At 38.1% G+C, this 269,085-nt stretch overlaps 1 protein-coding gene across 1 annotated transcript; it reads right to left on the reverse strand.

Annotated features, from left to right (window-relative positions):
- Window positions 1-9,604: 9,604 nt before the first annotated feature.
- BEGAIN (brain enriched guanylate kinase associated) lies at window positions 9,605-151,925 on the reverse strand. The gene is given in 15 exon segments (XM_030452498.1): window positions 9,605-9,751; window positions 9,753-10,324; window positions 10,327-10,377; window positions 10,380-10,656; window positions 10,658-10,705; window positions 10,707-10,753; window positions 10,756-10,888; window positions 10,891-10,977; window positions 11,094-11,141; window positions 14,200-14,283; window positions 17,519-17,626; window positions 56,655-56,721; window positions 62,752-62,913; window positions 76,692-76,781; window positions 150,970-151,925. Coding segments are annotated over 15 exon segments (2,877 nt in total).
- Window positions 151,926-269,085: the final 117,160 nt, after the last annotated feature.

Raw genomic sequence — 269,085 nt, forward strand, 5'->3', positions numbered from 1 at the left:
CTAATAAGAAGGGAGTCTCCATCCTATTTGTAGCCACCTTTGAAGTACTGGAAGATGGTGATGTCCTCTAAGCCTTCTCCTCTCCTCATATGCCAGGGTCCCCAGTCCTTTGACCTTTGTGGCCTTTCTAGGGACCCTCTCCAGCCTGCCAATATAGTTTTGGGATTTTTTTTTATATATATAGAAGGGGTTAAAATTGAATACAACGTTCCAGGTGTGGCCTGATAAGCACTGAGTAGAATGGGATAATGACTTCTTTATCTCTGGTGATGATGTCCTGTTGATGCAACCCAGCTGTTGGTTTTCTTTATTGCTGAAGCACACTGGTCACTCGTATTGAGTTTGTCCACCAAGATCCTCAGGTCCTTTTTCACAGAGCTGCTCCCCAGCCAGGTTCAGCCTGTGCTCAACCCCTGGATTATGCTTTCCCAGCTGCAAGACATAACATTTGCTTTTATTGAACTTCATTAGGTTCTTCCCATTCTTCCAACCTATCCAGGTCTTCCTGCAGGGTATCTCTCCCTTCTAAAGTGTCAACTTCCCCACTTCAGTTTGGTATCACTGACAATCTTAATTTGGGTATACTTATCCTATCATTTAGATCACTTATGAAGATATTAAACAGTGTCAAGCCCTATATCAGTCCCTAGAGCCTCATGGAAGGTTGCTAGTTGAATGGAGCTATTTACGACCGCCCTCTGTGTTTGGCCTGTCAGCCAGTTCCCCTGCCACCCCACAGACCACTTGTCTAGACCATAACACATCAGTTTCTTTAGGAGGAAGCTGTGGGGAACTGTATGGAAAGCCTTGGAGAAATCCATGTAGACAATGTCCACTGCTCACCCCCCAACATCAACTGAACAAATTACTTTATCATAGAAGGTGGTCAAGTGTGTCAAACATGACTTGCCCTCAGTGAATCTGTGATGGCTTTTCCCAATCACATGCTTCATTTAACTTCTGATAGTCCTCAGGAGGATTAATTACATAATTTTCCTGGGGACTTAAGTAAGAATTGTTGGTCTATAAATTCTTGGATCCTCCTTTAAGATCTTTTTGTAGATGGGGCTGACATCAGCCTTCTTCCAGCCTTTTTGGATGTTCCTAAATCTTTGTGACTTCTCAAAGATTATGTAGGGTGACCTTAAAATGACATCATCTAGCTCTTAACTCCATCAGGCAGATACAGTTCGGACCCATTAATTTTTAGGAATTAAGCTCCTCTATTAGCTCACATACCAACCCTTCCTTCACCGACTATGGGTCTGTGTTTGCATCAAGCTGGGTTTATGATCCCAAGGCCTAGGTCCTGGTAAAGACAGAGATGAAGAAGGTGTGGAGACCCTCTGCCTTCTCAGTGCTGTTGATGACTACTCTCTCCTGTTTCTGCTTTTTATTTATGTACCTGAAGAACACTTTCTTGTAGTTTTTGACATCTCTGGCCAACTTCAATTCCAGCTCAGCTTTTGCTCTACTAACTGCAACTCTGCTCAGCTTGGAAATGCCCTTTTGGGTATTTGTTTGCTTTTCCATCTCTGGTTTGCTTCTCTTTTGGTTTTGAGCAGACTCAGAAGCTTGCAGTTGGGACAAGGGAGTCTCTTGCTCCAGCTGCTTCCCTAGCATTATTGTCCAGCTTTTGAGGAAAATTAAAGCTGGTCTAAACCAGCATGCTGTGAGTTCTCAGCTCTGTTACACATTTTCTCTGAGTAGCTCTGTTGTGTGTATTCTCTAGACAAAATATGAAAAAGATCTATTTTATTACACATGTGTTCTAACATCTGAGAAATTATTTTAATGGTTTTGATGCACAGATTCACTTTTTAATTTTCTTCCAGTTTCATTTTTGTCTTCCTCACTTTCAGGCTATTGTGGAAAAATACAATACAGTTCCTGTACTAAGGCTGGGCTTGAGAAATTGAGCTGTCATTAATTATCTCTTTCTCAAGATGTAACATAAAAACATGATCAAGATCCTTAAAATCTGCAAAAACTAAAATAGCTGACTCCTCACTATATCCTTGAGATCAGGCATCTCATTTTAGTGTAACTCTCCAGGCTTTGGATATATGAGCATTTCTCTGACTTTTGGAGGATAAAGACTGTGAGGTGCTGAAGGTCTATTGAAATAATTTGTCAAATTACAGCCAAGAGAATCATAACTCCTGACTTATCTCTCTGCCAAAAATAATCCTGCCAGTCGACGAACATAATTTCTCAAAAGTGCTGCTACTGTTGTCTCCACCTCCTCAGGTTGGTGGCACAGTGACTTCCTTGTGGTGAGAGGTTGCATGCTGTCTGGACATTGATCATAAGGCTTCCTCATACTGCATGTCACAGTTTTAGCTAATAATTGGGTGACAGATGCTCTCTATTATCGCTTCACTACCCTCCCAGGGGAAGATAAAATGGGGATAAGTGCATAAGACTTTTAGGCTGGAACCTGCCCCCAAAATTAGAATAGGTTTAATGAAATAATAAATAGTAATAACAACACTGATGAATGACATACAAGTATTATCAAATACGTAAATATGGAACCCACACTCCTCAGTTGGCTCCTATATCTCAACCAGAAAAGTTCCAAGCTGGACTCAGCAGCAGGTGGGGGTGCTGGAGACCAGGGTCCCAAGGACAGTCCACAGCAGCCTTAGAGCAGCCACACAGTTCCTACTCAGGGGAGGCAGAACAAGGTGACCTGACTTGATGAGCAGTGTTCTTCTCTAGCAAGAGAACAGGACAGAGGAAGATCAACAACACAGGGAGAAATGACAAAGACAAACTCCAACCCCACCAGCACAGCAGTGAGATCAGCAGAGAGCTCTCTGAGGAGCCATTTTATGCTGAGCACCATGGGCAGGATCACTGGGATTGGTCCTTTGGGGTCACTTGACCCATTATCTCCCTTCCACCAGCACCATGGCTCCCCCCACAGCATCCAGCAGCATCCAGAAGGTCTCAGGTCAGTGTGGCTGAAGGAAATTTTTATTGTGGTACTCTCAAACCAGGACACCATGCTATCCACCTGGTGTCCCAACAAAGAGGCTTTCTCCTGTAATAAAAAAGCTAAATGAGGTCTTGGTTGGGAGCCTAAAAAATTCAAATATGCTGAGAATAGCTTTTATTCTTTGTGATCTCTTTTATGATGTCACATGTGAAGAACTGGGAGGGGAAAGGATGCTAACTAGCATTGACATTACAACTTTAATTAATCTGGGACTTGCTGCTGTTTCTCTTCTAAATCATAGGGCTGTCATTGCTCAGCGAGGGATAGTAAATATTGCTGTGGCTCTGCACCTCGTGTGTGTGTCTGCTCTGATTCATAAATTACACAGAAAAAATCTAGATGGGTGAATAGATTTAAATATGAATTCATTAGAGCTGACTTCAAAACCAAGAGTTTTTCTGAATAATCATAATTGGAGTATTAATGTATATATGTCAGTGATGGGTGTGCTGCTGAGAAGGTGTTTAATTCCCATCAGGGATCTTTTCCAATCACTGCATCTTGTATCAATCAAAGTTTTGGCCCTAACAGATAATGACTCCCTACTCTGGGAGGAAATTGCAGGGATGACTCTTGCCTTAGTGAAGGAGGCGGGGCGGGGGGGGGGGGGGTAGGAAGCACCTTGTCACTACAACTACAGGTGTAGGCTGTAGAACATTGGCAGCTTGGAGGAGAGGGCAGAAAAGAGGGTGCACTTCTCTGCAGCATGGTTGCTGTAGAAGTATAAATAAGAGCTCAGGGAGTTCTGAACATCAGCTTCCAAAAGCTAAAAGCTGCAAGGAGGCTTTTTTTGTTTGGCAGAGCATTGCAGTGCACACTCCTGAGGTCAAGTTTCTCCTGAAGCATTCATTACTTTGTTTAGAAAGCACATATGGAGGAATTAAGATAGGCTGAGAAGTGATAATTGTGGGTTTTTTTGGTTTTTTTTTTGAGGGAGGCAGCTATTGGATCCAAGTATTATAAAAGATATTGTACTGAAAGTGAAAATGAAACACAACAGAAGCTTTCCCAAGCAAGGGGAGAAAAAAAAACAACATATTTTTCCACAAAATAAAAGTATAAAACCAGCCAGTGAAAAGGGCAATGTCAGTGAATGTGCATTCTGAATGTCAGTGGAAGTGCATTCACTGCACAAGCAGTAAAACTTTCCATTGCATGAGAATTCAAGTTATTCTTTCTAGCTTCAGCTAAACAAAAGCTCTCAGCAACTGAGAATAGTTTTGCTAATACAGTCTTAATACCAAAGAGTAAACAACAGGAGAGTGGGTCTGTAGTGAGAGACAGGCTACTGAAGAATGACTGAATCACTGAAGTTGTTGTATAACAATGCATTTTTTTTAAAGATATGGAGGAAAGATTGGAACAACAAAGAAAATCTTGACTATAAGACCATGCAGACAGAAACATGCCAAGGTTTAATTTTTCTGGCTGATGGTCATCAGAAGATGCTGTTTATGCCAATGATTGTTTTAAGACCCAAGGTACTTTTAAAAAGTTGCCTTAGCCCTTTTTTAAGAATTAACATAGATGTGTAAGGGTGGAAGTGCAACTTCTCTATGGGGCTTCCAGGCTTAGAAAACCTGGTATTCTGTTAGTTTTGGGAGACACATTAGAGCCTACAAGTCAACTCTACAGGGCTCAAGTCTGTCATGAGCAAACCTAAAGTTCTTTGAAAGTATCCAGATGCTACTGTTTAAGTGCTGAAGAAATTCCAGACAACACAAAAGAGAAATATATAAAAAATGCCTGCTTTTCAAATGCACTGATTTCTAGGAGACAAGCTCCCATTCTAGAAACATGGCTTGGCATTCTTAGCATCAAAATACAAATCTTTAAATTTGGCTATATTTAAAAATACATTTCATTTAAGTGAGGCTTTGCTTATGGATGTCTGTGACCAAGTACCCAGAGTTACTGGCATTTTCAGTGCTGGAAGCATTACTCATGCTTTTATCTGGGTAGTCTCCTCCTTTCCGTATACTGCATTTTTGTACAGTGGTTTTCAACAACCCAGTGTTCATAATAAAATATTTTGGTGTTCAGCAGGAGAATGAGGAGGAAAAGAAAGAGCCCTGAAAGGAGTGTCTTCCAAAGAAAAAATTGAAAACTCTGCATCTGCACAATTAAACAGTATTTAAGGAGAGAGATCATAATATTCTGAAAGATCTACAAGACTATAAACATGAATGGAGATAAGAATTTTATAGGAAAGTCCAAAAGATGTAAATTAGTATTTAAAAATTAAACAAGGGGAAATTAATCTCAGTAGCATTTACTCATACTCTAATAGATGTTGGCATTGAATTTTTTTTTAATTAAAAGTGCTGGAAGGGTAAATAATTAGTTTGATAAATTTTCTCATTTAGGAGAAGTTAGAAACTTTTGAACTGAAAACCAACTTTGTTGGTTATTGTATGGCTTGTCAGGACTGTAACTTAGATATTTTAACTGTTTCTAGGCTTCAAAAAAACTTAAACGGAATGATACATGTGAAGAAACAACATTGGATTTTTTTTCCTTAATTTGGAATGGGAAAAACTATTTTCACATCTCAGAAAATACATTTGCTTTACTTAATTTCATAATACCTGTTGTAGTTACTAAGTTGTACACTGTTTTTCTAGTATCATTTTTGAATGCTTATCTGTTTTAATATTAGATTTGATATGTTTCACTATGATTTCTTTCAGCCATCTTTGTCTTTCATTGTTCTGTGTCAGGTACAAGTTGCTTTCAGTTTTCATTCTTTAAAAGGACATTTCTCATCTTCCACTTCATTGCACTGTTGAGGACTGCCACTTCTTTTCTTCATTCTTTCTGTTCTCACTCATGGCAAAAGCATCAGAATCCTGCTTTAGTCACCTACAAACCCTGCATACAGAATTTTGGGACCAGAATAGGACTTTTTCTGATGTCACATGGAAAAGTGAAATTCTGTGACAACATGTAGACATCTTGACATTTTGTAATACTTAGTAAATTGAACATTTATGTCACTGGGAAAAGCTATTTGGAGTAGAGGGGTCTGGAACATTGTTCTTTGGTTGAAGACTTCTTCTTTTGCATCACTGGAGTTACTTGACTTTAAATGAACATAAAAGTAGTGCCCAGTTCATTGAGCCACACCTGTTTGAATGAAAAATGGAAGTAGGCTGTTCTGAGGACAATGTTCCAGATGCTGCTGTCCATTGGAAACACCCTATTAAAGACAAGTGCTCTGAGGAACACTGCAGCAGCCAGGCCTATCACCCTTTTCACTTGAGTCAAAACATGACGTTCTGAACAAGATAGTATTGATTTGCTCTCCTACCATTTACTATGTCTCTTTTTAACTGGGTTCAATTTCATAAAATCTCAGTGACCATCAAATCTGAACTTAGGCCAAACATGTTGGCTGGTGGCACAACAGTAAGACTGGAGAAACCAAGTGAAAAAAAGTGGGTAGTCGTAAATACCTCTGGTGACATAGTCCAAAAATCTTCTCCGTGACAGGATTTTTTGGGTTATTTCCTTCCCGTGTGAAAACTGAAGGTGAGCAAAAACATAAAACACCACCACAAAGAAAATGCAAATATATTGTCAAAACACGTAGTATTTTTCTAGTTTTTTGCCTCGGGACTCTTTCTGTGGTTGTCTCAAGAAATCAAGAGAGAATATGCTATAAAAAAAAAAAACAACAAACTATAATCTTTTAAATGTCTTCTTTAAAAACAAAACAAAACAAAAACCAACAAAAAACCAAAACTAAACCAAAGAATAGTTAAACCTATAAACCTGAGTACATTTCTGTGCATTATATCAGCTTTTTTTTCTCATGTTCATAGAAAATTTTCTAGGTTCCTGTCAATTTTTCTGATTAAGGAGAAATTAAAATCAAGACATTGAATATGAACAAATTTTCTAGACTGATTCACTTGAAATTTGTTACAGGTTACACACAGTGTTCTGAAACAGAATTTGTTACAGGAAAATGCTACAAGGTTATAGGCTATTTTACAAGGAAAATGGTGCTACCTGTCTTGATAAGGCTGGGTTTGATTTACATATTAGTACACATATACTGGCAAAGAGAGTCAAGTGAAGCATAGAAGCATACTTTGAAACTGCAGTAGTATGAAAGAACATAATATGTCAGGATATTAAACAGGCAGAGATATAATATCTAGCAGAAAATTTTGTGTAATTTCCAAGATATCTGTTTAGTGTCAAGTAATGAATGATATTATAAAAGAATTAGTCTGATACTGTGTTCCAGTTCATAAATGTCATGGTTTATTGTTTCATAGCTTACATATTTTCTTGGGTGAGATAACAGTTAATTTTTACCTCTTGCATACAAATCCTCGTATTCAATGACCAGAGAAATGAATTTCTTTCCTTGGAGATTGTCTAAAATTCATGTAACTGAATGAGTCACCAGTGAGATTTTTTTCACATCAATGTTCTATCATCTTACAGCTTTGAAGGGAAAATAACTTTTTTTTTGATCTCCAACTCTATTTACTGCGTACCCAGTGTGAACAAGTATGGGAGCATAAAAGCAGTAGGTGTGTTATAGCTTTTGAACTGAAATAAGCCTCACTTTAGAGCTATGTTGTGCCTTAGCTATGTGACATTATTAGCTACCATTGTTCTTCACAGAACTGCTACAGATCTCAGAGGAACTGTAAGCAATTGATGCCAGATCTTCCAAATAGCACAGCAAGTGCTTTCACACATCAGTAATGGTCAAATTTCTATATTATCCATGAAGATATGGAGAGTAGTGGGAACTGTTTATGTCAAATACATTGAACCTGAGCCTTACAATTTAAGATACTTATGTGGGAAATGACCAGTTCTGTGTAAGTGGTTAATAGTTAAAAGCCAGGTGACTGCTTTCAGATAATCAGCAGAAAATATTTATTTTTTCTTATGAATTGAGTGGTAGGTAATTAATTTATATTTTTAAGGAACTATTTTTGATTTCCACGGTGATCATAGAATCATAGAATTGACTGGGTTGGGAGTGACCTCAGAGTTCATCAGTCCAACCCTTGATCTCGGCTGATTTACTACCACCACTGCACTAGGTAAGGCTTTTGCCCATTGCATGCGCTTGTAGGAGCCAGTATTTCAAGTATAGGATGTGTGTTCAATAAAATGATTTATAATATTAAATATATATTGCTGTATCTGCCTGTTACAATCAGCAATACTGAAGCTTGGAAGAACATCCACAGGATTTTTCTTTGAGCCTATTTTGGTTTTCTCCTCCATTTGCCATTTTTCCTTCTGCTGCTGTCCAAGCTGTAACATTCCTTGGTGCTGAAATGGTGATAAACAGAAAACTCCTGTGGAAAGAAATGCAAAAATAAGAGGTAAAACTAAGCCTTCCCAGACTCCGGAGGGGAGAAATCCCCATGGGCTACAGAAAGCCAGACTTTCCTTGAGCTTTAGAAAAATCTCTTTTTTAGAAATACCAAGCTACATCTGAAAAAAAACAGCAATTGTGGAAGTAACAGTCCCAAAGACCTGAAAGATTGTGTCGAGTGTGTGTGTAGTGGAGGAGGAGCTTAAGTCACAGGTATTCAAGTAGTTTTCAATTTTGTTTTCAGCGTGCAGAGCCATGTCTGGTGAATGCCTGGTGAAACTGTTTGTTTTCCTGGTTTACTTTTCATGGGCTGATGAGAAGCTGTCCCTCCACACTCAGGGGCCACAGACTGAGAACCAGTGCTCTGGAGCCTGCAGAGAAAGAGACTCCCCAAGATAGCAGGATCTTTGCTCATGAACTTTTGCTGGACTGATGCCACCCAGAGCAATCCCATGTTCTGTTGCCCAGGGTTTGTTTTAATGGAGGAAAAAACCACCCCAAAATATCTCCACTGGTGTCTTTTATTAAGTAATGCAAAATACAGTATTAATTATGAACACTGCATGCATTTTAGACAATATAAATGCAAGCCTACAGAAAATGTGACAAAGAAACCCTCAATTACTTTTGAGGTAGTATACAAGGTAAAATAGGAAAGCAGAAACACAGTGGATCAGAAGAACAAAATATTAGTATCACCTTGTGCATACATTAGTCACTCATAATACATTTGTATGAAATATCTTAAGATACAATTCCATTCTTTTAAAAAATATAATTCTTCAAATTCATCATTCTTGTTTGTTCTGTTTTCACATGACATTTATGGTATTTAGTCAGGTGGATTTTATTGTTTGACACTGCTGTCGTGACTTTACCATTTTCCTCCAAGAGTTTAGGCACAGATGGCCTCATGCACAAAAATAAATAAGAAACCTGCTTGAAGGGAAAAGAATTCTGCTCAAATAGCTTAGGATAGTCTAATAAATACAATTTTGTTTATAAAAATATTTCAGGTTTATAAAAGAGGGGAGGGGACAGTCTCCCACATGGAAAGGATGTTAAGTGAAAAGTGCTGTATAACATTTTGAAGAGTTTTTTGTTTTTAAACATAGAGTACCATTATGAATATATATTTATAATAATTCTGTTTAAGGTTCAGGTTTCCTGAAACATATCATTCACTAGAAGTATCAAACGTTGTTTGTTTCCTTTTATTTGTTGTCTTATTGCCATTTGGAAGATGCCTAGTTGAGAAGGGTTCCGTATAACTGTGCTTTTGTAAGGCTGTCCTTCCGACTCAACCCAGTGCTTCCAGTCCGTTGAAACTGCTGCTGTTTGCTGTGAATTCCCGAATGGCTTCCTTGCTCCATGGAAGACTGGTGGATTTCTGAAAGCCTCCACTGAACTCTGATTGAGGGACTCTGCTGAGCTGTTGGGGCTCACGTCCACATACTCTCTTTTCAATACTGGGCTATTTTCGATGTTTTTGCTACTGCATAACTGGACCGTGATCCTCTCATTTTTTTGGTCTCTTGATTCTTTTGTTTTGTAAGTGGGCAATTTGTCCTGCTTACAGCTAGCACTGATGTCAATATTCAGGCCACCATCTGTTCTCAGGAAGCAAGAATCCACAAGTCTGCTTTGGCAGATATCATCTCCCTCTGAGCAGCTATCTGCTTTGTAGCTAGCATAGATGGGGCTCGTTCGGCTGTCTCCCTTCTTAATAGGGCTGCTGTAGTACTGCTCTGAAAAACTACAGGGTGACAGCCTGTCAGTGTTCCTGTAGGAGTATGCACCAATGTCCTCCACGCTCAGCTGCCTCCATCGCCCAGGCAAGTCTTCCTCTGAGAGGTGGGTGCTCCTGCACTCGCTCCTCATTTTCTGATTCGCTAAAGCCTGCTGTGGTGTTATGGCTGCGAAATGAAAAGGCTCACTTGCATAAGGAGGCAGAGTCCTGGTAAAGTGGGCGAGTTCTCGTTATCCTCTGCCAGCTCCATGTGCTGCGCAGGTTTGGATTGGCAAACCTAGGACTTCCCTGATGCTCATAACCTGCAGTGACTTTCTTCAAAGAGTCATCTCGGTTGCTCATGTAGATTGCTTGCTGAGAAGCTGTCAGAGTGTTGGCTTGGGCGTTCTCCTTCTCCTCAGATGTGACGCTGAAGCTGGAATAGGAACTGGATGTTGGCAGAGAGGTAATGTACTCTGGGAAGGCTTCGTGGGAGAAGCTGGAATGGAAACCATCTTCTTCTACAGTGCTGTCCGTGGAGTTCTGGGACCGCAGGAACCCCACGTCTTTCAACTTGTGTGTCCATACTCTGCCTCCTCTCCCTTCTCCTCTCCTCAGGGGCAGTAAAGGGCGGTGTCACTGCAATAAATATCTGACTTGTACTGAGCCTTTGTCCGAGTTTTCCATCAGGCTCCTGGAAATTGAGAATCCCTTGTAAGGGACTGGACAAGTGTGGAAGACAAGCTGTTTGGATCTGGTTTTCCAGTACTTTGGCAATGACGCAAGTGGGTATTGGTGTCAGAGTAAGATTGAGTGGCACAAGGGGACAGAAAGGCTGCACCCATGTTTTTCCAGATGGATGCTGACTCTTTCCTGAAAGTCAGATGGTAGCTGTAACATAAAGAGAAGGCAAAGGAACAGGAGAAAGGGTGCCTGTCAATACTAGTATAGCTTGGACTTATACAACATTGATAGATGGGTGCTGTCTATGATATCACATAGCCCACTATATATTGTTCTTTGACTAATGTGGTGGCCACATTCTTTGTGCATTTCTGAAAACAAAACATAAGGACATTGCTTTCATTTATTAACATTTGGAAATCTTCACCTACTTCCTCTCACAGAAAAAACTAGAAAACCGAAAGGTTTCCTTTCATGTGTATTCAGGTTAGATAGGAATGATGTAAAGAATGTAGTAAACAACAATATTAAAAAAACAGGTAGGGAATTGCAGCTTGCAGCAGCACTTCTCAGACTCTGTCTACAACTGTATTTGCAGTTGGAGTGTGGGGTGTGCAGGTCTCTGCTGGGGTGAGGACAGAGGAGAAGATCATATCTATTCTTTCCTTCTTGCCTTCTTTGAAGCTCATCTTGCTCCAACCTGATGCCAAATTGGCTTCTGCCCCCCCATCATTGCGTTTGATAAACAATGCTGTTTTGAAGAGGCAGGAGAGTTGGTGTCACTGATGCTTTAAAGCAATGGAGCTGGCTGCTGTGACAGGAGTGTCCCTGTGCTGGGAAGAAGCAAATCAAACCAGCTTCTGTGCCCCAGGAGTCAGACACTGCTTGTCAGATCAACCATCCACATCAGCCTCAGCATCTTCCAGCAGCTGCCAGCTGTTTCTCTAGTTTCTTAGTACACTGGCAGAAAGAAGAGCTAAGACCTGATTTTCCTTTATAATTCCTGAGACAGACCAGTCAGAATTGGTAAATGTCTGTTATGAATCAGAAGTCATATAGTGTTTTGAGAAAGTCCAGGATCATCTCTGTGGACCCATGGTTACACCTGCCATTCTATCATCTGGACATGAAGAAAGAGAAGAACACATTCCTTGGCACTGATCCAAAGTCTTGTAGGCAATGACTATGCAGGTATCACCAAGCACGCTTGTCAGTCTCATTTTGTCTGCCTTGCTCATTTCAGATCTCAAGCAATGATCAACAAGGATATGAGAGAGAGCTGTGTGATAGCTGTGTCTCAGTGTTTTGTGCTGGAAATAGAATAAATAATGCTGGGACTAAGTTTTGAGTTTGTGACTCTTTTGATATCTATGTTGATTTACCCCCACTTAAGAATTTAGCTCTTATATGCTTGGCTGAACTCAGAGTTACTCAGAACTTTCTTTTTGTAACTAGAATCAAGTTCCTCATTACCAAATAATCAGTGAATACCTTGAAGCCCTAGAAACCTCACTCCCTCCTTAACTTTGTTTCTCTAGAAGAGATAAACATTACAAATACTGAAGTGGTTCTGTACTCCGTCTATTTTAGTCAAGAGAAATTTAAAGTGCCTGTTCCTTTTAATGATACCACATCGTGTAAGATATGGAACTTCTCTCTTAGCTTCACTGGAAAGTTTTAAAAAATTGGTTTAATCCCAGACTCAATGTATTAAAATATGGCATGTTATGAAAGGGCATTCTTGCTAAGGTGGAATAGGATGAGTGTTTTTTCAACCAACTGGCTTCCCATGATATTTTGGGTTAATCATTATGATATTAATTAGATCACACGCCTTCCATTGGCAATAAAGAGAATGATATTGCCAGTCTGCTGCAGACATAAGTATTAGTTATAGTAGTAGAGATGGAACAAAGATTGAATAAAAAGGTCATAAAATAGGGCTGCTGTAATTGCCACTGAAATGAGGAAAAGAAATACAGTTCATTTAATGTGAAGCTGCTGTATGGGGCAGCTGGTATTGTAGTATCCTGTAACATCACTGTTTGATCTATTCTATGTACATTACTTAGATTAAGAAATCCATTAAGGAAAAGAACATTATTTTCTGGCCATTGCACTGGAAACTGGAACTGCTAAAATGTTATTGCTGTCATATTTCTGTATTGTACCATAGTTTAGTCTTCTGGGATAAAGTACAATATTTTGTCAGGTAATATTTGCACTTGTAAGGAATTTATTGGCTGTGACAGTACATTCATGTTTGTTAAAGTAATGCATACTTGGACTTATGAAACTTTGCCTATTTAATAATGTATATGGGGCACCATGGAACTGTGGGGAGACCATTACTTTTGCAGTTGCTTTCTGAAAGTGAAACCACTAAGTACTTTTTAAGGTCTTAATTCTTGCTACAGGTAGTGTACTTCAAGTGTGAGTATGATAATTCCTGGATATGAATTGCTAAGGCAAAATGACAGGACCAGAATAAAGGTCAGTTCGGAAGTTCTGTCAGTTCCAGAAAACCTTTCCCTGTTTGACACAGGTCTTACTCTGTCTGTATTTACCAGGGTTGTTTAGTGCTCTGAAGCAATTCACCTGCTTAGAGATGGTTGATACATTCACATTCAATTTTGCTTTGTACTGTTGCAGAATTGCACAGGAGTGACCATTTAGGGCATTAGCCTGATGGGACTGGGGAAGAGAGGCTTTCCTCCGTGACCTTCACTGATGCACATGAAGAAGGTGCAATTGCATTGTGTAGGGCCTGCAATCCCTAAAGACAGACTTGTTCACTAAGGTAATATTTGCCTACCCCTTTAAGAAGGCTGTTTCTCAAAGCCTAGTTTCCTTGGAAGCAAGGATTATTAATTAAAGTTTAAGACCTTGGAAATCAGTCATTCAGGTGCTCTGGGTGCTTTAGAAAAAAAGATATTTGTTCTGTCAGTCCGTTTTCAAAATTCAAGTTTAGAAATTAGCTGGACTGGAAAATGCTTCAGGAGGAAAATTGATTATATCAGAATCTTCTGATGCCTGCAGCTTGTCAATTCCCCTGCTCTCACCCCTTTGCTACCCACTCCCCCACCCCCAGCATTTTGCAGTCTAGGGATTCTCAGCACTTTTGATTTTAATAAAACCTTTATTTTTCATTTGATCAGTGCAGGCCCATTCTACGGGATAGATTTTGGGTTTTGGGGAGAGAATACCTCCAAGTTCCACCACTGGCTGTGATTTTGTCATCATCTCCCTCAGCTGCACTGGACACAAGTTCTGTGGACTTGCACAACACCTCCTCATGATTAAAGGAAGGGGGAGGGAGTGGAAAAATCAAACCCTTAAGAACAAAAAAGTTCTGGAATTTATATATGTAAAATAACATTTTATTTGATATTTATTTATTTGATCATTCACCGAGTTGAGTCACATTACCTCAGAAAGCTTATGTGCCCTGTCGTAATTCTTGCTGCACTGGAGCAACTGAGCAGCTAAATTGCAGTCCTTCCTATAGAGTTCCTAGAAAAACAAAAATAACCTGTTTTTCAAAGTTTACAAATAGCTTGTGGCTTTCAGCCTTTATTGCACACCTGAGCAATTCTTTAAAAAAATGACTTTGGGGAAATTTGGAGCATATTTTAACTTTGAAATACATGTTTCTTGCATAGTCCAAATATGTTTGCTCCTTTTCCCAGTGAGGGCTGATACAATTACTAAAAAGAAAATTTTAAGAACTGTTAGTACAGAACAGTAATCTGAATTTCAAAAGATGGATACTTACCATCAGGAACTGGACTTTGCTCTGTAACATGCATGGTACTTTACAGGCTAGAATAAATGTGAGCTTTTAAACAAAAAGAAAATTTAAGGACAGACAATATTTACTGAGCATTACCCATCTCAGCACTGAGATACTTCTGAAAAGGCTGAAACAATCTTATGAGACTGTGGAGAATTTCTCTGCAGAAATACACACTGTATTGTTTTTTTATAAACAAAGACTTGGTCTCCTTATGCAACTTTCTTGCTGATTCCTGACTCCTTACATATCTTTCAGTACACAGCTATACGAATGTATTAAATGTCACTGCAAATATTTGATTATACAGAAAAGGATTTTTTAATGGGTGAGAAATTACCATAAGAGTTCCACACAGGGAAAAAAGAGAATTTAAACAAGCAGTTTACTATTTTGGTATTGAATGGCTCCCACTGCCTCTTTAGTGGGAAAATCCGGTACAATATTTGTCCTTCATCTAAATTTAATTGAACACAAATGACTGAAACTATCTTTCAACCAGCAGCTTTGGGTCCCTGTAGGTCAGAGTTGGTATGTTGCTCTCCTGATCTAAAGTGCCATTAAAACCAATGTTGACATTTTGCCATTATAGTTGGGCATGGATGAATCAGGCAAAGCCTAAAGGTTACTATGGACACCAGACTGTGTTAACCTGTAAAAATTAAGAAAATGTTTATAGAAAAAAAGGGTGTTGAATGCTGAAATGATTTGCATTTATCATTTTATTGCATGCAAATTTTTTACCTTTCCAATTTGTTCTTCTAAAAGGTGATAAAGAAATATTCCATGAAAAGGAAAAATGGAAATAATAACAGTTACAAGATGTTTCTGAGGCAGAGGGATAGTAAATGCAGTTTTCCTATGATCACTAGTTTATTATATTTCCATATTCAAGGGCCTTTACAAAGACCCTTGTTTTGTGGGTTTTTTTTGTGTGTCTGTGTGAGCTTTTGTACATATTACTTCTGCTTTAAATGTACATTCATTTAAGTAAATCTTTAAAGATTTATATTAGTACACTGCTTCTGCAAACAGTAGGAAACCAATAATTTAGAAGCAGAATCTGTTTCATGAGCATGTGATTCTGTACGTTGCATACATGTCAAACATATGATGTAGTGCTGCAAGTGTATAGCACAGACAAGTACTCCAAGTGCTGTATGGCATTGCTAGGCAGACAAAAATGAAATCACTCCAAAATGTAATCCTTTCTTCAAAAGCTGTGAGGCTCTGTTTTTGTGGATTAGTTGTCATGGAGAGTACAAAAAACATTTTGGACACTTTATTTTTAGCAGCTTTAAAAATTACTACCAAAAAATTACATGTGAGTTGAATGTGCCACGTGTACTTATTTCTCAATGTCCTTTATCTCAATGGAAACTAGCCCCATCTGTGACAACTGGAACAATAATGTGCAATTAATGCCAAAAATGTTTTCCGTAGTCTAAACTATGTTTTTGCATTAAAAGCCATAATTTTACATATCTGTCAGAAGAATGAGGAGAAATATGATAAAAGGAAGAAATATTGGCAGGACAAAAAATTTCTCCACATGCAGGAAGTTACATAGTTACTAGGTACTTATAGCACATTCTTTTAAGTATAATATTAATTGTTACTTCACAGTTTTCTATTCTGAAATTTGGAATTTAACCTTTCCTTAGTGATGCTGCATAACTAAGTGCAGAATTTTGTCTATGAATCTCAAGTGTGAAGAAATGGTACTTTTTGAGGCTTTCTCGGTGTTCTCTAATGTTCAGAGCAGTTCAGAGTAAATCCTTGGAAGATAAGTACTCAGTTCTCCAGTCCAGTCTAAGCTGCCTTTTCATAGTTTTGAATATTGAAAATGCTTCTTCAAGTTTGGGCTCAAACCTGAATCGGTGAAGTAGTGTAATCCCTACTGGGAGAGTGTTACACATTTTTTTTTCCTTCTATTTTAGATCTGAAATAACTCCACTGATTGCAGCTGAATTCTTCTGGATGCACACCTGTGCTTCTAAAACCTAAATGTCACCTCTAGTGTTCACCCCATCCCATCCCATCAGCTACAGCTATCAGAGTTATGGAGTAACTGTTGTTTCAGTAGCAAAGTAAAGCGTCAGATTGTGAACTCTTGTATTCATTGGGAAGCCATTAATCACACAGGCACAATTCACATTAACAGGCATATTAATGGACTCCAATGCTCCTTGATATGATTAAGAGTTCATATGAAATGTGGGAAGCTTGAATGTAGGATTCTGAACAAGAAGTGCTAGTAAAAAATGTCTTCTGTAGATGAATTTTTTATTAAGTGCCTAAGGAATGGCACAATAATGAACTAATTGCCTGTAATCTTTCTTACTTTGCTGGCTTTGTATTTGTGGGTAGTTGCACATGAACCCCAGCTAGGGAAAACCTGACTCCTGCTCCCTGCAGTGACCAGAGGCCAGGTTGGGTCAATCATACTTTCTGACAGCAGAGTGCTGGGAAGCCCATCTTAGGGAGCAAAGACTGAAGGACCAGAGGGACTGAAGGAAATATTGGGCTCTACACTGTGCCTAAAATCTCTATGATGAATCCTCAGTACATATACTAAATCTGAGCATTTGCTTCTAACAGTTTGCTGTACTACACCGAAACCCATGACAAAATCAATGTGGGAATAATGCCATATCTTAGATTTCATAAGGAAAAAATAAAAATAATAGAATTAAAGAATAAACATATCAATAAAATTAAATATGAATTGAATAAAAAAAATAAAATCAATTAAATATCTGACCCCAATCCAACAGCTTAACCAGGGCTGAATGTAAAGGATGATGGGAGCATCAAACATAAATTTTAACTGTTGAGGTGACAAATTACATTTTATGTAAACAATAAGAAACTGTGCTATAATTCCATGGCAAATGCACGGCATAATTTATTTCTGAATATAATATCAAGTGGTATCCATAATTTAATACTTACATTGTCTTCTGACAACTTATCTATTGTCACCTTGGCCTCTATTAAGTGATTATTGAGTGCAATTATTTCATGGCTCAAAGCCCGCTTTTCCTCTTCATAATGCTGACCCTGCGTAGAAAATAAGTCATCAGTATTTTTTTTGTACTGTCAGAATATTTCAGGAAAAGGCCCAGTGGGTGATGTCATTCCAGGTAAAAGCACAACAGACCAGTGTTTATTTTTTATTTTACTGGCTCTTTTGACTCAGTAGATGAGGCAATGGCCTTTGAAAATATGAAGGTCGAATTAAGCTCACATTAGGAACCTTCACAAAAGGCTCTAGCTAGACTGTGCAAAAGCATTCCATCAAGCACCAACTTAATCCTTCTTCATCAGAAGGCAAAGTTTCTAACCTACAAGGGGCTTGGGCTTCTCTTGGTTTTTGCTCCGAGAATGTTTCACTTACACCATTAGCTCCTATTCTTGTTGGGGAGGAAGAACAGTGTTCAGAAAGAAATGTAGCTGTGTCTGAGCTGATTTCTTTTCAGCTGATAACTGCATTGACTGCTTTAAAAGCCCTGAACGAGGTTGTTAGTTTCTCAAAATGAATATTTGCCTGATTGCAGGGTTCAGACTCATTAGCAGTATGTGACCCACTGTGGGATAACAGGAAAATAGTCCGATTCAACCTTCTTGCTGCCCACTAGTTTAATCTTGTTTCCAGTAGGTTGTAACTCTATGATACATACAAAGAAATCAGTGGGAAAAGTAAAGTACCACTTGCCCTTTCCATCCAGTATCCTGTTTTCATATTGCAGTGTTTATTGTGCCACCTCATATATCAAAAAATATTTTGTGGCAATCATTTATAATCCTACCTCCAAACTTACATTAGTATTAAAAGTTTGATAACTTCTGCATGATCTACCTGGGATCAAGGCATCTTCCTTGTGCTCAGAGCTGTACAAGACCATGATAACAAGCAGCTTCATTAATTATCTGGAGGGATCTTTTAGAAAACGTTTCAATGTCTTTAGTATACATTTATTCTGTTTTGCAAACTCGAACTAGTGACAAAGTCACAATCTCACAGCCCTTTCTAAAATTGTTAGAATAATTTGTGAAGGACTTTCTCCAGCAGGCTGATTGTATTAGCCACTGAAATTTCCCAAATGCCATGTCACCAGGGTCACACAAAATATTCTGTCAACGCACAGGCGATGTTGTCAGCTAATTGACAGCAATGGGAGTTGTGTGTTGTGAAGTCCAAACGAACATCAAGGTTAATTACCCAGCTGCAAAACACCAGGCTATATTAAGGAAGAGTAATTAAATGGAAGTGACAAGTCTCATCCTAAGTTTCTATTTAAAGAAAAACACACTCTCAAATGGTCTATGCAAACCCATGTCTCACTTTAAACAGCACAGATATGATTGAAGTCTCTTTGGAAAGGTCTGGGCTGGCCTGTTCTAATGTGAGCTTTTGAACAGACTATCCCTGCTATTTCAAGACCTCTGTCCCAACAGCACAGCTGTGCCTGGGGGCTGGTTCAGGCTTAACACCTCTCCCGGTTTTGTTCCCATGCATCAGGTGTTCCTGCTATCTGCCTGGGGACTGTATCATGGAAAGCTAAAGCATGGCTTTGGGAGCTTGCAAGAGCTCCAGCCTCACTGATTTTAGCAAGACACATGATCTTAAGTGCTTTGTTTTCAGTTAGGCAGATCAACATGGTTTTATGTGAGGCCCTTAACTCTCATAAATTTTATTGTGATCTAAATAAGTAGGCTTTTTGCAAACCTCCTGGACATCTGTGCACTTCTAGAAATCTGTCTCCTTTGAGAGTATGACTGAAGATTACATTTTCAAAGGTATTTAGCTGTGTAATGAGGTAGACAAGTGCTATGTTGGCATTGCTATCTTCCTATGTACCTGGGGAAAATGTGTCCCCTCAATTTTCTGAATCATTTCATGCTTTTGAAGGTTCCAGGCCCACTGAGTACTGGTTTAATCTTCCAAATAACCACTTTTATTGAAGGTTTTATTAATCCTTGTATGACAAGTTGTCATCAGTGCCAGGGCAGCTGATCTGTAGGACCTCCATTTGATCTAAGTCTCTCTGATTGCAGTGGGTGTTACTCTTGGCTAACCAAATTGGACTTGACTCAATATATTTTACAGTTCAGGAAAGATCATCTGATCAAGGTTTAAGAGTCTTCACCGCAGAGAGGAACTCATAAAAAGTCAGCAGATTCAGTCTTTGTAAGCTGTACTTTCCATTGCATTGAGTAATGCTGAATCTGACAGAATTATGGTTTCAGTTTATTTCAGTTATAACTTTTGGTCTGATATTTTTCAGACTTTATATCTGACCAAGTGTGGCTTTAAAAAAATCATTTATATTTGTTGAACTGTAAAATTCACCTCAGTCCAAATTTTTACTATGCAGGTCAGCAGCTAGACACTAAAGTCATAGACATCTCAGAAGTGCTGTGGAGGGGGGAGAGTGAGAAAGAAAGGCCAGTCCTAGTCTTTTCCACTAGTATATGTTTCCATCTTTCTCTTTAAATCAGTATTGTTGACATGAGCAGTCTGTCCTCTGTGGCAAAGTGAGGTAGATTAAGGATGGAAATGACCCTGAAAGGCTTTGGCATATGGACCATATTCTGTGTGTCCAACTTTAAAAGTTCAGGGTTTCAGCTAGATGTTAGTGTGGTCCATTGGTGGCAAGAAGAGATTTAATCCTGACACCACCTTTGGGAATATGGTACAGCTGGAAGAGTGGCATCACAGTGCTGGATCTCTGCACTAGAAGGATTGCTGCAGTCAGACAATCATATTTTCAACATTATGTACAGATGTCAGGCATGAAAGGACAAGAATCATAATCATAATCAATACTATGATTGCTAGTAACAGATAGAAATGCCTATTTTACTTATAACTACTTTTGGCAGACCCCTCTATATCTGGAGGTTTTCAAATGCATGGTTCTCCTGCACTTTCATAAAGATGGTGGCCTCTCCCCTCTCCTTTGGGCAATGCTTTCTGCTCTGCAGGTGCTAAAACTCTCAAAACTTAATAACGAATTAAGCTAATGGTGTTACTAATATGCCAATATCTTACAGCTGGCTGAGGGCTCCTGAAGTCCACTTCAGAATGCCAGATCTGTAGGCTGCAATGGGCTGAGTGTCTGGTGGATTCAGAAGTCTGTGCTGGGTCATCTCAGTGCATCTTGTCTCTGCCTCCTCCCCCAGCACAGAACCAGCATGAAAGCATGGAGCTCCACAGTGTCTGACTAACTTAAGCGAACTGCAATTTTGTGCCCACGTCTGAGTCAGATCAAATTCATACTTCTGGCTGTCTCCAGCAGTGCACAGCAGGGACATCAGTTTTGGGGGAACCAAGCTCTCAGAGCCCTTCCTCCTAGCCTGAATTTAGCATAAGCCTCACTGCCTCTTCTCAGATCTGATAAGGAACTGAGTGACTGCTTTTCACAACAGTATCAAATGATGTAATACAAGATATCACCAGTGTCTGGAACCTTGATTTTCTTATATTTTGTATCTATCATAGTGACCATATCCTTTGTATCTTCAGAGATCCATAAAAATATAAGGTGTGACTTTCAAAAGTGTTTGTTATTTTCTAGACCCTTTATCTGTTACTTGTGGTATAAATGCAATGAAAAGAGTTTTGGTAGGTTGGCACAGCATGGAACAACTAATAGATAAAGTGTATTTTGGAAAACAACAAAAGCAGGATAGAAAGATCTGCTTTTCTTGTGTATTAGTGGATACACAAATGTTCCTACTCTAGTGTTTCAACAGAAATGAAGCAGCCTGAAAGTCGGCTGTCTCTCTGGTAATGTTTCTGTCTCCCTTCAATGCTTTCCAGCAGCTAGAGAGAGTCCTATTGGAAAGCAGTGTCAGCCTATTAGTCTAGGCTGGACTGCATACTGTCATTTCTGCTGTCCTGTGGGAGCTTTGAGATGTGTACAGACCTTTTGAAATCGTCTCAATTTTGCAAATGAGCTGTACAGGTCTGTGGAAATGTCAGCCTTTCCTCACATGGCAAAGGAAATACTTTCTTTATGTTGCTGTAAAGAACATTTCAATGGGCAGCATTTCGGTGCTGCTGTGAGAATAATATAATGGTAGTAGTGACCATGAAGGCTGGCCAGCAACATCCTTTTGGGAAAACCTCTTAATAAGTAACACGTGAATGACAGACAGAAAGAGAGACTTGTTCTGTTACAAATACCACCAAAGTGGCACTGCTATCCCATCCTGTCTGCTAGGACAGAGGTTTACTGCAGGTTTTTTTGACATACAGGAAGAGCTTTGTTCCCTTTTTCTCTTTATTACTGTGCTTGTCAGGAGAAAGACAGAACTTTCACTGGAGAAAACCCACGCTGGTCTGGTGACATTGCTAACTCAGTACCTTTGTCAGAGGACCAGTTATGATCTTTTCAGTGCAAATATTAATAGGTGCTGTAAGGTATATGCTAAACAAGTGCAATGATTTTATGGTTATGCTGTGGGTTGTAGTTGGTGAATAAGTGCTTGTGTGAGGCATACTTTCAAAACAAGGTCTGTATATTTTAAGGTTTTACTTCATAGTCCTATTGAAATTATCCTCTGAAGGATAAAACTGAGTGGTTGTGGATAACACAAAGCTGGGAGGAGTGGCTGATAAACCAGAGGCTCAGGTGTGATCTATCAATGTAAATACCCAAAAGGAGGATGCAAAGCCAGGCTATTTTCAGTGGTGCCCAGTGACACGATGAGAGGCAATGGGCACAAGCTGAATCACAAATGGTGCCATCTGAACATGAGGGAAAACTTTTACCATGAGTTTGACTGAACACTGGAAAATGTTGCTCAGAGATGTGGAGTTTCTATCCCTGGATATATTCAAAAGCTGTCTGAACATGTTCCTGAGCAACTTGTTCTTGGTGCTTGAGCACACGGTGTTAGACCAGATGACATCCAGAGGTCCTTTGAAAACTCAACCATTTTGTGAGCTCTATAACAAATGATGGTTGGCAGACCCCACTTGACTGCTGTGCTAGCTGGTATGCAGCCTTTAGGGTAATGATATACTATATTTTAAAATCTTGCTATTAGCAAATACTGACCTATGATATAGAAGTAAATGATTATATTGTTGTGAAAAAATGATTTAATATATAATTAATACATCTCTAGGTCCTAATAAAAAAGGAAATGTGTTGAACATGGTATGTATTCACTTACATTTCTCCCTCATAGAGACTTCAAACAAACCTCAGGTTAGAGTTTGTGCACGTGAACACGTGTTTTGGAGTCAGTGATGCAGCATCAAATTATTAATAATAATTAAACTGATACTGTGAGGTGAGAGTGTGCTATGTATCACACAGGAAAGGCACACATACTCCATGCATTCTGAGTGACTGTTCAATGACAGCAAGGATGAATTTGTTTCACAGCATCTGTCAGAGCATCTCTCATAGCCTGTTGATATATAAATAAAAATATCCATCCCTTGTGGAACTGCAGGTTCAGAAAGTATGCGACCAGATGTGAAACTTCACTGTTGCAGAGGACAATAGTGTAGCTTTGGTCAAACCAATGTTTACTCTTCCCATCCAGGTATGTCGTCATCTCTGCTGAGCACAGAGCAGTTTTGAAATACAGCATTTGAAGCTGGGGGCCTCTTAAATTGTTTGCAAAGTTGTAAATAGAAACTGGGTTGGTGAGAGGGATGGCTAGGCCAGGGGAATATCTGATAATGTAAAGAAAAAAGAATGAGAAAACTTGTGGTGGAAATAAAAACCTTTTTTCTAATGTAACTCTTAAAGTGAACAGCTGTTCTATTTACAGTGCTTCCCCACAGACCCAATGCATAATGCATATTTTATCAATTGGCTCATAAAAAAGAAAAATGTGGATAAGATTTGGAAATGTTCCTTGGTATTCTCTGCAGCAATTCATGATTTTAAGCATTCTTTCACGTTAGTTGGAGGCTCACAGTGCTCATCTTCGTGTTACAATGACAAGTTAAATGTCTGTGTGTGCACCTGTTTCTGGATGCTTTGGAGCTGTTTGAGCTTGGCTAGGGAAATCCCTTCTCACACTCACTTGCACCCGTGGGCAGAAGGTAAAGTAAAAAGCAGAACTGACAAGATGAGACCAAGCAAGAATAATGACAGGCATTTCAACAAATAATGAAAAACTGTATCATCTGCTGCCAGTTCACATGATCCTTGGGGTGCAGGATTTGGTGCTGATCATTGCTCGAGAGCACCATTTAATATGTATGGCATTTTTGGTTTTACTTCTTTGTATAACAAGCTTATTTTGGTTTAACAGTAAAATGAGCACGCAAAGCAGCTATTCCCTTACATTCACTGAACCTGCAAATCTGTATAAGAACGTGCATCTATACAATCAGCTAGAGAAAAAGAGCCAAATGTTTAGCTAATTTATTAGGTAATTCTTTGCCAAGTTACAAACAAAAGTGCAGGAATGTGTAGAGACACAGGCAGAGCGTGTAGCAGCATCCTGATTGCACTTCACAATGTACCACTATGTCATAATTTCTTCCCATTGCAATAGTCCCCAGGACACTCATTCTTGTCTCACCACCTCTTCATAATGCTAATGGAACCTGGCTTTCAGAAATGCCATTACATTATGTTAAGGAGTAATGACTAAATCATTATATTTATTGTATTGGATATTGGATATTTATTTAAACTGATTTTCTTTTTTCAAGCTACCAAGCGTGCAGGCATGGCTGTGTTCTTCAGGGGCAAATGTATGGCATTACAAATTATGGAAAGTATTTACTTGTCTTAGCTGGTCAGAGAAGATATGTTGATGTGTCCTATGCTAGAAAGTTTACCTACTACAAAAATCTGTTATCTCAGAGTTCTTCCACTGGAAGAAGATAGTGTCAAGAACATTATTTCAAAGCAACAGGCCTTTCTTATGATGAACACATGGGATAAGAAGAAGCAAAAATTGTATGAGGCTTGTGTAGGCTCAGAAGGAGAGTAGATTGCCATAGTTTAAGTTTTTTAATTAGGTAATTATATCTAGGAGCTCATAAAACAACTAGAAAAGAATTACATGGTCACCGGGAAATGAAAGAACAGACTTCACAAGTCATGTGAATCGTTGGCAAAGAAGGACCATTGCTCCAGGCCACACAAGGTAAGCTCATTGGGCTCACAGCTTGAAGCTGTAACTCTAATGACTGATTGTTTGATGCTCAAAGTTCTAGCCACACAGGTTCATCTGTGGAAATGAAGACATTATTGGAGACAGGATATTGCTTAAACTCTACTTAAATGGACTGGGAAGAGAAAATGCCATCAATTTTTTTGCATCAATCAGTAAATGACCTAGGAAGGAAAAACTGCAATTCTGAACTTTGGCATCTTCTATTAATTCATGTTAATTTCAGATCTCTTTAATATGCTAGTGAATTCTAATTAGAGTTGACTACTTAAGTGAACTGAATTTGCCAACCAAACAACAAAACCAAGGCTAGGCTATTTACAGTACTTTGCTCTTTATAATTTGTTTCCCCTCTAGGAATTTTGACATTCACATTTCCTATCACCTTTTGACATGTTTTCCTATTAATTAGATGTGTAGAAGAAAAATCAATCTCCCCTCCTCCCACCCTGTAATTGCTGTCTTAAAATAACTGTTTAGTTAAACACTCTCTCTTGGGTGTTAAGATATTTGTCTCTCAGAACAGTTTGCTATGATTTCTCATGTTCCCATGGTAAGGCAGACTTTTCCTCTCTGGGTTTATACTTGTACTTGAGTGCACAAAATCTGTTCTTATGCTGAGCCAGATTTGCATCCAAGCCCTGCCTGGTGCTGCCTGCCACGGCAGGGCTGCTCTCCCTGCAGCTCTTGCCATGACAGGAACCCTGGTGATAGTCTTATTGCTGCACTATAGCTATCCTGTAGGTTTCTGTTGCCTGACTAACCCAGTTCACATCTAGGGCTCTTCTTTTTGAAATGGGCCCTCAGAAACATGTCCACATTCAAAGCTTGTGTGCCTTTATACTCTGCTGTTCTCACCTCTGTAACCAATTTAATATAAATTGAAAAAGCAGATGTGTTGATTGGAAAGATTTGGTAAGCAGGCTGAAAAATTGCAAGTGTAGTACAAGGAATAAGCACAATGCCTCTGTGTCTTTTCTGTGTGGATTAGTCCTTCCTTTTTATTAGAAAATATGTTTGCTATTTGCTTTGTAAAATCTCATCTTTGGTAAAGCTTTTTAGAGGCTTGGTGGGTTTCTCCTCTCCCTGCCCTCTCCTCCCCCTCCCCCTGCGTTCAAATTCAGCTCTTTTCAAGACAAAACGGGAAGTTCATTAAAGCTACATGCTTTGTTCAGAATATCTGACCCCTCAGATTGCAGAACAATGTATTTATTCAAATAGTCATAACCAAGTATAACGACTGCATTAAATAACAAGTGTTAAAAAAGTGTAAAGAAGCTTTATTATGTAAATTTCTTAAACAGAAAGCATCTCTCCCAATCCTTTCTCTGCCTTCTAATGCAGATCTCTGCAAAGCTGTTTTGGTAGTTGTTGTTGTACTGTTTTTTTTATACAAGTTTAATTGTGGCCCTTTGGAATTGCATAGAAACCTGGGGTGGAGGGACAGTCAAGTGGGTCCTACAGAGCTGGAGCAAAGCCTGCTGCATGGCTGTGGTCAGCTGAGGCATTAGATACAGTCACACTTGATCCTCACATGAGGATCCCTGTTTCTGTTGACCAGTGTTTGAGGAATACTTTCTCTGGTATAAAGGCTGCAGAATGGATTTCTCAGAGTGCTGCTTAAGCTCTCCTGTAAAGGGAAGTGCAACATTTCATCCCCATCTGACTGCTGAGATCAAATCTAAAGAAATTAAAACATGCATATAATTTTACAAAAGGTTTTGTTCCTACACAGAGGTAGGAAACTCACTGCTGTGTGCTCCTTACATTTTTGCTGTTCAGTGTGGTCACTTGGACTGTTGTCAGCAGAGTTTGCTTAGATGAGGGAGGCTCTGCCATTTGGCCAGGAGAAACCTCAAAACCCTTCTTCCATGTCATAAGGTGACTGCTATATGGATCAGTTGTATTACCTGAATTAGCTCTGCTCTCCCTTGTGCCCTATCAGAGCTATGCTTGAACTTCATTTGCCTCCTAACTATTCTGCATTTTCCTATATATTTAACTACACAGTCCTTTTTTTTCACTAGTGAATCTGGTTTAAAAGGCCTCTGCTGCCACACAGTTCATGACCCCATCAGCTGTGCTGACACAAATTTGTTGCTATCCTGAAAGCCAGGCTGGTGAAAAATAGCCCTTTAAAATGTAAAAAACCCTTGTTTAGGAAAGAGGTCTTTAAGCTGTCTTTGCCATTGAGGAAATTGTACATGGATTCAATTTCTTCATGGCATTCAGAAATCTGGCTCACAGTCTGAATGTCATCCTGCAGTATCTCAAGTTTCAGTTCTCTTTCACCCCAGAGCTTTTAAAAAATTTGAACACTGATTTCTTGATACCTTTAATCATAGCTTTTCATGTATCAATTAATATTAAATCTTTAAGGTCTTATTTTTACAGCAACTTATAATTATTAATATCCTCCTCAGCAGAGCCTAAGACAGATCTTCCTTATTTATATGTCTGGCGTGTTGCTGTCCAAGTCTAAGCTAGTTTCCTTCCTGCCTTCATTCAGTTGGCATAGAGATTTCTTCAAGGCAAGGAATTCATCATTGTATAATGATTTTTTTTTTGAGAATTGCCGGAGGAACAGCTGCACAACACTGCCTCCCTCTCTCCACTGGCTGTTAGCAATGATGAGGATGAAAATCATAGAATTTTCAGGGTTGGAAGGGACCATTAACGTCATCTAGTTCCAACCCCCCTTCCATGGGCAGGGACACCTCCCATTAGATTTAAGCCTAGCCTTAAAAACTTCCACAGATGGGGCTTCCACCACCTCTCTGGGTGCTTCAGACATTTACATGCTAAATGTACATGTAGCTTTAGATACCTAAAGCTAGGTAAAATAAAGCTTACTTCAAATAACTAACTCAATGCCATACAAATCATATTTGGCAGAAGTGAGGACTGAATCCATATCTGCTAAGACATAAGTCTTGTAATTCATGGGAAGCTTGTTTTTCTGTGGCTGTCCCCAGGGAAGAGCAGCATGAAGGGATTTTACAACTAATGTAAATCTAGCTGAGACAGCCCTTCAGTAGGTTGATTGGAAATGATCTGTTGCCAGTTTTGATGGAAAAAACCCAAGAAATGGACAATATTCTACTCCCCTGGTGACAGGCCAGGTTTTATGGCTCTGTGTTTGCACTTTAACCCATTTTGAACAAGTCTGGTTCCTGAGTGAAGTAATTGTTCTTATTTTTTCATGTTAAAAAGCTGTCTGATATCCAGCATTTTCTTCTGTGAAGACATTTATACAAGTCAGTTGTCTTTCTTTGCTACACTAAACAAAGGAACACCTTGAATCTTTTGCTGAGGCAGCTTCTTCTCAGACTTATTTTTCAAGTGTCAGTCAGCTTGAATGATTTTCCACACTGTTTTTAAAAAAGGTAAGTACCAGAACTTCATTCAGTGTCTTCAAATTGGACTCTCACTTGTCTGTGAGCTGTGGCAGAACCATCATTCCACTGATTAATGCTGAGAACTGAAGCAGTTCCTGGGCTGTCCGGATCCAGCCCTCTGAAGAGACTTCTATAACAGAAATATGCCAATGTCTGCTACTTTTTGAGGTAGCTTTTTGTAATTTTCCCACCCATATGCTAACTGGTTTTGATACTGTATAACAGTAATTCTGTAATATATCTGAATTCTGTAATTCTATGAAGTTATACTCATCATGCCTTACTATCCAAATATGTCTACTCAGTTGCCTTTGCTAAAGAAGCTGTCGTTTATTTAAATTTTTTCATCAAAGCATGTTTACTTTTATTATTTATATTCCTGTGATTTAATTTTCCAGTAGCTGAAGACCATAAACAATCTCTTTGTGTTTTGTAGAACCTCTATTTTCTCCATTCTATATTTAACCTCTTGAATGTTGGTTCAGATGTTGGTACAGGTTTTTTTCAACCTTTGCCAAGATTCAGTGACTTACTTAAAATGAACCTCAGCTTAACACACTACTATATATTTTTAATTTGGGTTGGAGTAGGAAGCTGGGAATCTGCTCAGCTAGTTCTTTTAGGAGTCTTAGGTGGAAGCTTATTTATGCTTGTGGTGTTATTTAAAAAAAAATTTTTTTGCAAGTGTTCCCTAAGACATATTGCTCAGCATTGTCTGTAATTTCCATTAACTTTCAGAGCTGGATTGCAGTCAGCAGAAAAAATGTTCTGGTTTAAAGCAAAGTCTGACACAAGAGCTCTGTCTCCTGCCAACTGCAGGTGAGTGAAGAGGGAAAAATGCTCATCCACTTTCTGATCCTTGTGGCAAGGCCAGGACATGAAATGACCCAAAATGCTGCAGTTACATCAGAAGGAGACATTTTCCAGCACAGGCAGTCTGCAACAATGGCTTTGCAAAGCTGTTGTAATAAGAACAGGACAGTTACACTATGGCCTCGCATATGGACAACACAGGGCTACAGAGACAAGCTGGGGGGGACTTTGCCCAGCATTATTACCCCAGACTTTCAAGGCACCTCAACAGCAGAAACATTTAGAATATCTCTGGATGTTACACTTTGTGACTTTGAAAAACTCTTCTGCAAAGTGTCAGAAACTCTGTCTGTAATGAGCTTTTCAGTCTAACCTTAAGACACTTGATTTCTTTTTTTAGCTGTGGGACTTGTCAAGTGACATTGCTCTGAAAGTTAAATGCTTTTTATAACCAATTAAATCACTTTCAGACAAAGCCCTCTGGGAGAAAGAAAAAAAACGAGCAAACACAAATCCAAATCAAAACACAGAACTTCCTGGTAAACACAGAGTATTAAAATGAAAAGGTTTTAATTTGGTCTTTTGATAATTTCTGTCTTTCTCTTATCTAAGGGATGGTCCTTCAATCATAGATTCTGAAAGCATTTGACAGCTACTTCCTCCCTTCCAAGGCAATATGGAGAGAATAATCTCCCCATGCAGGGATATATTTGAAGATAGAGTGAAGACTGTAGGCTTCAGGCAACCTGAAAGCTAGAAGCCAATGTTGAAGATCCCTGCACTAGTCTCAATGTTCAGCAGAAGGAATAGGATTCACTCTTAAAAGTGAAAACGTCAAATACATTTTGGATCAAAATTTATTTAAATTCCCTTTTCTATCCTGTTGTGGTAGGGAAAAGTCTTGGTGTGCTCCAGAATCTAGCTCTAGTAAATGGCTTAAAGTCATCAGCAGAACTATGGCTTGGTTCCCTCTCAATTTAGTTGCTATATCTGTAGGAAAATGTAACCTATTATAGACATTTAAAATATGTTGAAGTATAATCTAATACAGGTAAATAGCAAGAAAAAGTTTAATTGCAGTCAGTGGGAGATCTGTACTATTTAAACCTCATCACAGCTTATGGTAACTGCTTGTGGTGATAAAACTAGGTACTATATGAAGTTACAGAAACACATCCTACCACTCTGGTATAATTTCAAAGTCTATACTTTCCAGCAGATTTGATACAGGTTTATTCTAAGCAACTTCCTAATTGCTATTTGATATCTAGTGAAAATGCACAAGCTGGCATGAGGTGCCAAGTCAGATTTTAGGTTCTCTGGATCTGCCCTATGTGAACATCCAGGCATTCATGAAGAATTTAGCCAATACAATTATTTTTTTTTCTGGTGAGTAGCTGCCTGAAGATCCTGCAGAAAGCTGGCTAACGTTTCATGAGATGCTTTTTGCCTAGTTGAAGGAGACTGAGTCCATAAATGTCCCCTGTTTGTCCTGGTGCAGTAAGAACCACCCTATCACACTACTCCATGAAGATGAAGGTCATTATCATAGCAGCCTGTCTGCTCCTTGTCTCTGGAACTTTGTGAAAGCTTTGAGCTGTGGTGAACTGCTCTGAATGGCCATATGAGTCTGTCCAGTCTTTCTTGGGAAAGCCTCATGAGCCATCACTCCACATCAGCCTTAGTGAGAAGAAAAGCTGCCACTGAATGGAGCCTGGAGTCAGGTCATGGACATGAGGGTGAATGGAAGAGTGAAGACTGCAGGAGAAATGGTAATGAAAAATGAAAATCAGAGAGCGAGATCTTTAAACTCTACAAAATGTTATCTGTCACTATTTATCACAGTCAAGTGACCACGGACCTGTGAGACGTTTAGAATTGAAACCCCTAATGTATTCTTCATAGGAACAAAAGCTCCTGAATTATTCAGCAGCCTAAAATGTTCCTACTACAGATGACTCAGCTTCTCTATGCTTTATTTAAAGGGTCCTACAGTATCAGTCTGCAGCTATGAAACTATATAATAATTTTTTACAAATCTCTAGTTCTATTTTCAGTTGTTGGAAATAACACTACTAATGGACTTCTGCAGTATGCGTTCATCTGCATCTAGCTTTGTGACTGTTTCCATCAGTATTTTATCTTAGCTGTATATTACTGTTTTGCCTGGAATATGTGGAGCAGCATCATAACAGCAGGCTAGGATGCTCGAGTCTTCTGTGAATAGGAAAGAAACTCTTTGCAAGACTTTAGACTATCTATCAAGACAAAAAGGTAAAACCTGGCTCAGGCTGATGTTTTCATGTTAATGTGATGCAAAAAAAAACCCACCCCAAAACCAACAACAACAACACAAAGAACCCCCAAACCAACCAAACAAAAAAACCCAACTTGAGTGATGGCTTCTCTTCGAGATTCAATCAGAAGATCTTTGACCAAAAACCAGATATTTTGCATCACCTTAACAACAGTCTGCTTTTGTTCTTGTTTTGATGCTGCTTAAAAAAAGTGGCCTCAACATTTAAAAATATTAAGACTAATTAAGACTAATTTCCCATTATTCATGTGTTGCTATTTTTTTTTTCAAATTATCACACTATAAAACCTCTCTTCAGTATTTCAAAATGCAACAGACAAAACAGACTTTTAAAAATAAAATTTGCTTTCCCAGCTGAAAACTGAAAAGCATTACTTGTGCTTATAACATGAATGAGATGCACAACATTTCTTTTAAAAGAGGATTAAAATCCAATAATCTCACTGGGAAATATTATGGTGCTGAAACAAAGTTGATAAGAGACCCATTTCATTAGCATACCTTTTGTAATGAGGAGGAACAGAAGTTTTCCAATTGAAGAGCCAAGTGTGTGTGTGAGTAGAATCCCTCCAACCTGAACCTTTTCATAGCACTGATGTTAATTTTTCTCTTCTTGCAAATCTAATTTTTAAAGGCACTTTTCAATTCTCCTTAAAGTCGAGATAAAAAGATGATTGGCTGTTTCCTATAGTGACTGGAGAGGCTGCCACCTCCTGACTGCTGGGAAGAACTGCTGAGTAAGAGTCAAACGAAAATGGAGTCAGAATAGAAAATGTGATCATTTTCCAGCTTCTCAACTACATGCAATAGTACTTATCGATGAGAGTTACTCACAGGACCCATTCTCAGTGTTACTCTATGTATTAACCTGGGGAAGACTGAAAGCCCTGCTGTTCTGATATTTCTAACTATGAAAAAACAAGGGTTAGCAAATACTGAATATACTCCTGTTCCCTCAGGTTGAGTACCAAGGAACTTTAATGATTAAATCTGGAAGATAAATGGCCTTAGAATGCTGAGGAGCTACTTAATGTTCCTGTTTTCTCAAATGCTTGCTGAGATCAGAACAAGTAAGAAGTATATTTTCCCTTTAGGAAAAAATAAAAGTCATGTAAATTCTGACAGTAATATTGGAAGAAAAAAGATGCAGGTGCCATATGGTGTTATGTCATATGCAAGCACTGCAAGGATGATCACTCACTGCATTGAATATAAATTTAACACTGGGATGTTAATGCATTACCTAGTATTGCAGTCATGCCTGGGAGCTGTATTCATGGACTGGGACCCCAGTCAAGAGCAAAATGCCATGCAGGGAAGAAAAAGAAAGAGATCCCACCAGCCCTGGGGATCATTCTAGGCCCCAGCTGCCCAAATGTAGTTAAGCCAGATCCCATGCTCTTGTTTAAAGGATCCTGATTTTTTTTAGGAGAACCCTTAAGGATCCATAATGTTGTATCTGCATCATCCCTTTAAATTAATTCTTAAAAGGCAACTTTTGTCAAAGACACAAAATTCTCAGACTTCTTCATATGGCAGAAAATTTGATAGGTTTCTATTATGTCATCTAGTATATACAGATTTTGTATGAACAGTGCTCAAAGAGTGATGGGTGGGCACTGATGCCTTGCGCTGGAGATGCTGTCATAGAAATGCTGATGCTTACATCAAAGTGTGGTTACGTGGTAGCATTCAGAAGAGGAGAAATTACTTTGATGTCTCTTTTAGGCACTGTTTCTATGTCTTTGTTCGGATATAGTAATTTCGTACCAAAACTGAATATGTTGGTAATTCACAGTATGTCCTCTTAGGCTTTCTTATTGCTTTGCTTTCTCTCCCTCCATTGCCTCCTCTTTTCCAACAACCAGTCCCTGTCACTTTTTCTTTAGCTTGACTCACCCTGCAGCCAGCTGGCTTTCAGCTGGCTCCCTGAATTCTGTGTAATAAAAAAGAAACAAGGACCTCTTTACTCTGGCATAGATTACTTCTGTTGTAAGCCCTCAGTAGGCCTTTATATTAATTTCTGGCACAGAACAAAGCCCCTAAAGAGTAAATGAGAAGAAAAAAAAGTTATCATCTGCTGAAGAGTCAACACACTGAAGTATGTGTATCCAAGGAAAGCAGTCCTATGACTGCAGACCACTCCTGAAAACTTGGCTGTTGTCTCTAAGAGGCACGAAGGTCTTTGGAAATCTGGCACTACACATATAAACGCATTGAATACAGAGCAATGCTGAGAAAATGCTCTTTTCACAAAGAGATGTGCTTGAAGCCAAAGGTGCATTGGACTAGAAAGGCCCCTGTGAGTTAATGAGTCCCACTCCTGGCTATTGCAGGCAGCTGTGCTGTAAATCCCAAGCAGAAACTGATCCTGCTCCAGCATCAATGTAACTTAGCAGTGGAGCTGCCCCAGTGTTCTAGTACTCTGGGGATTTGCAACCTTTATCTAAAATTCAGGCTAAATTTATTAATGGCTGGTGTCTATCCATTTGTTATTGCAACATCAGTGCCTTTCAGTTTAAATAGCTTTTAGCCTTTACAAAATTTATAAAATCTTAGACTGACAAGTTTATAGAAAGCAGTAAGGATCCCTGCAATTCTCTTAGGCTAAACAAGCCAGCATCTTTTAATCTCATTTCAGAAGATAAATTCTTCATTTCCTTGATTATTGTAGTCCGGTTACAGACTGAATTAATCTTCCTTGCATCTGTGTGCTGGGGACTGCATATTGTATTCCAGATGGCCTCATAATGGCCTTGTTCTCTAAAAATGCCTCACAAGGGACATCTGAAGCCAAATTACTTTTCCAGCTATGATTGTCTCATCAAGCCAGAATTTTATTCTTTTCTGGCACCTTCAGTAGCAGATCCCAAATTTATGACAGATTTTTTTCATTAGTTTGAGGGCATAGGTTTGTTCTGTCTGCGGATGGGCACATATCTGAGCAACATGTTGAAGCACAGGGCCCTTTCTGCTCATGTAGTCACTACAGTAACACAGCCAGTCACTGTAAAAGACTAATTCATGCTCTATCTGATGCTGGGAGTGCCTGTCTTTCCCAGTTGGCTACAGAAGGAACATGGGAATTTCATGTTGCCAAATTGGGTTACATGGTTAGGTGGGATGAGCCTGGCTAAAGATTTTCAGCACACACTTTTTAGTGTCTGCTCCAGAATGTCACCTTGTTCACATGACCCAGGGATCTCTTAGGCTTCCCAGTTCCCACCACTGCAGCCCAGTTGCTGGAACTGATGTTTGACAAGTGATCACTGTAGAAAGGCCTTATATTGGCATTCTCTCACCCTAAAGCTTCATCCTTTGTTCCCTAGAATGTTGATGGTTCAGCTGCTTTTCTCTTAACATGCTTATAGCCTTCTTTCACATGGTAATTTTTTATTTTCTGCTCACATTTGTATGAGATATTGATTTTGCTTTGTTCCACCTGAGTGTCTGTTTCACTTCCTTTTGGGCAATTGTGAACACCAATTTCTCCACTCCCATTTTAGACAATTACTTTTTTTCCTTGTCCTACTACTTACACAACAAAGTTCCATTTGTTTTATATTTTACTTTCCCTTGTGAGTTGTAGGACACCTTGATTTGCCAGTTTTAAATTTATTTCTATGCTTTATGACATAGAGATTCTCCCTCCAAGCCTTTAAGATTCTCTGTTTATTCAAAGAGTTACCTGGGTTGCAGTTTGTCATTCACATAATCTCATAACTACTCTATACAATTTTTCCTCTGATTTGCAGTGCATAATCCTGTATCTTTTATTTCAATAGCTTCCAGGCTTTTTCCACATTCTAGGTTCTTGAATTCTTTAGTACAGTTAAACAATCCTCTTAATTCCTCTGTATTCTGTCAATTCAGATTTTCATCTTAATTTCTCTGAACTGTGCTGTACAATCTGAAGTCAGTTGCATGTACAAATCTGACATTATTCTATCTCTGAGGCATCTCTCAAAAGAGTGTTTTCTAAACATCAATTTATGCGTTAATGAAAACTATTTGAGTGTTTTGGCAAGTTCTAGTTGAGTTTCTCAAAATACCTTTCTGTAGTGTGGATTATATCTGACCTACACCTGTGTGGGCCTTTTCCATGCACTGATCTCATGGTTCCACTGTAATGACTAAGCACTCTCCTTTAATTATTCTCCACGCTCTGTGTGAAAAGCATCTTCAATAGACAGAAAATCAGTGAATTTGTTTCAACCTAACCAGTACCCACAGTTCTATTTTCTGGATTTTACTTACTTTTTTTTTTATTATTACTTTTTATTTCATTGGCAGAATTACGGAAGAAAACACATATCATGGGAACTGTTCTGGGCTTTTCACATCACTATGAGATGAACAATTTCTCAGCTCTTCCTCTAAGTTTATAAATTCATCTCAGACAAAGTCATATGTCTTGGCTTTGTGGGGAGGGAATGAAATCAAAAGTAGGTATTTTTAACCCAGATCTCAGTCATCTGACTGGGTGACTTTGAACTACAGTAAATTAGCTGCATTGAAATTATGAGGTGCCCAAAAATAGCAATAGAACTTGGGAAATTCAGGTGTTCACTTGTTAGGTGTACGGTGCTACCCACAACAAATCACTATCCCAGCTCTATTTTTTCTTACCATTTCTTAGTCAATTAGACACCACATTCCTTAGGCATCCATGCTGTCCTAATAAGCAGAGAGTAAGCAGTGGATCTTTAAAACTCAAGACTTGAGTTAAAATCCTTCAGGCACGAAGCAGATATGTTTAGTGGTGACATACAGTAAATACTGATCACTGGGTTTCAAGTGCTCATTTAAAATAAACCATGGGTTACAGACTTAGGTTGACAGATATTTGGTTGACAGTGTAATTGCTCTGGTGTGCTCACTTGTGTGCTCTTTTTTGCTGTCCTTCTCTTTTCCTTCTTTCCTCTCCTCCTCTATATTTTCATCAAAGCTAGCACTTTGAGATCCATATTTGATCACCCAGCCAAACTTTAGTGGGACCTGTTTGTTTACTTTCACTGTTTATATCTTGGGCTGTTTGGTGGAAGGTAATTTTAGTTCTTTGAACCATGTCAAAGCAGGGCTGTGATTTCAACTATCCTTATATGAACAAATTATCATGTCATAAACTTGTTACAAGAAGCAAATATTTACCCTTGATTTTGAAAAGAAGGTAAATTTTGAGAGTTTTTTCATCCTCATAGGAAGAAAAAATACCTGCTACAGCACTGGTTCTATGTACCTTTTGATTAGGTTATTTAATCAAGGTGCTTGTTCTGTATTGCAGTCCAGAGGGACTGAGCAGTCTGAGATTTAGCTTCTCATGCATAACCAGCAGCACTTGGCTGCAAAGTAGGATGATCTCTTAAACTACCTGGAAAATTCTCTTAAGAGCTGCCTCAGAACATGGGGATTAATCTTGACTATACTTCAGCTCCATTTCAATTCTTTAACTGTTTGCTCACTAGAAAAGAAAATAAAACTTTACTGCCATTCTGAAGGGCTTTTATGCAGGCACCTGTGCATTTGAAGCACATAGGAACTTATGGAGAATACGAGCTGATGATTTAAATAGGGTTGTGGGAATAGCACTGGGAAAAGCTGAACAAATAAAAAGGAACTAGTTCATTCATCATTTTAATAGCATTTAGCTTGCCTCATAAAGAAAGTGGCAGCTTTTATTGCTCATACAAGGACTTATGCCACTATTAAAGACTGATGCTTCAGCTCCTTCTGCTTTAAACTCTAGACTGTGAAAAACCCCAGTGGACTGAATTCTATTTACCACTTAGCACTGAAATGCTATCTAATAGAACAAAGTGGAAGGACAATGTTTAGAAACAGCAAGTTCAATATTTAAAGGCAGAAAAATAATACCTTAAAAACATTTGGCTCAGCATGTTGAGCTGTTACATGTTTCTGGATTCAAATGCATTGAATTCATGCTAAAATAGAAAGGTGCAATAGGGTTAAAGCTTCATTTAAACATGACCTGCTTTAAAAAGCTTGAGTGATCTTTCAGTCACTGTGGAGAAATCTTGCCAGCTATGCTTCTAGCTCTTCTTGTGTTTGCCACTGATTCTCACCCAATCTCTGCATCCTAAGTTTTAAAAAAACTGTAGCTTAACTGACAAACCATTTAGGTTGCCACAGATTTGTGACCTGTGATGCAAAAATTAAGGATAAGAGAAATAGGTTAAATCCCTCTTTTTTCCCAAAATGTAATTTCAGAAATGTTCCCTCTAGAGAACTGCAGTGTAGGGAGCTCCAGCATACTACTGCTTTGTGAAATGGGAGCCCAGGGCTGCTGATGTATTCTGTAATCTATTTTTGTTCTGAATTACTGCTGTACCTCATGGGAAGTGTTGTTCATTCAGGACAGATGGTGCAGAGAAGTCAGCGAGACAAGGACCCAAATGACAAATCCCTGAGACACTTTGGTGCCATTTCTGACACAGAGTGTTTCACTGAGTTTGCAGTCACAAACTGAACACCTTTTGATTATTTTGTAAGTGAAAAGCTGAAGTTTGCCCTTAAAATTTGACACCATCTGAGGAAAAAAATTCCAGCATCATAATTTTGGAGATCAAATGTCAGAGTGGGGAATTTTCCACTGAAGAAGATTTAAAACAAAAATTATCTTTCAGTCTTTTCTTCCAGGTCTTTTCTTCTTTCAGAAGGCTTTTATTCACTGTTTCTACTGAGCTAAAATCATCCACTCCTGCGGAGAGATTTGTGAGTATTTATCTGACTCTCCTGGACATTTTAAAATAATATCCAAACTCTGATCAATCTTTACTGATACTTTTACTCATGTCTTTCCTCCTCACAAATAGCTGAGAAGTGGGGGATGGTAGCTCCTAACTGACTGCTGAGCCTCTTGGTATAAATGGGGTAGCAATTTGCTGATAGGCTGGGCAGAAAAGGGTGGAGAAGGAAAAGCTGCAAGAGGTGGATATAAAAATATCCTGGTAAGGTATCTGACCAGGCAGGGATGAAATACAAGGTGTTCCTCTCCCATATTTTTTTGGTTTTCATGATTTACCCTTCTGGCCTATAGGTCAGCTTACATTTTCCAAATTAAATATTTTAGTGAGAACAGTAAAAGTTCTAGACAACACAAGAACTGTACTGGTCAGGCCACAGGTGCATCCAGCCTACTGCCTGTTTGAGAGCTGAAATACCCAGAGTATTGTACAATAAGAGAGCAATCACAGAGTCATAATTCCCTGGAGTATCCTCCCAGCCTCAGGTAACTTGCAATTTAAGGTTGTCTTTTCTTACAGGTAATACTATACTAAAGTAGTATCTTCTTATCACTTTTTAAATCTAGGTGTGATTTTAGCATCCATTATGTCCTGTGGCAGGAAGATCTTCCTGTTGTTCTTTGCTGTATTTTTTTTTTTATTTCTCCCATACCTTTTTTTTTTTTTTTTTTTTTTTTTTTCCTGATGAGAAACCTATGCCACAAACCATAGTCAGCTTAGGTGCTCACTGTTGACTTTAACTATGGCATGATGATGTTTATATTCTGTTCTTTAATCCTCTAGAATATACATGATAATTTTAAGATTGGGCTAGAAACATCTATTATAACTTTAAGCTGTCAGTAGTAATGGCTGGTTCCAAATCTCTCTATGCATGTGTGAGGTTGTAGCTGGGTGTCTGAAATGCCATCACTCTGCTCAGAAATCACTCCTGGATTGTCAGTCTCCTGTTACCCACACAGCTGTGAGTAGCTCACTGCCATAAGGGAATGATCTCACCACACCTGACTCTTACAGGTAATCTTGAAACATGCACAGTCCTGAGGTCAGAGCTGCCCCTCATTTTTCTTTGTTGACAAAATGGGCCACTTTTACTTACTTTTAATTTCCCACTTTTTATTACCTCAACAACAGGAATATACTAATTTGTATTCAGCAGTATGTTATGCCATAATTTAAATTTAATCACCCATGTCTTCTGTGCCTTTTCTACAGAGAACATATGTTTAAGGTACAGCACATTTAAAACAATAACTTCTGTGCCTTTATACTGTCTGCCAGTAAGTACTACAAGGGACATACCTTGTATTTTATGTCATCTATTTCTTGTGCAAGATATTATAAATAATGACTTGGAGAATACGAATCTGGAGTTAGCCAGTTTGTTTAGATATTTAATTGCTGTTCCTCCTTCCCATTCTTTTTTATTTTGGACAAGTTTTATCTTTAGCTGTTGAAGACAACTTGGAAAGCAAGGCCTATGACATTGCTCCTGGATCATCCCATGGTCTGCTTGGTATTCTATTCTGATTAAGTATGTGCACTGACAAATTGAAGGCTTTAATTTTTGTGTTTTGCTTAGTGCTTGGTTAGAGAAGAAGTAGAAATAATTGGATGTAATAATGGACTGTTCATGCCTGTAAAGTAAAATGAACACATTCATGGGCTAACTTCCTTCTGCTGCTGGTGCAGACTGCTTCATTTAAACTGATTTGCAGTGGAAGCTTTATCTCTAGGTTCTGGCTGTGAGAAGAAAAGTAAATAAGCCTAAGCAATTAGAGTAATATTCATGCAGGTGCAAAGATCCTGCATAAAGCTCTATTTACTCTTTCCTTCAAGCCCCTTTAATCATCAATGCAGAGTTTAAGTTGTGCAGGAGGCTTGTGTGGTGTTTTTTTCACACAGTATTTGAGTGCTTCTGCTTCACTACAGAAACCCTCAGCCCCAGAGACAAATTTCGTACCAAAATAGCTCTCAGCATCTTCTCAGTCCTCGATGGAATGAACCTCTTCAGTAATGAGTCGTCAAGATGTAGAGTCTCCAAGGCCATTCACATGTTTATAGTACTGCTTAGTAGCATTGTAAAAAGTAATAATAATTTTGATCTGTGTAATTCTAAAAACAATAGATAAAGGGAGCAAATGTAAAATGTGGGAATTGAAGACTCCCAAGAAACACCAGCACTGCCTTGATAATTATCAGCACATCTAATGAAATGTAAACCCCCCTGGAAATCCACATTTCTTCTTTGGTAATGAAACCCCCTTTTGTTTACTTGCACTACCACTACTTTAAAATTTAGCAGTTAAAACTGTATTGCAAGGATTTTCCCTAAAATCTTTATTCGTATTACTGAAATTCATAATAAGAGCATCTTTCTTTCTCTTGTGGTGCAATCTAAAATGTCAAAGCACCAAGTGAGTGATTTATCTATTTGGGTTTACCTTAGTTGTGGCCTGAGGGGACAATTTCAGGCAGAAATTCTGTAACATTTTCTGTAGCAAAGAACTTGATTTAAGGGAAGAAACAACAAAAGACTATTGAACTGATTCCTCTGTTACCTGTTAAATTACAACAAAAGAGCAATTTTGGGACATTTATTAAGAAAGCTTTAAGTGCAAACAAATATTTGGGCAATGTACATTTTACTTTTGAATGAAGGATATGTAAAATAGACTGTTACATATTTTACATTATAAAGATTATGTTAAATCAACCAATATAATCTCTTCTATAAATCAATTAACTGAATTCCAGTCTTGCACTAAGAGCAATATTATATGTTTTCTGGTGAACATATATAATACACACAGATTTAGTTGTATGTCTTGTCAAAATAATTCCTTGGCCCCTTGTGTGTTTCTTTCTTCTTTAATTTTCTTTTCTATTGTTCCATGTCATGTAGCCATCATCTGTTGTTAAAAACCAAATTTGAAAGTTGTGGGCTTGGCAAATGCAAGTAACTGTCCTTATCCATCTTGGGTGTTTTTCATTCTTAGTTATGGAAAAGCAGGTGTCTGAGTTTCAGCACCAGATCTAGATCTCTGCAAGCACGGAGCCAGTCACTTATGAATAACCACTCTTACAGTTCAGAAAAGGGTGAAAGTTTGATAAATAACATATTTAAAAGAGGTTACTCTACAGCAATGTCTAGTTGTACTGAGTAGGTTGTAATTTTTCTCTGTGAGCATGCAGGACCTGGAGAGGTCTGCCCTGGGAAGGAAATCTGATGGACTGAGTGAAAGGTGGAAGATGCCTGGGAGAAATATCCATGGAAGTGATAAGAAAACCATGCACCAGAACTGATGAGTGAGTCTGTGTCTCTTCAGATCCAGTTAAACACTTTGCCCCTTAACTTCAGCACTTCGAAATGCCAAGAAGTGCTTTGAAAACTAGCACTTCCATAAGACAAATCCTTTCTCTGAAATGCATTCTGTAGCCTCTGTATTTATAGAGAAAGTACTGCTGAAGTCACACCTGGGATAGCAGAAGTCTCAGACTGGATTTGAGTGAAATAATGTTAAAGCATCCATGAAGTTAAATTAATTGGAAAGAGTTTAATTGGGATTGACAGTTTATTGGGATTTATCCCAGGGAACTGATGTAGTCTAATGACAATGGATGGCAGCTGATCAACAGCAAGAGTGTTAACATCTGTAGAACTTAATGAGTAGGTCTTCAGTGTGTTTCAGAGTGCACAAGGTTTTTCCCAGCTCAGAAAAATAAAGTCTGCTTTTGTGTTACTATTGTCAGAAGAGATTTTATTAAGGAATGAACCTCATCCAGACTATTTTGCAGGTTCCCCCAACTGTGATATAATAGGGGAGATATATATTTTTGAAAAGTCAAGCCATCTGTCTTCCTACAATAAATATAATTAGAGATGGCTATAAAGTGTTTTAGCAGAGAGGAAAAACAGTTCTGTTTCAATGGACACAGCAGAAAAGGCAGGATGCTTGTGATATGTTAGCAGCTATGTTCCTAGACTTTTTACTCTGTCTGTCTCAGCTGAGTGCTAAAAAATTATTCCTACTCTGATCACTCAGGGACTTGCTATTATAGTTAGCTAATATTCTTGGCTATACAGAATTATTAAAAGCCCAGCTAGGACACTTACAAAATTTTGCCTTTGAAGTTCATTTGAGGACCATGTCCAAGATGCATCATCCTGACTTTTCATATCTTTTCTCTTTGAAAAATCCCAAAATTCCTCTAAAATTCTAACACCCTAATTTAATTTCTTAGGCATTGTATGCTGTAATAAGACATGGCTTGATAGCTATTGATGTTGGTCTTCAGTTATCTGTAACTACTGGTATGGAGTCACTTAGGTTAAGAGATTTTATTTTTAGTTTGAATTATTTCCTGGCACAATAAGATTCTGCTGAGAAGGTTTTGTTTAAGACTTCCTTCTGTTTAACTTGGCTCTTGCTTAAATATTTGTACTGCTGAATTTTAATTCTTTGTACTGTACCCAGGGATTTGGAGCAGAAGAGTTTACTGTGCAACTGTAATACAAATGATTGATACAGCTTCTAACAAAGTTGCCAAACTTGCTAATCTTTGTATTTGTAATGTTAATGTTTTCTATAAAATTCACAGTTAAATTATCTTATATGGTATTAAATAACCCTGGCTGCCAGAGCCAAGCTGTGCAGAAGTCAGCTACATAGTTATTAAATTCATTAAGCAGAAGATATCAACAAAGAGTATTCTTCCTTTGTCCTGGCACCTTTCGTTTGATGCAGGTGTTTGAGTGTATTTTGGGAGTTGTAGAAAACCCATGAAAACAAGCTATTCTCCAGGGTCTCTACTATTCCCTGCATCAGGTTTATGCCAATATATGCAATATGTCAATATATGTTATATGCACTTCCCACTCTAGAAGGTGAGTTATGGGCTGGAGCTTTGTGTTTTGAATAGAAATCATGGATCTCATAAAAAGGAAGTTATTAATCTAATTATTGAGTCATTTTCAAAACAAAAATTTTGCAGCTAAGTATTGACTTTGGTGTCTTATCTTCCCAGAGATTTGCTTTTTAATTCTATGGTTGCAAGCTTATGCTTAAAAATGATGATTGCATTTATAGTATGGTACTGTGCTGGCACTAGTAAACCTGATCTTGTTTCTCCTCCTCTTCAGGTGAATACTTGCTGGAAACTCACTTGGTAATGTAATGGTACAAATAGAAAGTTCTAAGAGAGACACTCATTTAAAAGGCAGAGTCAGAATCCTGGTGTCTCCTAATTGTGTGAGCAAATTTTGACATCATGAGCAAGAACATCCCTGTATCCTGCTGTACTGGAAATCTCTGCAGAGGTAACTGGGGCATCTGTTGATGCAGAAGGAGGAATTAGAGTCTGAGTAGGGTGGGGAAAGATGTGTGGACACACTGTAAACACATCACACAGCCCAGGGCTACAGCAGCTCTCTTCAAAACCCCAATATGCTACTAAAAAGCTGAGCTGGCTTGAGTATGCTTAGCCAAAGAAGGACTGCTAGCAAAGATGAGAGCAGGTAGAGAGGCTCAGGGAATTTGCAAGAGGATCTTTGTAGAAATAACCTTCCTCTAAGGCTTTCTCCAGCAGTTGAAACCTTAGGAGAGGATGGTATAAGACCTAAGAGCTTATCAGATTTTGATTTAAAAACCCAAAGACATTAAGCTACAGGGACACCCTTCAGGTTGTGCAAAACCTTTTTTCATTTCAGTTTAAATGTTATCTCCCCTCTATAATGAATCAAAGCCATTATAAACCTCAGGCCTTGTAAAAGAACTGTTTTGTTTAAAAAACTGTTGGAACAACAGGAGTAGCTAAGCCAGGAAAGAGCAAACTATGAGGTTTTGTACCCTGCTAAATGCAGTATGATACTTCGGGCTGCTATTTTGTAGAGTCATCTATACAAGATCAACCCTCAACCCAACCATACTACCAGTTACTGACTTTGAACTTAGAGAATCATGCAGGGACATATGAGAATAATGTTTAGACAATGTATGTAAAAAGAAGATTATCTAAAACTCTCATCATAAATGTCTTAGAACTAGATAGCTATCTGGTAATTCTACAGTGCTCTTGGCTTAACAGGGCAAAGCAAATATGAAAACCACATTTAGAAAAGGAAGTATGCCTCAGGACCTTGAGAAAGCCTCTGCATGCTTAAATAATTATTTTTTACTTGCTTTTAATAATTATTCTTCTGTTCTTCCCAGCTGAATACATTATTTTTAAGAAAATCAAATATAATGACACAATTTCTTAATGAATTTGTTCCCTCTGTTTTCCACTCAAATTTTTGAAGTCTTCAGTCTTTTTTTTCTACTTAGGAAGGATCATTTTAGGTGTATTTCTCTTTTAGGACACAAAAGAAGAACATAAGTATCCAGGAAGAACATAGGAAAGGATTCATAGCATTGAATGACAGAATACTTTCACAGTTACAGGAGCTTGGCATTCATCTCCCATAACTTAACTCTTTTTGTCATCTCAAAGTAAGGCACTGGATAAAGCTGATTGTTTAGTCTCTGCTCTGTGGAAGAAATGCCTCCAAAGAGTGTGTATGCCTGTGTATTTAGATACCTGGTTTAAGATGATGCAGTCACACTGCAGAGGTGTTTCTATGTCTTACCTGACTAGAAGAGGAGCTTGGGAACCAGCTGAGCCCTTGATTAATAAACTAAGAGTAGGTTATATGAAATAAACATTTTTTCTTAAGTTCCTACTAGTGCTTCCTTGTATTAGCTTTGTTGAAAATCTAGTAGGAGGCCAAGAGTGAAGCTCCTAGGAAAAACTAATAAGACCTACAATTCACTGCTAATTGTATTTCCTTTTTTTTTTTAATGTAATGGCATATTAGTTTTCTTTCAGTCTTCTGGAAATCCTCCATGGTTCTCAGATTTTTTATTAATCCATATTAAAACCTCAAACACATGTTTGATACAGTAATTTCAAAACCCTGAACTGTGTTTATTAAGAGTTGCTAAGTTAAAATCATCCACTTTTAGTTATCTGTGTTTCATTTAGTTATCTGTGTATCATCCTTAGTTGCTGTCAGAACACAAAATACTTTGTCATCTCAAGATACAAAAATAGATTATTTTCCTGAGCACAAAAAGCTGATTGACTTCTCCTCCATTACAGTGTCAAAGCCAAGGCACCATGCCTAGTAGGAAAGATACCAAAATCATCATTTAGATTTCTTCTAGTAATATAAGCTTCAGCTGTGCTATTATACCTAATATCTTATAAATGATTTTCCTGTATCTTTTTTCGTCCTTTATATATATATATATACATATTTATATATACTCTATTATTTTCAGGTTTACAATTTATATTGCCTGCTATGGGTTGTTCTTTCCACATGCTACTTGTACAATTTCTCTTTAATGTAGAAATCCTTATTTCTTCTTTTGAAGTTTTGTAATCATAGTTTTCTTTTTTTTTTTTTTTCTTTTTTCTTCCTCCCTAAATGTGAGGTCTTTTTTTAGCAAAACAATGTGGTGAATGGTGATTGATAAGTGTTTGAAATCTTTCCTCCCAGATGGTTTGGTTCAAAATAAGTTTCAGTTTTGAAAGATTCACTCTATTTTTTTTGCATTAAATACATGTATCATTGCTTTGGATTTTATTCTGTGTACAGATATCAAATGCAATAAACTCATCATCTCTTACCCTTAAGCTAAAAATCATTTTAGTTTGAAGATGAGTCCTTGTACTTATCATAATGAAGGCAAGTAGAGAATTCCTTTGTGTTTAATGCAGCATTTTCATAATTACGAAATTGGCAACATAATTTTTTTAAACACTTCTGAAGACCTCTGTACTGGCTGTAAGTGACCATCAGCATAGTCATTAAAGTTAAAGATGGCAGCATTTTTTTTCCTATATGCCACAAATAGCTGTTTATAGAGATAGTGTAGTGTGATGGTTTGCAGCGGGCAGAGACCAGCATGTGATCTGCCTCTGCCTTCTATTAATAATTCAGGAATATTCAAGACTACTGTTTTAGAGTTGCCAGGCACAATACAACCATCCCATTCCCAAGGACTGCAGTTCACTTGATCTATGCCAAACAACCTAAATTAACCATTTCTGTCATGCAAGTCTTTTCCACGGCCTTCTGCTATAGACTGGCAACAACGCATATGCACTGAATCCAATTCTTCTGGTTTGTTACTAGATTCTTAGTGGTGGTACACAGGCAGCTAAAGCACCTCTTTCATATACCTTGGTGACTGGCTTGATATTTTTCCCTGGCACCTTGATTTTATGGCAAATGTAAGTACTTAATTTCTCCATGTCAAATCCTTTCATGTTATTTAGGTTGATGCTATGTAGAGAGACATTGTCAACCAGGTGCCTCGAATTGCCAGTGAGTGGGTGTGAGTCCACCTGTGCCTGATTAGGACAGGCCCCTATTGGGCATGAGCAAGGCCAGGGGGCCAATAAAGGTGGGACACACACCCACAGAGAAAAAAAAAAAGCTCAGCTCACTCTGGTGCGAGGCATGGAGAGGCCAGCAGCTCGTCGAGCCTCTGGAGCAAGAAAGGCTCTTCCCGCTACACTTCTACCCTGGAAGCGCTGTGTGGTGGCTGGAGTCCTGGAAGAGACCAGCAGCTCGTCGAGCTTCAGGAGCAAGAATGGCTCCTCCCGCTACAATGCTACTGTAGTCGGCCACTCCCACAGACAGTACTTTTCCTGTTTGCTTTAGCAGATTACAGCTAAACCAAACAGCTTCTTTCCATCATAACAAATGGATAAGGACTCTACAGAGCCCAAATACCTCATGTGATGCTACATGTCTGGTTAACAGTTCTCTTCCTGGGCATTCTGCTTTTTAGCTTTTTCTTTACTTGCAAGAGAGGACTGATCTCTGATGAGGAATAATAGAGGTGGCTTCTGTCTTTCAGCAGCCTACGGGGAACTTTTGCAGACAACAAAGCTATCAAACACAAGCTCCTGTGGGGAAATTGCCATTAAAATACTTCATTCTAATCTCTGAGCCTTTAAAATTGTCAAATCATCTTAAGGAAGAGTATATGTACTTAAAATGATGGAAGAAGCAGAATGACTCATGGTCCTTTAGCACTCTCTTCCAAAAGGGCTTTTGGCCTCTCTTTCTTCTTCCTCGTGGACTAAAGCCTCATTCTTTATTTTTCCTCTCTGGTTATTTACTCAGAAGATAAATTCCTGGAAGATGAGCAGTGGAAATCTAAGCAAGACCATGTAGTGAGGGTTTATCAAAACCTCTTTGCAGCAGATAAGCCAATTACATGTGTCACCACAGAGTAAAATAAGCCTTGTTCATATGAATTTTCTCCCTTTGATGTTATACTTACTGAACTCCTGCATCACTGTAACTGGGAAACCTGAGCTGCAGATACATTAATATAAAAGTATGAAAATTCACAAAGGAGCAGAGCAGGTACTGGGGAGGCATCTAACAAGGAGAAAAATCTCCAGTCATGCTGGGAAGGGAAGAGGATACAGCTGCTTTCTTTGGCTCAAAGCATTGCACAAGGCTTCTGGGATCTCTCCAGCCTACAGACTATTTCCCTCCTCAGGGCACTTCAGGAAGAAACATGTAGCTGAAAAAAGCAGGTAGTGATTACACAGAGACATCCAGCCCGGTAGAAAAAGATCTGCTTTTGTGACCTGCTGGCAGTAGCTAGTGCAGGGGTGTCCTGCTTGTGGTGTGGGCTTATCCCAGGACTCCAGCCAAGGACAGAGGTGTCACCACTCCTGGACCAGCTCCAGAGGAAGGTTTTACTCCCTCAGCTTCCTCCTCATGCCAACATCATAAAGCCAGGTGGTTTGAGCTTTAAATGTGGGAAATCTTAGCACAGAATGTTGACATAAATGTATTTTTCACTCCCTACAGCAAGTAGGGATTGAAAAATCATTTTCAGTACCCATTTTCTTATGAGGTTGTTTTGGGAGATCTAACAAAACTGAATACCTCATTGAGACACCTTTCATTTTCATCTTGAGTTGGTTACTGAATGCTGCACCCTATTAGAAAGAATTAAATCTATCTGTGTAAGACAGTTTTAATAATTAGTAACTCAAAAATCTATGCTAGCCTTCACTCTGCTTTCCTGGCATCTTATATATAAATTAAAGGTTTACTCTATTTGATACCCTTTGTCTTTGTATTTACTCCATTCTTGGTATCTCTCTGTATGCTCACTGGAAGTTGGAAAGAAAAATTGTTAAAATATGTAAACAGGGAGGTATAGAAGTTTTGCAAAAACCCTAAACTATTGTATAATTTGAGACAGAAATGTCCCATTGAATTGTACTTTGCTGTCTTCAATTAGTCCCACAAGACAGAAAACTACGCTTTGTGACAAAACAGAATCCAAACTACTTTAATATCACCCAACATTAGAACAAACCTAATTGACTTTGAACACACCTGATGTAGAAAGATCCATTCAGTAAATTATGCTTTAAAAATGCATTGAGAGACTTAGATTAATTTTATTAGAGGTTTAAATTCTGATTCTTTGTCTAGTAGCTGGGTAGAAGTAAAAGTACAATTTATTAATTTAAAGCTCATACAGCTGATTGATACATGCTAATGCATTTTAGATTTAATAATCACATCTTCCTTAATTGAATTGTATTTCCTCAGACAAAGCATACAATTAAATCAAGTCTTTTCTAATCCTTCTCGTGCCAGATTACTCTATGGTACATTGGGGAAGAACAGTGAAAAGTATGCATTTAGTTAATTTAAGCTCATTGAAAAAGTCTCTAGTTACATTCTGAATATTTGGGATATTAATAATTTTCCAAAATAAAGGGATGGATTTTCCCATACATATCTTCTACAATAATTAAGAAGTGTATAGAGGAAGCAAGACTGAAAATACAGCTAGGAAGGAAAGTGTTCTAAGAAAATGAAAAGCAAATTTATACAGCAGATGGTGAAATGTGCATATCAAATGACCAGGAAGCTATTCCAGACAACTGCTCTCAAAATGCCTTCATGAACAAGGAGAGGGTACTATTGCTCAGGAAGGCTCACTTGTTTTACCTATACCATATTATTTTATCTGATGATGGAGAATTAAAAAAGCTTATCTTAGCGAAAACACAGTAAACAGTGTCAAGACATAGCTAAGAAGTCATAGGGAGAAGAAGGAGGGAATACTTCACTGAGATGCTCTGATGTGCTTCTGTATGCCTGGTCAGCTGTTTCCAAGATGCAAATGCAGCACCAAGGGAATTCCATGGTATAAACAATTGAAAAACTTGTCTTTAATGAAGGCAAATGTTATTTAGAGTTAGGGGTTTGTTTCAGAGTTTCAAGAAGAGTGGCACAGAGTTTACAGTTATGTTTTTAATGCTTTACCGTGGTTGCTTGGGGCTTTTGATAGAAGTACAAGAATAGAATTCATAGTGAAATACACAACTTTGGTATTTTCTTCTTTTTATAATAGATCAGAGGAAATGGATGTAGAGATGTGCTACCGACATGTCTTCTGTGTCCATAACACTCAAAAGATTTATTTTGTAAATCAGCTATGGAAATAAACAGCATATTTTTCTCTGATAAATACTATGTTGCCTCAAGTCTAAATAATTATTGTCTTGATCTAATTTTCCATCAGAGCAAAGTAATAAAATTTATACTTTTTAATAAACAATATTGGTTGGTGATTAAAGAAATGACCTGCAGCAGAATGTGATTTATCTTCTTGATTTCCAAGAAGTATAACATTATAAAACATAAGATTGTTGGACCACAGTGTTTTGTCTGAGGATATTGATCTCATTATCCATGGCATTTCACTTGAAGAATGATTTGCTCTTAATATCATATTTTACCTTGTACTCGGAATGGTCTTATAAAGATTTGTTTCCTTGACTAACCGGTATCATGAGCTTTAAATGTAATTCCATAGAAGTAAAAGGAAAAACCTTACCCATATCACAGAAATATGGGTAGCAAAGTGCTGTCGAGGTGCTGCTTGTGAAGTAAAGTCATGCTTTTATTTGCAAGTGATTTGTAAAATATATGCAGGATGTTTATTTGTCTTCCCAACAAAGAAAAATTTTAGTGTTGATTTTTAATGCTTCTCCATGGGGGCAAAGATGCATTTGATGAGGTCAATGGGATTACTGCCTTTCTAGGAAGAGCAGGTCAATTCATATGACATATCACTGACAGCTGTAGGGGTTTGCTCATTGTCTGAAATAAAGCCAACTTACATGGCATACTCCATGAAAAAGGGCATTGTAATAAAAACTGCTTACATCTGCATCTCCTGCTAAAGGTCTTGTCAAAGCGTTGTTCAGAAATATTCCTGAGGTCTTTGGTACAATGAGCACCCCGTGTCTTACGTGAGCTCAGGGTAAAGGCACCTGTCATCTCTTATCCAGCTCTTTCTGAATAAAAATCTGAGCAGCAAATTTAATTCATAAACAAGGATACTATATCTAAATTCAATGGGTGCAAAAAAACCTGACCCTAGGCTATGGATGGGTCTTCTCATACCAGGCTTGGGTTCTGCTTAGATTTACCCTTTGATGTAAACTATAGATGAACAGGGTATCGCTGTGCGTGCTGATTGCTCCTGTAAGCATTAATTAACTGGCTGCCCACATTTTTTAAGTGCTCAACACTGTACTCCAGGCACTAGAGGGACAAAAAATTTCTTCCCACTTTACAGCTGTGTTTTCCCACTGACTCGGGGCCAGTTCTTTAGGAAACCAGCAGATCTGCTGTTTGTAATTGAACATAATCTCTTCAGTGCCTAACCCCACTGACAGTGGGACCCACTTGTTGGAAGCCAGAGGGGTGGTTTTACTTGCCATCACATTCCTTGGTCTCCAAGAACTGCAATTATGCTACAAAAAAGATCTTACCTATCAGCTTGTTAAAAGCCTTTCTAAGCTGGCTAGTCAGCTTCACAGCCTGTGCTATTTCTGCTGGCAATTTAGATGAAGCTGACAAAATGTACTTATTGTCTTTCTGTGTACCTATCGTCTCCCACATTTCCTATCAGTGGCAAGCCCTGCCAGCATAGACCCCTGCTGGATAATAAAATGCTAAATAAATTACAGCTGGAGGGAAAAGAGGTGGTGTTGATTGATGCTAATTCCACAAAGTTGATGTAATAGTACCTTCTGAGGCTGGGTAAATGACAGTATGATGAAAGAAGAAATGTTTGTTTCTGGGGGAAGAAATAATAATAATAAAAAAAGGTAAAAGATTACATATTACATATCCAGTGAGCAAATAGTACTCTGGTGGAGGTACATGCCTCTTGTGATAACAAAATTGACCGAAGATCTTAAAACTATGATTATGATTCTGAGAGAGCAAGGAAGGACTGAAGCTGTCTGAAAGCTCTTGAGCATTTCTATGTGTGATGTGGAGTCCTATTCCCAACTTATTCAAGAAGATTAATTTGACTGAAAAACTGATGGAATGTGGGGGGTTTTAAAAGGCTGGCTATATTGCCTGCTGGACAGTTGTATTTTTTACCTAGGAAATTAATATGAAAAGAGTTAGTGAGAGATGGTGATATTTAGTCTAAAATGCCTGCAAGCATAAAAAAAATAAAAACTAAAGATTTTATTTCCTCTTGAAAATGCATTTTTTCAACTGCTGTTTTTATAAATCACTTTCCCTGTAGCATTTATGGTCCTTGCCTTTCTTAGAGATATTGTTTTGCAGTTGTTTTAGCCCACAAAAAATGGACCTTCTCTGGATTCTGTCTAAACTTACCAACCAGTGTAAATTTCTCTTGAAATTCACAGCTGTCTTCACTGAATGTGAGCAAATGAGCCTGCCAGGTTGAGCTGACTCTAAACTTTTCTTGTCTTTGGGATGCAAATCCTTTGAAGTGTATTTAGGTCATCTCTATTTGGTTTTCATGGGACATACAGTAGGAGCAGGAAGAAAGTTGTTCTTCATAAAGGAAAGAAAATTCAAAAGATGTGCTTTAAACCACTCCATTAAAAGTCAGTGCTGGAGTCCTCATCCTCCAAAAGCAAGAACTTGGCATACTGGGCATCTGTTTCCTTAGGTTTTTTTTTCCATTGCCTTCATCTTTCACTTATGATTTAAGCCATACCGGATACTGACTTCATAGAAGACTCAGGTGCAGTCTGGACTGGTTTAAATTCCAAAATAAAAGTGCTGGTCTCACTGTGGTAATTATATGCTGTTATTACCTGACTTAAATTGTTCATCAAATTCTTCACTACTCTCCATATTTACCTTTTCAGTCTGGACACTGAACAAGCGGCTTCCTTTCAAATAATAGTCCTCTGACACAAAGTCTCAGAGCAGCACTTTCTCAGCTTGTATTTAATTCACCTTTGGTTTTCCCCAGCTGGAGATGCTTAGGTATATATTGTGGTGCAGAAAATAGAAAAGGCCAAGATATTCAAGACCTGGATAAATAATGCTTAATAAGAGAGCAAAAAGTATTTGCTGTACATCTTAGTACCCTTTAGCTTACAGGCAGAGAAAGAAACAGAATAAAATTAGTGCAAGGCTCAGACAGGACAGTGTTTCAGATCTGATCATCCTTAACACAAATCCCTCTTTATTTCTACTTTATGTAGTAATTTCTTCTAACTTTATGTCTGAGTCACACTCCCCAGCCTGCCTTAATGTAAGTGAAAAATCAGAAATTAATGTGAGGTAGTGGTTTTTCTGTTGACAGATGATAAAATGCACTGTGTGCAGAGGGATGATGCTGGCTTTGCAGAGAGGAGAATCAAAGCCCCAGTGGCTGGAGCTGTGTCAAGCAGCAGGGCAGGGGTGGGGGAGCTGGTGTCCAGCCTCTTAGGAACCACACAGCCCAGGAGTTCAGTCATGTCCCTCATGTCAAACAGCATTCAGTATTGCCTATGCTGCCAAAAGCAGCTGAACCAGCACTGAGAGTACTAGCAGCAAGCAAACCCAATAGAACTGAGGAACAGTATTATGAAGAACCAGAGATTTTGGTTTGGCAGCAGTCTTTATACATATGGGTCTGCAGGTTAAGAACTATATGCATTGATTTATCTGCTCATTTTCCTGGTCATCTGAGGGCTCTGCTCCTTATCCCAGGCTTTGTCCACCTCCAATGCTTCCTGTGTCTGTATTAGATGTAGATAGCATGTGTTTTAGACTGAGCAGGTGTTTATGTTCTGGCCTCCTGAAAGACTTTGCATGAGAAGTGAGCTCATACAATCTAGCAGTCTGTCAGTCAAACTACTTTCTAGATACAAAATATGTATTGTAGGGTGTTTTTGAAGAATATGGCCTCATGAGCTCTTTCCAGCTGGATTTATGAGATCAGTTTTTTCAAGACCATTCAAAATGCAGATGGAGAAGGAGAAATGGGTGTGATTTTCATAAGTGGTTAGGTTTGTTAAGCAGCTATGATTAGGTACCTAAGAGTTATTCCCAAATGTAGATACCACTAAAATCTGGTTTATGTCTTTAAAGGTAAAGTTACAGATTTAATTACAAATGAAAGCTCTAAAACTTTAGAAGATTTTTAAAAATATATTGCTTGATTCCAGTGAGGACTACATATGGGATTCAGTTAAAATGAGATAATAAAAATGATTTCTTAACATGGGGTTGTGATGACTTGCATAATCTACTTTTAACCGCTGCATGCAAGCAGCAAGACCATGGCAGAGTTTCCCTGGGAAACTCAAACCAGTGGCAGGGAAAGCCAGGACCACTGTTGATCCATGAAGCTTGACAATCTAAAAAGTTCTTTAACTGAAAAGTCCAGTGATGGCATAGTTGTGCAAAATTTAAGCACTCTGCTTAGTCTTTTTCCACATCTTAATGGAAGAAAAGAATTGTAAAGCTTAATTATTTAAGAAAATAGCCTGTATATTCCCCTGCTTAACCAGTGCTTAGAAGACCAAACAAATCTCCTCCACTTAAAAACTCTAACTGTGGTAAGGAGCTTTATGAGTAGTGACAGCAGAAATTTAATTCTTTGTTACATCTGCCTCTACTGTGTCATGTGTTTAGTCTTGCCTAGTTTAATACAGCAAACTCTCCAATGACTTCAGGATTGCACTTTTTAGCTCTTAACCAACACAGACACTCTGTTTTATATTTTATATTTTTATTTTGAGTTCTTATGTGACAGAGGTTTTAACTGGATACCATGTCCTGTGATCAGAAGGGAGCTTTCAAATATTTTTAAATATTTTATAGATAAGCACTAAAAAAGAAGCAGAGCCTAGAAGAGAAATAACTGCTACTTCAGCTTCTTTTCTGTGACTGCTGATGAATTAATGATTATTTTTTACATCCCTTATACCAACAGAAGGTATGAAACTTTTCAGCATTAAAGATACCCAAAAACACTAGCAAAGGGATGTCGAGGTGGAGTCTGAGATTAATGGTGATGAGCTGAAGCCATTCACTGTGAGAGGAGCAGTTGTGGGACAGCTGTGGGACAGACAGGGAGAAAATGGTCTCCAGGGAGCATTCTGGGTCACCTGCAGGAAGATGGAGTGAGGGACCACTGCCCCAGGGGGATTCTTTTGCCTACTTGTTGAAATTGGGCACGTTGAATGGTCAAACCTTGTGTAAGAAACTCAGTGTATATATGTGTGTCTGTAGGGGGACAGGGAAGGGGAGAAGGGGAGAGACTAAGCACATTCTTTATAGATTTGCATTTGTATAAAGGTACCAAAACCAAAGACTTCTGATTTTGCAATGACAAGCTGACTAAATTAGTAAAAAACAAACAAACAAACAAAATAAACACAGCTGCTCCTCCTAAGCAGGAAAGGGAGAGAAAGGTATCCAAGAGCCCAGTTCACCTTAAGATGTTGATTAACCATACCAGCTGCTATTTAATTGGACTTCCTCTGAAGGACTGTGGGTTTTTGGAGTGCCCTGAAAATCAAATGGTTTAACTTATCTATATCAAGTATGGTACTATTTTGCCCATCCTTTTTGGTTTTAATTGGGTTTCCATTCAACACTGGTTTTATTTTGTTTTGTATCTTCAGTTTCAGTGTTTCAGAAGGCAAGGAAGATTGGAGGTAAGTGGTGTAGAGCCTGGCTGATCTTCAAACCTTTAATGCTACCTTCAATGACTGTCATATTAGTGGGATAAAGAAAGGAATAGTGTTCTGGGAACCAGAACCTTCTTCTGTGCTGTGCCCTGAAATGATAGCTCAGGGCTTTAGGTAGATGCTTAAACATCAGTTTAGAAATTCTATTCTTTGATCTGAAATAATTGATAAAAAGCATGGATTTTCTGGATTTTCCTTCTTTCTATGTTTCTAATCTTTTTATTTTATTTATGAATCAGAATGCCTCCATTTTATTCATCTTTTGTAGTCTATATGAAATAAACAAGGTCACAGATGAAGCTAAAATCCAGAAGTGATTTGGATAAAAGGAAAAAAAATGTAACAAATGAGAAGTGGAGAAGAACAAAATAATGAGATCAAATGTGATTTATGCTTGTAGAATGTTTATATATATTTTTATGAACAAACATTATCTATAACCCAGTTGTGACTCTGCTTTCTTGTTAGCCAGTTACAAAAGCATCAGTATTTTATTCATCATCAGACACTTAAGCAGACTCCTGAGATAAGAACCACGACATTTTCAAAAATTTGTTTCCCATTTCTTAGTAAAGGCTGATGTCTTCCCAGTACGTTGCTATGGTCCCTATTTACTAACAAAGCACAATAATCTGTTCCTCTCATTCCAAGCTGCCCACCCATGCAAATGTTAGATATGAGACTTGTGTAACATGCAGGCTTGCTCTAGCATCCTTACAGCTCTATAGCAGGACTCTGGCCAGACCAGTAAAGTGTGTGTGCACTGCAGGGAGCTGGGTAGGATGAAAAGTGGGGAATTACTGACCCTACTGAGTTAGCAGACAAGGGAACAGCTCAGGCTGTGCTCATGACCTGCAGATCTTTGGAGGTTCATTTCTTCTCTTTCAGTATCACCCTCACATTTCTCTGTAAATTTTCTCCTAACACTGAATACGATGTCCTGCCAACATTAGCAATGAGCCAGGGCACTTAAGGCATTGCCATTTTTTTTTAGCATCAAAGTATTTTGAATGAATGAATGGTGCTATGCCTTGTAATATTAGTCCTAGATGTGGAGCCCTTAAAATGTGCAGGAATTTTTCTCACTCAGCTATTAGCTGGCCTGTGACACTGACACTGCAGCTACAGACACATGTAGATTGGCAGTTAATACACTGGGACTGATAGGACAGCATAAATGACCTAGTAAAAGCTGAGTGAAAGTATCGAAGAAGCATGAGAAAACCCTAGATTACTTTATTTAAATTTGCTACTTAATGAAAACATAAATACTTAACCCCCAGGAAGTTATTAACCAAATTAACCAGAAATATTTTAAAGGTGCAGTTTACACGGACAAATAATCGGCCAGTGCCATCTCCATTTAACTTGATGGAGCTAAGCTTGAGCTCTAGATCATGTTATTGATGTTACTGATGAAGTCATATCTTTTTAAAAAGTATTGTGTTTGGAACATAAAGGTTTGGGGTTTTTTGCTGTTACAACTACATATACGTTTGTCCCGTGATTTATGAACCGTAAACAACCCCACAGTTAATATTTAAAAACAAAATACACTTATGGTAACTTACCATTCTGTAAAGTTTATCCTCCAGATCCTGATTAATTCTTTGTAAGGCTAGGTAATTGTTTTGTATCCTAAAACAAAGATGATATCATGTAATGGAATGCATTTGTTTTAGTGTTCTTTTTTACCTGTAATTTTCACATCAGTACAAAACCTTGCTTGCCCTACTTGAAATCTCTTAACACTCCTGTTCCCAGTCTGTGGTTGCCTTTGAGATGTAATTACCACTTTCTTCCTAAGCAAAACACCTTTGTCATATTTGCTTATTATGTTCAGAGGCAAATTCCACCAGGAAGTGAAAATAATGTTTGCCATTCTGCATTTGTGTGCAGACAAGCATCTCAGCATGGCAACTTGTACAGAGAGACTGTAGCTTTGTATCAGGCTTGGGATAATATGTCAGAGAAGAAGCTTGAGGTGTAGGCAGCAGAAATTTAATGACTGTAGCAAAAACAGCACCTGGGCATCACAACTTGAATTAGAAGAGAATATTCCTTCTGTTGACAGAAGTTCAAGAAATTGCCTGTTCTCAAGAGCTAAACACCCCCTCTTTCTTCAGGAAATACCATTAGATAGCTTAGCCAAGAAAAGGTGGGTATTTATTTTTATCAACATTAAGGGATTTAATGGCCTCACACTTCCCTGATTATTCCAGAGCAATACACCAAAGAAAAGTTTCAATCTTTTCGGTGGCTTAGATGGTATCCTTGGTATTGTAATGAACAAGCTGTGCAACCGTTGGGAAAAAACTTTGCTATTTTGGCAGAAACTGTGCAAGTATTTTCAGGGGTGAGTTGATTTTAGGTAATGTGAGTTGCTGTAAGAGTGAACTCAGATGTAATACACATTCATTCAGCAAAAAGCCTCTTCCTCTGAGGAGCCTGACATAGTTTCCATGATGATCAGGAAGGAACTGAGGGTTAAGGAAGTCTCTTCGCCTTATTGTATGATAAGGAGCGTCTGCTGAAATCAGAACTAAGGCCTGCATAGGATCTCTGCAGGGGTCCAGGCCATCCCTCCCTGGCAGTGAGTGTCTCTCCTTGCTTCTGTTGCCATGGAGATTTTCTTTCCAGTTAAATGATCAAAATTCTCTGTTCAGGTGCAGAACAGCAGCTTACAATCCCCCTTGTAAGGCATGCAGACCTCCCTCTGGGGCTACCAGTAATACTGTGACATCTGTCACAGAGACCTCGGAAGAGAGGTCCGTCCCCAGGACTGCCACTCTGTGGATGTAAATAATGACATCCTCACCAGTGAAACTCCCTGAGGTAAAAAGGGTCAGCCCAGACTTAAGGAAACTGTAACAAATGTGCATTGCAAGCCTGGGGGAAGTTTCAGCTTCATGTGCATTTTATATAGTTGATGAACAGAGATTAGCACTCTGTAAGGAGAATCTATGGTAAAGGTTTTCCTAAGGTGGTGACCCAAATGGGCTGAAAATCTGTGACACTCCTGCTAATGTATGGCTTGGTCATTGCTCACCAGTTTTCACAGTGCCATTGTGTAAATGTCCAGGGGGATTACCGAACTGGGAAAAGTTTACGGATCTCTGCATTATCCATGTTCCCTTTTAGATGCAGTGTTTACTACTTAGCCTCTGTATAGGTATTTGTTTGTGCAGCTCTTGGTATACTTGGGATTTTCGTGGATATTTAGACAAAGTCAACACAACAGAGAAAAATCTTAGGGTATCCTGTACCCAGCTTCTCATGGCAAAGGTAAACATTCTAGTGGAAGCAAAGAGACTTAAACTGGCTTTGCCTGCTAACAGTGACTCAGCACTAACATAATCATGTTTTGCTGATAAAGCTGCATGCTATGGTGCAGGGAACAAGGACTTAGAAAAATAAGATAGGGTCTGTTGGCTGAAACTAGAGGTGTCTGAGTATCTTGTCTGTCATGGTCTAATTTTTCTCTAGTAAGGCAAAATAGAACAGGTTAAACATGCTTTGCACCTAGGCAGGTTGTGGATCAACTCAGAGATGTCATAAAACTGATGTAAAATTTTAGCACCTGCAACCCATTCAGGACTTTTCTAGCTAAGGCCTATCTGTATCCCGGTCTATTCTGCAGCACAGAGCTATATGGAGAGCTCAAGGGGGACATTAAATGTTCCTGTTTCATATATTTAGGACCATAAATTACCATCAGTAGTTGTTACTTGGGTATCTGGCTTATCATGGTGGCAATGCATCACTGGCTTTGATCCTTGGCTTCTGTTTTTCTCTTGATGTGGATGACTGCAAGATTGGTTACAATTAATATAATTGTTCTTGGCTGCCAAAACTTACATGCCAGAGACAGTAGAGGGGTTTGCATGAGATTATGGAAATCTGCTTCTCTCCTTGTCATTTCTCTTGCCATTCAAATTTTCCTCTGTTTTATGTTTAGGTGAAAGCAGCCCACAAACCGTAGTTCTCTAACAAACATTGACCTTTTCCCCATAAAATGAAATCCAATCTAAACAGGGAATCCACGGTTTCCTGACAGTTTCCACAGTCAGTAGGAAGATGAGCTTCAAAAATTGTTTCTACAGAGAACATTATGCAGTTAGTCAAAATAAGTACAACACATGCATGAGTATACACACATGTACATCTACACATAAAACCCAAATGGGAAATCCACTGTGCCAAAGAAGTGTCAGCAAATGCAGATGTCAAGGAGAGAAATGAACTCAGAATTATAAGGAAGAAATGGATTTAAAGGGATAAAAGAGGAAGGGGTAATCAAATCAATCTTTGGGCAACATTGTAAAGTAAAGAAGGATTAGGGAAAATTATTTCAATTTGAAAATGATCAGATGAGGAAATGGTAATTTAACCACGTTTGCAGAAAAAATATGCCAAGGTAGCCAGAGTCTTGTGAAATGTGAAACATTTTAATGTTGTAAATGTGGTCTCTTGACAAATAAAGTGAAGAATAGGTCAGCTTCTCTACCCTGAGAAACTTCTTTAAGCATAAACGCCTGTGAATCTATAGCTTCTTATAATTCTTTATAGCTCTTTCTATTGTTCTATATTACTAAGTGATACCCAGGTGCCTCCAGGTGCATAGATACGCATGCATTAAATACATGTTCATAGTCTCAGGTAAATTAGGGCTTGATGAAAAGGATTCTGACCAAATCAAACATTATGTATCTATGCTCTAACCCAGCAGACAGCACACTCCTTTCCAAGACAGCACATCACTATTGAAGAGGAAAAGCCTCTCTTCTCTGCTTCTACTCAGACTCAAGCCCTTTTAAGGCTATGAAATATATCTGAGTAAAATAAAGGCTTCAGCTGAATATCTACCAAGAAAAGAATTTTATACAGAGTGCAGTTTTATTTTGAAGCATGACTATTAAAATAGTAGCCTCTTGTTCCGAAAACCTTCTCCATCCCTGTTATCACATGCAAGTTTCATCTTCCTTATGAAAGCAAGAGAATTTTCCCCTCATCTATTTCAGCTATTCAGCTACAGGATTCCAATTCAGAAGATCTCTTCTGTCCATTAAATATCTTGAATTTTGTTGAAAAAGTTATTTCTGGGGACTAATCTCACTGCTAAATATATGCTTGTACAGGTTTATTTCTTGTTTTAAAATAATGTTACTCTGTTAAGAACTAGGATAGTAACTCACAAAGTTGTCACCCAGGGTAGGGTCTAAAGCAGAAAATCCAGTATGACCTATTAGAGATCAGTTTTCATTCTAAGATTGGTATTTGCTTTTTTTTTTTTTTTTTTTTTTTTCCAATTTTAACTTAAAAACTCCCATGGTGCTCATGTCAGGTTACTGTGAAGTATATGGAATCCCCAATCTCTCTTCAGTCACTTTTCAAAGCCAAACCTATGATTTACAGTTGGTATTTTCTAACCTACTCAGCACTGCTCTGATCTTGCTCCAACTGTGCTTAAAGAAAAAGATCACCTCTCATTTTTTTGTTAGAGAGGTTGAAAACTTCACAATCTAGCTACATAAATGACCTCCCTGTTTAGGTAAGAAATGGGAGGTGTAGCAGCAACATAGGTAATTCTGGATACATTAAGACAGTAAAGGCTTTCAGAAAGGAGTAGAAAAGAATGGTCATTTGGTCTCTTGGAATAATTTGGCACTAAGAGCAATCAAAGTTTAATAACAGAAATGTTCTCTAGTATGCAAGTGGGATCTTGTTACAGGGGGCTTATTTATTAGGGAAGCTGAAGTTCTCTCTCTCTTCAGCGAATAAAGCAAGTGACACACTATTGAAATGAATTCTAGTTCCTTGTTTTTCTCACACTGATTTTCCTCTGTGAAATTTTGCTGACACTCTTTTGGATGACAGTTTTGTCTCAGACATTACTCTTCTCCAGGCTGAGAAATCTAGTTGCTCAATTTGCAGTATCCCTTGCTATTTTCAATAGAAACCTTTTTAAAGCTCATCTTGTAAAATATTTTGGCCTTTCACTATGATGTGTCTGCAGGGGAGTAACCCCTGCATAATCTCTAACATAAGCTTTCTTCATGATATGGTACAATGTTCCATTAGTCACTTTTACTAATCTGATGTTTGGTACCAGTCTTACACCTGTCATGAGCCAAAATCACTCTTTCTGGCACAAGTTTTGAAGGATACTTAACTCATTAGGGCTCGATGAAGTTGATAAAAGGTTTCCTACTAAGAATCACAGAATGTTAGGGCTTGAAAGGGACCTTGAAAGATCACGAAGTCCATCCCCTCAGCCAGGGTAGGATCACATTTTTTTTAACAGAACTGGGGTGGTCACCCCCTCTGTAAATATGATGCTGGGTTTATGGCAGCTGTGCCTGAAATAACATTCCAGGAGAAAAGAGTTCCAGTGTTCCCTGTCCTTAAAGCTGAAATTTATTGGAACAAAACTGCATCAAGCAGAAAGTCATCTTCAATAGCTCTGCTCAAAGTGAAGTTAAAGGAAATACACTGTTGGAAAGAAAACAATTTGGAGAATCTTCAGACTCTTTTTGATAGATGTGTGTAGATTTCCAGCTATTTTGGCCTTTTATGAAGAAGCTTCCCCAGTGAGGGAAGCATTTAGTTTATAAGACCACAGTAGGATGTTTCCTAATTTGAGGTCGTACAGCTTCTTTCTGTTTAAAATGACTATAAAATAGTTTGGTTGGCTCATTTTATTGGTGGTCCCTGCCTTTGTTTGTTTGGGGTTTTTTGTTTTTTGTTTTTTTGTTTTTTACCTTCTGCAAAGATTAAAATCTATTTCTTTGGATATAGCCCTGGAATGATTCATTGTGAATATAATATTGACTTATCCAATGAATTAAATCAAACAGTTCAATTATCTACTTCACTTTATGTAGGTCCTTGCAATAAATGCAAATACATTACTACATAAAGGGATAATTGGGGGTTCAGAAGTTTCAAAAACAAATGAAAAAATGGATATTGAGAGTCACTTGTAAATTTACAAGTAGATTACAGGCCATTTTAATAAGTTCCAGGAATGTCAAGTGCACATACTTCTTATTGTAATTTGTCATTAACTTTCATTTGCAATATCACTGTACCACTTCGTCAACAATTTTGAACAATAGGTTTTCAGTATCATTCCATTCTCTCTGAGACTTAAAAGCAAATTATTTGCTATGGCGAAGTATGAAATGTCATAATAGTATTTTAATTGAACATAGGCACAATTTTGAATGATAGAGGGCCAGATTGTCTTCTCTTCAACCAGTGGAATAGAGAGTAATAGAAAATACATGGCCAAATACATGAAAAATATCTATCTGTGTATATACAGTGTAAGCATGTATATGCAGTATAATTATAACCTTAATATGTGTAACACATGGCATTAACCTACATGTATGTTTACACATATCTGATGTCATAGCTGTATCCACACATTTATATTTCTTTTCATGTTTACTTTCAATACTGACAGATCTTATATATCACATATCAATATCTTTGTTGTCTGCAATTTATATTCAGGTAAGTGAAAACACAATTTGTAACCAAAAAATAATAAATTATGTATGCTTGAGACTGAATGCTTGAATTTTTACTCCCATACTTCTTTAAGATGACCATTTGTAAATTCCTAATACCTCTGTTTATTTCAAAAAGTTAGTTACTAACCTTCTCAGCTTTTCAGTTACTTTTTCAAGTTCCTCCTGAGCACGTCTCAATTCTATTTCAAGATACTGACGTGTAGAATCAAATTCCGTTTCAAGCATTTCCAGCTTATGGGTAGTGTACGACAGACGCTTTCGTAATTCCCCCTTCTGTTCTTGTAAAGTACTAGAAAAACAAAAACCACAGGTGTAGAATTTAGCTGCTCCTGAAAAGCTTTTCATGATGCACTTTTTGACCAATCCCTACAGTATAGGTTGGCATAAAGCCAGAGAAGTGTGCTTAATAACTCATTTACTGCACTTTGAAAATCATCTGATTTAGACAGTTGACTGTCTTCCCATCTGTCTTTTCTAGCATATTCATTCCTAATATCTCATTAACCATAGTGGAATATTTTGTGAAAGGAACCTCATTATAATTGAAAGTACAGTTCAGAGTTTGGTTTCACACAAGACCTCTTCTTCGGTTATCTTAAAATACCGTGACTGAAGTAGCAGATATCACCAGAGCAGCAACACTAACTAAACTGCAAAAATATTTCTTTACCAATAATCCAAGTCATTATGCATTTTTCTGGACAAAGATAATTTTGGTTTATTTGATTAAATTTCCACCCCATAGCCTGGCTGTCGAGCTGCTAGAGATGTTCTCATTCAGGATTTCATCCAGAAATGGTAATCCAGAGAATGGTAATCAATTAATATTACAGTAATTTTCAAGTTATTGCTCTTTCCAATTTTCCCACTTATTTTGGAGCAAAGACTTCCCAGACTCAGGTGTGATCCCCAAATTTTTAAGGTGTTTTCACTAATAAAGAGCTGTGCTTGTAAGCTACCTTCTGTTATGCTCCTTGACAAAACAAAGCACTAAGCACAGAATTTGGAGAAAGGAGGTTTTTGACTTTGTTGTTTTTTCTTTATTTTAGAGATAAAATAAGATAGCATAAAGCCAGGAGATATAAGCAAAGCTTTTATCATGAAGATAAAAATGCCATCTGCACCCAAATAGTTCATTTGAATAAGCAGCAATGGACCTGCAGATCTTTCCCCTGCTTTATTGAAGCTTCACTGTGACTTCAAGTGAGCCAGTCTGCCCTTTCCTCAGTTCTTACTTGTACCATGAAGATCTTTTATCTTTGTCTGTTTAGTTTGTAAGTTTCTCCATCTTCTATCATGTTTACCAATTGCACAGCAGGCAGGGTTCCAATCACAGCTGGTATCTCTGGAGGTGACTGACTTGCTTCAGATACTGCAACCTCAGTATTCAGCTGATCTCTTGACTTCAGGTAGGAGCTCTGAGGCACAGCAGAACTGGAGTCTGCCATCACATAGAGACAAAATTTCTACCACGTGATGCACTGTGATTTTCCTTGATTATTGTTAATAATATGGTAAAAATAATTCTTCAGACAATAATGGCAAATCTTGATTCCCTTTGATGTCAAGTGTGTACTGCCATCAGCTTCAGTTAAGTAATGTTTTGGGTCTTTAATTAGACAAGAGAGTTGGTAACAACATGACATTCTTCAAGAAACACTTATCTGAGCTTGCTTCGTGTGCCTGCCTTCTCTACTAGAAGCTGCACCTGAAGCTCCAGTGAGTTAGTACAAAAGATTTACAATTATGGCTTACTTGATCCTGCAGCTTAGATCTAGAAAACAGTCTGATGTTTTGCCAACACAGTGCTCTATTTCAATTACACATATTGCATGGTTAGAGTTATACTTAAATGACCAATTGGAGTTATTATGTCTTAATATGAAATATTCTAATTCAGATGTTTAACACTGCTCCAGTTAATGCAGTTATTTAGTTTTCATATTTCATTTGGTGAATAAGATTATCTATGGAAATGAGAATCTGGACCTATGCTGCTCATTTCTGTATGTCCTCATTTATGATATTATCACATAATACTGGGCTTCACTTGCTCTGCTTCTGGCTGTTGCTACTCCTCTGCTCATCTTGAGAAAGAAAAGTGCTCAGCTTTCCTCCTTGTAGCCTGACAACCTGGAGTTTCTTCTGTGATGTGGGAGTAATAATGTCAAAACTGTTTAGAGTAAAAAGAGATTTGATCTCAAAGTCTTCTGCTGCTCTAAAAAACCTAACCACTACATTTGTACAAAAAGTAGACATCAGATCCTCCACTACAGTTTCAGATAAAAATGCTCAAAATGCTCTGTGCTGGGCACATGCAGTTAGTGCATGTTAAGCTAGATCAGGAAAGTTACAACAGCTGCTGCTGTGGGAAGTTTTGGGCACAGGCAGAGTTTGACATCTGGGGGAAGAGAGTCTGTAGGGGTACAGATAATAGGGTATATGATGAGAATGTCAGGGTTATGTAAGTCAACCATAAGTGTTAGACTGCTTAACAAAAGGGAAAAAGAGGAAATCTAATGGCTTCCAATAACTTTGTCTTCTACTTCCTTACGTAGGACCTTCTTGCCTGGGGTCTCAGTTGTATGAAGATTAGGCAGGAACAAAACGCCTTACTCCTCAAATGAAGTTGCTTCTGCATATAATTGCTTGTACCTGTCTGGGGGGAAATCTGGGGTCCAAAATTTGAGTCCTGGGTAAATCTCAGTCCTCAGGTGGAAGGCAGAGCTGGTGTGAGCTGTGAAAATGTACTTCAGGATTCAGGTCTGGAAGGCTTAGCAGGTTTTAGCAAGCTGGAGGGCCTAAGTTCAGAAAAATTTTGAAGGATAAACTTGAATTCAGGCTCAAACTTTCTTTCCCTTGGAGTTCACTTGGAAATGTTTGCATTCTTGAATTCTTTGCTTTCAAAATGGGTTTATTTATTTCATTAAAATCAAACCTATCCTAATGAGCTTTTCTAAAACTGCCCACGTATGTGCACTTTCACTTAACATTTGGGATAGTAAAGCATAGCACTAATTTTGTAAAAAATAAAAAAAATTGAAAAGGATGTTTAAGGAGTAAGTTTGGCAACTTCAAAGATCAAAGCTATTCTTGCTCAACAAACCATAATTCTGAATAAACCCATCTAATCTCCACTCAAGCTGAAATATCCTGAATCCCTCCCAAACCTAGCAGAACTGCTGCTCAGTGTGTGCTTTGTTTCTTTAGATACTAGCACAAGCATCTGGCTGTTTCTAAAAGGGCTTACTATTTTCAGACAGGAACAATAACACCTGGTTTATGATGGGATTATTTAAGGTGTAGTAGTAGCTATATAACAGTGAATAAGCATTAAAATACAAGTTATTAGACAACTTAATAAAAATTTTAGGAAAAAACCCGCATGTTCTGACAAGAATACACTGAATGGTGGAAAGCAGATAGCCAGCTTCAAGCAATAATAAAATGAAACTTATGCTTATGATGGGAACAAATTGGAAATATTCCTGAAACTGGGACTGAAAACATTGCATGGGTGCTAACAGAGAGTAATGCTGAGAGCATATTTCCCAGGATTCCCAGGGTGGCTTGAAATCCTGCATGACTTGAGCCTTATCTAGATAGATTACTGTTTAAGGCAAAGCCTGTTGTTTTCTCTTGCTTACAGGTATATATGAATGAACACCAAAAAGGGAACACAAGGTAATTGAAACTGTAGAAAGAAGAACACATAATGTGTCAAACTTATTATCACTAATAGCAGGGTCAGATGCTCAAATTTTGATTTATACAAACCAAAAGTATCTCACAAGCTTTTTATTTTTTTGCATTTCTTTTGAAACAGGCCTTCCTTCTCTAAAAACTTTTGTTGTACTGTTAGCTTCCAGTGGTATCATATAATGCCATGCATTAAGTCTCTTTCCTTGTGGTGTTGTGTACTTTCTGTTTCTATAAGCCTGGGCTTTTCATGAAAAGCGCTTAATTTTTTTATGTGCTCCTGTAAATTTGATAGTGGCAATTTGGATAGGGTTGGAAAGAGGGAAAAAATAATGAGTCAGAATATGGTGACATGAAGTCCAACATTTACCATTTCCCCTTTTCTCCAAAACAACCAGCCACACAAACTAACTGTGTTTTGTTTCTGTTGTCACATAGGAGTTAATAACACAAGTTCACAATATTTTTAGTGCTGCCAAACCAGTATTTTTCCTTTAATAATTTATCTTCTATAGCTGGTCAACCCTCACGGTTCAAGATTATTACAAAATGGAATCCAAAATCCTGTAGAGCAGGACCTTTTGGATAAGACATTCTCTCTTCTAATGATCTCCAATGTCCTGCTCCTGTGACAACCAGTGGTTGCAAGTTATTATCAATTTTTCTTCATTAAATTTATTTCTCTAAAAACAAGGTCAGTAAGTGCAATATTAAATATTTAGACTGCCGAAAGAAAACCTCTCAAGGGAAGCTAGTTTAAAGGTTATTAACAATAGGTCTTCAGACTTCCCATAGTATTGTATTCACCGATTAGCTCTGTTTATACTCATTGGAAAGGTAAAATCAATATAAAAATATATATTGGCACAGAAATTTGTGCTCAAAAATGTGGTAACACTGCCAATAATTGCCAGCTTTGATTTCTGGAGTTGCTCCTTGCTGAGGAATTTGAAAGGTTCTTTCCCCAGGCAGTGCTAAGCCTGACTGTTGAATCCCACTGCTGGACCTGATGCTCCACAACAATTTGAAGTCATTCAGGGGAGAGGTTAACAAGTGGGAGTTAGCACTACTCAGGCTCTACATTTAGTGGACAGAGATCTATTTCACAAGAGAAAGATGAGAAGGCTGTGCAGGCAAGTTCAAGTATCACCAAATATTCCTGGTAAAACTTTTCACATCCCAGCTTGCGCAAGAATTGAAGGAAAGAGATGTTCATATTCCTGGTGTTGCCTGTCCTTTCCCATAGAGCTTTGTCCACAGAGTGTGGTGAGTGGTCAAAATGGCTAATTTTTTGTTCCAGATGTCCCCACTATCCTGTATGTTAATCTGAGCATCCATGCCACTGCACAGCCTCAGCCCCAGGGAAGGATTCACAGGTTGATAAGCAGGATGGTGACAGGCAACTTGTGCTTATCTCAGCCTGCAGCCATCACTCAGGATTCTTCTGCAGTGCTGGCTGGAGAAGCTCCAGGTGAACACACTTCCACCGGGGCATTATGAGTCAAGCTAAAATGCCACATGGTGATAGCTCTATTCTGAAGAAGCTGTGCCAGAAAATAACAAGGTTGTGACTGTACCTGTCTGAACTTCTGCCAGCTAATCTGCCTGCAGATAGCCTGATGACAGAATAGGGCTGGTGTGCAAACTGGAGTTGTTCAGCTGCCTGCAGGCTGGAGGATTTCTAGACCCCCTGACATCCCACAAAGAAGGTGCTCCCTGAGCTGGTACTCCCTGAGTGTGGAGTGAATTGGAAAAACCCACATCTCTGCCCAGCTGGACAAAGGTCTTTGGCAGCACTTTCAGCCTGCCAGTTTTGCTTTTGGGTGGTTCTGCAATGTTGTTTGAAACCAGAACAAACTAATTTTTTTAACTATTGCAATTCTCTCTGGATGGACAGATCACATTCCTTCACACAGCTCTAGGAGTGAGTAAATCAAAATATGATTAATGGTGTTAGGGGAAAAATCAGTGGTGAAGGGAATGCAAAATGAGGGCAAGACAGATGCTCATGTCAAATATGCTGAAGAAATATATCAAGGGTTCTCATATCTAGATGGTGAAATGGAAGTTTTAATGCAGCTGTGAAATCCTCAGTCAAAATCATTGTATTTTGTGAGTAAATGTCCTGCCATGGGAGAAGGTACTAACCTAGTCTGAAGTCTGGGGCTCTGACTGTTGTACCTGGCTTTGCCAAATATGTCTGGTGTTGTATGGGTCAAATGAGTTAAGTCAAGGCTGGCCTGACCAATACCAATTATCGACGACCTAGACGAAGGGATTGAGTCCATCATCAGCAAATTCGCAGATGACACCAAGCTGGGAGGAAGTGTGGACCAACTCCAAGGCAGGAGGGCTCTGCAGAGGGACCTGGACAGACTAGAGAGCTGGGCCAATTCCAACGGGATGAGGTTCAACAAGGCCAAGTGCCGGGTCCTGCACTTTGGCCACAACAACCCCATGCAGCGCTACAGGCTGGGCACAGAGTGGCTGGAGAGCAGCCAGGCAGAAAGGGACCTGGGAGTCTGCATCGACAAGAAACTGAACATGAGCCAGCAGTGTGCCCAGGTGGCCAAGAAGGCCAATGGCATCCTGGCCTGTATCAAAAACAGCGTCACCAGCAGGTCCAGGGAGGTGATTCTGCCCCTGTACTCAGCGCTGGTTAGGCCACACCTCGAGTACTGTGTCCAGGTCTGGGCCCCTCAGTTTAAGAAGGATCTAGAGGTCCTGGAACAGGTCCAAAGGAGGGCAACCAGGCTGGTGAAGGGACTCGAGCACAGGCCCTATGAGGAGAGGCTGAGAGAGCTGGGGCTGTTCAGCCTGAAGAAGAGGAGGCTCAGGGGAGACCTCATTGCTGTCTACAACTACCTGAAAGGAGGCTGTAGCGAGGTGGGAACTGGACTCTTTTCACAGACAACCTTCAACAAGACAAGAGGACACAGTCTTAAGTTGTGCCAGGGGAGGTTTAGGTTAGATATTAGAAAGAATTTCTTCACGGAGAGGGTGATTAGGCTATGGAATGGACTGCCCGGAGAGGTGGTAGATTCTCCGTCCCTGGAGACATTTAAAAAAAGACTGGATGTGGCACTCAGTGCCATGGTCTAGCAACTGCTCCGGTGGGTCAAGGGTTGGACTAGATGATCTCTGAGGTCCCTTCCAACCCGGCTAATTCTATGATTCTATGATTCTATGATACTGCTGGTCAGGTCTGGCTCCTGTTCTTATGTTGGTCTTGATGAGCTGGCACATCTCTGCTCAGGATGAGATTAATGTGACCTATTTTAGAAGCCTTCTTTTAAATGAGGTGACGCAAATCTGGAAGTACCCATTTCCATTGATTACAAAGGGAATACAGTCGAGTAGCTCAGCTGAAGACAACCACATCTCATCAGAAAACTCCCCCTCTTCCTGACTCACTACTGTGTGTTTGCCATGAGGTAATGGTATTTCCTTTCCTGTTTGCTAGGACTGTGTGGAGGCCTGCAAAAAAAAAAAACCCACTAAATGCTTTTAAACTGTTTATCAGATCTGTTACATCTCTGTGATGTGTCACATTCTAAAAATGGGCTTCATAGGATCAGAAATTCGGGAGCACTGATGGAAATTTAAAAAATATATCCGGAAAAGAATTTCAAAGTGCACCTTTTCTTCTTCCACACAGTGGGTTTTTATCTTGGGAAAAGTCTAAAACAGCCTCACACAGGTGCTTGCCTTGGAGGAGTCAAAGATCAGGAGAGACTCTGTGTGAAGGGCCAAGGGACTGACTGTAAGTCCAGCCATGCTGTGCCTACTTAGACCACTAGTGACAGACAGGAGCAGTGATGTGGTGAGTAGTAACAGAGTCTGGGGGCAGGTTTGCACGATCTCTTTTCTGGAAGACCTTCCCCAACAGTGTAAGAATGCTGTGGACCTCTGCAAAGATATGGCCTCTTTCCCTTGAGGAGAGAAAACAGCCACATCCCTGGATTTATGTCTGACCTTTGATTGGAGTTCATCATCACAGAGACAGGGGCAATCAGCCAGGTGAAAGAAAGGCCCTGAGGGATGTCATCCTGACATACAGCTCACAACCCAGGGAGCAGCAAGCTGGCCACATTTAGCTCTGTGGGCATTCACATATAGCAGAGATGCCAACAGGTCCTCAGTGCCACTACTTTGCTACTCAATGAATCTGGACCACTTAACCTTGAGCCTACCAGGGAACATGGGCTTCAGCAGCTCCTGCTGCTCCATGACTGGATTTCCCAGCTCCTTTTACTCCAGCACAGGTCTGCTCCTACTCATGGGACTTGGTTCTGGCTCTGGCCAAGCTCTGCCTGCTGCCCCAGGTGGACACACTTTAAGAAAGGAACCTAGATGTCATCACAGGAGGAACAGCTTTGACATGATGATAGTTGTGTCATTGAGTCTGACCCCACAACAATGTTTTTTAGATTTTTAGTTGTTGGGAAATGAAGTCTAAGCATTTTACAAGTGTTTTCTAAATTAATGAAAGGTCTTTAATGAAGCAGTAATTGGATTTCTATGTTAATCAAGCTTTGATTATGTGTTACATGCTCAGGGTCACCATTTCAAAAGGGTAATGCCAAAACTATCTTCCAAAAGACTGCAGCTTTTGTGGTTAACCTTGTGCTTGTTCCATCTGATTAGGAGGGGGATGGGATCAAATTACAATGTCTACATTGAGATTCTGAGGACCTGACTGCAGACCTGAAATTAGTTTTTCTGGGGAAATAGATTACATTGCCACAGCTCAGACTCTTAGACCACAAATCCCCATGATCTCCTGCTCTTTATTCAGCTGCTTCATTTGTACTCAGATAAATGCCTTGACAAATGTTTATCCAAATTCTACAATAGGCTTTTTCCTATAAATTCAAGCTCACACACACCTTGTTTAGCTCATCTACTTTTTTGCAAATTTATACCAAGGTCTGTCAGGTGTTTTTTTCCCTAGAGCACATCCACCAAATTTCTCCAACACTTTCAAAGAAGTTTTCTAAATATTTGAAACTTTGAAGTATGAACAGTTTTCTTGTCAAATTGCAAAACTGCAAATCTGCCCTTCCTGGAGGTATATATATACACATATGAACACATGTATATAGATAGGTTGCTATCAAAAGTTTTGTTGGATTTTTTTGGGAAGTTTTAAGAAGTTATAATTTCCAGGAGTAATTTTCAAAATAAACAGCTGGAAGCTGGGTTTGGATTATGAGAGGGAAGGCCTGTACATGTGTTTCAGAACAAATGTGTGGGTGATCCATATCTGGAGCTCAGATAATTTCCAGGTGACTGATGGACTCATAAAACAAGTAACAGAGTCCTTTTTTTTAGATTTCAGATATTCTGTCAGAATTTAAACCAGAGAAGAGGTATGTTTTACCAGAAACATTAAAGTCATTTGGAAAGGAAGTGGGGGAAAAAAATTAAAGATGTTTATCAGTTGAAGTCCAAAGTGCTGTGGAACAAATCCTTAGTGTGAGAGCCTATTTACAGCACCTGGGGAGCTGATCCAGCTACCTTAAAACAGAACCCTCACTGGATTTTGGAAGTTAGGATTTCTTCACTTATAATGTGAGTACCTGGCTGTTGCATAACTTGCATAATTAAAATTTCATACCAGACAAGAGGTATTATATGGTAAATAAGTCTAAACTGTGCTGGGCTTATTTGTAAGAGTAAAAAAGATTGTTTTTTAAAAATAAAAGTAAATTCTATTTTGCTTATATTTGCCTGACAGTCTTTCATGGCAGGAGGAATGATTTCTATAACAAGTATGCTAAGCCCACGGTCACATCTATACAACAAGAGCATTCAATAGGAACCATAATATGAGATGATTAAGATTTGAAAATTCAGTTATATGTTGACATGTGAAAACCCTTGGAGGAGCAACTGTCAGCACTGAGTTGTCTTAAGTGAACACCATTATTGCTGTTGGAATGTGGTAAGATTTTTGAAATACACTTATAATAGACATGAAATTGTCCTTTATTTAAAGGTACTATCCATAAACTAAGGCTTTGAATGGTTTGAATAGAAATACCATGAATAAAATTGCAGCTTTCAGAAACAGACACTGAAGATGTTTTGATTATTTTAAATGCAGTTTAATTGTGATTCCCCCAGTGTGCGGAAAACTGCAAAGGGCAAGTGAGAATGAGGCTGATACACTTGCATAAAACATTTGGCTAGGAGAAATGGTGAGTTGCAATGTAGAGTTGTAGATGTGGTTGTGTAAGAAAAGCAGGAGAAAGGGCTGACTGCAACAAATAATTCTTGCTGGAACAAAGGCTATCGGGGGCTGCCCTCCCACAGGCAGTGATCTGAAGTTGCTGAACAGACATTGCCTGCTTTTTAATGTCTGGCACAATCCTAGCAATCTGTACTGCATCTCACTAGGGAATCCAGACTGCTAAGCAGTGATGAAAAAGGAGAGAAAAGGAGTGAGGCATTGAGAAATACAGGTAGCGAAATTACAGATAGACTTCAATTTATGATTTTTAAGCCAGAGAGAGCTCTCTAGGTGATTGAGCAAGCTGCTTTTGGTTGCAGCAGCTCTCCTTACAGCTTCAAGTAGCCAGCTTCTCGGTTGCTTTGTTTGTAGTCATGGATAAGCACTCCCTCTGGAAATTACTGAGAGCAGTCTGCCACATCAGATCACAAGCTTATAAAGTTACATTTTAATTGTGTTATTAAAACTTTATCACTTTTGCTTTTGCTTGTTTACCTTACTGATTCATCTGGGTCAAGCTGTGCTGGAACAGGAATATGTTTCTTCCTGAACTGTGCTATTTATTTGTAACATGACATGTAACACTCAGAAGCAAGCTAAAATTTATCTTACTCTATCTTTTAGAGGATGGTGGTTGGGGGTGAGGTAGAGGAGTACTACAGAAAAGTGCTGGAGTAGAAGGGAAAGAATTTTGTTCCTGTTTTGTATGCCATAAAGCATATAGACATAGGCTGATGGACCGGGGTTATCATCTCTGCTCTCACCTTGGCTATTTCCTTCCTTTCCCAAACTTTTTCTCTTTCTCCTAATTTGATATTCATATTTGTCTGGCTCCAGGGACTCATATTGGCACGCTCTCCTAGCACTTTCCTTGAAAATGTTTATGCCAAGCATCTGAAAAAAAACCACTTTTGGCCCCAGGACCAGTCAGACAGGATTGCTACTAGGACTGGGGGGAGGAGAAACTACAGATGCCACTGCTTTTTTCTTTATAAGCAGAGAATGTTACCCCCTTTGAGCAAATTACTGGATTTTCCTTTTAATTTTATCTGGTCACAGTTACATTCTCTTTTGTGGCAGAAGTCACACAAGACAGAAGCTCGTGCCATATCTCTAACTGGAATCCATAGATGCTTACCTTTAAAAAAAAGTCAGATGTTATTACTAAACAATATAGGAGACAATACTGTCATTGCTTAGAGTCAGAAACAGCACCGACCCCTCAGGCACTTTCAGGAGCCATCAGTGCATCTTCACTGCAGTCACTTGTTCTTTATCATTTAGTTTCCCCAGTGCACATGGCTGCATTACATTACTAAAACAACATGCCACAAAGGTGAGTTCCAGGGACCTTTTGGAAGGTTTCTGGCAGCAGAATAGAACTTTGGTTTGCTGATGAAAAGAAACGGTTATGTTAAATAGATCAATAAATTGATTTAATAAATTAAATAAATATTATGCCTTATCAGGAACACACCCAAATTCTCAACTGCATATATATAATTCAGATTCTGAGGGAAACTATTACTACACACTGACTCACACATAAGTTGTTTAACAGGAACAATGGGACCTACCAACTGTTATCTGAATAAAGGTATTTTGTCAGAAAATTTGCCTGAGAGATATTTTTAGTTTTCCTACAATAGCAAATGATGCTCAGTTCTTTGATCAACTTGATATTAGAGCAAAAGATGAGAAGGAAGAAATAAACAAAAGGAGTTGCCATCTGTCATCTTTGGCTAATTATTTCAGGCCTTACCTTGCTTTATACACTGCAGCACACTATTTTGGGACTTGCTATCTGAAAAGTCTTCTGCTCTGCGAGAGTAAAAGCGAGTTCACCTCTAGCAAGTTCTCCACTGCTCAGCATGTTGTGCTGTCACTTCATACATGTCATGATTTATTAGTTCAGTCAAGTCTGTTTTATCCCACTCTTTCAGCTGGACTGGCTTTTCAGCAGAAGACTGCTTTCTCACTTTTTTTGTGGGTGTATGGAGAAGGGAGGGAACACGACTTAATCCCTCCAAACTCCTATTAGCAGTCCAGCACCCTGGCATTAGCTCTTCTGTGTTTTTTAGTGAGACATTAATGAAGGAGGTATCTGCAAGGGAGGAGGGACCAAATGGTCAGCAGATACTCATCTGAAAAGATGCTTTAGGTATTTGTGTGAAAAGCAATTTGCAGTGTGCTTCTACTGAGGGGACCCAGGAGCCCTCTGCTTCCACCCCTATGTGGGCAGAGAACTCCACAGTCATGTAAAGTGAGGAAGCAGCTTTGTTTTCTGCTTGTTTGCCTTGTAACTGAACTACTTGAGCATTTGAGGTGAATTGAGACTCATTTGTTTTGGGGTTTCTTGTAACTCTCTTGCTGAAATATTTGTTGCTTATTAGCTTTTTAAAGGTTCAGGTGCATAAGAATGGGTAAAAAAAAATCTACCCTCACTTTGTAAGTGCTGACACTTGTCATACTGGTTTTCATTTTCACCAAAAAGTATTTTTGTGTTTTTAGTTCCCTCAGCAAGTTTATGTTTTTCAATATAATTGGAAAGCAAGTTTCCAGATAAAATTTTAAAGTCTAGATATGTTGAAATAGTGTGATTTAGATTTGAGATAATAAACAGGAAAGAAACGAACAAGCTTTTAGTAGATACTAAAATGTAGATCCTTTTGAGCTTTTTTAAAAGTAGCAGAGAAATTAAATCATCCAATGTCTGTTTATTTATTTTATGAAATGGCTAAATAGCTGGAGCTGAATTCCTGGATTTGTGCATTTTAAGCTCTGGCCTACTTGGAGATAAACTGTAGTACTGTCCTTCATAACAGGAAGCTTATTTTCTTTTGAAAGTAAGAAACACAAGTGGACAGTGATGGTAGGAAAACAGGGTTTTCTTGTGAAAGCTCTACAAAAAGGCTGCTAAATATCATCCCAAGACTGTGAACTTCCCTACAGGCATCCATTTAAAAATACCACATAGGATCAAACCCGGTGATTACACCATTGTTGTGTGATTTTGTTCTGATTTAAAAAAACCCACACACTTCCAAATATTCAGTCAAATTGGAATTATGATCAAACATTTTGAAAAGCAGTTTTAAATGCCCTGATTATGTTTTAATTTACTGATCATCCCCTGGTTTTAAGAAGAAGAAGGAGCAGAACAAAGCTATTTTTGCATCAAGCTCATCTCAACCCAGGTAAGAGTAGAATGTCTGTGCAGAGCCCCAGGGTACTGAACAATTGGAATTCAAATAAGTTTTCGAAGATTTTTGGTCATTTGTTTTTGTTTTGTTTTTTTTCACTCCACAAAGTATACAGAATACAAAAATATATTACAAAAATGTCACATGTCTTTCCTACACTAGCAGCACTCCTAAGATGAAAATTTACACACATTATTAAAAGAAAATCAATAGACTGCAGGAAGTAAATGTAAATCATAGACTGCCTTTACTTTTTTATCTAATTAATTTGTTTCTTTGAAATGTATTTATTTTTTTCATACACCATTGAAAACTATAGGTTAAGTGAATGGCGTTTTGTCAACATACCTGCCACTTGAAATAAAGTCAAACAACAAAGAACAATGAGTAAATTCAGAAGTAGAAGAGAATATATGCAAAATATGGAGAAGTGAATCATTCCTTAAACTTATCTTATGTGCTACATAGAAATATAAACTAGAATCAGTAATAACTCCTCCATCCTTTCAACATCTGTATGCTATGGCATTGAAAAAGTACTTACTTCAGGAGACTGAAGATAAATGTAAACTTTAGATAAAGGAAGAGAATATACACATACCAGCAATTAAGATAGGTGAGTGAACTACACAGATAACTGTGGTATCCACAACTAAATTCAATGAATATGTACTAGAAGAACTGTGGATTTTTCAGGTTTTAAAATAAATTTTAGACTTTATACATGAATATACTTAATAATTATTACAGACTTGGCTGAGGCAAGCATCTAGAGTGCTACAATAAACAGATTTGTTGTCCTAGTTCAGAAAATACCGTGCAAGTGAACGATGAGAGACTACAGACTGATGTGAAGAAACGAAACATTTTTACAGACATTAGAAAGTTAGAAAGAAAGCATAACTTCACAAAACATCACTTATTAGTTACCTGTCCCAGAGAGAAGGTGAAGATTTTGCGAGCCTGCCCTGGAGAATTCTAGGTTGCCATAGACAGGTTGGCACCCAGGAATTTCGTACCCTGCAGCATGAATAGAGGATAAACCATGGCTAGGTATGGCTCTTAAGACATACGAGTGATAACCTAGCTAGATTTGCTGCATATCAGTAGGCTATGGCATAATTTGGTACTAATTCTTATTCAGGATCTCCTACCTTAAAGTATTAAAACAAGGTGATGTTACAGCGCACACATTTAATGATTTTCTGTGCAACTACTATAGGTCAGAGTACGCATTTAGCATTGACCTTATGGTGGCTGTAAATGGGTGCTTCCCTGTCTGCTTTACAGGAGAAGCATTTGCTCTTAAGATTTTTGAATCAAACCCTTAAATTTTTGCCTTGTAGAAACATTAGATTAATCAAATTTATGGTTCATTGAAAGAGGGTCAGCAAAATTCCTTCTGAGCACCAAAGTGATAACATGTTTAACAGCTTTAATTTAATCTGGGCTGAGGTTCAAGTTCCACATACCAGGTTCCATGCACATCTACCAGAGGCAGAACAAAAGCTGCAAAATATTTGCTGGAAATGAAAAGCACAAAGAGAAGCGATCTGAACTAGCAATATAAAGAAATGAATAACACAGCAAAAGCAGATCCAGAGCCCAGGAGACCAACAAGGCAGGCACATTAACAATGAGAACTGTTGCCCAACATCATGCAATGCTGGTAAGATCCAAAATACTCTGTTCAGTCCTTAATCAAGCAAATTCTTACTCAAGTCAAAGGTCGTTTTTTGTGAGTAAAATCTGGGTAAGGACTACAGCATTTGGCCATGCAGAATACGTTGTAGAGTGTTGCTGTGTTCCTTTGCAATACCAGAAATGGAAAATGACATGCTTTGAGGGATAAATGCAGCAAAAGATCAGTTTTTCCTCACTCAAGCACATTCCTATTTATGAACCAGAATGTTATGAACACAAACTTTCCCTGTGGTCAGTGATTACTATACATTCAGAAAATCCTACCTCCCAGTATTCACCATCAATTACCAGTGAGTACTGCAAAGTAAGGGCTTTCTGGACTATGAAAACATCTTTACATTTTAAACACACTTAGGAGCAACAGGTTTGATATGGAAAGCAGCAGAGGATCTCAATGTTTATGGGAAAGGAGAATTCTGCTGAATTTCTTCCCACTGCTGCAAGTCTGCCCTAGCATTGGTTTCATGTCCAGAGCTACTGGCAGCAGATAATGCTCTTTAAAGGCACTCTGAAGAAAAGTGAATTGCTCTGGTTGTACTGAGTTATTCATTGAATAAGGGAAGAACCTTTAAGTATTATTTAGCTTATTCTGAACTAGGCTTGGATTAAATATGTGAAGACACACAGAAGATGGGATGGCCTAAGATTTAGGTGTTACCACCACATGAATTTAGAGCATACTAGTTTTAAAATTAAAGTGAAACTTAGAATAAACCTCTGGGATTTACAAAACCTCAGTTTGTTGGTTCTTCAGTGAACTGTTAGTATTACTTTGTATTATGTATATCTCACACATTTTCTGATGTTCTCAAACTGCGAATCTCATAATAAATATGTGTGTAGTTACTTAATGCATGCCAGTTCTGCTGGACTTCATGATGTACTTTCATTCTCAACTATGGGTGTCAGGAAAATAGTCTATTGTAAGAATATAGATTTGAAAACAATCCCTGCTTGGCTCACCAGTTTGTATCTGCGTATTTGTAAACTGCAAAATTGTATCCTTAAAATGAGCAGCTCTCTTCCATATGATCCTTATTTAACCTATCTCATACTTTTTACTGATATATAGCAAATAATCTTGCTATAGAAAACATTGACAAACCATTTTAAAGCTATGATGTTGTGAGATATTTCGACAAAGAGAGAAGGGGTGTCAATTAAATTGTAGCTCTTTGCTCAGTGTTTTTCTTGACATCTTTTCAGTATTAAGTCCTGTGTAATTGGTCCATAAATAAGCTAATGCAGAGAAAAACTCTGTGCTCTAAATGTGGTGGGTCTTTCAAAAGCTCCCCAAAGAGGTTTAATAACATCCTTTCTCAGATAATCAGTGTCAGTTGTAGTCAGTCTAATCACGTTCTCATGTGCAAAGTTGAAAAATAATTAGTAACTGTAAGATTTTTTTTACTTGCCTGGTCCAAAACCACAAAAATCCATGTGTCAGCTTCTGCAGTTTACAGGGGATCTTATTTTATCATTTGTAAATCAGAAATCAACAAAAAATACATCCATTTTAATCTACAGCTACTGTAAATTCTAAAGGAAACAAAGTGGAAAATTCTCCAAGTCCTGCTACTGTGTTGTTTCCTTTCTGAAGCAACAGTTGTAAGAAACTTGTAACTTGGAAATAATAAACAAGCTATTATATTAAAAGAATATTGTATCATCACAGTATACAAATAACAGCTTACTTAGAAAAATATCAGTCCCAAAATGCTGATGATAAAGCATTTTAGATCACCAAGTTTTAAGAAGGTTTTTTATTGTGCTGTAGCATGATCAGGTAACTAATTTTGCTTTTCTTTCTACAAAGCTTCCCTGAGTTTTCTCTGATGTTACTGAGACAGATGCCAGTGTCAAGTGAAGTTCGAATCTGGGCACAGTGTTGTCAAAGCCTGTGTTTTCTTGTCTTGTCCTGGAACATGCAATGCATTACTTCAAGTATTAACTGTGGCTTGTCTGACAATAACCACAGAAGATACTGACAGTCCTAGAGTCAATTAAAAAAAAAAAAAGGGGGGGGGGAAAGAAAGATGAATTTCTCAATGAATCATGATCAACACTATTTCACTGTGTGGAGAAGAGCTACTAACAATTCAGTTTTGGTGGCAGATGGTGGTAGATCCACTGTGCATGGATCAGACTCATATAGACTGTTTCGTCTATTTAAGAAATAGCATGAAAAAAAAAGCTATGACAATACCCATTATGGTCCCTTCTTCATGTTTCATGGGTGAGACAAACTTGTAGCATCTGATAGGTTCAAAGATCCTTGGTTCACCTGATGCTCTTCAAAAACATTGCTCTTTTTATGCTAGCATATACACAGTTGTTTTATAAATATCAGTGCAAACCTGAATGATTTTTCTGAAATAATGTTTTTTTCAGAAGTTGGAAAATTTAATGGTTATTCCACTTGTGCGTGGAGGACCTAATGAATAGATGTTAGCAGCCTCTAAGCAAAAGCCACCCCAAATCTCGCATCTGTTAAAGGAAGAGAAATTTTCTGTAGAGTGGGAAAGAATGTCTCATGGTCTGATTTTAACTTAAGCACAGTCTTTAAAACCCGAAGGGGATTTGAAAGTCACCCTTAAACTGGGTTGTCCTATTATGATTTCTGTACTCACCCAACTTAGCCCTCTTTTACCCCGGTATGAAGAATTTAAGCTCAAGAACTGCTATTTTTGCTTCTATTAACACCATTCAGCTATTTTAAGGGCATGCTTACATAAACAATAATACCCCCAGATAAAACATTTTCAAGGCAAGCTGGAAGGACACCTTGGAACATACTGTCACGACTCTACCTCCTCATCCCTTCCTCATTGAAGAGGCACGTGGAAGTGATGCTAATTTAGTATCATAGACTTGCAAGATGCTGTCAGCTGAGCTTGCTACCTACTTTCCTAGTAGTCTTGCCAATGTAGGTAACTGGCTGTCATCTCCACAGAAAAAAGACGGGAAATAATAAAAATGTCAAACTACCCATGTTCTTTGAGAGGTAGGCAGTTCTATTTCTACAGTTAACCAGAGCTACCTATGACCACGGCACTGAACAGTGTAAAATTGACGCAGGGAGCACAACAGTGTATCTTATTATTTTAAATATAACTCCCTAATTGAAAAACATGGTCTTGAGGGCTGTGCGCACCCTCAGCTGAGTAACCTGCAACAACTGAACCAGTACAAAGTACACGGAAATATCCAGAGGCTGTGATGGTCCATCAAGCAGAAAGGGGAGGAAGATGATGGCAGTCTATGACTGAACTGAATACATACTTTACTTCATTAAAGGAATACAGAGATGTTTCTCTGCCTGCTCAGTGGTGTTTCACTGGCAATTTTTTCCCCCCCTACTCTTCTAACAAGCTCCTGACATACCTATTCTTCTGCAGCTTCGCTCATCTGTGAAATCTTTATCTAATATGCTTCTGATGTTCCCACTGCACCCTCTTGGCTCATCAGCTGCTGCAATGCTGAAGGTGAAAGACCACTTCCCTGTCCCCTCTTTGGGACTCAGACGCTACAGCAAGCTCTACCCACTGGGAAGAGTTAGGAAGGAAATCAGCTAAGTTATGAAATTCTGAGACCAAGAACACTTAAATGAGACTGAATATATGTGATACTCAGTTGCCAAACTAATATGTCTCTCTTAAACAGGTTTGGTTTTTTTTTTTTTTTTCACATGCCTTTGAAGTGTGCAGCTTTGCATGTTATAGCACTTGACATTATGGAAAGCTCCCTGGAGTATTTAAGGTCCCAGACCAAAAGTAGGCAGGCTGAGGGCTTCTTGATAAAAAAATAATGGGCTATATTTTTTGCTATACCTACTGTTTGCCCCTTATATTTTCAGAAATATCTAAAGCATTTTGACATGAAAAATGTGACATGCAAAATTCCAATTGATAAAGTTTTCAAAGCATCAGTCAGTGGAAAAATTTGTTTGACCCAAGTGATTAGGAATGCTGCCAGGTTGTCATACCTTACCTAGCTATTTATCTATCTATGTTTGTCAAATCCTGTGGTCAGTCAAGTGGCATAAATATGTATGTATCACACTTATGTGCATGCACAAACATGCCTGTGTATATACATGTTTAAGTCCACTGTTTTCAGAAATACACGCAGTAAATAGTCAATAGAACCTTGAGTTAAACTTCCATACTCAGATTATAAAGTGAATAACATGCATTAAGCATGTTTACAGAGCAGTTGTGGTAGGATTTGAGCTACTTGCAATGTTTGAATTTGTTTGTTGATGTGTGAAGGTAAAACACAAATTATGTTTCATTCAGACACAAGGCAATTGGTTTAATACAAGAGTATTAGCAAAATGTAAAGATTTATGGCTAAATTAATTAAAGAGCTTTCTGTTCTCAGAACACTAAGATGCCGTATCCTTTGTGAATAACACTGTGGGAGATGACATGAGCTAACAATTTTTACGTAAATTTTTAAAAATTAGAATCCAGTTTAAGCTCTCAAAAGGATCCCTGGAAACAGTTCATATTTTTCCAAACTTCTTTTAGCTTTATGACATTAACTGTGTACTCTAGATGGCATATGAACATCCACCATTGGCTTGAACCTAGTTAGGTGTTAAAACAAAATCCAAGACAAGGTGAAGATTTACAAGCTTGGTAATCACTTCTCTTGGCATCATTGTGGCATTTTATTGTGGCTATGACTTCATATTTTGTCAGTCTTTAAATTCATGACATATAATTGATCTGAAATTTAACAGCAGGCTGAGTACAATTTTACTCATGATTATATTTGAGAAAAGAGAAGCAGGTGCAGAAGCACTCCCTCCTGAACCTACAGAAAAATATGATAGGAATTAGTCATTCGGTACTTGCATGGAAATAATAATAAATTATTAATAATATTTCTTTTTGAGTGTCCTGCTTGGGAAACTGATCATCTCAGTACTGTGAAAAGCATTAGCTAGCTTGACTGTCTTACAGCTTATAAACTATTAGTACGGAATAAAACAAGTCACACTTTTCAGGATTATAGATCATCCTTGCAGTATAACTCAGTGACAACTGATAGTCTGTATACTGCTTAAATACATTTTAAATACAGCTTCTCTGGGGCATTTATTTTAGTGATGAATTTTTGTATGGCAGAATGCAGTTTTCATGAGGAATGGTTTTCCACATGCTTGAAAATAAATAGCAGATTGATTTAAGGGCTGTCCTTTCTTCCATTTCCCTTGGGCTCTTTTCTTCAACTAGCTAAATAAGTGTTGTTTATAATGTAATTAGCCCATCATGAATAATTTCACCCTGAATTTTTCTCTATCATAAATGCATTGGTTCAGTATCCCAGCAGTAGATCCATTTTTATCCTTTTTTATGGTTTTGCTTCAGGCAATATTTACACAGCTCCAGCCGCCCTCACTGAGTGTGCTCAACAAAGCTTTGTTTCAACATGGAGAACATTGGTGGGCAGCTGGCAGTACCTACCTGGCCAAGAAGACTTCTATGTCTAGAATGGAATCTTTATAAATTTTAATGAGACAAATTTGGATAGATGGTTTGGTTTCCTAACATGGAAATAAGGACTGTAAACACTTAAAGAATTAGCTATGTAAATTAGCAATACATTAAAAGCTACCTTTTAAGTCCTTTATTGCCAGTGTAACCCTCCCTTTCCCCCATCTTTCCACAGTTTTGCTTGGAGCCTCTAAGTTTGGAAGTTTTGGATCATCAGTGACTCATTTTGTCATCTAGGAATGGACTATGTAAGAGGACTTTTCTAAATATATGGATGTATTTACTGCAGAAATCAACTGTGCATGTATTTATATTTCATACCTTTCCCAAAATCTGCTATGATGTTTTTAAGTCTCCATGTGAATGAATGTGTGAAAAAAATCATACTGGATATAGACTATACTTAGATATATTAACTATACTTAGACCAGCATCTCTTTTCTGCAAAGACTGGTCTGCTCTTGCATAGTTCCAGCTATCCATGCCTGGTGCCTTCAGAGAATCTGGAAGAAGTAATAAATACAAGACATTCGTTCTAAAATGGCAAGTAAAATAAAGCTAACATTTAAGATTGATAGTCTACTCCATTCACCCTAAACAGATATCTTAAATTATATCTGATATCCCAATAACTTTCATTTACTCAATGAATACACCTGTTTTCTAAGCAGCTCCAGTAATTAACAGGTGAGGTGTTCCAGCAAGAGATGGAAGTGTTGGCATGTCAGGGAAAGGGCAATGATGTCTCTCTGGGAATGCAGTGCAGAATCCCAGTCACCCATTTTCATGAGAGGGATTCAGTTTTGAAGAGACACAGAGAAAACGTTTTTTCTAAGATTTAAGAGGTATTTCAGAAAACAAAAGAAAAAACAAAGGTGGTGTAGATCAGTCCAAGAAAAGGAAGACTCAGTGAGGATGTGACTGCAATTTCAAACAAGGAGGGAAATACTCTCTATAAGGAAAAGCATTGCCTTAAGAACAAGCAAACAAAACTGGCCATGATCGTATTTTCTTCTATAAATCAGAAGACTTCTAGTGGCAGAACAACATGATTCTGGAACAGCCTTCCAATAGGAGTAACAGATACAAAACCACTTTAGAAGATGTAGTATGTGGTTGTCTGTAACTGCAGAAAACTCTTCCAAAATGTCCATGTTCCAAGTAAATTGATACTCAAACTAAGCATCAGTTCAGTATTGCCAATTCTGGAGTCTGAAATGGAAGAAATCTCACTGAGGAAGCTGATGTCAAGTCCTACCTTTCAGAATCTGATGTGGTTAATGAATTTGTCAGCTGGTTGCTGCTAGCAATTTATCTATTAGCCTAACACTTTCACATGTTTACAATACAAATGTACTGACACAGAGCAGTTGTATTTTCAATTGAAAACACTAAAATTAGAGGTAATCTCTAGAGAAACATTCCCAGGAGACACTTCCAGGCAGCTCAAAATCAGTAGAAATTATGAGTATTTTATATATCTTCTGATTTTGCTCCTAATTTGTCTATATAAACCTTATCTTTTACCCCTGAAGAGAGTGGGTGCTTTCACTGTGGGTAGATTTTCATGTTTCTTCTGCTGAGAAAATTAAATACTGAGTGATCTGCTTCAGAAATCTGCCCACTGGAGAACTGGTAAATATGAATGTAAACAAATGCCCTGAAGTATAATCTGAGCTATTTTTGTATTATAGTTTGGTAGGTTAGAAGAAGGAATTTATTACAAAAAAAGAGAGTCTGTATTTCAGATCAGAAATTGTTCTGTTTTGCTGGTGGTGGTTTGTTTTTTTTTCTGTCTGCTCAGAAAGCCAGTAGCATCCTCCTCTCCTGTCTGCCACCTTTGATTTAAATTATTTTTGTTAAATTCTGACCTTAGTGAAGAAGCTATGTATCACTGACTATATCCCTGGTGGAATAATTCATCAGTCACTAATTGCCTGGTCTGACTAGCACAGAGATTATTCCTTGTATATCCATGCCGGTTCTCTCAGTCCATTTATACTCTGCGGGGCTATTTGAAATTGATTCTTTCTAGTTTTATGTGTCTTCCATCATAAAGGACAGATTTTCTTTTGTCTTAGGATATACTACATTCATTTTAAAGACACATATATGCCAGGCGCTTTTTTTTTTTTTTTTTTTTTAAAAATTTTGAAATCTTGGGTACATCAAATAAACAATATGGCTCCCAATGTGGAGAAAATCAGTTCACTTCCCTGTCACTCCACATGCTTTCCTACCTCGTTCCCTTTTCATCCATTTAAATTGTCAGCTCACAGAGGGAGGGGAAATCTCTTTAGACTTAAGGACAACATCATGCAGTATAATGAATCTTTATCTCGGGATGAGAGACTGGCAAAGATATTGGAAAGAGAAAAGTAGAGGAAGATATTGGTGGGGTGACTTGAGTGGATGGTCTTTTGTGAAATCAAGAAAAGGCTAAAAAGAACAATACCTGAGAATTAGCAGTCCACACCCCAGATATTTTTAGGGTTAAATTTCAGATGAGCTAACGGGAAGATTTGACAATTATTTCATTACCCTGAGTGCCATTTTAAACCAGACAAATATCAATTTAAAGGCTGAATCCAAAACAATGCAGGAAACAAAGCAGGCTCAGAGCTTAAGATGACACAGAATTTCCCCATCCCATGGATGAGTGCTGTCAGGAGAGAGGGTGGCACTGGGATGAAGAAGCAGGCATGGTGCTCTTTCTTCTGCCACAGAAAGGAGCCATGGCTGCTCCTTCTGTAAGAGCAAGAGCTTTCAGCTTACTCATAGCATCCTTTCCCTTGGCAATAGCAGCAGCAGGTCTCTGACACCTGCATGCCTGCATAAAGTAGGCAACTGCATACTTTGTCTATGTCTAGAGCTGGCTCTGCAAGTCCTATTCCATTATTTCAGGGCTGGAAACATATACTCTACCTGGCACAAAGCCTATTCTATGCTTTGAAAGTGCTCTGGGGGAAAAAATGCTGCAAAAACAAAATTGCCAGGTGTGAGCAATCAGAACACAATTTAATCTATTTTGAATGGAATGAATTATCTCCTTAAAAAAAATATTAGCTGTTGTGGAACATGTCTCATTTAGCAATTAAAAAATATATATGTTCAGGTGAGTCTTATTACTGCTTGGCTAACTCCTGTCACGTGTTTCTTCATACTGTCTTTTGCCAGAACTGTCTGTGTTGCAGAAAATAGACTCAATCTTCATCCAGATGTACATGAATGAGTCACGGGCACAAGACTGCTTTATTCAGTATAAACCATGTCTAAGATAACAGCAAACTAATGTACACTTTTGAAACTAGAGAGATATAAATGCAGACTGTATAATGGTGAGAATTCAATGACTTGTAATACATCTTTCAGAGGGAGAAAATTGAGAATTAAAAATGAGACAGGATCTGAAGTAATACTTGGTGTAACTGCAGGTTCTGTTTTCAAGATGTGAATACAGAAAGGTTATTCTCTCTAACCAGTCCCACAGATGCCTGCCTTTGGGAATCTGGAGTTTGGGAATCTGGAGTTCCCTGTGAGGCTGGACCGACACCAAACTGCAGGGGCTGAGTGTCTGAGCTCCCCAGCACTGCAGTGATCCCTTTGTGAGGCAAGAGATACAGTCCCATGCTAATGCTAACAAGGCTGTGCAAAAATTTGAAATTTTAATACATTCTTTGGGATTTGGCTGCCAAGTGCAACTGATGGCTAATTGTGCCTGAGGTTTGTAACAGTGTTAACTTGTTATGGTACAAACATAGAATCCAGAAGGTTTGATCTGGTAGTCTCATACAAAAGAAAAAAGTGTACAGGAAGCCAGGGAGGCAGAAGTTCCAGTATTAGAGTGGGGACAAGATGTCTGGAAATCTAGTTCTTGTGCAAGTTTCACTGACCATAAGAAATTAGAATAAAATTCCTATCTCAGCCAAAGTATGGTTTTGTAATACCTACCTAACATGTAGGATTCTATGATTCTATGATTCTATGTACACAGGCTCTGGGCCAATCTTGAAGGAGTTGGAAGAGTATTATGTCATCCACTTTGCCAGATATTTTAGTGATGCAGAGATCAAGTGAGCCTGGTAACAGTAGACTATAAACCATTCAGTTTCATGTAACTCTGGCTCCTCTAACTTTCCCATGGTCGCTGCTAAAAGGTGTCAGCTCACTTGCCAGAAATGTGCTACTACTTAGTATCTGAGTAATGGATTTTGTATTTACAAAACACCAGCTTCAGGCTCCTGCCAGTTCCACACTTGACTTGAAGCCTCTTTGCTCATACAAGCATAGAAGGTACTGGTGTAAACCATATTAAAGAATTGTCTCAAGGTTGAGGAACTACTTTATTTGACTTTTTAACTGGGGAAAACATCATTCCTTAAACACAGACACTTGGTGATAACTTACAAATGTTATAGTGCGGAAGGGACCCCCCAGAAAGATGAGATGAGAGAGAAAGCATTTGTGGGAGAAAGAAGCACTAAATAGATTGAATGACCCTATGGCCATGTTTAAGGTAGCTGAGGTAGAAAAAGAGTAAGTCTTCAATTATTAGATAGTTGATACAGAACAGTCTGGGCTTTCTTTTTGCTGTGACATGTTCCCTTTGCTTTATAGAAAGAGAATCTGGGAAGCTGAAGAGCTTCATTGGTCTTGCTTATACATTGCTCATTCCTTTGATTTTCTTTGTATAATGAAAACTGAGAGTATAACATTGAGAGCTTTGACTTCCCCAGGTCTATATATTACAAGTGTATAGCATAAGACCACAGAAAGGAGTGAAAGTTCAGGTCTGTCTCAGCAATAGCTGTTCTGCAGAAAGTTCGACAATCCTGCCTATCACCCAAAACTTCTCTGACTCACTGCTAGCTACTACACCATGGCAAATTGCCAACATCTGAGCTTTTGGTATTAGAATTCAGATTTTCTAACATCGTTTTCCCTATTTCTCTGCCCCTGAACATAGCTAAACAGTGTATATCTCGCTGGTTGTTTCAGAAGCTGTTAGTCACTTCTTCTCAATCTATCCAGCCTCTTTTGGAAATAAAATGTAATTTTCCATTGTTATTGGAATGCTTAGGTTTGATCCTAGATCTCTTACACCTTTAGGTGAACAAGCTGTTGAATAGTTACAGAAGTTCCAGTAAAAGTCTCTATAGCTTGTTCTGACAGAATGTTTTCTTCTTGACTCTCTTTTTCCTTTGCAAAATGTATTTCAGCATCGTCTCTGAGTTTCCTACTGGGTGACATCCTTTCACGGTCTAATGCCCAGTGTCTTGTTCTTGTCTTGTTTTCATGTAATCTGCTTTCAGCAGCTCCAGATGTCTTGGCAGGAGGGCCGAAGCATCCTCAGTAACTGTATTTCTTGACCTCTTTTAGATAAGAATGAAGCTTTCTTCTGCTCCCTATGGACTCTTTTATGAATAAAGTGGTAGGGACATGCAAAATCATAGAATCATAGAGTTGTTTAGGTTGAAAAGCACCTGTAAGATAATCAAGTCCAACTGTTAACCTAACACTGCCAAGACCACCACTAAACCATGTCCCTAAGCACCATATCTGCACATATTTAAGTATCTTCAGTGATGGTGACTCAACCACTTCCTTGAGCAGCCTGTTCCAGTGCCTGACAGCCCTTTCAGTGAAGAATTCTTTCCTAATATCCAATCTAAACCTCCTCTGGCACAACTTGAGGCCATTTCTTGTCCTATCACTTGTAACTTGTGAGAAGAGGCCAATGCTTGCCTCACTACAACCATCTTTCAGGTAGTTTTAGAGAGTGAAAAGGCTTCCCCTGAGCCTACTTTTCTCTAGACTAAACAACAGCAGTTGTCTCAACTGTTTCTTGTAATACTTCTTCTCTAGCTCCTTCTCCAGCTTTGTTTTCCTTCTTTAGACATGCTCCAGGGCCTCAATATCCTTCTTCTAGTGAGGAGCCCAAATCTGAACACAGGATTCAAAGTGCAGCCTCACTCACCAGTGCTGAGTCACTTCCCTACTCCTTCTGGCCACATCGTTTCTGATACAACAGCCAGGATGCTGTTGGGCTTCTTGGCCACGTGGGCACGCTGATAGCTCATATTCATCTGAGTGCTGATCAACATCCCCAGGTCCTTTTCCTCTGGGAAGCTTTCTAGATACTCTTCCCTGAACCTGTAGCATTGCATGGGGTTGTTGGGATCCATCCAGCCAGTTTTTTACCCAGTGAAGAGTACTACCATCCAAGCCTTAAGCAGCCAGGTTCTACAAGAAGATGCTGTGGAAAACTGGCAAAGGCTTTACTAAAGCGTAGGTAGCTAACATCCACAGCCTTTCCCTCATCCACTATGCAGCTCACCTGGTCATTGAAGGAGATCAGGTTAGTCAACCAGTTCTGTTCTTTCTGCCTTGCTATGTTCAAGTGCAACAGGAAAGGCAATTCATGCACTGCTAGAAATATGGACACACTCAGATGTATGGACAGCAGAGTGGAAGGGTATGAGCCCAGCCCTGTCCTCTGCCTGCACCACTGGAAAACATCTGGAAGAGCTTCATGGGAGCCAAGCAACGAAGCTCCACAATTCATTTTTCATAGGATGTGTTTTGAAGGCACATATTGACATTTTAAGACAAATTCATGCCCTGGTGAAGTTAATGTTGAACAGCGAGTGAGAATTTAGGTATGAGCTTCTTTGATTTCTTGTGAGTTCCTTGAATATAAGATGGGTTTGATGACCTCAGAGATCTTTTCCAGCCTCCATAATTCTGTGCTTCTGTGAACATATGTGTCAAACCCGTGGTCAAAGTTAGCTCTTAACACTTGTATGTCATGATATGAGAAGAGCTTTCTGATTTTAAGTAGATTATCTGCTTGCAGATTATGTATTTATACCCTAGTAGATCCATGAGTGGCTGCTTTCTGACTCCTGAAGACTAATCCATGTAGATTATCATCTCTATCACCTCATATATGTTAGTACTGAATTAGCAAAAACCCCATGTTAGAATGCTCTGGTATTTGGACCCTCTTATTTGTTTTTCTTTCTCAATGTATTTCAGAAAAATTTTAATCAAACCATTTGTCTTGGACAATTAAACTGAGATAAATCTACAGACATGTGAAGCTGAGGGAGAAAAAGGAAAACTTTAGTGTTGTGATACATTATCACAACTCTATACATTTCTCTATACACTTCTATACACAGCTCTATACATTTCTGGTTGATAGGATAGGTCGGAAAGAATTAGTCCATTGAGTATCATTAGTAAGTATTGGAATAGCTCACTAAAAAAAAAATATAGAATTTTACATAACTTGTAGAAAATTGTATGACCGTTTCAGCCTTTCCTAAATACTTCATTAGGTATTAAGGAAAATAATAATTTTTAAAAAATAAACTAAAGGGTTTTATATCCTGGTGTGAAAAGGTTTTTTCAGGCAAATCTTTCTCTCTGATTAGCTCTTATGATCAGGGCAAAAGTATTAATAGATTTTTGTATCTTCACCTAACTGATGTTCAATCTCAGGTTCTTTCCACATCTGCACTTTGTTAGAGGACAGTAATTTGCTGGAGGAATTCTTGGCAAGCTGGTGTCAGTCTGATCACAATTAACAATATGTTCTATTTCCATTTCCCTCCTTCAAATGAGGTTGAATGATGGCAGTACAAGTCAGAAAAAGGATTTAAAATAAGCTGAAGGTTGTCTAGATTTCTGTGAATACAAGGTTCATTATTCTATGATAGGCAGCAATTTTTGGTTTATATCCCGTTTTTCTGTTCATTTGGACCTGAGAAGGTAAATGAGTAATAAAACTAAAGCAGGAAAGGTAGAGGCAAAGAAAATGCAGCTATCTGGATTTATTGAACCCACTTGACATTGTTGAAATTATTTTTACTTATTTTATAGCCACTCATTCTGTTCAGATCTGCTTGTGTATGTCAGACAACACATATATGAATAAAGAAACAAACCTTTTTTATGTGTTAATGGAAATATTGTACTCTAAAATTAGTGCATCTATTGTGGCACAAAATAATAGATACTGAACAACTTGTTCTCTTCTCTGTGAGATAAATTTGAATATAAAAAGCAATATAATAGCTTTTAGATAAAATGGGCAGTCCCACTAATTCAGGAGGTGGAAACACAAGGGTAACCCTGCTAAAAACAAATAAGGGGCAGGCAGGTAAACCACCACAAGTACTGGGGTTAAGACACACAGACCAGAAATACTGGGATATGCTCCCAGCATCACAAGGGGCCACCAGATCATGACTCTGATGATAACAATGGGCCAAAAGTCTACTTTCTGTGAAAGCTTTCACCTTTGGATTATCTGGTGTAAGTGGGCTGTGGGGACTGATCCCAAGGGAATGAAGCTCACTTCCAGCATCTCCTCCCTCTAGCATTTGTTGAAGGTTGTTTGAAATTCTTGAGAGATACCACTAGAATTTGGGAAGACTGCAGAAAGTGGTGCCTGACACGCAGCTCCTGAGAAGGCTGTCAGAAGCCTACAGGGTGTGCTGCACCAGAAGAACTGTGACAGGAAAAGGTCTGAGGAAAACCTCTTCAGGGAACCTGGACTGACACAGAAAGGTTAAATGATGAGAGACAAGATACAGAGGCAGAAAAAGGCCACCTATTACTTTCTCCAACAATTTCCTAGGTATTTGTTTTTCCTTGCACATCACAGCTGAGATGTTTGCTGTCTAGGGCACCTGTAGCCTCCCCTGCCCTCTGCAAGGTGAGAAAGGAGCAGTGAGTGAGCTCCTTCTCTCACTCCATCCCTCCTAAAGCAGAGACCTCTGTCCTTGTAGAGCTTGACACAACCTGTAAAATCTAAACACAGTCCCCTGCTGAAAAATCTTAGGCTGAACCCTCTGGTCATAGGACTGCTGTTTTAAAACCAACAGTAATTCATACCAGGGAAGCTTCTGGCTAATGATATTTCATGCTGTCTTTAAAATAAGTACTATGTTATAGCTTTAGGTTTTGTTACTCACCCTATTTATTTAGTGTGACTACAAGAACTCAGAAAAATCTGAGGTAGTTATTAAGATTTCAGATTATTTTAAGATTTTTTTATCTTATTTTTAAAGTATCTGTATATGGAACAATAACTGCAATCAGGCATCACTGGTCTGAAAAAAGCTGTAACTGAAATTGAATTTGGGTGCTTAAGGTTAGAGATGTGCAGAACCTTGAGCAAAATCTGTGCTTTTGGTACTGAAGTGTTGATGGCAGATAGAAAATACATTTTCTTGTGGAAAATGTCAGACACAAGGGTTTTTATTAAACAATGTTCTTTGATGAACTTTCCCACCCTGCTTTTTTCATTCTTCATGAAAGCTATGTTTGTGTCGTGGTCAGTGAGGAAACCTCTGCATTTAATACAATAGACCATATTGCTGTTTCTCTGCTGTGGCTCTGTAGGACTTAGGGTGTATGAAAATGCAAAATGAGCTAAATGAGACACTTTCAGATGTGCACTGTAGTGAACAGGCGACAAACACAGTCTTTGAGCCTAATTAGAACTGGGGTGCTGGCCAGTGAATGAGTAGATTGTTGCTATTAAAAATTGAATACAGCATGGTATGTTTACCCATTTTTCAAACACAGGAGTAGTTCGTAATCACTAAGGGGCAAATTATGGCTGATTCTGTATGATAGTATAGCAGAGTATACTTCATTCTTTTATTTTACAAACCACATAAAATGTCACTGGCAGTATTTGCAGAATGCAAGAGGTGTGCTTAATTTTTCAGATCTGCACCACCTTGGTGAACATAAGGCTTTGAAACCGCAGAACTAATGCAAGGAAGGCATATATTAGGGCCCCAAATTATGAGCACCTTCTGACCCATTATTTTACAAGAATGAGGTACAGCAATAGATGTGTAAAGGACACTCAATAGTGAAATATTTGGGTACTGCTGCCAGTGTTACAGGTAAATGGTTTATTGCCCTAATCTCCCTTTCCCTTATGTTCAAGACAAAGATCATGCTTAAAGATAAATCAGATCTGCCTTTTCACAGTCTGTTGTGTGAATAGACTGTAGACTATTTAATCTCCCTCTGCTAGATTATCTGACATCCAGTGCTGTTTGGCTGCTGCACCTTAACCCTTTTCCTCTTCATTCAGCTTCTCACCTAATCAAATCTCACAGTTAATCTAAACAGAAAATAAGGCACAAGAAAAATTATTAAGAAAGATTTCACAAATTTTATGGTCATATAAGACTGAAATAAGTACTTTGGACCACAGATACGCTCCCTGCTATCATGTTCTATAATCCATTTTTCTGTTCAATTGTGATAGAACAAGAGGGAATGGCCACAAGTTGTGCCAGAGGAGGTTTAGATTGGATGCTGGGAAGAATTTCTTCATTGTAAGAGTTTTCAGTCATTGTAACAGGCTGCCCAGGGATGGGTGGAGTCACCATACCTGGAGGTATGTAAGAGTTGCATATCAATTGACTCTCTGAAGAGGTTACACAGAAGTACAACTGAAGGGAATGAAAGTATTGGTTACTCTAAGATCTTTTTTTGGAAGAGATTGAAGCTTCTAGCTTTCCAAGTTAGTGTTTGAATTTCTTATAAACTGAAATTCATATGAAAAACCTATGATGAGGAAAGGATAAGAAGGCACAGGAAGGGACAGGCTGATTACACTATACTGGAAGACCTATTGATCGGGCAGTACATCCAGTTCAGCATGTTTAACCATCTTCCACTTTACACAGCCTGACTGATAGCCCTGAGTTGGTTCTTGCCTGCAAATGTGAGTAATGGAATAAAAGCAAAGGGCTCTGAGGGATTCTTGATCTTGAAGAAACATCACATACTACAAGCAATAATCTGTTCTAGGCAGGTGTGTAGAGCTTGGTAGAGTTTTTATTATTTTATTTTGCAGCATCAGGTATTGAAAAGCTGTGCTTGGAACCACACCATTCATATCCCTGTTGTAAAACATGACTATTATCTATCTATTAGTATAATGGTAATTACTTAGCAGCACTAGCAGAGGTGATTGGAAAAGATGTTTATGTTAATATGAAGAATGCCACTGTTTGGTTCCAAGAAAAAGCAATTTTATACAAGTGCACACCATATGTCAATTAATTCTCTCCCTAGCTCTGAACTGTAGCTAATCTATGTATTTGCAGCATACCTATTAATGCAACAGTTAGACACTTTCAAAGTTGGTACTGAGAAGTGTTTGATGTTTATTTAACTAATTGGAGAAAATACAGACTATCCACTTTCATAAAAGAAAGAGTAAAAAATTAATCAAAGAGTAACAACATTATTCTGAAGTATTAGATCAACCAACTTAAAATGGAATTTCACACTAAGATTAATTATGCTCTGTGCTTCCTGTTGAGTAATTACTTTCAGTAAAAATCATCCTACACAATTCAGTAAAAGTTGCCATTTCAACAAGTATTTAGTGGTGTGTAATGTATTGAGATGTGCACAGAGGATGTGTTTTATACAAGATATTTCCACAAATCTGTTTCTTTTAGTCTCTGAGAAAGGACTTCCTGTTCACAGCCAATGTGGGGCCTGGCTCTTTGGGAACAGTGTTAAAATGTGCCTAGCAGCAGTGCTTTTCTGGAAGCTAGAAAATCACTTTCCCCAAGGCAGTGACTCTCAAATGGAGGGTTTTTTCCAGCTCACATGTAAGAGGAGGGAGAGTTGGAGACTATGTTTAGGAATCTGGAAGCATGCTGGAAGCAGACTGGGAGAGATGGTGGTGTGAGGAACGGGACAGGAGGGTTATCGTGCAGCACTGTGGTGAGCAGGACCTTTTGACATTCAGAAGATTATTGGGCATTTACTGTAATGACCATTTCCCATCCTCAGTTGGAATGGAGGAAGAGAGAGTAGGGTGTTCTCCAAACTGACTGGGACATCCTCCTCTCTGAAGCTCCAACTTTGTTCCTGTCACGTGTTCTCTACGCTAGGCTTGGCTATTTTCTCCAAAGCCCATCAGTCAGATCTAGTCCCCAGATGAGAAAGCAGCCCTCAGATTGGGTCAGATAATACATCCCATTATCCAGGAGAAATGCTGACCCACATACTCCATGTAGTTTACTTAAACACCTTCTTTCCCACAACTGCATTTGCAGGGATACTTTGTTGACAGGCATCAGATCAAGAAGAGATTCATAAAGATTTTTCTAAATATTCCCAAATTTATCACCCTTTAATTAGCTAGCATAAGATGGATAAAGCACTGGAATGGACTACCTAGGGAAGTGTTTGCTTCACCTTCCCTGAAGGTATTTAAAAGATGTGTAGATGGGGCACTTTGGGACATTGTTTAGTGGTGGTCACAGTGTTAATTTTACATCTCAAAGTTAAAGGTCTCTTCCAACACCAATGATTCCATGAAAATAATATGTACATGCATTTTCTCTCCTGCCTTCAGTTTCCTGCAATCCTGGATAAGATTTTTCAGATCCCTCTGGGACCTTTCCTCCCCTTCATTCAATTCATCCCAATTATGAGCTCTCTCTTGTGGCCGGATGGGATCTTTGTTGAGACCTCCTGCTACAAGATGGTGCTGCCCAAAGTATTAATCTCCTATTCCCATTGCTTTTTTGCTTTCACTCCGCTCTGGGCAGGGGTTTTGGCCAGCAAACCAATGGCCAAAAAGTGGTCTGCTCTTCCTGAAAATCTGGCCAGAGTTATAGCTCTTCATCATTCCAGTGAAGAGGGGGAACTTTATCAGATGAAACACCACACTATATTTCATGCATGAGCATAAAGCTACAGAGAAATACAACACTGGTAGGTACAGACATGAAATTTGTCACTGAACCAAGAGCAGCTACAAGCACAAATATGATGTCTGTATCTACATGTGAGAAGTGAGTATGCATGTCCATGCATGCCTAAATCTGCCCACAACTTAAAAAAAAAAAAAATAGGGAACTTGCCAGAGTAATTTTCTGGATAGAAACACTCTGTCTCTTTTTGGCAAGTGCTTTTCTTTAAATGAAATACACTGGCAAAAACACCTAATTATAACCAAATTCAGCTTGATGTTTGTCAGAAATTACTCCACTGGGTGGCATGTTTCAGAGGGAGCAAAAAGTGAATACTTATGTCCATAAATTAAGCCATGTAACACATGAACAGTGGATACAGATGTTGTTCTTTAAACTCCAGTTTCACCCAATGCTAACTGCAGTACATAAATGACCTGGAATGGGGTTATATAGAATTATAGAATCAGCTGAGCTGGAAGGTGCTTCTGAAGATCATGTGACCCAAGTTCTTGTTAAAATGAGACTGAGTCAGATCAGGATGCTTAGGACCTTGTAAAGTCAAATTTTGAATATCTTGAAAGATAAGGATTTCAAGACCTCTCTAAGCAGTCTATATCACCCTCACTTTCCCCTATGGTCTAGTCCCAGGCTGATGTCAAAAGCAGAATTAAACCTGAAGAAATATTCTGTTTAAAGAAAAACAAATCCAAAGCAAAACAGTGGCCCCACAAATTTTTCCAACTATTAGTTGGAACTAAACTAGTTACTAGTTTAGTAACTATTAGGAATATTACCAGTGAAAAATGATGAAAGGAGGAGACATTTTGATAGTAAAGCACTGAAAGTGTTAGAGAATTTGAGACTTTCAGGTCTGATTTACAATTTCTAGTGGAAAGTTTTGTCAGATCATTTCTTACTTAGCCTTGAGAGTAGACATGTCCAGCCTATGGCTAATTAAGCAGCTTTGACCTTCTAGAACAACTTATCCAGTCTTTAGCTTGTTTTTTGCTTTCTCTGACAGTCTGGATATTTTCTACCAGGGTTTCTGCTCCTTTTCTCTACTGAGGGAAGGGTGGCAACCTTTTCTATCAATGAATGCCTGTGCAGGTGGTATCTCCATTGTGTCACAGAAGTAGTGGCTGGGATGCAACTATGCAGACATTGATGGGAGCACTATTGGAATGGGATAAGAAAAAAAAATAATCCCTATAGGCTTGTCTTTTCAGCATGTTAAAAGGGTCTGGCTGCTGTGTAGTGAAAGGTTGGGTATTCCTCTTACAAATAAATATACTGAATTAAGGAGGAGGTATATCTGTAGCATGCAGTAGATGATCCACTTTTGCTCTTGTGCTTTAGTATCAAAATTGGTGTGACTACAGAAACGGTCAGTATTTTTCCCAGCCCTGTGCCTTTTAGCCAGCCCTTCTCAGTGCATCTGCAGCATATATTAATTCTCATTTCAATCTTTCCTTCGATGTGCTTCTAATTGGTTGCATGACACTTTCTCTGCTAGAGCTAAATGCCACAAGCAGACAAGGTGCTCACTTGTGAGGAAAAGCAATCTGCAAATAACTTTCTTCAATCCCACACGGATTATTATTTTTTAATTTTTTTCTGTTTCCTTCTCTCAGTTGGAAAGATAAGGCTTATGTCTAGCACAGCAGAATGCAAGCAGCTCTGTCTTAGCTTCATTTCCAGGAAGAACTTTAAAAAGTGCTCCCATGGGCTGACCGATGGCTCTGGCCTTGGAACCGTCACCCATAGGCTCTTAGATGCTGTGCTAGGGGAGCTGCAGTTGCTGAGCTTTTCATCTAAGTGCTGAATGTTTTGTTTTAAATTACATGCTTTAAATGTCCATTTGTTCCCATTTGAATATATTCCATTCAATCTTGCCAAGATTTGTGTTCTAAAATGGGAACTGATGTCCCATTCTTTACAATCACTGTATTAGCACTCAGATAGGCTTGTTACCCAGCTGGAGAGTCCTTTGAACAATCAGCGCACCTAAATATGGGAGTTCTGAATCAAGAATTCAGTTTACAATGCAGAAATTAAAGACCAAACAGTACTTCGGGGTCTAAAGAAATAAAGATCAAAAGAAGTCAAACTAAAATACACTATTTATTTCCAAGTCAAAATAAGTATATGACATCAAATGTGAAGAACTGCACAGAAAGTATTACCATATTTATCTAATGGAGACTGAGGTAACTCATGAGCTTTTAATGATGTAATATCAAATAGCAAATATAAATTCATTGTTCAATGACTGTTCTGCAGCTCTCAATCTTCCCCTGATGTGGTAATAATCAATAACCTGCACCTGCAACTATAAACTACTAATAATCTACCTCTACCTGCTATACTTGAATTAGATAAAGGCTTTGTAGATGTACTTCATAGTTTTCCATGTTCTTAATTCATATTATCCTTTTAGGCTGGGAAAGAGCTGTTCATTAGCTCCATTTTACAGATGAAAACTGGGGCCTGAAATTGTTAAAGGTCAGATCCATACAGTGATTTGAATCTTGAATCCCCTCTGAGATATTTGCAGTATCTATTTGCCTGATGGTTGTCTTTTAGAGCTAAAGTAAATTTATTAAAGTTGTCTATTTCAAGATTTTTTTCTGCAAAGACATTTCCAGACGGAATGTAAATTCCCTTTTACTAAAGGGTTTCTTTAACCTTGACCTTCTTATGCCCTTGGTTTCTTTAACCTTGACCTTTGGACCTGTAAGGAGGAGTCTGTGTGGTGCTGCCTACAGCATCCACAGCTTTCTGCAAACAGCCACTGCTGATCTCCTGCTCCTCCTGCCTGGATACAGCATGGTTAACATCAGTGACTGGGTAGCAAAAATGTCTTAGGTTTTCCTCTGTGGCAGAAGAGTTTTTGCTTTGTTACATCCCTCTAAATGTCTCCTCTAGTGGTCTGTGCAAGAAGAAAAGGATCTGAAAGCCTCTTTGATTGATTTCTCAATCTGTCTTGATTTCTCCTGCTTTTTTTTTAAAAAAAACTGGTGGTCTGATTTACCCAGCTTCCATCACTGGTAATTTGCTTTTAAAGATAATGGATAAGCTCCTAAACCATCCATCTCCTCTTTTAATGACAGCTTCTCTTAGTTCATTAATGACGGAAAAGTTACACTTTCATTTAATGTGAATTTGCAAAGAAACCTTTAGATAATAGGCAATGCTAATATTCTGACATCACTGAAGCTATTAGAAGAATAAATCAAAAGAAAATTCTCCTGCTGCTTCCTGCACATAATGGGTAGAAGGATAGGGCAGAGGTTGCAGTACTGAGATGCTACACAACAGCAATTACCATACGATGAAAAGGGCATAGAAATGGTAGGTAGAGTTGTGCTTCTCTCTCAGAAGCTGAGAGATGTCAGGAAGACGGGGAAAAACACAGTGCTGAAACTGAAGTCTTGTTAATTGCTTTCATCACACACTATTGTCTTTATTCCTTATTGGTTGGCTTTTCATTGCATAGGAAAACACCAGAATAAATCAAAGACATTGCCTGAAGAAACTGTCGTAACTATTTTGATCTCAATGCAGTTAAGTCTGCTCAGACTGGTGGTGGATTTAGCTCTTTTTAACTACTACTAGTAGTACTTCGCTTGCAAGAGTGTATGCAGTGATGCTCATCTAGTATCCCTATGTGCTGTTAAGAACCCATATCTGTGCAATGACTGGCACTGGTTTGATGAGTATTATTTTTACTTGGGTGTAAGTATCTGGATCCTTTGTCTATGTTACTATGCTGTGGAGAGGAAATAGTGATGGCACAAAACCAAAGTCACATATGAGTTGATACAGAGCCGGTTAGAAGGTTGCACTCAAGGAGTTGTGATCAGTGTCTTGATTTCTAGGTGGAGAGCAGTGACAAGTGGAGTTCCTCAGGGGTCTGTTCTGGGTCCAGTGCTGTTTAACATCTTTGTGAGAAACATGGATGATGTCACTGAGTTCACCCTCAACAAATCTGCACATGGCACAAAGATGTGTGGTGTGGTGGATTCACAATGGGACTTAAACAGGCTTGAGAAATGGGTCAGTGAAATCTGCACAAGGTTCAGCAAGTCCAACTACAAGGTCCTGCATCGGAGTTGGGCCAGTCCCAGGCACAGTTACAAGCTGAGTACAGAGTGGGTTGAGACTAGGCCTGCAGAGAAGGACTTGGGGTGTTGATTGACAAGAAGTTCAACGTGAGCCAGCAGTTTGCTCATGCAGCTCGGAAGGTCAATCATACCCTAGGATGCATCAAGAGGAGTGTGGCTGTCCCCTCCCTGCAGGTGTTCAGGGCCAAGTTGGATGAGGCATTGAGCAACCTTGTCCAGTTGAGAGCCAGTGGCAAGGAAGTTGGAGTAGATGATCTCTAAGGTCCCTTCCAACCAAAGCCATTCTATGATTCTATGATGTGTTTCCAAATAATATGTGAAACAAAGAAGGAACCAGTGCCATGAGAGTTTTTGTTTGGCTGAGGGATATTCCATTTTGGCAATTGTCCCTACTTCTTGACTCATTTTAGAAAGTTATTCTGTCCCTGGAGCAACAGGTTGGTTCTCCTGATATGTGTTCTCTACCCTCTTTTTCTTAAGGCAAATAACTTGCAGGCACTCCCCTGACTTTGACAGAAGCCCCTCAAAGACCTTGGAGGAGTCATGCAACCATTCTCAGTCTCTCTTCTAAGAAGGAAATAATGCTTGAAGGAGCCACAGAGGATTTCTTAAACTTAGTTGACATCTACAAGTGCAAATGTTCCTTTGTTGGCCAAACAAACCTACACAGTGAAGAGACAGAAAGTAATTTCAGATTTCTTTCTCTCTCTGCTGTGTCTCTGCTCTTTGTTCAAAGTAAGGTAGGCAAAAGAGGCATGCTTTATATTTCCTTTTCATTACAAATCCAGTACAACATCTACAATGTTCATGTTTGCATGCTGACCTAGGGTGGGGTTTTTTGTTTGGTTTTACTTTTTGGTTTTTTTGTGATGGATGTTTGAGTACTTTAATGATTGCTTGCATCACTCTCTTTGTACAGGTAAACAATGCATCTACCTTTACAGTGCAGATAAAACTCTACAGCTGATGAGGCTACAGAATCATTAGTAACTTGACCTTCCTGTCTGATTCATACTTACGAAGCTAATAATAAATAATTGCATGTGGAAGAGTCAATGGAAAAATAATGTAGCACACTTCTTTTAGTACCCTAATTCAGCAGAATAAACCATGAGAAGTATTTGAGTCATTTACTATAGCAAGTGCTCTCAGCAGCTTCTGAATTTCAGCTGTTTGGTGCTCCAGCATGAAGATAATTATCTTTGTAATTAGTTATATTGTTATTTAATAGTCCCCAGACAATTTTCTATTTTTTGAAGGAACAGGCCTTTCCTTCTATATCTTCCTCTTCCATTACAAAATATCTTTATCCATGAACTGTTCCCCTTGACAATTTTTTCTGTTTACTACTTTATCAAAAAAATCCCAGCTACTGAACAACAGCATCTGCTTAGTAACTCTGTCGATGGAACTGCAGGAGACTCCCTCTGCTTTCACAGTTTCACTCCCAGTGAAAGCCAAAGGAACTGATCCTGAAAGGGCAAGTGAATGCAGGTGAGGTGAGAGCAGCAGCAGCACCAATGTGGACAGAGATCACAGAGTCTTTTAAAACACAGGTTTCTTCTCACCTGGGCTTCTAGGGAAGTAGATAAAGTCAGAAGGTTGTTGAAATGTACTGGTGTTAAAAATACTGACTCCCAGTCTCTCAGGTTTGGTGAAGGTGACTGTTTCTTAGAGTTTCACAAACTTAGGCAGGGAGTTCCTAGAGTAAAAATGATGAAAAACACCAGTACAATTGTAGAAATCAAGATGACAAAGAAAAAATTACTTCCTGGGAGGACTCCATCTTTGGTAGCTTAAATAAGCTATTAATTTCCCAAAAGTTGCTGGAAAAGTCTTGAGCTGATATTCTGTAGACTTAAGTCACCATTTGGAGATGGGAAGGGATGAAGCTGTTGATGGAATATGAGGAGAATCCCACCAGAAGATGAAAAGTTGGAAAACAACTGAGGAAAAGATACAAGGTAAGGGAGAGGTGGGGGAAAGGGGTGAAGACTTGACTTTTAGCATTGGTGTTCATGACACTACCCCCAGTTTTACCCTTGGTCTTGAAGTTGTTTTTATTCCTCCTGTTTAACAGGACTAGGCTGTTGTTTCTCTCTATTTCTCTCACATCACTCCCTCTCTGGTACTATTTCTTACAGCCTTATAGGAAACTGTTTGCATATACCTCTCATAGCAAATAACGTCGTTTCTAATTTATTTAATGCCTTAAGTTTTTGTGCAATTGTCCATTCAAACAGCTCTGGTTCTAAGAAGCCAAGCTGTTCTCTGTGGCTTTTTTGACTGTGCAGAAGATGCTTTTTGTTGTTGTTGTTTTTTAAAAAAATTCAGTTAGTGATTCAGACTCCACAAAGTACCATTCCTACTTCTCACCAGCTGGTGGGCCATATGCCACAGAATCTCTGCTCTTGTAAAGACAAGTTTGAAGTTATAGTCACAGATCAGACTTTTGATAGTTAATATGGCAATATATTAAAATGTCAAATGATGCAGAATGAGTGAGTTGGCAGGTAAGGGAAACCCAATAGTATTCTGCACATTTATAAAACTTTCCCTCCATGGGGCTCCCAGTGGTTTCCAGGCATCAATGGATTTTTACAAGTCTGACAGGCTCAACACAGGCCTAGGATTTGGAATCTATAGCTTCTTGACAAAAGCCTCTATGAGAGGTAGTGGCTTCCAGATTCTCAGTGTTGTCTACCAATATGTTTAAGCTGTACATTAAGAATTAAAAAATACAGTCTGGCACATTGCCCATGAAAGATTGTCAGCTTCCAGTTGAAGCTCTCCTTTACTCTAGAAAGGGTGATAAATGCTCCCCCAAGGAAATGGGATTTTGTAACTTAAAAAAAGAAAAAAAAAAAGGGAAAGAAGAAAAAAGAATAATTGACAATGATTTGAACCTTGACAGTGCTTCAGAGAGAATCCTAATAGCTGTGGCCACAACCCACATCTGTAAAGCAAGTCTGTCAGATCCTTCAGAGCACAAGACATCAGCCCATGTTTTCAACTCAGTAATGGCAGTACCTTCACCACGTGCATTTCAAGCAGATGTACAATCTCTGACCTGTTATACTTCCTCTTTCCATTACATAATTGTCCTTAATTTCAGCAATCATGGCATGACATTGCAAGCCAATGCCCTAAATTCTAGTGTTGAAGAAAATAGTCAGGATAAGAATATAAAAATGTAACTAATAGAATAGAAAATGCAACTAATAACTTTCTGTAAAAGAGGTGCTACTGGTAAAGGCATAACAGTTTTTGTTAGTTTACTGACTCTGCTATTAATAATAACACTTTCAACCATTGTGAAAGTTGTAGTTAACTAGTCTCCAGTTCACTGGCTCATAGCAAAGGTATAAGGAAAGAAGACCTAAGAGGATTTGGAAAACCTTGGATAGTCTGATAGCTTTGTGACATGAATCCATGCTATAGAAGTATGCCAGCTATGCTTCAGTTCAGACTTGTAGCAGCCAACATTCTAGATGTGAGTGACAGGAGTATCATGTGAGTGGTTTGTTCTTTACGTGAATGTAAAAAGGTATAAATAACATTGTATTTTAGATAAAAGAAGGTAATTGCTTTCTCAAGTCCCTTTCTGATTCCATTATTCTCTCTTCAAAACAGTTGTTAAGCATTTCCAGCTTCTATGTGGTCCGTTCAAACCAATATGCAATGTAACTGATCTATACCTAATGAAGTAGATAACACTTAAAAAAGATTTGCAGATCTGGGAAAAATTTGAGTCCTCCAAGGATACAGTAATGGATTCATTAAGTTACTTAGAATGCATGCAACCCTATCTGTGCCTATTTATATCTTAAGATGCTTTCCCAATGTTGTGTATATAGAGATGATGAATAAGGAGATGAGACTGTCTACAAATCCAGGCTGGCAATTTGATAGGAATTGTCTGCTCTGCATGCTATGATAATTAGTAGTTCAGTATTATAAGAAAATTAAGATGAGAATCCTGATAAATTTTGTTTTACTGCACAACAGAATTTGTAGAAATCTTCCAGGGATGGAGATGAGAATGCACAGCAACTGCAAAGCCTCCATAGAGGAGTCCAGTCCAAATGGTATCACCAAGAAAGTATTAACTGGAATTTTACTACTAACACCGTCAGTGAAATCTTGTGCATTCCTTGAAACCAAATAACACGTAGGTGCTCTCACTTATCTGTTACATGTTCCAAGGATAAAATGAAAGCTGTTTTCCACAGTGGACTATAGGAGTTTTCATTGCATTTAAAAAAAAATAAAAAAGCTTTTAGATGAGAACAAATGTTCTTCAAAGCAAAATATATTAACTAAAGCTGGCTAGATTAACATTGCTTCTCTCAAACGGTTCCAAGTGCACTGTGTACTGTAATTAATGAGACATCTCCCTCAGAGGGCTTTTCTTTTACATACAGATGATATTCTGTCCATGTTTATCAAGGAAACCCTCTAGAAGCTCACATCATGTGAAACTCATCAGTTCTAGCAAATGAATATACTGGGGCTTTGTCAAATTAAAAAGTAAAACAGCTGAAGGAAACTTTTGCTATTACTTTAAAAATCTGCATCAGCAGCTCTGTCAAGATGGAGAAAAAAAAATGTTCTTGTTGTCGGAAGTTACCTGATATCTAGAAATACTTGCATCATATGCAGTAGACAAGACAGCTTTACTCCTCAAACTGATTTTTTTTTTAGCAGAACATTAGTTTAGTGTTAAAATTTCGTGGACTTTAAATTTCTCAAAATACAATTTTCATGACTTTTAATTCTTGATTTCTCTTGTAGATTGAGAACGAGGTGAGAGTTGAGGGAGGGGGGTGTTTCTTCTTCTTAGCAAACAGTATAGGTCAGCTAAATTTGGCCCAAAGAGACTCATGTCGGTCTTTATGACTCACTTTTCCTTCTTCTACCCATATGCTCTGTAGCCAGAGCTACTTCTTAACTTATACAAAGGGCTAATTATCCTTCATCATGGAAAAACCAAGACTCTCAAATTTGGTCATTCAATCACATGGGGCTGGGTAGGCTGTGTATCTCTGAGGGGATTTTCTGTTCTTGGTTCCTCCAGTAATGAAAGAGCTTAATAAAGAACATTCGATATAAAGACAGGACACCAAGTGGCTGCATCTTCTGAAGAAATAATAAAGGACAAAAGAACCAAGAAAACATGCTTCAGGAGACTCTACAACTGGCAAAGATATTTTAGAAGGGGCTCTCTGGCACCTACAACAGCAGTTCCAGGTGCGGGGTAAGGGGATTACTTTGCCTTCCGAGTGGGAAAACAGAAGCAAAGTGAATGATGGGTCTTTCTATCAGCCCTCTTTACATCCATGTCCCTCCTCAGCTTTCCAGGTCTCTAGGTGCTATCCCAGGCTATGTTTCAAAGCATGGGTTGAAAATCTGCTCAGGAGCTGATTTTCATGCCCTTGGCACTTGGTGGCATCGGTGCAGTTAGGAACAGGGGTAAGCTAGGAAGAATTTGCTCTTCCTAAAGGCTTGTGAGGTCAGAAATGGAGTGGAATGGATCAGGCAGTTCCTGAAATGCACTCATGCTGCTGATGTGGGCTGAGAAAGAGTGTACTTTCCTGAATGTCTCTGCCTGCACTGTGGTGGAAATGCTGCAAGAATATAGCAGAGTTGGGGTACTAGGGCCACCTGCTGTGCAGATTTAGACAAAAATAAGCTAGGCCAGTCACAAACCCTTTTTAGCAAAAGCCTGTCTCTGAATTCAGCACTGGAAAGGTGTAGGACTGAAGGCCTATCTAGACCTGTGTAAAACTTCCTGGTCTGTTTTATTTTTGCCTAGGACAATCAAATTTTCCTGTGTGTTGAGCTATGGCATTGCTTTCCAAGCAATTTACTTAAGTCATTGCTGATCTGTCTTTCACCACTACTTGCGTTGCTTTGGGCAAATTTACTGGGTTTCTAATTTTTAACCAGCTGTCAGAGTATTTGACTCACTTGATCTCTCACTCTTTAATTGTTGGTCTCTCATCAATCTAAATCAGAATGCAAATACAAATGACAACATAGCTATTCACAAGATAAGAGTAGAAACTAAGTATACAATTTATTTTTAAATCAAATAGAACAGTTCCAGTGCTATAGAATTGTATAGATTGTAGGCAGTCTAGATAACTTCAATTCCCTTTAGAAAGCAGCACTTCTCCTTTCATGAAGAATGTGCCTCTGTCCATGAATGTACTTTGTTACTAGTTCCCCACTGAGGTGTTAATAATATTGGGTAAAGCTGCAAAACATTTATTTTTCAACCACTCATGGATCTGCATTAGGTCTTGGAATATATTTGGCAATATCATTCTGGACTTCTGAGTAGCTACCTGGAAATACTACTGCCTTGTTACATAATAGAGATAGGATTCATACCAGGAGGAAATAATATCACAAAGGGCAAGTGACACAGCAGATGAAAATTCAGTTAAATATGAATGTGTAGTCATTTGCCATGTATTTAGCATTACTTAAATGTCATTTCAAGCACCTACAGCTGTAGGAATTGTCAGTAAGACCAATTGTATAGATATACAGACAATTTTTTCTTCTATCTGTAGGCCACTCTCTACAGGCAAAGCATTCAGAACTCTGTTAATTTGTACAGTACCTTGGTAAAGCCAGAATCCTTGAGTTAAATAGCACAAAGATTTAACACTTTTTAAGCACAAATACACAGAAAAGAGGAGTGCTGATTGCTTATCTTTTCAAATAGCCTACTGCAAAAATGAGCTCTTGGGGGATGGTGAGGGAAAAGGTTATGTTGCCACTCATTGCTGGGAATTCCAATATAGCTCTTGGAAGGTCATAAAATAGAGCAGCTCCTTGAACTTATTCTCTTATGTCTAAACAGCAGCTACAGCTAACAGAAACATAAAATGGGCTCATTTGTTTGACCTGATTTGTACAGAAGCTTCAAAGTTAATGTCCTTTGCTCTGACATGGATATGAAACTCGAACTTTTTGAACAGAGAGCAGCAATTTGGAGCTGTTAAGTCTTGAGAGCTTGTTGTGAACATGAGGGTCTTTCTACCACAGCAGGGACTCCCTGAAGAGCTCAGTGGCTTCCAGAAATAAGTTTGTAGTGCCTCTTAATTTCTAGGACACCCTCTTCCTCTTCTTCCTCTTTGTTTTAAAGATGAGTAAAATCAAGTTGAGGTGGTACAAATATTCAGTTTTCTCTGAGCCGATGAAATGGTACTCATGTAGTCATGGCATTCTAGTATGTCACCCAGGTCAGTCAACTAGTGCTTTGCCCAAAATATTTGCCCTCCTAGATGTAAGCCTGCTGCATAAGGTCTGTATTCTCACATACAATGCCTCTATTATGGTTTTGCTGACATGGTGATATCTGAGCAAACTCAGGATGAAAGCTAGATTTCTCAATGCTTTTCAGAGCTTTGCCAATTCATATACAAAGAAAGTCATGCTCTAAGAGGCAACATAGCTACATGTGACATGGAGGCCCTTTTTGTCCCAGTCTAAACATTACTACAAAGTAATGAGCAGTGAGCAGTGACTCCATGCACTGTTCAATGAGGTGGATCTTGTTACTCCTGGAAGAGTTGAATAACAAGAGTTTTCTAGTTCACATGAGCAGTAGGCTGATCACACACACTGGGGAAAACCAGCAAGGAGCTACAGGCAGTTATGATCCTGCTATCTCACTTGAGGGCTCTGTAAATTATACAACCCTTATATTCATGAATTCTAGGAAGCATTAGTATAGCTCACTGTCTACTGCCTATTTTTCAGCACATTGTACTTTATGCTAAACTGGCTCTGGGTCATCACTAAAAACATAAAGAAAATTCAGCCCCTTCAATTTTTTTAATGTAAAAAGCTTAATAATTTTGATATATTTCAGGCTCCTTTGATTTTTTAAAGAAAATTGAATCAGATATGGTGATACAGAGTTTTTATTGGAATTCATTCTAATCACTTGTGTGCAAATCACAAATTGATTGGTAAATTAAATTGCCTAAGCCATACTAGCAGCAGCAAAGCTGCTAAATGCAAAAGCCTGCAATAAAATGTTGAAGTTATCGCCTTCCTTTTATCAGCCTGTGTGCTGTAGCAACAACAAGCATTCACATTACACTTGATTTCACTACAGAGCAAACGCAAGTGTGGTACACAAATTATACTGCCCTTTAACCCTTTGCAGGTTGGAACCTCTTGTAATCTTCAGTTTATAAGACTATTTTGTTACTGCTGAGTTTGCTTGGTGTGTCACTGTTTTCACTGTTCAGCACATATCACCCGATAGCTGTGGTCAGAACACTTACATAAACTGAAGCCTACCATGGGAGATGCATAGAGCATCTGATTTTCCCACCTTTGAATTTTCTGGCCATCAAGCACCTTTGCATCTTGGATGGGAAGAAATAAAAAAAAATTAAAACCCCACCCTGTAATGAAAGCTCTAACTGCTGTACTTCAAAGTTTATGGACTAAATAAAAACAGTATAAGATAAAGATATGGAACTTTTTTTTCTTAAATATTTGTCAAAAATGTTGCCTCTTTTTCTTTTTTACTTTTTTTTCCTTTTTTTTTTCTTGCTTTTTTTTTTTTTCCCTGAGCAGTTTGTAGTCTTGTTCAGTGGTGCACTTTGCCTTGCAAGAAAGGGGTAGGCTGGGAATTATTCGTAAGCTTGGGATCACCTGGGTCCAGCCTTTTCCCAACTCACTGCAGCTCATGGTTGATGACATGGCTCATCTCCTCCTTCCTGCTTTCTTGGTGTCTTCAGATGTTTGCTCAGCTCCCACTTGTCCCTGCAGGCCACTTAACATAGCTATACCTGGTTTCATCCAACCTGAATCTATTCTGCCCTCTATTCCTGACATGTTTCTTGTTTGCTGGACACTTGAACACTTTTACTTGACTCAATATTTAACGAATTGATAAAAGCTAAAAGATATTACAACAAAACACAGCTGTTACAGCAAGTGACTAGAGGTGATTCCTTCCATACTGGCATCACTGTCTTTTAGATAATTCTAACAAGCAGCAGAAAGCAGCTCAGGACAGAGGGCTGTAGAACAATATAACCTCAACCTCCTCCCTCAGCTAAGTAGTGTTAATTTGACTGACTAGCAGAGGCAACAGTAATAGTGGAAATGAAATTGGATGGAGTTCAGTATAAGTTACACAAGCACACTGAGCCCCTGACAGCGTTAATAAATTCTCAGAGTTGGTGGTATAAGTAGATCAGTATGACTCTGTTTCCCTCAGCTGATCCCAGTTCCAGGGCTTTAGTTCCTCTTGGGACTGTGAATGCAACCTTGTGTACCCATTGCTCTCATTGCTGTGGTTGACAAGCAACAAACTGAAAGCTGAGTGTAGTCTCTGGGGAGAAGAGATGTGTGGTTTACCTGTGCCACAGTAACATCTTGGATGGCAGCATGAATAAACCAGATGTGCTGAAAACAGGACTATAGATCTGTAATTGCTTCTAGGACTGCCTGGGAGATGAAAACATCTTGTAAAGCAGAGACTATGATAAATGCTTTATCTGCTTGACTATGTAAGCCTCTTTTCCTTTTTTATTTCCCCATTTCAAAATGGACCAAACAGCCATCCAGCTAAGCCACTTTTCTATCATAACTTGTAATGACCTCAAACTCATGACCCTTTCACACCAGCATTTTTCTGTGCTTTGTTTATTCTGAGCTTGTCCTCTGCCATCTCCTTGCATGTATCCTCAGCTGGGTTTGAAGTCCCAGCAACAGATAGTGCTCACAGACACTGCTCAGCAGGTGCTGGAGCTGCAGCTTGCACAGTCTTGCTGCTGTCCTATGGCATTGTGCATCTGTACAAGGCCCCCAGCACATCCCAGCTGTGGATGTGAAGACAAAATCTGCAGTAAAGCAAACCATGTTTGTTGGTTAACTTTCTGGAAAAAAATCTTGATTTCAACTAACTATGGTAAAATTAATGTAGATACAGGATGAGAGGAGGAATAAGGACAAGGTGGGGATGGCAGGAAATTGCAGTGTGTTCATTTGCATATGAAGAGGGCTAAATTTATACCAAGTGCAAGGAAGGCAGCATGATGTAGTGGGCATTTAGGAAGGTATTCACATTTTCCCTAAACTGCTGCAGAAGCTTTTCCCTAGGACTGCACGTGCCTCTGACACTCCTTTTGAACACACTGATACTCCTTCCTTACCGCAGATGAATTCAATCATGCTTGAGAACAGTTCAAGGCTGAGAATTCAAGAGGCTTGGATTGAGCTACTGTCTTACTACCAGCTGTGTGTGTGCAAAGCAAATCATTTTGCTTTCATACACTGTGAAGCAAGGACTACAATGAAAGTGTTGCCTCACAGGTTCCTTGAGACATAGATCACTTTTATCAGAGACCCCTGGATGATTAATAAAGTGCCAGGACTGATGCTACCAAAATAAAGTAATACTCAGCTGGGGAATACCATAGTTACATTGCAATCTAGGAACTTAGCCCTTTATAGGCACTACTAATGTCAGCCTGGCAGTTGATGGTGGCGATTATGTATCCTGTTTTATGTACTTTCAGAGACACACTTCTGTCTATCGTTGATCATGAAAGTTCAGGGCTAGGAATATTGATTTATAGACAGAGTTTCTGAATAATTAGCAGTATATTTAGAGAAACTTGAAAACTACCGAGAGGTTGTCATCCTGTCTGAAAAACTGTAACAATATTCTAAAGGGAAAAAAAAGTCACAGTAAAAATTTTCTGGGGTTTCAATTAACAGCATCTCTGCTTTCATTCAAGACAGGGAATGACTGTTCTCAAAAAATATCTAAGAATATCAAGTTGCAATCTAAAATAAGTGGACAGGAGGGTTATTTTGTGTGCCAAACACCACAGATTTGCAAGGCCTCAGACTTGGAAGGCATGTGCTCCTCTGGAATATATGTGCTGAAGATAGCACACTGCTAAAAGTCAAAATAAGATAGCATAGGTGTATTTGAAATTTATTATAATTAAGATTTCCAGCCCTTGTTTATAGAAATGAAAAAGAACTGGATCAAAAAAACTGTATTTAAAAGATTGTAGTCAGAAGTAATTAATGTTTAAAGTGACTGTATAACCATACACAGCCAACCTACACAAGTGCAGATACTCAAGAGGTTTGTGATTAGTAGTTAGCCTTACTTCTTACCTAATATATTGGTGCTTTTAGAAGTCACAAACATTACATACTGTTAAATTTTGTTCACAGTGTGAAGACTTTCTTGCAGTAACTTAATCTTCTAGTAAAAGTTTTAGCACACAATACCTTGTCTCTGCTTCTGGAGGAAGTTGTCCCCATGTCAAGCTAAATATTGATAACCTCCTACCTCTGCTTCCTATGGCTCCTACCACCTGCAGTGCTCTCATTGCAAGCTGCTGCTGAAAAGGACAGGATTTGACATTACAGGCCACTGTGGTCCTTGATCTGCAAGGGGAATTATTACTGCATTATGTGAGGAGAATTGCACCTTCCCAGCTAGATTCTGAGTGAAGGAATGAAACACTGAGACATGTAATAGTGCACTGTGAATTTGCGGCTGAATAAAAAATGAATTTTGAGTAGATTAATTTTGCAGGCTCCTGCATTTGCCCCTGTGTTTCAATGGGCCTGGCCATCCTAGTCCTTAGGGGTGCTCCAGACACACTGGGCTTCAGACTGTGCAAAGCTCACCCAAAGACTTCCAGAGCAGCCTCCTTAAAATGTTTGGCCCTGTGGGCTCCAAAGACTGTCAGTGGGGATCAGTTCCTCTGAGAAGTGTGATTCTCTGCACCTGTTCTTCATATTTAGAAGACTCTCCTGTCTTAAAGTACACTGTGCAAACCTGGATTTCTCTAACCCTGAAGGTTTCCAGTCTGGTTGCTAGGCTATCCTGTGGGTATTCTCCTTGCTTCTCATCTCCTGTTTCTCCAACAAGGCTTTTGCTTGTTTACTTTTTGTTAATCCCAGACCCCCTTCTGCTTCCTCTCTTGCAGGAGCCTTGTATCCTCTGTGTACCCCATCTCTGCACCTGGTATGGGCTCACCCTCTAGTTCTGAGGCCAGCAGCCTCTCAGCTGATGTGGGATGGCATGTCCTCATCTGGTTGTATAAAGAGATTGGGGAAGGGGCTGGACCCAGGGGACAGGGTAGTATTCAAGAGTCAGGTGGACATGACATCTTTTTCTGATATCTTACACTGGTTTCTACATGTGGCAAAAAACACCTCTTTCTTCCTGGCCTACCTTTCCCCCTCTTGTTTCTTTATTCCTTCCTCTGGCTTCAGGCTGTCCCTCTTCACAGCCTCTCTAAAGATGCTGTGCTTAAGAGACAAGGTAATCTGTCTTTTACCTGGGTGCCAGACTTGCACAGATTCAGGAAAAATCTAATTCTGTCAGGTCTGTGGGCTCTCCAAGTGGTTCAGTTAATCACTCCAGAGCTGATCCCTGTTTCTTTAAACTACTGAGGCAGTTTGCATCCAAAAGTATGAGTATAGATAGGGATCCTGGAAAAGTTTGGGATGGAGCAACACAGCTTCTACACTAAGTCCTTCTGGACCTCCCCCAGCTCTGCTCAGGAGTGTGGGGAGCTCTTGCAGTGACCTTACCCCAGTTTGGGTGATGGGGTCAGATGTCTGTCAGAACTTTCTCACACAAGAACTGGAAACAGAAAACTTGATGACACAAAAACTCCTGACACAGCCTGACAGCTCCTTCTGTTGTTGAAGTTAATAGCTAAGCTCTCACTCCCTTTCATAGGGCAGAATGGGCTTTTCCACCCATACAGTCCTCAAGGAGTAGGGAGGTAAGGACTGCTGTGTGCCTGACAGCTGCAAAACTAGTGCCTGGAAAAGGGAGCTTTATGGTTGTTTACTCTTGTCATAGCAATTTTTTTCTTTTTCAATACATTCATGAGCTCATTCTCCTGGGCTCTGCAGCCTGTAATTGCAAATGTGGCAAGAGGAAAAAAGCCTACTAAAACCGGAGGCCAAGGCATGCTCAGGGAAGTGTTACAAGTATTGCATTGCATTTGTGCACACATGCTTATCAAGCAAACATGTAAATATCTGTTTGCTTGCATCTTCCAAGAGATGCATTAATTAGATAAGTATGGATATACCATAGGTATATGTCTTGTTTGGAATTTTTACTAAACACAGGACCACATACTGAGGTGCTTTATCAGTTTTTACTCAGGAAAAACTCACAGCTTTAATGTTATAGTGCTTGTATACATATTAAACCATAATGCGTTGCACAGGGGTTTTCTTTCAGTTCAAAAGTGATAATACTTACACCATGATGCGACACTACAAAAATTTACAACTGAAGTGCTTTATAAATAAATTCTATTAGAAAGTTTTGGACATGCATCTTCAAGTCCACTGTAAAACACTTAACCTACTCCTTCTCAAACGAAAACCAGGATTTCGTTTGCAGCCCAGAATTCATTAAACACATGGCCAAATTTCTGTTTTTTCACATTTGCGACTTCTTCCCCATTTATTTCCAGAATTTTAGAACTTTTCTTAATTTCTAATAATGAAGAATATCCATTCAAAACTCAAGGAATCTAAAAAGTTGTGCTTGGACCATAGTTGTCAGTAACCAAACTCAATCACCTGGTTCAGAGAAGGAATTTGGGCTTGTCCAATAAAAGCAACTAAGAGCATAGCCTGTATTTTGGGTTGTTGAAAAAATATCTGTAAAGTATTTAAAAGATAGTAAAAAGTATCACTTTGATCATACCTGGGGATTTTAATATACAGGATTTTTTAATTTTAATTTTTATTTTTTTTACAGAAGAGCTAGAATGCTTTCTTTTTTCTTTTTCTTTCTTAACAACATACACAAGAGCAATATCCCCCAAAGCAGACTTGCACTCAGACATGAAATGAAAAACTTATGTTTATAAAAGCCATCTCCTTTTGCTTAAAGCAGAGAGATATGCTGAGAAACTGGTACAATATGACAACATTTTAAACACAGAGGAGACAAGATTTATCTGGCTGGTATACAATATAAAGCAAAAATCGAACACCAATGTCACAGGATTATATTGAAACAAACCACAGTAATTAGATGCTTTGAAGTCAAGCCTATATTTTCTTCAGCTTTTTCATGAATTATTGATCCACTTTCCTCATTAAATAGAGTAGCAGGCTCTTGCAGTAAATGGACAAGTGACTACAACATTTATATAATCAAATATCCTCTGCATCTGGCAATAAAACACATTTGTGTGTAAAGCATCCTTTCTGAATTGACATCCCTGCAAAACAGATTTACTAGAATAACCACATTCCTCTTCTTTTGTCTCTAAAACATAGCTTCTCTTGCATCATCATGCAATCCACTATTTTACACTGATTGTATTAAGCAAAATATTTTCCAAGAGCCTGTATCATCCATTGTGCAACAGAACATTTCTTCTCTATTAAGATGTAAATAAACTGTCTCACTTACCTTATTTTCTCCATCTCTGCCGCAGAGGCCTACAAGAAATCAAATAATAGGAGCAAGTGAATGAAAGAAAACATTCACTCTGCAGATTTATGCATAGTTAAGGCTTTCCAAATGGTTTTCGACAAGTGCCTACAAAGCGACGATAAGCAAACCCCACATCTGCATTAGCTGAAAATAACACTGACAGATGAACTGGGGAATAACGCAGCACACTGCAGGAGCACTGTATACCCACGAGCCATGGGCAACAGAATGACTCAGTTGTAGCTCTGAGGCAGAAAACGGGGAGGGAAAAAGAAAAAGCGAGCAGCAGCAAGTAACAGGTTACTGTGCCTCCTGGGCGTCAGAGGAAAAGTTGAAATGCGGTGCTACCCTCTGCTCGGTGAGCATGGCAGCAGTGCTCGGCTGGCTGGGAAACGGCGGTGACTTCATCACACGTGAATTTTGGGCTCAATTCATCATCTTTCACAGAGCCCGAGAGAAGGAAGGGACACAAGCTTGCCTCATCGGTGGGAGTTTCAAGTGATCAAATTACTTTTCCCAAGTAACAGACTCTCTTGGCAATTAGCATCTCAATACGTGGAGGCTTTATCTTTAACCCTTTCACTGCTACTTACCCGGGCTGTAGCTTACAACTCCGGGAACTCCTCGGGTCCCTCTGCCCGCTCTGCAGCCAGGTCCCGTTAACCCTCCCTTAGACCTCAGCCTCTACCTCGCGGCAGAGCCGTGGGTGGGTGGTCATGGCACTCATCTGTCTTGTTCCTTCTTCCGTTCAGATTCTGTAAATCCCTGCTTCTCTATAGCACCGAGACTCATTAATCTATCTGACACTACTTCTGTCGAAAGCATAGTCTCTTTAACCCTTTGGTTTCCTTTTCATTATCTCGGGTAGATCCTTAATAGCTGCTTCCATTTCATTTTATCTCACAGGATCCCAGCAGTCCTCCTGGTCCCACTTTATTGCAGGGAAGGAATGAGCACACAGAGCAATCCTGCAATCTCTAGAGCCAGATAAATCCCAGCATCACAGAATCTCTTATTTATACTGAAGGCATTGCTCATAAATCATGAACACTTTAAACCTTATTGATTAATGGCTAACAATCATATCTGAGCATGAAATAAATGAAAGATAAAAAATAGAAAACTGTAAATTTAACCAGTTAACCAGCAGGAAATCTGTCACACTGCCTAATAAAACATCGTAAGTGACAAATTGTTGGCTCTTCATTGGGTCACTCATCTTCCCTTCTCCTCATTTATTTTTGATTTGTCCATTAGCTAAGTTGTCATTCAGGCTGGTGTTCCCATGATAATTTCAGATGGCATACAGTAAGGATTTTAGGCTTCCACCATATCTTGGTATGCAAAAAGCCATCTGCAGGAAAAGCCCTTCTCAGCTTCCCAGTAATAGATGGAATACATATTTACATGGTCCCTGATCTGTTGGAATCATGGGGTTGCCTTTAGTAATCCCAGATCTTGAGATTACAAACACAGCCTAAGGCATAGTAATTGCTTTTGCTAATTTATATCTACTCATTAAATCAATGCATATTCTGTAATTTGCAGGAAACAGTTTAAACATTGTTGACCAGAAAATGAACCACAAGGGCTATCTCCCTGGGCATAGGAAGCTACTGTCAGTCTCATGGTCTTGTCCTTTTGGTTTTCTGAAGATGAACTGTCAAAAAGTGTCCTTATCATCATCTTCCTGTCACTTTGGTGAGGCTGGACATAGTTTTCTCCAGGGCCACTCACTATTGCTTTGCCTTGAACTGTGGCAGTTACACATGAAGACAGAGTACCTAAAAGATTTGATTTTAGAGCCTCTATCATAGCAATATCCACGGACATACAGGGAAGCTGCTCGGCCTTGTTTTTCCTTGATGCTGTGCATATTGCTGTACACAGGGATTAGGGAGGTAGTTTTTTTTGTGTTTTGTGTGACTGAAACACAGGCTGGAGAAGACGATCTGTGGGCTGGCATTCTGGCTACACTCATCTGTGAATGCAGGTGAGTCATTGGCTGCCAATCCCGACAGGAAATTAGTAGGGAAAAGAGGCACAGCAAGTGCTTGACACCAAAACAAACCAGAAATCTAAACCAAGCTGCAATTAATTCCATATGAACTACTGAACATTTTGTTTGCTTGTTTGTTTCTATGGTAGAGCTTCTTTATTACCTCCTTACAGTAAAAGCTTCTTGTTTCATGAAACATTGCCAATTTTCCTTTGGACCATTAGGGATGTTCTCCCCTACCTTTCCCTGACAGCCTTTACAGTGAAGAAAGGGCTTCTCTCTGATGTGGGAGCAATGGGTTCAGCTCAGACCTCCTTGAGGAGGATGCTCTGCCCAAAGGTCAGAAGGCTTTCTGAGCTGTGGCACTACAACAATTCATTGCTTCTTTTGATATGAATCCACCTCCAGTAAATAAACAGGAACTGAAGCCTGACTGTTTTCTAGGACAAGCTTGATTTCAGACTAGAGAGTCAAATGAACACAGAGGAACTCTCGACAGTGTAAAAAGGAGAATCTGTAGAAATAGAACTTTTATTCCAAGCAGGTAATTTTTTCAGAAAATTGTTTTCTTTTGGAAGGTCATTTTTTCTTTATTTTCCTGCTTTTTCTTCTTCCTTTTTTTTTTTTTCTTTTTTTTTTTCTTTCTTTTTTTTTCTTTTCTTTTCTTTTTTTTTTTTTTTTTTCCCCCACTAAAAAAGCCTTAGCAACTCAAAATTATTTTAAATGCTTGTGTTTTTTTGAAGCAGCTCCTCTTTCACAGGGTGACATTTTTAATAAGGCAAAATTGCTGTTTCCTAGCCAGATCCCTGCCATTGATACAGCCTGTGGAAGTTTAGAGGCTACATCATCCTCCCACTGCTCTCTATGAAGGTTTCTATTTGAAATACCCTACTGAACTGATTTTTAAAATGTATTCTAAACAGCTCTGAATTGGCCACTTTTAGGATCAATCTTGTCCTGAAAATCTTGTGGGACTTATTTAAAGCAGGAAGACTGAAGCAGATGTTGGTATCAGAATGACCTTTATGACGTATCATTTATAAGTTCCTGCTTGCTAGCAGGTTAATTTTTTTTCAAGTGTTTCTTGATGCCTGAACTGAATAGTGTGATAGAAGCTGTGTGATTTTTTAAAAAATGAAATATTTTTAATTAAGATCAGTAATTAGATTTAATTACAGAAATATCAGGTATTATTTAAATACCTGTTGGGCCTTCTCGACACTACCAGTGCAGTGTGGATAAAGAATTTATTTAATCAAATTGTTGCTTTTAACAAAAAGGTTGGCCTGGGTAATTCAATATCCTGACTCCATATACAGTCTGCTGCCTAAAATACTAAGACTTTTTACAGAAGTACTTAGTGTAGTAACTTTGCCTGGAAGCACTTTCAGGCAATGCCTAAGACTTTCTTTTTTCTGAAAGTGCTGAGCATTTAAAAGTCCATTTTAGAACAGGTTTTCAAAAGCAAATCTGTTGTGTTTTTTTTTTTTTTTTTTTTTTTAAATAATCCTCCTGCCTGCTTATTTTAGATTGCAAGTTGATATTCTTAGATATTTTTTGAGAACAAAGTCATTCACTGTCTTGAATGAAAGCAGAGATGCTCTTAATTGAAACTTTTACTGTGACTTTTTTTTCCCTTTAGAATATTGTTACAGTTTTTCAGACAGGATGACAACCTCTCGGTAGTTTTCAAGTCAGAAAAGTGAATTAAAAATACTGTGATACCCTAATTTTTTATCTCCCCATGCTTGATTAATGAATCAAACAATCTTAAGAAGATGGCAGAATATTCTTTGCCATTGACATACATAAAATGATGTAGTGATCAGATTCATTTTTTTGTTTGTTTTTGTTATAAAATTTGTGCCTATAATGTTTATCATTGAACCAAAATATTTTTAAATAAAATAAAAAGTTATGCTGACAGTCTATGATTCTACTAAATTCACATGGTGATTGCACTTGTAAAACACTGTGCTTACAGTTAATATCCTTTATTGTATTATCAGTTTCTGAAGTACAAGCAATCACGAAATTTCAGATCTTCCAGATGTCTAATGAAACTTCCTTCCCCTAAGATCCTGAGACATATTTTCATCTTTCTGCGTCTCCACAATCTATGTGTGAAAAAGGAATACTCTGCAGATGAAAAGGCTTTTTTGTTTTTCCTTACTATTTTTTGTTTTCTTGGGAAGAGACATTTCATTTTAGAGAGAGAAACAAGACCTAGAGGCTGATAAGTACACAGTGGTCTTTCTATTGAGTTCAGTGGATTCTTTTTTGACTACAAGATCTTTAAGAAAAGAAAGAGTAGCAGGAAAATATTGCTGCTCCTTTAGTCTGACTATTATTACTCTAACTTGTTTTGCATTGTATGAATTGCTTTATTTCTGTGGTGAGGAGAGCTGTAAATGAGATTTCACTCAAAATTTAAGTCATTCAGAGTTCAGCACATTTCTAAAATGCCACACTTTCAATCACAACTGTTTCACTTCAGCATTTGTTTTGTGCTTGCAGAGGTGCTACAGTTTTACTGATAGGAATGTGTCCGTTTTCCTTTTTGAGTTTTGATTTAATAAAATTTACAGACTACATAATTAGAAAGGATCAATCTTCAATTAGACTTCTAATCAATTTTTAGAGATTTCTTTGTATAGGCTTAAAAGTTGCACTCAAGTGATTCCTGAAGAAAGAGTAAAATTTAATCCATGAAAACCTTAGTAGAGCTCAAAGAAGTGTCTGGATACATTGGATTTGGCTCCATGTATTGGATGTATCTAGTAGGTGTTTATGAAACAAGAAGAATCTTTCTCTAAAACCCTGAACTTGTCCTGGGGATACAAAGAAAACTGAGTCCAATTCTCCACAGTTTCAACTGTAATAGATATTTTGTTCAGAAAGAATCTCCTCTAAGCATACCTCCACACCATGGGGCATAAAACACCCTCACTATTTCAGATGATCTGAAGCCAGTTAGTATATAAAAGGTGGAGAGGCTTAACACTGAGGGAAGAAAGCAGAAGATGTCAAGGTTAACATCCTGTATTCCTGCAATGCTAAGTAACTTGTTTGGGCCATTGGACATTTTCTCTAGAAAAAGGAGCATCAAAGATACAGGAAAGTATTGAAGGGTTTCATAAAGCTGCTGGGTTTTTACATCTCTGACCCGAGGAAGCTCTGTCAAAGACTTTAGGCATAAGTAGCCATGAGCAAGAAACACCAGATCTCTCAAGACCACCAAGAGCAGCATTACACGTTTTCAGCATTCCCTCCTTATCTGGCACCAACTTCTGATTGGAAGAGAGAGAAGAAATCCTCTACAGCAAAACCGGTTTATAAATAGATGCTCAGATATTTGGGGCTAGCTACATATACCGAAGATATGGCATAAATGTACTTAACTCTCTAAAAAAATAGATAAACCTTCTTTTAGATTCTTAGACCAGACATCCAAGTTCAGAATCCAAAATTTTCACACCACACCTGAATGTGCATCTCTAGAACACCACTGCTCTGACATGCAAAGTCCATAAGGCTGCTGGGCTCCATTCTGAAAGAGTTTATTTTTTTCCCCTTGTGTGTTCCCTAAGAATACTAACCTGAATGAAATCAGAGGGTGATTCTGACCATGTTGAATTTTGTATGACCAGTTTATCTCTGCTTGATCTTGTATTAATTTTATGTTTAAAGTTTAACTACTCTACCCTGGTTTTTAATTCCCGTATGCATTTTGAAGAGATGTCTTATTTGAGAAGGGAAACAAGACACAATTCTTTGGCTGCTCTCAAAAAACTAGACTGCTTTCCTTCATTTTTGTTTCCCCCCTTTTTTTGGATCTACTCCAAATGAACTTAAAATCTGATTTGAAAGTGGATGATCAGATCTGTATATCATGTACCAAACACTTTGGCAGTACCTTGTATAATAATTAGAATGGTTCAGTGACTCTGAAGAAAAGATATTTGCAGTGCTTCTTAGGCTTCTTTCAGAAGTTGTGTGGTTCTGTCACACAGAAGGTTCATGGGTGTTTTATCATCTAGATCTTCATTTCTCTGTTGCCTCCAAATGACAAGCCTCACAAAATGAAGTCTTTATGTAGGTGGCTTTGTGTTTAATTTAATACTATGTCAATTATTTTGCTTATAACAAATAATTTTTATCTGAGTGTCCTAATTGTTGTCAATACCTCCAAACACCTTAGACAAGCCTGTTTATTGATCCAAAGTCACTAACAAGTATTAGTAACACGATGTGTCAAAAAACTTATTCCAAAGTTCCAATAACCTCTTCCCAACCAGACAAACTTCCTTTTCAACATGCTACTTAAAAAAACCCAAACCATTTTGATTTAGGATAATAATCTTGAATTACTCTCCTTTGTATAAGTTTAAGAAAATACTTCTCATCCAAGCACTTTAGGAAATGCTTCAGGTAAATATAGATAGATCAGGAGACACTCCTTGAGTAAGAAATAGGTTCTTTAAAAAAAAAAAAAAAAAGTTACCTTTGCCTAACTTGTTGCATTTATGCCACTTCTCTACATCCCTGATTGCTCAGCTTGTTTGACCACAAAGCCTTTGCTCTACTTCATGTTAGATTTTCTTTTTACCAGTTACACTATAATTTTGGGCCAATGTACACAGTGAAGAACTCTTCTTCTGAGCTTGATGCTTAAATCAATCAGGATTTCAGACTGGGGATTACCACAGGATTCCTGATAGCACCAGGCTGAATAGGCTTAGTTTGATCTTGCCTTAATTCGAACAGATTTTTTTCAGCCTTCCTGATTCTTCAGATACATTAATTACTATCATGTTCACTATCATTCGTACAAAAAGATGAGGCAAAAAATCCCTTTAATAACTGGATCACATATTAGTCTGACTTCCAGCATAGGCTGGGTCTTCCTTCTTTTTTAATTTTTTTGTCTGTTCAGTTGAAGATCTATTTAGCTCTAGACTTCAGAAAAAATCATTAGAAAAGTCCAGCCTCACTGATATTTTGACTGAAAGAGACCGGGGAAAAACCACAACAGAAGTAACATAAAAAGAAATCTCAGGCATTTTTCTCACATTAGGTTTTCCAGTCATCTGCAGTATGTACTGCATGCATGAGCATGTATCAAATGAGCACAAAGTAAATTGAAACAATAAGGACTTTCCATGCTTGGGAAAACATAGCATTATCAAGCTGGGTTATATCCTAATACTTTAGTATTTTTGCTTTGCTTCTATAGTTTCATTTTCACTTTGTAAAGTTTCAGAGACAGATTCACAACATGGGTAAATTAGCAGAGCTCTAGTGAAGTCAAGCCTTGCTGATTTATATTGCTAGAGGGTCTGCTCTTAAATGCTTCTGTCAGTGACTCAAGCTGATTTTTGTCATACCCAGCACTCTCAGCTAGCATGTAACGTCCTTCTCAAAAAACAGTTCTGAAGAACCCTGCATCTCCTCTTTTACTTGGCAAATCATCCAGTGAAACCTAAACAAAGGTTATCAAATCCAGGAGGCTTCCTGATATAAAATGAACATTCAGACTTCCCTTGCACTCTTCAGCACATTTTTTTCTGTCAGATAATAGGAATCTGTGTATGTAATTAATGAGATTAAAGTGATTATCAGTATTAAAATAATCCCTGTATCACCTAATCTCGAGGTCCCTTCCAGCCCTAATATTCTGTGATTTTGTGATCAGCAGAGATGAGTATCCATGGTGCTTGGAGCTGTACAAACCTAACCCTTCCTCAAACACCCTGACCAGCTAAAATAGAGACAGATACATGACGTATTTTTGTTTCCTTTATGATACAGAGACACAGCACACTTTTGCCTTGTGAGAATGTATTGGTGAACTGTTTTCTTTGCAGCTGCACAGCATCATATGATGCCATAGAACTACAGAAGGTTAAAACAGGGAGGTGAAGCCATGCTGCTTGACCAGCTGACCCTCTGTACACTTCACTTCCAGCTAGTTTGACTCCAGTGTGACCCCATCATCTACAGTATAACTGTAAATAGTGTAAATTATCAGAGACTGAGGAGACAGAGGAAAAGGCAATCTAATTGACTAACTGGAGTCTGTGTCTCCTAAACTAATACTTGGCACTACTGACTGCACATTGCCAGTATACGTGTGGGTGTCTATCTTACAGACATTGGTAACTGTAATTACAGATGATACATTAAAGTACTTAACCACAGCAGTCACCATGTAAAAAGCTCCTGATTGTCAATAGATAATATGCACTGACACCTATGACAGCCAGGAATAACTGGAATATCCTAGTGCACTGACTCCCAACTTGTTACGGGTGGCCATGTATTGAATGGGACCAAATCCTGGGTCATCATGACCCAGACTGCTGAATGAATTCTGATGTAGCTGATTATGTGCATTTCTATGTTTGCATCTTTATATCTCTATGTATATCTCTACAAATGGGAAATGTTTTGTTTGTGAATTTTGGCAACAGTAAGTGGGAGATAGAGATTACAGGGGGAGCAGAGCTGCAAAATTACTACATCCTACACTTGTAGAAATTTTTTTTCTTACAGAGTACGCACTTTCTGCTGTAGTTGAATCTACATTTATCTAGGTGACAGAAGTAATCGCCTGTGGTCCTGTTAAACAGAGCTTGCCCTTTTATTTTTCTTATTGTGGTCTCTAGCTTTGTGCCCTGTTTTCATCAGCAGCCTTAAAGGAAGGGTTCAGAGGAAGGACAGCAGATTGCTAAGGCAGCTAGAACACTCTTCCAAGCAAAACCAAAACTGAAAGCTAATTGCTTTCAAGCAGAGAAAAGACAACTGTAAAGAGAACAATGTTCACTGTGGACTGAATAGGAAATAATGGGTTCAAACTGAATGGAAATTATTTAGATAAAATGTTAGGGGGACTATTTTAATCATAGAGATAGTTGTATTCTGAGAAGATTTCCTGTAATAGCTGTGGGATGTCCCATAAAGTTTGGAAGGATTTACATAAAAATTTCCTACCTTAGGAATGGAGGAGAGACTAGACATCTTTTGTGGTCTTTTCTGGTTCCCCTGACTATGACTGCTCTACCACAAAGAAAGGAAAATATAAACCAGTGCAAACATTTCTTCCAACAAATAAAATTTTCTCTCTGCTTTCCTGCCTGCAACAGGAATCAGTTCCTAAGGCACCACTGCTTCCTTAGGACCTGTGCTCTAGGGACCTGTGTGAATCTCCTAAAAAAAGGACATAGGTGTTCATGCTTTTTGTAATTTATGAACTTGTCTGTGGACTGGGAAAATAAAATAAACAAGGTGCAGCAATATACCCACACAATGTCACAGATATTTCCTTGAAAAGAAAGCCAAACTTCAAAGCTTTCAGTTCTCCTGTCACACAGCACCGCTGGAAAACAATATCTGTTTATTGGTTCACTTTATTTTTCAACCCGCTTCCAACCAACATATCTTCTTCAAAGTCATACCAATGGGGCTATATCTATTTTTGGAATGGTTATTCCAGCGAATAAAAAGTCATGGCCTGTGTTAGATCATTTGGCTTTATGCTTTAGTTGTTTAACAAGAGAACTTTATTCAAGTAATAAAAGAATGAGGGCAGAGAATAATATTAAGGAGATCTTTGATCTTCCTCCTTCAAAACAGATTGTCTCTTCACCAAAGGAATAGGATCTTAATAATTTTATGTGTGAGATATAAAAAAAAAGTCTCCCCAAACCCATGTCAGACTAGAAGGAAATTAGGATGTCACTAGCATCAAAGGTACTGTTTTTTGTCACCAATTTGGCTTATGTGCCAGGAAAATTTAAGTATGGGGAAGAAAAGAGGAAGTTATATTCCTAGAGGTGCTGTTGGTTAATGCTGGTTTTCTTTTTACCCCAAAACACCAGTTCAGACTGTACATTTGAGCCTTCAGTGATGAGATAACCTGCAAAATATGTTTCTTTAAAAGAGGCTTAAAAAGTTGAATGCAGTTACTTGCTGTTAAAGTTATGAAGTGATTTTATAGTCATCTCAAGAGGTAGTGAGGGACTACTATATATTCATATATATATATCTGTATAATATGTAGATGAATTTATATGGATAACTCACTGAGACCCTCAATATAATGAATATTAATTACCATCAAATTATTCTGTGAGAGACAATAGGGCTTAGAGAGGTACCTATTTTACAGAAAGCTTGAGATCCTTAAGGGAGTTCCAAGGTCAGACTGATGTTAAGAGGTAGAAGAGTTATGAACATCATTCTTAACTACTTAATCTACCTTTCTTCACCTGTTTTTAGGCAGAGTGTGAAAGAAAAAGAAAGAAAGAAAGGAAGAAAGAAAGGAAGAAAGAAAGGAAGAAAGAAAGGAAGAAAGAAAGGAAGAAAGAAAAAGAAAGAAAGAAAGAAAGAAAGAAAGAAAGAAAGAAAGAAAGAAAGAAAGAAAGAAAGAAAGAAAGAAAGAAAGAAAGAAAGAAAGAAAGAAAGAAAGAAAGAAAGAAAGAAAGAAAGAAAGAAAGAAAGAAAGAAAGAAAGAAGGAAAGAAAAGTCTCCTTTTGTCTGCACCTGCATAAAGCCTGCCAGATTCTCACTCAAATATTGTCTAATAAATAAGCTAAAATATTTCCTAAATTGCAGTGACTTTTTTTCTGCAAAGCCACAGTGTTATTGGTCTTTGTCAGCTTTGCTCAGTCCATTTGTGTCATTGTGATAATTTCAAGAATAAAGTGACTTCTATGCTGGACTTGGATGGTGTCTTAATTTCTTCAGGGTCATAAGAGGTCTTTTTTTTTTCATATATTCACTGTGCTGTGCATTAGCATTCTTCTCAGGAGTTCTTTTCTGCGAGTTTAAAGTCTGTTCTTACTCCTACACAAAATGTGGAATTGTTAGACTTCACTGTGGAGACATTAAATCAGACTCTGGAGATTCCTTTGTCAAAAAGGAAGCTGTATTTTTAAAATTACATCTGGCTTTTGCACGTGTCACATTTCACAGGAGCATTGAGCCTGTATTATCTAGTGGCTTTGCTTGCAGTCTTTCTTAGTGCAGTGCTATTTTTAGATTTTCATCCTGTTGGAATTCAATAGTCTAGTTGTGAAGGCAAGCAAGAGAAGAAAGCTAGGGCTGAATTTGTCAATGATTCAGCCATGTTTATTGTTATTATTACTATATACTCTTACCATAGTGGGGGACAAATACCACATTCAGGAAATATAACTGGAACTGTCAGGTTTTAGATTGAAACGATAAAGTGATTAAATATAATTACAAACCAGATTTGAATAATTACAGATTAGTAGAAGGTTATCAGAAGATAATTCTCCCCTCTGGGAGAAGCTGTATTTTTCCCTGAAAGGAATGACAGCCCCCCATGTTTCAGCACCTCTATTGCCCTTTTTCCTTCTCCCCTGCTCTGTGTTCCCATGGGCACTTTCTTTCATATCCCTTTACTGTTACATGAAGGAAAAAAGAGTTTGGATGTGCTGTTAGATAAGGACAGTGAAGGATCAGATCAGAACATCATCTTATCCTGGTACATAGTAAGAAATGAGGGCATTTGTTGTTAAACTGAATCAGGTTCAAATTCCATGAAAAGGCTGACTCCACTGACTCCAGTGGGCAGTAAGGTGGAGCTATATATTGTGATGTTACACTGAGAAACTGAGAAGACATAAATGAGAAAATAGACATAATTCTTCATAGGTGAAAACCTTTGTAATGTATACCTATTTAAACAATACTGATAGCAATGACCCCACAAAGCATAAAAGCTATATGCAGTTCTGATCATAAGGGTTATTTCACTGAAAGGAGTGTGCTCTTGTGCTTAGCATAGCTCCTGGGTCCAAAAAGAATATAGATTTTTAAAGATCACCGAATTATAGCCCTCAGTGATTTCCAAGATTCTTACTATAACAGAACCACTCTGATTTAGAAGGTATGGGAAACATCCTTTAATTAACTTAAAATTAGTAAACACAGTCAATGGGACACAAGCTCCACAATGCCACCTCAGTGAACAAGTGTATGTATCCTGAGAAGTTAAAGTTCTGGGGGAGACAAATGCAGTTGCTCTTGTGTAGGTGTAAGCTGGGAGGCCCCAGAGATGCAGGGAGCTGCAGCTGATAAAGGGACTGGTTTGAGGCTGCTCAGGGTGCCATCTGTGTATTTGTATGGAATGGAAATGGCAGGCCTGAGGATGGCAAAACTCCCATTCTGAACTGTCTTAAATGAACTCAGCACTTTCTATGCCAGCTGAAACATGTCAGCACACTGAAACTAGGTTTCTAGATATAAGATACCTAAAGTATTATGGATTAAAAAGGGATTTAGGTGTAGCATGTTATAGGAACAAGTTAAAGCACCTATTTTCCTGTTCTACAAATTTAAGGTTAAATTACAATTTTTAAACAATAAGCCATAAACTTAAGTTGTTTGAGTGCTGTCTAGCAGGAAAACCTGATTATTGCCAGTTTGCTCTTTACATTGTGGTAGATTTACTGGACTGAAATACCAGTCTCCTAGCAACCACAGATCCTCTAAGAATCTTCTCTTTGATAGTCCCTAAAATATGTTAATGCCACTAGATATTTCAAAATAAAACATTGGAACTTACACCTAATGAAATAAGGAATTGTGTTTATATCTTCAGTTCAGATTAACTGTGCACTACCCTGCAACAGTAGCAAAGTTCTGACAGTGACTCAGTCCAGTTGGGCTTGATAACCATTTTTGTTTTGTTTAATTAGATTCTCATTACTAAATCCCAATAGTGCCAATGCTTAATACACATATTTGTGCACATGAGTAGTCCCAGTGCACTTCATGTGACTATGTATTTAATTACTTGCTGAACTAAAGATTTACTGTCATAATTTTAAAAGAAAATATTTTAAAGGACTGTTCCTTTCTCTTCACATGGTTATCTACATGCATCTTACTAGGAGATTGTTCTCTGGTAATCTATTATGCATATGCTGAGAAACAAGAGAATTTAAATCTTGGAAACAAAGTTCAAAGCTCACATTCTCATGGGACATTTTCATTCAGCAACTGTGTTGTCCTCAGAGCATCCACAGAGTGCCTCAACCCTCCAAAGTGCAGTAAATCATTCAGGGTGCAGCCCTGAGAGCAGAAGAAAAATAAAAAAGGGGCAAGTGTGTTAATCAGTTCAAATATCTACTAGAAGGGACAGCTGCAGTACTGTGCTGCTGTGCAGTTTCAAAAGGGCTACACATATGTAAACCAGCCGAGGATGCAAGACTCTGCATTTAACATAGAATCCCAAAGGATAAATTGGTGCTGCTGCAGCACTATTTTTAATGAATGAAGCAGGAAGGACCATAGTGCGAAGTAGAACTTGTTGGAAGTGACTGAAATTCCAGATCTCTGAAAAATAAAGAGGAGACTTCCTGTCTGTTTTTTAAAAGGATTTATCTGCCTCAGCCATACCTTTCTCAAGAGACAAAAGATTTAAAAGAACAACAAACTGCATGAAATAGGTTTTCAGGAATCTTGGAATTAGCAGAAATGCATCTTTCCCTAAGGAGCTGTGCTATAGAGAGCACATATATGCTAAGTCTCTCTAGGGCAGTTGGGATAATTACACAAAGGGTAGCACTTCTCATCCATTGCTACTGATAATTGCTTATATGTCATAGAATCTCGTTAGCTTCGTATTTATTGTAGAGGCTTCACAAAGAAGAAAAACTCCTCCCTTATTGCTTTTACAGGCAAGGGACAACTGACCATTTGCAGTCAGAGTACCGGATTGGCTTGTTTCAGAGTGAAAAAAGATATGACAGAACAGAAGTGAAGTGCATGAAAGGCAGTGTCGTGTCTGTCTCCTCCAGAGCAGCCCTGACTGAGTTCTTGAGTGCAAGAGGGAAGGGAGATTTCCTTCTATTTAAAGCATTTCTATTTGTAGAGTATTGAAAATAGCTGCCACTAATTTCTATGCATGTAATCAGTAAGCAAACCTACAGTAAAGTTACAGGAGATTCTCCAGGTAACGAAGTCCTCTGTAATTGAGGATTATGACCTTTTTGAGATAATTATAAACAAGTTATTCTAGATCTTCTGGATTTCTGAATCTTAAGAAACATTGCAGACATCTGATTGTGTGTTTGGATGGAGCTCTGACATTCAGTAACTTTTAATAAGATAATGTAAAGGCAAGGAAATATCTTGCTGTGAGATCTCTGGTGTGTGCTGTCAGTAGATACAGTTGCTCAGATGATTGCTGCAATGGTCCAAAAGGAAACCTTTTTACAAACTTCATGACACTGTAACTGAAAATTCAAGATCATAAACAGGCTTAAAACATTTCTCTATTTTTGTCTTACCATTTAATTAGGAAGAAATGATGATGGAATTTCATGAATGTAAAAAATTATCTTATATCTCTATTCAAGATTACTTCATAGAATCATAGAATCATAGAATCGGCTGGGTTGGAAGGGACCTCAGAGATCATCAAGTCCAACCCTTGAACCACTACTTCTGCAGTTACTAGATCAGGGCACTGAGTGCCACATCCAGTCTCTTTTTAAATATCTCCAGGGATGGAGAATCCACTACTTCCCAGGGCAGCCCATACCAATGTCTGATCACCCTCTCGGTAAAGAAATTCTTTCTAATGTCCAATCTAAACCTCCCCAGGCACAACTTAAGACTGTGCCCTTCTAAATGCCTGCATCATTCTTTAGCACGACAATAAAACTCATCCCCACACCAGGGAAGTTGTCTGAGTTGTTGTATGGTAGACATCTTATACAGATTGTCCTCCTTTGTGACCCCCAATGCTTTCTGAGCCGCAGACCATATGTGAAGCAGTGCTATTGACCAAGGTCAGTTTGTCTTCTGTTCAAAGCCCAGGTGGCTGCCATTAAGACAAGAAAAAGAGACTGAAACAGAAGGAGACCCTGCAAAAAGGCTATAGAGAGGAAAAGAATGGAGTGTATCAAATACTGACAGCCTACACCTGCAAACACCTCATGTTGCACTGATGAAATTTGTAAGAGAAGTATTGTTGCCTTAATGCACCTGCCAGTGCTAACTAGGTTAGTGGTTTTATGATGGGTGCCTGGCAAATATCGGAAGAGAATGGAGAGGTTTTGACCTTTCACAAGAAGCAGAGACATTACAGAACTGCTCTCTTTCACCCAGGGTCAATGGAAAGTCACTAGACTCTTGTGCTTGTAGAAGAAATGCTTCTTAAAATGGCCAGGGAAGGTTCCCCCTTTCCAAGCATTAATCAAAGTGACTTCAGCCAGAGTATTCCTATTAATTACTCCAAAAGAGATTATGGGGAGATACAAGTGGAAAGAGAGTAAGAGTTAAGGAGAATTTCCTCCAATGACAGAATTGCTGTTTTGAGGGCTGTTTTTAACAGTTATTATTTCAAAGGGCTGGACATCTTTTGGCCTGTGTTATGTCCATCAGTACTAAGACACTGACAGGTTTGGGCATCAGGGAGACAAATGCAGAGAGATGAACAAGGACAGTCACTAGCAGAGGACTGAGGATATTGCACAGGTTTGGAGAAACAAGGAACATGTGAGTGGGACCATAATAAATTAATGAGCAGTGCTTCAGAAATGGTGTCACCATGTCCTGGCTTTCTAGTGAAGGCTCAGACTTAGCAACATTGTTTTAAGAAGTCAGCTAAAAAGAGAGCTAGTGTTTCAAATAACAGAGGGGATCTTAGTAACCTTAGTTCAATTCCTTCATCTACTTCACATTTCCTTTTCAGTAAGCCTTTTGAATCCTACTATTGCAAAATTTAATTACTGTACTCACATGTGGATGTTTAGGGTCTAAATCTCCATCTATCCTATAACTTATAGTGTACCTGCACTACAAATGACATGGAGTCTTCTTGTACATTTATATACTTGTACATAATAATGCATACAACAGTTGTAATCCCAATTCTATTTCAGTTAGGAAAGTTGTATTATTACTGCAGTGGTATGATAAAAAAGGAAAGGAAAACAATTCATAAAGATTCAACTTGTTAAGCTATATAAACTGAAATACATTTAGTACTTTTCAAAGGTTTTGTTTTCCATTTAAGCTGATTTTTTTAATCAGGGGGAATATGCTGTTGTGTTTCAAGACTCCATTTCCTCTAGCTTCCCAAATCTTGCTTTTCAACATATTCTTAGTGTGACAACGGGACTAGTCAGGAAATGGAGTTAGGTCTCAGTGTGTATATACTGATATCTCTAAAACAAAGAATGTAGACAATGTTTCTCAGTATTACCAATATTAGAGAGAAGAAAAGCACGAGGGCCTGTAAAATCTCCAGAGACAAAATGAGCTGGACTCAGTAAAAAAAGGGAGTGTCATATCTGTAAAACATTTATGCTTGACAATGGAAAGGAAATGGGGCATTAAATTAGTTATAAATTATACTGAAAGCACATTTGTATTGGTAGTGATCTTTGGTGTGACAATACAGTTGTGAATATCAAGCAGAAAAATAATTGCTCTTGTACAAAAATAAACAAAGGGAGGCTATGCATTTGCCAAGTGCTTTGTAGCAAATGAGATGGATTTTTAGTGCTGAAAATCTGCTTGAGAAATTTGTTAGCCTGATAAATTAGGGACAAGCAGACAGATAAACAGTAAATTGTAGAAACAACTACAAAGTATGTAAGAATATTTTCTTAAAATAGCTTTTTGAATGTCCAAAGGAGAGTCACAATGAGATTCTGAACCTCAAGGTAGAATATTATCACCTCATACAGTGGTATATTTTTTCTTTGAACAGTGTAAACATGAGGAACTGAGGGAGGAGAACCTGGGAAAGAAGCATTGTTACTGGTGTGGCAGAATAAAAAAGCCATTGAACCACAAAATTCACATGAAGCATAAAATAAAAGGGAGATAATTGAGTAAAACAGGGAAAGGATTAAAAAGGACAGATCCAGAAAATCTAGAAGTAGAGGAAAAATAAAAGGCTCAGCAGTCAAAATAGAAATTTTCATACACACTGTAAGAAAGGTACTTCATACTTTCTTTGCATTAGTCTCTAATAGCAGAACTAGTTCTTCTTTGGGCACACAGTCCTTTAAGATAGAAGACAGAGATAGGGAACAAATTAGGCCCTATGTAGTCCTTGAGAAAATGGTTATGGACCTGCTTCATAAGTTCGACACTTGTAAGTATATGGGGCCAGATAGTTTACAACCTAGTGTGCAAAGAGATTTAGTAGATGTGGTTGCCAAGGTGCTCTCCATCATCTTTCAGAAGTCCTGGCTAAACAGAGATGTTCCATTGGACTGGAGACTGGCAAATGTGACACCCATCTTAAAGACAGGTCAGAAAGAGGATCCTACTAACTACAGGCCTCTCAGTGTCACCTCAGTGCCAGGGAGAGCCAAGGAACAGATAATCTCAAGAGCCATTATAGATCAGTTAAAGGTCAACCAGACAGTCAGGCCCAGTCAGCGTGGGTTCATGGAAAGCAGATCCTGCTTGAAAAACCTGATCTCACTCTATGACAAGGTGACCTGTGTAGTGAAATGAGGCAACCAGGTGCCACTAATTGCCAGGTAGTGGGCATGAGCTTGTGTCAAGCCCACCTGTGCCTGATTAGGGAGGGCCCCCACTGCACATGAGGAGGACCAGGGGGCCAATAAAAGGTAAGGCCTAAGACCTAAGTCCAGGTCAGTCGCGAGCTAGCCTCCAGAGAGGTCGGTTGCTCTTGGAGCAACAGCACTGATCCAGGCTAGTCACCTCTGAGAGCCATAGGCTTAGAGCACTACTCGTGAGTCTCTGCTGGAACACCTGGTTGGACCTTGAAGCGCCGTTCCCTGAGAGAGGTTTGTCTTGCTACAGACCTGCTTAGTGGATGAGGGAAAGGCTGTTGATGTAGTCTACTTAGACTTCAGTAAAGCCTTTGGCACTGTCCCCCATAACATCCTAATAGAAAATCTGGCTGCCCATGGTTTGGGTGGGCATATACACTGCTGGGTTAAACACTGGCTGAGTGGCCAGCCCTAAAGAGTTGTGGTCACTGGAATTAAATCCAGTTGGAAGCCAGTCATGCATGGTGTTTCCCAGGGATCAATGCTGGAGCCTCTCCTATTTAAAATCTTTACTAAGGATCTTGATGAGGGGATTGAATGCACCCTCACTAAATTTGTAGATGTCACCAAGTTAGGAGGGAGTGTCAAAATACTGGATGGTAGAAAGCCTTTACAGAGGTACCTGGACAGACTGCATCATTGGGCTAAGACCAACTGTGTGAATTTCAATAAGGCCAAGTGTTGGGTCCTGCACTATGGTGACAACCCCAGGAAACGCTACAGGCATGGAGAAGAGTGGCTGGACAGCTGCCTGGAAGAGAAAAACCTCAGTGTATTGATTGACAGTCAGCTGAATATGAGCAAGCAATGTGCCCAGGTGGACAAGAAGGCCAATGGCACTCTGGGTTGTGTCAGAAATGGTGTGACCAGCAGGACAAGGGAAGTGATCCTGCCCCTGTTCTTGGCACTGGTGAGGCCCTACCTTGGGTACTGTGTTCAGTACTAGAAGGACATTGAGGTGTTGGAGCAAGCCCAAAGAAGGACAGCAAAGCTATTGAAGGGTTTGGAAAATATCCCTTATGAGGAGCAACTGAGGGTGTTGGGGCTGTACAGTCTGGGGAAAGGGAGGCTGAGGGGAGGCTTTATTACTCTTTACAAATACCTGAAAGGAGGCTGTAGAGAGAGTGGGGTTGGTCTCTTCTCACTGGTGACAAATGAAAGGACAAGGGGAAATGGCTTCACGTGGCATCAGGGGAGAGTTATTTTAGATATCAGGAGAAACTTCTTTACAGAAAGGGTTGTTAAGCACTGGAACAGGGTCCCCAGAGATGTAGTTGAGTCTGTATGTGTTTAAAAATCACCTGGATGTGGTGCTTGGGGACATAGTTTAGTGTTGGGTCATAGACAATAAGATTAGGACAAAGCTGGACTCAATGATCTAGAAAGTCTATTCCATCCTGAGCAATTCTATGATTCTATGAAAATGCCAGAGCCAGTCAGAGAAAATGCATCTTCTGATGTCCTTTTTCAGCCTGGTAAGGGTCTAAATTTATAGACTGAAATTCTGGCTCTATTGATCTCTGTGTGATTTTTGCTATTTGATTTGACTGTTTCCAGAGTTTCATCTAACAGGCATATTCCTCTGGGTAGAGAAATCACTTTAACTTCCAGTTTGATATAAGTATTTATCAGGCAGAAGATGACATCACTCTTCTCTCTCCTAAATAAAGGGGACAGCAAGGATTTGCCTGCAATCCTGTACTTCAGACATCCCTAGAAAGGACTGTCAGGATCATCTCCTCTTTAGGCTGCAGAGAGGTCAGTCTAGCAGCCTTGCTGTAAATACTGAACCAAATGAACCCTCATTAAAAAATATTTCATTCAGTCAGGTCATTCTTTCAGAAAAAAAAGTTGTATTTTTCTCTTTAGAGCAACAATAAGCATGTATTAAATGAGCTAGACAAGTTTTATAGGGAGAATCAGTGCATTTTATTATACCAGTTGGTACAGTCTGATAGACAAACAGAAAAGGTATGACATTCCTGAAATTTTGTTTGGAAGAAGAAAAGGTTTAAACAAAAAGGTTAAGTTTATTTTGTTTTCTTTCCCCAGCTGTACCACTTGGCCCAGTAGAAATTCTCTTGCCCTTCAAATGCCTATTTATAGCCTTTTATTTTCAAAGCTAGAATATCTCTATGAAAATATATGGTAGGATGCTGTATATCGTTCCATAGGTGGCTACCACTGTATATGGTTGTCTTCAGCTGACACTCTTTTCGTTCCTGATCTTTCATGTCAAAGTTATCCAAAGGTGCATTTTGGAATTTATAGCTTCTGGTGTTATAGCATGTGAACAAAAGGTCTTATCCCTAACGTTTCACAAGAAAATGTTTGAAGTGACATAGTGAGTCATTATGGAATAATGTGTAGGTAAGAACTAGCTTTCTGGCTCCTGTCAGGTAGAATTTGGATTATAGCTTTCTACCTGTGAATTTATATACTTTCAAATAAATGTCTAACTTTACTCTGATTCCCATTGATCTTTTTAGACCTCCAAATTGTTTTGTGACAATGAGCTCTGTATGGAACTTACTTTGTTTTCAAATCACTTCTTTTGATCAGTTTTGAATTTACTGCCTGCCTGTGTCATTTGAGTCTTTCATTCTTGCATTATGAAGGTAGAAACTGGAGCACATGACAATCATTCGGCTACTCATGATTTTATATATATTTCTTCTAAAATTAGTTAATTGTTTTTGCTGTCTGTTCCTAAAGTCTTTTAACTAATTTTAATTCCTCTTGCTTAAAAACTTTCTTTTACTTCTTACTGTTGGCAAAGTGAAGATCAGGAATTTTTTCTACACCAGAGTTACACAGTCACAAAAATTAAATTTTTTCTATCAATTTTTTTGATGGCAGTGATGTTCAGCTAATCTTCCTACTAGGTTTCCATGAAGGTTTTTTTGTTCTGTTACTGCCTTTTCCCTCACAATCAATTTGGACTTCCTGCCACTAAGTGCACTTAATCCGGCTCTGCTAATTGTCCTTGAAATCTATCATCTCTTTATTTTCCTGAATAAATTTGTGCTGTCTTTAAAGTTTTTTTGCCTTCATTCTTCATCTGCTTTCCCTAAATTATTGCTAAAGCATGACTCACTAGTCACTGTTTTACCCTGTTATTAACCTTTAACTTTTATTAAACTTTTTGACTTACAACTTCCTTTTCTTAACTTGTTTCAAATGCCAACAAAACTTCTCTCATACACCTTTCTGATTTCTTGATTCAGCTGATAGGACCCCATTTTCTCTACAGAGCTCCTCGGAATGTAGCCAATGTATCACATGCAGTCTTCTGGAATGACTTGTAGAACAGTAACATCAAGAAATCTTTGAGAAGGAGGTGTTGAGGAATTACACACTGGTGCCTCTCTGTCTGGAAGGACCATGGAACATACCCTTTCTGAATACATTTCCACATGAGTAATTTCTTCTGGTGTGGAATAATTCTTTGGTCTCTCTTCAATGCCACACTTGAATTTCTTGTCTTTTCTAACACCAATCTTGTTTATTCTGTGTGCAGATATGAAGATACATCTTTAACATTCTTAGCTCTCTACTTTTAAGTTGAAGCTTATGCTAGATTCTTTTCAGCTGCTTAGTTACAGCTCCTTAACCCTCAATGGAGTTTGTTTTACAGTCCTAATCTAAAAGCATGACCTTTTATTCTTAGACCAAGATGTATAATTTTATCATTGAATATATTATGTTCTTTTAAAAAATAAGAAGTGAAATCTATTTGCTTGTTCTGATCTCATAATTATTTACTGCACTGTGAATGTCTGTGTTTTTCATGGACTAAGCATAATTTAAAAACTGTTCCTTGCAATCATCAAAGAAAATGTTTGATACTGTCAGGCCTGATTTCTGTGATCCTTGCAAGGTGATTTGACTTGAAACAACCGGTAAGAGAGCTGTTCATCAGTTCTGTATTCACTAAAAACAGGTTATATGGCTATTATATGGCTCTGTACATTTTTAAAGGAAAACATGTCATATTAAATCAAGTATCTTTAAGAATCTGTTACAGATCTTTTAAACTCATCAGTCCTTCAGGAAATGTTGGCCAGTGTGTGAAGCTGACATTGTCAATAGGGATAGAAACAGAAGAGTACTTCTTATCATGATGATGTTTCATAGAGCTTACTTTGAAAAAAATCCAGTTTAATTCCCTCCTTCCAATCTTCTGTGGTTATGCTAGATTTAGACTGACAAATGGGTTGCAATTATTTAGCAGCCTAAATTATCACTCAGGCTCTGTGAGGACTATGCAGCCACTTCTTTCGAGTGTCTCCTTTGGTCCTGGTGTCTCTGTTCAGATTTGAGACCTGACTGAAGCTGTTGCTTTCTTCTGGAATGAGCAGCTGCATTTTGCTCCCATAAAAATCGTGACTGGACAGAAGAAGGAAGGAGAGTGAAATCCAAGTCTCACATGACATAAAATCAGGATTACTGAGATTTTTATAAAGCATAGAAGCATGGGAAGTAGCTTGAGATTAACATGAAGCAATAGACAACATAAATGCTTCTACTTATTTTTTGTGGCTAATTCAGAAGGAAAAGCAGGTTGAGTGAGGAAATGAAAAAAAAAATTATAGTAGAAATGTGTTATCAGATAAACAGCCTGAAGACCTGGCACCACTACAGAAAAATACACTGAAATTCCTGTTCAGAATTCTTGAGAAAGTTATGCCAACTTGAAATAAGAAGTATTTAAAAAATATAAGCAAGGTAAAAAAAGGCCTGTCCATAAAACAAAGAGGTCCTTTTCCAGAGGAAGCAAAGGAATGGATGAATGTTTAGTTTAGTTTTGTTTCGTTTTAAAGAAAAAAAAAAGAAAAAGAAAATAAAGAAAAGATGTGGTAAGATTTTTTATAATATTTTTTTAAAAGCAGCTATACAGAAAGATTAAAAGTAATTTCTAATTAATAACTTATATAGATAAAGTTTTAAACAAGCTGTTGTTCTGAAGAAATTCTCATCTTTATAATAAGTAGTTTAGTTAAATAAATGATCAAATATAAGGCTGTGAAATTCTCAACATTTATCAATGTTTCAAGTCAATGCCAGTTAAACTATTAATAAAGTCATAGGAACAATGTATTTTTAACCAAAGAGAATTCTTAAGATTCTTTATCATCAGAAATTAAAGCATCTAATTCTTGGTGAAATTATGCAAATTATGTTGTTGAGAAAGGTTATTAGCAGTGCCAGGTTTTCTTCCATGGTTCCAGAATGGAAAAGCTACATCATCCTTTTCCATTAATAAATTAAAGACTCAGATAAATGCGGCCCTCCACAGCATCTGTCCTGCTCTTTGTTCCCTATGTAAATTTTCTCCATGTCCACAACAAGAGCTGTAAAAAGACAGCCTTAAGGCATTTCAGGACTGAGCACCTCAAGTGCAGGGACTGTGCTGATAAAATGGGCAGGAACCTTCTGGCATCAGTGGCTTGGGATAGTCTGCTTCCATGGAAGAAACAAGCTTGTGGGGTATGCTGCAAGAGTACCAGACAGCTAGGCAGACAAGTTCATATATGACGACATCCCAGGGAAGCCACCACCTTCTGTGAACACTCCCCAGGCTACTCCCCTCTTACCTCCAACCAGAATCTGTCATTTGCATCACATCCAATTTTGGTCTACAGCTGAAAGAGTAAGGAAGAGTGGTGACTCCAAGCACACGCAAGCACTTGTCTGCCTATGTTTGCTTCGTTGCCTAACACATCAGAAAGCACAATGCCACACAGTGAGTGTTTGCAAGATAGGTATCAAAACATTACTGCTTTGCCTCACATTTCATGTCTTACTGGTGTTCCACAGTGGCCATAATGTATTATAAAGTATTATTAAAATTTCCTACTTAGAGTATTTGTTATAAATCTCAAATAATATTTTTCACAAAGAAATAAAAATGACAGATAATTTCATGCCAGAAGTGCATGAAAAGCTGTAACTCCTTTACCACTTTTTTTCCCAGAGTTCTTTTGTTCTTTTTTTTTCTTTTCTTTTCTTTCTTTTTTCCTTTGAAATCTTGAGAGTTAAAGTGTTAAAATAAAACAGTAATATGGATGTCATGTTTCAAAGTCTGCTAGGTGAAAACAAGTGGAAATGCATTGCTGACTAAACAGTATTTATTTGAAGTACTGTAGACCCAAAGTGAACATGCAACACCCCATTGCACCATCTGTATAAAAATACAGAAAATATAAAAGGAAAAAGAGCTGTGCATATGTCTGCTAGATAGGGTATTTTTGGAAATATAGAAGACAACTGGAAAAGATTTGAATGGTGTACCTATCATCTGTGAAAGTAACAGATGACAATGGAAAGCAAGATAATCAAAAGGCAGATTTATTTCTGACAGTAGTAAGTTCTGCTGCATTTTTACTGGAGTTAATAGTATCCAGTAAATCCAGATACAGTAATTTAACTGTAAAAGTGCATTACAGAGATTTTCAGTGCTGTAGTTGGCATAGAAATGTAAGGTATTTTTAACTTTGAGCTATAAAAAGAAAGGGTAAATATAGCAAGTCTGTGACTGAATTAAGTCTGAACTGTACCATTCTCAGAGTTCAGAGAGGCTGAGTTCTGGGCTGTGGCTGGGAAAAACAGTACCTACTGCTAAAAGACTCAGGACAAACCTCTGACAAGAAAGTTAATTTTGCCACATTTTGGAATCATTCCTTGTAGATCAAAGTTTTGAGGGCTTTACAGTGTACTGACATTATAGATGTAACTGAGAATTCAAGATGCTGAAAGAAACAAGGCTCGATGAGGATAAGCATCATCAATCAAGGGCTGTGTTTAATTAGACCTAACATAAAGAAAGTAATGTCTAAATATATGGTATTTTGTGAATTATCTGGGAGAGTCTGAAAGCAACAAATTATATATGTGCTTGACAAACAGGATGCTAACAGCACCACAAGTTCAGCTCTGAGGGTGATGCTGCAGCAGACAACTAGGAAGGAAGAAAGACATTGTTATTTTAAGACTGAGTTCAGTTCATAAGCCTTGGGGGCCCAGAAACTTTGGTATCAGCAAATTAAGTAAAGCCCAAACAAGCAGAGGCAGAAGTAAAAACAAACAGCCACATACATGGGTGCTTAAGACAAAAGAAAATAGTAAAACGAGTAGTTGTGCCAGTCACCAAGAAGTGTCCTGTATTGTACTTGAAATATGGGTAGTCCTTAGGCTTAGGGAAGATCTGTTACATGGCAAGAAAGGGACAAAGATTTGAAACAATTGAGAAAGTGTCTGGTGATGACTGTTACCCATCATAGAAGCTCAGAAAGGACACAAGAGAAATGCCACTACTACCCAACTATCCTGCCATTGGTGTGTCTGGGAAAAATCCTATTGTGCCAGCGCAGAGGTCCAAAGATCTGGGTGGCTTAATACCCAAAAGGTGGATGGGGGAAATAGCTGAGTAACTGAACAGTTGCTGAAGAAAAAAGGACTTGATTTAAATTTTTTTGTTACAGGTGGCCCAGCTGAAATTATACAAGTGCAAAGGAATAATTTCTTCAAGGTGAGAAATAGGTAGCACACATGGGGTTACTAGGTTCATAGATTCAGATGTCCTTATAAGACCTATAAAAAAAGTGTTACAGATATTTTTTTTGCACATCCAACACCTTTCTGGGAAAATGCTGTTGTATATGATATTCAAGAAATCTCCCTAGAAAATACATTTATTCCATCACTAGACATCATTCCTGGATATGGAAGAAAAAGGAGTTAAAATAGAATATAAGCCACTTTAGGAAGAACCAGACTTAATGTTCTGAATCAAGAAGTTTACTGATTTGCAGAATTTTTCCTTAAAAAAACCAAAGCAAACTAGAAGCTCATAATTTCCTAGTTTCTTCTTCCTCTTCTTCCTTTTTTTCTGAGGGGGACATACACATGCTTTGGAGAGGTTCATTAGCTATATTGAGTATGATATAACAAAGAGGTATTAGTGTCACAATTCTCTGTCAACCTATCTGCTCTGGTAAAAAAAAAAAACAACGTGGAAACATTTAATTCTTTTCACAATTCTAAATTATCTAATTTAGTTGCTAATAGAAGGACCTTGGAGTGACACTAGCACAAAATTACTCATTGAAAAAGGGTACTCTTTTCAAACAATTTTAAGAAACTGAGTAGTTAAATACACAGTAGCCTGTATATTGAGTTATTATGACAATATGCACAAGCCCCAGTTGCCACCTGGTGCCTCAAGAAATTTTACCCCATGCTCCCACCAACCTAAAATAGTACATTCACCTATAAGCATCATGCATACCTTTACCTTGATGACCTGATTGCTCACAATGTTCTTAAAGTTTTCCTGTCATATATATATATTACATGACACTCTAGAACTAACCGTATTTTACTTTTCTATCTGGTACTTCAGGAAAAAAACATCACGTTTTCAGTAACAGGCTACATCTTAAAACTTTTTAACAAAAGCCAAAACAAGGCATAAACACTTCAGAATAGGAAGAACAAAACCACTCCTAAGCAGCACAGATCAAGTACTTTGGCTTTATAGTTGGAAAGCACTAAATATATGTTAGCATAGTATATGCTAACTCAGATTATACAAATAAAGGAATTAATTGATCATTCTATGAAGAAATTCCTTCAGCTTTTTAAAGGATGTTATTGAAACACATCCAGTTTTTGAAAGGACCTTGAAGCATCACACAAAACTTATTTTTATTTTACAGCTGAGAAACTGAGAAAAGATGTGCCTTTATATGAAGTGACACAATAAATCAGCAGAGGCAACTGTAAGAAAAGCCAGCATTAGTCCCTCCCTTGCTTTGACCATTTCAGGAAAGCTTTTATCTGCCTCAGAAGGTTCCATATTTCCCAAATTTAGTAACAGTAATAACAGGTATATCTCATGCATAGAAGTAAACTCTATAAATCTTTGTCCTATTTTACCTAAACTTTGCAGTAATGCTTATCTGGAAAACAGTTGGTAAACAAAACAAGAATCATCACTGTAACATCTGTGGTGCTAACAATTGTTGTTCAATAGAAAGGAAGGGCTTAAATTACTTTAGTCAAGTGTTCCTGACATATTGCAGCAGTACACATACATCTTTGTGTAATTCCATTATAGCTTAGGCAACACATGCTAATATTTATTATAGCTCTTAGATTTTAAAGTTGTAAGAAATTCAAGAAATTCAAGGTATAGATATGTAGTACCAAAATAACTGAGTTACCAGAAGAGCTACCTGTGATTTTACCTCTGATGATAGAAGTCCAATATGAGTGGAAAATACTTTATCCCTAGTTGTCATGATATTAAGATGATTATTATGTTATTAAATAGTGACTCACCTGTAGTGACATGAGGCAACCAGGTGCCACTAATTACCAGGTAGTGGGCATGAGCTTGTGTTAAGCCCACCTGTGCCTGATTAGGGAGGGCCCCCACTGCACATGAGGAGGACCAGGGGGCCAATAAAAGGTGAGGCTCAAACTCGCAAGCTCAGCTCACTCTTGAGCAAGCCAGGAGAGAGGTTAGTCACTTCTGGAGCAATAGCATGGATACAGGCTAGTCAACCCTGAGGGTTATAGGCTCAGAACACTCTTTGTGAGTCTCTGCTGGAACACCTGGTTGGACCTTGGAGCGTAATACCCTAAGAGAGGTTTGTCTTGCAACACTCATCCAGATGGGTTCATTTGTTTCTTCCTTGCCAAAGAGCTAGAGAGGTTATGCAATGAATAAGTGAAAGCCTAAACTTTCTTCTTGGCACTCTTCTCTTTGTGACTAACATTTTCAAAAATCGGGGGGAGTATTTCCTTCAAGGAAGTAAGGCACACTTGAGATGTGAATGAATATGAGAAAAGCAGGAAACCAACTGCAGCTGTCAATACACAATTTATAGAGCTGTAACACTGCTGTGGTAATACCAGACAGAGGCAGAAAAATGTACAAAAAAGGTTTCTGCAGACCTGAGCTTGGAAATGAAGCAGTTACCTATGTTAGTACCCAGCATTTGTTCTGAAGGCATGGTATTTGAAGTACAAAGCCTGTTTCCTTCCCAGATTGCTTGCTGCAATGTCAGCTCCTACACTGCAATATGGGTGTGAGGAAGGGACAAAAGAGCTGCCAGTAGCTTGTGAGGGGAACAGTCTTACTTATTTCTGCCCTCGCCTACTTCCAACATAAATAAACAGATAAATAACAATTCGCCAACAACTTCCCTCCTGCTGTAGGGGAATGTTTCATATTTTGTTGCAATAATTAACAGTCTTTTTGTTATTTTCGACCACCATATGTTTCTTTCCTGCTCTCTATTTGCAGCTTCTCAGTCCAGCTCTCAGTTTTGCAGCATGGGGATTTGAACATCAGATTAGTTTGGGAAGGTGAGTAGAGCAAGGGGAAGGTGAGAAAGGGGGGCTTATGCATTTACACCTTGCCACTGGAAAGAGAACTCAGATCTTCATAAGGTCTACTGTAGCTACCAGTGAAGTAAAAAGCCATTAATTTTTAACTGGGGACCTAGTGGCTCCACAGAAGAGCCAAACTAATTTTGTTTTAATTATTTATTGTGTTCCAATTCTCATTACTGTTTCTGGTTTAATTGTATTTTTAATTAACTGCATTGATTGTAATGGACTGTACACTTCCCTCATGTAACTTTGCTGACTGGTTTAGTCTCCATTTTGGTTTCCTACAAAATCAAAAAAAGCAGCAAGAGGAACCATCAAAATACTGAAAGTGGAGAAGATGGCCATATCCAAGGCAAATGAAGGGTCTTTTCTGTATTTTTCTGCTTAATATGGGAACTCATGGAGACAGTTTTATCAATGTTTGGCTGCCAATTCATTACTCCATTTAAATTCTGTATGATGAGCATGTAACCCTGGCTTTATATGGTTAGCAATATGGTGCTTATTTCTTTCCTGTGATAGCCTGCTGTGTACTAGGCAATATTTTATCTTCTACTGATGTTTGGGGATTGTCTCTGCTGGAGTGGCAGGACATGAGTGTCTGGCACAGCACTGCCTCCATCCTTGCTGTGTTTTCCCACTGGGATCCATCAGGGGAGGGCCTGGCAGCCAAGGGACAGGGTAGGGCTGGGCCATGGTCCTGTTTGTGTACCTGGTTTGATGAGGCCCATTGCCATGCAGGGCAGGGCCACAGAACATTGGCATCCACCCTTGATGGGGCAGGAACTGATGGCTCTTGGGGGCTGATGTGGGATCCTGGGCTGTGGCCAGGGTGGGGGTTGCCTCATGTGGTCAGGACCATTAAGGTCTGCTGGTGCCTTCCCACCCCTGATGCTCACAGCAGCTGTTGCTGTTTTGTTGCATGGGGCTGGCTCACAGGCAGTCCAGGTTTTCTTGTTACAAGACTGATATCATTCAGGTCTGAGTCTCCAAAAATAGGATGTGTCTGGTCCTTTCTGTGAGCTTGCAGTACCGCCCAGCATAGCAAGTGGTGTGAAGGACTGGCTGGCTGCCGTAGAAACAAGTGGTTATGAACCAGTTTTTGAATCCTCAATAGCTGCTCATTTTAAACATGCTCACACAGCAGGGTTTTGTTACTACAGTTATCTAGAGAATAGATGTTCTTTGGGGGAAGTATCTCTTTATTGTCAAGTGAACAAGTGTTGCTGTACGAACAGGCACAGTATTTATTCCTCATTCCCTCATTTAAAATGCTCTCTCTAACCAAGCAGAGAGCAGGAGGCAGAGAGTGCCATATCACTGATCATTCTTGCCTAACTAACATCAAATATTAATACAAACAGCTCATAAGCTTGACAGATACAGATGTGCATTTGAATAATTTCAGTTTATCTTTGCAAGTAATGAATTCACTGTCAGAAATTGAGAGCTGCTGGCCAATAGTGGCATAACAGAAGGTTTTGGAGACTATAGCCTGTGACCCATCTATTCAGCAGTAGGTACTTCAATGCTTCTGTATCCATCTCCCTAGAGTTTTTTTCACCATTAAGCTCCCAAAAAGTTCTGGAATATCCTTTTGGTAGTGAAAAAGGAAACACATTTAGTCATAGATACAATGCTGCTTTCAAGGGTAGGAAACACAGTGAGGTGTTTAAGTAGCTTCTCTCCAGTCTAGGTAACAAATAATATTTCTACAATATACAACAAAACACTTGGCAGACTTCCACCAATGATGATTTTCAGAAATGGGAAAGCTTCTTATAAATTTGGTAAGTGCCTGTTTTTGCCTGGGAGTCATCATTTTGGAAATTTCACAAGCATCCTCTCAAGAGTATTACACAAGGGTATAAATGTGCTACTGTTGTTTCTGAATCAGAGAAATGAGTAGAATTGCATGTTTCATCTAGGACTGTAGACAGACAGCAAAGGTATCTCGAAGCAAATGCATCCAGTTGCTAACATCAGATAGTATTTGTCCCCCTGAGAACTTGGTAATATCAAATAGTATTTGTCCCCCGGAGAACTGACTCACAACTGAATATTATGAACTATCCTCTCAGTAAGATTTTCCAGTCAGTTTTGCATCTACCTTTTAATAATTTTCCTCATGTTTTCCTGGCTTGCTTATGAGAACATCATGGGAGACTTTCAAAGCCAAGATTTATGGCATCTGCTCCTTCTCTCTTGTCCCCAAGATATGTTTTCCTGTCATCCTGGCACTGAAGAAGGTCAAATTTAAGCCCCTTTGTAGAGAGGGAGTAATTGAAACAAACGTCTGAACTAGACTGTGAAAATGCAATTTTTTTAGAGCTTTATAAAAAGGGATTTTATAAATATAAAACAACTTCCAAAATTGGGTCCTGATTCTTCTTATATGAGGTCAAACCTAGCAGTTCTGAGACATGAGTCATTGTGTTGGGGCAGATAGACTTCATTTCTGAGGCCCACATTTAGTATAAAGACCTCCAAACTATCCTGTAAATCATAAAAGTTTCTGCTCTGGAAATTTATAGGTCTTGAAGTTTCTGATGTGAGACTAAAACACATGGGGCACCAAGACATACAGAGAGAACAAAATATTTCCAGTGTTGCTTTGGCAGAGAAATGCAATATTGTTTTCCTTTTTTTTTTTTTTTACCCCCAAAATGCATGCTATGCTACGTTCATATTAAAAACTGAATTATTACTTTACTCAGGTTAGGTGCTAGAGCATGGTAGGGAGGGAAGCAAGCTTACATCTGTGTTTCTATTTATTGCATGCAGTGGGTCAGTGGGCAGGAAGTAAATAGAACCAACAATCTGAGAATGTGTCAAGCAATAATACAAATCACAAGAGAAAAGTAAGTCAGAGCAACCTCTGGCTCTGTGCAATGCCTTGCACTTGGATCCTCTTTTGGTAGAATTCAGTTTTTCAATATGTTGACTAGACAAAGTGTTTGTTTTAATTATTGCAGATGTCTGTGGACAAGAGTTACTGCATACTGATCTCTCTTGCTTCTGTGATATACCAATGCTGTGCTATGGCAAGAAAAAAAAAGTTAAATTCCTAAACATGTCAAACACAGGCTGCTGACAGAAGGAAGAATTGAAAAATTAGTTGAAACACATTTAAAATCCTTTGTCATAAATTAAACAAAGGCTTTTTGATCAAACCTGGGCCAGAGAAGAAAGAGCTATTGGTCTTTTCTAACTCTTGCTCTTTTGCCTTCCCTTGTCTGACTCTGCACTTTTCAGGCATCTCTGCTGAGGGTAATTGTGATAAGCCTGTTGCAGCCTCCATTACTCTGAAAGTGCCATTTCTTTCTAATGGCACCCAAAGAGAAAGAGTGCAATTGAGTAATTTTCAAACTCAAAGGCAGGGGAAACGTCATGTTGACAAAAATCACTGGGAAAGGAACACTAAACATTTTTGATTGTAAGGGTTGCTTTCCTGTGGCTGGTGCCAAGAGATACTGAAATCAATGTGAACTGTGTGCACTCAGCTTTTTTGTGCGACTGAGCAGCTGCCCCTCTGAAGGCAAATAGTGACTGGAAGAAGGTTTTGTGTTCTGGTTGGAGCCTTAATTCATCATAATAATGACTGGTCCTTTATCCAAACATCTCCCTCTGGACCTAATTTTTTATTAGCTGCTCCCCTTCTTCTCTGAAAATGGGGAGGGGGGTGGGGAGAGGGCAGGAGAAGGGCATGCAGAGATGGAGGACAGACCAAGTACAAACCCCAATTGCAAAAATTACAGGCTTTTCAGTGAGATACTTCATTGAAAACATTGTTTTTATTGTCAAGCAGCTCAGATTGTCTTTGTTTTATCCTCTCTTGAATAAATAGCTTACTCTTTTGAGCACTGGCATGTAGATGTCTATGCTCTGTAAAGAAGATTTTGATTTAATTTGTATTTTATGAGCTGAGAAGCTGTAAATGACCATATGCATCATCTTGGGAACAGTGTAGCTTTATGCACTGTGTTCAACTAGACGAAGGATCCATTAGTGACCCAATGGAGGTGTTTTAGAGCAGGCAAGGAGAACTCTCTAAACACCATCTGCTCATACTGTTGCTTGTAAAACGATGTCACATCTGCTACTCAAAAAACATTATGTTGATCTCTCTCACAGTACACAGTTGCTGCTTTCTTCTTTGCAGTGGAAAAAAGAAGTTAACATATTATTGGAATAAGAGGTGTTAACTATGGATGAAATTACACATGACCTTCATGGCTTCCCATATGTTGTGATTGCACCATAAATGTCACAAAACCAAACAAATAAATAAAAGGAGAGAATTCAGCAGTCTCTATTTACCTGATGAAGCTGGTTAGTCTTTGCAGCCCTCCCTCTTGCCCCAGCTTGGCTATCATTGCTAAGATTGATACTACTTTGTGCTTCAAACCTAACACAACTAACTTCTCAGACATTGTGGAGATACTTAAGACAGCCTGATCAATGGAAAAGGAAGTTTGTCTTTGATTTCAGATGGAATGGTGGTCAGAAAGCACTACCGTTTCTTTCAGGGATCAGATTTTATAGTTTAGAGTACTTGTCTACCCAACACCTGTGAAGCATTATGAAACTTGTTTACCTACCTTGGAAGCTTCAAATGTACACATCAGTACACACTTGTAATACCATTACTGCACCCAGAGTAGCAATTTCTTAATCATGGTGTACAGAATAAAAAAACTTGCCAGTGGAGGGAGTATGATGATACAGTAAGAATCATTGAAAGTATTGAGAAACTGCAGTCCCAGTTGACTAAATATGTAAGACTTTGTGACAGACTTCTGTCTCCTTCCATCTTGAGGGCTATAGAAATTAAACACCTTAGAGAATTAATACATTGTTTTCAGATACTTTTAGTAAGGCTACAGAATGGAATTGAATTGCTTATATGGAGCAAAGGTTCAGAACTTTAGACTAAATCACACAGGAGGCAGTATGACTGCATCAGTGACCCTCCAGGTGCCTTTTCCTGACAGGTGGCTGGGAGCATCAGTCTGATCTTGGTGATGGGACTCCTGCAATTCATTTAGGAATTAAGGACAGATGGAGATGTGAAACAGAGATGCTATTAGCTTGGTAGCTGCTAGGTAGTAGGAGAAACCCCGAAGCTGGTGCCAAACCAGACTGAAAAGCCTCATGCAGTTAGGATGTCTAAGCAATAAGCAGTTAGTTTTGGCTCTGCTTTCATCGGTGCAGCTTTGCATGGATGCAGCTAAATTATTCTCTTATTCTCCATAAACATGGTTAGTTCCTATTGGAGCACTGCCATGTTTCAGCCCTTTCACCAACTGCCTGATTGAGGCATCTTTTATATCACCTAAAGTCTTCCAAAATGCTTTCTGGAAGTGCCATTATTCTAAACCAGGCTCATTTTTTTATGCCATCCTCTGCACTAAATTGGAACATTGTATTGCTAGCAACTCAGAGGGGATATTGGAGCTTACCAAGTCATTTGTCTTGATCAGGCTTGACCTTGATTATTCTGTGTGGGGAGATAATGTGAGCCTTAGGTGACAAGTGCACAGTTCTTAGAATATGTATGCATGTAGTTGCAATGCATATAGCTGCAATGATAATGTCAAAAATTGAATGCTTCTAAGACCCTTGCACACACAATGCTTACTACTAGTATTTTCTCATAGGATGGAACGATAAAGCTTTTCTAAGAAAGAATTAGGTCTGCTTTTCTGTGATTAGAAAAAAACAATGTATAATCTTGTCCTATGTGGTCCCCTGTGCAGGAAAAAGTAGATACATAAAGACAAGCTCTAGTTGGAGAGCTGATCCTCATTCATGTATGATTAAAAGTAACTGAAAGGTAATATTCAGGTTGATTCAAATTTCAAGACAGTGCAGGCTTATTCAGGTCTGAAGACAGACTCCTATGTGATTGTTTAAGAACTACATTTTTATCCATGGTTTCCTTCTGGAACTCTAGCAGTGGTATCCAGAGCTTTCCTGAAGTCATTAGTTACTTGGGTCAAATGTATTGAAGGTGAAATGTGTATTAAAATATACAGACTAGTCTCCTCTTATGCCTGTCTTTCTTTGGACATACCCTGGATTTGAGGAAAATATACTTTGTTTGAACCAATCCACACTTCTCCCTGTATTGATGTGTCCTTTGACAGACTGACAACTATGCCTTATCAGTTCTGAGAAACTTTTCATCGTGTACAACCCTTTTCAGATTTTTGCTGCAAATTTTAAGTCTATTGAACTGTTCATTTCCTTTTAACCTGGAAGTACGATACAGTCTTGAGTTGTGCACCCTCCTCTACACTAATGTGGATTCAGAGGCTTACTTTCATCTAGCTAAATTGTTTTTCTTCCCTGCTACTCCAAATTTAAATTAATGCACAGACATGAGAAATAATTTTCATCCCGCTAGTTGGTTTGCTAAAATATTTAGACCATAGCAATGTTATGTCCATTGTATTTGGTAATTGCTTTCTACCTATCAGAAATCATTTAATGTCAGTTAATAATGGAGCATTATTTTTGATACTTTTAGCTGTCTGAAAATTTCTCTGCATCGACTTACAGTGAAGGTGGTTTCCTTGTGAGATTTCATTTCAGTGGCAGCTCTTTGAAAACCGACATATGCTTGCTGCAGAAATGTACCTGAACATTTTGACCAGTTCTCAGAAGTCTGAAAGTTCAAAATCCCTTTAGTGGGTCTTGATCCAATATAGACACATCAAATGCAGTACAGACACCATTGTGGACACCTCAGAGGTCTTCAGACAACATAACAGACAGGAGGCAATGTCACATCATTCCTCTTCTGTCACATTTTTTTATTAGGTGCAGCTATTTCTTAACCTCAAACTTTCAAGCATGTTCTTTCATGCTCTTCAGGATGTGTGTTGTTATACCTCTAACTATCCTGTTTTTATATCTAAATCTATTTAACAAGATCCATTTCTTTCCCTCAAAGATTATCTTCTGCATATGAATAATATCTTGGCAACTAAAATATGACAGTTTTAGGCAATGTTCTATACACTTATTCAAATTAACATTACATAACTAAGTACTTTTAAAGTATCTTTACAATAATGGCACCCAAGACTGAAAGGTTATTCTTTTGCTTCTTATTAGGCATGCTTCAGGTGATGACTTGCATTCAATAAAGTGCATTAAGTAAAAATTTTTGCATGTAGGAGACATGAATCTGTAGATGTGGCTGAACATGTTTTGCACTTTTTTTTTTCTCTGCCACTCCTTTCTTTTCTCATGTTGAGCTCTGCGGGCTGGATATTGCTGGTGGAGGTAAAATTCTTGGTAAATACCATGTTTCATTTAAATGACTAGATTCAGAGCAGGCTGATGCTTAAATTGGAGTAGACTGATGCCTGCATTAACTGAGTGGAATTATAGAGCACTCAGGAGTATTTAGTCAGTTAGTACTTGATTGGTTGGATGTTCCAGTCTGTACAGTCTGAACAAGTCCACTGGAAAAGATGCTCTGACAGATGGCTAATTGAAAATTGAAAAAAGCATATCCTGCCATGGACTCGAGTTGGAGCCTCCTGACCTCTCTGCAGAACAGCTCCCGTTGTGAAGCTGTGACACTGTGCATATTCTCTTTGTTTCATCATCTTTCATCTCTTCTTCCTCCAGCCATCTTTGATAGATGACAATTAAAACATCCAAGGACATCCTCTAAAATCCTAAGATTGGACTGCTGAAGATTGCATGAAATTCTTAACACTGGGATGTTCTCCCATTTGCTGCAATTGTCTGTGAAAACAGACAGCCTTTTGTTTCTTGGTTTTCAAAATGGAATAGATATTTAAAAGAATAATGCTGCTGTAGCAGTTCCCATTTTATCAACGCCTGTGTATGTGTGTATATTCTCTAGCAACAGTTCCTGGACCTTTATTGTTTTAGTAGGATTGTAACTGCTGCCCTGAAGACATCGTAACATAATGTATCTGTTCAAGGTTTGGCAGCTCAGGATTTCTGACAATGCCATGCAAGCATGGAACAACAATTTCCCTTTGCCCTCCTCCATAAGTGTACACAACGCTTACTCAACCAAGCAAAGAATTGCATAAGAAAAAAAGTGAAAATATGCAAACTTATGTCCAGGCCATAGGAGAAAGCTTCAGCCTTTTTTTTTTTTTTTTTTTTTTCCTTTTTCAGAAAAATTAGGAAAGAAATTGCCAATCTAGTTGCATTAACTCAAGACACAGCAACATTTTCAAGGTGTCAGAGCTCTCACTAGTACTTGATCACACTCACTGAGCATACCTAAGCAAATTCTAAGCTCCTGAGCTTGACTGCCTGAGTAGTCTGTCACAGTACTTTCATCCTTTTCTGAAGGTGCCTTGACTGCTCACATCGAGCTGACCTGGTTACATACACATTTCATTGCAGTGCAAGAATATGTTTCTTGTTTGATCTCATGAAGTTTTTCCCTGAGACACCAGGGAAAGGACTAGGGAATTGTATCTTGTTTTTCCTTCCTCCCACACCTCCTAGGGCTAGTTTCTTCAGCTACTAAAAATAAACCCTCTATTTTTATTCCACCCTGGAGGAAAGTTTGTGTACACATTAAGAGCCCACCCCGGAAGACAGAAGCACATCATAAATAGTCACGATAATGCACAAGTACTTGTCACATACCACACAAAGAAGTGATTTGAAAAAGAGCTCACCATGCTTGTACTTCTAGGCAGAGACGCAGATTTTGTGGCTGGCATTTTTTTGCTTTGAGAAATCATAATTTCTACAGGCAAGCCAGTTCTTGTTCTGCATGAGGCACCGTTATCAAGTGGCCTGAGAGAGGGATTTGTATCCAGGGACAAGGATTTCTCTAATTTGCGTGTTCTTGCTCCAGACACAATGTCGTTATTTCTCAGACTCTCTAAGTCTACTTCTTCAGGGGTTTTCCCATCTAGAATGTTCTTTTTCCAGCTTTCAGGAGACTTTCTCTTAATATGCAAATCATCTAGGCTTCTTACACTGAATGGAAAGGTGTTTTTCAGTTTAGCAGCTCTGTATGCCCTTAGGCTCATGGGATCAAGCACTCTGAAAGTAACTTCATTAATAAATTGAGAGAATTTGAGTTTCGCTTCAATTTTTTCTTCCACGATAGACAATGAACTTGATGATCCTTGACTCACCAAGCTCAAATCAGATGCGGAGGAACTGCTTTTCTTCTGACTCTTCTGTTTCTGGAGCTTTTGGCTTGTGTTTCCTACTTCTGCTGGATATAGAGAAGAGTGTTCCATTCCATGGGCTTTTTCACCCCCTTTCTGGCAGTGCTTTAATCGATTGGTTCGATAACCTTCATCCTTATTTTTGCTTTTAACAAAGCTTTTAGCTTCTGACCTTGTGCTACCCTGTAAGTCAAAGCTGTCCTCACTTGAGCTGCAGCGTTTTGGGTAACTGTTCATTTTCAAATCTCCAGAGGGTTTCCTCTTTGCATTAGTTCCTACTTCTGGTCCACATGTGGCAGTGGATGTATTGCATATTCTTTCTTCAGTCAGCCTGCCAACCCCCTCTTGCTTTGCTAGTCTTCCAGGCACAGCACCCTCTGGCTTAGCAGAGGAAATGGGGCCCTTTGACTGTGATTCCATTTATTTCTGTGCCTGTATATCAGCTGGCATCAGCAAAAACAGCATTCCCATAAATCCTTCTCTATCTTGCAAGACAACAGGCATGACTTTGAAAGATGTAACGGTGCAGCTACCACATGTTATTCCATATGCATCCCAAATTATGCATAGGTTTCATAATTGGATCAATAGCAGATTTTCATCATTTTAATTAGCCATACAATTTAATAGAATCTATAGGACATGCAAATTTTCCACAGTATTGAGTGTTCAGTGGATGAGCATGGGTTTTCATTGATTTAAAGCAGCATATGATATATTCCTGTCCGTTGAACTGGAAACCAACTACCATGATGTAGATCAATTCTCACTAAGTAAAGATGGTTCTGTGTCAGGGCTTTTTGAAATCCGATAGCAGAGAAGGTCATGCTGTATTGTCCTAATTCTACCAGTGTTTGCTATTCTATTAGAAAGCTCAGTGACAGATCTGCTGAACCCAGAAAAGAAAAATGAGAATGTGAATGTAACTTTCTACTTGAGTGTTCTTGCCATAATTTTTATTCTAAAGTAATTTTCAAACGTTCGAATCCAAAGCAAGGTGGAAAGTTTCAGCATTGTAAATGAGTCTGAAGTAATAATTATGGGTTCTTCTGTTGTCTTGCATGTGAAGCTTTTCTCATTCTATAATGTTTTATAGGCAGGCAAGTCTGAGCTATGAACTAGAGATTTTCTATTTTTGCTTTGTATAGATGGAAACTTAAAGATTAGTTTAAATGAGTTCTGACTTCATAATCAGCATGACAGTTTGGAGAATTCCCGTGATGTGCCACCATAGGAATTGACCAGACATGGAACTGACTGATAAGCTGAGGTGTGTTTTTTCACATCTCCTTACTTCAGCATAAGGATGAAAGCAAGTAGCTTAAACCTTTTTTTCTAGTGGGAACCAGTCTGCTTACATCACTGTTAGTGCCACCACCATGGCTTTTTGACTGATGAAATGCAGCAGGGAGAGAAAGGAAAGACAACTGAATTACAAACAGAAACCTGAGTTATCTGCCTTAAACCCTGGGGCAGGGACACATGACGAGTCCTAGGAGGGATTGAGGAGTAGGAGAAAGAGACAAGAAAGGGGAAAAGTGTTAGTGAAGAGTTCATTTAAAAGTATCATACACAGCTGACAGCTTGGATTGAAATGTAGTAACATGAGCTTCTGAAGTGGACATGGTATTTAGGTTCCTCGTTACAAGTCACTTCGCCCACTGCACAGAATATACTGTCTCCATGCTGGTAATTCCAGAACTCGTTTGGATCATGGTTCATAAAAGCTGCTGACGTGTTGCAAATCTCTCAAATTAACATAGTAAGTGCATTAATTTTGCAAATAACAGCAGGACAAGAAGATCCTTTTAACACATCAAAAATCAATTGCTTTTACTAGAATTACTTTCTGAAATGCTTCTATTCTTTTCTATGGGACTGTGCCATTGCACTGCATGTTACGAACATTACCTTGATCACAGAGACAGTGTAGCTTAGAATGCATAAATCCTATTCCCACTGTCTTGTTTGAGATGAATTTATTTCTCTCTCACATGAATGGGAATTGTGACAGTTTAAAGGGCTAGTGTCTGCTCTCTGGTTTCAACACAAAGATTTTCATGGCATTTTCAATGTAATCAGGGAAAAATACAGCACTACATCCTTCTTGTAAAGTCAGAATTTAGGGCTCTTTTTCATTATGTCTTAACAGATTTCTGCAAATTTATCATTACTCATTGAAGCAACCAGAAGTCCCTTAAGAGGTAGGGTCTATGCTAAGGCACCTCAGGTCTTTTGCCTTCCAGGATTCATTAGGACAGGGCAGTATGTGAGTTCTGCAGTTTTAATGGACTTATTAATATGTCTGTTTAAGAAACAGAATGACCCTCATTCTAGAGCCAGAATCTGTAATGGCTTATACATATTTGGAAAAGAGCTTTTTTATTCATGAAGGATTGGGTTCACTTGTGCACAAACAATGCTATGTTAACTGCAAGCACAAGTTCAACAACTATCCATTGCATATGGGCATATTTTAAGGTGTGAATTTGATGGAAGTCTGTGGTATGGCCGAAAAAAAAATGCCTCATATAACTCTCTTCTACTGTCAGGAATGAGCACATTTGGTCTGAAATATATTATTTGTACAGCTGTCAAATATAAATTATCAGATTGTAGGTTATAGATAGCCTAGGTAAGTTTTATAAAACTTGTTCTTTTATGCTCCTTATATTGCTGCTGCTCTTTCTTCAGATAATCTCTGCCTAATGACTTTAGACATGTCAAAATATTAAGAATTAAATGAAGCCATAGCTGCAAAATGACAAATAAGCCTTTCTACCTGAATGATATAGATCATTTCACGTAATTCCCTCTAAATCTTGATCGGAATATATATTATCAAACTTTAGAGTAGCAACAACTATTCAGTGGACTGTGTTAAATAAAGTCATTAAAATATTCTCTAGAGACTACCTGAATCACAGAAATTCTTTCCACTAGTCGCATATAAAAATAGAGAAGCTGAATATTAAACCAATGTACCTAATAATCTGGATTTTTGAGACTTTGGACTTTTATGATTTGAAGTTTATTATTTATTTTCCATATTTTAGGTTACTAAATGCTTACAATGTTAAAATTATTTTGCCGTGTATATCTAAATCTCTCTGAAGGCATTGCTGATAAGAAGAATTTCTCATTCCAGTGCAAGTAGGTATGTCTGTGAATAGCAATGAATAGCTGCAGTACTCTGGGTTGTATTCTTGAAACAAATTCTCTCAGAGAGCTTGGTGAAATGGTTGTTTTCTAAGTTCTTCTAAAACTCTCATAGTAACATTAAAAAAATCTTAAGAGAAAAATGCTTTAGTCTTGCACTATTTTAGAACTGGTAGGAACAATTGATGGAATAATGCAATATAATAATAATAATACAGTATAACTGTTCTAATCAACTGAAAACCATCTGACCTAAGTGAAAGACTTGACTGTAAATAAGCTCTGCCTTCACCTTATTAGTGAACCTCTGGTGAACACATGCACTTTTTTCTGTAGTCACCATTAATTGTCTTTAAACTTTGGGAGAGGACTGCATTTTTCTATGCTTTGATACACAATCTTGCATAATGAGACCCTGATCAATACAGTGAAAATTCCAATTTGTAATTTTGTGTAGTGCAATGGCTGAGCTGCTCTATTCTATTTTAGTATAAGAATATAAACAGAACAAAACTTATCATTTCCTACTCAGCTGATTAATAAATCTGAAGCATTTTTAATGAATGATAGCTAAGATCAAAGCTTAAGTGGGACTTTCATAATGATTCAGTATTTCATTTGACAAGACAAGCATTCATGGACTTGTCTAGTAAACTTATTACTTAGGAAAACACATGAAGATTTTTCTAAAGGTTAATTTAGTCTTGTTTATATTCTGAATGTCATTTTACACATACATTATTAGAACCCTGCATATTTTGTATAAAAATGGAGCATAACAATTACCTCAAAATATGACAATGTAATGTAGCAGCTCTAGCCTACTTGTGGAAGATTTAAAACTGAAAGCTGAGTTTTGTGGGAATTAAAAAAATATTTTCATTCCCTCTTCCTTTTTAACTAACATCTCTGATTTTTATGCTTCAGGAGATTTTCAACTTTTGTTAATACTATCAAAAGCAAATAGAAGCTGTCTATGTAGCAGCAAAGCTGCAGTAGGTTGTTATGACAACTGGAAGTTTCTTTCTGTAGAGCTCAGGAAGATATGATCATTTTGGGGTCAAAGCAGACAGCATTCAACAGTGCTAGTACTAAGAAAGTGTGCTAAGTTTTTTTATATCTAATATTATGGTTCTTGGTACACTAACAAGGATGTGTTCAGCAGATAATGTACATTTTAAAAAGCAAAAAGCCCAAGGTTTTTCACATTTTGAGATTCACAAGAGAAAGGAAGGTTAATAATGATAAAAAAAGTGTAAATCTGCTTTTAAACAATATTGGTGTTTATTTTAGTTCCAATTAACATTGATTCCAAACTTTTTTGTAGCCAGTGAGGAGACTCCAGAATTTTGGATCAATAATTGCACTGTTCTATTCACTATTCTTGTTTCAGCAAAGGGATTTTGCATTGCAATGGAGTGTCTTTCCTAATACTAATTTTGTGGTCAGACCTCAGTCAGCCTTTCAGCTGCTCAGAAATACTGCCTAAGCACCAGAGCCTAAGCCTACAGATGCCTAAGTCCTTCAGCAGACAGTCCATTCTCAAAATAGCTATATCCTAACTCTTCTAGTATACATTCTTATTCAAACATATGCTTCCCTCCTGCCTTTAATGAATTTTTTATCATATCCTATCCCATAATCTTTGCACTCGTTGCAGTTCTTTTTGGAGTATTTTATGCAATGTTTCTGTTTTATAATTAAATTTATCCTTGTAAATAATGTTCTTCTATGTTTTTTCTTTTAGCATATGGTTGTTTGGTGTTTGTTTTATTTGTTGTATTTTGTTTTGGTTTGTTTTTTTTTCTGTAATGGTTGCCACATTGTTTTTGCTTTAAGGACAAGGTTATCTAGCCCAGTTTCTTCAGCAAGTCAGTGTTGGCTTGAAGTCTTCTCAGCATTGTTTTATTTAGTTACTCTCCAGAAATGGTATCACATTTCCAAATTAATGGGAATAATATCTATTGTTAGGATGCTAGGTGTTATACAGCAAAAATTCAATTTCATGAAGTATCATCTCCACCATCTTTTTCTTTTCATTTTTAGAGAACATAATTTCTAGTGGACTGCAGAACTGCCTGCAGTCATTTCACCTCACTAGTTTCTTCTTGTAAGTCTTCCAGTCTGCCATGCATGGTGGAGAGTGTCTGCATCCAATCTTGAATCTAAATCTAAAGGATATAAATTTCCCTAAATTATCTTTAAGCTACCTCTACTATGATGAGATAAACATTTGTCTTAAAACTATAGAGTGACAAACCACAATGTAACAAATTGTGACATCTTGCCAAAAAACACAAGCATGATTAATTTAATTTATAACTGTATACCAGATAGAGCTTTAAGCTGTGTAAAAAATGTTGAGCATTAGAAGAGAGATGCTTTTTAGCATAAGCCCTTCGCCATCCTGAAAAAGGAGTCATTGTTCTCTGAAAAATGCTACAGTTGCAGTAAAACTAGAGCCAGCCACCTATTCAGCATGCAAGCTATACTTACATCTTGAAGAATTAATTAAAAACTGAGGAAGAGAAACATGTCAGCACAAAATGATTTAATATACCAATTAAAAAATTATTTTTATGCCACTACAATGGAAGAAAAGACTCTTTCCATCCAGCACAGGTTCTTACTATATTCAGTATCATACTGTCAGAGTGCCTTCCATTATTGCAAGCAGTCAAATTAGTACCAGTTGTAAGCTGCTGACATGTTGTCAGCTCTCTAGCAGTAGAAAATTGCGCTGTGAACACGTGTTGCTCTGTATACTTTTAAAACTGCTCAAAGAAATTTACAAGGCAGCTGCTGCATTAGATAATGACATTCTGTTCCCCTAATTCCCATGGGAATTTCTCCCACGAAGAGAAATTTTGCTATTGCCGAGAGATGGCAGAGAAATGAAGCTTCAGAACGCTGTTTTTTTTGAAGGGTTTTAAGTGATCATTTATTTATCCACAGTTCAGACAATGGACTGCTTCGAAGGGAGGAATATGGAGGCTGATCTACAATATAGAGAACAGATTTGCGGTCTACTTAGGCTGAGATTCAGAATATGTATACTATAGCATTTTCTTCATATTGGAACATCTAAGCACTAAATGCTTGTCATACCACCTGAGAGATTTTTGTCCTCATCCAAAAGAGAAGGAATTTCCTAGGCAATATAGAGTAATGCCATCTCTGAATAACAGTTTCTGTACCAGGTTAGTGTCTATTGACCAACCACAACTGCATACCTTGGCTGTGAATGAGTTCTCAAAATGCTTTCTGTCCTCTCTCAACATCTTCTTTTTCTTGCTCAGCTTCTGCTTTATCCAGCTGCTCCATGTAAGATTCTTCACATGCTCTACCTTCTTTGTAGCCATACTGTAGGACAGGTAGAACTATGGGCCATCTGCATTATATTAGCATTTGAGTCTGTCTTCAGTTCACTTTGTAGTTGCTTGGTGAAAAGACAGCAAAATAATAGATCCTTCTGAGAATACACAGATGAGGAGTCTTGGTTTCTTCCACTGGTCCTTGAATGTATATATTTAGGAAAGTGTCACATCCTTCAAGTCTATTCTTAAACCTGACCTTCTTTGAAGTAGGGTGGAAGTGTCAGGTGGCTTTCCAAGCTGGGTACACTGTTCTCCTCATTTTACTCTCCCTTTTCTCTCTTCCTGTTTACCAGACCCTATATCCAATTATGATGATGATGATTTGGAAGAAGAGGAGGAAAAGGTGTAAGAAAATTTAAGACAGTAGTGAGGAGAAGTGAGGGGAAGAATGGAGTTAGTTTCTCATACAAAATCAAACTTGGAATAAAAATACACATGCTTTTCTCAGGTGGAATGAAAATATTTCCCACCCACTGAATTCTGCTTTACTTTAAAATTCATAATAACTCAATTTCTTTCCAATTTAATTTATTTCACATAAATCCATTCCTAGTGGCTGCAGGCCACATTCTGGAAGACCTTGCTTCTCTAAAGCCATAAATCATCTTTTTTGATGTGAGACCACCTTAATGGTGAATTAAGGCTACTCAAAGCATACTCCAGTGATGCTTTCAGGAGTATGGAAAAGATCTTTCAGTACAGCAGCATTTTTCTTGTAATAATTTTTTACATCTTCAAGATTATGTAATTCTACTGATTAAACGTTAAACATGGAAAAAAAAGTCTTTGTGAAGATCATAAACCACATAGAAATAAGGTGTTGCTATTATATTCTAACCCCACCCCCCCCCATTACTCGCCTCAGGCCCTGCCTGGTGAGCTTATTCAAGCTAGGAAATTCTGTGTTAGACTGAGTTGTTCAAGAGCATATTTCAAAAACTTCACAGTGCTTTGTAGTGGGTCAAATGTTTGGGGGCTTTGACTTTCATATAAACCACTGACTCGCATTCAGTTTGTGGTATTTCATTAAGATCATTCTTGGAAAAAATTAAGATACACACACGGATAGGAAAGGAATGAGTTTTCTCAGTGCTGTCTCCTTGATCATGAAGTCACTATTTCCCCTTAGAGGCCTCACACATTCAGGCCTCTTCCCCCTTCTCGCCTTCCTAATCTGTCTCAAAAATAGTTACCAATGATTGATTCCTTTTATTGCTGAGCAGTAATAGCTGTAGAAATGATCAAAGTTTGTTAGTGGTGTTACTTTTCATTGATATTTCTTTCATGCTTGTGGGGATGGTACAGTAAGTTTTACAATTTACTGGCCTTGTTATAACTATCTGGTGCTTTCTTGAGATCTTGTAATAACTTTGGGAAGGGTTGTGGGATGTCAAATTAAACCTCTTCTTTATAGCCATCTGATTTATTAGGCTGTTCAGATCTGGGCCTAGTTCTGCTTGCCAAAGGAAGTATATATTATTTTTCACCATAACTGTAACACACTAATTTTATTATATTATCTATGATTTCATTCTTTATCTGCCCATATGCATAATATGCCAAAGACTTTATATTTTTGCAACACAGTAAATAAGGAAAAGGTTGTTTCTGTTCCATGCTTCAAAATGTCCTGGTAAGGTTTGCTTAAAAAAGCTTGCCTGCATATAAATGAGTTGGCTTGGCAGAATGCTTTTAAATTTGCTGTTATGAATAATTTGAAAATAACTGGGAGAAATAAATGGTAAGTTATTGACTTCTGTTGTCATGGGGCATTGGAGAATGGATAACTTGAGCAAGAAAAAAAATATGTAGCTTTCTGTGAATGTTAACTAAACAATTTAATATTTTCCAATATAGTTTTTCCTAAATAAAAAAGTATGATAAAAAATACTATTTGGAGGTATAGGTCATGCTTGTATTAAATTTTTCCAGTATATTAGTACAAGTTTTAATATCTCAGATGTACCTACAACATAGTTTTGCTGAGTACTGCAGACCTGCATATTTGCAGTCAGAGTTGCTTGTCATGGGAATTGGTGTTAAACATCTAGCACTAAATGATTAAAAAAAAAATTGTTTTATTGTCACGTAGCGTATGTGAATTTTAACACCAAATATAAATCTAGTGCTGTGGGTTGCCTGTTCCTATCTCCTTTTTGTTACCACAGCTGCAATTTAAACATGAAACAAAATATTTATGGTTTTTACCTTCAGCTCCCATAGTCCCACCCCATTTCATTATTTTAAAGAGATGTTTATCAGAGCTGTTTAAATACTCTCGTAGAAAGCATGTTATAGTATGTGCTGTGTGTTTTGGCAAAAGGTATGCATTTATTTTGTTTCTCATACAAACAATTATTTCATCTATACTCTGCTGGGCATAACGATTGACTAATATTTTGTGTGAGTATAAAAAATCATCCATTACAAATATTTTCCTTCAGCATTTAATACAAACCTAAGATAGATTTAAAATGTACATATTAGCTTTATTAATATTATTAATGCCACTATCTGATTTTTTCCTTTCTTGAAGAAAGAAATGATTTTGCTGATTTCATACTTAATGGCCAAAATACATATTCCATACATATTCCAGATCTGATGAGATCAAATATACATGTTCCATGATGTGCATTATGCAAATAAATGATAAATAGCTCACCTTAAAAAAATCTTATCATGACAAGTCAATAATAAATCATTCCATTAGCTTTCTAGCACTACAGCTTTGAGAAGCTATATTTATAAAAATTGCTGTCTTGTTCTTAATGAATTAAATATTTCCTTTTTAAGACAGTAATGTCTACCACATGTAACAACAGAGCATGTTAATTCATGTCTAAGCAGGCATTCAGTTGTCATATTGCAGCACCACTAATTCAGTGCTGAAGGCTTTACTATCTGTTATAGAGTTTTAATGAAAAAACAAATGTGCTGTTAAGAGAAAGCAATACTTACTTGAGAAGGATTCTGCAAGCTCTGTTCTGCTAGTCCACAGACTGAAATGATGAAGCCAGATTTAGAAGTAGCTTATTAGGTGCATTCTGCTTTAACAGTTACATAGTTACAGCTTTTCTCTCTCCCCCCTTTTGTTTTTTTGTTTTTTTGTTTTTTTTTTTAACTGAAAGACAGGATCCTTTTCTTCTAATGAAGCCAGCGGAGAATGATTTGCTGTCCATGTTGCTATGAGAGCATAAATTTGCAGAGCAAAGTCATGCAATTGCAGAACAACTTACCAAGAGTTATTTGCTATCAACTTGCCAACGTTTTTCTGTGTAGTCACAAACTTTAACAGCATCAAGAAGGGTCATGGTATGTCAGAAATGCAGGAACTTCCTAGTTACTCATGTACACTTCAGATTCAAAGGGATGGAATTGGTATTGTTTGTAAATAAAAACAGAAGGCTGAATAGAGCCAGCATTTTCAACTGAAATATCTACTGGCTGCTCTTCAGAGGAGACAGGGCTCTGGTTGCAAAGTACAGTAGCTGCTACTCTCCTTGGCTCTGGTGGTTGTACGTTACTTCTAGAACTCCAGCCCTGAGAAGTGTGGGAACTGCTTCAAAGCTTGCCTACAAATGGGAAAACAAAGTTGTTTTTTTTTCCCTTGATATTCTATGGAAAAAAAAAAAAACCAAACAACAAATCATACCATATTTTTCAGTATACACCAGCCATGGCTGTTATAAAGGTAGGTAATTATGGGTTCAAATCCTCTACATGTATCTATATATTTATTTTAAAAAATATACATTTTGGAGCTGTATTGGTCATCACTGAATGTATTTAGATGCTTTTGTTAAAATTCCACCTGTGTAAAGCTTAACAGAAATATGTGCATAATGATCAAGTATTCAATTGTATCTGTAGTATGGAACTGCAGAAAAGAAGCTGTTATTTAAATTTAGCCTTGCAAATTGAAAAATTCTACTTAAAATTGTTGTTATGTCTTTACTGTTTTGTCCAATGTTTCTGCATAGGGTGAGATCTCTGATTAATTAATAAATTGGAAATTCCTCTGAGTAGTCAGGTTCTGGCTTATACTGATTTGACTTATTGAAAAGACTGAGCCTTTCATCTCTAATGCCTGTGGAGAGGTGAACTGTGGTAAAACTCATGCTCCTTATCATCATCAGCTTGCCAGCCTGAAATGGAAAGCTGGCCAACGGGTAGCCACACCTCCATTCCCTGACCTGGTTTGGAAAAGTGTCAGTGTCAGGAGGAAGGGAAGAATAAATGGTTACATTAAGTGATTGCACTGCTACTGTTGAGCTCCTACGTTCATACCAGAGTGGGCATGCTCAGGAGCTTTCCCTTACAGTTGCTCCTCATCATCTGTCAAGGCTGCATTTATTACTCCTCATAAAAACAGACGTTGCCTCTTAAAAGGCAATGATTAGTGCCTCTAGATTGATTCTGAATTCCAAATTCAGAACCTACTGAAATCCAACACTCATTGCTTTTAACAGCTGCAAGTTTCTAGCTCATGGCTCCTGGTGCATTCAGTAGCAGAATGGTTTCTGTATCCCTCAGGACCTTGTAGTTGCATCCCTGCTTGTGTTCCTGTTTGCTTTAACCACTAGTGGCATGCAAAATATTTGGCTGCTCTTTATTCTGTTTTTTTTGGTTTTGTTTCTTTGTTTGTTTTTGTTTTGTGGGATTTTTATTGTTTGTTTGTTATTGTTTTTGTGGGGTTTTACTGGGGGAGAGGGGTTTGTTTTTTCCAGACCTAGAAGACCACTGTGTAGCTCTGTAACTAGTTTTTCCACAATGAGATCTTCTGACTAGCAAATTCTTCCCCTCAAGCCCCATTATGTCTTAGGAGCAAACCAGTGAGTTCAAGCCAAATGCAAATCAGCAGGCATTATATGCCAGGATGTCCAAGACATGCATGGGGAAAGGACGAAGAACATTGCATTTTTGAGAAAAGGCACCACTTCCCAGTGAACTGACATGAGAGGAGAGGAAATATGACTTCATTTGTAGATTTTGCTTTAGATAGTGACATACTTATGGTTAGGAGATCGGAGAGAAAAATATTGCTCAGTCATTTGTGTATAACCTTTTTTCCTTTGGTTCTTCCCAGTGTAAAAAGGCTGTTCCAGATGTTAGTGGTCAATTCCAAATTGGCCCAACGAAATTCCAGTTCCAGTTTCCAAATGAAAGTAAAGCCAGGAAGAGAAACTCTTAAGTGAACAAATCTGTCATAAACTCTCTGTCTACTTCCTTTTCCATTTGTCCAACTTTTTTGCTTGCTTTTCCTTTTGTATATTATGCAGTGCTGTACCAAGCAAGTCTCCTTTTACTCCTTGGCCCTGCTTGAGCAGAGCTGTCTCCTGAATCCATAATCCTAATGTGAATTCCTTTACAGGACGCATTTCAGAATGAACAGCTGGGACAGCCACTAAGCCTGGGGAAAGATACAGAATTTATGATCACTAGCCTGGCTAAGAAATCAGTAGTATGATTGATTCTAAGTATATCTTGCAGAAGACTGCTATCTAACCACTCATTCTTTCTCATTTTTTTTTCTCCACCTCCCTCTTCTCTCAGAAAAATAATTGCTAAGAATAACCTCAGCAGCAGCAGGAAAAGAAAGTACAGTCAAGGATCAGCTTTGAATGTCATCAGTAATGTGAATGGAATCTTTGGCCTTGCCTTTTATGGGGTTTGAACTGGATATCTTAATGTGAGCTGGGCATTTCAATCTCATTCAGTGTGAGGGGAGCAGCTTTTAGAGGGGTGAGGCAATTAAAGTAATGAGGCAGTTATTTCTAAAAGCTGGTGTTCCAAAAGGTAAAAGCAAAAGTCCAGGGCAAGACTGATACCATTGTTCAGTTTGTCATTGGTTGTATAACTTAATTCATTGGTACCTTCATGAGGAAAGCATGCAAATTTTATTGCACCAAACTGAATAAGGATTAATTCCTCCAGTCCATTCCATATCAAGTTTTTTGAATAACAGATTGCTAGAGAAACACTTTGGGGAAGCTGCAAGTATTATCTTAGTGTCTATGAAGAAAGAGATTGTCTTGAAGTAATTCCAGTTAATGCATGAAAAAGCAGTCACAATGCTTGAAAGAAAAATAAAATCTTTGAAAAATTTAGTGCCTGTTAGCTCCATCTTCTTTCAGTGTCACCTTGTATTGTCATGTTTTAGATCCCTATTGTAATAAATACTCTCCTCACTTCAAATCTAGATATCAAATAACCAAAGGTAGAAACTAGAAAACCACCCTTTGCAAATGAAAACATTACTCTTGAACAAAGACAGTGTCTCTCAAACAAAAACTGTGGAGTGTGATAAATTCATTAGCATTTGGATTATTTACTAATTTGTAAGTGTACACACACATATATAAATGTACATATACATGCACATATTTGCTTCCATGGGACAAAATGAAAACTCCCTATTTTCAATCAACTTCCTCAGACTGTTATTGCTAAGAGCGAGGTTGCAATAAGAGTACTGACAGTATGTCTGAATCATATCTTAAGATCTTGAAAGGAGCCTACTTTGTGGTGTTCAGGCACTTCAGCTCCTTCCCATTATCATATTCAGAGTTTGGAAATGTGTCTTAAAAATTTTTCTTTGCTATGCCATGGGAAAAACGTCATGAAAACAATAAAATGTCCACTTGTGTTTTAATAGTTTTTTTCCATTACTTGCCAACAATTATGGTGAATTTAATGTCTTTGCTTGGTGATGCTTATCATCTTTTCATGGAGTGATGTAAGCAGTGGGTTTGGAGAAGGAAGCTTACTCAGCCCTTGTCTCTGGGAAGTATTTTTTATTGTGAAGTCACAACATAGTGGAAGGGGCTGGATAATGGCCTTGAAAATCCCTCTGTGACAGTCCAATGACAGTCGTGAGAAACCTCATATGCCTCAGTCTTTAACAGGGGAAGAGAAAGAAAAGGAACATTGATGTTCCTTTGGTAACTCACCCCCCACAAAGGGACACTGAGTACATCCAGGGCCAGTGGCTTCCAGGGGAGAGGAGCCACAGGGGCTTCCCCTAAAGCTTCAGGACAGGGCTGGGGCAGCCTCACCAGCCAGGGATTTGTGTTTACCCTGGAGTGCCTGTGTGCATCTCTTTAGGTGGCTTTGGAGAGGGTCAAATGTTCTTGGTGCCTGCAGTGGTTCATTAGGAGCATAAGCTTTAGGAAGGATTACTCTACAGATGACTGATGTTGGTGCAGCAGGACTTCTGGGCAAACATAAATTCATCCCTTAAAAACTGAAGAACTGGCCAAAGTGATTTGCAGAATGTGACCTCAGCCTGGAAACCTCAGCTGCTATGAACCTGCATTCCTAAACAAAAAATAAAAATGCCCAGCTTGTATACTGAAGACCTAAGTAGTGCCTTGTCTGGGGATTATTCTGTCTTTCTAAGTCCTCTGGGATTGTTCAGCAAAAAGATGTGTCTCATCTGGCTGCAGTACTCATCTTTCTGTCAAGTGCAATCAAATATGGGGAGAGAAGAGGGGAGATAACCTTGAGAGAGGGGGTGTGCTGCAAATTCAGGCAATATATAGCAAGATTTCTTTCACGTGTGCGCTGATTTTTTTTTTCTCCCACCATATTTATCATTCTCCACACATTGTTATTTGCACATCAGTCACGCTCAACCTTCAGCAGCCTGGCTATTGCACACCTACGCACAGATTCCCACAGTCTTCATTCATTTCACATTTGTATCAGCATCAAAACACCTCTACTGAAACCGTAGCACATACAGAAAATGGATATTGTTGATGAGTGTGTTTGTGAGGGCATCTCTATTTTGCCAGAGGATGGTCATTCCAGACACTTGCAGGCTAGGTTTTGTGTTCCAGTAAAGCTTGCCTCTCATTGTTTTGTCTAAAAGGAAAAAGGTAGGAATTTGACAGTGTCAAGCTGAGAACATTATTTAAAATAGGGGATATTATACCAGCCTGTTGAAGCAACTGACTGCAGTATAGCTTAGAGCAAAAAATAATTAACCTTGCATAAGAGCTGCTAAGAGCATGACCTGTTAGCAATCTCCCAGCTTTAAATTTCAAGTGTGTTTGGTTAACTCTGGAAATAAAGCTACTAATCTGGAGTGCTTATGAACTATTTTTGTATGCCATATTTTTTTGTCTGTTGCTCTTAGTCCTTATAGATTTTCAACAAGATAATGTTCTTTACACCATCTGTAACCAACATTTTTCCTATGTGTTGCCAATGCTGCTTCTCTGGTTATTTCTCCTAAAATTGCCTCAAGAAGATGTAGGGAAGGCAAAATAGAAATATCAGATTCCAGATGCCAAACTGATTTGCAGAAATATGTATCCATATTAAGCTTTATTAAGCTAGCTTTTTGTTACGTGCATTTGTTGTGCATTGTTATATTTGACTAACTTGAAAATCAGTCTCTTTTTCAGACCCTCAAGGTAGAAAAGGGACATTTATAGCCATATATCATGCTAACTAATGTGAGAAAACTGGCTTTGCAAGTCATAAATATTTATATTTTTTCTGAACACAGAGAATGTAAATATTTCATAGAACTGCCTTTTTACCATTTTTCTAACTAGTCTTTCCCAATCTGGCAAAATTATGAATAGAGATGAAATAATGTCAAGTATTATAATGCATTACAGGTAGGAAAGATTACTTATGATCCAGACATAATACCAACCCATCCTGATATGCAGAAGCTGACCAACAACTGGGTCCATTATATTGGTAAGCAAGCAAAATTGCTTGCTTGAATGACTAAGAAAATATTAATTGGTTTGGGGTGCATCTTTCAACCCAGCACATAATATGGCTGTTGTTTAAAAGCCTTACTTTGAACAACCTGCTTTTCCTTAGAAGGAACTATGAATAACAGATATTTATAGGATCTTTAAGTGCCTAAAATTCCTATGTAAACCTCACCTTGTCCAGAAACCAAGCATACCCATCAGCTCTGAAAATAGAAAATTCTGTTTCACAGCAGGTATCATTCAGATACTGCTAACGGGACATGACATCCTTTTCTACCAGGTAGCTTGACAGCTGCAGAGTTGTAATAATGTGGGATATTTTCTTTGTTGAAATGTAATGCCTCTCTTCTGGGGACTGATGGATGGTTTCTATCAACAGACAGCACTGTATTTACCAGCTAAATGGTCACAGCACAGGATCAGTGTTCTTAAGATAATTCTTACGGGGAAAAGAATTTTTCAACATCTTATACCACCTATCTTATAAACCAGCACATTTTCTTAATCTCTCAGTCACGTAAAATGTGTTCTAGTTTAAACACCCCACAATTAGTTTAAATTTCAGGTCATGGAATTGTGATCCTTTGATTTAATCATATATACATATATATATATATGTAAATATATATAAAAAGGAAGCTGTGCTTAACAGAAATATGTGCTACATGTTGCACCTGCAAAGATACAGAAGTGACAAACCCCTCAGACAAAGATTCAACTTTTATTTTAAATTGTAATTAATTTATTATGCCTGACTCATGAAACTAATGGTTTCCATAGGTGGAAATGATGGTTTGTTCATGTTGCATTTTGCAGTGTGAAGATGTTTCAGGACCCCATGTAAACACTATGGTTTTAACTTCTCAAAAGAAAAAAATCCAGCTTCACATAGACATAATGTTTTCAAAAGTGCTGACCTAACCTAAAGCAAAGCACTCTTGAACATATTTGATTCTGCTCAGGAAATCAGATGCAGTAATTATTAAACTCCAAAATGCAATTTCAGGTGATCCCCTGTAGGTATGTACATACAAGAGATACCTTTAATAAGCTTGGGTAAGTTTCTAGCAATGATGAGGCTTAAAATTTCATCATCCAAAGGGGATGTTCAGATTGAGTTTAAAATTTTAATCTTCCCCAGAATTAAAGGAGCTCCAGAAATTTAGCCTGGACTTGTGACTGAACTGACAGATACCCCTTTTAGAATTGTTTCACAGGAACACTGAAGGATAGCCCTGGTGGTTTATCATAAGTCTGCCTGCCACATAGTATGGTGTTTCAGTCTTCCCCACAGATTTTAGCAAAGCTGTGCTATATGCAATAGTCTCTATTTCATGTCTGAAGTATTATTATGTTACTCTTCTCATCCTTGATGAATGACCATGGAGTAATATTTTTTTTAAAGAGGCTTTCTTCTGCTTAAATATCTTTTATTTCAGTCAGCTAATAAGACCATCTCTTACTTCTGTGCTGTTAAGGGGATTATAATGAGGTAGGCTGCATTAAAAGATACAGAATAGAAATTCACATTTAATCTGGTGAAAGTATTCACATACTGATGATGGATTGTAGCCATAGAGGAGCACCAAAGCAACACCTGTCATTATTGTATTATCTGTATTTTTTGCTGTATGGATGCTTCCTCTTACAATCCTTCTTGCCATTCTCAAGGCTTGTACTTGAGTATTCATATTTATTTATGAAATAAATATTTTTTTATCATATTTACTCTCCAATTTTCAGCTGTCTAAAATAAGCTAAGAGAACAGCCTAATACCACTGTTTCATTTCAAAAAACTATGCTGATGCACCTATTTTGTTATGTCTGGGTCCAGAATAACCCAGTGATCTCTTCATCTGCTCTGGAGTCACGAACAAATTGTGCTTTGAGGCTGTTTTTATTTCCTTTTTACCTAGCTAGTGTCACTTAACTTCAATGCAATGTAATGGTTCAGCTCAGTTTTCCCTGACTTCTATGCAGTGTCCCCCTGGGTAGCTGCTGCTTTTACCTTACCAACTTGTCTATTCCATTATGCTGATTTCCTAGAAATAGCACTAAGATATTTTTTCATTACTTCTGTTCCTCTTTTCCCCACCTTCTCACCTGTATTTTCACACTTGTCTGTTCTGCTCATCGCCTATAACAAATACACTCTAAAATCAGTATACTCTTCTATTCCTTAGTGCATGGATTAGGCACACTAACTTTAGATCCTTAAGCTTGAACATTGTGTCACTACATATAAATATAATCCATGCCTAGGAATAGAGTAGTGCTAGGATTTATAAGTTTGTCATTCCTGATAAGTAAATCCCCCCAAATTTATTCTGAATAATTACTTTTCCAAAGAAAGTTTGCTATAATGTTTACCAAGCTATCTTTTAAGAAACTTTCAGGAATGCTTGCTTGACTTCTTGACTGGGAAAATGTATTACTTTATACATAACATAGTTTAAGAATTAAGGTGCTCTGGAATGTATGCTGTGAGCTATACTGTACTCCTTGGTAGTAACCTTGCAAATCCTTACATAACCAAGGGAATAGCCCATAAATAATAAATATTATTGCATAGAGACAGACTTATGAAGATTAGAGACCGCATTTGATGCTCTGTGTGTATTTACAGCCATAGCATTGGTCATCCATAATTTTCAACACCTCAAAAACATGTCTTCAACTATGTTGATTAGAACTGATTTCTGCTGGAAATCTGCCTTTGTTACAATTTTTTGGCAACAGTGAAGTTCTTTTCAGTTTCTCATATTCACTTAAAAATATTGCTTTGGGGGTTGAAATGGAAAGATTATTTGGTGGGACAGATTCTGCTCTTGAAAGACAAAGGGGAAGTTGAATAAATCACTTTAGAAAGGACCTTGAAAGACCATCAGGTCTGTGGGAAATAAGATCATCTATCACCATGTTCAATCACATCTTGAAAACCTCCAGTAACACCATCCTTAGAGTGATTTCACATAAGTAATCTGAGCAGCAAAGTTTTATAGGTCTTGGGATGGTATTGTCACAAAAGACATAACCTGTTTAAAGCTTGCAAACTGAAAAAATGAAATAATAATAATAATAATAATGAAAAAAATAATGGCACTAGTGAGTACAAGCTAAAATACTTGCTAAGAATGCACTTTGTACAGGCATCCAGGTCATTAAGGAAAATGTTGAACAATATTAGTCATAATACCCATCCTTCAGGTGTAGCACTAGTGACTTAGCTTTTACTAAAGAAAGAGAGAGCCAATGTAGTTGTGCAATATGAGACAGAAGTAGAGGAAGGGGAAGGGCACAATGGAATTTTGCCTATTGTGCTTCTAAGGCTTAGCTTAGGTACCTTGATATTTTCTGTTTTTCCTTCCTACCTTAAAGATCAAAATCCTCCAAGTGATGTATCCATATGGATTTCAAGAAATTGGTGGAGAAGAAGAAACTGCAGAGTTTACATATGCAAGAGCAGTTTCACTTATTGTGGAAACACGTGATTGTTTCAATCTCTTTTAATACTAGTGACCAATATGCCAGGGTGCAGAAGAAAGGTAACATGATTCAGATAAAGAATGAGGTATCTTGAAATGAATTTTTTTATATCCTGATCATGACATCATCAGAGTATGAGATTTGATTTTGGACCACTGTTAGTGAAAAGCTCTAATCAATTAATATACTTAGTTCATGTATTATACTGAAATTGAATGAGAGGAACAGAGATGCTGGCACCAAGTAAAAGTTGAAGGCATTTTCATCATTTGATAAAGTAAATTAATTGTTTTCCAGCACAGGTTTAGGATTTTTAAGAAAGTCACTCAGTCATTGCAAAGGAAGCTGTCTTTCAATCAAGTCCTCTCCCAGCTTTGGCTTGATTTATGTCTTATTGCAAGTTACATCTGAAAATGAAAAATAACATAATGCCATAAAGGTGTTATGGAAAGGTTATTGGAAAACAGAAAATAACATAGCTTCCATTATTGCTGACATGAAACCAAACTGATCCGTGAATAAGAGGATGGAAGCATATCAAAAGATCCCATTTTGGTTTTGCCACCAAAGACATATCTTAAATAGCATCTCTATTTTCTGTCCTGTTGCAGAAAATCTTCACTGATTCTGGGAAAAATTAAGGCTCATTATTGGCTTAATCCAAGCTCACATTTGTGGAGATACTCTTGGCAATGAGATCACCATTTGAAGGGATTTGAAAGAGAGAAAAAGTGATTCCTGTGTGCTTATAAGTTCTTATAAGGCTTAGAAGGAAAATGGAGAAAGAAGAGATAAAAAAGGATGAGATGGAAACAATGGATGCAGCTGTGTAAGTTTGAGGAGGTGGCTAGGGAGATAAGGTGGCCTCTAGAATGGGTAGGCAGCTTCCCCTTGTAACTGAGCGAGCTTGGGAGCATCAGGCAGTCTTTGGTTACCCATTTTAGTCCATTTCCAAATATGTAATTACCTCACAAGTACAAAGGCATGACAGAGAGTGGAATGCTGAGGAACTACAGAGAACCTGTGGGACCCCATGGGACGGAAGATGGAAAAGTTACAGCACACTGAGAGCAGGCAACCAGGAAGATGCTGCGACAAGTTGTTCAATAGGAGAGGAATAAAACCTGAACACATGCATACACTCAGCTACAGTTTATATACCACAGAACTGAACAAATTAGAATACAGGAATATCAGGGCTAAAAATGCTGAACAACCATCTGAAGTGGCCAATTCTGAGACTTCTCTGGTGTTTGTTTTTTTTTTTCTTTTTCCTTTTTTTTTCCTTTTTTTTTTTTTTCTTATTTAAAAAGGGTAGATTGGAATGAAACTTTCTAGACAATTTGAAGAAAATCCACTGTTTTGAACAGCTGGTCATTCCTTTAGCTTTGTACTTGGGCAGTTTGCTATCTGCCAACAATATATTCCCTAAGAAGAGTGCAGGTGCATTATCAGAACAAACTTCACTATATTATTGCTAAAACATCCTTAAGCTTAATTCTCTAAAGGACTCCAGTCAATCAGCAGGTGACTACCAGTGACTCTCAAACATGTTGATTGAATATAATGAATAGTTTAATCAGTCTGGAGACATATACTCAATCACTAATGCATTATTATGCACTCATGCACTTGATTGAATGTTATTATTCAGAGTCCAAGACACTACGTTTTGGCCAAAGTCTACAATTTGGATCTCAAAGAATTTTAGAGATTTTAAATGCGGGATATTTTGATGGTCCATTCATATCAAAATAAGACAAAAGTCTTGCCTGTCAGCTTTTCTGTTTTTTTTCTAATTCTATTTTATCAACAATGCCAAAACCCATGGCTCATCTTGATGGAGTGCCCTGCAGTCTGTTGCTCCAAAGTAATATTTAGTAATAAATATGATTATTAATGTCAGATCGTCAAGCAAGATGCTGTAAAGACAGTTTGAATATCCTATGAATTGCATATTCCTACCATTTTCCTCTGAAATACTCCACAGAATAAATATGCGAAATTAGAGTCCTGTATATGTCTTCTTGTATGACAATGAAATACCAGCAGTACAGTAAAACTAATTTGTTTTGTGGATTTGGAAGGAAAAAAAGGGAGCATGCCATGACTAAAATTGCTGACAATTACACAACTTGTCCTTTACCCAGTATTTATTCAGCACACACTTTTAGTGTGTTTGGGAATATGATTATTCACTGATGAACAAGACTGGCTATATATTGAAAAACAGATGATTGACACCCAACTTCAGACACAGATAATCATTATCTTGTACAAATGCTGATAAGGAATCTGACATGGTGCTAATGTCCACACAGTGACAGCAGGAGATAAGAGGCTGCAGTCTAGTGAAGTTTTGAACTGTAATTCATCAGAATCAGGACAGTAGTTACAAACCGTATGGGATCACAGGATCAGAGAATAGTCATGGTTGTAAAGGACCTCTGAGATCACCAAGTCTAACCAAACACACACACATACACAACAACCAAACTAAGCCAAGACAAAACCCCGACAATCTCAGCCACTAGAGCAGACCCTCAGGTGCCACATCTGCACATTTCTTAAATACCTCCAGGGATGGTGACTCAACCACCTCCCTGGGCAGACTGTTTCAGAGCCTTACCACTCTCAGTGAAGAAATTCTTCCTAATATCTAAACCTCCACTGCTGCAACTTCAGATCATTTCCTCTGTTACTGTAATTCAATAAGAGGCCAACACCCACCTCCCTAAAACCTCCTTTAGGTAGGTATAGAGGGCAATGAGGTCTCTCCTCAGCCTCCTCTCCTCTAATCTAAACATTCCCAGTTCCCTCAGCCGCTCTCCCTATGACTTGTTCTCTAGGCCCCTCACAAGTTTGGTAGCTTTCCTCAGAACACATTCCAGCACTTCAATGTCCCTTTTGAAGGGAGGGACACAGAACTGAACACAGTATCCATGCATTACTTGCCTAGATTGGAGCCTGACCAATTAAAAATGGAACAAGAACAGTTTTGCATACAAATTTTATGCATGCATGGCTATACTCCTTGCCTTTTTACTGGATTACTCCTTCTCAAGATGAATAGCAGAAGTATAGGAAATAACTATGGATGTGGAAGGACAGCACAGTTTTCTGCTCCTTCTGTCTCTAAATTTTATGGCATTTTCTTGCTTACTGGAACAGAACTTATTTGAGAATGGGCTCTTGTTTACTATGGTCTTAATTTTGAATATCAGGGTAACCTAAACTCAAATATTATGTTTGGGTTGTATATAATGAATTAGAACAAGAATCGAACTAATTTTCTCTATATGTAGACAGTGATTGGTTTTGCTTTTTCTTTACAGGATTTTGCCAAAAGCAGCCCAGCGTATTCTCCTCTTGCATCTAGACATTTGCATGCTTTACTTATATAAGATAAATGGATGAGTGAGAATCTGAGCTTTTATGTAATCCCTGTGATCACAAGGTACAAGCACCTTATTGCAGAGAGTGAGAGTGCTCAGATATCAAATTCAGTGTGGAAACTGATATATTTGTGGTTAAGTCTTGTGGGCAACACATTGTTGACACACAGACACAAAAGAAGTTGTGTTCTGTCCTGAGCATAAAAACTGGGTTTGTACACACAAGGGTGGAAGTATTTCTACTTTGCATGGATTGATAGAGAATGACATTTGTAGTTACTCTTTGCTATAGTGTCTACTAGAAGCTGAAAGGCTTAGGAAGGAATTTTTCTATTAGAACCTATCCCAGCACTGGAACAGCACTCTGAGATAAATAATAGTGAAATGCCAGAGATCCAGCCTCTTTCTGTGCTGAGCTTTGTGTCCTACATTCAGTGGCTTATATTTAATATCTTCCATAAAGACATTTATTTAACTTAACTGGGCCTTAGTTGTACTGGACATAGGGAGTGTAGGTTTGAGATGGTCTCCAGTTCCTTGATATGCAATTGTAAAATAAGCGAAGATTATATTGTAGGAGTAAGTTTTGATAGTTCATTCTGCTGATAAAATTTTTAAAATACTGTCTGGAAAGTTTTATGCTGTGATATGTCTGAGGCTGCAGATGGCTTCAAGTTCTAACTGTCATGGGAAAGGCTTTCCATGGAAAAGCAATTGGCTATAGACTACAGGAAAAACAGACTCTTCCAGTCCTTCTTCAGAAATTACAGGGAGAAAGGGGATATAAATAAAAGAGATCAAGATACAGGCCTGAATCACTCCTGTTTTTTTAATTAGGTTTGGCTAGCTATCCTCTTTTAAGAGAAAAGAAAGTATTTCAAATTGAGAAAAAATTGTAATTCGAATAACATTTAAAGGCCAGGGCAACTAATTAACACCTTACTGTGTCTGGGCTGAGCAGTCAGCTTGAAGTAAGTAAAAGATTAGAAGCTATTCAAATGCAAGCATTGATCCTGCAATAGTAAAGAAAGTAGAAGACATTTCCTGACAGAGACTCAAAAGAAATATCTATTGAGATCTGTGTGCTAAGGGACTGTTAGTAGACAGGCAAGACCTAATAGCCCTCAACCATGAGTTAGACATTGCCCAAGATGACAAGCAACCAGCTGGCCTTTGCAGAGGTAAAAATTGTAAAATAGTATTACTTACCCTGTAGAATTAGGTGGTGTCCCCCTAACTATCTACTGAAGCTTTCTTGTCTTCCTTTAATAAGATATTGTGAAGGCAATTGATTCATGTTTGCAACTGATGAAAATTAGCTCATTAAACACTGGGTTTAGCTTTCTTAGGTTGACTTAGAAGCTCCAGAGAAAGTTCTATTGCAGTTGTGAGCGTGGCCCTTGACTTACCAGAATTACAGCTGTCTGTGTTTATCCCAATCAGAAACCAGTATAGCTATCAATTCAAAACTCAGGCTGGGTCAAAAGACCACAAAATGAAATGTAAAATGGTGTTATTTTATTTAATACAAGTGTTTTGTTGAATTGTCATCACATAGGAATGGAAAAGGCAATACAGATTTACAGGAATGCCAGAAGAGGAAGTGCTCTATCAATCATTTCCCTACTAATTGCTCTAACAGGTTTTTGTTTGTTTTTTTTTTAAATTGCTCTAACAGCCTAAAGGAATTTAAGGTGATTTTTCTTCTTGCCTGAGGTATCCAAGCTTCTCTTGGAGAAGTGCCCTAACGACCAAACTAGCAGAGATTCTGCATTCAGTTGCCCTTAATCATTCCTGGGAATGTTCTTGCGCTCTCTTGGTGGGGATGAATACTATTTTTCAGGTGTGTAGATTGACAGTGAAGAGTATCACAGTTTATAGGTGAATCTACAGCTCTATGGTTGCAAAGTGTAGTGCTGTAATTTTCTTAAGAAAACTTAAATTACTTTCTAGCCTAGTGATTTGGACTTTCACCAGGGGAACAAAAGATTTTCGTTTTCATGTCTGATGCCCCAGATAAGCTACATAGGAAGGAGACAGTTGTTTTTACTTCCTCTAGGAATGCTGGCCCTCCTAGTAGAACTGATGTCTTTAATTTAAACTGAATGGGAATATTTCCAGGTTAACTGCTTTACTAGTTGAGTATGCTGTTTTCCATAAACAAATGCATTCAGTGCCTCAGACTGAAAATGGTGCTATTCCTATTGGTATCACCTCCCTCAGGAATCCATGTTTGACATGAAGAGTCTCACTTGTTCAACCTGGCATTGAGGGGAGCTATACCAGTGATGCTGGAAGGAGAAGAATGCCTGCTCTTTAACCCATCCTCAGTAAAGAGGTAAGAGGGCTTACAGATTGAAAGATGGAGGTGAAACATGTGGGCTTTGCTGCAAGAAGCAGATGTCTTGACAGGTAATGGGGATGAGCTATTATAGCCAGGGTTTCTTACATGTGCAGACATTCTAGCTGGCTAAAGAGAAGAGCTGCCAGCCTCCCTCACAGACTGGACACAGAGTCTGAATTTTGCTTTACCTTGTCAGAACTGGGAGGAGCTACCTGGTGCTGTAAACTGTCTGGATCTGTGGAAATTTCTGCAAATCTGAATTTCTATCAAATAAATTATAAGACCTGTATTATTTTCTGGCTGGCAAAGTAAAAAAGGGTAATGGTCTAAATTCTTATGTTTCCAACACAGCATTTCTTCAACTACTAAATTAAAACAGTATCCCTGGTATATGAGTGATGTTCTAATCAGCTCTTTAAAAGGGTTCAGTTGTTCATTGCTCCCCAGTAGAGGTTGTTAAAATCTTGGCATTCTTGTGTTTAATTAACTTAAGTTTCCTTCCTCAATTAAGGCCATGTATTTCAACTCTAGCAGCAAGTGATAGGTTTGCCTTCACAATATCATTAGAGAATAAATTGCACTATGTACTTTCCTCAGTCTTAATAGTCTTGAATCTTTGAGCTGCATCAACTTGACTGTAATTGCAGTGCTTTGGCAGAATTATGAAAAAGAGATGTTTTATATAAGTATTTATTTTGAAGAAACAGTCTGGTTATTTATATGTAATTTAAGGTAGAAAAAATATGGTGGTCCAGTGCACCTTTTAATATGATGTACTGCAGACAAAAAAATCTCTGCTTAAAAATTATAATTCTTTGGCTGGAAATCTTCATGGGCAAAGCTGGTTCACTGGCTCTTCTGAAAGTTAATCAAGCTTTCATCTGTTTCTAATAAGAAGATGAAATTAAAGTTTGGCTAAATGTTAAATGCTACTTATTACAGCAAATTTTCAGAAAGAATACTTTCATAGCATCAAAATTAAATTGAAAAATAGTTCTGTTAAACTTGCCAAGTATTGAACTGTGATTTTAAATTTTGTAGCAGTGCCTTTTATGTCAAAATATGTGTTTTTCAGTGCCTGAAATACTGCAGAAATTTAGCAAAGGTACAAGTCTAAAAGTAATTGAAGTTAGAACAAGCTCAAGAGAGACTTCCAGTTTATTGGCTAATATGTCCAAATATTCCATCATGATTGAACATAGGCTAAGGCTACAGAAATAGTGTGAACTTGATCTGTAATAGTTGTTCAGGACCAGGATAAGCATGGACATTAAAGCATGGAGCAGGGAAACTGTGTGTCTTTCATTTCCCCTGACATTTGTTCCTGCATCTGGTAAAAGAAGAGGAGGAAGAACACCTGATTCAAAAACAGAGAGACCAAAAATACATTGCCTATTTATTTTAACATGTTCCATCTGACATATTAGGACTTGAAAAATAATTAGAATTAGATAGCCATCTAGATATAGCTTTCATTATTTTCAGCCACATTGGCAAGCACTGAAACACACCTGGAAATCCCACCTCCTAGTCTCCAGTTGGATATTCAGGAAATGAGGCATGTAGTGTGGCAGAGGTCCTACAAAGCAACTGCTTTATGGCATAGGTTTCAATGACTGGATCACATATATTTATACCATGGAACATTATTTTGACAGTCCAGGCAATTTCTAATCTTTCTGATGGACTTTATGGTTTTGGTGTTCACATAGGCATCAACAAATATGTCTATTTCTTACATCAGAAACCGTGTGGTTAAGTTGATCTGCCTTGTCATATAGTTGCAGTGTGACTATAAATGATTATGAAAGTGATTGTTCCTGAGCTGTGCTTGAATTAACCTCACCTATTTACTTGGCCACCTTATGATCTCCATGATAGCGTGAATACCACTGAGCTTTCTGGTAAATGTTTAGGAAAGGACTATATCCGCAAGAAGTATCCCGAGAGGTAAATTCCAAGTCTTATGTCAAGCTACCTGTTGGGAAAACCAGCCTCTCCTCTATAGTAATATCCACAGAAGGAGTCAGGTGCTTCCTTTAAATATACAGTTTTCTCCTGGTACAGGCAGGAGTCTCAGGACAAGAGAGCTCAGCTCCCCAGCAAAAAGAAATTCCTTCTTTTTTTTTCTTTCTGCCTGAGTAAAGGTGAGGCATCCCTAGCAACCTCTCATCGGCACAGATGAGAAGATGAAAGATTTTCTCTAATCAAGCCTTGATGCTAGTTCGTCTATATTTGAAACAGGCTTATTCCATTCCTTGAGCTTAAATCAAAACAAAGTGAGGGTCCTGTGAAGCTAAATGGATTATGTTGTCACAACCTCCTGTTCTAGCAGCATAACTCCTTGAACAGTTTCCATTATTTGATCTGAGATAAAGACATCAGCTTATTACTCTTGTGCAGCAGTTTTACATGTCTGGAACTTCAATCTTTAACATTTCCAAAGGGCACTTGAACCACTTCATTTGCAATAACTTTTTATCTAGGCTCTCACAGATAAGATTTTTATTTTTCCCTGAGAACAGTACAACATCATAGTTCCAGAAGCTAATAATCAGTAAAGGCTTTAACCACATTTATCCTTTGGAACATTAGTTGTTTCTTTCTCAGTATCTCAGATTTCGCAATGACACTTTTGGGTCACATTAAAATGATCTTTTTAACCTGCAGCTTTTTTCCAAGCTTTCTCTTATCGTTTTGAAACTCCTATAATTAAAGGAAATCAGTATTTTGTACCCAATATTTTCTCCAGCACTAGCATTAGGTTTGCAAAATCCCAGTGATTGAGTTAAAAAATTAGTGTAGTGAAAAAAAAGTCTGGTTTTATGTCAGTTCTTCTTTCATACACTGCCCCCAGAAACCACCCATGTGAATATTGTAAAACTATACTATGGTCCAAATTATCTGCATTCTTTTTTGTTAGCTGTTGGGCAACTCCAATTGATTAAATTCACTTGTTTGTGTCTGAGCTTTGTGTCTCTATTCTGGGCTCTGCTGATCAATATACCCTATACTGAATGAGTTCAAAATGGTGCAAACTTGCTCAATGTGGTTTTGGCAAAGTGTTAGATTATATTTAAAAAGAGACAGAGAAAGTGAGGGAGAGTGTAGTTTTTATTACAATCTCTACCTTTGCATTTTGGGCTGTGTAATTAATTCTAGCCCATGATTTGGACTGTGCTTTATCAGAGTTTATCAACAAGCAGCCTGGCTTTTTATTATGGTATTGGATTCCAGTTGTCAAGAAAACCAGACATATTCCCTCTTTCCTCCTTTTGTGTGCAGTCAGCAGAGCAGAATGGTTTAGAAATCTTTCCATATTCAGAGTTACATTTTTACCGTATGTGTTTTTTACCTCAGAAACTATTACACATGATATAAGTTAAGAGAGAAACAAGAGATTAAATTCTGGAGCTTGTTCTGTGTGGAGTTTTTTGCCAACTGCCTCAATGTACTAGCTGTAATACTTGTGAATTTCATTTTCTTTTCTACACTAACAACAGGGACAGTGATTCCCACCAGCAAGATTCATCACTTACTTTTGTTTCAAAGCTGGCTGACATAGGAAGAAACCTATATCCTGGTATCACCAGGGAAGCATCCATAACTTTCTTTCCAATTCTTACCAGATCAAGTTTGACATTTTAGAGGTGTTAAGTGTATAAACTGTGTCTTAAGCATCAATCTTTTTTCGTCATGTATAACGGTGACTCTCTTATTACCTGACTAGGGCCTCTATCTGAGCATTTCCCTGTAACCCAGTTCTGCAGTTTTTTTAAAAATCTGCTCTAGTGAATGACAGGGATAATTCCTGATCTCCAGAATTACCTCTGCATTCTTTTGCCCTGTTTGTTATATAGTTCTCTTCAGTAACTATGCTGTTAAAGGTGATTTTAAGTATAGAAAAACACTTTCTGTCCACCCTTAAAAAAATGCTTTATCTCTCAGTAATTTCTGAAGCCTGTAAATATATTATTATACATGCTGTTGATGTCAGAAAAGTGCAATACAAATTAAATGGCATGTTCTCTAGTTGTATGAGGCTTTGCTGAGGAGCTGAAAATGGAACATTGATTTCCACAGTCCAATGCATTAGCTACAAATAAGGGGGTGATGAAAGGTCAAGTTAGAAAGGCACTGGAGTTTATGTTAAGCTTCAGCTGTGCTGTAGGTAGCTGATGGAGAATGTCAGAAGCCGAAAGGCTGTTTTTATTCAAATGTTATTCACTGCATATATGTGACTCAGGCTCCTACTTACTGTTTAAAAAGACACTTCAAATACAAATTAGGATGCTCCTTCTACCCTTCCTTCCTCTCTCCTCAAAATAAGTTTCTAAACCTTTAGAGTTCCTTGAAGTATTCATTGGCAGAATGCTGCCATGAGCTTAAATGTCTCCAAAATTGCACACCTTTCTCACATAGCAGGGGTGAGTGCAAATTGACTAAAACTGCCACCAGTTGGGCTTTATTTTTAAAACTGAGTGTGGTATGTACCAGATTTATGGTACAAATGTTCACACACAAATCTGCCTTGGATTAGTATTGTCTTTAGCCTTTCAGAATCAATATACTGTCCTTACAATATCTTTTGAAGGAAAAAAAGGTCATTATTCCCCAAAATGGACAAATTGTATTTGTCTTGTATTAATATTCATGATGCTTTCCAGAACAAACTTGAAAATTTTTTTTCTTTGTGGTATTTAAAGGAGTATGATTATCTCAGGAATGATTCACAAACATATGAAGTTTTTTTCTTTTGCCAAGCAAAGCTAATACGCCTCTGTCAGAATTTTAATATTTTGCACTCTGTTTTTTATAATAAATGATCTTGCATATTGTACATATGTTACAAAATGACATAGTCACTGAATAGGAAAATTGGCTCCAGTGCCTGGTACAAAATGACATGCAAATGTTTATCTCTGTGGGATAGTTAAGGACTTTCAAGGCAGGCAGTGCTTTAAGGCAAGATGTGAGAGACTGTGGCTTGGTTGCACCAGTGGAGGAATGAAAGGTGTCCCTCCAATGCTCTATTCCCTAAAACTGTATGTGGACATTTTTTTGTTAGACGTGTTGGCCCTCTTTGTGGAAATCTAATCAGCAAAATCATCCTTTGAACAGAATGCCAGAGCAAGTGGCTTGCTGGTGGGAAAGGATCATTTGAGTCTCTCAGAGAGAAAAAGCAAGCCTGTTCCTGCCATTGGGGTAGACCTGTTTTTCACTGCCCCCCAGTGCAGGGAGCAGCACTTCCAAGGAGAACACAATGACTTCGTGTGATGGTACTTGTGCACCACCTTTCCTCAGGTACTGCTTAACAGGGGCAATCTGTCCCCTCACTGCACCTTTCACCACTGATTTGTACTATGGTGGCACCTCTCCAAAAGACCAACTACTATCAGAGGAGCTCTCCTGGCTACCAGGCTTTGGCTGTGGCCACACTGTGTACCACAGGAGCTCCATCAAAGTGGGAAGTGTGGGATGCTGGGGGTCTCAGATCAGGGATCAGTGAAGGCCAGTTGTGCCACCTGCTCTCAGTGCCATGGGAGAGGCGGTGGCTGTGGGCACTAAGGAGCTGTGCACCCTCTGTGGCTCATTTGCAGGCCATAGCTGTAATTTTCATCTCTTCACACAAAGGAGGACATTAATTAGGGGCAGGATAATCCAGCCCCTCATGTCAATATGGATTCTTCTAGTAACACCTTGGGGGCTCTTGACTGGAACATGCAAGGAGGCAAAAATACAGAGATTTTGGGGAAAAAAAAAAAAAAGGGGGGGGGGGGCAGTGCAAGTGCACTGAGAACAGTTTGGCAACATCCTTTCCTTCTTATAGTAATCAGAGTAAATTTTTGCTTGATTGGATCTGTAGCATAATGCTGCGAGCAAGGGACCAGCAGAAACAGATTGGATTCAGGTTCCATTATCCTGTGTATTACACATGAGAGAGCTGCTAAGGATTCATTGGAAGAAGGCCTTTAAAATATCACTGGGAATTTTATCTGAATGAGTGCTGAGGAAAGCTTCAATAGTGGGCCAGGATACAGGAATGTAATTAAATCCCCAGACTGAAAAGGAAGCCTGTGACTGTCAGACACTAAAATAACAGTTGCTTAGAGCCAACTGAGCCTCTATTTATGATATGAAGTTTAATAATCTGTGTGGCAAGCAAAAGGTGAAGTGATTCAGAAATCTCGTTTTCAATTTTTAGAAATGTGTAACAGGCTGGTTTATATAGCAGCAGATGTAAGAGGGGTGGAGGAAGGGGCAGGGCTGTGAAGGAAGCTGCAAGAAGCTTTTTAGATTGTATAAAAAGCATTTGGCTGTGAACCAAAGAAAAGTATTTAAATCCTTTTTCCCCCTGAAGATAATCAGGGACCTATGGACTCAAATCCTATGAAAGAGTTATGGCATGAGGTCAAAAGCAATTATGTGAATGTGATAAATAACCATCATTTGCAGCCCATCTGTAAGGAGATATGGACAACAGCTCTGCAGCTTCCAAGTAGTACTGGCAGGTACTGTGTGATGTGAAAGGATGGAACAGAGGAAGAATGAAGATGAAGTGACAATGGTAACTTAGATAGAAGGTCTTCTTACGTTTGTCCTGATTTAGGACTGTTATCACCATCATGATGGTGATTACCAACAAAGATGTAACACCTTTCAGAGAGACAATCTTGCAATGCTTGGCAATCCTGTTGTATGTTGCAGTTGCTCAGGTTATCACCAACCTAAGTGCATGATCAGTCAGGGTTTCTTTTTCTTTGTGAGCCTTCCTTTAGGCCCTGTCTCTCTCACCCATGGAATCCCATAGAATTTATTGAGGGAACTGCTTTAGGCTTGATCTACTATTGCACCTATTGCAATGCTCATGTTGGGCATCTGAGCAGTGCCCCAAAAAATTTGATCATGTGTTTGGAAACACGTGCTCTAGCTTCAGCATGAGAAATATGTTCCTTGCTAGATAACACACAAAGAAACTTTTATAAACATGGTTTAAATAATTTTTAAATTTTCAGTCCATATTTTCAGTTATAGTCTTCAGTTTTTTGTACTCACGTTCACACATACACCTCTTTTCCATTTTAAATAATCTTTGCAACAAGCAAAACTTCTCATTTTGAATCTTATTCTGAAATAAATTGATAAAATGCTCAAATTGTATTGACTTACTCTGGATAACAGTACTTTGGCATTGTTGTAATTTCTAACACCAGTGGAAGGGGCACAGAAAGTGAGTCTTGCATGAATGCAAGCCAGATTCAGAAGACCTAAACTCAGTCTGCAAGGCTGAAGATGCATCTGAAAATTCTTTTTCCATAGTCGTCCTTGTTATGGCTCCTACTAAATTCTAAATTTAAAGAGACCTTATTTTTATTCTCTGATATGTTGTTTTCTAAGTAAGTTATTTGTGCATGAATTGTTCCACAACAGAATTAGATGAATTCAGGGTTTTGACAACTTTAAGCATTCATGGAAATACACCATTGCATGTCAGTTTTGTCTCTCAAAACTGGGGTGGTCTTTCTTGCTTTTTTCAAAAAGCACCAGGGATCTGATCAGACATTTAGTCATCTCTATCATAGTGTTCAGTGATGGAAACTGGGGTGCAGGCACAGTGTGTATCAAGTTGCTTTAAGTATTCAGTACAAATGGTGCCTCATATCTGGATTTTTTGAAAAGGTGATAGAAAGCCAAAGAGATGACTGGGTATACAGCTTGTAAAAGGTTTTTCTTCGATGCCTTTATGTTCCTTAAACATGATAAAATCTTTATACATCTGTAAAAGCTGACCAGTCACTAATTTCCTACCTGCTCATTCAAGCTTTTTTTTATCACTTTCCCCCTTCTGCCAGATGTTTTGCATGTTGATAGGAGGGGAGGAAAGATGACTTATGAAGGTCATCCAGTTCAGACTATACCCAGGAAGGGTCCTAGCCTCCATTCCAATAAAGCCAGAGCTCCAAAGTGGCACAGGTTCAGATTTCCAGCATTCAAAGCTGTCAACAGATGTAACACTGAGCACCTCCTGGCTTCAAGCTGCAGCTTTCATGGCTACAGTTCTCAAAAGCTTTATGTATTTATTTTTCTTAAAAGTATAGCTATATCCTTAAAAGACAGGGTTTTATTTTGTATGTTTGTTTTTGTTTTTTTTTTTACAAAAAGATCTGAAAAAGTGTTTGCCATCCAAATGGAAATTACCAAAACAGCCAAATAGTTGTTATCTAAATTATACAAAATGAGACAAGAAGCTTCTGTTATGCAGAGAAAGTGAGCCTTTCTTTTCCAGTTGACTGATTGGTTGATTGATTCCCATTTTGAATATCATACTTATGATTTCTTGGGGTTTTTTTCCCACTCTGGTTGTTTTATTGCTGTATTATTCAAAGAAATAAATGTAATACTTTTTTTGTAATGTCATGTATGAGCATGCTGTTCTTGACACTCCTGATTGCTGTATTCTGATGTTGCTCCGAAGCAGCCAATTAAAATAATCTTAAAGAAACTTAAATCATCTTGCAAGAAGCTTGTGGGCTTTTTTTTTCAATAAATGAGAAATGTAAGTGAATTAGTGCTATACATAGTCTCTGGTCCCAAGGGCCATTCAAAGGGGAAGTGACTGCATAAAATCTAAGAAGGTTGTTCAGAATCAGATAATATTCAGATTAAATGTGTTAAATGGAAAGCTCTACCAGGGGTACCACTCTAGCTGTGCCAATAAAAGCTTTAATTGGTCCTGGAAATAAGGGGCATAGAAGGGAGAACACAGATTTTAATTATTTCTTCAGCTTCTGATTTGTTTATTTTCTCATCATAAGTGTATTAAACACACACAAAAATTATGGGGCAGAGGGAAGGTTCCTCCCTTGTCTTTTTCTTTGTCCCAATTTTGCTGAAAGGATTGGGAAGTTTTTTCTTGGTGTTCATTTTTTTTGCTAATGTTCTGTTTATTTTTTTGTTTGTTGATTTGGTTTCTTTTTTATGTAAATAAGTTTCTGTTTGGTGGCTATTCAGACAGAAAGCTTCCTAGGTAACTTCTGTCAATAATGGAGAGAAATATTCTTTGCCAGACTAATTCACAGCAGGAGCTTCATCTACAGGCCTGAAGAGAGTGACTCCAGCATACTTTTCTGTCTCCCTTGACCAGAAGACAGAGATCATCCTCAGTACAGTTAAATATACTTTTCTTAGTATGTACAGACATGGAGTCAGTGCTGAGTGTGGTTTGAATAGTACCCATCAGAATTCAGAGGTACTGATTAGTAGTTGCACTATTAGAGAAACCGCTTTAGAAAATTTCCCTCCTCTTTTATGTATCCCTCTGTTCTCTACCATGGAGCAACTTGCTGTATTATTTTCTGGGGGAAAGCAGATGGGTTGGAGATAGAAATCCCACCTTTTTGGGCAGAAGTTTTTTCATGTTGCCTCCACATCTAGCTCAAATTTGTGCTTTGGTAGCAACAGCAAGACATGACTCTTTGCTGAGCTATTGCCCCCCTGGCCTCCTCTAGAAGTGGCTTTCAGCTCTAAGGATCCAGTGGCCAGTGGAAAAGGCAGGTAAACTGTCTGGGATTTTCTTTCCCCGTTCTCTGTGGATGATGGAAAAATACAGTTACATCTATTTAGTTCAATGCTTGCTTCATTTTTTTCCCTTTGCAACCATGAGAACACGTGTGTGATATTACTTTATTTTTATGGAAGTTAAGATATCCAAGTTTTCAAGAAGACTGAAGCCCTAGGACAAGATAGACACAGATAAATGAAAAAAACTAGGCAGATCCAGTTTTTACCTAGTTCTAGACTAATTGCATAGTCAGATTACAGCTAAGGAATAGACTTGGAGGCCTGATCCTTTAAATTGTGCAGGAAAATTCACTGATACTCACTGTTATATTTAATATAAATCTGGATCATTATTTGCCCCTTCATGATACAAAAATATTGGAGAATATTTGGAGAAAGCATATTTAACAGTAATAAAGAAGAAAGATGTTGGCCTACTTTGTGACCATAATGAGAGTAAGAATACTTGCTAGGGACACTGGGAAGTCACATAAGTTTTTAAAAATCATATTACACAGCAGCTTCAAACACATCCATACTGGCTCCACAAACCAGTAAATTAGTGAAAGATAAGTCTTCTATCCTTTTTCACTTCAAGTTTAGAGATTATAAAGTGATTGTTTTCATGATCAGAGATTGGTTGTTTAAAACAAAAAATAGGAAATTTAAGCTTTGCAAAAGCTGGTGCTTTTTTTTCTGTTTTTTTTTTTTTTTTTTTTTTTTTTTTTTTTTTTTTTTTTCTTTTGTTTTTTGTTTTGTTTTTTGTTTTTTTTCTGTCCTATGGGATAAAATGTAATCTGTCAGTGTGGCTAGACTTGGCCCATCATCTTAATGATGCATCAAGGGACCTATAAGGTGCATTTTGCCAAAGATTTGCATTCTCTGTGCCTGCTGTGAATTCTATGCTTTCTGCCCTTTGGGCATGAGATAAACAGCATTGGCTTCAGACAGTTCTCTATCAGGATGCTCCTGTTTCCCATAAAGCAACCACAAAGTCTCACAATCTTTTGCTTTCTCTCTTTTTGTTTTAATTGAAAATGGAAATCCATATTTTAAGCCTTCTTCCTTCTATAGCCCTTAAAATTTTCATGGAGGAGAGAAGAATTTATTAGCCCAGAGTGTGCAGAGAATATTTAATTACCAATTTAATTGTAGAATTCTCTCAATATCTGTATTCTGGTGCCAAAGTTCAAAGTTCCTTTAAGTTTCTTTGTATTTTGAATGTCAGAGTCCCATAGACTCCAGCATAAAATCAAAATGCTGACCTGCTCTATCCCTCTTGGTTATATGACAATAACAATTTTGCCTAGAATTATAAGCAGTAGAATCATAGAAATGAGATACACAAGAGCATGATGTCCTGGTTTGGGCCAGGATAAAGGTGATTTTCTGTTTTGTACTTTTACTTTTAGCTAAGTCTCTTGTAAGTAGTTGCATTTGCTGAAATTAACAGCAAGTTTCTCAGACAGTGTGTGCTTCTAGGATTGATAACACTTGATGTTTATAGTTACTGCTAGAGACTGGTATGCAGAGCCAAGGACACTGCTCAGCTCTGAGGAAAACATTTTACCGTCCAGGAGGATACAGAGGTCCCACCTGAACCCTCCTTTGGGGAGGAACGGACAAGATAGATGCCAGAATTGACCAAACAGAGTATTCCATCCCATATACGTCACACTCAGTATAAATTTGAGACATCACGAGGGCCAAGCCGGATTTCCGGATTTCCTGCTTTCCTGCTTCCCTTCCTTCTCGGCATCCTGGAAGGATCCCGTCCGTTCGTCTGCCTGTGGTCCTGATCCGTGCCAGCCCATATCTGTGTGTTCCTGCCTCCAGTTCCCGACTACTGCCGACTCCAGGAGTCCAGCCTGGACTCTCCCAGTGCTGCCCTGCAGCCTCGGTGGTGATGTGAGAGTTATTGGGGGAGAGGGGGGAGGAATGTGGTTTCCATTTTCCTGTATATTTGTATATATTTAGTAATTTTACCTATTTATCATTACTGTTTCATTAAAGTTGTGTAGTTTAGTTTCCAACCCATAAGTCTCTCTCCCTTATTCTCTCTCCTTTCTCTATCAAGGAGAGAGAGATTAATAGAGAGCATCTGTTATTCGGTTTAATCGCTGGGCCAATGTTAAACCGTGACACATGACTTGTTCAGCTTTTAATATGACAAATCTGTCCAACAAAAAATATCATAAAACACTAAGGAAAAGCAGAGCTGCATTAAGAGAGGTCTCTCATACAACAGAGATGCTAGACACATGACTTGCTACAAGTGTGGCAAACCAGTTTAAAACAATGTAAGTACTTTAGGAATCATCAACCAATTGGAAAAAAATAGTTTATTAATAATGACAGGTTATTTTTGTTGTTGTTGTTTTAGATCTTAAAACCTACTGAATTCAGGCAGGTATGTGAGATTCTGTATGACCAAGGGGGTTTACTGACATGTGAGTAAAATTGTTAACGAATTCAGTTTTGTATAATTTTTAGGTTAGGAAGTTTAAAGGCTTTTGTCACCTTGATAACACTTCAGGTTTTCCTCTGTTACAGTATCTCCTTCAGTTGCTCTATTAAAATTGAAAGGATGTTTAGGGTCTATGGATTTTCTCAGGCAGTGGATCTGAAAGGTAAAGACTTTCAACCATTCCTTTTCATTGTGTTTTTTTGCAATGGTTTGCCATTTCTTTCTCTTTTCTAGGGAAAATTGTGGGGAGGAGCCCATCAGGACCTGAGAGCTTGTGCTTTTTGTTTGTTGGCAAAGGTCAGTCTGTAGCTTGCTGCTAAGGAAGCCCTGAGAGCAGAGCTGGGAGTAATGCCAAGGGCAGGGGGCTTTGCTGAGCTGATCTGGGGACCTGCTCATTATACCCTGTTCTCTCTCTGGCTAGAGGCAGCTAATGTCTACTGATATATGGGGAGATGTTTCTAACCACTCCGCGAGACAAACCCATGGTCTCTACTTTGAACTGACGCCTTTTCTAGGGCAAGTTATCCCTCTGCAACATCATTGTCAACAACCACCATTTGACAAAGGAACGCATCTGCTCATGTGTGCACAAAGTGCAGGAGCAGGTCAAAGAGTGGAGACAGATTATTTTTAACTCTTTCCAAGTTTCTTGTCCTGCTTTGTAACTCAAAAGAATAGTAGATCTTCAGAAATAATAACTAATATATTTGTATGCTTATGGTAAAAGTTGAAAAAAAGCCCCTCAGGCAAAACACTTTAAACAAAACTTTATGTGCTCTTTCCTAAATTGCCTGAAATGACTGACATCTTTGACTACCCGTAATATTGATGACTGGATTGAGATGGATGGCTTTAGAATAACTGACTTTCTGTGAGCAGATCTTCAGCATTTCTTTGAAATCAATCTAAACTTCAGCTCCAGAGCCTTAAAACCAAACCACACACTGCCATGCATATTTGTAGCCTATGTTTGAAGCTGCCTTTAGTATTGTTTCAGATGGTTTCAGACAGCCTTTTGTATTAGCAACTTGGTTATGTGTGTTTTCTGTGGTCTTTGCAGAGAGATTCAGGTTTTTTCATCTGGCATCTTGTGTTGGTGATAATTTGTCATAATAACTCAGGAATCCTTTAACTCCACAGAAAAATGAACTCTCTCAGGTACCTGATTTATATAACAGAACTCTGTCTTTCACTTACACATGCAATGGTGGCAATTTTTCCCTTAAATTTTGTTTTGCCAGGATATATGTATTAGACACAGAAGTCTTCAGCTAATAGGAATCTATAACCTCTAATGGGTTTGGAGACAGCTGGAAAAGAAAGTGGGCTATGAGATTACTGTGCTATCATAAATCCGGTCTCAGCCTCTGCCAAGACTAATTCTCTGAAAAATCTAAGAATGGCCAAGAGTCCTGGCTTCTTGCCACTTCTAGTCTGACTCAGAAAAAACAGGTATTCACTTCAGCTTTATTTTACTCAGAGAGCATTGTAAAAAAAATTCCTGAAAACAATCCCTTTTGCTTCTCTTTCTTATACAATTCATGGTTTGTGAGTCTCCTGACCACAACTAAAGAAAACCTCTTTGATATTAGAAATCAGCCAGTGAGCTCACTGCAGATTAGTAGCAAATTTGAAAACTTTCACATAGCCCACGAAATATGTGGTCAATGCAAACATCTTGGTTTGTTGCTAACAAGGGGTTTTAGTCTATATGAGGAATAGCAGTTCACTAGCAGATGGGTACTGGCAGTCCTCTACAGGAACTACAGGAAGAACTGTGAATATTAAAAGGGAGACAACATTTGCACTGATGGTATAAACACTAAATAACATTCAGGATTACCACGTTAATAACTTCTGCCTTTCAGTGGACTCATGATTGGTCTGTGATAGCATCTACAAAATGCATTTGCATATTCATCCTTTGATTCTGGTAGACCTGATGATTTACATTTGCCAGGCATTAGGCACAAGTTTAAAACCTGACTACTGTGTTAGTTACAAGTCATATTAACTTCTGAGCCTCTCAGAACAGCTTTCACAGTTCCCTTTTCGGGATCCACTTGTTTCAGCCTAGATGTATAGGAAAACCCTGATGATCTTTAAGGAGCTGTGCATGGAAGATGAGGCTGCCTGGTGCTCTCCCCTGGTGTGTCCTAAATGCAGCAAGAAAGCAACAGAGTTTATCACACCAGCCTAGATGAGGATTCTTATGCTATTGCACTGTTAAACTCAGAAACTAACATGAATTTAAATGAGGTGAATTTAATTCAGTCTTATTGTAAGGAGAGGCAAACAATTATTTTAGTACAGTTATGCCTATGTCATAGATATCCTGCAGAGTACTCAAAGTGCAAAGTACCTCTTGCTTAAACGGAATAAATTCCAGCAAGTGTAGACCTTTCCTGAAAGACCAAACTCACTAACTGTATTATTCATAAGTCAGCTCCCATAAGTATAAACCAACACATATTACATCAAATAAAGTGAATCCTGAATACAGAAAGGAATTTTAAAAAGTAAGTTGCACCCAACTTTCTGTGAACTGTGAAATATATTTGTAAATTAATTTTTTATTTGCTCTTGTCATTTCTGATCTTGACTGTGGTTATAACCATCTTGTACCCATCACTTGTGATGTAGGCCAGAGATGGAGAAAGAAGCCTTGCTAAATGTACTTTCCTCTCTCCTGCTTCCCAGCCATATTTTAAAAAAACTTTTACTGGGACAGTTACCTTTCACCAAGATAAAGATGCCAGAGATTTTATCATCCTTCTGTGGTTATGTCAACTGTAACTGTTTCTGAGCTCCTCTACCCTTCCATTTCTGCACATTGTGGGAACTGCATTGTCTCATCTGTGTTTGCTCATAGCCTTACAGCACAACTAAAGCCATCTGATGGCTGCCCGCTACCAACAGTTCTGGGCATGGCCTTGCCCACCCCTTTCTGATGAGATTTTCAACACTGTCCTTTCTGTTGGCATTGGTGATTATCTGATCCCATAAGTTCGTTAATGAAGTTAAAACAAGACTGGTAATAATTTTTTTTGTTTAAATTTTCTCCCTCCTCTCTTTTCTTTAGGATTGGTTCTCTGCTAGTTAAACATCATTAACCAGCTTGTTATTTGATTAGACAAGTCAGAAGCACTTGGCCAGGCCTGGAGTTGCAGGAAACTGATGAGACAGTCCCTGTGCATAGCAGCCAGATACTAACTTGCCTTGGACAAGTCACAAGTGGCACATTGAAATCCCTGAATTAGCTTGGTCTGCTCTCAGCACTGAAGTGGAATTTTTAAAATAAAGTGCTCAGCTCCCATTAAGCACCTTTAAATATTCAAACGTTTAAATATTTAGGTGACCTGAACAGCTTCTAAGAGGCTCCAATTGAGCCACAATAGTCTGCTAATTCAGGAACCCATTCCTAATGGCCTGACCACTCTCTGTAAGTACAGAGAAATATAATGACTTCTGAAAGTTTCAGAGTCCATAGTAGAGTTTTTGTTTGGAGTACTGATGTGGTTTTAAAGCCCATTTCCCATCTGTTCCTACTTCTAATTGTTGGTTTAGTTCAAGATGTCTTTAAATCTTATAATAATGATATTTTTTCCTTTAAATTATTCAGGTTTGCTGTCCAAGCCAGACCTGTTGTAACATAGCATGTTCACTAATTGAATAATGTGCAAGAGATTAATTTGGTCAAGAGATATAAAATCCATTAGGAAACCTTTAAATGAAGAAATACTGCATTTATTGGATTAAACCTGTTAAAATACTATGAATACACAGAATAACATGTAGGGGGAAGAAAAGTTAGAGTGAGTCCACAGACAAATCTTTTGACATTCTTTCATTTATCTTCAAATGACACTGTTGCACTTTTAAATTTCAGTTGTTACTTTAATAATGGCATTCAGATTGTCGATGCAGTATGGTAATTACAGTAAATAAATTATCTCTAAATCTGCAGAAAGAAATTCATCATTCAGTCTAACATTAAGAATAGGTCCTGCCAGCAGCATGAGGAGAAACCATTGCTTTTATTCAAGTGACCTCGTAATTAACTATCACGTTATACAATAAAACCATATCTTAGTGAATAAGTTCTTTAAGACACCACCAGAAATCCACTGTTGTTATCACTAGAACAGTTAATTTGATTTGAAATTTTTTTCTTTTTGTTTTTTTTTTTTTTCCTAGAGAGAGCTAACTTACCACCTTAGTGAACACAAGGAAGTTTAGTGACTGTATCAGATCAAACCCACTCAGATGCAGATTTACTGGGGAAGAGTGTAAAGAATACAAACCCTTCCTCTATTTCCTAGCTTCTGTTCCTCTGCCACGGGACTAGGACCTCATAAGCTTCCACTGCCTACTGCGAAGCTTCTTTGTGCACCTACATGTGATGCACAGAGTGGGGAAGGTAGAGAGAAACTGTAGCACTGCACAGAGTTCTAAGCTTCTTTATTGTTTCTACCCCACGTAGCTGCCCAGTCCCATCAGATAATGACCCAGCAACATGTCCCTGTTTTGTAAAAATGCTTAATATATATGAAGTCCACACTATGACTCTTATAAGGTAAATATCATTTCAGACATTTTTTTCTCTCATTGAGGTCTTCCTTCTAATTACAACAAAAATATCTTCTTGTTCCCACTGTGCTTTTTGTTGTAGCTTCTGATGTAAAAAACCAACAACTGAGTAATGAATGGAAATGCTGAATATTTGGTACATTTTTTTATCTCTGACTGAATACAGGAACTTTACAGATAAATCTGTGCCTGCTGTTAAAATCTTCATTGTCAGGGCTTCCCTGGGCTTTGCTTCTCATCTTTGCCATTGTATATCAAAACAAACTTCCTGGATAACATTGGGTTGTTTGTATAGAATGAAGCATGAAGCATTGAATATACATCTGTGCACATCTTTCGAGTCAGAAAGTAATTTCCTGAACAATTCCCTGGATTTTTAAGGGCTTTGGCAAAATTTGCTACTGTGTGTCAAAAAAAGCTAAATGAATTTAATATAAATAAAGAAGTATTTGAAGAGGGGGCCGGGCCACCTTAGCATGTCTCATTTTGGCTGTTAATTATAATTTGCTGTGGGACTTAATGTAGTGAGATAGTTTGTCAGTCTGATGAAAGTCTGGAATTGCTATCACACTTAGTGAATTCTTAGCGTTTTTAATGCAATTTCTTTTTAATGAAACATATTATCAAAAGCTGAGGGATCTTGAGGTCATTTTAGTCTTGTCCCATAGCTAGGTCATGATGATCTGTGTTTCTGTCATTCCTGATAGAATTTCCCTCTTCCTCTTGGTGACTCATGGTTGTGGAGATTTCGGTTTCTGCTGACAGCACATTACATGCCTGCACTACAGTTACTGATAACCAGCTCTCTTAAGAGCAAACTTGAATACTTGCAGCAGTGCAAGCCTATTGCTGCTTGTTCTTCCCACCGTGGACATCTAAAATGGCTCTAGACATCTCTATGTGGGTGTCTGAATAAAAGTTGGTATTCCAGCCAGGGCTTGGATGGGAGGATTGCATCACATGTCTGGTGAGCTATTCCTATTAATAGAGCCTAACACAACATTTGCTTTTCATTGAAACAGCATGACATTGTTGACTCATGTTCTAATGATGGCCCACAACACCCCTGTAATACTTTTTTTCCAAGACTCCTTTGCAAACAATTGTTTCCTGGTCTTTAGTTGTGTGGTTGTCTATTTCTGCCTAAATGCCTCTGACACCAACATAATGACCCTCCCTGATTACTGTTCCCCATGCAGACACTGCAGCAGGATGTTAGATTAGCAACACAAGTTGGGTGCGTTTCTCCCTGGTTCTGCACTCCATCCCTTGGCTTCACATTCAGTGCATGGGCAGGTGATGTCTGAATCCTGACACTCAGATCTTTGGGAAGGTAGAATGCATTTTGCCACTTACCAAAGGCAAATTTGAAAACTGCAAATCAAGTCAGTTGTATCCATGGAAACATCACTTAAACATATGGGCATGCAGTTTCTCCTCTAGCCCTCTGATTAGGATCTGACTGCAGACCAAGCCTTTCTAGTTAAAAAAATAAACAAATGGGAACATTTGTTGTACCCAAACCTGTCTGAATATAAAGAACATTTGTAGACCTTCTTAACTGATTCTATCACAATTTAAGACACATCTGTAATATTTTTGCTAATTAACTATTTAAATCATAGTTTAGAATTCCCAAGTGATCTGATTTTTCATATCCTTTATTAAGCTCAATGGTCACAGGAACTGGGCAAGGAAGCAGGAGTGTCTGGACAATTTCATGAGTATTTAGCCAGTGAAGATGGTATCAGCTTTACAACAGTGCTTGAAAAGCATACTGGAATCCAGTGTTCACAATATGAACTGAAATAGATAATGCTCTTGGTTTCTATTCTACTAATTAGCAAGCTGCTAGGAGGGAATGAGCAGAGATGTGAGAGAATATCTGTCCAGTTGATCTGGATTCTCTTCAGAGTTCAGATATTTATATGTGACCTGGTTCAAGACATTTCATCTCTACTACACAGTTTCACTTCTAAACAATGGTTAATAACTTCCTACTTAGAAAAATCACTTTGACAGCAATGAGAATGGAGAATTGTTGTAAGTTGTCATCCCTGTGGCTTTCAGTGGAAAAAAAAAAAAAAAGGTGTTTTTTTTTCCTGAAGACAAGGAAATTACTTTCAAAATTTACTTTCCAATGTAATATTTCAAATAATATTACTATTAGTTAAATATTTTACAACATTCACTGTTTTCCCAAACATTCTCATCACTGGAAATATTTAGCAAAGTGAATTCAAAAGAAATTTGAATGTTGCCAAAGATAATGCACTTTAAAATGTGAACGAAAATCTCCATAGCATATGTAGTGCATACTCAGCTGTAAATTTGCCACAGAAGTTCAAAGGTTTTGTACTTTCTAGCAAAAATTTCCAGAAAGGAATTTATCTGCAACGTGTTTTATGCCTTATTCTCTTTAGGAAGTGTCAATTTTTAACTTTACATGTCTGCCAAATCTGAATAGAATTCAGGGGACAAAGAAAAGACTTCTGAGCCAGATGTTAATTCCTCTGCTAAATACCAGGCTATGCCAAACAGTTACAGTTTGATACTGAAGACTTGTGTTTTCTTTCTACTGCTATGAAGCTCTGTGGGAGGGGTTACCAATTTGTTTCAGATTTGTACTTTCATTGCTAAATGTTCTTTTGGCAGGAGCATTTAAAACATTTTTTTTCTAAATACAATTCTTAAACAGTCTTGTATATGAAAAAGAGAGTTAATTTAAATTTTCATAAGAAAATCCCATAGTGTGCACCAACATGACATTGTAAGGTTTCTTCTGCTGCCTTTTGTTCTCTAAGCTTTTTCAAGAGACTGATATGATTCTAATATTAATTACCTTCTATATTTCCTAAGAATGTTATGATTGTGATTTACAGTTACAATCTTTTAACTGGACAGTTTCATACAGCTCAATTATTTGATTATATCTAAGGCTGATGGGAGGAAATACATTTCAAAAAAAATATAGGCAGGTAGCTTTGTATTTGCAACCACAAAACCAATGTGCCATAGATTATTTCATTACAACATCTGTCTCAATTTGCTGCAATTATGCTTAATTGAGCAAAGATACTTTTGAGTGCCAGTAAGGCATTGATACTTTATCTTTTATTATCAGGCAAAATCAGAAAATGGCAATTTCATTAAAATATACAACCATAATTAAAGTATGACATTATTTTTACAATCAGGCCAAATTGGAGCAATTATGATTCTCATGAGAATGAGTTACAACTTTTGAGACCTAATTCTGAAATGGAATGAACAGGAAAGAAGGTTGGTTGAGTATATTATTGTTGTTGTTATTATTTGTAGATTTGTGTGCACAGCTGTATTACCTAATGAAACCCAAAGAAGAAAAGATTGGTTGGAAAAAATATCACTTGATGTGGCAGAAAGAGTGAGGGAAGGGGATGTAACTCTTGTGCAACTCTTTACAACAGTTAAACAAAAATTATATATGCAGCACTGATCAAAAGGAAATATCTAAAGCCTGATTTTTAATTGATGTAGTAAAAATTCCAGAGTTTTTTTCACTAGACAGTTCAGGCCTTTTTGTAACTTCTATTCACTGTCATAGAAAAGGAATTTGTCTATCTTGAATACGTAGACCAGACTACACTAAACTCAGTGAGCATTTTACTCCTTAGTGGTCTCTAGACAAATTTTCAGTCCTGCTTGCCATTGAGTCCAAATGACTTAAAAATCCTGCATGTACCTGTTTGTTTAGGTGCCCAACTACGTTCTGCCTAGTACAGAAAACGAAGTTGAAGTTTCGTGCTTTTTTTGTGTGTGCATTCTGGGGTCCTAAATTAAGATTAGTAGCCCATGGGGGAACTGCATTCAGGTTGGGTAATAAATACCAGTAGATATAATCATTGGAAAAATCAAAAAAATGCATATTTGTTTTATAGGCTAACATTGCCACTCTAATCTGTTGACATAATGAAAGTAGTAAAATAAATTAATTTTTAGAAGGTTCAGGCTATTTCATGTTCTGTCATGAATTATATTAATTATCAAATTCTAGCCTTGGTCATTTTCTTAGTGTTTCCTTGTGGAGACTCTGGTTCCCTCAGGAAATGTAACATTCTCTTTTAGAGTCCTTTAGTAATGGAAGTGTAAGGAAAATAAAACTCTTTTCTCATTGATGTCTGTGATCCTTCATACAGTTCTCTCCACCCAGAACCAGTCTGGTTGAAGATCCAAGGACTTACAGAAAACCCGTAGTTTGTATATGTCTCAACATTGAGTTTGGCTACATAATTATTAGGGCAAATATGGCAGCTTTAAATTGATTAGTCCAATGTGTTAGCAAAAGTACAATTTCAACACATTATGCTGCTGTAGTATGGCCAAAATTTTTTTCATCATTGCTGCTGTGTGACATTGAAGGTAACATACCGTCTAGATCCTTTCAAAGTTGGATTTTGTGCATTCACCTTTCAGTTCAAGACTCAGCTTCTCACAATGATCTTACAGTTTTCTGTAGAGGAGTGGCTTATATTCTATTATTTTTTTAATTTATCAGTGTGCTTGCTTTTGGTGTCTTGTCATTACTCAAACTCTGGAAGCTTATGTGACTAAGGAGGAAACTGCATTGGCTTCAGAATCAGTTGACAAAATTTTTAGAACCTTATTAAAAGTTTACACTAGAAAAAGTTTCTTTACACTTTCATTTACCCTAATCAATTCATAAATATTGTCACAAAAGGAGAGACAGAGGATCTTGAGCTAAAACTAATTTTACTTCTTGACTGACCTGCTAGCAAAATATGTTGTGCCAGATTGTTTGTGAAACCAGCAGGCAGTAACTACTTGTTTAATTCCACCTCCTCTTGTTAAAAGGCTGTCCAGCATTCTGATACAACTGAGAACAAGTTTCAGATGCATGGAAGGTTGTCATTGTTCTCTTTCTAAAATTCTTTCATGTCAGCTATATGGTAAGAAGGCAATAATCTATAAATTCACATGAAAAGACTTTGATCGCTGCTTTGTTAGGTCTTTATGAATTTTCTGAGACCTAAAAGGGAGTAGATGTCCAGCTATCTTCAGAAGTCAATGTGAGTAGGATAGCTAATTCCCTTTGGAAGCCCTTGCCTTAATATTTTGAAGTGACTACAGTATCCATGTGATCTACAAAACATGTAGTCACTTCAAATATCTTCTGCAAGCTTCTAAGGAAGTCATACTGCCTTTAAGCATATTCCTGAGGCTTGTTTGAATTTAAGGAATGTAAATCAATATCACCTCAAGTTGTCTTTATTTGCACAAGGATCTAAGATATTTCTTGTGATGGAGAGGAAGCAATAATTTGTCTTTCAACAGACAAGGGGCACACTGAAAACACTTGGCATTTGCATACTTTTACCATGTCTGCAGTGTTGGCAGCTTTCATTTTGCTGGAAAGGTCACAGTTCTGGAATGAGTGGGTGATAAGGACAGAAGAGCTGGCTCTGAGCACCCCACATGTTTGATAGCAGCAGGTTTGGGCACCCTCCAGAGGGACGATATTGATGGATTCTTCCATGATAAAAGAATATAATTCCTGGGAAGCTTTTTCCACGTGTAATGAAAGAATAAGCATGGAAGTTTTTTTCTAAAGGGGTGAAAAAGATTGTGAAGACAAATGAAAGGCTGATAAGTTGAAATGTAGAGTCAGAAACGTCCTAGTATAAATGGTATGAAGGAAAAAGCTATGAAAAAAAAATGAAGATAATGTACATTTAATTTCCAGTTCATCTAGTAGCTTTACAGATAGGCTGCCTGTGCCTTGCTACAGTTTTTCTTGGGTTCCTGACAGATATCTGCCACATTTCATTCTGATTACATTTCATCTTGCTGTGGGAACAATGTTATTTGCCTGTGGAAATTCCAGCACTGTTCCTGATCAGGTCTCTGATGTGAAATAGGCTCTGTGAATAGGGCCACGCTATGAAACTGTGACTGTTTCTGTTTGGGATCACTAAGCAACAGTTCTGATTTGCCAGCTCTTGCATTTTAAAAGCACTTAGTATTTAGTCCCAAAGAAGTATAGCTTGGGTCCATATTGATGGACTTCTTTTAGTCTCTCTGAAACTAAATAAGATGCTTGATCTCATACTACCTATTTCAGTTCTTAGTCATTCCAAGGTATGTCTATTCTCATGAACCCGTGGTCACTGTTAATAAGTGTGCAGGAAATGTGCACAGGTTCTATGTTTCTTCTTCAATATGGTGGCACATCTTTATTTATCTAAGAAATAGTTTTAAAGGGAACAAGGGAGACAGCTTTGCTCTGCAAACATGTGGGACCCTTTCAAATGAAATATTCACTGTGAAGCATATAGAGTTTTGTTTCCATTTGTTTAGACATCAGAAGTCTCACTGGGTTTGAGACGCTTGTAAATTATCTGAGTTTAGCAGCTTGCCAGTGCTGTCTGATTTGGGACAAGTTTTTAAATACTTTTTATTCCCAGACAAGAAATGCGTATACACAAATATTCTTGTTTAGAAGGAAGAATGCCGTGATTTTTTTATAATCTGTATTATAAAGGCTTATGTTTAGTTTGGCTTGTGGTTCAAGTGATAGCATGCATTGACTCTTGTACTTTCCAAGCATGTTTGCTAGTCTCCAATAAAGATGGTAATTTGTGTGCTCCTGAGAAAGCTTGCAAAGGAAGTGTATGATTACAGCATTCCGTGATACACTCAGACCTAGCAAGCCTCTCTTATTTGAAGCAGATGATTCACATGATAGTTTGATACTGTGCATAATGAGGTGCTTTGACAAGTAATAGGGGTAAACAATCAAGAAGAGAGGAGTTATGTCTGCACTGTAACTCCACCTAGGAGTAAGAGAGGTAAGGCCTGAAAAAGCAGGGTTTATTAGGAGGAAATATTTCTGTAAGAAAGGCATCAGGGCAAATAATAGCATTGATGTCTTGCTGTCAAAATAGTAGCGGATAATTGAACTCAATCTTCAGAAATTAATGTGCCTCAAATGTTTGCATGCATTACTGGCTCTACATTCAGCAGCTCTTAGGCACTTCCTAATACCTGCTTTTCATGTTTATTCACAATTGGAAGATCTGTAGTTACATACTGCTGTTGGCCTTGGACATTGTGCAACATGCATTTCAGATGTGCAGCCAAGTTACTTCTGACTGCGATTGCAAAAAATGACATTAAAAATCTAGAAGAAGGAAGTAATGCTCATTGCTGTGGTGACATAGACTGTAGGTTTGTGCAGAGAATAGGATTTCTTATACCAGATCAAAAATATTCAAATGTATCTTAATGAAGGGTCTTTTATTCTGCCTATCCTCCTTGTCTCCAAACAATCCTTCTATTTGTAACCCCAGCTTTTTTCATTTTAATGGCTATTTTCTGGTTTGTAGGAACGCCTATTGTGTAGTGTGCTGACAAGCAAAACAGCTTAATGAACTGGATTCCCCACTACATTTGATTATAAATGGCAGCCACAGTATAAATCACTTTTTTTTTCACTGAGGAAAAGGGAAATATTCCCTGGGAAAATCTTCAAGATTTTGCAAAAAAAGCACTGAGACAAGCAGTCATGAAAGGAAAATTTACCCCTTCAGGGTGGATCATTCAGTAATTGAGAAGAATAGAAAACAGCAAGCAGACTTACAGGTAAACCTCAGGTTTATGGACCAAAGATATCATTAGATCATACCACCCAGTTTCCTTTTTTAGCACAAGTAGTTACTTTTCACTTAGTGATGCCAGTACCAAGTACAGCTTCTTGCTTGATTGAAAAATAAAATTAAAAATAATTCAAATATTTCCCTTCCTGTCACTTTTGGTTTTTGAGGAGGAAGTTGGAATAGCCTTTGAATATGTGGTATTTTCTTCCTGGTGGAGAGATTCATACTCAGCAATCAAGTTATCTTTCTAGATCTTCTGCAGTTTCCTATGAGGTATCCCTTTTCTTGTTCAAGTCTTTTTTCAGGGTCTTTTAAACAAGAATGCACACCATATCAGGGTTAAGCTTTAGACTTGCCAGTTCCCTATGGAGGTAGAAGGCACATTCTTTTTCTAATACTCAAGTAAAACACCTCAAAACCTCCAGTACATTTTATCACAGCATGGACAGGGAGTTATCTTGTCACCGTGACCTCTAGTATGGAAGAATTTTTCTGGTGCTCCCATGAGTTTTGCAATTGTCCCCTAAAATACTCAGCCAACCACATTTCCCTACTTCTATATATTGGAAAGGAAAACTTTTTTTTTCCCCCATAAATTAATTCTATTCTTCATGCTTGCACAGCTGTTATTTGTTTTCTGATGTCTCCAGATGGATTATTCAGCCATGTCATCCACGTGTGTGTTTTGTTTCCCATTCCAGCCACAGAATTCAGCCCTGGGGTTCCCTTCTGCAGACAGGACCTGCCTTTCCTTTCTGTGTCAGAGAACTTTTCATATGGAAGAAACAATTTTTTTTTTTGTTTAATGAGTGAGCTAAAATGCAGTTAAGGTCACCCAGAGTGCTCTTTACTTGTCATTTTTTATATTTGCAAACATTTCTTTTATGTTGGTTTGCTAAGCTCAGAAGCTAATGGGGAAGACTGTGTAAGAATGGACCTCATTAAAGATAGTTTCATTTCTTTCTTTGTTAAGAGCTACTTTTTGAGGTCTGCCACTTCCACAGTTATTCACTCACTGAGCCCACCCCCTTTTCTTCTCCCCCAAGAGGATGCAGTAATGTAGAAAAGCAGCTTAACAAGTCAGGCATTTCTTGTAAATACTTATGTACATCATAATTTTCTCCTAAAAAGCTAAAATCAGACTTGTTTTACTAATAGTATTTTATATTAAAAGGAATTGATCAGCATTAATTCCAATCCTGTCCTTCATCATGTAAATGACTGCTCCTTTATTTTGGCCATTATTCACATTAGACTCACTAGTCTACAGTTGCCCAGGTCACCTTCCTTACTATTAATACGTTAAAATTGTTGTCTGTTGAATTTCCTATGTATAACACTTGTGGTTTCTAAGATGTCAATTTAGTTATCAAGGCACACCATGGACAATCTGTAGGATTCTTGGGTGCAAGGTCTCCAGAAATAACTATTTAAAAAAAAAAATTAAGCATCTGATTTTTCCACAATATAGATTGCAGATATTTTCAAACAGTGTCGTCTTCTCACTATCACTTGAAATTTTATCGTGTTGATCAGTAGTGGGTGTGTGTCATTGTTACCAAATCATATAACTTATGCATGTGCATAAGAGCTATGTTTCCTTAAGTATCCATAAGGTTTCTGTTGACAGAGGTTAGGTTTTTAGTTCCTTTTTGTTTTTAGATTTTATCATCAGTCCCCTATATTTATAAATTCTAATTTACACTGACATCTATTTCTCCCTGTCAGTTACATTGCTGCCTTCCTTCACTCACCGAGCTGTATCTCCTTAATAGTTTCTGATAAAAATTATCAAGAATTCATTATTTCTTTTAATATTTTTTCACTAATTTTTATTTACTTTCATGGGCCATGCCAAAATTAACCTTCTCGACTAACTGTGCTTATGTGTAGACTACAAACTATTTTGAGATTATCCTATTTACTTCAATCAAGATCAATGAATTATTAACAGTGCTTTCAGTGCATTCTTCAACAACAGGCAGTAATTAATTCATCAGGAGTTATTTTTTGAAGTAAAATTATTCTTGAGTTAGGAATTGACAAAATGCCCTACAGATTTGAATACTATTTTACCTTTTGGTGGCATACCTCCTATGTCTGCTTCTGTGGTCCTTGCTAATATTTCATTTCTTTACAGGTGTATAAACATGAACTCTAGGACTAGCTTGCCCTGTTATCAGACTTTATTCCGTTGTGATTTGCGTATACTCCAGTTTCTATATATCAGGGTCATCAGTAACTCATGCCAATTTTTAATACAGAATACTGGTACCATCCTCTCCTTTTCCACCTCCACCAATTTTATTTTGTATTTTTTGGTTCTTCATGTCTTAGTCATAAGTACACAATGAACAAAAACAGGCTTAGATATTTATGTTAGTCTACTGCTACACTTGCCAATTCATATTGAGATTTTACACCTGGTGTGTTGCCAATGAAGTTAGTCATGATTTGGTTCTCAACAAACTAAAGGCAAAAGGTGGGAGCAGGAAGATGAGTTCACTCACAAACTCCTTAAAGTGATGAACTAAGAATTTAAATTTTGCAACACTCCCCTTCAAAATGGAAAAGCCAACAAATTCATTGTAGAAAGACATTGTCAACCAGGTGCCTTGAGTTGCCAAAGAGTGGGTGTGAGTCCACCTGTGCCTGATTAGGACAGACCCCTATTGGGTATGAGCAAGACCAGGGGGCCAATAAAGGTGGGACACACACCCACAGAATGCACCTGAGCTCACTCTGGTGTGAGGCATGGAGAGGCCAGCAGCTCGTTGAGCCTCTGGAGCAAGAAAGGCTCTTCCCGCTACACTTCTTCCCTGGAAGTGCTGTGTGGTGGCTGGAGTCCTGGAAGAGACCAGCAGCTCGTCGAGCCTCAGGAGCAAGAATGGCTCCTCCTGCTTCAATTCATCTTTGAAAACAGCAAAAGAGGAAGTAACGCAGATAAAAATCCATTTCCTCAAAATCAGCGTTTGATTTGGTATGGCACATGGTGTTGAAGAAGAAAACCTAATGAATATCCCAGATCTCTGAGATCTCCTGTATGCCTGAACTCCCTTTCTAGTTGTTTTTTTTTGGGGTTTTGTTTGGTTTTTTTTGTTGTTGTTGCTTCAACCCCACTGAAGGTTTTGGTGAGAGAAGGCTGCCAATACTTTTAGAAACTCTGCTATTGACTCTGACCAAGCTGATCACAAAAACCACATAATACATCTGAGTTTGTGCAGAAAACCAAATATTTTTTGCATCCTTTTCATACTTTTAATAAGTACAGCAATGAACTATTAGGGTTCTATAAAATTAATATTTGTGAAAATTAACAAATGATAGCTTAGATTATCTCCACAGAGTATTAATTTCTTCCACATGATTTATTAGTTCAGAGCAGGCTTTCTACTTGGATTTTCTGACTCTTCACTAGGTTTGTACTATAGCAGGGACTTTAAAATGTATTTGGAATTTTGTTCAGGCTTTTGCCTTTGATTTGTGTAACATGTTGTGTCTCATTGGTTGGATATTTGCTGTGAGTTTTACTTCCATTACACTGGAAAACTTTTATGGCAAAAGCAGCCTGCACAGAACCTCTTTATAATAACAAAGGCTGTATTTCTGCCAGTGCTCACTTGAGATTGAATTTTCTTTTGGCAGCTTTCATGGCACTTTCTGTATTCATTTTTCTATCACAGTGTGAGCTCTTGGATTTGACTGTTGGTGAGCCACACAAAGATCCCAGCAATTGCTCACTGGAAATGAATTTTCAAATTAAAAATCTGGTAGCATTATTCAGTGGTGACTCCAGATATTGAATCTGAAAAATAAAAGAGACATATAGAAATTTGTGATGGACTGAGAGCATAGCAACATTGTAAATCTTTTTAAGGCACATAATTTTTTGGGCATGATCCCAGCAGCAAGAAATCTACTCTGGAATTGTAATGCATATACGTATAAAAAGAGGATGCTGCTTGCTTTCATCTTCTTTGGGATTATCGGTCAAACACATTTTGCAAATGACAAACTGGATGAAAGTGTTGATCTGCCTGAATGTAGGGAGGCTCTGAAGAGGGATCGAGGCAGGCTTGATCAAAGGGCCAAGGCCAATAGAATGAGTTTGATTTATGACAAATGAGTCGGGTCCTGCATTTTGGCCACAACCACCTCCACCAGCCCTACAGGCCTGGGGAGGGATGGCTGGAGAGCTGCCCAGCAGAGAGGAACCTGGGGGCACTTATCGACAGCTGCCTGAACAGAGCTGACAGTGTGCCCAGGTCACCAAGAAGGCAAAGGGCACCCTGGCCCATGTCAGGATCTGTGTGACTAGCAGGACCAGGGAGGTGATCTTACCCTTGTTATCAGCCTTGGTGAGGCCACAGTGTGTGCAGTTCCAGGCACAGCATCGCAGGAAGGACATTGAGATGCTGAAGAGGGTGCAGAGAAGGGCAGCTGGGCTGATTAGGGGTCTGGAGAACAGGTTTATGAGGAGAGGTTGAAGGAGCTGATTCTGTTTAGCCTGGAGAAGAGGAGAGACCTTATTGCTCTCTACAGGTACCTGAAAGGAGGCTGTAGAGAGGCAGGTGTTGGCCTTTTCTCCTCAGTGGCTAGTGATAGGACAAGAGGGAATGGGTTCAAGTTGCACCAGAGAACGTTCAGATGGGATATTAAGAAAAATTTATTTACTGAAAGAGTGGTGAAGCATTGGAACAGGCTGCCCAGGGAGGTGGTGGAGTTGCCATCCCTGTAGGTATTAAAAATGGGTAGATGTGATGCTTTGGGAAATGGTTTAGTGGTTAAGTTGGTTACAGTGATGTAGAGCTCAGTGATCTTGAAGGTCCTTTCCAACCATGATGATTCTATGATTATTTCACCTTAGTTCAGTTATAGTGAGAATTCAATTTATCTGTAACTTGACTAGAACCATGTTTCTTCTATTGTTTCCAAGATTAAGTGGATAAATACTCATGATCTACAAACTTGAGGAAAAAATACCTCTTTCTGGAAAGACCTTGACGCCCTATATTTTCTTTTGGCTGTTATATCTCCTCACAGCAGTAACTAGAAAGAATTAAATAATCTGTCATTTCTCTACAGGAAAACCTTCCATTTAATTAAGTTGGTGTCTTCTGCAAACCTCCATGTCAGATTCTCACAGCCCTTAGAATTGTAAGAGGGAAGCTGGAAACCAGAGCAGCTGTGGAGTCCCCACACTGCAGCATCTGCCAGCTCTGCAGGAACCATCCTACAAACTGTGTGTTGTCCTGAATACAGGGATGTAGTTTAATTGGCAGCTTTGTTTAGTAGGACATCTAGGGACTATCTGAGGTATAACTCATTCAGTACAGGTCAGTCTGTCTAATGTAACCACCTCTATGTGAAGGATGATGGCATCCATCAACAAACTTCATAAATTTGTTTTTACCAGAGTTACTGAGGGAAAAGCCTTCTCTGACTTCAAGGATTGAAGAGTGTCAGACCTATGCTATAAGGAGATATAATTCTGTTTTGCATCATCTTTACTGAGGACCAGGGCACCTTATTGGTGAAAGAATAGAAAGAATAGATAAAAGTTCTCTTGGAAAAGTATCAGCAATGATCTTTATGCAAGAAAATACCCGAATTTCTGATTTATTTAATTTTTTAAAATTTTCTTTCAGGAAGTGAAAAGTTGCTGCTCTCCAGAGCTGATGAGTATTTTACTCCTTTCATATGTCACTTGCAAAGAGGTAAGAAACATTCATTTTTCCAGTCTGCCCAGGACTGGTAATAAATTTTCAGAGCCAACCATTCATGTATGGTGGCTTTTTAAATAAAGGATTATCCCTTCAATATCTCCTTTTTCTCAAGCATTTTTCTGTAAGCTTGACAAGACAGGAGTAATATGTAAAATGCTGTGCAGGAAAAACTATTTGTTCAGTGGCAGAGAGATGTGGACAAGACATTCTAGGAGGTGGTTTATTTTCTCTCCCTTCTGTTCTGTGTGTATATGTAGATGTATCCAGGTGTGTGTGAGAAGTGAAGGAGACAGACTGGCTGTCACAACTGCCAGCTTTTGGCAAAGTTGTTATTGAGGACTTTTGCAAGCTGGCAGATTTCTGACGGAATCGAACTGTTGATGGGAAACTATACAGGGGATTATATCTTGCTATTAACAATACAGATGTTTTCTTAGAAAAAAAACAAAAATCCTGAGGCTTTTGATAATGCAGATGGACCTGTCTTGCAGACTGGTTTGGAGGCAAAGAGCAGCCCTGTGGGGATATAAATGAGCACCCTCTGTTGCTCTGCAGATTTTGTCTGCTTGGCCACTATGGTTTCAGTCTGGGAGTACTGAAGAGAATAAAACATAGATGTAAGAATATTTCTGAGAAAGAACATGTTGCTTTTGGAAGGTCTGCTCTAGGGAAGGATTCCCAGTTTCTACTTTCCAACCTGCTGTCTGTCCCTAGGTGTGGACATGCAAAGCACATGTCACTTTGATGTGGCTTTGTTCTAAAACACCTCTTTGGGAGCCACCCTCTTGCTTTCATCTGAATTTCAACCTTTGTGGTCAAAACAGATAGGATAAAAGTTTACCTGTGTGTTACCTGCTCTGTTGCCCCGTGCTGCTTTCCACTGCTGAGTGGGATGCCATCAGTACACTACACATGGCAAAAGAAATATGAAGCAACTGAAAGCCATTTAAATCTCTGCATATCTCAGTTGGTTTTGGATGGATGAAAAAGCTCTCAGAATGTATAAAATACCATTTCCAGAAATTCTCTGCTCTGAGTGCTGTTCTAATCAGACAGTTACTGTTTTTTTAGAAGAAATGTTGGAATTCCTTCTGTCACCATGAAATGCAATACTGCAGTGGAGCTGTAATTTGCAGGTGTAGTTGGTAAGTAGAGGTGTGCAAGTAGAAAGAATAGGGATTATATAAACAAGAAGTATATGAGTTGCTCAGATTTTAGTGATATAAAATGTCAGATGATATTTTCTCCTTCTAAATGTTGAGTAGGACTACCCTGTGTACCTGATTAACTCCAGACTAAGAAGCATCACACCTGTGTTTATTCAGCAGCTAGTCTGTGATGGATGTAATGACTTTCTGTGACTTAACTGTACAGTGAAGAGAAGTTTCAGTAAAAAAGGTACAGTTATTTTCTGGTAAATATATACCAAATGCCCTCCAGTCCTGCTTGGAAACCACTGCTCTCACCCCTCTTCACCAGTTCTTTGTTTCCTTGGCCATTTAATTGAATTTTAGATACCTGAAAATATCTGAAGAAAACCCAGTCAGAGAGGGGGAAAGTTAATGCTGCAGGAGCTGACAGAAAGTGGTGGTCTAATTGGGTTTCTATGGGGTTATTATGAAACATTGGGCAAAAAGAAATTAATTTCATAACAACCCATATAGCAAAGAGGTTATATTGTAGCTGGCACTGCAAAAACCAGTACCTTGGTCTAGTAAAATGAATCCTGAAGGTGATCAGGCAGTGAAATATTTACCACGACATGATGAAACCACCAGCAAATCCAGCTTGTTTCTAGGGAATGAATAGCAAGGTGCTGAAAGCTTTTCAACCATGCAGTAGGACTTTGGCTCCGGGCTGTGAAATTGCAGAATTTCCCTGAAGCACAATTAGAACATGGAAAAACAGTTTTCTCAGTCCAAGGACAGGGGGCTACATTGACTGGAGTTACTGAGTTTCTGCTGCCATCTGCTACTCAGAAGACATGATTGTATTTAAAGGGCTTGGTCATAACCCAAGGTGTATAATGACACAACATAACAACAGGAAACAAGTTTTCTCCTTCAGTCTTCTCACTCCAAATCTGTGTTGCAACAGGGTTTGTGCATGTCCTTTTTCCTTTCTGGAGAAACGAAGTAAAGTATCAGTGGATCTCAGACCTCTAGTAGCAGCAAGTTAACTCTTATAAACCTTCCTTTTTTTTATTCCAAGTCAGTATAATGAAGCTAGCACCTAAACTGTCCTGACTTACAGATAACACTTCAGGTGCAAGGAAAAATATAGGAATTGGGCAGTAAGGAATAGCTCTGAGTCACAGTACCTCCTGATGTGTAATTGCAATTGAAATTGTAGCAATTGAAATGGTAGCAATTGAGACAGCCTCCGCAGGAAAAGATAAGGTTACTCATACCCTCTCCACTGTTCTATAAGATGATCTTTTCAAGACATCTACTACAATAGCACTGTTTTTAATGTGTACAAATTATTTCAAAAAGAAGTTCAACAGGGCATATCAGAGACCTCCAAAATCTTTTGGAAAAGTCTAGAAAGCCTTTCCATGAAAGTACTGTAGAAAAAGTTACTTCTTTGTTTTTTATCACTAGGGACACTTGCAAAGTACCAGCGTTCTGTTATTGAGAAGTTGTTTGTTCACACTGCTTATTCCTCACTAAACCAAGTCCTCACTTTCATAGAACCTTAGAATGAATCCTAAAGAACACCTAGTTCCAACTCCCCTGCTGTGGGCAGGGACACTTCCCACTAGATAAGTTTCCTCAGAGCCTTATCTAGCCTGGCCTTAAAAACTTCCAGGGATGGGGCTTCAACCACCTCCCTGGGCAACCTGTTCCAGTGTCTCACCATCTTCATGGTAAAGAATTTCTTCCTAATGCCTAATCCGAAACTACCTAACTAGTTTTAACCCACTCCCCCTAGTCCTACCATTACCCAAGGTCCTAAAGAGACCACCACCAGCTTTCTTATAGGCCTTTTTAAGATACTGGAAGACCACAATTAGGTCTCATTGGAGTCTTCACTTCTCTAGACTAAATAACCCAAACTCTCTCAGTTTGAAGAGAGGTGCTCTAGCCCTCTGATCATCCTCTCTGATCTTCATTCTCTGGACATGTTCCAGCACTTCCATATCTTCCTTTTAACTGGGGCTCCAGAACCGAACACAGTACCCCAGGTGGGGTAGTGGAGGAAGAGTGGAGTAGAGGGAAAGAATCACCTCCCTCAACCTGTTGGCCATGATCCTTTTTGTGCAGGCCAGGATACAATTGGCTTTCTAGGCTGCAAGTGTACCATGGCTGCTCATGTTGAGCTTCTCATCCATTAGTACCCCCAGATACTTTTCTTCAGGGCTGCTCTCAAGCCCAGCCTATATCAGTGCTTGGGATAGCCTCAACCCAGATGTAGGACCTTGCACTTTGTCTTGTTAAATTTCATGAAGTTTTCATGCTTCATTTGGTTTCTGTAAAGGTGATTCTAAGGCTGCAGCTGGTGTGTTATGTCACCAAAAAAAAAAAGAGTAAGTACCAATTGCAGGTCAAATCTCCCTCACATTCCTCTCTGATATGTATTATTTCTGGCAGCCAGAGCTCAGGCTCTGTTCTCCAGAAAATATCTTTGGATGTTCTTATAAAGACATCTACCTGTTACAACAAAAACCATATGGTATTTTCTCAAATATATGGAAAAGATGAGGATTAAAGACATTTTGCCTCTAGATAAAAAAAAGAAAGCAAAGTCTTTGTGCAAGAAACTAAGGGATGTGTATATTCTTTTTGATACTGTGATATGCTTTAAAATGAACACAAATGGGCAGGCTCCCTCTGCACACAGTGATGTGGCAAGCAGTTTAGAAGATAAAAAATGAATCCTGTAACAGTTTCCAAAGCAATTTAGAGTATGTGGAAATGTTAAGTTTGTGGATCTCATTTTTTAAAAGCTCAAATATGGCATAAGTTTTATTAGAATTCCCCTATGAAGTAATAAATTCAGGTGAAAGTGAATGCATTCTTTCCAGGAAAAACTGTTTTTTAAATGTAAGTATTCTTAGATGCTACTACTAAATAAAATTTGTAATGTGTATCTGCCATGCAATGAAGTAGTAAGAAAATCAAGTAGTAAATCTGTTGTTTGTCTCCTGGGAAGTTGGGAGAATGTTGAAAAGGGAAGTTCAAAAAATTATGTGATTTAAATGTCATCACGCAATCCTGTTTAAAAGCATTGGAGATGAAATATGCTGAACCTCCCCTTGATACACGTGCCTCATGACTGTGGCTGATAGATGTATTTATGAATACAGCATTGATAGGAAAAAGTACAAGATAGGATGCTGCTTATTAGAAGACTAAAAAAAAAATGACACAAAACAACAACAAAAAACACCCCAGAACCCCAACACACAAATATGAAATATCCTGAAGGAATTGTATGAAGAAAGAGGAGTATTGTATGCCTTTTTAGTTACCACACTGAGAAACAAAGAGCTGTGTAAACAAACTGACTCAAAACAAATTCTCTTAACTTTTTTTTTCCCATTAAAGGAAGTTTATATGTCATTTGTTGGTTCAGCATTCAAAAGAGATTTATTTAGTTTTTTATTTTAGGCTGAAATGTAAAGGTGTGAAAGGATTATGTTGTTGACTTATCTGGGAACTCCCTTTTCCGACTGTTTCGTTGTTTGTTTCATCAACTTGACTAATCATTATTCTGTGGAGTGTGTATTGAATATTAAACTTACCCTATTAGGTGAAATGTAGCTACTTGTAATGATAAATAGTTATTAATTCTATTATAAATTACTAACAACACCCTGCTCTGCACTGCAGTATGAACTTCTCTCATTCTCATGCATACACTGAGCTTGTATCAGATAATTTCCTGTAATTTTAGGACTGAAGGAAATATTAATAAGGGGTGAAATCCTTTGAACATCTGACTTAGTAAATGGGTCTGATTTTTTTGTATAAGCTTAATTTTTGGCCCAGTAGACTTTAAGGAGTACTGAAAAATATAAGAGCAATGACAAAAATGGTCAGTTCTGTTGACCTATTTCCTACCCAATACAAATACTTCTAATGCTTTTGAGCACTGCAACTTCTGTAGTACTTGTTTTCTTTCCTGTGCATTCATGGTAGGCATTTTGTGTATTTTTATACATCATCTATTGGAAACTGTTGAAGACCGACCCTGGAAGAGGCCCAGGAGGTCAATGGTAGCCCTTCCTTCCCTTCCTTCCCTTCCTTCCCTTCCTTCCCTTCCTTCCCTTCCTTCCCTTCCTTCCCTTCCTTCCCTTCCTTCCCTTCCTTCCCTTCCTTCCCTTCCTTCCCTTCCTTCCCTTCCTTCCCTTCCTTCCCTTCCTTCCCTTCCTTCCCTTCTTCCCTTCCTTCCCTTCCTTCCCTTCCTTCCCTTCCTTCCCTTCCTTCCCTTCCTTCCCTTCCTTCCCTTCCTTCCCTTCCTTCCCTTCCTTCCTTCCTTCCTCCCTTCCTTCCTCCCTTCCTCCCTCCCTTCCTCCCTCCCTCCCTCCCTCCCTGTTTCTTCAGCAAATCCACAAAAAAAAAATGTATCAGGAAACTGGCATCTGGCTGACAAAAGTCACAGTGGAATTGCATGACACAGTAAAATATCTGATTTCCAGAGTTGGTAGGAAACCTGAAGGAAGGAAGAGCTACCATTGACCTTCTGGGCCTCTTCCAGGGCCTGTCTCCAAGTTTCCAACAGATGATATTTTAAAAAGCACAAAATACATAACTCATAAATACTGGGTTCCTTTCAAAATTAATGCCAAATTCATTTTGATGAAGGTGAGGACTGGGATATTCACTACTTGTTCATTTTCTCCAGGAAGCCAAGCAATTGCAAGGGTAATAGAACTGGAGGAGATCTCATGGATCAGCACACATGGTTTGGAGCAATCAGCCATTGCACTCATGGATCTCATTTTTCCCATTCCCCAGGGATCCAGAAGGACTCCAAGCTGTCTCTGGAGAAGCTAACCTGGCTAACAGACTGCAGCAGCTGCCTTTAAATTCCCATGGAGCTACGATGACAAGTAAAATTGCTTTCTCCTCCAGCAGAGGCAATAGTGAGTTTTAACTCTCTCATTCAGAGCACAGTGAGGTTTTCTGTCCCAGGTGGGTATGTTCTGCACCATCCTCATCTGCTGAGCTAAATTTGGCCCTTGATTGCAAATAGGAAAAAAACAAGACAGTGCAATATGAAAAAAAGACTTGAAAACTTCCCTCCACCTTGAGTATCTCTGAAATGACATTACTGAGAACTACATTAGATTTGTGGCTATTGATATGCAGATGTTACAGACTTTCACAGCATCAGGACAAAGAATGACTGCATTTCCATGTTGGTTTTGCACATAAATATGTATATTATCCCAGTGGCCCCCCTTCCTTCAAAATGATAGCAATTGATGTTCAAATAAGACAGTCTGTGGGAGACAAAACCCACAAACTGATTATGCCTATGAAATATTCTCTTCCCTTTCTTTGTTTCAGTTTTTTCTCTTCCTCTGCTATACACAAAGATTAGGCCAAGTAGGATCCCTCTGGGTTGATGTGCAGGCAGCCAATCTTTTTTCCCCCAGGGTGACAGCTGCTTGCTTTTCATTGAGGAATATGACTGCCCTCACCTGGTGAGAACAACGTTGGAAAGTTGCCATTCCATTGATCTCATTGCATGTGAGCCTCACTGTCACTTGTGACAGCTAAGCAATGCCTGTAAAACAAAGGGTCACCCACTACATAAGAGCACAGTTGCTAAAAGTTCTTTAAAATAGCTCCTTCTGTCTGACTTAAAATGCAAACGTGGTAGATTTGGTATTATTAGATTAAATGAAAGACTGTTCTGGCATTTATTCTATTGTTACAGATTTGGAGGCATTTAATATTCTTATTTTTAATCCTGTCATAAGTTTCTGTGATTATTCACAGAAGGAGAGATGGTTCATAAGTGCTTCTATGCAAATCTACTGAGTCTATTACACTGGAGGACATATTATTTTGGAAAAAATCATCTCAGTGTGTAGTTCAGGTAAGTCAAAAAGGTATTTGAGGAGTACAAGAAAAAAAATTATAAAAATGTTTATATTTAATTTTGCTTTGCTCAATATTGATGTTTTGTGGAATGCTATTTTGCAATATTGAAAGAAAAATTTTAAAAGTAACTATTGACAATTTCTGATTAACTCAAAAAAAATGCCTTCAGTCCTGTCTTTTGTGGAGAATTTGGGAATGGTGGACTTTCATTTCTATCTCAAAATAAATTTCAGAAATCTTCAGGACCTCTTTGAAATAAGAATTTTGGTCTCTGCACAGGGCTAAGTCATGAATGTGTAATAGGATCAGAGACTGAAAATGTTATCTGGCATGGAAGGGCACTTTTTCACATCAAGTAAATAAATTCTGCCACAGTACAAACAAGAATAAGTATTACAGTGTAAGATTCAATTTTTTAATTGCTCTCTTGAAAATTGTTGATAGATGAGGACAGCAGCTTTGATGATGACAGCAACTTTTTCCTTTTTCTCTGGGTAATTCCATTCTTTTAAAGCTCATCAGGAAGATTCAGTATGCGAAAAGAGACTACATGTCCTGCCACAGCAAAGTCACTACTTGTGTGTGGAAGCAGACCTGTAACTCACTTTAGTGGCTCGGTTACAACTTGTTCTTACAAGTTGTGATGTGGTCAGGTGTTCCATAGGTTCTTATATGTCTGGAGAGCTTGTGTCCATCCGCCAACTATTTCTGCCATTCCAAGTTCCTTTTCTGACCTGAGTAGTAACACCCAGGAACGTCATGAATTTCCCTAAGCTGTCTCTGTGCACTTCAGGACTGATATGCAATTTCATGCCTCAATTTATTCAGCCTCTTCCACAGAAATGTGTATGTCTTTGACTTCAATTTGTACATCCATACCTACAAGCTAAGGTCAAGCAAAGACTGTATGAACTGGCTCATCAGCCACTTTAATTCTTAAGTTCTCAGAAAAGTACAAATTTTCAGAGGTCCCCTGCCAATTTACATAGCCATTTTTTTCCCCTCTAGCTCTGATGACAATAATGACAGGATACAAACCATGGTATTTTGGTCCTTATCAAATATCAGTCTATTCTGCAGCGTTATTGTCTTGACCACCTAAGTGATAAACTCACCTTGAGGTTTTCTTCCCTTCCAGTCAATAAATTTATGCCATTTAATTGAATCATGCAATGATTTTATTTTATTTATTTATTCAATTTGTTTAATAGTTTTCATCTATTTATTCAGTATTTTTCATTCGTTAATTTATTTTATACAATTTTATTTATTTTCAGAGCAAACACATTATCTGACACAATCTATTCTCTCTTTCCTGGACTTCTTCAGGTTAGAAATTGGGTAGAAAACAGAAGAAATAATCTATGTACAATGATGTCTGCGTTATGCTCGTTTAGCAAAGGTCAACAGCATGAGCAACCCACGCTTCAAAGCCATCAACCGTGTTGGCTGGAGGAAGGAAGGGGCATGGAGAAATACTCCTTAAGTCATATATGAGATTGGATATGAGCTAAGTGTATGATGAGAAAAATAGGAGCACCAGTCTTGGTGTAAACTATGGAAAATGAGAGGAATTAATAAGGTCAAGGAAGTTGTAAATATAGCTGGTCTCCAGAGGGTACATTAGCAGAACCAAGTGGAGCCAAAAAGTAGAGAAGCATCTTTTGTTTCAGTTAGGAACAATCTTGAAGCAATTTAAAATGATGGATTTCAATTTGCACAATGTGATTGTCACATTTAAAAGGTTAATGGAAAGGGTACTTTCTGCAAGTCTCTGTTGGTGTGTTGATTATACCTGGATGACGCACTGGTGCACATGAAAACCCTTGAACAGGAACAGATGTGTTCACAAATACCTTGTGAGAGCATTAGTATTGCTGCATGGAGAGGAAAAAATAGAAGTCTTTTTTTAAAAGAAAAAGTAATTTTTTTGTCAGTGAGAAGAATTCCGCATAGTCTGGGAGCAGCTGAACTGAGCAGTGAAAGGGATTTTGAGTACTCTATGATAGCAAGGCATTTTTAGTGTGAAAGGAAAACACAAATAATATTTTGTGTCTTGTGTGAAAGGAATATTTTTCAAGAAAAGCTGCTTCTTAGATTTCTAAAAAGAAACAGAGTTTCGCAAACAGCGCTCTTAAATAAAGGCTATTGTTATGGGGTTTTTTTTAAGTGCCCCCTCCATTTCTGCTCATGGGAGCCACCAGGGAGCTCTGCCTCACTGCTCTTGTGCAGATAGACAAGGGACAATTGCTTCATTGTAAGTATGTATGTATTGAAGTATATAGACATTGCTGTGTGTTTTGGAAGGATAAGCACTGCCCATTTTCCTGTGGCTTTTCTCCAGGTGCAGTGTGCTGTGGGAAGGTAACAGGAATTCTGCCAGACCACTTTGAGGTGTCTGACCCACAATTGCTTTAGTCTTTCTGTTGCTTGAGGAAAGAGCATTTTCAGCTTTTCCTGAAGGAGAGCTCTGCTTTCCCAGAGCACTTTGAAAGCTTTAATCAATTTCAGCACAGAAGGCAAAGGAAATACTCCACTTGACTTCAATGAGAGTTGGTTCTAAGCCCAAACAAGGGCTGATGAATGAGCTGAATCAGCCGCAAGTGTTGTCTGCTGATGTGATTGCCCCCTTTCATGTAGAGCTGAAAAGGAAAAGGGATTGGGGTTTTGTTCTCCTTTCACTACCTTCTGTATGCCTACTGGAGAAAACTCAAGAAGAGGACATGTTTCACATTAAATCTTAGGCCTTTGTTTCCTCACCAATCACTACAACACAGTACCAGTAGCTCTTGCCTCAGTTTCTCCTGCATTGCAGACCTCTGTTCTGCAGATCACTGATTACCTGTACCTGGTCTACTTGCTGTGCACATTCAGTGAACCCCTCATTTATGTGTTCTGGCTCATAAAAATAATTAAAAAGATTTACAATCACATATCTCATTCCTGTTTTTCAGTTAAGTCAATTACATCGATCATTTATCCAGGTTTCTTAGTGGCCAATTGAATTCTTTTTTTTATTTTGTGTAGTCACTGTTCATTCTCATACCTTTCTTATGAAAAATCCCACAAAGAAATTATAAGAGTATTGAAAAAAAAATAAACACACCACAGTTTGTTGTTGTGTTTAATGTAAAAGAAGTGTTTGATACTAAATGTTGGCCACAAGAAATATAGAAACCGCAACTACTAGAAACTAAACTTTTGAAACCTGTAAGGCATATTTTAGCCTTGTAAAACTGTTTAGTGGAAAGAGTTGAACTACTAACAATGCAGACAAAAAAATGCCAGATCATTTTAACAGGTCTGTTATATTTGAGATAGTCCCAGTCATCAGGAAGAAAAGGGCACTATTTTTTTCAGGAAAATCTATAAACTTGCAAAAAGAAATTGTATGGCCACAGGAAACTGTCTGCTGACGTTCTGCTCTTCATGGCTATTGAAAATCAGTTTAGCGTTTGTGAATGGTAGATTTGACAATACTGGAAACTGGTGGGACAGGTGCAGGGGAGCAAAGACAACTGACAGTGGTGGTCTGACTGCAGTTTCTTTTGGAAGGACATTTTTCTGCAGAAGAACAAAGTGCTGGGCATGATTTTTTTCTGTCTGAGATAGCCAACCAACAACTTATGCATTTCTTGCCATTGCAGTTAATTTTAAATTTAATTATTTTTCAAGCACATATCAATACAGAATGTATTTGGCCACACTGAGAAAAATTTGTCACAAGGCTTTTAAAACAAAATTTCCAATGTTTTAAAAAATGGCCTTTAAAATAAATAACTTTTTTTTGCCTTTGCTTTCTATTAAACAACAGAAAATTGTGAGTGACTTGAAAAAAAAAGAAGTAAAGAAACTGGCATTTTTTTCCATGCATTTCTAAGTGTCCATGTCCACTGGTTGTTTTTCCAGTCTGGTCTGTGTTGGGAAGTGTTTCCATTTCTAGAGCAAAATCTAATTTTTCTTCATAAACTGCACATGTGAATGGAGGTAAAGGTCATGGACTAGATTCTCTCTCTGATCCATGGTTGTAAATCCTAATCAAAGTCCACCTGCATCTTAAGTGCTCATTTGGACAATGCATTCCACATGTCTATTTCTCTGAAATTATTCTGCTTTTCAAAAGCAGCTTGAGAGACCAAGTTTGAATTTAACTGACAAATAACCAGTGTTAGTGCAAAACATGTCAGCAATCTTCAGCTGGTCAGGTTGAGATCATTATGCTCATGCTCCTTTCTGCATGTAAGAGAATTATATCTTTTGACAATTAGTATAGTATCCACATAGATTTATGTCATTTGGGAAATGAAATCAGACAACAGAAGGTCATTTTAAAAATTCTGTATTGCCCAAGACCCAGCAAAGAGGGAGATTTTAAATCATCATCAGCCTGTTAGATGTGTGTGTGTGTCCATGTGTTCTGATATTTTATTGCCCTTTGCTAATCTGCTGAGTTGCATTTGTTGGTCTTCCAGGGTCCCCATTTTATAAATTATTGGCAATGTTTCTTCTGAAAATGCAGTTGATGTTGTCTTGTATTTAATTTTCTAGTATGAGATAATTACCCTGTTCTTTCTTCTAGGTGTGTTCCAGACACTTGGCAGCCCTCTGAGTTTATAAATTAGAGATGTCTCATTCTCCATTATTCTGACTGTTCATTAGGACTCCATGGAGTCTTCCCTGGTGTTCCTTTGCATTAGGTAAGAACCCACTTAAAGACCACTTTTATTGTGTTTGTCATTAAAACTTCCATCTGTTTTCCAAATCTCATCAGAAATTTCATTGCTGTCTTATGCAAGCATTGTAACAACACATTGCCATAGTGACTCAGTTGTCACCTGCAGAAGCAAAGTGATTACATTCTCCTCCCAGCTGCAAGATGACTACAAGGCAATCCAAGTCAGGGCATAGAAATAACAGGTACTGCACTTCTTTCTTGTCAGGCCACAGTCAAATCCCTATTAGCTCACTGCAAAATCAGTTCAATTATCTGTGAGATATGTTGGGAGCAAGATCTGTGAGCAGGTGTCAAGTACTTATAGGTCTGTTTCAAAATGGTTTTAATTTTGAAATTTTAAATCATCAAATTTATGACTTCATGACTTTTCACCTTTGGAGCACTTTTCCTTCCACTTTTCCTATTCATCCTTTGCTCCTGAATTTTCTCAAACATCTGACATTAAGAGTTGGGTTTTGAGAAAATGTGCTCTTTCTTCTGTGCTCTTGCTTTCCAAGTTGTCAGCAGCACTTGAAGTATTTAGTAGACTGAGGGATATCTTAAATTTATTTGATTCTGTACTTCAAAAATTAAAGTTGGATCAAGTTCAAAGTTACAAAATTGAGGAAAACATGGATAGTGTAGGGAAAATAATATGGAAGTCATTTAGGTGACTGTACTCCCTAGTGTAAATGAAAAAGGAAAGAGAAAGGAAAGCCCCAAAGAACACAGCCAAAAGAGAGCTTCATTGGCTACTTTTATCAAATAATACTAATAATAAAAAAAATGGTATCTAAAAATAAAAATACACTATTTGCACACTAATTCCTTCCCCTGCCTATTTTTCACTACCTCTCAGGCACTCTGGGGCATTTGCACTGTATTGATAGCACAATGGTGCAATTTCTGTCAGAATAGCCACCATTATAAGAAACTGTAACCCAGATTTGGAAACTTGTTAGCTTTAGTAAAAATTGAAAGTACAAAATTATGAGATGCTCTTGTTCTGTGCTGTGTGGGCAAGAATGAATCACTGCCCAAAAAGCCATCAAGTAGATTAAGTTCATCTCAAAAAGTCCCTCCATATTCTGACTCAGTGCTTTTTTTCTAAAAATGCTTGTGTCAGACAAAATATTTTTTTTGAGCACGTAATTCTAAAAATTAAAATAAAATGACTGATGACCAGTTTCTAATATGTAAAGCATCTTTTTTTAATGCCAATTGATTAATTCATCCTGTGCATTGATTAGCTCTGCTATTCTTGTTTGGAAATAAATTGCTTTTTAAAAGCATTTATTTTCTTGTCACTTTCAACCTCTTAAAAATATTAATCCATCAGCAACATCTGAAGAAGTGGATTTGTGAGCAGGAAAGAACACAACAAAGAAGGCTATGAGGATTATAGCCATAGCTGTCAACTTGGGCATAGATTACAGAATCACAGATTTTTTACTGTTGGAAAAGACCTCTAAGGTCACCATTTCCAACCATTAATTTTCTCCCTCAAAAAAAAAGAAGAATAAAAAAAGAAAAGAAGAAAAAAGGAAATGAGAAAGAATAAAAGAAAATTTTTTAAAAATGGGGGGTGCCACCAGGAGCACAGAAGTCCCAGATTCAGCAGAGGCTCTAACAGGAGCTCAAATCTGTCTGTATGACTAAAGTGACAATACTGATATGGAAAGTCTGTGCTATTGTTGTTCTCTGCCTGCTTCTCTTCTGGGAAGGTGGTAACATGGTTTGGAAAGGATGTCAGTATAACTTTAAGATGTACCATGTGTGATTTGGAAAGACTAGAACAGTCATGTTGCTATTCGTCACATCTTTACAGATCCCCTGGAAAGGCTGAAGCTTACATTTAAATATTTGGATGTTGATGACCTAGATGATTACTCTTAGAAAGCCATTAAAATTAATTAAATACTGTACACATCCCCTTATCTAGCTGCCTTGACGTCTCCTGCTGGGGTGCTGCAGTTTGGAAAATAATCTATTAATGCAGCAGAGTTAATTCAAAGAGATGTTTATACTGAAGAGACCTCTGAATTAGAACAATTTACACAAATGTGCAACTTTACATAATGATAATGGACCAGATTGTAGTCCTAACTGCTCAGTTTTTCAAACGAGTCATGCAGTTGGTGACTGTTTTCATGGAGCAGCAAACATGAGTAATAGCACTGTGAGTAAGGGATCTGCAATATGTCTCTCTGTGATTATTTGTCTAATTATAACCTTTAGTACTGAAAGGCAGATTTGAAATAGAACATGAATATGCCCACCTGAAAGTTGCACAGGTATCACTCAAAGCAAAGAGATAGGGTTTCTCTCCTAGGAAGTTTACAACCTAGAAAACAGTTGCATGATAACAAGAGAAATATTTTTTAAAAAACAAGAAAATAAGGGATCACATAAGTTTAATCAAAATCAGAGATATAAGTAGGATTAGAAAGGAGCAATAGAGAGTATCTTCCTTGGCCTTATAACTGATAACTATATAACATATAGAAATATAAATAAGGATAGACTTTTAGAACTCACTGAGTCACAGAATCACAGAGTATATCTCATGATTATTAGCCTTTGATAATAGCAGCACAAGTGTCATTGACCTGACCAACATCATGAGAGGTTTTTTTTCTGTAAACTGTCCAAAAAAAAAAAAAACCAAAGAAATATATAGGACTTGTCACTTCATGGAGGAACAGAAATAAATTTGGTCCAGGCAGATTTTTAAGAAGTTCTTTTTTAAGACAGCTCCAAAACTTTCTACCTGGATAAATACATTTCCATGTGTATTTATTTTTGTCTCGATGGTTTTTTTGCATTTCCTATTAACACAGAAATTGTTGGCAAATGTGGAGAAGCCATTCTAATTATTCTTTGTAGTAAGAAAACCTTTTCACTTGCCTCAGACTTTGCTGGCATTAATCTGTTTGGACTGATAATTCTGACATTTCAATGATTCCGGATAGTTTAAATGGCTTGTAAGGCTAAAAAAAATACAAATTTTGACCCTTATGGAAGAAAAAAGAATTTACTTCTTGTCTACAAACCACCTCAAATTTGGTATGGTGTTTGTTTCATGCTTATTTTGAAATTCTACCCAAACTGGGTTTGCTTCTAGGACTTTGAAAAGCCATGGTTCAGATGTAATCTGTAGATGAATTGACCTGGTGTTTAAGGAGCAAAATCTAGGACTGCAAGGAGCATGAAATGAGGACCATGAGATAGCTAAAACACAAGGCTTCAAAAAAGGCAGTTTGGAGAGCAGTAGGGAGCATGGGAAATCGATGGAGAGAACTGAGGCTTTTAGGAGAGCACTTCAGACAAGTGCATGGAAATGAACTGGGAATCATAATTTCTCTGCTGTCACAAATATCTACAAAAAAAGCTTGTAAAGTGTCCATTCCTCTCTAGAGCTGATTCAGACTGAGAGTGATAACCTAAGATTGCTATCCATTATTCCATTAGTTGAAATGACTGTAATTGCCTTAGCAGAGCCAAAGGGTTGAATCCTTCTGTTGAATCTTGGTGGTGTCAGTACAGTCCTAGGTTATGTCATCTGTGGCTCTGGCTTTTTAAAAGCCTGGGAGTGACACTGAAAAGATGAAATTGGAATGACTTTGCTGAAAATGGAAACTGCTCATATGTTCTTGTTAGGAACTCCAGCATAAAAGTTTCCTGAGGATCTTCATTTTGACACCTCTGCCCACATGGAGCCCCAGAGGCAGAGGTATAGGCTGGATTCAGTGAGCAAAAGAGGCAGTGTGAAGTCCAGGAGAAACTGCTCAGCATTTTATTTATTTGTCTGCTGTTCAGTGCAGGAACAGATTTTTTTCTGAGAGCCAGGTGCCCCTGCCCACTGACATCCTTACCTGTGTCCCATGGCAGGTCAACCATCTGGCCCTGTTCAGTGAGCAGTGTGGATTAATTTACTGCATGGGGTTCAAACTCTTTGACAACACAATTGCTTCCTCATGGATTGTTATGGAAGGTTTTGTTGTTGGGTTTTTTTGTTTGTTTGTTTGTTTTAATTCTTTTTGGTTTTTTGTTTTGGTTTGGTTTTTTGTGGTTTTTTTTTTTCTTTTTCAAATCATTCCTGTTTTTGTAGTATCTGAGCACATAACAAGCCTTAAGTGTTTCTTTTTACTGACTGTTAAATCAAGAATTGCTGTTTATTTGTGATTGACCACAACCTGGATTTCCAGTGTATCACAGAAAAAAGAGACTGTTAGGGGTTGGAAAGGATCTCGAGAGATCATCATGTTCAATCCCCCTGACAGGGCAGGACCACCTAGTGTAGGTTACACAGGAACATGTCCAGAAAATGAACCACTTGATGTGCTAAAAGCAGACTTCCCATTGATTCCAGAAGCAGTGAGAACTAGCCAGCTTTCCTATAAATATAGATGTTTAATATCCATAAGCAGAGACATGCAGCTAGTGCCCACTAGAAAAAATCTCAGTGTAAACAACATATATTCCACCACATGATATAGCAGGAGATACTTCTCCAAGGCAGTGTTCAAGTCCCTTAATTGAAATGACACTGTCTGGAAAAGACCTTCAAGATCATTGAGTCCAGGCCCATCCTAACCCTATTCCTACACAATAAGAATCCTCGAAGTTTCCACATCTGACACATGAGAAGGAGGGTCCTACATACACAGTATTTTCGCAATAGAATCTCATTATAGTCATCTTGTGTTAAGTCATTGTTCAGGAAAAATTTAGCATAAGCAAGAAACTTAAGATTGCACTGTAATTCCTCAGGGTTGCATAGGTGTGCTTAAATTTTCTGTACTTGATTCTGCAACAGTGGTGGTCTTAATGTACTTTATATGACAGAGAAAGAAATTATGCAGACACCTGCAGCAATGGTGAAATCTTGACAGGAGGATTCAAAAACAAGTGTCTAATTTAATTTGATCAGGCCAATATTCTGTCAATTATCACCTTTTTAAAAAAAGTTATAAATCAATATTTCTATATGTTAGCTGTAAATCATTATTTTATATTTTTTTATTTAGGTATTGACCTCCTAAATTTTGGAATTCCTATCAGACACTCAAATACATCTCTAAGCTTCAGTATAAGACATAGTGCAAAACATGTTACCGAAGGTACAAAACATATAGAACATTATAGGAGTCCTGGGCCTGGAAAAACTCAATTATGTATTTAACTGAAAAATTCTGTGGATGTAAATACAGAATGTAAGATTAATCAGCTACATACGTGATTATGAGATCTAAACATGTTAAAATAGCAAATTAGAAATACTGAACAGTTTTCAAATATGATGATAAAATCTGATATGTCTTAGTGAGATGCTGGAATGCATTATAGCAGCTTTTACAACATAATTGGTATCCTTTTGAATATGTCAAAACCAAAACAAAATAACTCCTCACTGAAAGGGAAATTCTCAGGGAGTTATATCTGGCAACTTGACACTGAATTCCTATAATATACCTAAGAAATAAGGTGGTTCAGACATTGCCTTAACTGAGTATATGATTATGCTTTAACACAAATACTGTAATTGCCTCTGGTTCAAATACTGGAGCACTGAAATTTCTTCTAAGCTTAGTGCTGTTTCCTTGGTTGAAGGTAAAACAGCCCACTGTATAAAACTGCTGCTTATATGATTTCTGTATTATTGTCTGATTCTCCTAAAAATGAAACTAATGGAAAGATGCTGGAAAATGCATCATAAATCAAAATTGCAAAATGCTCAGCTTGTTCCATCTTCCACGTTGAAGGGCAGTCGCTGCATTCATAAAGAGAAAATCTTTACCCTTGATAAGTGTTTGAAAAAATTTCATTAACCCTTTGACATTAATGGGGCAACGGTCATGCTTGAACTTATATTGGAAAGACTTGCAGAAGCTGGAAGCATTTTTACACGTTTTCTGCAAGTGGCACTTAAAAAACCTTTTCTATGTTTATGGTTTACTTCTAGATTTCTTTGACACACTGCCCTAGAAGTGTGAAAGATTTACAGCTCAGAATGGTTCACTGGACACAGTTATCTTAATTTACTGTTTTGTGCAAGCATTTTAGAGAATGCCAGAACTGGAGTGTAGCTGTTCAAACAGCTGAGAAACATGGTTCCTGATTGTAGTACACAATTTTTTCAAACTTAAATAGGTTAGCAGTTATGTTTTGAATAATTTATCAAAAGACAGATTTTTCTCTGCATAAACAAGGTGTTGGGAAACACATATGACTGCTTCACAGTTAAGCCACATGATTTTGTAATCCAAAAGAGTTTAAAAAACTATTCCTGTGCAAGGCAGTAGGGCTGATCTTACCAGCTTTTGCCCAGATACTGAAACATACATCCAATTTCTCTGAAATCCCATGTGGGACTTTTTAGTACCACACACTTTGGGCAGAGGTCAGTTCATATTTTTGTCTCTTGTACTCCACTGACCTTTCCACTAAGTGATCCACAATTTGGTGTTTTGTTTTGTTTATTTTTCCAGATTACAGATTGCATCTAAACAATTTGTGAAATTTATTGACTTTATATCAAAATATGATTGCATTTGTTCTCTCACCCAGCAAAAATAAATTATAGAACTGTTGCTCCAGGAAGTCTACTTTTTGTGTAAATAAAAGCTTCAGTCCTAAAGTCTTACTGTCTCATTCAAATTCAGAGATGAATAATCATCTTGGGTAAAAACTGCACTGCATTCATATTCAGTACAGGGAGATCAGACATGCAGGGTTTGAGGTTTTTTTTTACTTAATTAATCAACCGGCTGTGGAGTTTTAATCTATATTTCAAGCTGATGCAAACCTAAAAGGCTCATGGTAAAAATGTAAATTTATCAGCAGACCCTTAAGCACTGCATAATTGTGAATCAGGCTAACTTGCACAGAATCTATAATTCATATTCTAGGTGATCATCATTCATTATGTATTTTTTTTAAGAGACAGACTGCATGTTTCAGAGTTTGTCAGCACCTACATATTATAAACATAATTTATGAGGGTTAGCTAATTATTTCCAGAGGCATCAAACAAAAAAAGACAGTAGCAGAATTCCTTAAAGAGAGCTCAAGTGGCTGTTGTTAACTTGGCCATAACTACTAGTGGAAGCATGAGTTGCCTCTGTTTATGCATCCTCTGTGTGCAGTTTTCACAGCTGATAAAACCACCTTCACATTTGTAATTGTGAAAGCTGAGAGTAATTTCAGTCAAGACACTGAATGGCCCTTCTGTGAAATTATTCTTTGCACAGGTAAGCAAATTGCTCTTTTTTTTGTTTGTTTGTTTTTGTTTTTGTTTTGCTACTTTTATTTAACCAAAGCTTTTCCAGTTTGTACACAAGATTTCATGAACAAACAGTATTAGCCATGAAGCAAAAGTAGACAGAGAAACTAAGAAACTATGTTCAGAGTAAAGTCTGGACCTTTTTTTTAAGAGAAAACCCAACTAAACCATGAAACTATGAATTCTTTATCCATTTTCAAATTCCAAATCTAGGCTGAAGAACTCCATCTCTTACCTGATTGAACTGATTTCAGGAGCATCAAGTTGTACTGAAGCTAATGTCAGTCATCTGTATTAAAAGTCCATATGTTGGCTTTGCACTTATTTGTGAGTTTGTGGATCAAAAAGGGGTTAGCTCTGTACTCTCTCTAACTGCAAAGCTATAGTCCACCTGAAGCAATTGCAGATTTTCATTGCTGCAGTCATTTACACAGCCCTGTTAAAATCAGTTGTAAGGTAAGAATTCACAACAACTGTGCAAACAGCTGTGACTGACCTAAGTAGGAATTTGGGGAACAAGACCTTTTAAATTAACAAAAAGTTCCCATGATGTGGAAAACACAATGGTAGTAGATTTTACTGTAATAAAGGATATTAGTTTAAAAATATTTTGGAAATAGGTGTTCTAGCTGGTCAGTTAATTTAATAGTCATTCCTGTTCAAAATAAATTCAAAATTTGTACTCACTTTGGGAAGAACTGATCACTGCTAGGTTTTTGCAGATGTTCAAGGTCTAAAATAATTATACAAGCCTCATCCCAAAACTTATATTTCTTTATGGATATGACCCATAATTGTTTTCTGTATTTTGTTTCTCCCCTATTAATTACCTAAACATTGTTATATTTTAGACTTGGCTAAGCTGTGGGACATAATGGCAGCTGATGGTCTGAGACTCATCTTGAGGGGTTTCTGAGAATGAAAGGAAGGAAGATTCAGCTGGTGGCATTGGGGTAACAGGTCCACTAAGATGTGTGGGACAGGGTGGAAAGGACCAGCTTACCTTCAAAGACAGATCTCTGGAAGCCAACTGAAGGAAGCCAACAATGGCAGATGGATAGATATATAGACAGGGGCAGGGTGGCCTCTTTCCGTCAGACCATATGTGTTTATAATATTTGTTATTCAAATATGCATATTTTTGTGTGGTTTAGATTAAAGTAATAGGTCTGGAGGAATTCAGACACTCAATCAAAAGGTCCACCTACTACCTAAGAAAGATTTCAGCCAAATTCCTACTTCTTTTACTCCACTTTTTACTTTTTCTAGATTTTTCACTGTGGAAAGAAGAAAATAACATAAATCATATATGTATATATGGTTTATATATGCATATATATTTAAGATAGCAAATCATGGAGGTAAATTTCATTTTAAGAGAAAAAGCTGATGATACTGCTTAAGGTGTGGAGAATAATAATGAAAAAAATACTTGATTGTTGAAAGAGCATCTCTTTCTTATTGATTATTCCAGTTGCAGTAAAATCACACCTCCTGAAAGAAATTTCTTGGGGGATCTGGAAGGGAAATTGCCAATGTGCCCCAGGTGTTACAATTAAGTCAACTGCTGTAGCGGTTTCCCATCAATTCACTTTTCAAAATAATCTTAAGCAATCTCTCAGAAGCCTCCTCCCTTCCTGATGAACTCACTTGCTCAGAGGGTGAAGAACAGCTTTTTGCAGTGCCTCTCACAGTTACCATCCACTTCTCATGGTAAGGTGAAGGTTTTGGTTTCTTATTGCATTGTTAGATGTTACCCATTGGTACTAATACTTTTCATAGAAGAATCCAGAGAAACAGCGATGGGGGTTAATAGGAAGAGCATGCTGACTGAGGAAGAGGTGCACAGCTGCCTCTTAAGATACTCCAGAGTCTGAGGTGTAAAGGCAGAAAGAAGCTAAATCAGCCAGAGCTGCTGAGACTGAAAGGTGAGCCAGAGGATGGTTTTAGAGAAAAGAGATCAACAACGGAGTTGGGTTGGCCCCAGAAAAAGAGGTCCAATATGGCAGGATCTGTAGTTCTGCCTATTTTTAAGCCTTCACTACCAATAATTTCAAGGGAATCCAAGGCTGATATGGTCTGTCTTGAAGGAAAATATCTTCTATTCGAAATGCATGGTCCTCTACCTGGCAGAGCAGGATATCAATTGTCAGTTGTTATTTCTGGTCGAATACATGTGGTGAATTTTAGAAATACTATAAACTGTTGTCAGGTGTGAATTCTTTCTTGTTGTCAAGGGCAGTTGTATTGGCCTCAATACAGAGGCTTTTATTAAGGACAAACCCTAAAAAACTAGTCTGCACTGACCTGCACTGCAGGGAGTTCTTAACCCCATGGCAGGGAATTTGCTCCTTCTTGATGAGAACAAGTAATGAGGACTCTGTCCAGCCCTGTGAAGCGCTGCCTCTCAGAAAAAAACAAAATTCAACTGCTAAATGAAGATTTTTTGAATCCAAAGAAATAGTGGACAAAAGCTTGCAGATATTTACCTGTGAATTGAGCCAGGGGAAGGGCCAGCTGGAGTCACAGCACTCATATAGTGATAAAGCTCACGCTGGCAGGAGGAATACTATTGTCACTAGGAAGCAACCCTGGCCTTACTGTCAGTGTAATTCTATCTGCTATCAGTCCCTGCCTCAGCTTTATAATTATACTGGGCATTTTTATGCTATGATGTGCTTGCCATGTTTTCTCTGCCTGCTAGATTATGAAATCTTCTCTCTTCTGTCAAAAAATGCCATAGTGTATGAGCACAGGAATCAGTGGGATTGCTTGTTTAAGTATTTTCTGAAGCACTATGCATGCTTTTACTTTCAAATCAGAATTGGTAACTTTAGCCTGATTTTGACCTTCTTGAGTTTTTGTTTGGTGATGTCATAATTCACTGGTATGAGCATAGATCAGCTGTAAGCAAACTTAACAGAGCCATGCAATTCTGGATGGCCTTTCTGAAACTGAGTTTTAGCTTGCCCATACAGAGACGAACAAGACTTCTACTCCAACTTTGCTCAAAGCTGTAGTCTGCCAGCAGATTTTTCTGTGTGCTCTGGCTCCATATTTTAAGTAACCTACACATAAAAGAGAGGCTGGAATGTGGAGTCATGGGAAAGCATGCAGTAAGGAGGTGCTGCTTTGTAGAAACAGTTGGATAACCTTTGAGATGCAGGGGATACACCCCTACCCAGTTGGATGTGCAGGTCAGTTGTGTTATTAAGGTTCTTGGGGCTTCCTGTGGCATCTAGGTTTGTGGGGAACTCACAAATCAGTGTGTTTTAAGGAGAACCCACATAAGCCCTAATGTGTGTTCAGGAAAGGCAACTTTCAGGGTGCCAGGGGTGCTGCCACAGTGTGGCCATGGAAGCCTCCCTAAAGTGGGGGAGTGAGCTCATAACAGTGAACAGTGCTCAAAGAGCTGGGAGGAGAGAACTCTGTCAAGCATCGTTTGAACTGTATGGCCTTGGGGTTTATGGTACATTTTGTACAATGATGGGAAGTCAAAGCTCATTAATTAGGTAATGCCCATCCATTTTACTGAATGAGACAGGTGATCACAAAGTAATTATTCTGTAAAATGCCTGAATTAAGACTATGTTATAAAGCATACATTTAAATGGCCAAAAAAAGGATTTTTTTCAGGTGATCTGTTCAGGCAAACAGATTTTAGGCAACTTTTACATTTTGAGTGTCTGACTTCAGCTGCTAGCCATTTACATAATACTGGTTTTAGAGCACGATATTTACACATATAGCCTTTCAAACTGAGCTCAGAATTTGGTCATCCTCATTGTATAGCACAGCTTTCTTGGGAAAAATTGTTAAGAACAGGCATGTTCAAAAATCACTTTTAAGAGTTTTATCAGGAACTGCTCAGTGTTTTGCTGCAGAGTGACTTCAGCTCTCGGAATCTGACCAGACTATTCATTTAGTCATGAATATTAAAGGACTGAAAAGGACAACGCATTCAGATTATTTAGTGTTCTTATTTTATTCCCGTAGCTGTAGAAATGATGGGGTTTTTTTGTGTGCCAGTTATAAGAACAGGCTCTTGGCTCCTCCATCTGGTTACACATAATGAAGTGCTTTACTAAGGGCTGATCATAAGGTAAAATATACTGTTAGGCTCTTTGTTGTGGGTTTTTCTCATTTTTTCAATCCTCTGGTTGTCTTTATACTTGAGAGTAGTGCTGTAGTATTCTAACAAATTCTATACAACTTCCACAAGAAAATCTACTGTGAAACATTACTATTATCTGACACATACATATATTCTTTTGCGAGTCTGTCATTTCTGAAGGACCTATCATTCAGAAAATACTCAGGCTTTATTCAAAACCATGAATGGTCAACATGCCATGCACTAATTTTTGAAGACTTAGGAACGAAAGCAGTGGGAAAAGCTGGCACTGTTTGTTATCTTGTGAAGAGATTCAAAACCATCTTATATAATGATAAAACAGCCCTCCCAAGAGCTCTCTTGAGGGATTAATATGGATGTTATGGTGCCCCAGGATAATAATATGCATTTTCAGTAACTGCCTTTGGAAGGTTTCCTATTAACAAGAAACACAAAAAAATATATATTTTTTTAGCCTTCATGTTTAAATAATATGGGATGCATTAATAAGCCTTAATATAGATTGCTCATATTTAGGCCATTACTGTACAACCGAATGCCCATGAGATCTTGGATTCCCCCTTAAGAACTTAAAGCTGTAGTGTCTCACTCTCTTTTGCAAGCTGTTATCCAAACCCCTGTCCTCCTACGTCTGTGTGATTTTAGTGGGTTTAACAAATCTCTTGGGTCTTAACTATTCAACATGCAGGTGCAAACATGTAGTAAATATTCCAGCTGCATATCCTTAATCATAACTTACTTTGCTAGACAATTGCTTTGCCAAATAAACAATCAAAAATGACAATTCCCCCCCCCCAAAAAAACCCCAAAAAACACCAAAAAGCAAAAAACCACCATCAACAAAAACAATGGCTCATAAAATATTCCAAAATGCATGGAAGCAATCCAGTAAGGCCTTGAAGGATAGAGCATTAATATTCTGTGCTCAGCCATTTTATTGCATGTGAGGTATTGATTTAATAAGTTCCAATATACAATTAAAACTTGCACATTCAGGAATAGTAGTAAAATATGTTGCCTGCAAAACTCACCACTGCTATAGTAAAAAAAGTAGTCTGGAATGACAGCTCTGTTGTTATAGAAATAAAATTAGTGACATGTTTGTATGTCAGAAGTCCTCCTGTAATGAAGTCATAATGATTTATGGACTGCTACGCAAGTGCTAAAGTAGGACACATTGATCTAGGGTAGAGGCTTTAGTATAAAGGCAATGTTGTCTGAGGTGTTATAGGAGCTACCTGACTCCATGGACCCTGAGTTTGTTGCCTATGTTCAGCTGGCTCCATCCTCTGAACTGCAGAACAAGAATGTTTGCTCCTCCTGATCCAAATGGAATCTCTACTGCTACGTATGTGGAAAAGCCAATGTCAGCTCAGGATGAAAATTCTGATATCATGGTACAGGGTCATGGCTTTACCCTGAAAGCAGGACGCATAGTGAAAGCCAGCTGGTAGGGGGGAATGATTCACACAGCCAGTGTTAGCAGAGAACTTTATTCCTTTTTATGGTGGCTGGCCTGGGTGCTGAGCTAATTTATCACAAAGCTGGAGATTAATGTGGATTGAAACAGAGGGCATGGAAGAAAGTTGCAGAAGAACAAATGTGGCAAATGTGACTTAATAACCTGTCACCCACCCTGTGACTTTAATTTAATCTCAACAACTGTTCCTTAGTTTTATCTGTAAGAATTTAATTTGCAGGGTTGTTTGTTTGGGGGTTTGTTTTCCCAAATAATGAATTACATGGCAGGTGGTGCCTCTCCATTTTAGAATTACATACTTCAATAATAATTTGTGAACTATTAGCTGTCAGGCTGTTGTTTCATAAAGTCCTGGTTTATTTTGTTATATTATTTGAATAGTTTTGTTCTCAAATCTGACTTCTTGAGCCCATATAGCTTTAACCCATACTGTCCAATTTGCACAGTGTTTATTAGGGATATGGAATGAAGTACAAAGCAGGACATTAAACCAAGGAAGCTCATGATGGCTGAATCTTCGTGAAGAAAGATTTATATATATATAAATAAATGCAGTGAAATAACTTTTGATTTTGGTTTCTCCTATTTTCCTATGGTTTAATTTTTTTGTGATTGAAATATTAAACTTCCCAATGTATCTTTAATGATTTACAGCTACAATTTGAAGTTCAAAATCTTTGTATATGTTTGCTCTGTAATAAGAGTAAGACAACTGTGTTATCTGAAAATTATTTTTCTGGGTTCTTTGTGGAGAAATAATTATTTAGAAATTATATATCCCCGGTGTTTCTATGGAAACACTTTCGCCTTATCCTATTATGAAATACAAAATATGGGAAAATGAAGTCTTGTCTTTTAGTATAAAAAAGTATTGAAAGGGTATTTTTTGTGGACTGGAAATGTTCAATGAAGCTCCAGTTGTCAGAGCTGGACAGTTGTATAGATTCAGTAGTGTATCATATTCATTCTATTCGATGTTGAATTCCAGAAGCTGGATGTGTTGCCACAAGGGTAAAGGAAACATGCTGTTTACTGGCAAAGACATGTCAAAATCCTTTATTTCAGTCGAGTTTAGGCATCTGGGCTCAGCAAGCATTCTGTCTACGCATGTTCCCTGCTGCAAACAACTTCTTTTTAGTTTTGCCTCATCTGACACATCGTAGTTAGAATTTAAATGCTGTGATAAATTTATTCTTCCCAAAACTCAGGAGCAGAAAGTAAAAGCTGGTAGCATTATTGCAGTTACATCTTATTCCCAGTGCTGCCACAGGGATAAAGCTTTGATCCATTTACTTGAAACAGATCACTAAATTTCTTCAGACTTATGTGAGAATAGCACCAGCTCTTTCGCAATCTCTGGCTCCTCTTTGGGCTGGACCCAATCAATGAGGAGTGTGAGGTGGCTCTAAAATGGGGTGCCTGGCAGGATGGGGAGAAGAACAAGCAATATCTGAATGTTCTTTATTTACTGCAGTGGACAAAACCTGTGCTGTCTTCACCTCTGCTCTCAAGCAGAAGCTGCTGCTTGGCCACTGAGCTGGTGTGATCCATCACTGCTGGCACAGGCTGCCCCAGGCAGTCATGGCCATGAAGATTGTCATGTCACAAATATTTACAGCCCTATGGTTCCAAGTGTTCTAAGAGACCATCTTGAACTAATTTCCAAAATGTTCATGGTCCTGATAGCAGGAGGGGGGGGGATTGTTGGTTCTTTTGGAGATTTGTTGTAGATATTTCTTGAGTTGTTTTGTCCTTCTGTGAGAAGGACAGGAAGAAAGGCAAAGTTAGTTTAAAAACTGTTTTTATTTTGGCAAGTTCTTCCCCTTATCACAATAGAGAACCTAAACTGATCAAAAATATCAAGGAATGTGATTTTTTTTTTAAAATCCATTTTTATAAGACAAGTTCTCTCTTCCTTCAGAACTCTTGGCTAGCATTTTTGCTTGAGTAGCATTCCTTCCACAAGAAGAATTTTCATATAATCTCCCTCCCTTTGTCACCTTAATTTTTCATTGTGAAAAATATTTCCAAATTTCTTTGTGTGGCAGGATTTTCATGTTATTATATAAAGGCCATGTACTGGTATTGTAAAAAAACACAAATGGGATCCTATGTGAATTGTCAGTAGCATAAAGGGCTAATGAGAATGGAGATTACTTTTTCTTGGTTATGGACATAACATAATACACAAGCCTGACTGAATATTGATTTTGAAAATGAAACATCTAAGTGCTTCTTTTCATGTGGCATTATCTCATTCACTGTGTGCAAACATAGAAATAAACATGCAGAGGTGTGCACTTCTCTTTACCTCCTATGACATTTAATAAGGAATAACCAAATTGTCTAACAGGAAACTAATTATTTTAGACTATACAACAGACTAAACACTGTATGGTCCATATTGTATTTCTGTAGGTAGAATATTTCCCAATATTTCATAGCAAGAGAGAAACATACAGATACAGTAAGCTGTAATATGTAACCATGTAACTATGTATGCCAGAAGATACATGATGCTCAACATTGTGTATATAGCTTCAGCGTATATATGCTTGGAAAATATTCATGCACTAATTATGTATAAAGCAAATTTGGGACAGTTACATTGTTCATTTGTTCTTCAATAACTTCTATTATTGTCTGATCTTTCGAGGTCCCTTCCAACCCCTAGGATTCTGTGATTCTGTGATTCTGTGATTCTGTGATTATTATTATTTTATTATCTTCATGTTTATTGCTATTCATTTATTAATTTTTATTCTTGTTATGTTATTCTACAAAATAACAACACTCATGCAGTTTTTGATTTTTTGTTGGTTTTTTTTTTAAGCAAGGCAGGCAACAGGAATATCTCCCGTTCACACTAAGAATTAGCTGGCTAATTATGGAGTTTGGAGTTTTGAACTCTGGAATAGCTCCTATAAAAGCAGCCATGAGATAGTCACATAGAAAATTTGAGAGTGCATTGCTACCAGCTGCAGCAACTACAATACAGTACAATACAATAACAATGTGAAAGCACTGAGGTAGAAGTTGAAAAGAGTAATTAAGGTAATGTCCTGGTTTGGGCCAGGATAAAGGTGATTTTCTGTTTTGTACTTTTACTTTTAGCTAAGTCTCTTGTAAGTAGTTGCACTGCTGAAATTAACAGCAAGTTTCTCAGACAGTGTGTGTTTCTAGGATTGATAACACTTGATGTTTATAGTTACTGCTAGAGACTGGTATGCAGAGCCAAGGACACTGCTCAGCTCTGAGGAAAACATTTTACCGTCCAGAAGGAGTAAAGAGGTCCCACCTGAACCCTCCTTTGGGGAGGAACGGACAAGATAGATGCCAGAATTGACCAAACAGAGTATTCCATCCCATATACGTCACACTCAGTATAAATTTGAGGCATCACGAGGGCCGAGCCAGATCTTTTCCTGATTTCCTGCTTCCCTTCCTTCACCCGGCATCCTGGAAGGATCCTGTCCGTTCGTCTGCCTGTGGTCCTGATCCGTGCCAGCCCATATCTGTGTGTTCCTGCCTCCGGTTCCCGACTGCTGCCGACTCCAGGAGTCCAGCCTGGACTTTCCCAGGGCTGCCCTACAGCCTCGGTGGTGACGTGAGAGTTATTGGGGGAGAGGGGGGAGGAATGTGGTTTCCATTTTCCTGTATATTTGTATATATTTAGTAATTTTACCTATTTATCATTACTGTTTCATTAAAGTTGTGTAGTTTAGTTTCCAACCCATAAGTCTCTCTCCCTTATTCTCTCTCCTTTCTTTATCAAGGAGAGAGAGATTAATAGAGAGCGTCTGTTATTCGGTTTAATTGCCGGGCCAGTGTTAAACCGTGACAGGTAATAAAAAGGTAATAAAGGTTAGAGCTACTACATACAAAGTTTAGCATGGACAAAATAGTTTCCTGAGTGGCTGCTAAATGGAAAGAGCTATTATTAGAGTAAGCATTTACTCTTTATTAGTCTATATTTTGTTCATGTGACTGAGAAGTTTTTTATTTTTCTGCCAATTCAGCCCCCTGCTGCCACCCACAGCCAGCTGTGCTTAGGAGTTCTTCAACTGACAATAGTCAGAAAGGTGGTGAAGGGGGGTTGTGCTCTAGGAACACAAAGTATTGAGAAAAATCAGAGATAATCTACCTATAAGAAAGAAACATTTTTTCAAATATAAAAAAAATTGACAAAGCATCAGTGTATGGTGTCTGATTTTCTCCAGATTTTTTCCAGAATAGCAGCAGCTCTTGTCTTTCTCTTGATCTTTTCTGTGTACTGTATTGCTATTGCAGAGTATTTAGGCTGAGTTTCAATCACTGCAAAATAGGATTCACTGATTGCTTGGAGTCTTGCACAAAGCAGCTGCTGAAAGTAAAGCTCCTGGTAATGTATTTTTATCAAATTTTATAGCCACCAATGAGGCTCCTCGCTCCCATTCCAGTCTGGAAGGGAACCATGCTGAACATCCAAGGGCAGGCTGCTGTACCTAAAGTGCCTTTTGTGAGGGTAGAATATGGCTCTAGATAGATGGATAAAAAAAAAATATATAAAAATCCAACAAATGGCACATTACAGTACATGACTAGTGGTAAACCAGATCTCCTAATAACCTGATGAATCACAGGATCGAAAGTAACTTGTGTGCAGAGCAAAATGTTTTTTCCTTGAGCGAGAAGATGTTGGGGAAAAAGCATTCATCTTCCCAACTGCAAGAGTTTTTCTCTCCTCTTGTAGTACACCATGAACTGTTTATTCTGAATCTTTCCAGATCAAAAGCTTGCAGAGGTCAGTTTGACTTCCAATCTTCCCCCAGGCTGTACTTTGGTCTGTTTGTGATAAAACTGTGACATTTCATGGGTGTCTCCAATATACAGGAGGGTCTCATGAAGCCCTGCATGGCTGAGGAATTGCTATGAGAAAACAAAAGTGGATGAAGAGTGCTTCAGCAGCTTGTCCAAAGCCACACAAATTATTTTTGTCCAAACCAGGCTCAGCAGCTCTCTCAGTTTTCAGCCTTATAGTTTGTTCAGTTTTGTTTCAGAGTTTTTGTTCAGTAATCACTTTAATCCATAAACTGAAGTCCTAGGCTCTCATTTCTGCCTGACACAGTATCACTATTCTTGTCTCTGCTTGGATATGTTCACCTGGATGTAACAGGGTCCTGATGGGAATTTACTGCCAACCCCAGACTAGATTTGTTCACAGGTCAAGGGATGACTGCCAGGGTTAGAAAGGAGTACCTTGACTGAGCATGTAAGTATAATTTAGCAGGAATGTGCCTCACTTTAACATGGACATAGCTGCAATATAGGAAGGACATTGAGGTGCTGGAGAAGGTGCAGGGAAGTGCAACTGAGCTGATTAGGGATCTGGAGGACAGGTCTTATGAGCACAGGCAGAGAGATCTGGGGCTGTTCAGGCTGAAGAAGAGGAGGGTGAGGGGAGGTCTTATTGCCCTCTACAACTACCTGAAAGGAGATTGTAGTGAGGAGACTATTGGTCTCTTCTCCCTAGTAACTTGTAATAGGACAAGAGGGAATGGGTTCAAGTTGCACCAGAGGAGGTTCAGATTGGATATTAGGAAAAATTTCTTCACTGAAGGAGTGCTGAAACATGGAAATAGGTTGCCCAAGAAGGTGGTGGAGTCACTATCCCTGAAGGTGTGAAAAAAAAATATGTTGACATGGTGCTTTGGGGGATGGTTTAGTGATTACAGTGGTATATAGGGCTAATAGTTGGACTTGGTGATCTTGAAGATACTTTCCAACCTTGATGATCCTATGACTTTATATTAAACTACTGTAAACTCACTGAATATGGTATTCAATTTTTACTGTTGGCTTTCCCCCATTAGAATTTTAATTTCTAGGTTGGCAAATTTCAGACTTCCTGACCTGTGACTAAGAGGAAGGGTTATAAATGTCCCCTCTTTGCCTGAGTCTGGTCAGTGTGTTGGGAATGCATGGGCTGTATTCAGCCCATAAATTGAGCCATGATAATGTGCTTGTACAAAGCTGGTATGGCACAATCTCTGACATGGATGGTTGGTGGACTTGTAGCTTCCTGCAAAGTCAACATGACACCATCCACACAAATATAGTGGAATTTGTTATGGATTTTTGCTTTGGTTTTGTTTTGGTTTTGTGGGTTGGCCTTGGTGGGTTTTGGTTGGGTTTTTCATTGTTTGGTTGGGTTTTTTTAACACTAAGTACCTGACTTGGTCTTTCTTCAGTAGTGAAGTTCAGAATTGTCATAAATTGTAATACTTCATGGAATAACTTCCTACTTTTAGATCTTTATAAAATAATATCTTCAGAGAAGGGATAAGACATCAAAGGCAGAGCTTACATTAATCTGATGTAACTCACTTGGTAGCTTCTTGGTAGCTTTGCATTCAGTTTCAAATGTTCATAGTGCTGCAACTGTTCGGACTTCCTGATCAAAAGAGTTTCACCTCCAGTGGTTGAAAGGTAAAGCATCTGGATTAATTTCTTAACAGAAATATAGACCCAAAGCAGGAACATTTATTGAAATCACAGAGTATTTTAGGCTGTGAGGGAGATTTGTAAAGGTCACCTGATTCAACCTTCCCCCTCAAATGATGAGATTTGGCATACCAGTTATGAAGAAGAGGCAGCTCAGGGGAGACCTCATCGCTCTCTACAACTACCTGAAAGGAAGGTGTAGCCAGGTGGGGGTTGGGCTCTTTTGCCAGACGACTTTCAACAAGACAAGAGGGCATGGTCTTAAGTTGTGCCAGGGGAAGTTTAGGTTAGATATTAGAAAGAATTTCTTTACAGAGAGAGTGATCAGGCAATTTGGAATGGGCTGCCCACTGAAGTGGTGGATTCTCCGTCCCTGGAGATATTTAAAAAGAGACTGGATGTGGCACTCAGTGCCATGGTCTAGCAACTGCAACGGTGGTTCAAGGGTTGGACTCGATGATCTCTGAGGCCCCTTCCAACCCAGCCAGTTCTATGATTCTATGTTCAAAAATTACTTCTGAATATATATCTATTAATCTATTATGTGTTTGGAGTATTTGTATGTGACTTGGATTTGAATCTGTGATCCTGCTTACTCTTGAGATGAATGTCCTTTTTTGTGCATTTCCTCAGCACATCTTTTATAAGTCCATGTTTCTTGTGTGGAGTATGTAGTGATATTTACTGGCTATTTGGGTTGCCAAACCTGAAGGATTTAGTATCTTTATCTGCTAATAGTGAACAGGACTTCAGATGGAGAATAGAGCCCCATCATTTCATGGGCAGCAACCACCTATACATTTTGGCGTCATGTCTAATAGGTTCACTTAGGTTATTTTCAGAGGTCAGATTTTTAGATGAAGATTGGCAAAGGAACAGTGGAAAACTTCTGTTTTGTTTTGATCTTGGAACAGGTACCTGTTGATCTGGCCTCAGATGAAGTTTAAGAATAAATGAAAACTGAAGGTGCAAAGTAACATCTGTTGACCAAAGATGTTCAAAGAGGAGGATGGAAAGGGCATTTGGAAAAGAGGAAGAGCTACAAATTTCTTAAGAAAGGCAGTCAATCATGTGGGCATGGAGAGGAGGGTGCAATCGTAATCTAAGGGTAGAATTAAGCAGTTGTGCTTTTTGGTGGTTGTGTGCACTAGTCCCTATTGCTGACACTTAAGAGGTCTGTATTTCATCTTATCTGTCCCTGACCTTAAATGTTATGATGAAGAATTACTGGTGACTTGTCACTAGGAGATGAGCCCAGAGCAGAACAGTAAAAGTGTGTCATGAGACTTCTGAGACCCAGACCAGTATGTCATCCCAGCCTTCATATTCTGGAAATATTATGGGCTGTAATTTGGTTTCAGGGGATGTGGGAAGTAAACAAACGTTTAGTCAAGCCTTTTCTGCTCATCTGTGTACACCCAGGTGTACATGACATTTGTGTTTATACTTTTCTCTCAGAGTCCCTACCACTCCCCTGTCTAAATGAAAAATTAATGTGAAGTGAACACAACGGAGGATTGTGTATGAAAGTAAAATAATGTCCCTCAAGCACTAATATATTTATCAGTGCTACATAGTTTCTAGTCATGTACAGAGCCTAAATTCATTTATTCTACGTGGGGTTTTTTCTACCTAACATCTCATGACAAAGATCACACTTTATTGCCAGTATTGTAATATGAGAACTAATAAATATGCACAGTTAACTGTTATTGCTCAGAGTCACGAGTAATGAACATCTTGTACATTGCACTATGATGGCTGGTTTTGTTTATCTGTCTTTGGATGCTGTGCTACTGAGATTATTCTCTATTATCCTTGCTTTGTAATTTATATTTTTGCCTTGTTTAGAAGCTCTCACCTATGACAATTGCTGTGCCTATCTCTTGATCTCAAATACATGTTACAGTGCATTAAATCTGCTCATTGTTTTTAAAATATTTTGCATAGGTGCTTGGAAATAAAATATCTCATGCATTATTAGAGAGCACATTTTAGTCTGCTTAGATATTGAGCAGCATGTTCAAAGCTGGAAAAAAAAAATAAAAGAAAAAAAAGAAAAAAGAAAAGAAAAAAATTAACAGAGGTAGCTGGTGGTTGACTTGAGAAAGAATGTGATTTACCCAACACTGTTTAATAGCTCACATCCAGTTTGCAATTTTAATTTGGTGAAAAATGCCTGTTCTTGAGTTGATTCTTACAAAAACTAGTAAGCATAACAAGCATCTCTTCCAAGAAGCCTTTTGAAAGTTTTCTTTGGGAAGTTTGGTCCTGGAGCTGAGTTTCCAGAACTGTAAGTCTCCTAAAGGAAAGTTTTTTTCTAAACAGCTCAAACTTATTTCTCAAAATTATTTTAGTTTTTCCCCCATCCTTCTCAAAGAATTTGTCTGGAATACAGTAGAGGCTGCATTGTTTTCTCAAACACTTTGTCAGTCTGTTTTCTTCTCTTCACTGACAAAATAATATTTAGAGCAAAGCATTGAAATAATGCTGACTGCTCAGTCTGTGCAGTCTATGTTGTACAGACACTGCCTCCAAACAAGAAATTTCACACTTAGTTTAATTCTCCTCTCTAAAATTTGTATTACTTTTTCCTGGCCTTTTAACACTTGCTTACTCCTTTCCTTTATTTCTATGTATCTGAAAGGAAATTTTGATAAAATGATTCTTCACATGTGTAATAGATTTTTGTAAATAGTGAATTTGTACATATTTATTTTAATTCTATAAGACACCTAAAAAGAAATCCTCTTTTTTACCCCCATAATTCTGCAAAGGGAAGAAATATCTGTGTAGCAGTAAGTAATAATGCTTAAATGACATATTAGTTTAAGCATATGAGCTTCCTTACGTTTGAAACCAAACTGGGTCAACAAAATATCATCTCTGATACTATTCTCAAAGCTCCTAACTGAAAGAGCCTTTGAAATACTGGGAAAGGAATGGCTGTGGACTCCAGTGGGGCAGCAGAGATTTGGGAGCGACTGGCTTTGGGGTGGGAGTGACATGAGCAGGTTGGCCTGAGGAAGCCTTCCTGTATTGTTTTGGATATATATATATATATTTTTTTTTTTTTCATTTTACATAACAGAATCAGATGCCAGTGACATGAATTTTTCTTGCAGGTCTCGGCAGCTTCTGTATCAACTGGCTGAGGTTTATCCAGTCGTTTCTGAGTAATGCCATCTTTAATAGTCAGAAATTTAAGCCAAACCTCTGGAGGGGGTTTAAAGCCAAAATTCCTTGGAGATGGGGAGGGAGGAAGGCAACATGAGGATGTTTAACATTGAGGAGTGGCCTCAGGAAGGGGGTAGCCACCCTTGGATGAACTGTGATGTGAGTGGGAGCACAGAGTGTGCAGAGGTGCCTTGTTCAGTCAGAGCTACAGTAATCACACCTTTCCCCTCCATCAAACCCTGCAAGTTGTCACCAGCACCGCTGCTGGTGCCAGGGGTGTTTGGTACCTCCCCAGCTGGGAAGGCAGCACAGGCAGGCGAACTCGGGCTCGCCCTTTCCAGCTGCTCTCTGCCCCTTTGCACAGGCACGTCGTCTGCCTGGCAGTCGCTTTGTGGAAACCTCTGCTGTCTCCCTGGAGGCTTTAGGCAAGAAAGGAAATGCTGTTTAGTGTTGAGGTGAGAGGGAGAAATATCAGGCAGATGGCCCCACTCTGGAATAGAAGCCAGGAGGCTATGGAGATTCCATTATTGGAGGGAGTCAAACACACCTGGAACCAGCCATGAGCAACCTGATTTAACCCTGAAGGCAGCTCTGCTTTGAACAAGGGTAGGATCAGGTGGCTGCCAGAGACCTCTTTCAACTGATGGCATCCTGTGGCTCTCTGACCTGGCAATTTGTGGCTGCCAGTGACCTGTCTGCCACTGCTCCCCCGCCCCAGGCTTTCCTTCAGAGAGAAAAATATTGCCTGCTCCAGTCAGATGCCAAGCTCCTACTAAGAAAACACCAGTATTTCTTCACTCTGCATTGTGCTGTTTTTTCATTGTGGGCATTCTTTGAAATTCCCTGCTCTGCATGTTTAATCTTTTTTATCTCACAGACATAATCTCTGCAGTTTTGCTTGAAGTGTCTGCTGACTGCTGGGATGAGCCCACATCACTAAATCTGGCCTCTGTATCAGGCAAATAAATGTTTGGACTGAAAAAATAAACAAAATGCAAAACACAAAAAAATATCAAAAACCCCACCCACCCTAATAAAATGCTAAAACTTTCAGATGCATCATTAGGCAGACAGAGCAACGGCTAATGTAGCCTGGTGGTGAAATCTATTAGTTTGATGCAGTATGTTTCCAAAACTCAGTTACTATATATTTATGTATCCAATTTTTTTTCTGTGCTTAGGCCTTCAAAAAGTTTTTGACCAAATTTTCTCATTGAATGCTCTGTTAGAAACCAAAATGTATAATGAGATAAAAGACAAGGTCCTTTCCTGTCTAATAACTGGTTAGTGGATAGGAAACAAAGGATTAGAACAAATATGCTGTGGAGGAAAAGCATCAATGATATCCCCACAGGGATCTATGCATTCCTTTTGGTGTCCTGGAAAAAAGATAAAATGTGAGGTGGCAAAACTTGCTGATGAGAGAAAATTATTCAACATAGTCAAGTGACAATCCAGCTGTGAAAGAGGAATCTTACACTAGTGAAGAGGCTTTAAAATAACAGAGGAAATTCAGTGTTGATATAAGTCAGTTGAGCTTTCAGGAGAAAATAACCCTAAATATACACACATGTCAACTGTCTCTACATTCACTCTCACCATTACAGGAAGGAATCTAGGAGTGATTTCAGCTAGTGCTGTGGTAATATCACTGTAGTACTCAATTGTGGACAAAAAAGCAAAATAAAGCAGTAGGAAATACTAGGAAAGGAGTAAGGAAGTCAGCAGGAAGCATGATTATAACACTATTCAAATTCACAGTGCACCTGCATCTCAAACAATACGTGCAACTTTGCAGTTGCTCCCTTTCAGGTTACAGAGGAAATGAAAAGCAATAAAGAATGACAGCAAGGGCAATGGGAAGCATCTGTGAAGGAGAAACTATAATTGGATTAGGACCCTTTGCCTGAAAAGATATGACAGAAAGCAGATATACTAGGTGTGATCCAGTCAATGTCACATAGGACATGGGTAGGGAATATTATTGGCTGTCTCTCAGAACACAGTAACAAAGAAATATCTGCTTTGCATTTTGAAGGACATGGAAGGATGCTTCACTGCAGACTTACCCTCTTATTACCCTCTGTCCCAAGCAAAGACTGGGGAAGATGACTATTCTTATATTCCCTAACAAAGTGTTGAGGATCACATCATACTAAGCCAAGAACAAGTTTTACAGTATCACAGGTCTAACCCCAAACACATTGAGTCAATGCAATCTTTCCACAGCCTTCAAAGTGCTCTGCAGTGAGGCCACAGATGAAATCTCAGTTCTGTCACAGACTTGGTCAAAACTGACAGGTTCAAACAAAGGTTTCACATAGGTTCTAAAGCATAAGAGGATTGGTTCTATTAATGTAGCTTAGTTTGAACCTGGAGGTTTTATGATCTGGAGAGTAATATATTGCACATTTGAATGGAAATACATTTGCCAAAAGCTGCAATCACTTCAGATGCCCTAAAAAGCCAAAGGTAGAATACCTCTTCTGGACTCAAGTGTCTGCAAATGCAGCTTTTTCAGCTGATTTCTGGTGGAGAGCCTCTAAAAGCTGATGGGGCAAAATATTATGGGCCAAAGATGGGTTAGTCATCATTTAAGTTATGCTTAAGATTCTGTAAGTATAGTTTCTTTTGACTTGTTTCAATTTCGCTATTCTTCAGACCTACTTATAACCTTTATATATGCATGCAAATAAGTAGAGTTCCTGGCCTACCATCTCCTGTGATTTAGCTGGCTGAGATATGAGGATATAGGATTATAACCATCTTTCCTAAGGCCAGCAGACAGCTTGGAAAGCACAGCTGTGAATACTGCTCCCTGTTGTGTGGAGCTTCCATTTCTGCACCCTGTTGAGCACTGGAAAGATTTCAAAGGTAGATTTATTTTATGTATAGTATTGAGAAACATCTTCAAGTCATAATGTTGCCTTACACCTAAAGACAGTGAGATATGTTTATCTACGTTGTGAAACCAATCTGGGAGAATTAATATATCTTAGTTTGTAATTAACCCTACTTTTACTATAAATAGTTTATCTAGGCTAGAAGCCACCTTTTGTTGCATGGCAGACAGGAGTAGTGCACGGTAATGACACAAAAGAAGGATTATTTACCATATTTTATTGGTTTAAATAATACCTTGAAATATTTTCTGTTTAGAGATGAGTACATAGTTAGTATAATTTGCAGAGGTACAACAAGCTAACACTTTAGGTTATATTGTACAAACAGGTAGATATTGGAACTTTATGAAAATAGGGTACTTTTACATTTTTTCAGTGCCTGTACCTTCTATAGTTCCAAATAAAGCTGTAATCGAAGCTACGCTTTGTCAAGCTGTAAGCTGTAGTCCAACTTAGAATGCCACTCTGAACTGAATCAATACCTACCCTCCAGTAAGCCCTCATCTTATGTAGGAAACACAAATCCTTTACACTCAGAATTGCTGAAAAGATTTGTAAAAATGGATTTGGATGCTTTAGTATTGTATTTTATCTCCTTTTTTCTCCCTTTTCTATTATATAGGAAAACTCAAATTACAATTAGTACAAAGCATACTTCCTAATGTTAGATAACTGACTAAACAAACAATGTAGATCAAAGGGAATTCAATAATTATGCATCTAAGTTTCGGAAACCCTATGTTTTAAAGTGATGAATTATTAACAACTCAAGATGAAATGGGGAATATTCCAACTTGTGCTTTTGAAGTGTCATCATATTAATCTAGGTCACTTTATGCACATCTATAGTCTTTTCATCTCTGGAGATCTCTGCAACATGGTGGGTTCTCGTCAGCAAGTTTCTGTTGGCAGAAAACCAAGACACAAGTATTTTAAAAATTACAGTTTACTACTAGTGTGATGCAATTAATATTCAGGATTCCTAAAGGAGCTGTGAATGATACAATCTTTCTGTTTCCATATTTTGGAACTTCTGTGGTATTCTTTAATGCCCTCCAGTTATTTTGTTTATGCGTATTTGTTAGATGAATTTTCAATTAGTTTCCCATATTCTCAGATACTAATTTTAACCTTTTATTCCCTTCCCCCACTCTTCCTCACCCTAGTCAGGCAGCTTCAATGTAAGTCTGCTATTTAGAGTATGTATAATTCAACAGCTGGGTCCAAATTAAAACTGAACAGTTATAAAGAAAAACAATTGAGAGAAATTGGCTCCAGATGCAGGTTTTTCAGTCTGTTCCTATTTTATTTCCCTTTTTTTTTTTTTTTTTAAATTAAAAAAAAGGAAAAAAGACCTTGATTTGAGTGCTACAAATTTGTGTTTACTTTCAAACCTCAATGATCTTTTTCTTTTTTTTTTTCAAGAATGAGATGTTTTCATTCACAACAGCTAAAAGGATACCTTTCATGGCTTTGTCAGACTAGTCTCTTACCACGTAACTCCAAAAAGTAACAATACTATAATGGCATTTAAATGGGAGAGTCTCATTGTGCCTCTACCATAAAAAAAAAAAAAAATCATGATTGGTGAGTGAACTTGCCAAATTTCAAAATGGAAAAAATATGCAACAGGAGGATGGCATTAATGTATGTATGTTGTTCCTGGGTGAGTAGGTTAAGATGGGAGCAGAGAAATGCTATCCTGTGTATGGAGTGTGACCCACTCCTCAAACTGAGATCTGATCTGCCTCCAGTTACAGGCTCATTTCATCTAAGGATCCTCCGGCTCACCTGACATTCTCCACAAGCTCCTTCCTCCATGCAGCCTCTCCTCCTTCCTGCCCTAGAACTAGCTGTATCCCTAAATTCATCCCAGACTTTTACTCCTACTCAGACCTCCTCCAAAGGTCAGCCTTCCTTAGATCCATCTCTTTCAAGCCTCTACTCCTACCAAGGCATCTTTTTCCATGAACACACTCAATTAGATGTATTTAAGATTTTGATTTTTACATTGACAATATCAAATACCAAATTATCTTTTTTTTTAAAGGTAAAAATATTCTAGATAATGGGGTACAACTGTGCCAGGCAGGAAAAGGAGGATATAAGAAGAGTACTGTAATAGACTTATCTTCCCATCTGGACTCCCTACCCCATTAGGATTCCTGAATTCTTCACTATTCACCTCTCCCTCCCTTCTTTCCATTGCTGTATTAAAGTCAGACATTTCAGAGTACCTTGATTTTTGCACAAGAATCCAACAGACTTTAATGAATAGTATTTTATCCTTAAACATTAGATGATTATATTGTGATTATATTATATTATATGTTTATATTATATGATTATATTATATTAGATGATTATATTATGATTATAATATGCTATAGTCTGCCTGCACAAATTGCTAGTATTACCATCCAAACAAAGTAGAATATTCTGGGCTCAGCTGCTCCTTTCTGTACAGGAGGGAAAGGACTGCAGTACCAGTCATGTACATCAACAGCAAAATAGCATTATCTGACTCAGAACTCCTCACAATAAATGAACTGCGTATAAAGAAATAGTTTATAATCCAGGTGTTTTCTGTGTATTTGTAAAAATGAAATGTCTCTTTAATAATTGTCAAGCAAAGTACTTATTAATGTCTTTTAAATTCTCCATAAGTGTTTCACAAGTGTTTCAGTAATACAATTTGATTTTCTGGATAATAGAGATCATAATAATTCTGTACATGAAATATTGTTCTTGAGTGAGCCCTCTGCTTGCTCTGAATATTTCTGTACAATCCAGGCAATTTTATTCCAGCTTCAGGCTCTATAATTTCTCCTTAGAGTCATATTGGGCTCATTTCTATTACCATAGTTCAGATCTTATTACTAGAAACAATGATTGGTCTCAGAAGAATATTGGGCTAGTGAAGGTGTTTCTAGCAAAGCCCTTCCTCTGATTTCCATGGAAAGAACAAAGAATGGCCTCATGCAGGAGAAACTGCTCTTCCCCACTTGCCAGAGGCAAAGCCATTTGAAACAACTTTAAGGAGAGTAAGTAGCAGGTGCTAAATGTTTAGGTACTGAGACTCCTTGGTACAAAGCAAACACTTTGTCAGGAGACCCCCAGCAGAAACCTAGCAAAATTATATACTCTCCATTGGGTACCTAACTGTAGTAAAATGAGGCAACCAGGTGCCACTAATTGCCAGGTAGTGGGCGTGAGCTTGTGTTAAACCCACCTGTGCCTGATTAGGGCAGGCCTCCATTGCGCATGAGCAGGACCAGGGGTCCAATAAAAGGTGAGGCTCAAACCCACAGGCTCAGCTCAGTCCTCAGCAAGCCAGCAGAGAGGTCAGTCACTCTTAGAGCAACAGCACCAATCCAGTCAAGTCAACCCTGATGGCTATCGGCTTAGAGCGCTACTCGTGAGTCTCTGCTGGAACACCTGGTTGGACCTTGAAGTGCTGTTCCCTAACAGAGGTTTGTCTTGCTACACCTAATGCTTTTCGGCTACTGATAAAATTTAAAAGATTAACATATTACTCTATTCTTGCTTAAAGGAAAAATCTCTATATAGGTGAAGGCTAACTTACCTGCTCTCCAAAGAGAAGCTCACTAGCTCCTTTCTCGGTTAGCTTGATCTTTTAATTGTATTGTGTTAATTACTTCTACAAGAAGCATTACTTATGTCTGAAGAAATATGCAAAATTTCCCAAATGCATCACAAAGTGACACTAGCTCCAAAGTGCTCCAAAAATGATCACAGCAATTTTGAGGAGAGAGATTTTCTTCTGAAATGGGTGGGAGTCACAGCACCTAACCCCCTCCACACTGTCTACCTGGACAAAAGGAAGGATTTGACTTCATGGTTTGCAAACCTGCCTAGCACAGGCCTAGAAAACCCTGCTGTGGGGAAGGGGAGTATTTATTTGGCTCATAGAGTCACAAAAAAGTATTTGCTGGAGTCATTATGCCAGTTTATGTCAGATCACTCAGACAGGTTAGGAAATCTTGTCAAGTGTTCCAATTCTTGTCTTTGCATGCAGAGTGCAGTGTTACCTGGATCTGTATGTTTTTATAAATTGGACTCATCTGTACTTCTGAGCCAAATTATCTCATAATACTCAACTACTTCCTTGTGTAAGATGACTCATTTTATTAATTTAATAGTTTATAACCACATATGTCTTTTGACTACAAGCCAGTCAACAAACTAACAAAAATCTATGCAAAACAATTGAAGGGTGAGAGGTCTATTCATTAGAGATGATCTATGGGTTTTTATATACCAAAGAAGAATGTAAATCTGCTTTGCACCTCACGGTCTATTCATATGAACTTTTGACAGGGGACAGATGTTTTTCCTCACTGTATGAAATTCTTGGGGACAAAATAATTAAAATGTAGTGTATACTGCTGCTAGAGGCTGGGATCAAAAACAGCCCAAAAAACAACAGTTCTTTGGAGGACAAAAGGGAGTGTGTACTTCCTGCCTACTGTGTTTCTTTAGATGTTAGGAAATCTCTGCTTCTGATTTTAATGACTTATTATAGGTATTTACAAATGGAACCCGTGCAAAAAAAACAAAAACAAAAAACAAACTAACAAAAGCTCTTTGCAAACTATATACCTTCTCTAACTCTAAGTTAAATATCTTCCTGCTTACCTTTACTTAGGCTACTATTCTCAATTGGAATCCTGCCAGCAGTATAAATACAGGACTGAAAATTGATGGTAGATATTTTTCCTTTACCTTTTGACTCACTCCTTTTCTTAGAAAACAATCATTAACATTTTGTGCTAAGACACCTAGATGCATTTGTCTATCATTCATTTCTTGTTATTCTGCATTTCAAGAGAAAGTTGAGGAGAACTCAGGAGCCACTTCATGCAATGAAATAATATTTCACATCCTGATGGCTGTTGCCACCTGAAGAAGTAATTTAAAAATGTGAATGGTTTCAACATCCAAAGCTTCTTTTAAGCTGCCCATTTTAAAGGTCATTATAAAGGTGTACGATTAACTCTGCAGATGTTCTCAGGACCAGATGTGGAGAGTGTTATGTAGAATGTGCCAAAAGATGTCTGGACCATTCTAGCAGTTTTACAGTTCTTGTGAGTTCTTGAATTTCCTGGTATAGACATAACCCATGGAGAAATGAGATAAATGCAAACTGGGCAACCTGAAGGATTATACGGTTTTCCTCAAAAGATTCCTCATTGATTATTTTTAACACATCATCAAGAAACACACAAAGTAATGCTAAGTAGTGTTTGGAGATCTGAGGGAAAATTATAGAAAGCACTTGAAGCATATATGCAGTTTTGATCAACTCTAGAAGGCTCAGACCACATAGGTCTTCATGGATTTGGTATCCCTACAAATATTGACCCTTTCTCCTATTTAATTCTTACAAAACTTACACTATTGACCAAAGAAATTTCATGTATGGTAGCAAATCTTACTGCCAATGAGACCTTTTAGGCCTCACAGATAAAATAACCAAAGCCATTGGCATGCACCACTAACCTGAGCACACACCATCAAGCTGTGTCTATAGAGAAAGGTGAGCTTGGTCATCTGATAGTCCGTTCTACTTTTCCCTTATGGTTCTACAAATGATGCAGGTTTTCAAAGGTATGTAGTGCTACATAACAGACTATTTTTAATGCAAAGAGATCTATTCCAGTTATCTGGGAGCTCTGAAATAGAACAGAGAAGAATGAGGCTGTCAGTGAGACTGTGATCTTCATCTGGGTGTTTGCCGCACTGAGTCATGAGATGTGCTGCTGAGAACTCCAATCAGTTCTATATGCGCAAAATCTCTTTTTATAAAGCATCAACTAGAAGAGCACTTGGGATGTTTCCCTTGCTGGGAAATTCTAGATGGCCTCAGAAAGGCAGCTTGGTCCTTGTACAGGTACAATATTATTTGTGTGTTCACTTTATCATCTTCCCCCTCACAGGAGAGCCACTGCCTCATGCTTTGTATTTCATGAGTGCTGATCCCCTATGGAACTATTTTATTGTTTCCCATGTGTCCCTGTTCTCTAGTGTCTATTGTTCAAGTTCATTTATGAAGACAAACAAATTACTTTCCATATGGAAAACTGAAATTTTGAGGGACGTCTCATGGAAATTTTTTATTTCTCTTGAAAGTGATGGGAAAAGCTTTCAGCAGCACAAGGGAAATTAAGTCCATTTCTCAGTGAAGTTCAGGGCCTCACTGCTCTCCAGTTTGGGCTCACCTCTCTCCTGAAGGTTAAAAAGCTTTGATGCCCTGATGGAGTCTTGGACCAAGTCTTCCCTCTTAGGCAGCGGAGGCAGCAGGCAAGTCCTGAGGAAACAAGCCAGCCATGAGACCTGTTAGATCATGAATGAAAATATATCTTGAATGACTAACAATTTTACTTTTTTCATGTGAGAGAGAGTTATCTTTTTCTTGAAGTTGTCTGGCCACCTATAATTGCAAAGTACTGTACAAAAAAATCCAAGTACGTGATATACAGCTTTCAGTTTCACCCATTTTGTGAAAGAGAAGAAAGACTTAATATTGCTCACCATCTTATAGCTTTTATTGTTCATAATGAATATTCAGCATGATGTGTTTCCAGGAACTTTGCTAAAAATAACACAGTATCTTTGTTTTAAAAAGTGATGAGCATAATTGTGAAGATTGGCTTACATGTTTTTCCTTCCTCTTCTTCGGTCTGGTTTGTTAACCCCTTGTATGGTAACACTTCTGCTTGCCACCAAACTGTCACCCCTCAGCAGAAAAAGCAGGGTTTACAGTATCCTCAGTCCTCCTTATCCTTCCACTGGATTCTCCTTTTTGTCATCTCTTTCAAAAATCACAGTGTGTGATTCAGTCTTTCCAGTGAGTGCATCTGAACAGCAACCACCCTCAGATCATTTATCCCTTATCAGAAATGGATCTGTTGATACCTGACAGAATGACATTTGTCCTTTGTAGTAGGAGGACAAGTGATCTGGTTTCCAGTTATGCTCAGTTTGCTACCCAGGATAATTCCCTCACCTCAGATCCTCCCTCCTAAACTACTCTTTCCAGTTTACGTTATGTAGTTAATATTCACTATTACAAGGACTATGTTTCATTTACTATCTTTTTGTTCAAGTTCATCCTGTTGATACATTTTATAATTTGTCAGCAATCACTGATTCTTCTGATTTCCTTTTTTTCCTTAGATTTTATTTTCCAAAGGGACTCTGCCTATAATCCCCAGAATCTCTCAAAGCCTAATTTGGGAGCTCATTACTCTTATTGTGTGAACTTACTCTTTTTTTAGAGTTAGAACTGTGAGCCCTACTATTTCATGTCCCCTTTCATTCCATTTCCATCTTCAGATTCATGTCAAATTCCTTTTTATTTTTCAGGTTCATATATAAAACCAGACATTTGCCATATTATAATTTCCTTTGTACTGAACCAGAGAAGAGCTCCCAGCATCTTTCAATTCAGTGGAGGTGGCCAAAGTGCTTTCTAAGATATGAATAACACAAGTTCAGGTGGCACTAAATCTGAGTAAAACATGACAGTCTCCAGTGTGACTCTCTCTGGCAGAATGGGTCTTCCACCAAAAGAAATTTAGAGCTCAAATCAGTCTTTTTAATCTACTCTGAAGTACAATCCTGTGGCAACTGGGTTTTCTGAGATGAGAGCCTAAGAGTAACATCTGTATGGCCGTCAGAATTTGTCTGAATTTCTTCTTGAAAGTTTCCCTGATGCAAACATTTTCTTATTAAGAGTTTCAGCTACAAAACGATAGTATTGGCCACTGTGGGAAGGAGGGGAAGGGCTGGGAATCTGAGTCAAAGCATTCCTAACCAGGATAATTTTTATTTAAACAGTACAGATCTACCTTCCAGCTACATGTGTCAAATGTTGGCTTCTACACAAAGAAGAGGAAGTGGGATTGTTGTTATCACTTCAAGTGCAATGTTGGAGAGCTCATAAAACAGCTTCAGTTATGGAATACAACAGATGTCACCAGACTGTGATTAATTTAGAGTTTTAAAATTTGAGGTATCTGATTCTTCCTAAGAATGGTGAGCAGACAGGGTAGATAGACAGGTAGGGGAAAAAAAAAAAGGCATTTTGCTCTGACCTGCAGTTTTAAATAAACTCATTTAAAGAAGTGTGCTTATCTGTCACACTTAGACCTAAATGCAGACTGACAAAGAAACTAAGAGTGTCATCTGTTAGCTTTGGGTATAATTTGGTGCAGTCTTATGATTAATGCAGAGATGAAATGTGGTAAACAAAGACTGCATAAAATTAATAGTGTAATTTAGGCTTTAGCGAGGCATCTGGCTCTAATTTTAGATAAGTTAATTCTATTTTTTTTTTTTCAATCACCATCTTTTGTGGAGCAAAAGCCAATACACCAATAGCAAGACACTCCTTGCTTAAACCTTAACAAATGCTTAAAGCATGCCAAATGTAAAAACAGAGAAGGATGCACATGGCTTCAGAAGCCTGCAGTTGAACATCACAGAATTAGTGTTACATTATGAAAATAAGTGACATTATGAAATATGTGCAGGGCAAGTCTCTCTGGTTACATTTTACCCTGGTCTAAATGGCTATCTCTCATGAAGTAAATATTTCAGATTTCCCCATGTAGTGGACCCACAGAGAGAGAGATAGCATGGAATGTTACAAGTATCTTAGCTCTGTTGATATATTAGCATGGTTGAAAACAGTGTTTGTTCTGTTTGTTGTGTTAACTTATGTCCTGCTTAGAGAAAATAAAATTTCTCTAGACAACCTGAATAAACCAAAAATGTGGTATTAATATATGTGCAACTATTATTGAGTTCACTTCTTATATGAAGGTAAAATTGATTTATAAGCTTTAGTCTCTATTAAACTTGAACATAATTTTCTTGAGCATTTATAAATGCTTCTGCTGGCTTGTGTTTATGCATGATCATATATGCAGAAGTTTGTGCTTGACTCTGCAGCTCTGAGCTCAAGCCAGAAGTGATCCAGAACAGTAAGAGAATGCAGGACAAGGCTGCACCTCTCAGCTCAGCCCTGCACAGCTACAGACATGGTAACAGCAGTTCAGAAAGTCACCAATGAAGTTTGGGAGGGAAGTGAAAGCCAACATAAATAAGCAAAACAAACTCTTCTCCCTTGAGGGGGGAGTAACGTATTGAATGGAGATCTTTGGTACAGAAGAGCTGCAATGCTAACAGGCTGTTTTCTCTTGACAGAGTCTGATTCTCTTTAACATGTTTCCAATCACTCTTCCTCATAGGAATGGTATAGCAACACTGAAAATTTTGATATATTCTCATCATAATTTAATAGGTTCATTAAGGAGCATGTTATACATTTTGCACTTTGGTTTTTTTCCCTGTAAGCTTTCAGGTAAAGATTGTGAATGGTTGCATTAGTCTCAAAAAAGAGGTTGCCAGCTGATAAGCAAAATTTTGTTTTATCATCTTATCCCGTTCTAATCAAGGATGTTGGTAAGGCCATTATACAGATAAAGAGTGACAAATCAGCTTCCTTTCTGACTTCTGCCAGTTCACATGTCATGTGGTATATTACATGTACATTTTCTATTTGGTCTGAAGGAATTTCTTGCTTTTTTCTGAAGTAGTCAAGAGGCATTTTCAGTTTTGCTGTTCCTTAATATTCAAAGCCTCTTTATACCATATTCCTTTCTTATACATTTCTTTTCATATATATTCTTTTTCTTATACTTTTTTCAGGGGAAATCCCCCATCCATGGAAAAGCACACAAAATAACATATGTGTAGGCAAGTATATAAAAGAAAAGGCCAAAACTGGCCTCTTTGTCCAGGCTAATTCTTCTTGTATCATCAAATTTCTAACCACTCCTCCAAATTACTCTCCATGAATCATCTGGAAAAAGATATTTTCCAAATCTTACAACAGCATTAGTAAATACTACTATCTTACCTATTGTCAGTTAAAGTCCTTAAGAGGATAAATGTTGGTCAAAATACTTGATTTTCAGAGCCAGGTTGTGTCTTCTCCATCCCTTGTGAGCAGTACTGATAGCCCTAGGAAAAACCCATACCTCTCTCTGAGCCACCACTCTCTTTAGTCAGATAGTGAAAGACTAATTTTTCACTCTTGACTTCAAAGCAGTCTTTTGCCAGCCTTTGAATTTCTGATTGTTTTTATGGACATAATTAAATCCATGTGCAAAATGAGAGCCTTAGATTATGTTTAGCCTGTAAATTTAGAATGCATTCTTCAGATGTTATTACCTTTTTTATGATATCTAAAAGACCTGTATATTTTCCCAAACTGAATTCTATAATGACTGACTGGGCAAAATTATTTTTCATTAGTCTCTTTTTTTTAATCAAAGTTTTGTTACTGTGATTCTTTTGCCACAAGTCAAATATATTCAGAAATCATTTAATTTCCTACTGTGACATTTCCCATTAAAATGTTGAGTGTTCGTACTAAGATTTATTTTTTTTAAAAGCAAACACTTTATGGTTTTCAGTATACTGAACCAGCAGTCTATTTATGTACCCTGAAATCTCACTGTTCAGCCTCTGACACTTGGTCCTGTGAGTCACCCAAGGTGGGTGAATTGGTGTTATCATCTCCATGGACAGGGAAGCCAAGACAAATATAGGGTATGAGTTGGTGCAGTGCAGAATAATGACAGCTTCCACTGACTTCAGTAGCTCCTGCTGCTCATCAGTTCTAAAGATCAAGCTACTTGTTTTGACTGCTAGACAAAGATAGACCTGTTTTTTTAATGAGTTTTGTCCTTCTGAAGTGTCATATGAAAGCTGTTAAAAATTATTCTGGGGAATACTGTGTTACTCTATACCAGAAACTTCATAATATAAGTTTAACACTTTGATTAATATCAGGTGAGAATTAACAAAGTAAATTCTCTAGCAGTCATTCTTGTATTTACAATCTTTCTGGTTCAGCAAGGCAAAGAAACGAAGACAAATGAAAGATTTTAGAGGTCTCATCTTCTGCCGCGTGACTGTATTTTTGTGCCCAAAGTCCTATCCTTTTTTTTGCTGTGTCAAATACTCTTACACCTGATACAAAAACTAACCCAGCCTTCAGCTAGCATCCCAAAGGCAACACAGAAGCAATTACCTCTTTATGACTCAAAGATTCAATAATAAACAACAAATACCTAGCAGGGCAGCAAAGCTGTTAACCAGTTGATTAAATCCCAGAGAGTCTTAGGTACTTACACTTGCTCTTAAACACTTTGCTGAACAGGGATAGAATGCTGATCTGAGGCCACCAACGTTATTAGTTTCCATGCCAAAGTTCTCCAATCCCAAACATGTATGAAGGTCACTAAACTGTGCTTTACTTCATAGTGGACTTGATTCTACTAATAAGTATACTTTTTTCACTGGTGGTAACATCCAAAAAGAATAACTGGATATGGAGGGAAGAGTTTCATATTTCATTTAATGCATCAGCTCTTTTTATGCCATGAGAAATTTACATTTTTTATGAAGGCAGCAAGACACTATGTTTCAGATTATTTTTTCTCTTGGGTTTATTGCTGGGAAGATGGAAAGAGGGTGCTATTGCTTTTATTTCTACATACCTGTGATAATGATAAATTTTAATTCAATAAAATAAAAGAAGGAGTTTTTCTTACCAGCGAAAACATTTCTTCTCACAGAACCTGAAGACAGTGGCTGAAAATATTTTCATGTATATCATGATGTACAAGATCACACAATTAACTACTTGTTTCTTTAAAGTTATATCCAGTTAAGTTCAAGATATTTTGATTGACAATCCACCCTTTAAAAAAAAAAAAAAAAACAAAAGAAAACAAAAAACCCCCCCCACAAAACTACTTATTTCCAGCTGTTGCTGTTTTAGTGTGTCAGCTTAGGTTTGTCTCAATAAAACGCTGAAAAAAAAAACACATTAGGTGGCATTGTAGACACTGGGGGGGTTTAAGGAATATTTTCAAAATATTCCTTTTTTCTCCCTCAGTATAACTGCAGAGACTGCATTTCAGCCCCATGCCAGCAGAAGCAAGAGTGCCTTCATGGATTACGAAGGCAGAGATCAATTATTCATGGCTGATGAATCTGTTGAAGGATGCTTAAACATTTATCTTCCCTCATCACCCAGATGGAATCTGTATGCTATCCCTGTGATGAAGGTAGCTTAGGTACTGACGCAGTGAAGTACTTGCAGGTGTGGATTTTTTCAGGGCAAAGGGGCAACAAAGAAGAGAAAGAATTAAAAAACAAACAAACAAAAAAACAACCACAAAAAAAAACTTCCAGAGATAAATAAGGTCCCTCGTACCACATTCATAAAGAAATGGCTTTGGGATTGTCTACCCAGACTACAGAATTCTTGCTAATAGCTAGTTGCCAAAACAGATGCCCTGATTAATGAGAACAGATGGATTTCTCCAGAGGGTGTGCAGATTTAGCAGCATTTTCACTAAATGAAATGCTAATGATCTGGCACTGTGCTCCTCTGTGTAGATTAGACACCAGTAATATTATTTTATTTGCATTTGGTAGTTAGAATTATCTATTTTGGAATTTTCAGGTATAATGTACTAGTATTTTGCATCAGCCCCACCTCACTAAAAGCTGTACATTAATGGCCCAAATGCATCTGCTAGATTTCATTGCTTGCAATCTCTTTTGATAGATTATACTTTTCTTATAAGTTCTTCTCAAGATCTAGAGCAATAACTGGGGGTTGCATTTTTAAAAGGCAGTTTTCCAAGGCAAATGAATCTCTTGATTAACACTGGTAAAGTATAAGTTTCCATTAAATACTTTCACTTTCCCATGAAGCACAAGCAGTTTGTTTGATTTCCTACAGTTTTAATGTAAAATTAATCTGAAAATTTTCTAGTACAGACATTGTGGAATAGGTATTTGTTCCCCAAATCTGCTGTTCATCAATATTTCTGGTTAAAAAAGAAAATAATACGGATTTTATATTTTTAATTCCTAATGAATTCTGCTCTAAAGTAGTCAATTCAAATAATTTTCTTATATTAATCTAAAAATTTTCTTTGGCACAATGTAATTTTTTTGTTGGCTTTATTCTTCTGATTTGCCAATATGGCTATTCAAAGATAATTCTGCTGTTTGAACAATTCATACCTGCCTAGACATATCTGTAATCTCTTGTTTCTGGAAAGACTATGAGAAAATAAAGGAGAATAACTCAATAATTAATTTGATTATTTTAGGGCTAATCTGATTTCTCGGTAGAAAAAACAATGTCATTTATTTTAAGAGAAGGATCCTGAGCAACAGCTCATTTAAAAGAATTTGCATTTACAGTCTAGCAGATAAGTAAATCACAAACAGCTGTTTTTTGGTTTTTTTTCACTTGTATACAAATGTTACTGCTAAATATGACTCCTTTTGGAGTCATAAAAAATCCACAAACTTCTTCAGGAAATCTTGCAAATGTGGGAACCAGGTGTGGGTGTTAAAACTAGAGACCAGTACTAGAAAGTTGACAGAACAATACAGTGCTGTAACAAAGATAAGGGCACTTGTAATTTAATTTAAAATCATCGTAGTGACAGGCTGGTAAATTTGCAACTGAAATATCTCACATAAATAAATAAATTCAAATGCTCAGGTACTGAATGCTGGTATAAAGAAATATAAATCAATAATAGCCAAATGCGAGAATATATTTTGAGCAGTAGAGCCTGAAGAGACCACTAATAACATGAACCAGTTCTATAAATGGTGTCCACAGCTGAAGAGTATCAGCATGGCAGGGAAACCAGAGAATTTGTTGAGTGGTCTCACAGGAGAGCCTGACAAGTGGCAGGCAATCTCATTTTGTTCTAATATCACTGTACCACTGGTGATCTGCCAATCTGTGACTTTGCATAACATTTTGTCAGGAGTATTAGATTAGTGGCAGACTGTCCAGTCCATGGCACTACGCTCAGGAAAAGTGGGCAGCTTAAAATAACTCAAATTTGATGCAGAGTTTCCATATTGTAATTAAAGAAAGGATGGGAGACCACTTGGAGAAGATACTTGATGATTACTTCTCTTTTGGAATTAATTTTCTATGACAGCTTTCTTGCCCCTTCTAAGTCCATTTCACAGGCACTCCAGGTTCTGGTCTTCTGCTTTCTTATTCAGAGCACTGTGTGTTATCTTGCCGATACACCTTACAGAAATCTAAGCTACGTTGACACTATTGCATTCACCAACTAAATTTATACTCTCAAAAAAAAAAAAAAAAAGTACCAGATTTGACAGCTTCTTGATGCTATGAATTAATGCTGATTGACATTAATTATATTTTCTGCCTTTACTTACTTATTAATCACATAAGTTTCTTGTTCACTTTTCTCCTTCTTTGGGTTTGTGTAGGACTTCAGATCTGATCAGAAAAAAACTTAAAATAAGGCAACGTGGGATGATGTGATCCCAACTTCATAAACAGGCAGAAATGCAAAATTCCTGGAGTTAAATAACTGAATTTGCTAACTAGCAAGTGCAATTCCTCTGTTCCCATCTCCCATAGTAAATATATCAAACAACCAAAATTCATCTTCAACTCTTAATTGAAAGTACCTGGAGTGCATTAATGATCACCAGGACGAAGGCTGGTTGTAAACCCCCAAATGTAGTTGTAATGCAGAGAGCTGGCCCACAAGAAAAAGAGGATGTGGACTGGGTCCTGTTCCATGTTAGAGTCTGCTTAAAACCATTGAAATTCGGGCGTTTTACTGCAGAAGTGAAAGGTGAGTCCCATTTTGGTACCGATGCTGAAGACCATTTGCTGCTTCAGCCTTCTTAAATGTGATGCAAAGTGACTATAGTGTCATAAGTGAGGCTAGTATATGACACTAGGAAATGTGGACCACTTCCTTTATCTGTAGCACTCAAAAGCATCAGGAAGTGGTTTTTGGATTTGAATTGAATGTGGCCATAAATGAAGCCATCTGTGCTGCTTGCTTTGCTGTCTGCCATTAAAAGATGAGTCCTGACCATATGATACTCATGCTGCATTAACTTCCTGATTGATTTCACATATGTTTCAGGCCAGCAGGGTGAACACTGTTTTTCCTTGCTCTCTCTTCCCCTCCAAAAACAGTGTGGAAACATCTTCTCTTGGACTGTGGCCCCCAAGCCTGTGTGGTGTTGCAATCAGGCGTCACCATCCTAGAGACAGCTGACTGCCCTCCATGCTACAGCAGACTTTCATGCAGAGGCAGCTCTCCACTATGATCCTGCTGATAGATAGAGTAGCCTTTTGGCTCTCTCCTACTTCAAATGCTTCATGAATAAATTTTATAGTCCCTGAATTGGCAGAAGTATCTTGTGAGGAAATGGTACTTTATTACATTTTCTATAAAAGTGCCAAGACAAAAATATTTACGAAGGTAGAAATGAAACTGCTGGAAAGGAAGAGGGAGCTTGAAGTTGTCAGCCATCTCTAGATTATGTTTTATTGTTATTTTCTGGCACTACCATGATTACTCTGTTAAATGGCCACCTTGTAATAAACAGCTTCTTTGGCAAATTACCATTAGAATTAAAGAAAAAACTTTGAGTTCACACATGAAACTAAAAGTATTCAAACAGATCTGATTTATTCTAACATAACCTGTGTTGGCTTCCTTGTATGTACAGTTTACATCAAGTTAAGATAGCTGAAGTATTAAAGAAAATGTTTAGAATATAAATAACTCAGGTCTATATCAGATTAGTATAAGCACCACATTTTTGGTTTTGGATGCACTCCAGCAGCTTCTGACACTGGTGGAAAGAATGCTGTGAGCTTTGATATATCTACAAACCCAGCTCAGTCCCTGAATGAAATATAGTGAGAGAGAACTAATTCTTATAACCAGATAATAATGAACACAAAGCCCATCTTTAAACATTTCCATGATCATAGTTATGTGACAACTGCAAACCAAAGTTGTACAGTTTACAAGGAAAAAAACCTTTTTATTTTCATTTTGCAAAATCAACCTGGGATTACAGACCTAGGTGGATTTTTTTCCAGCTCATTCATTAGCTTGGGAAAAAAGTTACAAACACAGAGCAGCTACAGCTTGGCTAACAAGTCTGTAAGTGATGTGTGAGGCAGAATCTGAACCTAGCTCTCATTCTTAAAAGTTTAATTGGCTCCCTGGGGGAAACTGTCAAGAAAAGAAACAGGATTTCTCAAAAAGGACTCTGGATTTGAGGTGGCCTAAAAGCAGCTTCAGATCACAGGAAATGTAACCCTCAGCTCTCTGCGTTGCTTTATTCATTCATCTTGAAAACAGGATTTTAGAAAACTTGTGAGCACACAGCAAATATTTGTTGTTTAACTGAAAATAAATTACTGGGACTAGCATGCTGCTAGGTCAAATGTTTGCAGGCTTACCCCCACCTTGTTGCCACAAACACTATGGACAAGTCTTCCATGGACAGGAGACATCAGGGGAGAACTTTATTACTTAGGATAGGCTGATCCTTATTTTCATCAAGCTGCTATTTTCAAAGTCAGGGTTTTTTTCTTTGTTTTTTCTCCACAGATTCTTATATCTTCTCATGTCAGCATGTGTCTCTTGAGACTTTGAGTTACTAATTATTCCACAATTAGTGCTCTGACTGTAGGGTTTTTTTATCTTACATGGTCTTGCTTTATAGGCTTTTTCATTTACAGATTGGCAATGTTTTTGGTAGTAAATCTGAGCCAATGCTATGTAACTGAATGTCTCAAAACTAAATCCCTCCTCACAAAGGCACAGTTTTTCAAGGAGGGGATAAAGAACTTCAGACACCATTAGTCCCTGTTTCTTCTGCTCTTGTGCCATCATCTTCTATGGAGTTCCTGGAGTGCCACAGTTAGGAAGGCTAGGAAAGGAAGGAAAGGAAATATGAAGGAAAGGAATGGTGGTTAAAAGTTGAAAGTTATCCCATAAAAAAGATCCAAGAGGATCTATGTATATTCACAAATGATTCTATCTGATAAAGCAGATCTTTAGAGAAAAGTGGTTCCAGAGACCAGATTTCCAGAGCTGTGCACATCTGGGGGGTTTACTTCAAGCTAATCCTCTTCCATTCCAGTGATCCAACTCCTGCAAATGGCTGGATCTGATTTGCTCACATGCTCCAAGACCCAGAGCACTGTAAGTGGAGCAGAGTAAGTGAGCAATTTACCTCAAACAAGCTCTGTTGTTCCAAATCCTCCTGCCTATGCAGAGGTACAGAATACCAAAAAAAAAAAAACAACCAAACAAAAAGGGGTTATTCTCATTGATCTCTCTGCACAGAAGCAAATTAGGACCATCCTTAAAATATGGGATTGGAAGGCATGCTTTCAGTATGAAACTTTCCTCCACCTAAACACATGACGTTCAAGTCTGTGACACAACAAAACCCAAATTTAGCCAGGTGTATGCCTTTGTTAGGTCCGCAATGTAAAATGTTGCTGTAGGTTTTGTATTCTAAAGTTCCAGCAACAGATGTGGAAATCACCTCCACTCTAGTTGCCCTCTCCTTCCTCCAGTACTCTGACTCCTCACTACATGTCTTCTTTCTATTACAACATTCAGCTTACAAAACAAATTGTTCTCTAGATCCTTACAGTCCTGCCAACTACATGTAATAATTCACTGCAGCAACAAAATTGTCCTATTATGTTTACTAAACTAGTGAATTACTGAAAAATTAAAATGTATGTAATTTGGGGTTTTGCCAATGACTGGTTCAGTGAATAGGATAAGGAATTTAAATTTAATGCATTGTCATAAGTACACAAAGCACACAGGTTTCTCAATGTCTTAAAGCAAATGCTCGTGAGACCCAGTCCTCAGTGAGAGCCCATCATGGTAGGCATCATTGCATTGTCAGTTAATTTTTCTCATTGTTTTTAAAACTATAAGTGTTTCCTTCGTATTTGTTTTCTTTAGTCACTTGGCATCGTACAGGTGATTAAATTGATCCGGATTTAATGTGCTGCCTAAACTTTCTTTCATTAAAGGAAATGGTAAATCTTTGTCTACAAAGAGGAACATGAACTATGTGTTCATTAAAAAGTTAAAATTTATTTTTAAAACTTCCCTCAATACATAGTTGAGCCTCAAATTGTGGCTATACTTCATCAGAATTTGGAGTAACCTAATCTTTCCAGGAATAGACTGGGCTAAACCAGTTCTCTGCAGCACAGACCGTTGCTCCTTGATATGAAGTGGAGCTGCCAATTCCATCAGACAAACTCTCTCTTTCACCTGAACACCTGGTCATCAAAGTGGAAATAACAGAAACAGGAAAGGGCAAGGAGAACAAAAGACAGAAAGAATTTAAACCCTTCGTACAAAACAGATGAAGGAAGAACCAGAAAGATATGTAAACTTCCCTTGCAGTAGCAGCGATACATACAGCATCACTGTGTACTGCCATAAAATAATAGCAAACAAATCTAGATATAATCAAGAAAAATCAGTTCTGATACTGTGATTCAAAGTATTTTCCTAGCAGGTGAATTCAAAGATTCTTCATAAGACTTACTGATGTGACAACCAGAGTAAATTGTTTCTCTGTTTTCTTAGGCGATTTTTTTTTTTTTTCAGTTGAGGAAAAGGAGTTTTCAGAAAATATGAAAACACTTGGGTACTGAACACAAACTGAGCCTTTCCTTGACCTCTTTGATTTTTATTGTGTCATGGAAGGAGGGAGGAACACTGTAGTCGAAATGCAACTGAGGTCAGGAGAAGCAGGGGCTGGGGTATGTTTCACTGCAGAGAAAAGGTTTGTTCTTACTCATCCTTATCTTCCAGCTTCTGCTTACATAAAGAATATTTTTGATACACAGAGATAGAAATTATTTCTTGAGTACAGTTTCAGTTTGGGACACTGGATTTATGGCAAGGCTGGAGAAGACGTCATTCAGTCCTTTTCACAATGAGGCTAAATCGTTTTCTGAAAGTGGGAAATGGTTTCATTATCCCTGGCTCAGAGATGGTGCCAAATTATTGTTGAAACTGAGGTGACTGATGAACCAGGAACTGATGCAGAGGAACAATGCTGTGTTTTAATCAAAGGAGCCAAATGACAGCTTATTGCCCTCATGAGAGCAGCACTGCCACAGGGCAGGCTGGCTGTCACTAGCTTTCCCATCCAGCCAAGTGCTGGCCCACAGTCTTGCCTGTGCTGGTTCCCCTCCCTGATGGATGGCAGACTGCAGGCTGTGTAAGAGTTGGAGTGGGAGACTTCTGCTTGGCAGCTCTGCCCAGAGCCAACTGGCATTACAGAAGGCCTGACTATTACTGATTTGTTACAGCTGAATGACCCTTTTCAGGGCCAGGCACCAAATCTTTGTGCTTTTACAGACGCAGACCTTCTCCCCAGCCTTTTTTGCTTGCTGACATCTGTGTTAGTGCCCAAAAGCTTTCCAGCTTTGCTGACTGGCTGGAGTTAAGATGCTTCTTGGGTTGCTGATCTGTTCAGCCAGTCCTCATGGGGAAGAACTTGTTTGTGTGCTGATCTAGCTAGTATTTAGGGAGGTCTAAGGAGGAAAGGAAAAGTCCTTTTAATCCTTGTTCATCAAGTAGGGTTTCTGTAATGCTTACTACAAGTAGTGCTTTTCTACAGAGCAGATGTAGCACCAAGTTTGTGCATTTTTCCTTTCTTCAGGAGAGAGGGTTACATGTATAGATGTACATCTGTAAGAGATCCAGAAGATCTCTTCTGAATGGAGTCCCTCTGCTTTCAACAAGTTAATGCATCTCTGGGACTTTACTCCATGAAAACTGAAAGCAATAATAATTTGACATAAAACTGATTCTGCTTTGTTTCTTACATTTACTCTTGATTTTCCTGTTATAATTTCATAAACCCACCAAAGCCCCAGTATAAAATCGAATATTCTGCTTCTTACAACTTAGACTTACAGTCAATTACCCCTGTTCCTATCTTGTCTCAATAGTATAGTCCTGCATGGACAATAAACCAAGTAAAAGCATGGTAGTTTCAAAGATGATACTTCAGTATTTATTGCAGACTGTACAGGCAGTGGCTTGAAAATTATCAGGATTTTTCTTTAAGTGGCTTGCTTATTATGTTGATGACATAAGAAACACAGTAGGCTAGATTTTCTACCATGGTTATGGAATGAAACTGCACGCATTTATAGCAGCAGTAAATTTTGCACACAGTTTTTAAACATGGCAGGATATAACTTATGGGTGGTTCTGTAACAATGTTCATTGCTGCATAGTATGACTGAAACCAAACAAACTTTTGTGAGACAGATGGTTCTTATGGGAACCAAATTTCAAAAAAAATTCCAAACGATATTGCATCCATTATTTTCCCAGAAAGTGTCAGTGATGTTATTTTGGGGGGTTTTGGCTAAGGAATAAAACAGAGAACATGAGGAATGAGAGAAGACTGCATCATGTTCTTGAAAATAAGAGATATCACTTAGTAATTTGGGACATTAGCAAAATTCCTTTTCCAACAGGGCAAGAATTCTGTGCCCTGAGTCCAGTCCTTCGAGGCACACAGTGGTACAGGTGGGAGGAGGTTTAAGGATGCTTCCCTGTAGCAGCTCCCTGTATCATCATGGTCTTGCCATAGCAGGTGAAAACTCAAGGTTTATGTTTTCTGGAGAAGTTAAGGACCTAAAGGGGGCTGCTTTATTTTTTGCTTTTGCTTTTTTTTTCGCTTTTGCTTTTTTTTTTCTTTTGTGAAAGAGTTCTATCCTTTGGAGGGATTCGACCTTCCTATATGAAGAGCCTCAAGAATTAATTCCAGCTCTCACAATAACCTTGTTAATTATGTGAAGGGAACTTTTTTCTTATCTTGTGGCATCTCAACAGCCTGGTAAGCACGATTTGCTCTCTCATGCCTAGTTAATTTTGAAAGATAGGTTCCATTGAAAGAGAAGAACCTGAATAAATAACAAAAGATCTAAAAATCTTTTAGTTGGCTTCTTAAAAAAAAAGTAGGAAAAGACTTTCCTTCAGGACACATATCCTGTAGGTGGTGAGTTACATTGGAAGGGGTACCTGTCTTTCAGACTAGTTGAACGATAGACACCTCTTCTCTTCCAGACTATGAGATATCCATTTGAGAGTAAATTAGAGTTATAAAAGGACCATAGAACAATCAAGACAATGAGTTCACACAGCCAAGCTCCTTGGACTTGGTGTTAGGTTATGTTTGAGGATAACTGTCTAACTGCATATTGGCCACAAAACTCAGAAAAATGTCAAGTCATAAATTAGTTCATGAAAAAATCTACCATCAACATATGTGATCTGGGGTGATACCATATCTGGGGCATTTGGCTAGTACATTTTTCTAAATGCAAATCTCTCAAAACCAGTTCTCACTTCCTATTCTCACAAAGAGAGATTTATTTCAGAATGGCATGTGAAATAGGACTTTTTTTCTTGTGCACATGTTGTATTTTTATCTATTCTTCCTTTGATGGGTATTAGTGAAAATAATCTATCACTGGCAGATAAAAAAATCTTTTCCTGCATTGCACACCACCACAAGTTATAAAGTACACTTTTATTCACTTTCAGATGAAATAGATTGTTTTCTTAGTTTTGCATATAAAAGTGTCTCCTTTACTTCTAGTAGCTCATAAGGGGACAGCCAGGCTCAAAATTAAAAAGCCAGCTCTATACACAGATAGAAGCTACAGTGGATATACTGAAGTAGAAGCATAGATGATAAGGGTCTCTGCAAAATGTTTATTGGTTTAGGCAAGTTTCTAATTTTTAGTGCTTCTATCTCTGTGCTCAAGAAGAGCTCTGTGACAGAAATGCAGAAATGTTATCTCTAAAAATTGTTGGTCATCTGTATTACCATTCATTTGAGAGGCAACAGAATTAATATTTCTCAACAGTTTGTTTCCATACAGAAATTAAGCTCATTTCAAGATGTATAAAGATGAATATAACACAAAAGGCAGGTTTCTCTATTGCAAACATAATTTTGCATTTAAAGCTTATCTAAGAATTTTGGAAACAGAAGTCAGCTAGGACACCAATTCAAATGTACTGTTAATCATCTTGTGCATGCAAATCAGGCAGGTAGGGACATGATGATTCAAATTTGAGGACACAGATGTTGGTACAAACCATAACTGGAAGAAAGTGAGCTAGTGTACCAAATTTATGAAGATATACTAGTTAATAATTTACTGTCAATAAACAGACCTTCTCCAGCAGCAAAATTATCTTTACTCTGAGACACAAGAATCCATTTTAAGTGCTTTTCTTTTATTGAATTTTGCAGTCAGGGAAATAACATAAGCTCAGTTGCAACTCGGCAGCTGGGTGTGGATCTTTTTCTTTGAATACCTCTGTAGAATGATGATAGATTCTAGCTGCAGGCCACACCTACTATGTCTCCATACTCTTGTCTGAAAGGGATCAGCAACAGCTGCCCAGTCAATTTTCAGGTCACCATTGTAACATGCATTAAAGTGACAAACCTTTTCTCAGAGGGATGACAGTCCACTATAAGGTTAAAAAGTGGAAATGAAAATGGTCATCTCTTATTTTTGTGGAATACCTCACCCAGCAGAAATCAATACCTTTTTTTTTTTTTTCCTACTATAACACAAACAACTTCCTAGTCCTTAGTAAGCAATTAAAATTATCTTTTGAAAATGCTTAAAAAGTAACTTTTCTAGTCTGTAAGTCATTTAGGAATACAAGCTCAACTGGAGAGTCAATTCACAAAAGCATTTCTCATTTCTTTAAGATAATAAGAAAATCTTGAGTATGAAAGCCAGTCCTAGTAGAGCAAGAACATTTGGTGGGACAGATATCCCTAAATGGTAGGACTTAAAGACAAGTATGTTCATACAGGAACCTAGAAGAAAATTCTGCAGATGAGCTCCCTTTGTTGTTGAACAAAGGGTTGAAGGGTTCGAACGTTTCCTCTGTTTTCATCTTTGTATAAGCAATGGCCAGTGGGAGAAAAAAAGAATTTTTGAAAAATTATCAAACATTGATGTAACACTGGGGGAGTTAGTCTGACTATCATTAGCTCAGAAAACCCTGACAACCTAGTTATATTTAGTTTTACCTTATAATCTAGTCTAACAGTTTGATTTTCAACTTAGGGAATCTTTTATCGTTCTGTCATTTAAAAAAAAACCTGTTAGTTCTAATCAATGTCTCTTGAAAGCATCTTCAACTTCAAATGCAACTGAAACTGAAGTTTCAGAATTTATTACCTAGATCTTTGGCCAAAAAAGGCCAACATTTTGTAGGGCAAAAAAGTCTTACTTCATTGTTCTTTTGAGAACTTACCCAGTTTCATGACATGCTTAGGACTTTACTTTCATGTGAGATCTACCTGACCCTCTCCTGTGATAAAGCATGAAAGAAAGAAGGTACCTTGTATCTTCCTCCTTTCTCTCAGTGAATTCAGCAAGTGGCAGGAGCCCAGGTTTTGTGGGCTTACTCTGGTTTGATTCTCTGTTTTCTTTCCTCCTATGTCTTAGCGGGGAATCCCAGCTTCAGAAAGTAGATCCACATCATCGAATCCCCAAGGGATAATGCTATTTTCATTTGGAAATGTGAGCCAGGCTGATCTTTGTTAAGTATCTTATGGATGGCAGAATGCTTTTGAACAAACAGTATGTTAAGCAATATCAATAGCTGTTGACAGAATATATAATAATCTCTGTATCATTACTGATTTGTTTATTTCAGCCAAACACTAATTCCAGCATATAAGATGTATTAACTGTAAATAACAGCACATACTATTCACAGAATATCTTAAACATGCAAGCTTAAAAATTGTTCTTGTTTGACTGAGCTACAGTGCAAAGTGCATCTGATTTGTGAAGGCTGAACTGTTTCTAGTTACCACAAGCATTGTCTGGTGTCTTTCTTCTTGTGTCAAAGATACAAAGCAAAAGAGCTTATAACTGAAGACTCAAGCAAGTGCTCTGATGGAGAGAATGGCAAAAAAGTACCAATAAACTCAAAGCTCATCTCTAATCCCCTTTGTGACCAACACACCTCTAGGCACAGCAGACTTCTGTCCCTGTTCAACCACTGTTCGGAGCTATACTTCATCCTTGAGAATATATTCATGGATCACTTTGGTTGCTCTCTTTGTAATCAAAGCAGCTTCAAAGTAATGAAATACTAAAAAGAAAAATTGCTGACTAAAAAATATTATTCTGGTCTTGAAAAACTTGATTTCTCATCTCACCATGACAAGTGTTGTGAGGCTACATCTTGCCAAAATATGGTCAAGAACAGGTTAAGTTCAGTGGGAAGTCTGAAAGAAAATCTCTTAGAGATAAGAGGAATTAGAAATTTGTTGGAGATGACAGGACAGAAGCCATAGTGTCGGAAAAGACACAGCATCTGCTACTCAAAGGATGAAGATGAAATTATACTTATGAATATGATTAATGTGATTACAAGGTATGCAATCAGCATTTATTTTAATAAAAGACTGAAATATATTTGTTCATTGCATGTCAGGCTCCTTTTTATTAATACTTAGCTGCTATTTCCATTTCTTAAAAGAATAGAACCTTCCCTTAATTTTTATGTTAAAGATTGTTAAATTTAACCTAAAATAAATAATTATTCAATCCCACTCTAAAATTCACACACATTTAAGAGTTCTGAAATCATAAGGTAAAGTTGAAAAAATTATATCAGCCTCTAAATCATTTTTTAACAGCATCTTTCTGGCAATTTTAAATTGACCACTAACTTTATGTGATGAATTTTTGCTCTAGCCTCGGCTCCAGACATGCATTGATAAACAATCCCTTGATTTTAATAGGTTTTAGAGAAAAAACTTCTAAGCCTTCTTATGATTTTCTTAATATGAGTAATAAGTGATGCATGTTATTTGTTCAGCAGTATTAAAGTGGATGATTCAGTGAAACATGAACAATTCCTGCTTTTAATTTAATGGTCATATTTCATTTTAATTTGTGGGGGTTTTTTAACCTTATGTTTTAACATTATGTATTGCATACTTCACTGCTTAAACAGTCTGGCTCAGGGACAGTTTGCTCTGTGGATGTGCAATCCCTATGGATGCTGTCAAAATTAAACTCAGTTGAAGTGACTGCCTTTGAAAATGAAGTGACAATGTAGCTACTGTGGTTACACCTGTACTTTCTGCTGTAGTTCATGTGCCCGCAATAATGGGTGTGACAAAGTTGTTTCCATCTGAACTACTTGGATGTATAACTGGAATTTCTTTGGTTGTGTTCCACAGCTATATTACCTGTAGTAAATGCTATAATGTTCTGTAGCATTACTTTCTAGAGAGAAAAAAACGTCTTTTCTGAGCACTGTGAAACTGAGATTAATCGTATTCAGTTGATTAAACTTTCCTTCTGATTGTAGTGTAACTGAACTGCTAGCAAGAGTGACTGGTACCCAACTTGGCTATTTATGATAGGCGGAAGACATCATTGTATTTGTGTGACAAGCTTTTGTGACTGAATGGCACGGTTTTGCTGGGATAGCAATCCCTTCCTTCTCAGGTTTTGGTCCTTTTGTCAGCTCTCACTACCAGATAATTCTATGAGCAGCACTATTTAGATGTGAGATTCCAAACTGAGGTCTGATTCTGTGTCCAGCAAGTCCCTTCCTTCCTGTGACAAGAATCCACTGTACTTCTCTTGCTGATGTCTGGCAAAAGAGAATCTTGTTCCACTGCAGCTTAGCAAGGCTGCAGGTAACCAGTTTTATCTAACAAGCAGAGGCCATGAGCAGCACAGCAGTCTCAGTTCCACTGCTTGAACCTGGGTTCCTGCTAAGGAGTGAAATCTGCAGCTACAACCACTTCCTGCCTCCTGCTTCTCTTTTCTTGG

The sequence above is a fragment of the Calypte anna genome, chromosome 5A, assembly GCF_003957555.1.
Source record: "Calypte anna isolate BGI_N300 chromosome 5A, bCalAnn1_v1.p, whole genome shotgun sequence".
Taxonomy (NCBI): Eukaryota; Metazoa; Chordata; class Aves; order Apodiformes; family Trochilidae; genus Calypte; species Calypte anna.